Source organism: Phacochoerus africanus, chromosome 9 (genome assembly GCF_016906955.1).
Source record: "Phacochoerus africanus isolate WHEZ1 chromosome 9, ROS_Pafr_v1, whole genome shotgun sequence".
In the NCBI taxonomy this organism is placed as follows: domain Eukaryota; kingdom Metazoa; phylum Chordata; class Mammalia; order Artiodactyla; family Suidae; genus Phacochoerus; species Phacochoerus africanus.
The window spans coordinates 23,984,299-24,261,380 of record NC_062552.1 but is presented as its reverse complement, the minus strand read 5'-3'; the positions used below and the strand labels follow the sequence as shown (position 1 = coordinate 24,261,380).

Here is a 277,082-nt window from a genome sequence, read left to right as displayed (position 1 = left end):
TTCCATAGTCAGCTCTCTGTATCCAGTGGTTCCACATCTGCAGCTTCACCAACCTCTGATGGTAAACATAGCACGGGATTCACAGTTGGTTGAATCTGTGGATGCAGAACCCATGTAATACCTAATATGATTTGAGATGCCCCTATTGAACAATAAAAAATTGATGTCCTTTGTTTCTGGTTCCTGGGAGGGAGAAAGACCCTAAATCCTTGGCATTTCCTGAGTAATAGGAGTATCTTTGTTATTCGTGAGACCCTTGGATCATACCTGAGTTTATGCTAATGAAATGACTTTGGATGAAAGGCTGGTCACCAGAAAGATACCCATGTAATTAAAGGGTTGGGGCTTTAAGCCAGACCAACCTTCAGGGAGGTAAGGGGGCCTGAATTGAATTCAATCGTGTGGCCAATGATTCAATCAGTCATGTCTACGTGTGAAAACACTGGACACTGATTTTGAGGGAGCTTCCTGGCTGGTGAATGAGACCAATACTGGGAACGTGATGTCCCCTGGTCCCACAGGGAGAGCACTTGGCAGCTCTGTGTTTGGGACCCTCCCAAACTTTGCCCTACATGTCTTTTCATTTGTCTGGTCCTCCTAATTTGTATCCTTTACTATAATTGAAAGTATGGCATTTTCCTGAATTCTGTGAGTTGTTCTAGCAAGTTATCAAATCAGAGGAGGTGTCATGGGAACACCTCAGATTTGTAGCCATTTGGAGCAAGTGGCCTGGGGACCCCCAAACTTGTGCCTGGCACGTGAAGTAAGGGCGTCTTGTTGGGGACTGTGTCGTTAACTTGGGCATCTGACACTTAACTCTGGACGACTGTATCAGAATCACGCTGCGGTATTCCAGTCCCTATACATCTACACTCGTGTCATTCCCTTGCCAGGGCCTTGCTGGGATGTTCACGTCTGCATGATTTCATAAAGGTTAGAGGCCAAGGGAGGGCAGATTTACCCAAAGAATCAAATTCCAATGCCTTCTAATATACATCCCTGAATTTTTACAATTTCTTGCTTGTTGATTATCTGCCCTAGCTTTTGTTTCTCTGATTTTACTAGATTATCCAGATTTTGGCAAATGCTCATGATATAACTGCATGAGTTTAACCTATATACCTTCAGGATACATTTCCTGCTGCCTCCATTTTTCCTCAGAATGTCCTTAGTTGTGTGTGTGTGATGTTCATCAATCTGAGTTTTCATCAGAGGTTTGCCATCTTGATGTTTCCTTTACACGAGCAAAGCAGTGAATGGATTCTACAGAACAAATCAGTGAGTGACTATTGTGCAATACAGATCCCTGCTACAAGTTCAGATATACATTGCTTAAATTCTCTGAACTGGAGAGAACATTTTACCTTCCCACTGTCATTTTGTGCTGGGACAAACTGCTTCTCTAGACTGTCTTTAACTGAGCTGCAAAGGCTACCCACCCCACCACAGATTCTCATTGTGCTGAGGATTCATGTATCACTGGCACTTCCCGTCTCTCACACACAGCAATACTTCTCAGCAGTGGTCACAGCCTGAGATATAGTTCCTTTCTCGCTAGGGCCTCCTTTCTCGCCTCACAGATTTTCTTCAGCTGATTCTCACCATGGCTTTAGTTGACTGCTGGCTTCTTGCCACCCAGCAGCCAGGGTGGTACAATGATGCAATAATCAACCACATTTCCAATTTTGTTTTAGCTTGTTCAAGAGCAAAGCAATCATTACCTCCAGGTCCTGGAGGGGGGCTTAACTACCTTATTTAATTTTATGAGAACGTTTATGGGAAAAGGGGCCAGATCTGATCTATGTCCTTCTGAGCAGAATTGAAGGCCACCCACCCTCTGCTACTATATAATTATCTGCATTACATAAAAAAGGAGAAAAACTGTTTATACCCTGGAATCTTACTTCGAAGGGGTTCTTCTGGTGGAAATGTGATGAATAATGTTACTGCCCCAGGATGACAAAGGATAGTGCTGACACCGGGTAGCCTTGTGATTTGTGTCAGATTTTAGATTATAAATATAAGTGATGTCTTTCTCTTTCTGACGTACTTCACTTAGTATGAACATCTCTAGGTCCATCCATGTTGCTGCAAATGGCATTATTTCATTCTTTTTCATGGCCAAGTAGTATTCCGTTATATATGTACCATATCTTCTTTATCCATTCATCTGTCCATACATGGAACTTAGATTGTTTCCTTGTCTTGGGTATTGTGAATAGTGCTGTAATGAACATAGGGGTGCGTTATCTTTTTGAATTATAATTTTGTCTAGGTGCATGCCCAGGAGTGGGATTGCTTGATCATGAAGAAAAAAGATTAGAAATTTTTAAAAATCCATACACAATTTATTAAAATCAAAGACTACAGAGAGCAGATATTCAGTAAGTGAGAAATAAAGGACGTGCATCAAAAATAGTTGGGTTTTATTTTTCTGAGCCAGCCCCTCCCTTGTTTCCATGCCCTTCTTTATATTAAAAAAAAAAAAATTCAGACTTTGGAGACATTTCACAAAAATCCTGCCAAGGAAAATACCAAGAATTCAATGGGCACAGGAGCCCACAATGCAATAAAGAGAAAGCCACAAAATGTTTTGGATGGCTTTAAAAGTATGTTACATTTATCATTGTTGATTATAAAATGTGCATGAAATATCACATTCCTAATGTTTTCCTCAACCAAATGGAATCTGCTCTGTGTTCCAAACTGCTAGACTGTGAGGAAATTCAACCCTAGTCATTAGTGGGGCTCCCTCCTCCCTTCATGAGATCATAAAACATCAGGGGTTTATTCAGTGCCAGAAAAGCTGAGAGCAAGGCCAGGTCCTTAGTAACCAGTGGTGGCTGTCATAGCTCAGGCTTGCTATAATAAAATACCACAGACCAGGTGGCCTAAACAGCAAACATTTCTTTCTCACAGTTCTGGAGGCCCAGAAGTCTTAGAACGAGGGGCTAGAAGATTCAGTGTCTGGTAAGAGTTCTCTTCCTTGTTTCCAGATGGCCAGCTTCTCTCTGCATCCTCACATGACAGAGACAGAGGAGGGATCTGGTCTTTTCCTCTTCTTATCAGGGCACTAATTCTACCACTGGTGCCCCACCTCATGACCTCACCTAAACCTAACTACCTCCCAAAAACTCCACCCCCAAATACCATCACGTTGGGGATTAGGGCTTTGACATATGAATTTAGGGGTGATACAAACACTCCATCCATAGCAGCATCCATGGTTTCTATTGATCCCTCTTCTTTCAGAGGTTTCTGTCAAACCCTGGTGTCCTCTGGATCAGGCACTGCCCCTTATGGATGTCCATATCACTGACCACAGAGTTCCCCTGGAGTACCATGTCCTGTGTCCCTAGTGGAGAGAAACCATGCCCGACCTCTCTGGGCTTTGTCCAGCCATCCTTCAGCCTAGGTATGCCCTGGGAAAAATCAGAAGCCTGAGTCTCCACTACTCATTGAGCAGAAGGTACCAAATTTCCAGATCCCAGAGAATCTCAACCTCCGCTAAGCACATACCCACAACCCACTTCTGTCCCAGCCTAGATGTTTATATATGACCCTAACACCAACACTCACCCACCCTCTCCATATCCAAAACAGAAGCTCAGGAATGAGAACAAAAACTTCATAACCTTCTCAGTGAGGGAAATACACATAGAGCAACAAGAACAAAACAAAAAATAATTCCATAATAAATTATCCTGCCACAAGCCTGGCAGCTAAAAGAATTCTAATGAAATGAAGATTTGGCAAATACTGTAGCCACACTGGCAAAGTAAGTTAATGAGATGGATTCTTACAGAGCTCATCATGGACACGAAGGCTGTGGACTAGGTAAAGATTCAGCTGTTCCTGTTACCTATCGCTGCATAACCACTCCAAACCTAGTGGCTTAAAACCACTCACTGCATAACTACTTCAAACCTAGTGGCTTAAAGTTAATGACTTTGTCAGTTCGCAAGTCTACTCCTATTGATGTCAATTGGGGTCACTCAGGGCCACCATTTGGCAGATGAGATAGTCTAAAGAGTCCAGGACGGGAGTTCCTGTTGTGGCTCAGTGGTTAACGAATCCCACTAGAAACCATGAGGTTGCAGGTTCGATTCCTGGCTTTGCTCAGGAGGTTAAGGATACGGTGTTGCCGTGAGCTGTGGTGTAGGTTGCAGACGCAGCTCGGATCCTGTGTTGCTGTGGCTCTGGTGTAGGCTGGCGTTTACAGCTCCAATTAGACTCCTAGCCTGGGAACCTCCATGTGCCTCGGGAAGCAGCCCTAGAAAAATGCAAAAAGACAAAAAAAAAAAAGAGTCCAGGACAGTTTCCCTTACACCTCTGTCTCCTTGATGGGGACAGCTGGGCTCTGCTGGTGGTTGACCCCAGGGCTGGACACGGCTGTTCCAGCATGCAGTCTCAGGGAATTTGGACTTCCTGCATGGTGGCTCAGGGCTCCCAAAGAGTGTTCCAAGAGATAAAAAGTAGAAGTTGCCTAAGTCTGGAAAGTGGCTCGGCATCAGCTCCACCAATTTTTGTTGATCAAAAAGCCACAGAGGGAGTTCCCGATGTGGCTCAGCAGGTAAAGAATCCGACTAGTATCCATGAGGAGGTGGGTTTGATCCCTGGCCTCATTCAGTGGGTCAGGGCTCTGGCGTTGCTGTGAGCTGTGGTGTAGTTTGCAGATGCAGCTCAGATCCCTCGTTGCTATGGCTGTGGCGTAAGCCAACAGTTACAGCTCCATTCGACCCCTAGCCTGGGAATTTCCATGCCACGTGTGCAGCCCTAAAAAAAGAGGAAAAAAAACCTCAGAATTCATCTAAATTCAAGGGGACCCCACTTCTCAATGGGACAAACAGCAAAGGATTGGTGGCTGTCTTTAATCTCCAGGTGACTCCAGGTGAGTTGAGACCTGCCTTAGCAGTGATGCCTCTGAAACCGAGGGCTCTGGAGACAATACCAAGAACACCTCAAACTTGATCAACAGTGTCTGTCTGGTTGATGTGAAAAACCCACAGTTCTCACTGCTGGATTGACAGAGGCTAATGCTCATACTCGAGAGTCCAGCTAGTATTTAATGAAAGAGGCAGCAAACGGAGGGCTCACAATAACACAAACCCATCTAATCCATTTCAGTTTTTGTGGAAGCTGAAAAATGCATGAGATCAATTCAGGATGCCATTAAACAGGTGATCGAAAAAAAATTGATTCATAGAAGATGTCAGGAGCGACAAAGCAGAAAGTCCTTCATAATTTACATTCTGCCCCGCCTCCCCTCCTCTCAATAAGAAAAGAACAAAGATCCCATGAGGAGGGCACCGAGCACAGTGGGCACTGAAATAATAGAAGACTGTTTCCACCCCTCACTCCATTATGTAGTTTCATTTTCTTACAGTTAAATCTTTTAAAAAATATACACAGGAGTTCCCATTGTGGCTCAGTGGTTAACAAATCCGACAAGGAACCACGAGGTTGCTTGGATCCTAAGTTGCTGTGGCTCTGGCGCAGGCCAGCAGCTATAGCTCCAATCAGACCCCTAGCCTGGGAACCTCCATATGCCGCAGGTGCGGCCCTAGAAAAGACAAAAAAAAAAATTAAAAAATAAAAAATATACACAAATATAGAAAAGCACACACTTACCAATGAACTGAGCATGTCCATGCTACCAGCACCTAGATAAAAGAGGAGAACATTCCCAGGATGCCAGGGGTACCCCTCGTGTCTCCTTTTAGTCACTACCCTCCCCAAAGAGTAACCACTCTCCTGACCTCTACAGTTTTGCCTGGACTTGAGCTTTTTATAAGTGGAATCATACACTATGTGCCCTTTTGCACCTGGCCTCTTCCCCTTGACTTGTCTCACATGGTGTCACTTGGGGCTCTAGGAAGGTTTGTTTTCTTCACCGAGAAGTATCCACCGCATGAGTCTGCTCCAGCTTTCCTCCCCTGTGGAAGGGTATAGGGTGGTTTCCAGTTTGGGCTACAGTATGTTCCCTGGGGGAGCAGCTCTCTCACGCCTCTGGCTGAGGCACAGGCTCAGCTGTGAGGCCTCTAAGGCCTCTGAGGCCCCACCCTGTGGGCAGCTCCACTCGGTGCCTCCCTCTCAGGGGCTGCAGACTCACAGAAGCAAGACAGAGGTCTCTCTCTGATGCCACAGATCTTTCTGCCATTTCTGCCCCTTCGCCAGGGCTCAGCCCAAGGACCCCATTCTTTAGGACCCACAAGTGTCCACAGCCTCATCCTTCTGCCTTCCAGTCCGAGGCAGGCCCTTTCCTTCATAGGGGAGGAGGTGGCTCTTAGTCTCCATTTCTAAGTACCAAGCTGATGCTGTGAATCCATTCATTTTCCTCAAGGGTCTAGGGTTTGAAACTGAGGAGCTATGAGAGGACAGCAGGCCCTGCCTTCCACCCTCTCTCTCCACATCGATCCCTCCTTCCTCCCATCTCTTACCTACAATGTAGGCAGCACTATGTTGAACATGGTTCTTTTTCTAGCAGATCCTGGCATTTTCTCAGTTCCACACCAGAAAATAATACAGCTCCCAAGACTCTGAAATTGCTTCAGACGTACCTGATGTCGTCCATCCACGTCACCCTCCAGTGTTGTGACCCAGGCTGGGGGCCTGTGGTGCTTCACAAGGAGCCAGAGTTGGGAGGTGTTCATGGAGTTCAAGCTGGAAAGGTCCCCTTGGCCCTGCCTTGCCCCACTCAGCAACCCTGCCAGCCCTCACCCAGCTCCCCAGTTGCTCTCCTGCACACCTGAAGCTAAGCCAGCCACAGCCCTCCTCAGATGGCCACACTCTCTTCTCGTCCAGGCAGCATCTTCCCTGAGCCTCCTTGAACCCTGCACCGCCTGGAGCCCCCACCAAGGGGGTGTCTAGAGCACCCACCAAGAGCAGGAAGGATTTGCTGGCAGCTAGGCTTCTCTGTCCTAGTGGAGGTGTTTGCTGGAGGGCAGTGTAGCCAATGTAGAGGCCCCCACACTGACTGCACCTCCGCATCCCTCTCCGCCTGCTGCATCTAAAGCTTCAGGACAATCTCATGACCTTGGTTACCAGGTGAGGTGGAGAGAGTGGCGTTTGGCTAGTGGAGATGCATGTGAGCCCACTCATTTCTCTCTGACCCCACGCTGATGGGCAACTGCAACATTGCATAACTACATCTGAAGCAAGATAGAACTCAGACCACGGCGAGAGATGAAGTTGACTACATAAATTAGGGAAACGGAGGCCTGTTTAATACCGTAATCATATAGAAACTAAGTCAAGTGTGCACTCCTCACCAATGCTCAGGAGGCCGACACAGACCCACACACCCAAGATGTGGAAAGGGCTCCCCCTGGTGGCACTGCCCGAGGTTTCCCCATGGAACTGCAAGTCCCAGCTCAGGCCCAAAGCCCAGGCACGACAACCTGCTGTCTCAGGCAGAATCAGAAGACCTCATTTGCTGCAGGGCCAAGTTATGACTCCTGGCATTCTCTGTCCTGAGGTGACACCCAGTTCCAGGAAGAACTGGTTTCTGGGACAAACTTGCACAGGCACCTCCAGAGACAGTCTGGCCAGGCGGGTAGCCCGGTGTGTCTGCTGGCAGCCCTGCTGAGCCTGATTGCAGGGCATGCCAGTGAAAAGGGAGCCAGGGCCTCTGGGTGGGGCAGAGGCTGCTGCTCACTGGCCCTGAATTCATAGCCAGGAGGGCACTCCAGTGGGATATCTGGTTCTGTTTTTATTGCAAAAGAGGCACCACTTTGTATGGAGCTCTGTGTTCAGATCACCTTGCCCAAGGCACAAGAAATAGCCTGGTGCGGCAGGAGATGGGGAAGGAGCTGGGGCTACATATGTGCTCTGCCTCCAGGCAGGGGTGGGTGTAGAATGTTGGACAGTTTACTCATAGGGTCCTAAGGACATGGCTACATAATGCCCCAGACGCATCCTGGCGCCAGATACACCATCATCTTCTGCAGGGATCCCATATTTCTGAGATTTCTAGGTGTCCATCTAGCAACTCTGTCAAGCTACCAGTATTTGCCCTCATACACTTCCTGGTGCTGGATCTAGCCTGGCTTGAGACCCCTGATGAAATATTGGCATGGAGCCACCAAGTAGAAACCTTCCTCCTGTCCCAGAGCAGCCACCGCAGGGCTCCTCTGATGCGTCCTCATGTTGGGTGGAGGACAACACCACTTCTGCTCTCATCTCAGGTACTGCTGTGGAGCCTGCAACCTGATCCAGCCTTGAGAAAGGTATCAGAGCATGATTGGAGGGACTTATCAAAGTGGTTCCCTAACTCCCAGCAGAGAGCTGCAATAATGCCTGTACAAAAAGACACAGATACACAAGTGAAACAGAATAGACAGCCCAAGGCTTCCAGTACAAAGCAATGATGGATAAAATATTATATAAAGTCAAAAATCCATATTTAACCAGGGTAGACAATCCTCACGGGTATTCTCAGAAATGGAATATAAAGGCAAAAAATAATCAGGGCTGAAGCTGTGCCCTGTTGGAATCTGGATATAGTAAAGGCAGATGGTGATTTAAGTCCTATCGACTGATGAGAAAGTATTAAACTGCCCACTTGAGATGGGGGACAAGAATCATGTTCACTGCTCAAAATCCAAGAGCCACACAACTGACCTCTTCCCACCATCTTCAAGAAAATAGACTGAGGAGTTCCCAGGTGGCTCAGTGGGTTAAGGATCCAGCATTGTCATCCCTGCTGTGTGGGTTCAATCCCTGGCCCAGGAACTCACGCATGCCATGTGTGCAGAGAAAGAAAGGAAGGAAAGAAGGAAGAGAAAGAAGAAAGAAAGAAGGAAGGAAGGAAAGAAAGAAAGAAAGAAAGAAAGAAAGAAAGAAAGAAAGAAAGAAAGAAAGAAAGAAAGAAAGAAAGAAAATAGAGTGAAATAAATTTCTACTGGATAACCAAATGGACACCCATGTGGCCTTAACCCAGCCTCCTTCTGCTGGACCCGTGTCATCCCCAGGGTCATTCCAGGGCAGGAGCCCTGACCACCACTTGGGACAGGGCCCTGGGGCAGGGAGGAGTGAGGTAGAAATCCTGGAAATGAACCTGCAAGCTAAAATCACCAAACACACAAAAACTCACACTGAGAAAGGCAGTCAACAACACTAATACTCCAGAGGCAGATTCGTGTCAGATAAAATGAAAAGAACAGAACAATGAGAAGAAGACTTTAATATCCTCAAAGAGATGACTGAATAAATATTGTTCATCAAACCCCCCCCAAGCAATTAGGAAATAGAAACCAGCAGAAAAGTGTCATCACTAAAAAATGGAAGAAAATATAATTAAATAAATGATTTGGGAGAAATGTTTGATTATTTGAGAAAACACATATGCAAAACATAATATACAAAAAAAATTCAAATACTTTCTATTCTTTGAAAAGAAAAGGGTGTTCTAAGCTGGCTAAAAGAAAAAATGGACCAACCAAAGAAAGGAGTAGACTGATAAATTTAGTCACAAAATTTTTAAAAATGTTATAGTTAATAGAAAAAAATTAGGAGTTCCCATCATGGCGTAGTGGTTAACCAATCCGACTAGGAACCAAGAGGTTGTGGGTTTGATCCCTGGCCTTGCTCAGTGGGTCAAGGATCCGGCATTGCCATGAGCTGTGGTATAGGTTGCAGACGCGGCTCAGATCCTGAGTTGCTGTGGCTCTGGCATAGGCCGGTGGCTACAGCTCCGATTAGACCCCTAGCCAGGGAATCTCCATATGCCCCAGGAGTGGTCCTAGAAAAGGCAAAAAGACCAAAAATAAAAATAAAAAATATATATATTAGCAAAATATTATTCATTTTGTAGCTAAGGGCACAAGCGCTGAATCCAGACTTTCTGGGTAGGACCTTGGACAAGTTAATTGACTTCTCTATGCTTCTGTTCCTACCATAAAATAATAATGCACCTGCTTCCTGATGGATCAGGATTCACCAAGTTACTGAATTATTACATGTAAAGCTCTTATCGCATGCTAGAATAGTAACTAGCACATAGGAAGCACTTAATAGCATTTTCTAATTTACACTGTACCAGCTAAGAAATTCAGACACAACAGTTTCACAACAGAGGAACCAAACCTAACAATTTAGGGAAAAGTTCAGCCTCACTAATAATGAAAGAAACTTCAAAAGAATTTAATGTTGACCTTTCTAGCTGGTAAAGACTTTAAGATGACAATGGAGCATTCCTTCTCTAACCATTGAGGTTATTGTGTTGCTAAAAATCTCCTTGGATAAAAACGTTGTGCTTAGGGAACTCAGGGCTTTCTGCAAAGTTAGGGGTAGGAGAGATCAAAATCTCTAGGAAACCTATGTCCTTTTAGGTTTTATGCCACCTCACCAGTAGGATGGCTACTATCAAAACAGAAAACAGCAAGGGTTGGTGAGGATACGAAGCAACTAGAACCCTTGCACCCTGTTGGTGGGAATGGAAAACAGTGGAGCCACTACGGAAAACAGTGCAGTGGTTCCTTAGGAAATTAAAAATAGGGGAGGTCTCTTTTGGCGCAGTGGGTTAAGGATCTGGTGGTGTCGCTGCAGCAGCTTGGGTTGCTGCTGTGGTGCAGGTTTTGATCCCTGGCCTTCTACATGCCGTGGGCTCGGCCAAGAAATAAAAATAAATGAAATACAAAATAGAATTACCATATGATCCAGCCATTCCGCTTCTGGGGATAGGCCCAAAATAATTGAAAGCAGAGTCTCAAAGAGCTGTTTGTACACCGATGTTCATAACAGCATTGGTCACAACAGCCAGAAGATGAAAGCACCCCAAGTGCCCACCAGTGACTGAATGAACAATCGGAACATGGTCCATACATACAATGGAATATCACCAGCCTTAAAAGGAAAGGAAATTCTAACACGTGCTACAACACGGATGAACCTTAAGGATATTATGCTACGTGAAATAAGACAGCCACCAAAGGGCAACTACTGTAAGATTCCCGACACACAACGTAGTCAAGTTCATGGAGAAAGGAGGACGGAGGTTGCCAGGGGCTGGGGGAAGTTGCTACTTCATGGGTACAGAGCCTCGGTCATGCAAGATGTACGATGGATGATGGAGACGGTTGGTGGTGATGACTGCACAGCAGCGTGACTGTACTTCACACAACTGGACTGTACAGTTAAAAATGGCAAAGATGATACATTTCATGTTATCTGTATTTTACCACTTTTAAAAAAAGATTTTAAGAGTTTTTGTTATTGCTGTTCTTTGGCCCTTGTTTCTTTGTTATTGAGGTATAGTTGATTTATAATATCATGTTAGTTTCGGGTGTACAGCACAGGGTTCAGTTACTCGTTTTCAGCTTCTTTTCCTTTATGTGTTATTACAAATCATTGAGCATAGTTCCTTGTGCTATATAGTAGGTCCTTGTTGGTAAGATTTTGTTTTGCTTATTACTACTTAACAGCATTCCTTTATTTAAACATTATAAGGGCATTATGAGGGTCTTAAATATAAAAGAGAAATGTAAGGAGGAATTACACACCTTGGACAAATCGAAAAAGTCCTCCTAGAAGAGATGGCAGTGTTCCATTGTGGAAAGAGTATATAGTCTTTGAAACGGAAATGTGTCTCAGGGAGATTTCGTTTTTTATCTTTTAAAATATTATTATTATTATTATTATTTTTGCTTTTTAAGAGCCACGGCTGCAGCATATGAAAGTTCCCAGGCTAGGGGTCAAATTGGAGCCACAGCTGCCAGCCGCAGCACTGCAGGATCCTTAACCCACTGAGCGAGGCCAGGGATCAAACCCACAACCTCATGGTTACTAGTCGGATTCATTTCCGCTGTAGCACAACGGGAGCTCCCTAAAATAGTCTTCATTTTTACTGAAGTAAACTCATGAAGGGATGATCAGTTGGACCAGAGTAACTGCCTCCTGAACAATGACTGTCCATTCACCCTCCCTTATTGGAGAGCAGCCTCCAAAGGCCTCCCTCTCCTGCAGCGGCAATGAGATGTTGTAGATTAGTTCTAGTTTATCACCACTACTGAGCCTATGAAGAAGGATTTTATTTGCATGGAGTTCTCCATCCAGACACTCAGCACCTTTCCAGTTATCAGTAGGAGTATGCAATGCGCTGCGATTCTGAAATGTGCTTATGAATCAGAGAAAAAGAAAGTGTGACACAGGCAGAACGTGCTCTCAAGGTCAAGGCAGGAGGAGCGGCTTGTGCACTGCCCTGGAACAGCCCAGGGTCCCAGCCCTGGGATTCTGATTCTCTGGAGGGGGTGTGGCCCAGGCCCCGGGGCGTGGGCAGGGCCAGGCAGGCTCTAAGGGGCTCCTGTGGAAGGGGTGGGATCAGGGAAGGGAGACTTGGCTTCTTCTTGGGCGCCTCCCACAAGCACCAGTTGGGCCATGGATGAGGGTTTCCATTTCCTGGCTTGGAAGGTCCTCCTTTCGCTGTGAAGTGGAAGAAGTAGACTGAACTGAAGTGGGATCCTCATTCCACGTCGAGGCAACATGGTATGTGAGGAAGAACACGGCCCTTAAGTGTCCTCTCCAGAGTCATCTTCCTCTCCCCCTCCCCTCCCACTGGTCCTTCCAGCCTGGAGGTCTGTCTCCCCTCTGTCCCCACCTGCCCCTTGGCAGCTGTCTTCATTCAAGTGTTCATCACTGCTCCCGAAGACATGTCAACAGCCTCCCAACTGTTTTTCCAGACTCCAATCCTGATCCTCTCCAACCCACCCCGGCACTGCCTCTGTAGCATCTTGCACTGTGGATGAAGTGCCTGGCTTCATCGCAAGGGGGTGTTTGCTCTGCCTTATACACCATTTTATCAGATCACCAAGATCTGGCAACCACCAGCCAGCAACTGACATCTCTGCAGCGTGGTTCCCATTACCCTGCTTTCTCCTTTCTTCATCAAACCCTCAGTGTTTGCCTGTGTATAAGAGTGAGCCGGGATGTTATCCTGCAGCTTCTCCATTTTGACGTATTCCCCACAGTCAAGAGGGCTTTAGAGGGATCCTGCTTTGCGGGGACCTGGGGAGCCGTGGCTCTCTCCATACACTGGGGCATGGGGTGTTCCCTGGGGCCTCAGGCAAAGTGCCTCTCCTGGCATTTCCACCTTGTCCCTGTGGGGCTCACAGCCAAACTTAGAAAGCTCCTCCAAGGCTGGAACTCTGCAGCGTTTACTGTTTACTCCCAACCCCTACACAGTATCTGGGATATTTATGGGATGAATGACTCCATCCATCCAAGATAAAGATTCGAAAAAGTCCTGTAAAATTCCCCAGGGTCGAAAGTGTACAGAAGCACAAAACAAGCACTGAATGTTTTCACTTTCCTCAGTTCCCTCTTGTCATAACCACTCTCACGCCGCCTCCTCCCACCTCCTCAGCCTCAAAGACCCATAGCAGACTCTTGGGCACCCCGACCTCAGACTCCAAAGCCCACAAGAGCCAAGTCCTATCCAGATGTAACCAAAAGGGACAGACCCAGGGATCAATTGTGCTTGTCCTCAGCCTCACACAGGACACTCAGCACTTCTGTTCACAAATGGAATACATATTTTAGTCCAAAGATGTAATGTTAGCACGAATTCCTCATCGATCTCTTCATCCACTCAGAAATTCAGTGGCTCCATAGTGAGGAGTTTATAGCCAAGGGAAGTACATATTAGATGCAGGTAAAGACAACCCGCTTCTAGTTCCGACTCCCAGGGAGCTTTCTATACACCCACGGGAGGGGAAGAAAAATCCAGGAGGCCTATCTCAGGAATTTTAAGGTTAAAAAAGTTATTTCTTGGAGTTCCCATTGTGGCACAGCAGAAATGAATCCGACTAGTATCCATGAGGTTGTGGGTTTGGTCGCTGTCCTGGCTCAGTAGGTTAAGGATCAGGCATTGCTGTGACTGTGGTGTAGGCTGGCAGCTGTAGCTCTGATTAAACTCCTAGCCTGGGAACTTCCATATGCTGCGAGCAGCCCTAAAAAGACAAAAAAAAAAAAAAGGTATTTCTCTGTACTTCTATGGTGAGGAAACTATATCAAAATATCAACTGTTGCTTAGAACAGATACTTGGAATGTGGTTTCTCCTGGGCCTTTTCGGCATTGATTAATAACGTTTTGTTGGGGGTTTTTAGAAAGGCAGTCTTCCCCTACCTTTAAAAAAAAAAAATTGCACTCAGATATGCCATCTGGTGGCCAAATAAATTAGAAACATGAAATTACACAGTGAGCCTGGGCAGGGCCTTTGTAGTTGCAGGAAAAAACGTGTGCACACGTCCTTTTTAGCGTTATTCCCTTTTGTCTTTTATGTTCCCATTTTTCCATTAGAATCTATCAATCACGCCATAAGTGTCAGGGCATTGAACTTGATGGTATCTGGATCTCTGCAGGGAAAGATAAGGAAATTTGTCTTGGTAGGGAGGTCACCTTTGCTGGTGACCAATTGTGTCAAGTTTCCAGATGACGGAGTGAGACAGAATCTTTTTAATGCTTCCAACTTCTCAATTAGAAGCAAGGTGTTAGAAGGGAATAGGGTGGAACAATGTGATAAGCAGGATTCAGAATCCAACACCTGAGAAAGAAGGTAAGAGAAAATATAGCTCTTCTTTTTCTTTCTTTCTTCTTTGCTTTTTAAAGCCACACCTGCAGCAAATGGCACATGGAAGCTCCCGGGCTAGGGGTCAAATCGGAGCTACAGCCACCAGCCTATGCCACAGCCATAGCAATACTGGATCCAAGCTGCGTCTGTGACCTACACCACAGCTCATGGCAACACCAGATCCTTAACCCACTGAGTGAGGCCAGGGATCCAACCTGCATCCTCATGGAGCCTAGTCAGGTTCGTTAACTGCTGAGCCACGAAGGGAATTCCAAAATATAGCTGTTCTAAATGTGTTCAGACTGTCCGGTCTCCACACCATAGTACTAAATAAATAAAGAAATAAATAAGGAGTTCCTGTTGTGGCTCAGCAGTAACGAATCCGACTAGCATCCATGAGGTTACAGGTTTGATCCCTGGCCTCGCTCAGTGGGTTAAGGATCCAGCATTGTTGTGAACTGTGATGTAGGTCCCAAACGTGGCTCAGATCCCACGTTGCTATGGCTGTGGTGTAGGCCGGTGGCTACAGCTCCAATTGGGCCCCTAGCTGGGAACCTCCACATGCTACAGGTGCGGCCCTAAAGACAAAAAGACAAAAAAGAGAAAAAAAGAAAAAGGATCCATGGTTGCCATGAGCTGTGGTGTAAGTCACAGACGTGGCTCAGATCCCACATTGGTATGGCTGTGGAGTAGCCCAGGAGCTGCAGCTCCGATTCTGCCCCAGGAATATTCATACGCCGCAATGCAGGTGCGGCCTCAAAAAGCACAATTAGTCAGTCAATCAATAAATCAATAACAGAGTATCACCAACTCACTGCCAACAATCTTTGAGGAGTCGCAGAGGGGCAGAGAGATGTTAGAAGGCAGGAGATGGTGTAGCTCTGACTTCCAAAGATGGGGAAAAGATGAATGTTAAAAACTACTCATCAGTGGCCTGTGTGAGGCAAAAATCCTCAAATGAGATGTAAATCCTCAAATGAGATGTGGCCACCAAGGTCTCATGTGGACTCAGCAAGGGAAGGTCATACCAGACTGTCCTCAAGTCATGTTCTCTTGTCGGGGTTGTGGACTGACAAAATGAGGCAGTGTGATAGACAAGGGTCTGCATTTGATTATGGCATTTCATGTCATCTCAGATCACATCCTTCTGGAACAAATGGTGACAGATGGAATAGATAATTGTACAGTTAGGAGAAATTGGAGCTGATTAAATGAAAGTATCCAAAGGTGCTGGAAGGTTCTCACCTCAGTCCTGCCCTGTTCAACATTTGTATCACGGCTTCTGTGTGTTTAGCAAGTATGTGGATAGCACAGAGTTTTGCTTTGTTTTGTTTTGTTTTGTTTTTGGCTGCGCCCACAGCATGTGGAAGTTCCCAGGCCAGGGACTGAACCCTCACCACAGCAGCAACCCAAGCCACTGCAGTGGCAATGCCGGATCCTTAACCCACTGCACCACAGGAGAACTGCTAGCACAGAGTTTTAAGAAATAGAAAGTTCACTGGCTCCCAAAACCAGTACCCCAAATCCATCCGGAGACAGACCCAACAGATTCTCATAGATAAAGCAGGTCTTTCCATTCTCTGTCCCAGATCCCATTCTCTTGTTTAATGAGTTTTGCCCAAGGTTTCTTCTCTCTTTACAGCTGTACTAAAACTTGCCTTTCTTCCCCAGATTCTCTGTCTCTGTGCAGGAAAGCATTTCATTCACCTGAACCTCAAGGATTCCTTCTTTGTCTCCCAGTGCCCCAACCCAAATCAGATAGGCACATTTTGGTTCTTACTTTACAACAGAAACTCTGCTGCATCCACTGGGACTGATTCCCAATCTCTCTGTCTCCCCCCTTCCCTCCCTCAGAAGTCTCCCATGATTTTCATAATGACTTCCTCTCTGACCTCTTCCTAACCTCTCAGCCATCCCTTCCTGGCCTTCTCAGGCGTCTTGTCCTCCCCTCACCCCCTAAGTGTTGGGACTCCATCTCCAGTCCGTCTCCCTCCTCCTCCTCACACCCTCCCCGGTGACCTGGAGCACTATCACCGCTTTAATTCCCATTTACATACCAATGACTCTGAAATCTACTCTCTAGCCCACTCTCTCTCTCTCCTCAGCTTCTGATTCTCATATCAGATTGGTTGCTAGACATCTCCATGCTAACACTGTCAGAGCAGGGAAGTTCTGTTTCTTTCCCACCTTGTTTCCACCCTGAAGACTCTTTTTCCAGTCCAGGAATTGAGGTATCCTTTGAACCTACTCTGTCAAGCTCCTTTTCCAGACAGCTCACCTCACTCGATCTTGTTTGGGCATGTGTATAAAAGCACTTTGAACAATAGCAAGATTCTGCATATGGAAATTTGCATCACTGATACATAAATAGCTGATGCTGGTGCTGAGGCCAAAAAAAAATTCATCACGTCTTCCCTGACCACACCCACTACTTACCTAACCAGGTGTGAACCTCTGACTCAGTGGCTCCCCAGGAAAGAGTTATTCAGAATTCCCTTACTATAAGCAATGAGAGCTGGTAGTGATTTCTTTCTTTTTTCTTTTTCTTTTTTGGCCACATCTAAGGCATATGGACATTCCCTCAACAGGGATTCAAATCTGAGCTGCAGCTGCAACCATACTGCAAATCCACTGCAAGGGCCAGGGGATCGAACCCTCGCCACCACAGAGACAATGCCGGATCATTAGCTCACTGCATCATAAGGAGAACTCTGGTGGTGATTTCTTTAATAGCTTGTGTCCCTTGTGAAGAAGAGTTCTCTGAGCATCTGGTTTTTAGCCACGCCTTTTACTTCCTGTCCTATATGCATGTAGCAGAGGCCTACATAGGAGGCATTTCTTCAGGAAATATGGAAAATCATCTCTACTTTCTTTAAATGTATTATGCTCAGGGTACATCTGTCCTTTCCTCCCAAATTGGCACTTACAGTTGAATTCAGTAAATATGTATCAGGCTGGTACAATGTGCCAAGGGCGGGCCTGACTACAAGACAATTCCTGCCATAATTCCTGCCTTAAGGAATCTGAAGGGTGGGGCAAGCAGTAAATCTAATGCAAGCACATGCCAAATTGCTGATGATCACAGAAGCCATAGAAACTAAGTGCTGTGAGGTTCCACAGAAGGGAAGCATCTCCATCCAAGGGGACTCCATAAAGGCGCCTGAGACAGACCTAGAAGGATAGATCATTCGACAGAAATAAGCAAGAAAGAATGCTCACACACAATGACGAGAGAGAAGAATGACAAATGGCAAAAGGCTATATTAGAAGAATATCTTTGGAGAACTGCAAAATAAAGAATAATAATAGTAAGGAAATTTTCTTTTAGCTAAGGCCAAATACTGAGACTATAGACATACCCCAAGAGATAGAGAGAGGCAAGGTCATGGGGAAAAGATTATTAAAGTATTAGTACAAAAGGTGGAGGGGAAGAGGCAAAACCTCTGTCCCGTTACTCTTCACAGCGCCCCCACACCAGCCACCCCACTCTTTTGGAACTTCTCTTCTCGCCATCATCCGTCAAGAGGTGTTAGTGGCTCCCAGACCCCAACTCCATCCAGCGCCCCAAGGAGGACAGTGCTCACTAAGCAAGAGGTTGCTGCTGTGTTGATCCATCGCTCCTGGTTTGGTACAACGTTGTCCATAGTGTTGCCTCGGGCCCAAATATCCCAGTTGTAACTGAGAACATTCTTTCTCGTTATCTATTGTAAATGAAAAGAAATGAAGTTTCATGAGGACAAGAATGCTGTGGACTTGGTGACCTCATGTGGTAAGCTTGGCAGCAAATGCTCTCAATTCCCACTGGGAAGATGCTGAAAAAACCACAGAGGAATGAGGAGTGCTGATAATAATTATAATTGCTAATGAGGTTGGGGATTTTCACACACTCTTCCTGCTAAGTAGTTACCAATTCCCCAGTTTACAGAGGAGGAAACTGGCTTAAAGATGCTGTGTCCAACCCCCGCACAGAGAAGCAGGGGTTGAGTCTATTTTCCCAGAAGCCTTGGCAGTGCCTGAGGGACTGGGTAGCATGGGCATCTCTCATATATTTATGAATTTTGCTTCTGGGAAGCAGTTTGGGGAAGCAGCACTGTAAGGCAGGGACACAGCAGGTACTGTTTACTTAGCTCCAAACAAAACTGCATAGAGAGAGGGGATCCCGGTTCAAGTTGCATTTGGCTTAGCCAAATAGGATTTTATTTTCTTATGCAATATTCACAAAGACTGGAGCAGACAGTCCAGAGTTGATGCAGCTGCTCAATAAGTCACCAAAAATCTAATCTGTCCATCCCTCTGCCTCATGGGTACAAGGTGGCTGCTCTGCCCTCAAGCATCACATCCACATTTCAAACAGAAAGGAAGTGAAAAGAAAAAAAGGCAGGAGTTCCCTTATGGCTCAGTGGGTTAAGGATCTAGTATTGTCACTACAGTGGCCCTGGTTATAGCTGTGGTGTGGGTTCAATCACTAGCCTAGGAACTTCCACATGCCATGGGCACAGCCAAAAAAAAAAAAAAAGAGGCATATCGCAACTGAATCTGTCTTAAAAAAAAAAAATCAATCTGAGGGAGATCCCTGGTGGTCTAGCAATTAGAATGGTGCATTGTCGCTGCTGTGTCATGGGTACAATCCCTGGCTCAGGAATTTCTATATACCTTGGGCACATGCAGCCAGAAAAAACCAAAAGTCAATCAGAAAACTAAGTGAATTCCTAAAAGCACATTTCTAATGCCTCATTAGCTAAACAGTCATGTGGCCAGCCCTAGACGAAAGGGGGTCCAAGGAAGTGTTTTAAAAAAGCACACTGACACCCAGACACGGTTGAGGTTCCATTGTTGAGGGAGAAGAGGACAGTAGAATGTGAAGCGGCCATCAGCTCAGCCTCCCAGAGTATATCAAGACACACAGCCAAAAGCCGAGATGGAGGAGGCCGCTGAGAAAGGACATACCAAGTAGATGAGAAGGAGGTGATGCCTAAGTAATTAATTCTCCATTGAGCTGCAGGTACCTGCACGACTCATTCTCCTGTTCCTGTGGGTGACACGAGGCTGATGAGGCATGCCTGAGTTGTTTCACTTGCCGCAGGCCACATAGAGAGTTCGTAGCAAAGCAAGAACCCAAGTCATTTCCTAAGTCCAAACCTGGGTTCTTTCCACTACCCTATACATGTGCAAACCACGTTCAGCAGATGCTTGGCGCTCCAGGAGGTGCCTGAGGGGCTCTGACCGATATCGGGGCAGGTACACAGGGAGCAGGGCTCAACGCCTCCACCCTCTTCTCCCAGAGAGGCTCCGCCTTCATGTTTCTGTTATGTAGTGAGATTCTCTATGAGATTTAACTTGATATGTGGGCTAATCTGTCTATTTAAAAAACAAAAACAAAAACAGTCTGCTCTGCAACTATTCTGTACTTTCATTATTCGTTGAGCATTTTAAGGTCAGCTTTTTTCATATGTTCATAGAGTCTCCAAGTAGGAAGGTGTGATCAGTGCACATGGGGCTCCAGCTTATCCCATTTGGGTGCTAGTATCAGAAGATGTCACTCTCCAAGAGGACATTAAGATGAGGCAGGCTGGAGTTCCCGTCGTGGCGCAGTGGTTAACAAATCCAACTAGGAACCATGAGGTTGCGGGTTCGGTCCCTGCCCTTGCTCAGTGGGTTAACGATCCGGCGTTGCCGTGAGCTGTGGTGTAGGTTGCAGACGCAGCTCGGATCCCGCGTGGCTGTGGCTCTGGCGTAGGCCAGTGGCTACAGCTCTGATTCGACCCCTAGCCTGGGAACCTCCATATGCCGCGGGAGCGGCCCAAAGAAATAGCAAAGACAAAAAAAAAAAAAGATGAGGCAGGCTGTTTATAAGAACCAACTGTACAGCACAGGGAAGTCTACTCAATAGTTTGTAATAACCTATATGGGAAAAAGAATGGCTGTATGTCTGTCTAACTGATTCACTTTGCTCTATACACCTGAAACTAATACAACATTGTAAGTCAACTATACTCCAATAAAGTTATAAAAAAAAAAAAAGATGAGGGAGGCTGAGGTCAGACGTCTGCAGAGGCAATTTGGAAATGAGCTGTGACTAAACTGGGATATTCCTGAGCGCCCCTCAATGGAGCAGGGCATAGGCTGGACCCCACATGTGCTGGGCTGCCTCTCACTCATAGCAGCACATAGGGAGACGGCTTCTTAACAGAAGGTGTTGGTCTGCTGAGAGGAATAGAATGTGTCTGCCTTCAGCTTGTTTTCCTTCAATAGCCTGACATTGGCTGCATGGAGGAAAGAAGGAATGGGGTGGTCAGTCCAACCTACAGATCTCTGGCTCTCAGAACAAGCAGGGGCGAAATCTACCAACCTCCCTACAGGGGAGGCTGCAGCCAGCCCACAGGGCGCCTTTTGGTGCATTTTAAAGACTCCTCCTCGGAGTTCCCGTCATGGCTCAGTGGTTAACAAATCCGAATCTGACTAGGAACCATGAGGTTGCGGATTCAATCCCTGGCCTTGCTCAGCGGGTTAAGGATCCAGTGTTGCCGTGAGCTGTGGCCTATGTTGCAGGCGTGGCTTGGATCTTATGTTACTGTGGCTGTGGTGTAGGCCAGCAGCTGCTGCTCTTATTAGACCCCTAGCCTGGGAACCTCCATATGCCCTATGTTTCTAGTTTGGCCCTAGAAAAGGCAAAAAATAAATTAAAAAATAATAATAATAAAATAAAGACTCCTTCTCAGGGTGAATTAAGTAGGAAAAGGCACTTCCTCTGGGCACAAGCAACCCATTAGGCCTACATGCTTGGCAACAAAGGGCACATTTTGTGCAAATTAGAAAAAAGGGCCCCTTCCTCTGGGCAAGCAGCCCCCACACTGTGCCTGGGTGTGGGGGCAAGGGAGCTGAGATTCACCCCTACTAGTGACTCACCCCGAAGTGCCGGCTCTTCCTGTGCTTCCAGTTACCTGTTGGGGTGCACAGGTCTGCATTCTATTTATCAAAGTGTTTTCAGTTCTGGGCAGCATCAGCCTTGGAAGGGTGGAAGAAGGAGTGTGGAAAGGCTTCCTCCCTCTTCTTTTTTTGTGATGTATGGACACAGGTTTGTGCAAACACACACACATACACATGCACACATGTGCACACACACAGTCAGAGGCCTGTAGGGTAGAGCTAAAGCCACTGAATGTTTCAGGAAGAATAATAATGCCTAAAAATAGAACTGTCGGCAGATTTGGGGGAAGGGGATCTTACTACTCATAGTTCCTGGAATAAGGAATCAAAGTGTGGTGAAGTTCAAGGAAGCTGATGTTAAAGCTGATGTTACTCACAAGAGTAAATAAAGTAGAAACCCTGGGGCCTAGGGCCCGTAGATGGTCTCTGGAGCTCTAGACATTCAAAGAAAGGGCATCAGACAGCCACCATGCAGAGACCTGATCTCCATTCCCCAATTCCTCCATCCAACAGAACCCCAGTTTTATTTCTACTAGCAATATTCCTCTGCTTTAAAAAAAAATTCTTTTTTCCTCAGCCTCTACCCAGGTGACACAGTTCTGGCCAAGGGGTTATCAGCCTAAGTCACTAAATGGACTTGCAAGAAGAGTTCTTTTCTGGAGCCAACTTTTTGGGGGTTTTTTGGGTTTGTTTGTTTGTTTGTTTTTGGCTTTTTAGGGCCGTACCTCTGGCATATGAAGGTTTCCAGGCTAGGGGTCGAATCCAAGCTGCAGCTGCCAACCTACACCATAGCTGCAGCAACTCGGGATCCAAGCGGAGTCTTCAACTTACACCACAGCTCATGGCAACACCAGATCCTTAACCCACTGAGAAAGGCCAGGGATTGAACCCATGTCCTCATGGATCCTGGTTGGGTTTGTTAACCACTGAGCCATGACATGAACTCCTGGAGCCAACTCTTGACACCACATTCTAACTTACTATGAGGTTCTGGATGCAGGACAGGGTCACCCCTACAAATGAGAACTCAGAAGGTTGCAGGGAGCCAGGTTCCTGCTATGCTAGTAGGAGCTCTTTTCTCACCTTGAGAGTTATTTTAAATGCAGAAAAATTGAACCCCTAATTTGTTTACATCACTGTTTTTCATGTTTCTGTTACTACCAAGTAGATGCCATCCCCCAGCAGATAATGACCGTAAAAGAAGGCTATTTTGGCTAATTGGGTTTCTTAGATCTCATCCATAGGAATAAGTTGTTAGCGGATGACACAAACAGCAAAGCTACTAATAAGTTCTTGATAAAGTAACTGCCCTCATCTTCTGTGTACACACATGAAACACTTGCAAAAATACAATGATCTTTCACAGAACTTTTCTGAAGATTGAGGATTCAGTGGTCCTGAAGCTATTCAGCCTCACAGCAATGCCATAAACACTAGTCTTCAAGTGAACCGAAGGTGGGAGGAGGGGGTACAATGGAGAAAGGGGTGAGGGGGAGAGAAGGCAGGGAGGGAGACCAGAGTCTTTGTCAATAGCAAAGGTTGCAAACTCAGCCGCCGGCCTGAGCAAAGCAGGAAATGCAAACGCCATCACAGCGCTCGGGGGGTGAGAAAAACAAGGCTCTGGCTGTCTCTTTGTTTGCCCACTTTGGAGTAAACATGTGGGTAGGGACTAAAATGTCTGTGCTAGAGGAAAAACAGCTGCTCAAGCTAAATGATAAATGTCAATTGACATTTTCCCTTGGGATTAAGGAGGCCAGAGTGTAGACTCTGGTGACCTGAGAAGGGCAGCTACTATCCGGTTCCCTTGTTACCAGCAATGAATGTGGGCCCCACAATGCAGTTAGTCTAAATTTTTTAAAGCTGGAAATCTGGATTTTTTTTGTGTGTGTGTGTACAGTTGCCCATTTTTAAATGTTGGGAATGCATTCAATATTTTTTTAAACATTCTGTTAGCAAATTATATGTTTCTGAAGATATTCAGGCAGCAGGCCATCAGTTTGCACCCCCTGGTATGCGGAATAGTTGGGATAAGAAGCTGTTGCAAAGAAATGCAGGGGTCAAGCAAGAGCTGCGTGAAGGTAGGTGCAGCAGAGGAGGAGACTGAAAAGGCCAGAGACGGTGGAATGGGGAGTTCCCGTCATGGCGATTCAGAAATGAATCTGACCAGTATCCATGAGGATGCAGGTTCCATCTCTGGCCTCTGTCAGTGGGTTAAGGATCCAGCGTTGCCGTGAGCTATGGTGTAGGTTGCAAACTTGGCTCAGATCTGCGTTGCTGTGGCTGTGGTGTAGGCCAGCAGCTGTAGCTCCGATTTGACCCCTAGCCTGGGAACTTCCATATGTTGAGGGTGCAGCCCTAAAGAGCCAAAAAAAAAAAAAAGGAAGAAAGAAAAAATATTGAGGAATGTGAGCAAGAGATGGGGAGGGAGTGAAGAAAGGAGGGAGAAGGTCAAGAAGATAAAGACTTGAAAGGAGGAGACTAGACAAGGTAGGAGTGAGTAGGGAGGGGTTAGAATTATTCGGCAGAGAGAGACAGGAGTATGCAGGCACTGTGGGGAGAACAGGGGTTCTGCATGGAGAAGGGGAAGCCCACCATTGTCTCAGCCTCTGGCCATCACTTTTTCTTTTGACAGTCACATAATTTAGGCTCCCACTTGTCTACAACTGCAGGAAGTCCAGAGCCCTGATCCAGGAGGTGCCATCATTTTCCTGGTCAGTATTACCTCTTGCTTCTCCTTTCTCTCACCATCTCCCTGTGAGAGTCCAGCTTCTTCAGCCTTTCCTTTCCTTTACAAGCTGACACTGGGCTAGTTGTCAAATGAGCTTCTGTGGAGGCTTGAACTATGGATAAGCCAGTAAATAAGGGAAATTATAGCCCAGAAAAGGAGACATGGTGGAATTCCGTGTCAGAGATGGTTATTCCTTTTTTTTTTTCTTTTCTTTTTGGCCACATCCGTAGCATGTGGAAGTTCTCGGGCCAGGTTTCAAACCCTTGCCACAGCAGCAACCTAAGCCACTGCAGTGACATTGGATCCATAAGCCACTGAGCCACAAGGGAACTCCAGAAATGACTATTCCTAAAATGATCTTTGCCCCAGGGTGCCCCACTCTGGACGTTTCTCACCTCTCTGCTTAAGGAAGATACCCTTTCTCTTCATTGTGCTCAGCATGGAACGTCTCCTTGAACAGTCTCTCAGTTCAAACTCTGTAATCAAAGGATAAAAAGAATGTTCTCTCACAAAAGAGCAGTATTCCCCAAAATTAATGATTTCACCATACCCTAAAGCAGAAAGATGGAGTTCCTGTTGTGGCTCAGCGGTAACGAACCCGCTGGTATCCATGAGGATTTGGGTTCAATCTCTGGCCTTGCTCAGTGAGTTAAGGATCTAGCATTGCCATGAGCTGTGGTGTAGATCGCAGACACAGCTCGGATCTGGCGTTGCTGTGGCTGTGGCGTAGACCGGCAGCTGCAGCTCCAATTTGACTTCTAGCCTGAGAACTTCCATATGCCTAAAAAAGAAAGAAAGAAAAGCAGAAAGAAAGAAGGAAGGAATGGGGGGAGGAAGGAAAGAAAAAAAGAAGGAAAAAGGGAAAAAACCAAACAAACAGCCATGGGAGTTCTCTTGTGGCACAGTGGGTTAAAGATCCAGCAGTTGTCACTGCAGCAGCTTTGGTCACTGCTGAGGCACAGATTTGCTCCCTGGTCCAGGAACTTCCACATGCCATTGGCATGCCTCTCTCCGCCCCCCGCAACAAACAAAGAAACAAACCTGCCAGCTTTAGAAGCTGTGGTACTGGAACAGAAAGAAGAAGCAGAGAAAGTGGAGCAGTGTTTGTTTGGAGCTGATGTGGTGTTAGGGCTGCTGGTCAGGTCCCGGAAGGGCGGCGGAATTCGAAGGGCTCCTGCCATCTTCTCCTGTGCTTGTTGACAACAGTTTCCTCCTCTCTGCCAGGCCACACTGTCCCACGGCTGTTTCATCCTGAATGGCAGTCCAGTTCTCCCCCAGGCCTGCAGATGCCATTTGCTGTTTTCCCTTCTCCCCTCTGTGGCCTTACAAAAAGCCCATCCCCGGTGCTGATCTGGGTGTCTCTAGTTCTCTGCAACCTGCAGGAGCTGAGCACCTCCTTCACCTTAGCTTGTTGGTCAAAGACAGTCAGGGTTTGTGTGTTTGTTTTGTTTCCCAGTTGAAAGGAGGGTAGAGGGTTGACTATGGAATGGAAATGTTCGAAATCTGAAGGCTGGAGGAAGAGATACACATTCAGAGGTGAGGAGGGCAGCTCTCGGCAGGTCTGCGCATTAGATGACATGTTCAGAAAACAAATATAGCTGAAAAAAAGATAAGAGACAGAAGGTGACAACAGTCATTTTCTCACCGATCAAATTGCTAAAAAATTGAAAACACTCTTGACCTGCAAGTAACCCCTCTTCTGTGCTTCTGAACAAACAGCAACCTGAGCCACCTGACCAGCACCCCTCAGGCCCCACTGTTTTACTCCCAGATCTGCCTCTCTTCCCCTGGGCCTCCTCTTCTCGTGACCCTTCCTCTCCAGCACACATTCCTTTCCCCTTCTTTTTCATCTCTTCCATCAGCAGGAGATACCTAATGAATGTCCACCACGTACGTCACTGTGCTGGCAACAGAATAAAAAAACGATGACGTGCCCACCCCACCCAGCCATAGAGCCTTACAACCCAGCATGATGCCCACATCTGAGCTCAGTGGGGTGGGTAGTTAAGTGGGAAAGGTTAGCCCTCACATGGAAAAGTGAGCAGAATTGTGGGGCACCAGACTTAGGGGTGTTGAGGCCACAGACTTAGGGGTGTTGAGCCTGGAATTTGATGTCACATAGACCCCAGTCCTACTACTTAGCAACTGAGAGACCTTACCTCTGAACCTGTTCTCCCTTCTGGGAATAACAACCATAGTCAACCAACAGTCAGATGAGATGATTTACTCCCTGTAAGGCATTTAGCACCTAGTTGCAGAAAACAGCTAGTAAACGGAGGTTTACTAAATGGCTCTGCCTTGGATATCATGTGACAGTACAAGAGGAGAGGTTCCTGTCTCTGTATTCCATCCTCCCTCCTTCTGCCCCCTTCTCCTCCTCCCTCTGCCACCAGTCTTCTCCAGTTAGAAAGCACTTCCTGGAGTTCCTGTCGTGGCGCAGCAGAAATGAATCCAGCTAGGAACCATGAGGTTGCGGGTTCGATCCCTGGCCTCGCCCAGTGGGGTTAAGGATCGAGTGTTGCTGAGAGCTATGGTGTAGGTCGCAGATGCGGCTCAGATCCCTCATTGCTATGGCTGTGGTGTAGGCCGGCAGCTGTAGCTCCAATTGGACCTCTAGCCTGGAAACCTCCATATGCCACGAGTGTGGCCCTAAAAAGCAAAATAAATAAATAAATAAGTAAGAAAACACTTCCTACTGTGGAAAATAAGAGCAGGAGGTGTGTGGAAACAGGAAACATGGGTCATCCACAAACACTGAGCTACTCAGGGCCCCACACCTGCGAGCACCTTTCCACCCCGACTCCCACCCCCAGGAAGCCATTCTCTACCCTACCCCCAGAGCCAGCCCTCCTGGGTGTCTGCACAAACTGCTCCAGTTTGAATCACTCTCTGGACAGGTCTTTATTCCACTCTTCCTGACGCCCAAAAGGTCATAACTCTCTTGAATTGCTGGAAAAACACTGTGCAGAAATCACAGAGTCCAGGAAAGAAAAATAGACGGCAAAATGAAAACAAATGCAGGGAGTTGAAGAGATGTTTATTTTGATCCATGTCCAGTTTTGGCAAACCTAGAAAAGAATAAAATGTCCAAGAAAAGGCAAGCTGGGGAGGCAGGTCATAATGTCAAATTTGAAACTCTATATGATAAAAAAATCATGGTCCATTTATCACAACATACAAAAGGATAAATTCCATATAGTTTTTGTTTTTTTTTTTAAGTGAAACCATATAAGTACTAGGGATGGGGGGAATGGGTGAATTTCTTTATAATTTGGGAGTGGGGGAGACATTCATAACTATGACTAAATCCAGCTGCCGTTGAGAAAAAAGATGATACATTTGACTATATAAAAATTTAAAAGCCGAAACTTTTCTAAGAGAAAAAACATTATCAGAAACAAAGTAAATGACAAACATCACAGACAAATGGCTGACATCCTTAATATATTAAGAGCTTCTAAAAGTAGAGAGAAAAGAACCACTTTGAAGGGGAGCAGAATATGGCACCCCAAAATGTGTCATTTTTGGCATATGGGCCATTTTGAGCCCAAGCCCCAGTAGACTTATGAAAAGCTTTTTACCTTTCCTTTAACTGCCTAAGATAAATTTTTTTTTTTTTGTCTTCTTAGGGCCGCACCTGTGGTATATGGAGGTTCCCAGGCTAGGGGTTAAATCAGAGCTGTAGCACTGATCCCAAGCCACATCTACGACCTACACCACAGCTCATGGCAATGATGGATCCTTAACCCACTGAACAAGGCCAGGGATCAAACCTTCACCCTCATGGATGCTAGTCAGATTTGTTTCCACTGAACCAGGATGGGAATGCCTGCCTAAGAGAATTTAAATAAGGGGCCTGTACCAGAAAGAGAGCTCTAATCAGAGATGGTTTTCTCATCCAAAAAACTTAACTGTGCGGCAAGGCAAATATCTACTAAACATCTGCTCTTCTCATCCTCCTGTGAATTACCCACCTTCCCTTAAAGCCCCAGGCCCTTATCTCATTCCTTAGCTCAGGATGGCTTATAAGCCTCAATTGCAGGGAGAAAAAAAAAAAATTAAAAAAAGGGAGTTCCCATCCTGGCTCAGTGGAAACAATCTGACTAGCATCCATGAGGACACAGGTTTGGACTTCCCGTGTAGCTCACAACATGAGGACACAGGTTCAATCCCTGGCCTCACTGCTCAGTGGATTGGGGATCCAGCATTGCCCTGAGCTGTGGTGTAGGTTGCAGATGCGGCTCAGATCTGGCATTGCTGTGGCTGTGGCAGAGGCCAGCAGCTATAGCTCCAATTCAACCCCTAACCTGGGAAACCTCCATATGCCACAGGTGTGGCCCTAAAAAGACAAAAGACAAATGAATAAATAAGCCTCAATGACACAACTGCCTTTGAGTTTCTTGTTTTTATGGGGCTCTTATATGTCATAAATTTGTTTTTTTCTCCTATTAATCTGGATTATGTCAACTTAATTAATAGGCCAGCCAAAGAATCTAGAAGGAAAGAAGGGAAATTTTTTCCACTCCCACAAACTCAACTTAAAAATTACAAGAGACATGAACAAACAGTTCCAGAAAGAAATGGAAAGGACTCCATAATGTATAAAAAGATGTTCAATCTAGTTTCTAATAAGAAAAATACAACAAAACCATACTAAGGTAGTATTTTTTACCTAGCAAACTGGCAAAAATCCAAAAGCTTATCAACACTTTTTTGATAAGCAAAACTGTGGGCAAACCGGCATTCAAGTATACTGTTGGTGGGAATGCAAAATGAGGCAATGCCTATGGAGGGGAATTTGGTTGGCAATAACTAGCAAGGGTACATATATACTTCCTTTTTGATCCAGCAATACCACTTCTTGGAAATTATCCCAAAACATCACTGACAAAAATATGGAAAAGTGTTTGCATAAGGTTATTTATTGTAGCCCTGTTTGTAATGGCAAAAGACTAGAAACAACGCAAATGTCCAATGATAAGGGGCTGCTTAAATAAAATGCGAAGAACTATGGAGCATAAAAAAGGAATGAAGGCGAGTTCCCATTGTGGCGCTGTGGAAACGAATCCGACTAGGAAACATGAGGTTTCGGGTTTGATCCCTGGCCTCTCTCAGTGGGTTGGGGATCGGGCATTGCCGTGAGCTGTGGCGTAGGTCGCAGACAAGCTTCGGATCTGGCTCCAGCTGGCTCCCTAAAAAGACAAAAGACAAAAAAGATAAAAAGTTAAAAAAATAGAAGTAAGGAGGAGAAAATGGAAGAAAAAGCATAAATTAGACCGTGGCAGGGAAAGCTTATAGAAGTGGTGGATTTCCTGGAATTGGCAAAAGTATTCACCGTGAGGCAGAAAGGGGGCTCGAGCTAAAAACTGAGTTGTAGAATAATCAAACTCTTTTTAAAAAAAAAAAAGGAATGAAGGCATTCCTGCTATGGCACAGTGGCTAGGGTCACTGTGGAGGTCTCGGTTCGATCCTTGGCCTGGGAATTTCCATATGCTGCAAGTATGACCAAAAAGAAAAAAGAAAGACAGAGAAGGAAAGAAAGCAAGCTGTAGAGACAAAGACCAACCCAGTAGCAATGAGCATCTCTAGCACCTTGACCATGGTCCCTAATTGCCATTCCCATCAATAGAAACCTTGAAAAAATGTTTGGTGTTCATTCTGGAGAAGGAAATGTACAAGATGTGCTTGGATATCTTGTCATATTGGAAGTTCAAGAACTAGCGAAATCCATTAACGAATTCCCGCTGTGGTGCAGTGGGTTAAGGATCCGGCATTGCCGCTACTGGCCGTAGCTACTGGCCTGGGAACTTACATATGCTGCAGGTGCAGAAAAACAAACAAAAACCTTCACATTGAAAGGAGGTGCTGTTGCCAAAGATGGACAGTGTAAGCGTTCACAAGAGTAATAACGACCATGAACTAAAGTACACTGAGTACGTTTAAACCTATGACTTTTGCAAGATTTTTTAATTGATCACTTGTGGAGGATTCCAGGTAGCCAGCTCTGAAATTGAAAACTGCTAATAAAGAGAAATCAACATTTATCCTACCTTTTCTGTAGGAACCATACCTGACCACATGGTTGATGAGGGGATTTCTCTTACAGAAGTAATCCAGCTAGTTAATGAGTGGAATGATAGACTTTCACTGTCACCATTTTGCAACCCCTAATAAAATCATGGATTAGTCAACAATGACTAATGACTGATAACATCATCAAAAGAGAGATAAGCAGACATTATGCACTTTCGGTCGGAAGTTGGCAGCATTCTCTGAGGAGTCCTGCAAGTGTAAACACTGAATCAGGCCTCTAGATGAAATTACCAGTTTACAGGGAATTCGTTGGAGAGAGGAAAATGTCACATAGTACCTCAAGCATATAGTCAACCAAAACCAGACTGTGGGAAATTCTACAAGAAACTCCCTGTTCCTTCCCCCACCACACATACGCACCCATACACACAGTTTCTTACAAATACATTTCAAGGGGAAAAAAGGAGTTCCTGTTGTGGCTCAGCAGAAACGAATCCAACTAGGAACCGTGAGGTTGTGGGTTCGATCCCTGGCCTCATTCAGTGGGTTAATGATCTGGCGTTGCCGTGAGCCGTGGTGTAGGTTGCAGATGCAGCTCAGATCCCCTGTTGCTGTGGCTCTGGCATAGGCCGGCAACTGTAGCTCCTATTAGACCCCTAGCCTGGGAACCTCCATATGCCACGGGTGTGGCCCTCAAAAGACAAAGGACAAAAAAAAAAAAAAAAGATGGGGGGAATGGAAGAGAGAACCTATACATCAAAAGAAACAAGAAAAACATCAACCAATGTAATGAATGGACTTTATTTCAATCCTGATTCAGAAAAATAAGCTCATAAAGATATAAGAGGTTTAGGGGAATCTGAAAAAAATAAAATCTGAGGCTCCCAGATTCCAGTCTATTTTCTCACTGGCCTGAGCCTGGCATTACTGCTATTATAAGTAAAAACCACTTCAGAGCCCAGAACCACAGGGTTAGAACAACTCCTCCAGTTGACATGTCAGAGCAAGAGTCTGACAGACAAAAAGCCACATCTCCCATTCCCTCCTGGCCCCCCAGGCTTCCCGGCTCCTGCGGCCACCCACAGCAGAAGAGAAAACCAGGTGGGTAGAACATTGAGCTACTCAGACTGTGGCTCCAGGCAGATGATTTTCTTGAGGTTGCTCTCATCCAGGCCCTTGCTCCTATAGAGCTCAGGTTTTGGTGTCATTCTGAATGTGCCAAATAAACACGTTCTGCTTGTGTGAAGTGAGTTAACAGCCCTGATCCCAACTGGGCCTGCGATTTGGAAAAGGAGGTGGTTGAGATGTTCTACCAAATACCACCAGCAGCACCACCACGGACTGGTGTACTATAAACTGGGCAATACAGGATTCCAGCTTGAGAAAGGAAAACCCTGTCCCAAGGGCCTGATTGTTCTTAAGTCAGAAGACCTGGGAATCAGCCATCATCCCAATCTGATACTGCATCAGCACTCGAGTCCTTCCCTGCTCTGAGCTCTTCAACCCTAGATGTGATATGGAGAGCACACTCCGTATTTCAGCGGACAGAAGAACCTAAGATAAACAAAAGAACCCAAGGAAGGACAAGAAAAGGACCCAAGGAAGAGCAGATTAGGAAGTGTTACTGGCATATGAAGCTGAGAGGACTAAAACTGCTAGGCAGATGATAAAAATAGTAATAATTTAATATTTATTTAGTTCTTACCACCTGCCAGATGCTAGAATACTAGGTCCTTTTCATGCATCATCCCTTTTTATATGCTCAACAGCCCAGCAGGTAATGCTTTCATATGTGTAGCAAAGTTGGTGGAGGGGTAGTCTCAGTCCAACATGAGTGGTCTGAGGTTTTTAGGGGGCCATGGACCTCCATGATACAATCAACAAAGCTTCTTCTATGTAATGTTTAAGCAGAGGCCTATCTAAGGAAATTGGTCATCAAAAAATAAGTAAATAAGAGTTCCCGTCACGGCGCAGCAGAAACAAATCCAACTAGGAACCACGAGGATACGGGTTCCATCCCTGGCCTTGCTCAATGGGTTAAGGATCCGGCATTGCCGTGAGCTGTGGTGTACGTCGAAGACGTGGCTCGGGTCCTGAATAGCTGTGGCTGTGGCTGTGGCTGTGTCTGTGGCTGTGGTATAGGCCAGCAGCTACAGCTCCGATTAGACCCCTAGTCTGGGAACCTCCAAATACTGCATGTGCCACCCGAAAAAGCAAAAAAAAAAAAGCATGTAAATAAAGAAATTTGTCATCTTTACAAAAATGTCCAAAAGATGCCAAGCTCTTCCAGTCAGGGCTTTGTGTTTGATGTGACGCATGACCAGCCTGCTGCTTCCCCCACAGCGAGTCATCTGGCCATCCACTATTCTGGATCCTTTTTCAGGAAATCCAGCTGAACAAAGGCTGTTGGACCTCTTACAATTTTATCATAAATGAATGAGACAAAGTTGGGTGCATTTACATGCAAGAAGTGACAAAGTAATTGGTGATTATAGAACCATTGCATTTTTTTCCATCATTTCCTAACAAGGGTCATGCCTTGAAGATTCAATAATGACATAATGATAATGACAGAAAGGGAGAGGAATTTACACAGAAGGCAGAAAAGCAAACTCCTGTTGCATGGATTCTGACTGTCCTTAGATAGGCCTCTGCTTAAACATTACATAGAAGAAGTTTTGTTGATTGTATCATGGAGGTCCATGGCCCCCTAAAGGAGCAACATTTGAATTGTTTTCCCATTAATTTGGCCCCGGAGTTCCCGTTGTGGCGCAGTGGTTAACGAATCCGACTAGGAACCATGAGGTTGCGGGTTCGGTCCCTGCCCTTGCTCAGTGGGTTAACGATCCGGCGTTGCCGTGGGCTGTGGTGTAGGTTGCAGATGCGGCTCGGATCCCGCGTTGCTGTGGCCGCTGGCGTAGGCCAGCGGCTACAGCTCTGATTCGACCCCTAGCCTGGGAACCTCCATATGCCGTGGAAGCGGCCCAAGAAATAGCAAAAAGACCAAAAAAAAAAAAAATTTGGCCCGAAAAAACACACCAGGAGTTCCTGCTGTGGTGCAGTGAATTAAGGATCCAACTGAAGCAGCTTGGGAGTGCTGCGAAGGTGAGGGTTCCATCCCCAGCCTGGCACTACAGTGAGTTAAGGATCCGGCATTGCACGGCTGTGCTATAGATCACAGCTGTGGCTCAGATTCAGTCGCTAGCCTGGGAACTTCCATATGCCGTGAGTGTGGTCAAAAAAAAAAAAAAGAAAAAATACACACACCAAAACATAATTAACATTGGGGCTTAAGTCTGTAGCTACCACTAATCATATCTAGAATTATTTCAGTGAATAATAGATCTCATGGCTTTATTCCTTGTTTGTGTCTCCTTGATATGGCTATTCAGTAAACATGTGGCATCTGCAACCCCAACATTTTGGCTACTTTAGTTGTCAGGGAAGACCCCTGACTGTGGGAACACATGGTTTTGTTGAAGCACTGGCAAGAAGCCCACCCCCTCACCCCCGCGAGCTGGGTGTGGTTGACCACTCAGCCACTAGGCAGTAGGTGGTCCAGTAGGCAGACAACTACTGGAAAACAGTGCTTTTAAAAACTGTGTTTCAGAATTCCCTAGTGGCCTAGCAAGCGGTTAAGGATTTGGCATTGTCACTGCTGTGGCTCTGGTTCAATCCCTAGCCTGGGAACTTCCACTTGCCATAGCCTCAGCCAAAAAAAATAAAAAACTGAAACTTTGCACCTCCTCACCTCCAAAAAAAAAAAGCCAGTTATTAACACTGGTGATAGAAATGATGAGAATGTGAAGAGTTCTGAGAAAGTAATGATTTTTAAGAATTGTAATTTGGGGTAAATTAAAGACAAGTGTTTTGATCCTGATGGCAGCTCAGCTTTTTTAATCCACAATAAATGCAGATATTTGGAAAGAAGTATTTATGGATCATCTAATTTGGAGGTATACAAATTAGAAAAAGTCAAGAGGGCCTGCTGTCCTTTCTGTAAGCATGGCCAGTGGATGAATACACATCCGTCTCCCTTTCGTTACTGCATCCCTCATCCAAAACTTGCTACAAATGTGTGTCTTGGAGGTTGAAAAATTCTGAACTCCCTGGAACAAGATTGTCTTGTGGGAAGGGAGGTTGGTAAAAGCAGCCAGTGTGCCTTGCATATCAGTCCCTCCCCGATAGGAAAGGCCTTTTCTCTTTTGTCTTTTCAGGGCCTCACCCGTGGAATATGGAGGTTCCCAGGCTAGGGGTTGAATTGGAGCTGTAGCCGCCAGGCCTACGCCACTGCCATAGCAACACCAGATCCGACCTGACCCGCCTCTGCAACCTACACCACAGCTCTTGGCAACGTCGGATCCTTGACCCACTGAATAGGGCCAGGGATCGAAACTGTGTCCTCATAGATACTAGTCAGAGTCACTTCCACTGAGCCGTGACCGAAACTCTTTTTCTACATGGACATTGTCTAGAACAATATCCTTCCTACTTGATATATTTTTAATAATTTTTATTTTTTCTATTATAGTTGGTTTACAATGTTCTGTCAATTTTCTACTGTACAGCAAAGTGACCTAATCACACACACACACACACACACACACACACACCTATCTATCTATATATATACATTCTTTTCCACACATTAGCCTCCTACTTGATTTCTTATTGTACTTTTAACAATATCCAGGAGTTCCCGTTGTGGCTCAGTGGTTAGCGAATCTGCCTAGGAACCATGAGGTAGTGGGTTTGATCCCTGGCCTTGCTCAGTGGGTTAAGGATCCATCATTGCCGTGAGCTGTGGTGTAGGTCACAGACACAGCTCGGATCCTGAGTAGCTGTGGCTCTGGTATAGGCTGGTGGCTATAGCTCTGATTCAACCCCTAGGCTGGGAACCTCCATATGCCTCAGGTGCAGCCCTAGAAAAGACAAAACAACAACAACAACAACAAAAATCCGGATTTACCATGTTATGTCTCATAACTATAAAGTCCTTTCGGATATAAGCTTAGTATATAAATAACAACAGGAACTATCAAGTATTATACTTATTAGTAGTATCAGTTATCATTATACTATATTATGTAAAAATATACAGTACACTATACTATATATACAATATGATGCTACGTATGATCTACAGCATGAAATCTATGATAGTTATATGGTGTTAATGTTACAGTATTCTAGAGCACTCCAGTTTACACACATTGTCTTTTATCCTACAATGCTGGGAAACAGGTAAGATTTACAAAAAATAAGGCAAGGGAAGTGGCAGGCAACTCACTCATGTTCTCATTCTGCAAGGTGGTAGATTTGGGGTTCGAACTCAAGTGGACAGGAATCTGTGTTGGGGCTTGTTCTATTACTAAGCTGCCTCTAATGGTGTACATCTCATCAATATCTCTCTGAACTGTCATTAATCAGACGGCGCATCAGCAGTTTTGTTAAAGCTGTTTACTAAGCTGAGATAAATCAGGGTTAAGTACACACACCCACACACACCATCCCTTTATTCAGCAAGCTTCCCTCATCGTCTCAACCAAATGTGTCCATGCCTACTCCTTGCCAGACACGGGCACTAGTACACCAGCCCGCCGTGGTCCCCGTCCTCATGGAGCTTCCATTTTCACTGCTGCTAGCTTCTCAGGTTTGCCTCAAATGATATCTTCTTCAATAGGCAGCCCTTGTCACCTCAGACTTAATTAGGAATCTCATTATACAGCCTGGACTTTTCCTTCCTAACACCCATTTTCCTTTCATTCCCTGTCTTTCGTCCCATTGTCCTGTGACCTCTGGGGGGCAAGACGGCTGTCCTGTTCCTGCTCTATCCAGTAGCGCCTGGCCCCTAAGAGAAACTTTGTAAATATTTGTCGAATGACTGGATGTGAGCAAGCGCTGGGAGCAGGCTCTCTCAAAGATTAGAGAAGGCGGTGCACCCGCCAACATTTAGCTGATTATCAGCTTCCGTGGATGCTAACCTCTTCTTAACAGAAACCGGCAGTCTCACTTTCACCACACGCCCCTTCCGGCGTCTGCCTTGCCAGTGAGGTCTGCCCAGGCCCGCCTCGCCCCGGAGCTGTACCAGTGGGTGGAAGCCTGCCCTGCAGAAAGGACTAATTAATCCTGAATGTCACGTCAGTCTCACAGCGCTTGCCCTGTGCATACCCATCCAATCCAGGTGTCCCTTTTATCACAGTTTCTAGTCTTGGGATGAACTTCAAGTCAGCAACACCTAGAATGAATGACAACGCCCCCCTCCACCCCTTGTTATGTGGGGTTACCTGGAGACCTGGGCTTTCTGTGCCCTGTAGGAGGATAAGGTCACGCACCTGTCAGTAATGTGGTCTCCGAAAGAGATGGACATTCTGGCATCAGGCTGGCATAGGTGAGGGGAGCCTCAGGGTAGGACTGGAATTCAGAAGGGGAGCCTTGAGCAGGCAGGGGTGGAAACTGTCATGTGTCTCTCAAGACTCAGGGAATTTCTTTTCCTTTTTTTTTTATTTTATTGAAGTATAGTTGACTTACACTGTTGTATTAGTTTCAGGCTTACAGCAAAGTGAACCAGTTATACATATACATATATCCATTCTTTTTTCCCACATGGATTATTACAGGCTATTGAATAGATTTCCCTGTGCTGCAGAGTAGGTTCTTGTTTCAGGGAGTTTCTTTGAAAAGGAGGCAGCAAGCCAAGAGCCAGGGAGGAGCCATCCCTGCCATTGCCTGTGGGCCGAAGATAAATCAGCCGTGTTTGTCTTATGAAGCAAATTATCTGGTTACCTGCTGCTCAATTCTCTGCTTTCCCTTAACTCTGGGCCTTGAGGGACGTCCTATTTAATTGTTCCAAGTCTCTGCAGTGCTGATTACAATCAGCTTCGATTGTTCATTAGCATAAAGGGACAGGGACAAGGAAACCTCTGGGGATGTGGCAGGGCTGGGAAGTCCCTGCCTCTCCCCATGGAGATGCCCCCCACACCCCGCCACCAGCTGCCTCCCCTCAAAGGATGTGCCTCATCTTATTACAGGAGGTTTCTGTTTCTTTGCAGCATCTAAAGCAGCTGAGAAAGTCCCTGACTCAGGTCCTCAAGTGGGAGGGTCCTCAGAGCGGGCTCTGGTGCTTGGAGTTGTTCTCTCATCACAGACCCCTGTGACCCTGGGTAACCTGGAGGGGGCTGCTGGAGGAAGGTGCAAAAGGATGCCAACTGTCGTCTCTCAGGGTCAGGAACTGACCACCAACTGCCTCCCACCCTAAGACCTTACCTCAAGGCCCAAAGTCATCTTTCCTTCTGCAGAAGAGCTCTCCCCTCCTCTGTTCTGTCAGAGCTCCCCACCCCCAGTCCAGGGCACTTTCCTGTTTCTGAATGAATTGGCTCTCTTCCTCCACTGCTCTGAAAGGCAAGGACACTTAATGACAACCTACAACTCCTCCCCCTAAATCCTGGCGATTGTAAATGGTGGTACTTGCTGATGATCATTCTGTAATGTATAAAAACATCAAATCACTATGTTGGTACACCTGAAACTAATATAATTCTTTAAATTTAATTTTATTGAAGTATAGTTGAGGAGTTCCTGTCGTGGCACAGTGGAAATGAATCCCTGGTCTCGCTTAGTGGCTTAAGAATCTGGCATTGCCGTGAGCTGTGGTGTAGGTCGCAGACAGGGTTCGGATCCTGCGTTGCTGTGGCTGTGGTGTAGGCCGGCAGCTGTAGCTCCAGTTTGACCCCTAGCCTGGGAACCTCCATATGCCACGGGTGCGGCCTAAAAAACTAACTAAATAAATAAATATTGAAGTATAGTTGATATTCGGTGTTGTATTAATTTCGGCTATACAGCGAAGTGATTCCGCTGCACATGTACATATATGCATACCCACACCTGTATAGGCCATCACAGAACATTGAGTCGATTTCCCTGTGCTATAGAGCAGGTCCCTGTGGATCATCCATTCCATACACAAAATGTGCTGGAGTTCTCTTGCGGTGCAGCAGGTTAAGGATCCAACGTCATCGCTGCAGCCGCTTGGGTCACTGCAGTGTGGCAGGTTTGATCCCAGGCCCAGGAAATTGCACATGCTATGAACACAGCTGAAAAAAAAAAAAAAAAAAAGGTGCTAAGGTAAGTCAATTATACTTCATTTTTACAGTATAATGAATAGAAAATAAACATAAAGTTACAGTTTCAGGGTTTTTTTTAAAGTTAGTACCTTGCCTATATGGTTTTTGTTTGTTTTTCTTTTTTGGTGGCCCCAGAGGCATATAGAAGTTCCCAGGGCAGGAATCAAATCCAAGCCAGAGCTGTGACCTACACCACAACTGCAGCAATGCTGAATCCTTAACCCACTGGGCTGGGCCTGGGATGGAACTGGAGCCTCCACAGAGACAAGCTAGATCATTAACCGACTGCCTCACAGCAGAAATTTTTTTTTTTTAATGGCCACAACCACGGCATATGGAAGTTCCTGGCCAGGGATTGAATCCAAGTCACAGCTGTGACCTACACAGCAGCTGTGTCAATGCGAGACCCTTTAACTTGCTGCACCAGACTAGGAATTGAACCTTGTACCTCGGCAGCGACACAAGCTGCTGCAGTAGGATTCTTTCTTTCTTTTTTTCTTTTTTTCTTCCTTTTTCTTTTTAGGACCAAAGGTGCCCTAAAAAGAACTTCTCAGGCTAGAGGTTGAATCAGAGCTATCGCTGCTGACGTACACCACAGCCACAGCAACCGGGGATCTAAGCCGCATCTGGGACCCATACCACAGTTCATGGCAATGCCAGATACTTTAACCCACTGAGCGAGGCCAGGGGTCGAACCCACATCCTTATGAATACTAGTCAGATTCATTACCGCTGAGCCATGATGGGAACTCCCTGCAGTCAGATTCTTAACCCACTACTCCACAGCAGGAACTCTTGTCTACATGTTAATAACAATATTTTTTCTCTCTCCTATGTGCCCACACTCCCTCATTTTCCAACACATTGTCTATCCTTCCTCAGTCTACAGCTGAAATTTGTGACCACTGGAGGCAGATCTTGTCATTCTCAACCCTCAGTCTGGGCCTCAAAGTTAAGTCTCTGTAAGAGGCATTGCTGACCTCAGAGGAGAGTTCCGGTTAGTGTAACGTGCTGGTAATCAGTTTAGGGGACTAGGGATTGGGGGAAATCCCTGGTTGTTTCCACAGTATAAATACTCTCTCCTACCACAATTGATTTCCAGTTACCAAAGGTTTTACAACCAGCTTGTAAAATTAGTAAATACTTAACAGTCACTCCTCCCAGCCCGGCTGAGCTGGCTCCAGCATACAGTTGGAGGATTCCCAGAACATCTCTGGGCCCTTGAGAGGTCTTGACAAATTGAGCAATAGACCTGGTAGAAGTGAAAGGAGAGAGGGACCCTTGCAGGCCATTTCTGCCGCGGCTTCCCTGGCTTAGAGCCTTGGAAAGAGTATGACTTTAGGGAGTCAGGAGAGCTCTGGGTTCAAATCTTCATGTGACTCTGGGCATGTTTCAGCTTCCAACTCTGCAACTTAGGATTGATAAAACCCACTATAGTATTACTCTGAGGATACAAGGACATGCATAGATAAAGTGTCTAACATATAGTAAGTTGTCAATAAATCTTTCTTTAGCCCCCCCCCCATCATTGTTTTAATTTTTCCTGTACTAGTTCAAATAATTATTTTTCAAAGGGTCCAACAGGGGGAGCCCAAACTCAACTGTCAGAGTGGGGGCTGGTCATTCAACCCCCCCCCCCCCTACAGTTCAGGGTTTAATTTTGGAAACTTTGATAGGGCATAGCTATTTCTCTCTTTAGGGCTCTCCCTTGTCCTCATCCCCAAAGAGGTAAGTCCTTCTAAATGTTCTGTACGTGGGGTTTATGCCACCTGGCTTCATTTTCCTCTTAGATGGCAAGCTCTAGAATCCGAACCACAGTCCACGAAGGGGGCACCATGTCAGGACTAGGGGAAGACCAGTAGGCTTTCAGAAGGCTGTGCTTCATGCAGCACAGAGCACACAAAGCTTCCTGCACACCCAAATGCCTCCCACCCCAAACCCTGTCCCATGAGATACAGTTACACCAAACACTCATGGGGATTTATGGTAAAATTGTGTAGCAGGAGGCTGTGGCTATGTATCTAGGAAAACTTTTCAACTATAAAACAGCCGTAGAAGGAAGTCTTTGGTTCTGTGGCTGGCGGAGGGGAGGCAGAGGCAGAAAGGACCTGAGGCTCGCCAGGCTTGAGAAGTTTGGCTGTTCACAGACAATGGAATTATTGGAATGACACAGGAAGAAGCAGCAAATGAAGCTTGGAGAAATCTGGCTTCTGTGGTAAAGAGCTTTTGACAACTCGAGAAAGTTTCAGAAACTTAGAAGCACAAAAGCTCTTCATTAGAAATGAATGAAAATCCTTGGATTTGAACAATATGTGGCCACTTTCAGCTGACTGACCTACAAAAGTCATTTAACCTCTCTGGGACTGTCGCTCATATATGTATTCACTCAGCCTGCTATTTATTGAGCATCTTAGATGTATCAGGCATGGGGCTAAGTGGATCCTGAGGAGACAATGGTGAGCAAAACCAGGCACTGTCCTTTTTCTCATGGAGCTTACCGTTTCTTCACATGTGAAAAGGCTTACTAACACTGGGACAACTGATGTCTACATTGCAAAAGAATGAAGGTGGGGACCTATCTCACACCATATAAGAAAATCATGGAAGTCCCCCCTGTGGCACAGCAGGTTAAGGATCTGGTGTTGCCGCAGCTGTGGCAAAGGCGGTAACTGCGGTATGGGTTCTATCCCTGGCTAGGGAACTTCCATATGCCACAGGTGCGTTAAAAAAAAAAAAAAATTAACTCAGAATGGATCAAAGACCTAAAAGTGAGAGCCAAAACTGTTAACCTCTTGGAAGAAAACATGGGCTCAGATCTTTGTGACCGTGAATTAAGTAATGCTTTCTTGGCTATGACGCCAAATGACAAATAACAAGAGAAAAAATAGATATGTGGGACTTCATCAAAATTTAAAACTTTTATGCTTTGAAGGACACCAATTAGAAAGTGAAAAGATGCAGAGTTCCCTTTGCGGCTCAGCAGCTTAAGGACCCAATATTGTCTCTGTGAGGGTGCTAGTTTGATCCTTGGCCAATGGGTTGGGGATCTGGTGTTGCTCTAAGCTGTGGCATAAGTCAAAGATGTGGCTCAGATCTGGTGTTGCTGGGAGCCGTCGTGTAGGGCTGCAGCTGCAGCTCCGATTTGACCCCTAGCCTGGGAACTTCCACATGGCACAGGTGTGGCCTTAAAAAGAAAAAAAGTCACAAAATGATTAAATATTATACGAGTCCACTTATAAGAGTAATTAAATGCATAGAGACAAAGCAGAATGGTGGTTGCCAGAAGTTGGGGGGAGGGGGGAAGGAGAAGATACCGTTTGCTGGGTACAGAATTTCAGTTTCCTCAGCTGAACAAAATGTAAAAGCTCTGGAGTTGGATGGTGGTGATGGCCACAAACAGTGTGAATGTACTTAATGCTGCTGAACTGAATTTCTTTTTTTTTTTTTTCTTTTGGTCTTTTTGCCATTTCTTGGGCTGCTCCTGCAGCATGTGGAGGTTCCCAAGCTAGGAGTCTAACTGGAGCTGTAGCCGCCGGCCTGTGCCAGAGCCACAGCAACGCAGGATCCGAGCAGTGTCTGAAAGCTACACCACAGCTCATGGCAATGCTGGATCCTTGACCCACTGAGCGAGGCCAGGGATCAAACCCGCAACCTCATGGTTCCTAGTCGGATTCGTTAACCACTGCGCCACGACGGGAACTCCTGAACTGAATTCTTTAAAACGGTTAAAATGGTAAATTTTACCATATGCAGTTTTTTTTGTGGCGGGGGGGAAGGCTGGCTGTGCCCACAGCATTCAGAAGTTCTTGGGCCAGGGATCACACTAACCACAGCAGTAACCACAGCCATAGCAGTGACAACACTGGATCCTTTTTTTTGTCTTTTTTTGCTATTTCTTGGGCCACTCCCGAGGCATATGGAGGTTCCCAGGCTAGGGGTTGAATCGGAGCTGTAGCCGCCAGCCTACGCCAGAGCCACAGCAACGCGGGATCCGAGCCGCATCTGCAACCTACACCACAGCTCACGGCAACGCCGGATCCTTAACCCACTGAGCCCCCGGGAGCTCCCATGTCTAGTTATTTTTATGAGAGTAAGTATGTGTATTCTGTACTTATTTCCTTGCAAGCACAAATGATGAGGGATCTTCCTCTCTCTTTCTCTTCACGGGTTGCTCCCAGGGGGCTGGTCGAAATGTGCCACAACAGTGGGGGTGAGTCATCTTCCTTACAGGCAGGGAGCAAAGCTTCAGCCTGAGGGCTACTGAGAAAGTATCCCCTTGGAGTTCCTGTCGTGACTCAGCAGAAACGAATCTGACTAGCATCCTTGAGGATGCAGGTTCAATCCCTGGCCTTGCTCAGTGGGTTAAGAATATGGCGTTGCCGTAAGCTGTGGTATAGGTCACAGACATGGCTTGGATATGGTGATGCTGTGGCTATGGTGTAGGCTAGTGGCTATAGCTCCATTTCGACCCCTATGCCTGGGAACCTGCAGTGTGGCCCTAAAAAGAGATTAAAAAAGAAAAAGTGTCCCCTTGCAGGCTCTTACCCTCTCACGGCCACCTTTTCCTGGGCAGTTTCTTCCACTGCTCTCTCTTGATAAAGAAATTAGGATACATCACCTTCTCGGAAGGATGTTGGTCATCTAAGTACCACACAAGGAACTTTGTAACACTCACAGCTCTCCTAAGAGGTGTCCCCAAGAGTTAGGGAAGGTCAGTGGCTGTGGATGCTGATTGTGGCAGAATTAATTCTTCCTCTGCCTCCCTCAGCAGCTGAGTAGCCCTTACCAAATCCTTTCATTCTTACAGTCTTCAAACAGGGCTCTTATCAAACAAGTAAGGGGCCAATATCTGTCCCCGTGGATGCACTACAACTCAAGGTGGCCCAGCACCTGCTAATAAAGCTGCAACACCTTCTGCTGGTGAGTCAGGTAGGCCAGAGTGCAAGGGTGGCCCGCTTATCTTCAGTGGCCGTTGCAGCTCCCCAAAATGGTAAAGCCTGTATTGTCTGTATTTTACCACAGTTTCAGTTTAAGAAGGCATAGTAATTGTTCTTACCTCATAGGGGCATTGCGTGGATTAAATAAGATGAATTTTGGCTGAAGGAATAGCTTAAATGACATCATTTATGAACCAGGCCTAGAGAGTAGGGTTTGGGATGGGGAAGGAATGTTTAAAATTTCCACTTTATTGGAGTTCCCGTCGTGGCGCAGTGGTTAACGAATCCGACTAGGAACCATGAGGTTGCAGGTTCGGTCCCTGCCCTTGCTCAGTGGGTTAACGATCCGGCGTTGCCGTGAGCTGTTGTGTAGGTTGCAGACGCGGCTCGGATCCCGCGTTGCTGTGGCTCTGGCGTAGGCCGGTGGCTACAGCTCCGATTCAACCCCTAGCCTGGGAATCTCCATATGCCGCGGGAGCGGCCCAAGAAATAGCAACAACAACAACAAAGACAAAAAAAAAAAATTCCACTTTATTTATCTGTTATTTAGATTTTTAAACTGGTGTGTTTTTATAGTTCGAAGAGTAAAGCAGCAAAGGGCTACTTATTCCCATGTTACTGATTTATTCAAGACTGAGTGTCCACAGAAAAGCACATGAGGACTGAGAACAGCATCCTATTCTTGGCTTATGTTTGACCTTCTGTGTTTGTGTCTTTCTGTGTAACTTTTTCCAGACTTCCTCAGCTTTGCTTACCTTTCTCCCCCACTACCCTGCAATTTACTTAAGTCTATTAGTCACAAAATCTTAACCTCCCAGTCAGATCCCTGGATCCTCCCCATCTTGCCCCAAGAAAGACCCCAGGCTCCACACAGAGGGGACATCTGCTCACTCCTCACCAGTGTCCTCTGAACTCCTCTTCCCCATTTTTACCTCCTTCCCTTTAGCAAAACCCTCCCTGAGATCTGATTTTCAGTCTTTCACTTTGCAGACTGAGAGATCTGTCCTTCCAGGGAGGCCAGAGCTGGCTCAGAGCCTGGCCGGAAGTCAGTTTCCTGGGTGGGAGAGCACTGGCTGAAATCCAGACGGCTGACGTCGCCTGGTGCAGATGGCGGAAGCCATTGCCCAATCAGAGGAAATCAATGCCAGCAACACATTTCTCTGTGACTCGCTTCCTCAGTTCAGAAAAGCATTTTCCTCGACAGGAGGCAGCTGAGTAGGAGTGGAAAATGCCCTGACCTTTGAACCACATGGTGTATGGACTGCGAAGCTGGCAGGGGCATCGACTGACAAATGAATGTGAGACCTGATACTGGACTGGAGGTCAAAAAAGGCAAGTCTGGGTCTCTGCCACCTAAATTCTAACCTTTGGCAAATCATTTCAGTTGGTGTTCTTAGCAATGAGTAATATACCTACCTCACAGAAGCTACTGTTGCATGGCTGGAATGAGGTCATCTGTGTAAAAGATTTCATAAACTTGCAGCGGGTTGCCAGTGCAACATTCTGCCTCTGTGAGAACCTTCCGGAGGGTGGACCCTGAAGAGACAAGATGGAGAGTGGTCACGGTTGATCCTGGAGCTCAGCAGCTTGTCCTGGAATGTGCAGCTGGAACACATAATTTAACTTCTCTGTGCCTGGTTACCTCCCCGTGGTCACAATGCGGGATGATAAGAATACCACCCCTGGGAGTTCCTGTGCCACTGAGCGGTAATGAACCTGACTGGTTAGTATCCATGAGGATGTGGGTTCAAGCCCTGGGCCTGCTAAGTGGGTTAAGGATCTGGCATTGCCGGTGAGCTGTGGTGTAGGTCAAAGACATGGCTCAGATGGATCCCACATTGCCCTGGCTGTGGTGTAGGCCGGCAGCTGAAGCTCCAATTAGAACCGTAGCCTGGGAACTTCCATGTGATGCGGGTGTGACCCTAAAAAGAAAAAGAAGAATGCTACCCTCTTCACAGGGCTGTCAGGAAGATAAGTGATTATACCACGTGCAGTGCATAAAACACAGCCGGGCTCGTGGAAGCACTCACTAAGACTTGGCTAGGAAGATTGTTCTCATGGCCGTCTTGTGCACCTGCAGGCCCTGGGCTGGGGTGGCAGGAGGGTGGGGGTGGAATTCAGCCCAATCCCAAGAGAAAGGGGATTCTACCCCCTAACCACAGTCCACACAGCAGGCAGTTATTTAGCTAAAATCTGACCATGTCACTTCTTTGCTTAACCACCCAAATCTCCCAGCCACCTCCACCCCGAGTGAAAGACATCGAGCCCCTGTGATAGGCCCTTGGGTCCCTCTCCAGACTGTCTTGATGGAAGCAGCTTCGCATCAAGGCTTCAGCAACACCAAACTGCCTGTCGCTTGTCACCTCAACCAGCTGGCTCCTGTTGCCCAGCATGCCCTCAGCAACCCTGCCTTTGCTAACTCCTAGTTACCCTTCAAACCCTCATACCCATGTCTCTCAGAAAGCCCTTTCTGACTCTCCTGAGCAGGGCCTGGTTCCCCTTCTCCTATATTCCTAGTGGACACCTCCGTCATTGCACAGGCCAGATTGTATCCTAACTGCTCAGGTGACTGTTTCCCGTCAGAATGGGGGATCCTTGAAGGCAGAGACCAGCCTTGGGTCTTGCTCATCTCAGTAAACTCAGCCCAGGTACAGTGCTCAGTAATCACTGAGTGGAAAGACTCATGAATGGAGCCACTAGAGCCCCAGCCTATTTGTTCAGCTACCATAACAGATGATGCTGTTTGCCTGGGGTTGGGATAAACATCTCAAAACAGAAAGAGTTTCTGTTTGCCCAGCAGTTGTTCTTCTGTTGTTCTTAGAAGCACCCAGTCTGTGTCTCAGGCATCCTCTGTGCCTCTTTCTTTTCCCGGCTCTTGTACTTTGTCTCTCCTTCCTTACCACTGGGTTATTCTTCCTTGCTCTCTGTCATATTTCTATACCCTTTGTTGCGTTGTATCCTTTTCTCTTCGTCTTTCTTTTATGCCAGAGTGGTGGTCTGTCTATTCTCTTGCCTTTTATCTGGATTTCTCAGAGTATCTCTGGGTTCATGATTCCTCAGAAAGAAAGAAGGAGGTTTGTTTTGTTTTTGTTTTTGTTTTTGTTTTTGTTTTGCTTTTCAGGGCCGCACCTATGGCATATGGAAGTTCCCAGGCTAGTGGTCGATTCAGAGCTAGCTGTAGCTGCCAGCCACAGCCAGATCTGAGCCATGTCTGTGACCTACACCATAGCTTAAGCAACGCCAGATCCTTAACCCACTGAGCGAGGCCAGGGATCCAACACTTGTCCTCATGGATACTAGTTGGGTTCATTACCGCTGAGTCACGATGGGAACTCCAGAAAGAAGGAGATTTTAAAAAGAAGAAAATTGAGCCTTATTACGTGCCCAGAAATTTTATACCTTTTATTTCATATAATCTTAGTAATAAACATTACATATTGTCCAAACAAGCTAGGTTATGCTTCTGTAACAAACAACCTAAAAATCTCAGTGGCTTTGTGCAATGAAGATTTATTTATTGCTTCTGCCATTTATCAATGGTGAGTCGGCTGAGCTCTGCTCTTGAGCCATCATTGTCCTAACTTCAGGACCAGGTTGACAGAGGAGCCGCTATTCTAGAACACTGCCATTTGCCATGGAAGAAGGAGGAGAAAATGTGGACAAGCACAGAACACATTGGCTTTTAATACTTCCATGTAGAAGGGACACTTTCTTGGGAGGGAGGTGCACCTATGGCATGTGGGAATTCCAGGGCCAGGGATCTAACCTGAGCTTCAGCTGTGACAATGCCAGATCCTTAACTCACTGCACCACCAAGGGAACTCCAAAAGGGATACATTTTAATAGGCCAAAGTAAATAACATAGCCATGCCTAGGTTAATTGGCAAGAGTCACAGGGGGTGGCAAAGTACAGTTTTCCCAGGTATCTAGAAGGATAGAGACATTCAAATATTGGTTCCCACTTCTGTTCCCATTAGTATGTATTACTATATATTACTGTTCCCATTTCACAGATGAGGTGGCTGAGGCACAGGAAGGTTATGTAGCTTGTTCAAGGACATGCAGTAAATGTCAGAGAAGGGGACTGAAACCATGCCTTATAATTCCTGGGACTGTGCCCTTGCCTTACCACTTCACTGGAGTTTTAGGGTGCCTAGGCCTTGCCTACCAAACTTTCGGGATCTGCTGTGAAGCTTGGCTTGCTGGCATACCGAAAGCAAGATGCTAAGAAGGCCAGTTTTGCACACCAATTTCTTCTTTTTTTTTTTCTTTTTGCTTTTTAGGGCCACACCCACAGCATTTGGAGGTTCCCAGGCTAGGGGTCGAATTGGAGCTACAGCTGCCAGCCTACACCACAGCCACAGCAACTCGAGGTCCGAGCCGCATCTGTGACCTACACCACAGCTCATGGCAATGCCAGATCCTTAACCCACTGAGCGATGCCAGGGATTGAACTGCAACCTCATGATTCCTAGTTGGATTCATTTCCACTGCAGCACGACGGGAACTCTGTCATGGTTCCTAGTTGGATTCGTTTCCACTGCGCCACGACGGGAACTCTGACACACCAACTTCTTCATCACATCTGGTGAGAAGCATGGGAATCTCTAAGTTGGGGCTTTGGAGACTTCTAATTTCCAAGATTTGTCCAGATAGATCACAAAATTTGGAGCACAGTCCTTAGAAATCTTCTAGGCAAAATTAATCTATGGTAATAGAAGTCAGAATAGCAGTTGTTTCAGAGTGTGGCAAGAAGTTTTCCATATTGACTAGATAGGGGCTCAAGGGAGCCTTCTTGGGTGATACTATCTTGATCCGGTTGGTGGTTAAATGGTTGAATACAAATGTAAAAATTTATTGAGCTGTATACTTAAAAGCTGTACACTTTGCTATATGTCATTTATATCTCAAAAATGAATAATAAGAAATATTCTTCATCAAAATAAAAATATTTACTTCATTCCTGTTAAAAGAATGAAGACAAGGTACCAAGTGGAGAAAATATTTGTAAGTCACATATTCAACAAAGGACACGTATCCAGCATATATAGAGCAGCTGCAGCTCCAATTTGACCCCGAGCCTGAGAATTTCCATATGCCACGAGTCCAACCCCCCGCAAAAAAAGTAGGCAATCAGAGTTCCCTGGTGGCACAGCAGATTAAGGATCCAGTGTTGTCACTGATGTGGCTCGGGTCACAGTTGTGGTGAGAGTTTGATCCCTGGCCCAAGAATTTCCACATGCCTTGGGTGCAACGAAATAAATAAATTTTTTTAAAGTAGTCAATCTCCACCACCAACAACAACAACAAAAAAGGCAAAAGTCTTGAATAGTCACTTCACCAAAGAGGATAAAAGGAAAGCAAACAAGAATATAAATAGTCGTTCAACATTATTGGCCATTAGGGGAATGCAAATTAAAACCAGGATGAATTACCACTACAGATCTGTTAAAACAGCAAAAATAAAAAAATATTGACAGCACTGCCAAGTGTTGACAAGAAGGCAGAGCAACAGGAACTCTCGTTCATTTCTGGTGGAATGCAAAATCATACTCTGGAACATGGTTTGGCAATCTCTTATAAACTTAATACATTTAGGAGTTCCCATCGTGGCTCGGCGGACACAAATCTGACTAGCAACCGTGAGGATGCAGGTTCAATCCCTGGCTTTGCTCAGTGGGTTAGGGATCCAGCCTTGCTTGGCTATGGTATAGGACAGTGGCTACAGCTCCAATTGGACCCCTAAGCCTGGAAACTTCCATATGCCATGGGTGTGACCCTAAAGAGACAAAAAAAAAGTTAATACATTTACCATACAAGTCAATAATCCCCTAGGTATCTACCTAAGAGAAATAAAAACATGTTCACATAGAAACCTATATGCTCATAGCAGCTTCTTTTGTAATTACCAAAAACTGGTTTAAAATGGGTAAATGCGGGAGTTCCCATCGTGGCGCAGTGGTTAACGAATCCGACTAGGAACCATGAGGTTGCGGGTTCAATCCCTGCCCTTGCTTAGTGGGTTAACGATCCGGCGTTGCCGTGAGCTGTGGTGTAGGTTGCAGACGCGGCTCAGATCCTGCGTTGCTGTGGCTCTGGCGTAGGCTGGCAGCTACAGCTCCGATTAGACCCCTAGCCTGGGAACCTCCACATGCCATGGGAGTGGCCCAAGAAATGGCAAAAAGACAAAACAAACAAATAAATAAATAAATAAATAAAAATTAATTAATTTGGGAGTTCCCGTCGTGGCGCAGTGGTTAACGAATCCGACTAGGAACCATGAGGTTGCGGGTTCGGTCCCTGCCCTTTCTCAGTGGGTTAAGGGTCCGGCGTTGCCGTGAGCTGTGATGTAGGTCGCAGACTCGGCTCGGATCCCGCGTTGCTGTGGCTCTGGTGTAGGCCGGTGGCTACAGCTCCGATTAGACCCCTAGCCTGGGAACCTCCATATGCAGCAGGAGCAGCCCAAGAAATAGCAAAAAGACAATAAATAAATAAATAAATAAATAAATAAATAAATAAATAAATAAATAAATAAATAAAATGGGTAAATGCATCACTTGGCTTATCCATACCATGGCATACTATCCAGAAACAGAAAGAAGCAAATTATTCATACAAAAAACAACTTGGATGAATTTCAAAGGTGTTTTGCTGAGTGAAAAAAATCTGGTCTCAAAAAGATTACATGTCTGCTGAACATTGTAAATCAACTATAAGAAAAAAAATTTTTTTAAAGATCACATGCCACATAATTGCATTTGTGACATTTTTAAAAGACAGGCTTCATTGGCAGAATAGCTAAGAATAGCAAGAGGTTTGGTGGAGGGCGGGAGGGAAGATGTGATACAGAGGGATGGTGTTAGGGATTTTAGGGGGCAGCAGAATTGCTCTATATCTTGATTGTGGTTGTGATTAGATTCCAAATCCGGGGGCCAAGGAGCCCCATTCGCTCGTTTCACTACTACATTCTCAGTCCCTGGAACTTAGGTATGAGGTGCGTGCGCGTGGACACAGTGAAGGAAAGTTCTAGCTCCAGCCCTGATTCATCTTGGCACACTTCGCTGGCTAGTCTATATTTAGCTTCCTCTCTGGCTGCCCACTGGACACGCCACAGCTGGAAGGCATCACTTGCCCGCCCCCCCCCCTTCACAGCCCAAGCCTGGGTCACAAGATCAGCCCTCCTGGAAAGCAGAGTCTCCAGTTGTCCTACAGTTTGAAATTTGTAGATATTAGCAATCTGATGAGTTTATTGTTGCTGTCATTTAAATTTTTGTTATAACAAAACATCTGTTCGATGCTCTTTAAAAAAAAGTCAGTCTTGTGAGTTTCTGTGGTGGCGCATGGTTAACGAATCTGACTAGGAACCATGAGGTTGCGGGTTTGATCCCTGCCCTTGCTCAGTGGGTTAAGGATCCGGCGTTGCCGTGAGCTGTGGTGTAGGTCACAGACGCGGCTCGGATCTGGCATTGCTGTGGCTCTGGCGTAGGCTGGTGGCTACAGCTCTGATTAGACCCCTAGCCTGGGAACCTCCATATGTCACAGGAGCGGCCCTAGAAAAAGGCAAAAAGACAAAAAAAAATCAGTCTCAAAAAATAATAATAATAGACCCAGTCTTACTTCCCAGAAGCCATAATTGTTACTAGTTCCTTGTCTATCTAGAAACATTTATGATTATGTAAGCATGTATATCCATGTATATGCAATGGATATGAATGAACTGATCCACAGCTCTTGGGGCATATGTAACGTCCTTTTTCTTTATGGACTCTCTCATATCAAATCTGGCTTCAGTTCTGCCCGTCACTGAGGATATTCTAGTGCCTGACAGTTTTCAGACTCCTTCCATTGGGTCAAACAAGGAACGCCAAGGCTGTCCTGAGAAAACAGGTGAGCGTCTGCTCCTCTGACCACGTGGCCAGCATTGCTTTGTTTCTCACCCAGGCCATCAGGGTCCATGAGAACCAGGCTACTCGGCTGGCCTGGGCAGTTCCTAATCACACAATCACACATCAGCAAAGCCGGGAGCGGGGGAAAAAAAAATCACAAACTTGGGAAATAATTTTATATACAAGATATTTGGAAATAATTTGATATTCAAGAAATCAAAGGAGTCAGGCGTTTGGGGAAAATCACAAATCTATAGTACACCCTTAAAGCTGTTACTTGTTTTATGTAGTTTTTTTTTTTTTTTTAACTGCACCGGGGGTGGGGGCCCCATAACATTTTCCGTGTTTCTCTACAGTCTTGATCTGGCCTTGCCTGGGGGCTGGGACACACTTGCTGAAGTTCTGAACATATCTAGCACAAAGCACCTGGCCCAGTTCTCATGAACCCTGGCAGCCAGTCTCATCTAAGAGGCTGCTCTTGAAAAGGCCCAGCTCTCCATATGCCCTGGAGAAACTGGATCCCTTCTCTTTCCTGAGTCCAGGAGGTCCAAGAGTCAACCAAGAGGTAGGTTGCTGCCTCTGTACCCTCTCCTCTCAGACCAGACATTCAGCACTTTTCAAAACCAGGCCCTACTTCAGTGTGGCCCTCCTATAAAGCCCCGCCCAGCCTGATTATTCCCTTTCCTTCTAAAACACAGAAAAAAGCCAAACCCTAGGGGCTAGGAAACCTACAACTTCAAGGACACAAAGTCCTGACTATGTGGAGGAGGGAGAGAAGAATTCCTTTATTCCTTGTTAGTTCTCAGTGCATTGTTGTTAACAATAAATGCATAACAAATGGTCTTGCTATATAAATATTTGTTATATATTTCTTCAGATATGATGCTGGTTGGGAAAGTTATTGTGGGGAGATCAATTAATAATCATTTATAAAATGTTTCTTGGATGAAGAAACCCATGATGTGGTCATAGTGTGGAAGATTTAAAGAAAGGAACAGTCACGATCCCTGTGAGAAGTTTCAATCCAATTTAGGAAAGAAAATGCAGGCGTTCCTGTCATGGCTCGGGGAAATGTATCTGACTAGTATCCATGGGGATGCAGGTTTGATCCCCCGCCTTGCTCAGTGGGTCAGCGATCTGGCATTGCCATGAGCTGTGGGGTAGGTCACAGATGTGGCTCGAATCTGGCATTGCTGTGGCTGTGGTGTAGGCTGGCAGCTGTAGCTCCAATTATACCCCTAGCCTGGGAACCTCCATATACCGCAGGTGTGGCCCTAAAAAGCAAAAAAAAAAAGATAAATAAGTACTAGGGATGCAATATATGGCATGATAAATATAATTAATACTCTGTCCATTATATGTGAAAGTTGCTAGTAAATCTTGAATTCTCATCACAAAGAAAAAAATTTTTTTCTCTATTTCTTAAGTGTTGTATTTATGTGAGATGATGGATAGTCACTAAACCTACTGTGGTAATCATGTCATGATGTGTGTAAGTCAATTCATTATGTAGTACAACTTAAAGTTATACAGTACTATTATATCTCAGGATAACTAGAAGAGAAAAAAATAAAAGACGTTTGAGCATGTTCCTAAAATCTTGCTGGGAAGCCTCTGGGGCTCTAAGCCGGGAAGAGACATGCTCACACTCAGATCTAGGAAGGCTCACTCTGGCTGCAACACGGACGTGGGATCTGAGCAGGGCTTGACCAGAAGCAGTGAGATAAGGTAGGAGGTGGATGTACCCAGGCTGGAGGTGATGGAGGCTTGGAGAGTAGTGACGTGGAGATGACGGAAGGTGGACAGACTGGAGAGACCCTTACAAGCAGAAATCCACGGGACTGGGGATGAGCAGAATGGGGAGGTGACTCCCGAGGACCCTAAGGCACAGTGGAGATAGCTCTGGGCTGGGAACCTCAAGATGATCCCAGATCTGCCACCAATCAACTACCTGATGGCTTTTGCCAAGTCGCTTTACTACCCCTCACTGCTTTCATTTCCTTGTTTTGTAGGAGATGGGGTGTGTTGATTTCATGGTCCCACTCAATTTACTACCCTATGACTGTACAAAGTAAATGCACTACCAAGCACAGAAAGAATGATGTCACCTCCTCTGAGATCTATGGATCATCATATACTTATAAAATGTACAGGATAAGTAACAAGGACCTATTGCGTAGCACAGGCAAATCTATTCAATACTCTGTGGTAGTCTATATGGGGAAAGAATCTGAAAGAGAATAGCGATATATAGAAATATATGTATATATAAACTGATTCACTTCGCTATACACCTGAAACTAACAGAACATTGTAGATCAACTATACTCTGATAACATTTTTAAAAATATACTAGAGGAGTTCCCTTGTGGCTCAGTGAGTTAAGAACCCCATGTTGTCACTGCTGTGGCTCTGGTTACTACTATGACATGGATTCGATCCCTGGCCCGGGAACTTCCGCATGCTGCAGGTGTGGCCCAAAAAAAAAAAAAAAATGCTAGAATGTTTCATTTGCTGGTCCGTCTTCTTCAAAAGGTTAAGGGCTCCTGGAGGGCAAGAACAGGGTATCCTATACTGGAACCATGTGAGGCTTGTGATAATTGATTCCTTGTATTTGTGAAATTGACTATTTCAAGGCATTGAGACGACAGACACTTGGTTATTCAAGAAGGCATCTTGATGCCATGTGTTGTGGGTGTTCTGTATCCAGGGCACTGCCATGGATGCTACAGTCATCCAGACAAACAAGGAAGCCAGTCATGGACCTTACGTCAGGTCAAGTAGCCAAGACAGACATTAAACACAGGAGGACAAAGATGATGGTTTATTCCTAGTTGTGGTAAGTGCTACAAGGAAAAGTACTGGGTCCGGTGAATGTGTAATAGGGAGACCTAACAGAGAGAATGACCTTTATGACAATCAGGATGAGTTGATTGACTCACAGAAGGAGGAAGGGAAGAACTAAAGAGCGGGAGAGACTCTTAGGTGGAATAGTGAGCGTGCAGCGAGGGCCTGAGGCAGGGAGGAGCGCCGGGGAGAAACTGGGAGGAAATCCACCTCAGTGGTAACATTAGCTATATTGGGGTCGTGGAATTTGGGGTACTTTTTGTTTTCTTTTGTATGTATACATTTTGCATTTCACAGATTTTCCACAACAAGCACTCATTATTGTAATCATCAGAGGAGGGAAAGAAAACATCGTTAGTTAAAACAATAAAGGATGTGGGGAGAATGGGTGTCGTGGAGGAGGGGGCACATTCCAGAGCGATTGGTGACTTAAGCAGTGAGTAATCCGTACGTGGGGGAGAGCAACAAGCACATTGATGGGGCTGGAACAAAGGAGCAGAGGTGACTCACAAATGATGCAGTTGAAGCCGGTCCACCAAGGTCCATGAAGGTGAGGCCAAGGAGTTGGGAGCGATATGAAAAGTCACAGCAAATTACTTTCAAAGGGCCTGAGCAGGGAGAATAAGCATTTTAACAGAGGGGAGCTGGATGGGGAGAAACCAGGGACACAAGGGCCCTTAGAGGCCCTGGCAGGGCTGGTGGAGGAGAGCAGGAACCTGGTAAGTCCAGTCCTCCTACAACATGGAGCAGATTTGGTCCTTTGTTACTTCCGAGGCATCAAGGAGTTAGGCTGCCCCATGCTTTCTGCCCCCACAGCAGAAGTGGAAATTGTGGTTTCCGAAGGTCCTTCCTGATCTGCAATCTCTGAGATATTTCTAACTAGCCTGAGAACTGATATAACTGCTAGCCTGAAGACATTTCTAAGGAGATAAAGTCAAAGATTGGTTGAGGGGTGGCTGGCAGGGTATAGGCAGGATTTGGAAAATTGAGGCTTGATGCAAATTCTAAGATCTGCTCCCACCCACTCCTGCTCTAGATAAGCACCCCTGCCACCCACACAGGATACCTCGCCAGGATTTCCTCCTGAGATTGTGAGGCATTTTTAGGGCTGGAATGTGAGTTGGGGGAGCGGGTGGAAATCAGCCCCCCTGTCCCCTCTGAACTGGACCTAAAGGAACTACCTCAGTCACTTCCCTTCTAGGCTTTCCCCCACTCCCCATGCAGTTCCCTCAGAACACCATCGGATTGCCCCACCAGAACTCTTAGCATCTCCACTTAGCCCACACTCCTGACCTGGGCACTGCCCGCTCAGAGAGGTGAGGAGCAAACTCGTCCTGACTTTCTACCCAGGCCGGAGGCTGAGTGCAGCTCAAGGGTCCATGCCCTAGCCCTCGCCTGCGCTCATGAGAAAGATGCAGAATCATATTAAATGATGATATTAAACCATCATGTTAAATCAGTATATCAGAGTTCCCCTTGTGGCTCAGCAGTAACAAACCTGACTAGTATCCATGAGGTTGTGTGTTCTATCCCTGGCCCGGTAAGTGGGTTAAGATCCAGTGTTGTCTTGAGCTTTGGTGTAGCTAGAAGACATAGCTCCAATCTGGCATTGCTTTTGCTGTGGCTGTGGTATAGGCCAGGGCTGCAGCTCCAATTCTACACCTAGCCTGGGAACTTCAGGAGTGGCCCTAAAAAGACCAAAAAATAAATAAATAAAAAAAGTCAGTGTATCAAATGCAGGACCCATCAGTCAGCAGTGGAGGGACCTCTGTCCATAGCCCTGTGGTTGGCCCAGTGCTGCTACGAGAATGGAGGAGGCAGGGGCATTGGAAGGAGCTGGCCCACCCCCCAGGAATTTCATTTGCTGTTTGGAGGCATCAGATTCTTAATAAAAATAGCTTCAACACAGAAGACCTGGGTTCAGTCACAGCTGAGCTCTCGCTATTGAGTCATCTGAGAGGTAGTCTACTTATATGTCTAAGCCCCTTGGTTTTTTCCACTGTGAAATGGTGAGAACAGCTAGTTTAGGATTAAATGATGATGTATTTGACAAAAATAGATAGACTTAAAAGGAGTTCTTCCTTCCACAGGTATCTGTTGTGGGCCTATCACTGCGTAATTGCTCAGGACCTAAAGATGAAGAAGACAGTAGTGACGGGCCAGACCCCTGCCCTCAGGATATTCCTCCTGTTGCTGTCATTATTGATGACTGTTGAATAAATGAGACCACTCATAAGAAGCAAATGGAAAGCTCCGACAGGATAGAAGGTTGTATTTTCCAAAGGTGAGTGCTCCTCCCGCCACCTTCTTCTTGTCCTGAGACTTAGACTCCAGGGTGGGATCTTGTTCCTTCCCCTTGGATCTGGGTAGGACTGTGACTGCTGTGGCCAATGGAGTATGGGGAAAGCAATGTAGACTATTAAAAGGTGAGGTCATAAAAACAATAGCATTCATGCCTGGTTCTCTTTCTCAGTCACCCAGACACCATGCAAAAGAAAGTCAATCTAGACCAAGGGAGAGGAACTAAGGCCCCAGTAGCCAGCATCCACTGTAAGACATGGGAATGAAGCCTCCTGCAGATGAATGATTCCAGTCTCCAGCTTTCAAGTCTTCCAGCTTCGATCCCAGACATTGTAGAGAAGAGATAAGCCATCCCCATCTGCACTGCACTCCATCCAAACTCCTGATCCACAGAACCCATAAATGTAACAAAGAATGTCATGCCTGCTGAGTCTTCAGGTAATCTGTTAGGCAACATTAGATAACCAGAACACAGAGTAACTTTAGGATAAGCAAGAATGAGCAGCATAGAAATTGAAAGAGAGGGAGTTCCCTGGTGGTTCAGTGGGTTAAGGACCTTGTGTTATCACTGCAGTGGCTCAGTTTGCTGCTGTGGCATGGGTTTGATCCTTAGCCTGGGAACTGCTGGATGCCACAGGAGAGGCCAAAAAAATTTTTTTATAAAATTTTTATAATTATTATAATTTTTCTTTTTTGCTTTTTGCATATGGAAGTTCCCGCAAGGGGGTCAAATCAGAGCTGTAACTGCTGGCCTACACAACAGCCACAGCAACGAGGGATCTGAGCTTCATCTGTGACCTACGCCACAGCTCACAGAAACACCAGATCCTGGACCCACTGAACGAGGCCAGGGATTGAACCTGCATTCTCATAGATACTAATCAGATTCATTTCCACTGTGCCACAACAGGAACTCCACCCTGCCCCCCATTTTTTTTTTAATTAAAGGAGAAAGTGCCCTAGAGGAGTTGAGTTTGTCAGGTGGAATGGCATTAAATGTGGAAAATGTTACTAGCCCTAACCATGTGGTTTCTAACCCCATCCTGTGAAACTGTTCCCTCAAAGGCCACCAGCAACCTTCCAACTGACCAGAAACAAAAACACCTCAACCTTTTCTCCATAGTCATTCCCCTCCAGCTTCTTCCCTCAACTTCCAGTCATAGCTGGTCAACTACCACACGGACGTGCTTCTCTCTACTGGTTTCTGCTTCGCTTTACTCACTGGTTCCTCTTCTCTCTCCCACCTCCCCACCAGCTGTGACCACTTCTTTTCCAAGCACTTGCACCCCCCTGTCTATCCATGGCCCTCAAAGGGCTTGCTCCTTGATGACACCATCCCTTGTGTGCCAGGGTCTCCCACCCCATCATCTCCAAATGAGTCCTATTCATCGACATGAACTCCTGTCTTGTATCTCCAGCCACCCTCTAGTCATGGGCCAGTACCTTCTTTCTTTGTTAGGTTTCAATCTAACACACCCAAAATTGACCGACTGTAATGATACTGTCTGGACCTCACCCAGATCCTCTTTATCAGCTGCTGTACTCATCCCCCAGCTGTGGGATATGTTGCCTGATAACCACTCACAGCCATGCCCTTTTCCAGAGGATTGGCCCGGACTGATGGGAGACAAACCATCCCCATAACACACACTTTGGACAGACCTCAGCCCCTGACTGCCTGATGCGTGGCTGCGAAACACCAGCCTCCTTCCATGAAGGTGGCGCTGACTCTGATGTGATCTGTGCTGAAAGTCTACCTGGGGACTCGAACTATGGCTTAGCCCCCATCCTTACTTAGCTTCTTCCCCTTTGCCATCCTGTTTCTCGTTCTCTTCTTCTCCTCCTCCTCCATCAATCTCTGTTCGTTTTGTTTTGTTTCGTTTTGTTTTGTCTTTCTCTGCTGCACCCATGGCATATGGAAGTTCCCAGGCCAGGGATGGAATCTGAGCCAGAGCTGCGACCTATGCCACAGCTGCAGCAACTTCAGATCCTTAACCCACTGTGCCAGGCCAGGGATCAAACCAGCACCTACACAGAGACAAGCTGGATCATTAACCCACTGCACCACAGCAGGGGAGAACTCCCCCACCAATCTCTTAAACAAAAGTTCTTTGCCAGCCTCTGCCTCAAGGTGACCCGACCTAAAACACCTATCAAGGCAGGTTCACTCTGGTGACCTGTCTCTCCGACACCCCAACCTGAAACTCCCTATCAGGACAGCCATCAATCCTAACATATCTTCTAGCAAATGCCTCCCAGATTCATTTCTTCCTCCTCATTCCCATTGCCCCCACAGAATCACCTCATACCTGGATTGTGAAATCCATGTCCTCTCAACTGCCCTGCCTTTTCCTGTTTTCCTCCCCCTCCAACATGACTAGCATGTAAGTGCCAGATTAAAATCTCTGAAATGCCTTTGATCACACAGCTCCCCTACCCCAAAGTCCACTGCTTTCTGCTTCTAATGGCATTCTTAATGAATCTTAGATAAAGGTTCTTTTGTCTGCTTTCCTGGACCCTCACTGAGATCTGGCTTCCGTCTTGTTTATTTAACCTCATTTTCCCGTATTTCCAATTTTCCATTCCAGCCAGCTCCTCCAAAGTTCCATAAGCCGCACTCTTTCCCATCACACCAGCACCTATTTCACACTCTCCTACACTTTTCTAAACCCTGCCACTGGGGGGGCGGGGGGCTGCCAGCTGTTTCCCAATATCTACCCTTCCCTTCTTCCCAGTTCCCAGCTGGGCACAGAGCTGCCTAGAGTGAATTTCAGGTATTCAAGCCTCCCTTGCAGCTGGCTAAAGTTAAATGACTTCAGCCTGCTTCATAGACGCAGACATGCTGTGCATTCCTTCTGTCAATGGACTTAACGGGAAAGGATGTGTGTCTCTGCCCTTCTCTGTCCTACTGGCTGGAATGTGGCGCCTGGGCAGCCATCTTAGGTCATGAAGTGAAAAACACGCAGAGGATGGGAGGCAGCAAAGTGAGCTTCTAGCCAAGCCCGAACCTCTGACCTCGATCAGGACCTTGTTTCTGTTGGAAAGGATGGACTTATAGCTAGTGAACCACGGTTCCATCTTTTTGTCAGTTCAACTGAATCTGATCCTAAGTGACATACATATTCAACTTAGTTCTAAGTTAGCCATGGTGAGTTACTATGGCTTGAAACCAAAGAAATCCCAACGCTAGATAGAAGCCTTAGAAAAGTTTAAGGAAGCTGGAGGTCCCATTGTGGTGCAGCGGAAACGAATCCAGCTAGGAACCATGAGGTTGTGAGTTCGATCCCTGGCCTCACTCAGTGAGTTAAGGATCCGGCGTTGCTGTGAGCTGTGGTGTAGGCCATTGGCTACAGCTCCAATTAGATCCCTAGCCTGGGAACCTCTATATGCCATGCAGCCCTAAAAAGGCAAAAAAGAGAAAAGTTTAAGGAAGCTGAGTTTAAAGAAGCTGAGGCAAATTGCACAGGGCTGTAGAAAGACATTTCTAAATCACTCCTGGCAGGGAAGTGGCTACAGTTATGCAAGGAGAATCTAGGCAAGCCCAGTCGAAACACAGGGCTGCATTTTCATACATTGTACACTGCAGGAATTATGGGCAGAGCTGACCTTACATAACTCGGAATGTTAAGTAAGGTGGTTGAGCTGTACTGTGGTTCTGCTCACATTTTGCGAAGAAAAGAGTGGATGCAACTCTGTGCTGAGAAATGTTTAACAACCTCCTGGAGGTTGAAGGGGAGTCTAATTAGCTGCATTTCCAAATTTCTGTGGTGTAAATATTCTTATCAAGGTCAACTTCAAAGTACAAATGTTATGTCAGTTGGTTCACAAAATTCCTGAAAATGTCACAGTCTCCTCTCGTGAGCTGGTTTGAACTGGCATGAGCTGGTTCCAGCACGCCCAGGGGAAGGGCTGAAATGGCAATGACATATAATGAACCTTGCCAGGTGCCAGGCACAGTAAGAGGCATTTTGCATACATTATCTTCCTTAATCCTTTTACTCAACACTGAGGGATCAGGCCAAACTTCCCTAACCATGTATCCTTTTTTGGGGGGGAGGGGGAGGTTCCAATACAGGTGGATTTATTTGTATCAATCTTTTCCACAACCATGGAAGATATGTTGGTCATTCTTATTATGGAGAATTAGAAAAAGTAGGAAATGAAAGTTAGGAAGAAAAAATGGGGTATAGTGAATATTTTCTGGGTTTTGACAACCCAGCAATGACTCTCTTCTCCTCTGACAATAGACATTGGATTCTTTGAGGAATTACTAAAGTGCAGTCCTCTTGAGCTGTCACCTTGGGTGTCCTTTCTTCCTCTTGGCCCCCACCTAAACCAACTAATCAGACTCTATCTTCTGGGGCTTTGAAAGATGAACATGAATGTGAGGGATAGGGAAAAAACTAGTTGTCATTCATTCATTTTGACAGGTGGTGAGGGCAAGACTCAATTCCAGCTGTGGTGTCTCCCAGAGCTGCCCTGGCTCCTGTGTTCCCTGAGCCTGGCTCTCTAGCCTAGTCTGTGAACTATCCAATATCCTCCCAATACTCAAGTATTCTAAGCTGTAATGTGTTTCTGTGGCTTGAAACCAAAGGAAACCAAATGCAAAGGAAGAAGTTAGGAGCTTTAGAAAAATTAAAGGAAGCTGAAGCAAAGGGCACAGAGCTGTAAAAAGACATTTCTAAATCACTCCTGGCAGGGAAATGGCTACGGTTATGTAAGGAGAGCATAGGCAAGCCCAGTCAAAATGCAGGGCTGGATTTTCATGCATTGTACACTGCAGGAACTCTGAGCAGCAGACTTTGTATAACCCTGGGTATTAATAAGGTATTTCAGCTGTGCCATCTGATACTCATCACAGGGTTATTAAGTAAAGGCAACTCAAACCATTTCACATCTAGAGTATTCAAGTTACTCTGTGTTTCTAGAATTGCTATGAAACACATGGGAGTGTTTTTTTAATTACTTTTTTTTAATGGCCATACCCATGGCAAATGGAAGTTCACAGGCCAGACACTGAATCTGAGCCACAGCTGCTGACCTACACGGCAGTTGGAGCAACACTGGATGCTTTAATCCACTGCGCCAGGATCGAGCCCATGCCTCCTCAGGGACCCAAGCCACGGTAGTCAGATTCTTAACCCACTGTGTCACAGTAGGAACTCTGGGAGTTTTGTGTTTCTTTTTTAACATGTTGAACATAGGGGTGGAGGACCAGAGAGAAAACATAGACCACTAAGCATTCAATCAGCATTTTACCTCCTAGAATGTAAGATTTACAATTATCTCATTTAACATGATTAGCCATGGAGAGTCTGGCAAGTTTCTAGTGGGGAAACCAGGAGTAGGGTTCGGGTTTGTGTGACTGCCCACCATCTCTTGCTAGTTAGATGTCTCAATCAAACTTTTCCGTCATCACCCCTTCCTGCTGTGATCTCACCCTGCTCTGAATTCTTAGAATTCTTGTCTTCTGTCTCAGCATTCCATTCATTTGACATTCAATTCTGATTTGCTGGGTCCCCCGGTGAGTACTTGCTAAGTACTAATATACCAAATGATTATTATACTATTATATATGTGCCTATATTCGTGTGTACAGGTATATAATATATACATAAAAGTATACAGTGTACATATATGTGTGTGTGTATGTACAGTTATAGTTATGTAGCTAGAATACGATTGTCTCTGATTTTCCCTTAGCTAGGTCACAAGCTTCTTACGACCCATCTATCCATCTTTTGCTTGCCACAGCTCCTGGTTGGAAGACATTTGATAGTCAGTCTACCGACGATTTGAGTACAGAGACTAGCCTTCAGTATTTCACAAGCCTATGACTTTCAGCCACTTCTTTGCACTGCCCTCCTGCGTCCTGCAGAACTGCTGGGAGGACTAGGTGAGTAATGGGTGCAAAGCACCCTGGATTGGTTCATTCTATGTGGCCTACGACAAAAAAACACTCAATGGCTTAGTTCCTCCTTCTATCACTTGTCTCGCTTTTCGCAGAATTTTGGGTAATGGATGAGATCAGAAACATTTCCCTTTTTCAACAATAGATTTCTGAAGAAGTGGTTTCTAGACCTCTGAATGGGCGGTATGAGACATCATCTAGTGAAAGCAGCTGATCTTGACTGTTTTAAAAGTGTTGAAAGCAAATGAAAGCCATCAGTCTAAAATGAATGTTTTCAAAGTGCAGCATTTTTCCTTTCCTCACCCTGTTCTAGCCCCATAGAACTTTTTGTCATGATGTTTGAAGTGCACTGTATCTACACTTTCCAATATGGTAACCACTAGCCACTTGAGGTGATTGTATACCTGAAATGTGGCTGATGCAAATGAGGAACTGAATTTTAAGTGGTATTTAATTTTAAATAATTACCATTTAAATAGCCACATGCAGGAGTTCCCTTGTGGCTCAGCAGTAACCAGCCTGACTGAATCCGTAAGGTTCTATCCCTGGCCTCACTCAGTGGGTTAAGGATCCGGTCTTGCCATGAGCTATGGTGTAGGTTGCAGACGCAGCTCAGATCCGTCGTTGCTGTGGCTATGGAGCAGGCTGGCAGCTGCAGCTCTGATTAGACTCCTAGCCTGGGTACTTCTGCATGCCATGGATGTGGCCCTAAAAAGAAAAAATAAATAAATAGCCACATTGCTACCATCCGGGACAGTACAGAGAGAATTAAGAGAATCTGGGTCTTGGAGTTCCCACTGTGGCACACTGGGTTAAGAATCCAACTGCAGCAGCTCAGGTCCCTGAGGAATTGTGGGTTCCACCCCCGGCCAATGCAGTGGGTAAGAGGTTCCAGTGTTGCTGCAGCTGCAGCATAGATCCCAGCTGTGGCTCGAATTCAGTCCCTGACCCAGGAACTTCATACACCATGGGTGTGCCCATAAAAAATGAGAGAGAGAGAAAGAGAGAATCTGGGTCTTTTTATTCATTCATTCATCATTCAACCAACATCTACTAAGAAGCTAATATAAGTCAGGAAGTTCAATGATTAGTCTTTCATCTGAAAGAACTCAAAACTTGTTTGAGGAAATGAATGATCTTTTGAGATGATCTCAAGACCTTCATGTGTCTCCTGGTTCTCAGGAAAAATAGCTAAAGGGGATTTCTTAGGCTCGGGTCATCCCGCAGTTATCCTTACCTCCCTAGTTTCCTCTGCTAGATTAAGATCTTTGCCTGAACTAGAGGCAGTTCCCAAGGACTGGCAAGAGGCCAACGATATGACCAGAGGTGACACTGCCCAGCAGAGCTGCCCACAAGGTTGTTCTGCCCTGGGACATGTGTGCATAACCCATTCAGAGTTTGAAAGTGTGACCCAAGCAAGGACGCAAATATCAGAGCAGCGTAAAACCCCAAAGACACAAAGAGCAAGGGCATTGAACTGAATGACAAGGTGAATAATGAGGATTGTTGACAGGCAGGGAAGCAAAACGGTTGGTTGCTTTGTCTCTGGAGCCAAACTTCCTGGATCTCAATCCCAGCTTCAGCCCTCGCTGCTGTAGGAAGCTTCTATGCTGTCTCCTTGCCCATGAAATGGATGTTGTAAAGGCCTTCTTCTCAGAGACTTACCATGAAAATTAGATGAATTAGAAGGTGGAATTGAACCCAAGTGAGCTGGCTCCAGGGTCCACTCTCTAACCAAAGTGGCATGCTACTGGATTTGGGGAGGAGGCAGATTGGGGTTTGAATCTAACTCCCACTATGTAATCTTAAGAAAGTGAGCAGCCTCATGGGGGCCTCTCATTTTCCTCCTGTAAAATGAGGCTACAGGAGTTCCGGAGTGGCCCAGTGGGTTAAAGACCTGGTGTTGTCACTGCTATGGCTCCAGTCACTGCTTCGATGTGGGTTCCATCCCTAGCCCTGAAACTTCTGCATCCTGCGGAAAAAATAATAAAAAGAATAAATAAAAATAGAATAGGATACAGACAATGATAACAGTAGAGGCTTGTGAAAGCTTAATGAACTGATTCCTGGGTGGTGCTCAGGACAGTGCCTATAGGGCACTATGTGTGCTCAAGCAGCGTGGCCCATGTTACTTTACACGATGCATTGGCACCCGTGCAGAGCCATGGGGCAGACAGAGAGATACAGCCACAGGGTGGTCGGGGTGGGCTGGAAGGTGGGGTGCAGGCCTGGGCTTGAACCTCAGGGTGGCCCTTGAAACTGCTATGGCCTCCCGAGGACATGACAGGCCAGATCTTGAGGGTTCAGATGGCTGGATTCCAGTCCATCGCTGTCCCCTGTGGCAACCTGCATGTACACCTGTTCTCTGACAAGGAAAACATTTTGACTTGGCAGATTTGATGCAGAAACTTACAACAGGGATGTTGTGATGCAGCCTAAAAAACAGTCCTATCAGAGTGTAAAACAGACACTCACTTTGGAAAACAGCCTGGCCATTTCTGTTTTCTTTTAGGCTCTTTAGAGCCACAGCATATGGAAGTTCCCAGGCTAGGGGTCAAATTGGAGCTACAGCTGCTGGCCTACCCCACAGCCACAGCCATACCAGACCCGAGCCACGTCTGCAACCTACACCACAGCTCACCAGCCTACCCCTTGGCCACACCAGACCCGAGCCACGTCTGCAACCTACACCACAGCTCACCAGCCTACCCCTTGGCCACAGCAACACCAGACCTGAGCCATGTCTGCAACCTACACCACAGCCGGATCGTTAAGGATCTGAGTGAACCCAGGATCAAACCTGCATTCTCATGGATACTAGTTGAATTCATTTCCCCTGCACCAGAAGGGGGAATCCCAGCATGGCCATTTCTTAGAAGTTAAATATATCCTGAGTTGTACTACTCCTAGATATTTACTCAAGAGAGATAAAAACACACGTCCACAAAAAGCGGTATATGACTATTCATAGCAGTTTTATTCATAATAACCAAAACCAAGAAAAAACACAAATGTCTATCAAGAGTGAATAAGCCAACTGTAGCATATTTATACAATGAAATACTATTCAGAAATCAAAAGGAAAGAACTACTGATTCATGTAAGAACATGGATGAATCACAGAAATGTTATATTGAGCAAAAAAAAATCCAGACACAAAAAAGTGCCTCCTATAATTTTATTTTTTTTGCTCTTTTAGGGCTGCACCCACAGCATATGGAGGTTCGCAGGTTAGGGGTCCAATTGGAGCTATAGCTGCCAGCCTACACCAGAGCAACAGCCACTCGGGATCCTTAACCCTATTGAGCGAGGCCAGGAATTGAACTGTCAACCTCATGGTTCCTAGTCGATTCATTTCTGCTGTACCACAATGGGAACTCATATAGTTTTATTTATATGATATTCTGGAATAGTTAAAACTATAGGAACAGAAATCAGATCAGTGGTCATTAGGGACTAGGAGTGAAGAAAGGGTATTATTTTTTTTTCCTTTTTTTTTTGTCTTTTTGCCATTTCTTGGGTCGCTCCTGCGGCATATGGAGGTTCCCAGGCTAGGGGTCGAATTGGAGCTGTAGTCACCAGCCTACGCCAGAGCCACAGCAACATGGGATCCGAGCCGTGTCTGCAATCTGCACCACGGCTCACGGCAACGCCGGATCCTTAACCCACTGAGCAAGGCCAGGGATCAAAATCGCAACCTCATGGTTCCTAGTCAGATTCGCTAACCACTGAGCCACGACAGGAACTCCAAGAAAGGGTATTATTATATATATATATTTTTTTGGCCTTGCCCGTGGCATGCAGAAGTTCCCAGATCAAACCTGCAACGCAGCAGTGACAACACTAGACCCTTAACCCACTGAGGCACCAAGAAACTCTGAGAGGAGAGGGCATTGACCCCAAAGGAGCATGAGGAAATATCTGGGGACAATGGAACTATTCTATATCATGATTGTGGTGCCATTACACAATTATATGAGTCTGAAAATTCATCAAACTGTACTCCTAAAATGGATGGATTTTACTGTATGTAAACTGTACTTCAATATACGTGGCTTAAAAAAATGTAATCTCACCAAGCACTACCAAATTCTATGTGACTGGGTGGGAGTTGGAGACAGGATGAACCTAACCCACATGGATGGGTTGAAATATCTGATTTATACATTTCTCACTGATTTTCTTCAAATCTGAAAATAACTTTTAGGGGGTCTTTTCAAACGGTCCCTGGCATCAAAATGGCTACATCACAGTGCCATTGCGCTTCCAGGCAACCAGGAAGATCAAGAGACAGTTGTCTGGGATATACTGTGTTTGATGCTTCAGGCAATTTGTATACCAAGTAGGTGGACTAATTCCACACGGAGGAGTTGAGGTGGGGCTTTCCCAGGAGGATGGAGAGGAAATAGCATATGTGAAGGGTCCAATGGTTTGGCATGAATGAGAAAAATACAAAATCGTACATGGTGCCCTAGCTCAGGGCACAAGTAAATTAGTGAGGGAGTTGAGAGAGAAGACTGTAAAATTGCCTGGTTTCTGGTTGGGAGGCCAGTGTCAGACCCACTAGAGTTTGTCTTTGTGTGTGTGTGTGTGTGTGTGTGTGTGTGTGTGTGTGTGTGTGTGTGTCTTTTTAGGGCTCCACATGCAGCATATGGAAGTTCCCAGGCTAGGGGTCGAATTGGAGCTGCAGCTGCCGGCCTGCGCCACAGCCACAGCAGCAAGGGATCCACGCCGCATCAGCAACCTAGATCACAGCTCACGGCAACGCCAGATCCTTAACCCACTGAGCAAGGCCAGGGATCGAACCTTTATCCTCATGGATACTAGTCTGGTTTGTTACCACTGAACCACGATGGGAACTCCCTCACTAGAGTTTGGAGGCACTGAATTTAGAAACCCAGACACTGACTTGGTCAAGTCCATCTTTTAACAAGAAAGCTCTGGGGAAAGCATAGAAGATGGTCTGGAGGGAGAAAAGTTAGGAAGGTTCTCCATGGTCCATCCTTATCATCACTTCCTTTGAAATAAAATGTGCCTTTCTGGTAGTGGATTATTCTGAATACCAAAAGGATTAGGCAGGTAGGTCTCAGCTAGGATACATCAGCCCTGAGGGTGGTTCAGCTGCCCAGTACTTTGGAGGCTCTAGAACAAACCCAAGTGGTCATGGTCCACAGTGGAGAAGATCGTCAGAGCCAAGGACACATAATATTTTCAGCCCCCCCTTGTGAGCAATCCCATTCCGTGCTGGGTGGGATTTCCAACCTGGGGAAACAACCAGTGGTCTGGGAAGAGAGAGTGTCATAAAAGGGCCCGGGATGCTGGGAGCTAGGATGATGGTAGCATGAGGCCCAGACGCTCTAGGGAATCTGTGAGGTGATGGGAGAGTGAACATGAGGGAAAGCAGGGCTACTGTCTAGCCCCAGCTTCCTCTTTCATGAGCTCATGGTCACAGCCGGGCCAGACTGGGAGGGTGCCAGCGATTGAGTGAGCTTGTTTTTTCCCTAACTTGGTGCTGAGTCACACGGGGCATCTACCCTTTCCAGAAAACTGCCTCAGGGCTCACCCCCTGGAAGCGGGTCAAGCCCCAGTCCTTACACGCGATCCCTACTCCTGCTGGAAGCACCTGCCCCGCCCCCAAGCCTTTCTGGGCGGAGCTTGGGCCGCTCCCAACCCTCAAAGAAAAAGGCCTCTGGCAGCTGCCTTGGAAGTAAGAGAGAGGCAGGGCTAACTTTGAACACACAAGGGGAGATGCTGCTGAGTCATGGAGCTGCAGGGGTGGGAGGCCCATTAGAGAACCTTTAATCTAAGCTCTTGACTTTACAGAACAACTCATTCAGTAAATACAGGGTGTCTGAAAAGGCAGGACAAAATGGGAAATACTTTATCTGTTGCCCTTCCTGCCCCCCCCCCCTCCCCGCGCCACCCCCTGCCATGATTATGCTTTGAATTAAATCTCAATCCTATTCTCCATTGCTGACATTGGACCAATCTGTCGTTGGATTCCCACATGGACAGTTCTAACATTAATGAATTAAAGAGCCCTACGTGGAGTTCCTGCTGTGCCACAGCGGGATCAGTGGCCCCCTGGGATTTCTGGACGCAGATTCCATCCCCAGCTGGGCACAGTGGGTGGTGGATCCCGAGTTACCACAGCTGTGGCTTCGGTCACAACTGCAGCTGGGATCTGATCCCTGGTTGGTGGAACTCCACATGCCACAGGGCAGCCGTAAATAAATAAAGAGCCCTATGTTTCTGTCCTCTTTAGGAAGCTTGTACTGATGTAGACACTGAGAATGGATGATGAAAAAGGAGTTCCCCTGTGGTTCATCAGGTTAAGGTTCCTGAGTTGTCACTGCTGTGGCTTTGGTTACTAAAATAGCACAGGTTCCATCCCTGGCCTGGGAAGTTCCATATGCCAAGGGCGCAGTCAAAAAAAAAAAAAAACAGTGAACAAGATGGAGAAAGTCCTGCTCTCAAAGGGGTTATAGGGGTTCCCTTGTGGCTCAGCAGTAATTAACCTGGCTAGTATCCATAAGGACTCAGCTTTGGTCCCTGGCCCCACTCAGTGGGTTAAGGATCCTGTGTTGCTGTGGCTGTAGCGTAGGCCAGCAGCTGCAGCTCCGATTAGACCTCTAGCCTGAGAACTTCCATGTGCCTCGGGTGCGGCCCTAAAAAGACCAAAAAGGGGGCGGGGGGGGGATTTATAATCTGGTGAGAAGGAAACCGAGGCCAGAGGGAGGAGCCACACTCTGGGGTCCTGGGAAGCCAGTGCTGGCACAAGAACAGGAATGCTGGGTCCTTTTTGCAGCTCCCGACTCTCTCAGCAGCCTCTAGAGAAGTTTGGCTTGAGCTGGACTCTGCTGGGCTGGAACAGGCTGAACTGCATCCAGGGCAGGGAATACTATGTTATTTTTGTGAGTTTGTCTTGGTGTCTCCAGGCACCTTCGCCATCCTTTTGCGTCAGGAAAAACTGCCTGGCTCTGCTTTTGGCCCTCTTACAGCCAAAATGAAAGTCTTTGGGGGTCATTTATTAACTTTCTGCCACCATGCCTCTGGCAAGAACTGTTCTGGCTAGAAATGTGTGTGTATGGGGCCAGGGAAAGGGTATTTAAAATTATTCATTTTGGAGTGGATAAGCAATGAGATCCTGCTGTATAGCACAGGGAACTATATCCAGTCACTTGTGATGGAACATGATGGAGGATAATGCGAGGAAAATAATATGTACACACACACACACACACACACACACACACACATATGACTGGGTCACTTCGCTGTACAGTAGAAATTGACGGAACACAGCAAATCAACTATAATGGAAAAAATAAAAATCATAAATAAAATAAAATCATTCACCTTGGCTGAACAAGAACTAGGAATACAGAAGTTTCTGCTTCACTGAAGAAAAGAAAAAGCCACAAAACCTTCCTGGAATGGAGAAGGAGGGAAGGGAGGATGAAAAGAGAAAGATAAATTGTATTTCCTGATGATCTTAGCACTTGGAGGCTATTTTCCATCCTGGTTTCTCTTACTTCTCGGTTAGTTCACTGCCGTCCACATCTGCTCCAGAGCGGCCCCTTCTTCTCATAGTCATAATAATGGTTACCATGGAAAAGTCACCTTTAGGCCTATTTATATTCTTTTATGTATATATAAGTTATATTGGAGTATACTTTGCTTGTTCATATTTTTTGGCCACACCTACATCATGCAGAAGTTCCCAGGCCAGGAATTGAACCCACACCACAGCAGTGACTGGAGCCACAGTATTGACAATACCAGATCCTTAACCACTAGGCTACCAGGGAACTCCTGCCTGTCCATATTCTTCATCCTTGCAACAACCTTAAGGCCAGCTGGTCCCCATTTTGGTTAAGGAAACATTTTCAGAGAAGTTAAGTAGCTGGCCCAATACCTCATCGTTAATAAGTACCAGAGCTGGAATTTAAACCCATTTCCTCCAGCACCACTAGATGATAATATACTCTTTTTACTACCCCATGTTTCCTTTCTATCTCAAACCCATCTCAAGTCAACAATTAGTTATTGAGCATCTACTAAAGAGCAGGTGCAGCTGAGACCATTCAGTTTTCACTCCCTGACCCCAGGACCCTGGCTCCATCCCTCTATCTCGTTTCCCTTTCTCAGAAGCTCCCATTTCCAAGTATCTGTCTCCCTCTCCGCTGCCCACTCTGCCTCCTTCCCATTACCTTTTTCCCCCATTCCAGCCTGTGGCCAGCAATGCAGCGGTATTCCAGGTGGGGCAGTAGGCACAACTCACTCTATGTCACTTATAAAGGGTGAGGGCCAGGGTTTTGCCATCTGTCACTGCACACTTATTCCTGATTCAATGGCAGATTGCCACAAGGCACAGTTAGGTAGACCCCAACGTCCTCTTCAAAGAGGCCGCTGAAGAGATGCAGCTGTGTAAGCAGACACCTCTGGGAATGAGGGGTAGCTCCTCAGAGGAGATGGATTTAAGAATATTTGTTAAGGGAACACTTGTATGCTGTTAGTGGAAATGTCAGTTGGTACAGCCACTATGGAAAATAGCATGCAGCTTCCTCAAACCCCTGATAATAGCAGTTCCACTCCTGGGTATATATCTGAAGAAAACAAAAACACTAATTTGAAAAGATATATGCACTTCAGTGTTCATGGCAGCATTATTTACAATAGCCAAGATATGGAAGTTATTTAAGTGTCCATCAATAGATGAATAGATAAAGAAGATATGGTGTATATACATAATGGAATACTATTCACTATAAAAAATGAAATTCAGGAGTTTCCATCGTGGTGCAGTGGTTAACAAATCCAACTAGGAATCATGAGGCTGCGGGTTTGATCCCTGGCCCTGCTCAGTGGGTTAAGGATCCGGCGTTGCTGTGAGCTGTGGTGTAGGCCGCAGATGCGGCTTGGACCCCTTGTAGCTGTAGCTCTGGCATAGCCCGGCGTCTACAGCTCTGATTAGACCCCTAGCCTAGGAACCTCCATATGCCACAGGAAGCGGCCCTAGAAAAGGCAAAAAGACAAAAAAAAAAATGAAATTCAGGAGTTCCCTTCATGGCTCAGCGCTTAATGAACCCAAATAGAATCCATGAGGACATGTGTTCTACCCCTGGCCTGCTCAGTGGGTTAAGGATCCAGCATTGGCATAAGCTGCAGTGTAGGTTGCATACGCGGCTCAGATCCAGGGTTGCTGTGGGTGTGGTATATGCTGGCAGTTACCGCTCCAATTCGACCCCTAGCCTGGGAACTTCCATATGCCATGGTGCGGCCCTAAAAAGACCAAAAAAAAAAAAAGAAATTCTGCCATTTGCAGTGATGTGGATAGATCTAGAAAGTAGTAAAATAAGACAGAGAAAGGCAAATATTCTATGTTATCACTTACCTGTGGAATGTAAAAAATAAAATGAATGTATGTAACAAAATATAGATAGAAAGCGACTCACAGATACAGAGAACAAACTAGTGCTTTTACCAATGGGGAGAAAGAAAGAGGGGGTGGCAATATAGGGGTATGGGATTAGGAGAGTACAAACTACTAGGTATGAAATCGGTAGTGACGAGGATATATTGTGTAGCACAGGGAAATATAACCATTATTTTGTAATAACTTTTTTGGGGAGCATCCCCACAACACGCAGACATTCCCAGGACAAGGATCAAATCTGAGCTACAGCAGTGACCTGAGCCACTGCAGTGACAATGCCAGATCCTTAACCCACTATGTCACAAGGGAACTCCTGTAATAACTTTAAATGGAGTATAATCTATAAAAGTATTGAATCACTATGGAAGTTCCCATGTGGCAAAGCAGATTAAGGATCTGGTGTTGCCACAACTGTGGCACAGGTTGTAACTGTGGCAAGGGTTTAGTCTTTGGCCAGGGAACATCTACATGACACAGGTGTGGCCAAAACAAAAAATTGAATCACTGTGTTGTACACCTGAAACTAATATATTATAAATAAACTCTACCTCGATTTTTAAAGAATATTTAGGAGTTCCTGTCGTGGCTCAGTGGTTAACGAATCCGACTAGGAACCATGAGTTTGGGGGTTGGATCCCTGGCTTTGCTCAGTGGGTTAAGGATCCAGCGTTGCCGTGAGCTGTGGTGTAGGTTGCAGATTCGGCTTGGACCCCTCGTTGCTGTGGCTGTGGTGTAGGCCAGTGGCTACAGCTCTGACTAGACCCCTAGCCTGGGAACCTCCATATGCCATGGGAGCAACCCTAGAAAAGGCAAAAAGGACCAAAAAAAAAAAAAAAAAGAATATTTATTGGTGAAATGTCAAGTACTGGAGAAAGCACAGAGATACCAGGAGGAAAAGGGCGGATGTGGTCCTGTGTACTTGTGGCGATAACCTTCCTGTACAAGAGACACACAACAGCATAAAGTAAACAAATACATAAAATGGTTCCCTCCCGTGTGAGCATTAGGAAGAAAATAAACAGGGGCTAAGAAGGAGGTTAGTGGGAGTTCAAGAGCACAGGTCAGAGGAGGGAAGTGAAGGAATACGGTGATTTTGCGCAGATGGGGAGGCGATGAGGAGAGCGGGAAACAGATGAGGAGAGCAGGAAGCAGCACAGGTCTTTCCCTAGGATCAGGGCAGTGAGAACCAGCCCAGCTGCTGGTCTCAGCCCCCAGCCCTCACCCCCGCACCCTTTCACTGGCTAATGATTCACTCTCAACCTTCCCCAGTTTCCTGTGTGGCAGGGAGGGGATGGGGCTGAGCCCTGGCTCTGGAGGGTGCCAGGAAAGGGGATGGGGTTGGTTGAGAAGGAATGGTGAGCCATCTGGCATCCTCTTCCCTTGGGCCCATTCTGGCCTTGCCACAGAGAAAGCTCTCTCTGAGCCAGGAGGACCATGAGGATAATAACTAAGTCCAGCTGGAAGCCCAGATTCCAGATGTGGGAGGTAGTGCGGAAACAGGATCCTGACATCCCCTTCATTTCCCCTCCCCTGCCTAATGCCCTGGAGAAATTTTCCATCGTAAACAAGTTAGGCATTCCTGACCTTGGGTGCCTCTCCCCGTCTCCCGCCAAGTTTTCTTCCATCATCACTATCTCCCCCATCCCCAGTTTTTGTCTGTGTGAGCATGTGAGCCTGTCCACACATGCATATCATCATGTGTTTGTGTTGGTCGTTGTGCAATGTGAGGTTACCGTGGAATAAGGGTGTAGGTAGGTGTGTAGGCGCGCTGTGCTTGGGTGTAAATATAAGGAAGATGGCAGGTATGAAAGGCAGGTGTGGGAAAGGAATGTGTCTTTGTTTGCAGAGGAGGTTTTTTTTATTGTTGTTGTTAGTTTTTTGTTTGTTTGGTTTGTTTTTTTGTCTTTTCTAGGGCCACTCCCACGACATATGGAGGTTCCCAGGCTAGAGGTCTAATCAGAGCTGTAGCCACCGGCTTACACCAGAGCCACAGCAACTTGGGATCCAAGCCGAGTCTGCAACCTACACCACAGCTCAATGTGCAATGCCAGATCTTTAACCCACTGAGCAAGGCCAGGGATCGAACCTGCAACCTCATGGTTCCTAATCAGATTCGTTAACCACTGCACCACAACGGGAACTCCGAGGAGGTGTGTTTTATGCCTCATGAGGAAGAAGCATGTGATGCTGAAAAGTTCTCATGTGTTTAGAAAGGAGTGGTGGGTGTAAAATAAAGCAACATAAACCCAGGAAGCAATAGTATACTGAGTAAGAATGTATCTATTTATAGCCAAGTTGTGGGCTTACTCGCATCCCCTTGCTTGCATCCCCACACATCCCTGGTTGAGAAATGCCCTGAGGTGTTTCTTGTTTGGTGTCTGTGTCAGACTTGTCCTAGCTTTTCTTAAGATGCTGTAAATTTCTATGTGGGATTTGAAAAAGTGTATGCCTGTCTCAAAAGCTTGGGACGATCCAGCCAGTGTTTGAATACTATATGTGCGTTTAGAGTTCTGTGTTTCATCTTTCGTTATCAAGATTATTCAACAGCCACTACATGCAAAGCACCCTGCTTGGTTCTATGGCAGACACAAAAACCTGTGTGATGCCTCTGATGGAAGAGTTCGTACATGTGCTTATCCTGGGCACCAGGCGTGCTATGATCTGGAACAGAGCTCTGTGTCAGATGTATTTCAAATCCCTGGAGTCAGTTTTGATCTCCTCATCTCTTGCTGCCAGCACCCCTGCTCTCCATGCTCCCTGATTCTATGATAAAAATCTTATTACTAAATTCTGGTCATCTTATGCTAGGAATGTCTCTTATAGCCACTCTTCTTCTTGGTCCCTGCGTCATGGCCATTTCAGGCCCTTGTTGGCTTTCTATCTGAACCTCTCCAATAGTATCCTGTCTCTCCCTCAGTGTGTCCCCATCCAGGGCATATTTCTCATCCCGTTGCCAAAATTCAGCCTCTATTCACTGGTGCCAAATAGAAACATGGAGACAGAGTTTTGGGCAAAGTAGATAGGACTAGCTTTTATTGCCTTGCCAGGCAAAGGAGGCCACAGCAGGCTAATACCCTAAAGACTGTGCCCTCCTTTGGGAGAAAATAGGAAAGGGTCTTCTAGTTTGGGAGTGGAAAATAGTGCCACAGATAAGGATCAGGCTAGATGCAAGCTTGCATTCTTCTTCAAAGCTGGTGTCAGGCAGTCCAGGACAGGTTCTGGTGGTCCTTGAGGCTCTTTCACCTTGACCTTCTTTCTGAAATGAAGAATGCTTCATAAAGTAGTTAACATCTATTCATGGGGGAGGGGGGGTTAGAACTGCAGAAAGGCTCAAAGATATTGTTATGTGTATCCTGCCCCAAGGCTGTTTCTTGACTGTCTCTCCATCCCCTGATGAGCAACTGTCTGAACCTGCCCTTTGGAACTCAGAGAAGGTCATGGAGGCTGAATTAAGCCTATTTCCTTCAAACAAGAAATGGGGGACACAGAAAAGCTTTTGTACCTGGGAGCCCCACAGCGTTCCTGCTTGTTTCAGTCCCATGCAGTTCCCAGCTTAGAACTTGCCCTCCTTTGACGTCATCCCATGACCCACAAGCTCCACAGTTTAGCATCAAACCCAGTCCCCAGTCCTCTGGCCTAACTGCTAAGCTCTCCCCACCTCCTAATTCCTGTCCAGCCATCATCACTTCCCGCTGTTACTGAGCCCAAATTCGTGCACCCAAGGTACAGTGAGGCCAAACAAACGGAAACATCAGAATTTGAAGCAGAGAAAGGTTTATTGTGAGTGCCAAGCAAAGAGAATGGGTGGTTCGTGCTCACCGGATGGTTTCCAGAGAAGAGTTTATTGGGGTTTTTGTTTGCTTGTTTGGTTTTTGGCCACACCAGCAGCATGAGGAAGCTCCCAGGCCAGGAATGGAACCCAAGCCACAGCAGTGACAATCCTTAACCTCTAGGCCAACAGAGAACTCCAAGGGGAAGTTTTGAAAGACAAAATTTGGGGTGAGGGCTACAGGGTGTGTGACTTTCTTCTGCTGGTTGTCGATGACGTAACAGGGCGGTGCTCCAGGAATCCTGTCTCTGCCTGAGGTTACCAGCCTCCACCTGTGTGGCGCCTTAGTACCTGCGGAAGAACTCAAAGGTATATTTTATGTATATCTCTTGAGGAATATACACAGGACCCTGTGTTTTCTCTGCACTGTTGTTTCTTGACTGCTCCTCCTCTGCTTCTGCATTCCCTGCCTTCCCTAATTAGTAACTCTCTGAATCTGCCCTTTGGAACCCAGGGAAGGTCTAGGAGGCTGAAGCCTTTTCCCTACAAACAGGAAACAGGGGACATGGGAAGGCTTTTGTACCCAGGAGAGCCCCACAGGGTCCTGCTCAGTTTTACCACTACTCCTTTACTGGAAACTCACCATGAGATTGTTTTTCTTATGATTCCCCAAACACATCCTGTACTTTTCCAGCTCAAGGCCTTTGCTGATTCCATTCTCTTTCTCAGTCATCTTCCACATCAGACTCTGTGGTATCCCCCCCACTGTTCAAGGTCCTTTCAAATGCCATTATTCCCTGAAGCCTCGCCTGATTGATTAGGCAGACATGAACAGTAGTTCTCCTGGCATCTGGCATGCCCGGCTCCCCAGCACACATGCGGAAACTCCCCTTGGTACTCAACAGTACCATTTAACAGGAAGCCTGGCTCCATGAATGCTCAAAAGATGTTATATTCTGTGTCCGTGAACAGCTATTTCTAAGGCAATTAATGAAAATGTGTCAGTTCTCTTGAGTTATTGTCATTACCACATTTGCAAAATGTCTCGCAGTTTAAATGTTCCTCACATAAACTTAAATCCGGGTGGCTACTAACTTCTTGCCTTTGTATTTTGTGTCCTCTGCTCCAGCCATGTATGAACATTTCTGCACATTGCTGGGTTGCCCCTGTGCGGTGTCTGCACCTTTGTTCTGTGTATGCGTGTGTGTGTTGTGTGTATATTGAAGGGTAGCAGAATATGTCACCCCAAAATGTGCCTCTTTGGAGCATGCGGATTATTTTGAGCAGAAGGCAATCAAGATCCAACAGACTCTGGAAAAGCTTTTTACCTCTCCCTTAACTGCCTAAATAACTTAAGTAGGGGGCCTGGCCCAGGGAGAGATAGCTTTCATCTGCAAGATTTACCTGCTTGGCAGGGCAAACATCTAATTAGCAAACATCCTCCTGTGAATTACCTACCTCCCCTTCAAGCCCCAGGTCCCTATCTCATTCCTTAGCTCTGGATGGTTTATAAACCTCAACTGAATGACTGCCTTTGAATCTCAAGTCTTCATGGGCTCCTGTAAGCATGCAATTAAATTTGTTTTCTCTTGTTAATCTATCCTATGTCAATTTAATTATTAGACCAGCCAAAGGAGAAATTTTTCTGCCTCTGCAGTGTGGTGTGTGTGTGCCAGTGTATTGGTTTCCCTTAGGCTTTTTGGCTATTTCTGTAGTGACTTGCCTCTTAATCCCCACAGACGTGTGAATGTGCATGTGTAACTGTGGTTCCTTTGTTGGGTCAGTATTGTAGCAGAATGGCCAGACTTCCTTATTTAAGCCTTCCTGCCTCCCCAGAGATGGGGCTTGTGGCTGAACCATCTCAAACAGTCTGTGGGCACCTCTCCAGCTGCCACATGTCCCCACATGTGTCCACAGCCCGGGATTTCACCCGCCTCCACTCACAACTCACAACACACACTTGAGGTCTTCCTTGACCCTGGCCAACTCTCCACCCCCTCCCTTTGCTTAACCGTCGGAATTTCCAGCCGCCCGGCCAACCGCTCTCAGCCGCGGGTGGAGTTGAGTAAGGGCCCGCCCATGCTCGGGTACATAACTGGCGCGGCCGGGCTGCGGGGCCAGTCGTCCTTCTGTTCAGCTCGGCGCACAATGTGTCACTCTCGCAGCTCTCTCCCTACCATGACCATCCTGCGGGCCCCGACCCCGGCCTCCTCCACCAGCCCGGTGCCCCGGCGAGGCTCTGGTCCCGAGATATTCACCTTCGATCCTCTCCCGGAGCCCGCGGTGGCCCCAGCCGCGCGCCCCAGCGCCTCCCGCGGGCTTCGAAAGCGCAGCCGTCGGGTCCTCTACCCACGAGTGGTGAGTGTCGGCGAAGTGGACAGCCCGGGGGAAGAGCAGGGTAAACCACTGGATGCCGGGGCCCTGACCTAACCCCCTTTTGTTATCTCCCCTCAGGTCCGGCGCCAGCTGCCAGTCGAGGATCCGAACCCTGCCAAAAAGCTGCTCTTTCTCCTGCTTACCATCGTCTTCTGTCAGATCCTGATGGCTGAAGAGGGTGTGTCGGCACCCCTGGCCCCTGAAGACACCCCCAGCGCCTCATCCCCCGCGCCCACCGCTGAGCCCCCGGTTCTTGAGCCCCTTAATCTGACCTCGGAGCCCTCGGACTACGCTTTGGACCTCAGCACTTTTCTCCAGCAACACCCAGCCGCTTTCTAACCCTGACTGCCCACACCCCCAAAAGAATCTGAAAACACAAGGAAACACCGGGTGTACCTGGTGCGCAAGAGCGTATCCCAAACTGGGACTCCTGAGGCAACTCACACTCAGAACACTACAGCGGAGACGCCCGCCCTGGGAGCCTGGGAGAGACAGGCACCGACACGCTGGGGCTGGGCCGGATGGGGAGGAAGACTGTTGTTAATTTATTTCTCATTGCTCCTAATAATATTTATATGTATTTATGTATGTCCCCCTAGGTGATGGAGGGGGGCACCTAATATTTATTTTAACTTATGCTGCGGAGCGAGATGTGCTCCCTGCTGCAAGTGCAGATCTCTGGGTATTTATTGAGTTCTGTGGGATTGGTGGAGGCAAGCACCAGAATTGAGGGAGGGTGGGAGAGGGATGGAGAAAACTGGGGTCCGGGCTGGGAATCGAAGACGGTGGTGGGTCCTAGGTTTAGCGGGTGACACTTTAGGTCCTCCAGCATCTGAACTCTCGGCTCTACTATGTGAGGCTTCGGGGGACCGTGGAAATATTGTCCTTGGCCTTCGATCTCCTTGAAGTTGCCCCCAAGGGGTGGCTGCGGGGGTGAGTGGGCTGTCAGAGGGCGGCTGTGGGGTCGCCCAGTATGTTCTGTGAACACAAATAAACTTGATTTACTGTCAACAGTCATGTGAGTCTCTTTGTAAGCGGTGATGCCCACTCCTCATAGACTTCAGGCTCCAGGGCCGGGCGGGAGGAGCCACGACCACATCCCCAGAGGGCTCTCCTCCCGGGGGCCCTGGACTCCCGCCCCGAGACTCGAGGCTCGGAACCCAGCATCCCGTGACCGGATGCTGTCGTTCGTCGCCCAGTCTGCGGTATTCCCAGTTAGTTTCTGCGGGGCAAATCCGAGATGAGTCAATCTCTCACCCCGGGGTGCGGGACACACGAAGGTCACGTCCCGCGCGCTGGGGCGGAGCGTGGGGAGGGGCGTGAGGCGGGGCTCCCAGTCCCACTCGCGGCTCTCTCGGCCGCAGGGGTGGGCGGGGCAACTTGCGAGCTGCGGGCCGGAGCAGGGCCTGCCGGGAAAGGGGCGGGCCGAGCGCCGGGGGCGGGTGGGGTGCTGCGGGGGGCGGGGTCGTGTCTGCCGCAGCAACAGGGTGTGGCCGGGTAGGGGGCGCGGGCGCCAAGCCAGGCCCCGCTTCTTGAAAGGCCTTGCGCGAGCTTCCCCTGCTTCGCGCACGGGTCCCTTGCGCGCCCCCGCCCTGCCAGGGACCCCTGCCCGGCCGCCGCCTGCGTCCAGGAAGGTAGTTGGGGGAGGGGAGATGGAGTCGGGCTGCGGAGGAGCGGGGAGGGTGGTGCAAGGGTCTGGGGGCCTTTAGGGGCTGGGAGAGCTTTGTCACATAAGGGAGAAACAGTCATTTCTGAAGGTGGGGCAGGGACAGCAAGGGGCAGGGAGCAGGCAGTCGCTGGGGATCTGCGAAATTGCACAGGGAAAAAGCCTTAGCGGATCCATGGGTGAGGAAGCGACTGGGCCGCTGCGGCCACAGACTGGGCGGGACTGCCAGGGAAATGGAAGAGGTTTACTCCTGTGTACTCCACGGCGCCCCTTCCGATCTGCAAAGGCTTTCTATCCCCCCTCCTCCAGCTCCACCTTGAACCATGTTTTTCACCTGTGGCCCAAATGAGGCCATGGTGGTCTCTGGTAAGTATTGTTCTCATCTCAGCTAGTGACCCGCACCCCCCTCCGTCCCTGCAGAGGCCCCTTCCTCCTCTCCCTACCAGCTCCCAGGCGCCAAGCCTTCCGCCCACACCACCCTTCACGGCTGCAAGCGATACCCTTCCAAGGCCCAGGCTCCGCGCCCCCCGCCACGCCCGCTCCCGGATTTCCTCGTGGGGCTGCCCCCCTCTCCCTTGCCCAGTTCTCTCTTCCACGTTCCAGCTCTATTCTGGCCACCAGCCACCACAGCCCACTGCCTCTCGACCTTCCAGGTTTCTGCCGGAGCCCCCCAGTCATGGTGGCTGGAGGTCGTGTCTTTGTCCTGCCCTGCATCCAGCAAATCCAGAGGTAGGTGAGAGGAGAACTAAGGAAAGGGAACCCTTGTTTTCTCTCTTTCCTCCTTTTCACACTGTTCACTCCTTCTTTTTCCCCTAGGATCTCTCTCAACACATTGACTCTCAATGTCAAGAGTGAAAAGGTTTACACTCGCCATGGGGTCCCCATCTCAGTCACTGGCATTGCCCAGGTGAGGCTTTCAGAGCCTTTCCCTCAAAGCCTACTCCCTACTCACTTTCTCTGTCCCCAGACATTAAGATTCTTCTGACCGTGGCTTTCCCAACCTCTTCAGATGAGAAATGTCTCTACTTCTCCAGTGACTCCCAAGGCACCTGACTTCTCCCCACTTTTCTCCCAGCTTCCCCCCTGGCTTCATGAGACCTTTAGGTTATCCCTAACCGTATTCTGGCTACAGGTGAAAATCCAGGGCCAGAACAAGGAGATGTTGGCAGCTGCCTGCCAGATGTTCCTGGGGAAGACGGAGGCTGAGATTGCCCACATTGCACTGGAGACGCTAGAGGGCCACCAGAGGGCTATCATGGCCCACATGACTGTGGAGGTGGGCCTGAGGGCCGGGAAAGATCTGTAAAGGATGCTGGGGTGGGAGTGGGGGGTTAAGGACTGAGCTAATCTGTAGGAGACAGTGGCCAGGGGATCCGAGTGCTTACGTTCCTCCTTCCCTCTCTCGTGTCTTTTTTGTTTGTTTTTGCTTTTTAGGGCTTCACCCGTGGCATATGGAAGTTCCCGGGCTAAGGGTGGAATCAGAGCTACCGCTGCCGGCCTACACCACAGCCACAGCAATGCTGGGTGCTTAACCCACTGAGTGAGGCCAGGGATCAAGGCCTAATTTTCATGGCTACTAGTCGGTCTCATTACCCCTGAGCCACAACAGAACATCCACCTCTCTTCCTGTTATCCTAGGAAATCTATAAGGACAGGCAGAAATTCTCTGAGCAAGTTTTCAAAGTGGCCTCCTCAGACCTGGTCAACATGGGCATCAGCGTGGTCAGCTACACCCTGAAGGACATTCACGATGATCAGGTAAACCCAGGCAGTAGCTCCTCTCCACAGCCCTGCCCCCATCTCCTAAACCCTCCCAAGGACTCCGATTTCTCCATTGCTCCCACAGGACTATTTGCACTCCTTGGGGAAGGCCCGAACAGCTCAAGTCCAAAAAGATGCTCGGATTGGGGAAGCAGAGGCCAAGAGAGATGCTGGGATCCGGGTGAGAGAGACGGGGTCACTTGGTCACTACAGGCTTATTGAGCATCTGGTGGGAGAGGGGGCAGCATGGAGGCTAGAAGAGTGGGGGCAGCAGAGTATATAGATGAGGCCAGGCGTGGAGCAAAGATGGGGAGCTTGGTGGAGAGCAGACTCTCTCCGAGGGGCCTTCCTCTTCCTACTCTGACTCCCTTCCTGATCTCTGCATGGACAGGAGGCCAAAGCCAAGCAGGAAAAGGTGTCTGCTCAATACCTGAGTGAGATCGAGATGGCCAAGGCGCAGAGGGACTACGAGCTGAAGAAGGCTGCCTATGACATCGAGGTCAACACCCGGCGAGCACAGGCTGACCTGGCCTATCAGCTTCAGGTCAGAGCCACCATGCTGGCCCAATGGCCAGCTGGACTTCACCCCCAACCCGTTCTTCTCAGGCCACCACTCTTTCTCCTATTCTAACTCCAGTTCCCTTATTCTGGCCCTCCACTTCTGACCCAGCTCCTCCATATGAGGAAGATTTAAAAGACCTAAACATTTCAACTGAAAAGCAGTGAAAAAGCCTAGAAAGAGTATCATTGGTAGGGCTGATGACAGGCTTGGGGCTGGTTGTGCCCTGTGCAAGGGCACCTGGATGAGGGCGTGAACCAGAGCTAAGATCCAGCCCATGCTCCACGCACCAAGCTGTGCGTCGGGCCTGGGTCAGTGGGCCTGCATCCAGTTAGAGGAAAGGGGTGCCTTTTTCTAACTTGCTCAGGGTACTCTGGGGGCTCACAGCAGCTCTGGTGATCACGGAAGGGTGTGAGGAAGAAAAACATGGACTTGGGCTTTGAATCCACCAAGTGAGACTCGGGGCCCTTGATGATGCAGGGAGGTGTGGTCAGTCCTCATCACTTTCCGATCCTGTACTGGAGAGTTTGCTCATGGCTAACATTTATTGGTTACCCCCAGAATTAGTACTCTTTGTACTCATGGCCATTTGCAGACAGGCAGAGTGGAGAAAAATTGGAGTTGCCTGATGTGTGCTTCCTAGTTGAGGTTGAACAAAAAGATGGTCTGCCCTCTTGTTTCAGCTCATGCTATTAACAGTGTCATTGTCACAGTATATTCATTGCCACATTTTCTGCCCTTCTGTGGTCTTTGTTGGTGATCTCACAGTTTAAAATGCCCCACGCCTAGTGCTGAAGTGCCGCTGTTGTTCTAAATGAAAGAAGGCTGTGATGTGCCTGATGGAGAAAACGTGTGTTAGATAAGCTGCTTTCAGGCCCGAGTTATAGTGGTGCTGGCTGTGAGTTCATTGTTAATCAACAATGTAAGCATGTGGTGTCTCTAAGCAGAAATACACAAAAAATAAGGGTATGTTTTGCTCTGTTGATGAAAATGTTATGACCAGAGGCCCATAGGAACCTAACTTTGTATTTCCCATTGGAACAAAATAAGTATTATTGATTCAGTATAATTAATTCATGGCTACTTTATAAAACAAATACCATGAATAACAAACATCAGCTGTATTTTGGGAGTTCCCTTAGTAGCTCAGCGGTAACAAACCCAACTGGTATCCATGAGGACGTGGGTTCAATCCCGGGCCTCACTCAGTGGGTTAAGGATCCAGCGTTGCCGTGAGCTATGGCATAGATTGACTGGGAACCTCCATATGCCACAGATCTGGTTCTAAAAAGACAAAAAAAAAAATACATATTAACTTTAAGGCCTTTACCCAAAGGATCGCAATATTCTGAAATTCATTTTTGGCAGCAGTTGGTACAGGCTGAAAGCATAAAGTGCAACACATCTTTAGTTATAATGTTAAATCCCCGGATAGCTTGACAGGTACCTGAGTGTGGCTGTGGCCTAGTGCTTTGCAACTCGAAGGATGCTCTGGTCCGCTTCTGGGCAGCATCAGCATCACTGGGGAGCTTGTTAGAAACACAAAATCTGAGACTCCAGCCCAACTGATCAAGTCAGAATCTGCATTGTAACAAAATTCCTAGATGATTCATGTACACATTGGAGTTTGAGAAGCATTAACAGAGGAAACCGGAGTTCCCGTCGTGGCACAGTGGTTAACGAATCCGACTAGGAACCATGAGGTTGCGGGTTCGGTCCCTGCCCTTGCTCAGTGGGTTAAGGATCCGGCGTTGCCGTGAGCTGTGGTGTAGGTTGCAGACGCAGCTCGGATCCCGCGTTGCTGTGGCTCTGGCGTAGGCTGGCGGCTACAGCTCCGATTCGACCCCTAGCCTGGGAACCTCCATATGTTGTGGGAGCAGCCCAAAGAAATAGCAAAAAGACAAAAACAAAACAAAACAAAACAAACAGAGGAAACCACTAGTCTGGGTGGATAAGGCCCTAAACCTTCTCAACATGGCTTCCCTTGATTGCAAATCAAAGAGTTGGGGTGGCTTGGGTTCTGTTCAGCTTTTAACAGCCTCTCATTTTGTGCCAGGCTTTGTGCTAGGAACTGGGGAAATAAGGATTTATTCAACAGATATCTATTAAGTGCCTACTGTGTGCCAGGTATTGTTTTGGGGGTAAGGGTATAAGTGTGAATGAGACTATAAGGTGCCTGCCTTCATCGAGCTTTATGTTATAGTACAGGAAACAACCAATAAGCAAATAAGTTGGCTTCACAGGCTCTAATTAAGGTGTTTCAGTGCTCTGAAGGAAGTAAACGGGTGTACTCTATTAGGTCGGGGTGATCAGAGAAAGCTTCAGTGAGGAAGCAGTATGTAATAAACCCCGATGGTGAGAAAGAGCCGGCACTGTGAAGAGCTAGGGGCTGTAATTTCCTTGCGGCACAGCGGGTTTAGGGTCCCGCATTGCTGCAGCTGCAGCACAGGTGGTTCAATCCCTGGCCTGGGAACTTCCACATGCTGCAGGTGGGGGGGGGGAGTTTGTGGGCCAAGAACATTCGTCGGGTGCTGTTCAAATAGAATGTTCTGTGATGATGGAAATGCTCTATATCTGTGCTGTGATGTTGAGTACTTGTAATGTGGCTCAGGTGACTGAGAAACTGAATTTTAAAATTAAATAGCTAAGGGAGTTCCTGCCGTGGCGCAGTGGTTAACGAATCCGACTAGGAACCATGAGGTTGCGGGTTCGGTCCCTGCCCTTGCTCAGTGGGTCAAAGTTCTGGCGTTGCCATGTGCTGTGGTATAGGTTGCAGACATGGCTCGGATCCTGCGTTGCTGTGGCTCTGGCGTAGGCTGGCAGCTACAGCTCCGATTCGACCCCTAGCCTGGGAACCTCCATATGCCGCAGGAGTGGCCCAAGAAATGGCAAAAAGACAAAAAAAAAAAAAAATTAAATAGCTAAGGGAGTTCCCGTCGTGGCTCAGTGGTTAACGAATCTAAGAACCATGAGGTTTCGGGTTCGATCCCTGGCCTTGCTCAGTGGGTTAAGGATCCGGCGTTGTTGTGGGCTGTGGCGTAGGCTTGGCAGCTACCGCTCCGATTAGACCCCTAGCCTGGGAACCTCCGTATGCCGTGGGTGTGGCCCTAGAAAAGGCAAAAAGACAAAATAAATAAATAAATAAAATAAAATAACTAAAGTGGCAAATGGCTAGGCAGGGGTCCAGCATGTACAAAGACCCCAAGGTAGGGAAGCGCTGGGCCTGTCCCAGGAACACAAAGGAGGTATCTGGTATGGCTGGTGTGCTGTGAGTGAGGAGGAGAGGCGGGCAGGGCTAGCTCATGTAGGGTGCAGGTGGTCACAGTGGAGACGGAAGATTCAAAGCACAGTGGAAAGCTATTGGAGAACTTTTAAGCAGGGAGGCGCTCTCATCTCCTTATGCTTTTACAAGGATTAGTCCAGCTGCTGTGTGGATAATTGATTGTCAGAAGAAAAGAGAGGAAGCAGGGAGATGAGATAGAAGGTTTTTCGGGGAGTTCCTTTCATGGCTCAGTGGTTAAACGAACCTGACTAGGATTCATGACGATGCAGGTTCCATCCCTGGCCTTGTCAATGGGTTAAGCATCTGGCGTTGCCATGAGCTGTGGTGTAGGTTGAAGATGCAGCTCAGATCCTGCATTGCTGTGGCGCCCCAGCCTTGGAACTTCCATATGCCAAGTGTGTGGGCCTAAAAAGCAAAAAAGAAAGGGTTTTTCAAAGATGATAGATTGAATAAGAGCAGCTAATTGCGCACTCTCTTAAAACTTCACTAAAACCACATAGAATGATTTAAGAAAAAAGAAAAAGAGGGAGTTCCCATCGTGGTGCAGTGGTTAACGAATCCGACTAGGAACCATGAGGTTGCAGGTTCGGTCCCTGCCCTTGCTCAGTGGGTTGGCGATCCGGCGTTGCCGTGAGCTGTGGTGTAGGTTGCAGACACGGCTCGGATCCTGCGTTGCTGTGGCTCTGGCGTAGGCCAGTGGCTACAGCTCCAATTCACCCCCTAGCCTGGGAACCTCCATATGCCTCGGGAGCGGCCCAAGAAATAGCAAAAAGACCAAAAAAAAAAAAAGAAAGAAAGAAAGAAAGAAAAAGAAGGAGTGAATAAGGACAAAAGGAACAGAAACCAAAGCATTTTGCTTCTTAGTGAGATTCGTTAACCACTGCGCCATGACGGGAACTCCTCCCAAAGCGTTTTGGAAGCAGAAAGCGATGGTAACTGATGAAGCAACTCTGGGACAGCTGAGCCCAAAGCTGCAGGAGAGAAAGCAATGAAATGATCTGAGACTCTAGAGCTGCGATGAAGACTGATGAAATAAGGGGAGTTCCCACTGTGACTCCTAGGGTTACGAACCCAACTAGTACGAAGTTTTAAGAGAGAATGCAGGTTCAATTCCTGGCCTCACTCAGTGGGTCAAGGGTCCAGCATTGCCGTGAGCTGTGTAGGTTGCAGACATGGCTCGGGTCCCAAGTTGCTGTGGCTGTGGTGTAGACCAGCAGCTGCAGCTCCGATTCGATCCCTAGCCTGGGAACCTCCATATGCTGCAGGTGTGGCCCCAAAAAGACAAAAAAAAATATATATATATATGAAATAAGGAGAAACAGATGAAAAGCGACTTCTCAGAGCTCCTCTCTGGCTCCCTGCCTCTGGGTAATGCTCCCTTCTCTGCCCCAGTAGACTTCTGGGGGTTTATTATCTGACGAGATAAATAAACCAGAGGATGTGACCTGGGGGGCCTGGGCACTTTACCAGTAATGGGCATGAAGAGACTGTCTGCCAAGGAATGCTGAATGCTGCCTGCTTTCCCTAAGCCCTTACCCCACGTGCCTCCCAGAACCTCCATCTTGCAAAGGAGATGTGAGAAGACTGCTCCGGGGAACATGACCAACCCAAAAGGAAAGACCTGAAGCTCCTGAATGAGAGTTTCCTCAGATGGCCTGTCCAGATCACCCTAGAGTGAAGCTCAAGGCCAGCAAGCTTCACCCACGTCCCAAGGGCATCCCTTCAGTGTTTCAGACCTTCCTCCCTGTGAGCAGACAAGCAAGGACTGCCTGCGTGAGAAAATCCTGCACCATGAAAGACAGACCAACACCATAAGCAAAGCGAAGTGATTTGAAGGATACATAATATGTAGGGAGAAGAAAGCTTTGCAAATTAATATTCTAGGAGATTCCTTGTGGTGCAGCAAGCTAAGGATCTGGTGTTGTCACTGCACTGTATTGACTGGGGTTGCTGCTATGGTGTGGGTTTGACCCCTGGCCTGGGAACTTCCACATGCCATGGGCAAGGCCAAAAAAAGAAATCCTCAGTAAGCAAGAATTCACATCCAGGAAATCAGGACATGGAACAGAAAGCAAAAAAAGCTTTCGCAATTAATGTGATGGCAGAAATGGAAAAAAAAAAAAAATCCCAGTGGAAGAGAAATTCTAATAAATTCCCCAGAAAATAGAACAAAACATGGAAAAATTAGGAAAGAATATTTGAGGCCAGCCCAGGAGAATAAAAAACAACAGAAGGAAACCATCAGTGAAAAAATTCAAACAACGTTGATCTGACTTTCTAGATTGAAATGATCCACCAAGCGCCCAGCATAGTGAATGGAAAACACCTACCTTGAAGCACCTTGCTATGAATTTCAGAACACTGAGAATTAAGATCTAAAAGCTTCCTGAGAAAAAGAACAGGTCACAAGCAAAGGGGCAAGCATCCGAGTGACTTCAGATTTCTTAAGATGCTAGAAGACCATGGAACAATGCCTTCAAAATTCTGGTGGAAATGAATAATGTGGTAACCTGTACTCAACCTAATCCTCATTCAGACAGAAGAGTGAAATCAAAAGCTCAGAAAACCAAGATCTCAAAAAACTTACTGCCCATGTACTCTTTTTTCTTTTTGGCTTTTTAGGGCCACACTCACAAGTGTATGGAGGTTCCCAGGCTAGCAGTCGAATCAGAGCTATAGCTCCAGCCTACGCCACAGCCGCAGTGACACAGGATCCGAGCTGCATCTGCAACCTACACCACAGCTCATGGCAACACCAGATCCTTGGCCCACTGATCAAGGCCAGGGATGGAACCCAGATCCTTATGGACACTAGTCAGATTCGTTAATGCTGAGCCACAGTGGGAACTCCCACCCATATACTCTCTATGAAGGAGCTGTTGGAGGTTGTGTTTCCCCCAAAGATGGGTCTGCAGAAGTGGGGGGTGGGCTCCAACACAGGAGCACTGTGACCCTGCACACTGGAGCCAAGAGCAACTGGTCCAGTTTGGAACAGGTTTGAAATTTTAGGGTGGAAGACAGCAGAGGGTGCCACATCCAGAATCCCCCTTCCTCTACAGCAGACAGATGTGCCCAGTAAATGCAGGGGCACCATCTCTTGTGCTGATGAGCCCCACAGGGAGGATGGTGCCTGGCTGAGCCCAGGCAGTGAGGCAAGATGTGTGTTCCTCCCCCGAACCACTCCTCACTGACATCTGGGCAAGATCCCTGTACTCTGCAAGGGACAAGAAAAGGAAACCTTCCTAAGTCAGAGGGAGTCTGTGTATCCATGTTCTTGCAGTTGCTTCCAGTAACCCTGGGAGGATACACGAGCTGCTCCTCACGGTGGTTGTTTCTGGGGAAGGGAACTAGTGGGTGGTTTGAGAAATAGGTGGGAGGAAGCCTTACTTCTCACTGTTTACTTTTCTTTTGAATTTGGACCGCATACAAAAGATAAAAATGAGAGAGTTCCTGTTGTGGCGCAGCAGAAACGAATCCGACTAGTATCCATGAGGACGTGGGTTCCATCTCTGGGCTGGCTCACTGGATTGGGGATCTGGCGATGCTGTGGCTCTGGCATAGGCCAGCAGCTGTAGCTCTGATTGGACCCCTAGCCTGGAAATTTCCATATGCCTTAAAAGTGTGGCCTTAGGAGTTCCCGTCGTGGCGCAGTGGTTAACGAATCCGACTAGGAACCATGAGGTCGCGGGTTCGGTCCCTGCCCTTGCTCAGTGGGTTGGCGATCCGGCGTTGCCATGAACTGTGGTGTAGTTTGTAGACGCGGCTGGGATCCCGCGTTGCTGTGGCTCTGGCGTAGGCCGGTGGCTACAGCTCCGATTTAACCCCTAGCCTGGGAACCTCCATATGCCGCAGGAGCGGCCCAAAGAAATAGCAAAAAGACAAAAAAAAAAGTGTGGCCTTAAAAAGCAAACAATTAATTAATTAATTAATTTTAAAAAATAAGGAAGACACCCCACCCTCCCCCCAGAGAAAGGGCGGGAGGCTATTCAGTAGTCAATTGCAGTGGTTGCACTAAGGGCACTGCAGCGCAGGTAGTGAGAAGTGGGTGGATTTGAGCGAGTTTGGAGGTGGAGGAGGGCGCCGTGGAGGGGCTTAACCTGGACGGCGCACAGGGGCTGTTCCCAACCCCATCCAGCCGCAAAGCTGAGGCCACCTGGGGAACAGCCCTGTTGAAATCGGCTCTGAGAGGGAGGATCAGGCCAGTTTCGGACCAACCCTTGGGTCTGTACCAGAAATGGACGCCACTGGGCGGGCTGAGCCCACGGGGACCGACCTCATGTGCCTGCTCTGCGTTTCCACCCGTTCCTGGAGCCCTGGCCCCCGCCTCCCTCCCGGCTTCCTGGGCGCTTGCTCTTCAGCGCTGACGCTGAGCCTCCGTCCTCCCAGGTGGCCAAGACGAAGCAGCAGATCGAGGAGCAGCGGGTGCAGGTGCAGGTGGTGGAGCGGGCCCAGCAGGTGGCGGTGCAGGAGCAGGAGATCGCCCGCCGCGAGAAGGAGCTGGAGGCCCGCGTGCGGAAGCCGGCGGAAGCCGAGCGCTACAAGCTGGAGCGCCTCGCGGCGGCGGAGAAGTAAACACCCTCCCCCGTCCCCTCCTGGCTCCTCCTTTCCCACCTAGGCGCCCCCAGACGACTCCTTTGGCGGAGTCTTTCTCCCCCGGCTCGGGCTCCTCCTCAGCTCCTCCCTCCACTGCCTTCTTTTGCCCAGGTCCCAGCTGATCATGCAGGCAGAGGCAGAAGCCGAGTCAGTGCGGGTGAGTTAGGTGACTCTTGCCAGCTTGTAGAGCGAGTGGGGCTTGCTCGCCCGGGGATTTCTTGTCCTTAATTACCGCCATCAGTACCTCCAGTGTCCTGTACCCTCCACAGATGCGCGGGGAGGCCGAGGCCTTTGCCATTGGGGCCCGAGCCCGGGCGGAGGCTGAGCAGATGGCCAAGAAGGCGGAGGCTTTCCAGCTGTACCAGGAGGCTGCTCAGCTGGACATGCTGCTAGAGAAGCTGCCCCAGGTCTGGGGGTGGGGGGTGGGAGCAGAGGAGTGGGGCGGGGATGAGGGGTTTGGGGAGAACCAGGCTACGGGCCTTTAATTAGGGATGGGAATCACAAGCCAGTGTGACCACAGGAAGAGTGATCCTCACCAAAGTGAAGGACAAGGGTCTTAAAACCCAGGGTAAGGTGTCTTAGGATGGGTGTGGTCAGAGCGCAGGCGCCGAGTGGGCATCTCCCCTACTAGGTGGCAGAGGAGATCAGTGGTCCCTTGACCTCGGCCAAGAAGATTACGCTGGTGTCCAGTGGAAGCGGGACCATGGGGGCGGCCAAAGTGACCGGGGAAGTGCTGGACATCCTGAGCCGCCTGCCAGAGAGCGTGGAGAGACTCACTGGCGTCAGCATCTCCCAGGTGAGGGTCTCTAGGGAGGGGGCTGTGGAGCCAAATTGCCAGATTCCTGTGGCACGTGACAGAGTAGGCCCGGCACCCAGGAGGCCTGGCGGCTGCTGACATTTATTAAGTGCTTTCTGCATGCCAGGCACAGTACTAAGCTTCTACACAAAAGTTTGAAAAATACTTTTTTTTTTTTTTTGCTTTTTCGGGCTGTACCCACAGCATATGGAAGTTCCCAGGCTAGGGGTCGACTCAGAGCTGTAATCGCTGGCCAATGCCACAGCCACTGCAACTCTGGATCCAACTTACACCAGAGCTCCAGAGCTCACAGCAACACCGGATCCTTAACCCACTGAGTGAGGCCAGGAGTCGAACCCGCATCCTCATGGATACCAGTCAGATTTGTTTCCGCTGCACCACAACGGGAACTCCCAAAAAACACTTTTTAAACCAGACTTCTTTGGAGTACATAGAGTTTTACAAAGTAAAGAAACAATGCCCAACATGTTAGGTAACTTAGCCCATTTCACACAGCTGGTTTTCAGACCCAGGCCTCTTCTTTCTGGAGCCTGTTCTCCACTAGTAGAAGGAACTAGTTGCAGCCTGTAGACAGTTAATTCCAAGGCATGTCAGTGCTTTTCTTGGTGCCTGTTTATTCACCTCTAAAATATGGTAGAGGTCAGAGAGCAGGATCTAGAACCGGACTGCTCTGGTATGAATCCCGGCTCCTGTGACCTTGCATAAGTTCATCGCCTCTGCACCTGTTTTTTCCACCTTAAAACTGGGTTAATAAAAGTAACTACCCTGTTGAATTGTTAAGGGGATTAAATGAGTATTTGCAGAGTTTTAGAACAGTGCATAGCACATAGTAACTACTATATAAATGTGTTAAATAAAAAGCGCATATATAAAAGCACTAGACCATATCAGTGACCTTCAAGCTGGGTTCCTTGGAGTCTCCTTGAGGACTGCAGTGGATAATTGGGAGCTAAGGAGGGTCTGTGCAGGCAGGGCTCTGGCCCCCTTTGTCCCCTTGCAGTAAGTAATTCATTGTTATACAAGAATCCTAATGACTGCATGGCAAAGCGGGTGAGGTAGGGTATCAGAAAACACTCAAAGATTCCTGGAAGGATGTGTCCTTCCTTCAGTCCATTCATCCAGATGGCAGCCTAGGAGAACAGGGTACCTGGTCCCCACAGTCATCACGTTGTCTTTTTGCCAGGTGAACCACAAGCCTTTGCGAACAGCCTGAACCCCTGACCTTCGCGATGCCCAGCTTCGTAACTCAAGTTGCCTGAACGGTCCCAATATTGCATGCACTTCAGCCGGCTCCCTGAGCGGGGTTCCACTCCTCACCTCATCTCTCCTTGCCAAATAGCCTGTGCCTTGCCTTGGAAGGAAAGGGTTCTCCCTTCTCCAACCCCATATTGCCAAGACTGCCAGTTCCCCAGGGGTCCCATGATGGCCTTCTGATGAACCCACCCCCAACTTATTTAATTAAACTACTGTTGAGCCTGTTGTCCAGAATTCTTGCCTGACCAAGACTTGAGGGATGGTCTGCAGGTTCTGAACTAATTCAGGAGTTCCCTGGTGGCTCAGGAGTTATTGCTGTGTGTGGATTTGACCCCTGGCGCCAGGGAACTTCCCCATGCTGCAGGCATGGCGAAAATAAACAAAAAACATTAATTCAGAGTGAATGCTAGGACGCAGTTTTCTCCCTTGCATCCAATAGGCTTTGTAGAATGGGAGAGGCAGTAGTATTTGTGTACTTTTGAGTTATGGAATGTTTTTCACCCAAAAAACATAGGATGCTTAAGTAGAAGTCAAAGAAATGTTGAGAATTCTATTAGTTGCTAGAATTACTAAATGGTCAGGGATAATTTATATATTTTTAAATTTGTTGAACTTCCAGAACAGCTTAGAGACTTGTTACATTGTGCTCTGAAGCATGGTGTCAGGTGGAACAGTGTCAGTTTAGAACAGGACCATGGTGTAACATCCCCCCAGTGATGTTTGCCTTAAGGTGTCTAAGAAAATCCACAGGGCTAGAGAAAACAGCAGGATACCTATAACCCAAAAGACCCTAGATAAACTACAAGTGGCTTTGCATTCCTGAGATTCTTCTGGATCACTGTTAAAATTGCCTCGGTCCAACCAGTTTGTTGGGTTCTGGGCAGGGAATCTCCATTTAATCGGGGAGACACTGATGATGCTGGTCTGGTAACCACTTATTTGACCTCAATTCCCTTTTCTACTGCATCTGGGCCTCCAGCCATCCCAGTTATTGAGACCAGGGATTAAAGAATAAAGATATATATCAACTTATGCAAACAGTATATGGTGTAACTGAACTTGAGCCCCATTCCTCCAGTTTTTTTTTCCCTGAATGAGCACACATCTCACAACTGTTTTTCAATTCCCATTTATTTTTGGCTCTTGGGGCAGTCATCTTTTCAATATGAAAAAAAGCAAGTTCAACACAAAATAGAAGTGTAGAATAGGACAAAACCAAGAGTAGGGGGGAAAGGCAATAGCAAAAGTTAAGAGATGAGATGTTGCCGAAAAGATGTCCCCTCTCTGGCAAATGACATTAGGGTGACAGCACACACCTGCCCATTTATGTACAGAAGGGCATATGTTCATTTTTTTGTGTAAAAAGATAGGCTTAGGGACTATGGCTCATCTCTCCCTTGCTCCCCTTGACCCCCTTTTCTGAACAGGGGAGAGGAATCCAAGGAGGTAAAGGGGAAGAGGGAAGGATTCCTCTGGACAGGGTGGGGGCCAGACTCCTACCAAGCAAACAACTCAGGACAAAGCTTGGAGGGAGACTGAAAACGGAGATAATACTGTTAACACCCCCCCCCAGAAGCTGAGAGGAGTAGGGAGATAAATGGAAATTAGGACTTCAACAGCCTGGAGGCCCCTCTCCAAAGCCCCACCCTTTCCTTGCAGGGACAGGGGAGGTCCCCGCATCTCCTTTCCCCTGGGCTACTTCTCAGGCCTAGGATGGTGGTCATCTCTCAGGTTCTAAATGGGATTTGGTTGGAACCCAGCTTCTTGGAGCATTATCTCAAAAACAGGGAAATGTTTACTGGACAGATGGGAGGAAGTGGGCACCAGAAGGAAACACAGGGTTACCCAGAATGGCAGAAATCTAGGTTCCCCAGAGTGGAAAGAGAGAGGAGACATTCAACAAACAACAAATATTTATTGAGCGCCTATTATGTGCCAGGCACTGTTCTAGATAGACCCCCCCCCCCAAGAAAAACAAGAGGCAGAAAACGCAAATTCTGAGGGAGAGGAAAGGGGCAGTTGAAGAAGGCTGAGGGGGCTGAGAAGCCTGAGGTGATGGGGCTCGGCCTTAGGCCTCCTCTTCGGCCTCCTCACCGAAATCCTCCTCCTCTTCTGCGGTGGCATCCTGGTACTGCTGGTACTCAGAGACGAGGTCATTCATGTTGCTCTCAGCCTCAGTGAACTCCATCTCGTCCATGCCCTCACCTGTGTACCAGTGGAGGAAGGCCTTTCGGCGGAACATGGCAGTGAACTGCTCTGAGATGCGCTTGAATAGCTCCTGGATGGCCGTGCTGTTGCCGATGAAGGTGACCGCCATCTTGAGGCCACGGGGAGGGATATCGCAGACAGCCGTCTTGACATTGTTGGGGATCCATTCTACGAAGTAGCTGCTATTCTTGTTCTGCACGTTGAGCATCTGCTCATCCACCTCCTTCATGGACATGCGCCCACGGAAGACAGCAGCCACAGTGAGGTACCGGCCATGGCGGGGGTCACAGGCAGCCATCATGTTCTTGGCATCGAAGACCTGCTGGGTGAGCTCAGGCACAGTGAGGGCCCGGTACTGCTGGCTTCCACGGCTGGTCAGAGGGGCAAAGCCGGGCATGAAGAAGTGGAGACGTGGGAAGGGCACCATATTGACTGCCAGCTTGCGGAGGTCAGCATTGAGCTGGCCAGGGAAGCGGAGGCAGGTGGTGACACCGCTCATGGTGGCAGAGACAAGGTGGTTCAGGTCCCCGTAGGTTGGCGTGGTCAGCTTGAGAGTGCGGAAGCAGATGTCGTAAAGGGCCTCATTGTCGATGCAGTAGGTCTCATCAGTGTTCTCCACCAACTGATGGACGGAGAGGGTGGCGTTGTAGGGCTCAACCACGGTGTCAGACACTTTGGGTGAGGGCACGACACTGAAGGTATTCATGATGCGGTCGGGATATTCTTCACGGATCTTGCTGATGAGCAAAGTGCCCATTCCAGAGCCTGTGCCACCGCCCAGCGAGTGGGTCAGCTGGAAGCCCTGAAGGCAGTCACAGCTCTCAGCCTCCTTCCGAACCACATCCAGGACTGAGTCAACCAGCTCAGCCCCTTCTGTATAGTGGCCCTTGGCCCAGTTGTTGCCTGCCCCAGACTGACCTGCAATGGGGTCAGAAGGCAAGCTTGATTAGTGAAATGTGGAAGATACATAACCACATTCCTACCTTTCAACTTGCAGAGTTATGCCAATGGATGTATCTTCTTTCTCCCTCCAGTGACCACCCCCTCCGCCAATAATTCACTATCTAAAACATTAGATTTCAAAACACAGTTCTGTATTAAGTTCTCCACTACAATCATTTCCCAGAGTTTGCTGTACCCTTGCACCCAAATAAGTAGATTAACAGCATCTGCTACTATCTGTGTAACCTACCAAAAACAAAGTTGTCTGGTCTGAAGATCTGACCGAAAGGACCTGAGCGAACAGAGTCCATAGTCCCGGGTTCTAGATCCACCAAGATAGCACGAGGAACATATTTGCCACCTACAGGGAATAAAGTAGAAGAGTGAAAATTAGCAGAGTTAAAGATAAATAATCAGGGGCTGGGAGACAGCCAGGGACCCAAATGTGTGATTCCAGGCGCTGCCACAAGATGGCAGCAGAGCCACTTTTGGGGACCCAGGGGTGGGGAGTGAAGAAAAGCCTCCAAAGGAACTGGATGGCTTCATTCAGAGGGGATAAGGAGCGCCCCAGGGCTACAGAGACCCTAGGGAAAGATGGGACCTGTCCTTCCCTGGCCCCCGCCCTCACCTGTGGCTTCATTGTAGTACACGGAGATGCGGTCCAGCTGCAGGTCGCTGTCCCCATGATAGGTGCCGGTGGGGTCGATGCCATGTTCATCACTGATCACCTCCCAGAACTGCCGGGGGAGAGCAATGGGTCCTCAACAGCTCAGGATCCAGTCCCTTACAATCCCCCTCCCCATTTAAATTCCAGACACTCCCGTAGTGGGCTCTCCCCTAGGGTCCGGCATTCCTTCTGCCTGCCACACCCTTCCCCGAGACAGTGGCACCCCCGGGAAGGCTGCAGCTTTCACTTATTGTGAGATGTGTGGCTGGAAGGGCCCGGCGATTGCGGGCGCCAGGATTAGTAGATGGAGGCCATCAACCAGCTCCGTAAAGCTCAACCTCTCCCCGCCCCTCACACTGGGCACAAAGAGCCCGGGGCGGGAGCCAATGCAGAAGGCGACCACCCCCGCCCTGCACGTGATGGCAGCGCACGCGCAGGTTAAGCCGCCGACAAAGGGAGGCGCAGCGCTTGGGCGGGGGCGAACCGCAAATCCAGAGCGCTAGGGGCGGGGCTTGGGTGGGACTAGTGCGCCCCCAGCCGGCCAGCCAGGCTGTATTGTCCCCGCGCGCTAGGGGCGCCCGGGTCCCGCCCTTCTGCTACAACGTTGCAGCCGCACTTCCTCCCCGCCCCTCCCCCGCTACACTGTAACCGCGCGCAAAGAGGAAAAAACCCCTCCCCCTCTTGGCCTCGGAATTTTATTTCTACCCTTTTTTTCTCCTTTGCTTTGAGGATTTTCTTCCTTTGTCCTACTCTTTAGTTCTAAGGGACCCTTTAAAGAAAGGACACCGTCTTTCCCATTTTTCTGTTCACGCCCTAAAAGGGTCTCCGTTAGGGTAAATGAAAGGAACTAAAGTTAATCCAGCACGTATTAGCCTTCCAGCACGAAAAATTGAGCGATCACCCCTTGGGATTGCAGGCGCGCGGAGACCCCAGAGCTTTTGCAAAGGATATCACAGTACTGCAGCCCACCCTGGTGCATCGCGTTCCCCCACCTCTGGATCCGACCTATCTGCTGCTGCCCGCCAGCCTCGCCCCTTCCCCCTTCAGCTTAGCCCTACAAAGCCCCGCCAAGGGGAATGCACATGGGGAAAACCTCGCCTCGCTTTGTCTCGGGCCGTTTCCGCATCTCCCTCGAGCTCCCCAAGTCCTCGGACCGTTAGGAGATCCCCTTTTAAGCAAAATTTTACAGAAGCTCGGTTTTCCCGCCTCCTAAACCTACAGGGTGCTTTTAACAGCTTCCCCAAAATGAACCCGCCGAGTAAAGAATTCCCCATTTTTCAAAAGCAGACCCTAACTACAAACGCGTATTTTATACATATAAAACTTTTGGGGGGCAAGGCTTGACTACGGATGGAGAATGCAAATGTTCCACAACCATTCTTTTTAATTTACCTGGATTTTTTTTTTTCTTTCTCACTAAGAAATATAGTTTAAAGAGGTTAAACAAAAAAATCTTACCTTGGCACCGATCTGGTTGCCACACTGACCGGCCTGGATATGCACGATTTCCCTCATTGTTAAAATTTATTCTAATCTTTTTGCTCGCCTCAAGGTGTGTACGGGGCAAGAAAATGATAAGTAATTTTGTTTTTCTCTGCTCCCGGTCGCAGGCTGGAAGGATGGGACGGGCCCCGGAGGCTGGAGCAGCGAGGTCCGAACACGGCGGCAGGAAGGTTCTGAGAGGGAGAAAGGCGAGGGGAGGGCGCGGGAGGAAAGGCGGGCAGGGCGGGGCGCGCGTGCGCGGGGGCCGGGAGGCGGGAGAACTCACCCCGCGCCACCGTGAGGAGACAAAGCCTCTTAGAGTCTGCTCCTGATTAGTTCGTGCCTGTCATGTATCAGACGTCCATTGGTCCCTGCTCAGGTGGACGAGCGCAGTCCTCCCTGGGAGTTGTAGTCCTCTATTGTTGTCCACGCTGCAATATGAAAGGACGAATGGGTGGGTACTGGGTTTGGGGGTTTGGGTTTGGGTTTTTTTGGCTTGGTTTGGTTTGGTTTTTGTGAAAAGTAACCTTGCGCAAGGGTGTTTTTCCGCTATGCCTGACTTTTTTGGAACAAAAAGAGAGTAGTTTTCGGGGATACAGGAATTGGGAACCCTGGGGTGCCAGACATTGGGAGGTGGAGGGGCACGCCCTGAAAGCTCCACGCTGCAGTAGCTCTTGGGAAGACTGGACTGCTTAGCTCAGCGAAAACTGGGGAGAAATGCGGCACCCTGCACTGCTATCTAACAGCTGGTCCTTCGGTGACCTAAAGCATGAACTCCACTAAGCCGCTCCTTCTCCAGATACTTCAGGAAGAAGGAGGGGATTGTCCTCTTGCTATTTCCTTGGGAGTTTTTTAATGATGATATTGAAAGAGAAACAAAATTGCATCAAGGGCCTTGCGGGATAGAGGAGTAATTGTGTAGAGGATGTGTTCAAGAATAAGTTGGTTTAGAGAAACGGATATGCCAGAACTCTCCGTCCATGGTGGGGGGGTGAGGGAGATCTGGGCCTTCGAGCAGCGTTTAACCCTTTGCCTTCTTGTGAAGCCGAAAACTGTGGGGTGAGATCCTTGATAGAATTTCATTGTCTTCCAGCCTACCTCCCTAGACACTTCGAAGTCGCTGTTTTTTCCACTTCATTGATTTCACTGACTGGGAGGCTGACCATTTGCAACCTTCCAGGATCCTCAGAATTGAAATAAAAGGAGCGGGGGGCGGGGGTCATGGGGAAAAAAACTGGATGTGCTCAAGTCTGAGTGGTATTCTTCTCAGTGGTATTCTTCAATTCTTCACTTGATAGATACTAAGTGTCCACCAAATCAGGAACTAGGGATACAAAAATGATTAAAAATTAGCTCCTTGTCTTCCAGGATCTTGCAATTTGGTGAAAAGTGTATAAACAATAGAGTGCAGTAAGCACTGTAATAAAGGACTTGTGATATCAAGATCATCATTGTTAATTCACATTGGATTCAACACACATTTCTCAGGCATCTTCTAAATAAAAGAACATCAATTTGTGTAAGACCCCCTCCACTCAAAATAGAATGTTTATGTTTTAGGGCAGCGAGAAAGTTAAGAATTTACAATTGGAAAACTTGTTTCAATTTGTCTCCACCTTTTAAATATTAGCTGTGGGAACCTAAACAAGTTATTTAACTTCGCACAGCTCCAGTTCTTTCTGAAAACCAAAAGCCTGTTTGACTGTTGTAGTTAGAATGAAGCGAGATAATGCAAAAGGTCTTCCTAAGTTATTCATGTCACATTTACAATTCTTTTCTTAGTACGAAATTTAGTGAAATAAATGACTTTATCATCCTTCGACCCTTCAAAGACCTCGGTCAGCCTTTAAGATGGTTAACAAAACTAGGGATCTTTACTTTAGGAAAATGACCTCAAAATGTCCATCAGAAATGTATTCTCACGGGAGGAAATTATATGACTTCTAGACGAGCTAAATCAAAAGGAAAGGAACTTCCATTGCAATGAGTCCTCAAGCGCCACGCCTACGGTCTATTCGCCAAGCTGCAGCCTTCAGCCACGACTGCAACCCGCAACCCATTTTCATTTCTCATGAGTCAGCGGACACCATATCTGGGAGGACCGAGGAAGGTCGCTCTGGCCGCACTAGATGTACGGGATGACGACTATGGTAAGCCCCTCTATCCGCCGCTGGCAGCCAGACTCTGTGGTCGCGATTTGGAGATCAGCGCGGGAAGTGGGCGGTGGGTGGTGAAGCGGTAGTGGGTTGTCCCTTAGAGCTGCCCAATCGAGGTGCGCTATTCTGTGCGCCTTTGGCGGCCTCGGATTACCGCGTCGCCCAACCGATCTCAGTCTCTCTGGAGAAGCCGCCCCTTTGAGCTATAAGGGGGCGGGGACGGGGCGGGGCCTTGGGTGTCCCTCCGCGTTGGCTGCCGCGTCTGTCGGCGTGCTGCAGGATGTGAAAGACAGCAGCAGGAGCCAATCGGCGAATCGGCCCCCTCTCCGCCCGCGCCCTAGCGCCACCCGGGTCGCGGCCGTTACTGGTGGCGCGCGCGGGGACTCAAACTAGGTGAGTTCTGGGGGGCCTCGCCCACGGCTCCTCGGGTGCCATCTTGGTTCTCCCGGAGGGCGGGAGGGGCGTGCCTTGTGTAAGACTGGGCGGAGGATACTTGGAAATTTACTCCTCGGATTATAGTACTTATTCTTACTTGACGCCCCTCCCTGAGTTTAGGTATGATGAGACAGGGAGACGTTGGGCTAGGAGGGGACCTTGGGATGGCGATCAAAGATGGTGGCCCATTGGTTTGGATCCGAGGGTCATGGACGCCAGCTGGGTTCGCCACTCATAAGGACGAAGTTAACACTATTAGCCTGGAAGGGTCCTGCTTTCCCTGTCAACGGTTTCCTTTTAAGCGTAACATCTTTCTAATTGAATTCCATCCACACTATTCTGAGTTTTTATTTCATGTGTTCTTTCATCAGGAGGGCAGGATTAATTTTACATTTGTTTCATTATTGAATCCCAAATACTTCTAGAGGCACCAGGTGTGCAGTAACTACTGCTGAATGAATATGATGGACCCTTAGGGAAAAGACACAGTTCTTGAGAAGAGGGGGTGGTGTTAGGCAGAAATGGAAAGTAATGGTTACACTCTGGTAGGAACTATTAGGATAAGTACAAGTCCACAGACCACCCTGAAACCGTTTACATGGGCAACACCAGAAAGCTGAGAAGACTCCAAGCAGGGCTTTGCTGAGGAAGTGACTTTTGAACTGAATGGTAGGATGGATAGGAGTTGGACCAGAAAACTAGGAGCAAGGCTAACGAAGGTGCTGGCTAAAGCCTGCAGATGTGAGGGACAATAGGGACAATGTGTTCAGCCATTGATTGGAGCAAAGGTCCATGTAGCTGAACCATAGGCTTGGGCAAGGTGGGGGTGGGGCATGCATTTCAGGATATGAGGTTCTAATGGAGGAGGGTCTCGATAAGGAGTTTAGATTTTATTTTATCCTGTGGGCATGGGAAGCCATCAAAGAATATTAAACAGAGGTGAGACATTATCTAGATAATCTTGCACAAATTCCGTAATCCATTTGTATTACAGTTTCTTATCTGAGAAATAGAAAATAATATTTACAGGGTTCTTGTGATTAAAAAAGTCAGTATAAAGTAGGACAATGCTTGACATCTAGCAAGCTTCTGTATCTAATGGCTATTATGATTCTTTGCAGTTTAGTCAGATCACAACAAGACCATCTAGTAACGTATAAAAAGCATGGGCTTTGCAGCCAGAAGCACTTCATTCCTACCCTTTTCACTTACCTGCTATGTTATCCTGAGCAAATGATTTAATTATTTTTAGCCTTAGTTTCCTAAACACCTGCCTCATGGCTACCAAGCCTGATACATACTTGATGATTGGCAAAAGTTAGTCCCCTTTAAAATGGTCTTTTTCTTTTTTAGGGCCACACCTGCAGTATATGGAAGTTTCCCGCCTAGGGGCTGATTTGGAGCTGCAGCTGCTGGCCTATGCCACAGCCACAGCAACGCCAGATCCGAGCCTCGTGTGCAACCTACACCAAGCTTGTGGAAACACCAGATCCTTAACCCACTGAGCGAGGCCAGAGATTGAACCCACATCCTCATGGATACTAGTCAGGTTTGTAACCCGCTGAGCCAAAACAAGAACCCCAAAGTGGTGTATTTCAAACTAGGTTGCAGCCCAGCAGTGGATAATGAAGTCAATTTAGTGGATTGCAAATCAGCATTTAAAAAAAATAAGAGAAAAAAATAGAACGAAAACTATCAGTATGTTGTATTTCTTAAGGCTTAGCATTGTTTCTCAAAACCTTTGCAAATAAGCAAGTGTTTATGTATATATTTGTGTACTTGGTGCCTTATAATATTTATTTCTTATTCTGTGTCATGGTCAAAGATAAATGATTCAGAAGGATAACAGCAGAATGCTTGGCAGGAGGGGAAGCATCAGCATCCATAACTTCCAGGTTTATCCCAGTTAGCAATCTTCTCTCTGAGGCTGCATGTGTGAAGCACTGATTGACAGAGGTGATAATAATGTGTTTTTTTCTCAGATCATGGAGGACACCCAGGTTATTAACTGGGAGGCTGAAGAAGAAGAGGAGGTTGAAGAGGGACCCAGTGAACCTTTGGGGTGTAACTTGCAGCCCGTAGGGCAACTGCGTATCTTCAGTAGTTCCTATGGACCAGAAAAAGGTATTCGGTGCTAAAGTACTGATAGCAGCCTCTTCTGTGGGGAGGGAGGTGGAGGGTTGCAAGCTTCTATATGTGTCAAGATCTGAAAAAATGTTTTACTGGGAATGGAGAAGGAAGGATTGATTGAATTGATTGCTCTAGGCAAGCGCCCTGGACTCCATGGGGATGATTTTACTTTGGTGGGAGAAGATAAAGGGGTTTAAGTGAAAACCCAGTGAGTCTTGAAATGGATAGTAACGAGGTTTTGCACAACAATGTGAGTATACTTAATGTCACTGAACTGTACACTTAAAAATGGCTAAATGGCAAATTTTATGTATATTTTACCACAATAAAAAATAAGCCAGGAGGAGTTCCCATCGTGGTGCAGTGGTTAACAAATCCGACTAGGAACCATGAGGTTGCGGGTTCGATCCCTGCCCTTGCTCAGTGGGTTAGGGTTCCGGCGTTGCTGTGAGCTGTGGTGTAGGTCCAGACACCGCTCGGGTTCTGCATGGCTGTGGCCGGCAGCTGTAGTTCCAATTTGACCCCTAGCTTGGGAACCTCCATATGCCATGGGTACGATCCTTAAAAAAAAAAAAAAAGATCCTGACTGTGGTGGTTTGGTGTCACTGCAGAGAGGCGGGTTTGATCACTGGCCATGGCACATTGGGTTAAAGGATCCAGCATTGCCACACCAGTGGCATAGGTTGCAGCTGTGGCTGGAATTCAGTCCCTGGCCCCGGGAACTTCCATATACCCCAGGTGCGGCCATTAAAGAAAAAGGAAAAAAAAAATCAGTATTGATGGATGAGGTGTTGAGTATGAATAAGGCATTGCATGTATTCCTTATTACCTAATTATCTTAGATATTTCTTTTGTTTTCCTAATGTACTTGGGGGCCTTGAGTGAGCAGTGGGGGACTTAACAGGAACGTTTTCCTAATAGCAGGTCAGGGCTCTGGCCTTGGAACTTCTCTACCTCTCTGATTCTTAGATTTCCCACTCTACCTTGGGAAGAACGTGGTGGGCCGAATGCCCGAGTGCTCTGTGGCCCTGCCTTTTTCATCCATCTCCAAACAACATGCAGTGATTGAAATCTTGGCCTGGAACAAGGCGCCTGTCCTCCGCGACTGTGGGAGCCTCAATGGCACTCAGATCCTAAGGCCTCCCAAGGTCCTGGGCCCTGGGGTGAGTCATCGTTTGAGGAACCGGGAGTTGATTCTCTTTGCTGACTTGCCCTGCCAGTACCATCGCTTGGATGTCCCCCCGCCCTTGGTCTCTCGGGGCCCTCTAACTGTAGAGGAGACACCCAGGGGACAGGGAGGAACTCAACCGCACAGGCTTCTGTTGGCTGAGGACTCAGAGGAGGAAGTAGGTAAGTCCGAGTATTGGGAGGGCAGGTGAGGAGATGGGGACGGTGGCTGTAAAACCATCAACTTACTGGGAGGGCAAGTGAGGAGATGGGGACCGTGGCTGTAAAATCATCAACCTTTTTACTCCTGACAGATTCTCTTTCTGAAAGGTGTGTGGTGAAAGGACCAAAGACCTCTTTGACAACAGTGATTCCAGAGAGGTGAGTGCCAGAGGCCAGACAACTGAGTCCTCAAAAGAAGGAGGAACAGGAGTTCCCACTGTGGCTCAGTGGAAACGAACCCAGCTAGGATCCATGAGGATGCTGGTTCAATTCCTGGCCTCACTCAGTGAGTTAAGGATCTGGCGTTGCCATGAGATGTGGTGTAGGTGGCAGATGCAGCTTGAATCCACGTGGCTGTGGCGTAGGCAGCAGCTGCAGCTCTGATTCGACTCCTAGGCTAGGAATTTCCACATGTTGCACCTGCAGCCCTTTAAAAAAAAAATGGTGGAACCAGGGGCTGGAGGATCCAAGAGAGCTCATGGAGGTCAGGGCTGGGAAACTCCTCATATTCTTTCATTCAACTTAGTTTTATTTGTTTCTTTCTAGGGTTGCACCTGTGGCATATGGAGCAATGCTGGATCCAAGCCACGTCTGCAACCTATACCACAGCTCACAGAAACCCTGGATCCTTAACCTACTGATCAAGGGCGGGGATCAAAACCACGTCCTCATGAATACTAGTTGGATTCTTAACCTGCTGAGCCATAGAAGGAACTTCTCACTCAACTGAATTTTTATTGATCATCTCTGATGTACCAAGTGGAAAACTAATGTCTGGAGATAGAAAAGCAAATACTGGAATTCCCATTGTGGCTCAGCAGGTTAAGAACCTGACACAGTGTCCATGAGGATGTGGGTTCAATCCATGGTCTCTCTCAATGGGTTAAGGATCCAGCGTTGCTGTGGCTATAATATAGGCTGGCAGCTCCAGCTCCAATTCAACCCTTAGTCCAGGAACTTCCATATGCTACAGGTATGACCTGAAAAAAAAGAAAAAGAAACGAAAAGCAAATACTACTTCATGTCTGCTCTCGAGGAGCTCCCAGTTGAGTGGGGTTTCCCTTCTGGAGAAATAGATTCTGTAGACTCTCTCTCTTCTCCTCCCTTCACAGTGATGAAGAGGGGCCTTCCCCCGCCCCAGATGGCCCTGGACCACCTTTTGCCTTCAACTTGAACAGTGACACGGATGAGGAAGAAAGTCAGCAACCAGGAGCAGGGGAGGCTCCCTCAGCTGCAGAGACAGAACAGCCTAAACCTGTCACAACCGAAATCCAGCTCATAAAGGGCCAGTGTCCAGTGAAGGAGAAGCACAAGGACGCAAGAGTTAAGAGGGCTGCCAGCAATGGGGTGGTTCCAGTTGGGGCGATTCTGGAGAGGAGCCAGCCTGCTGGGGAGGACAGTGACACAGATGTGGGTGAGGGGAGTGGGCTTCCACGGAGGCCAGCTGGAGCCCATTCAGAAAGGGCCCAGCCTTGTGGCTTCATAGACAGTGATACTGATGCGGAAGAAGAGGGGATCCCCGCCACCCCAGCAGTAGTTCCCGTGAAGAAGAGGCAGATCTTCCATGAAGTTGGGACAGAGAGCCCCCAGGCACCTGGCGTGGCACATGCACAGGAGAGCCCGGCTGGTAGTGATACAGATATAGAGGAGGGGAAGGCCCCCCGGACGGTCCCTCTGGACAGCAGCCGAGCCTCCATGATGATCGACAGCAATACGGATGACGAGGAAGAAGTCTCAGCGGCGCTCACTCTGGCACGTCTGAGAGAGAGCCAGGCTGTTCCATGGAACAGAGATGCAGGCGCAGGAGACCACAGGGCCCAACCTGTGGCCCTTCTGGATCAAAGCCAGGCCTCTGCTGGGAGAGACAGTGACACAGACATGGAAGAAGAGGGGCTCCCCCTGGAAAAGAGAGGAAGTCTCCCCAAGGGTCCTGCAGACAAGGCCCATCCAGAAAAGAGCCAGCCTCCTCTCAGGGGCAGTGACGTGAAGGTGGAGGAAGATGAGCACTCACCTGGAGTCCACCCAGGGAGAAGCCAAGCCTCTGCCACTGTGGACGCCATCACCCAAGTGGAGGAGAAAGCCCCACCAAGGCCAGCTGTTACACTTCCAGAGAAGCATCAGGTGCCTGTGGCATGGACACCTCAAACAGATGTGGAGGCAGAAGGCGACCCAGCAAAGCTGCCTGTGGTGCATCCAGCGGAAGCCCGGCCTCCTCCAGCTGGGGGCCATGAACCAGATGTGGAAAAGAACACGTCCTTAGCAGCCTCAGCAGGGGCAGACGTCAGAAAGAGCCAGCTTCTGGCAGAAGGGGATGCTGGGACGGAGTGGGCTGCAGCCGTTCTTGAACAGGACCGAGCTCTTGGGGCCGGGGCCCAGAGTGTGTCAGCCAGGGCACAGGTGGAGCAGGACCTTCCCCTTGTCTCAAGAGAGCACCTAGCAGATGTGGCGGTGGACACAGGCGCTCCAGGGGAAGCCACCCAGGCACAGAGAGAGGGAACCCAGGCCCTCACAGAGAGGGAGAGGACCATGGACTCTGGAGACAACCATGATGGTCAGTACTGGCTTCCCTTCCACCCTTGACCCCTAAAAAGTGCTTAGAGGGCACCTTCATCCATTGAGCTGCTATTACAAAATACTCTGGACCAGGTGGCTTATAGACAACAGTGTATTTCTTTGATTTTTTTTTAAATTTTTAAATTTTTTTTGCCATTTCTTGGACCACTTCTGCGGCATATGGAGGTTCCCAGGCTAGGGGTTGAATTAGAGCTACATCTGCCGGCCTACACCACAGCCACAGCAATGCAGGATCCGAGCTGCGTCTGGGACCTACACAACAGCTCACGGCAACGCCAGATCCTTAACCCACTGAGCAAGGCCAGGGATCAAACCCGCAACCTAATTGTTCCTAGTCAGATTCGTTAACCTCTGAGCCACGATGGGAACTCCCCAGTAGTGTATTTCTCACAGTTCACTGAGAAGTTTGGGATCAACTCATCATGTCTCACGGGGCCCTGCTTTGTTGCTCCCAGGCAGCCGTCTTCTCACATGGCAAAAGGGTCCAAGGGAGCTCTCTGGGGTCTCTGTTTTCTTTTTCTTCTTCTTTTTTTTTTTTTTTTTTTTTTTTTTGGTGGTACCCTTGGCATGCTGAAGTCCGTGGGCCAGGGATCAAACCTGAGCCACAGCAGCAACCCAAGCTGCTACAGTGACAATGCCAGATACCTAACCCACTGAGCCACACAGGAACTCCTGGGGTATATTTTGTAAGGGCACTAATCCCATTTTCTCAGGCTCCACCCCCATGACCTAATTACCTCCCAGAGGCCCCACCTCCTGATACTCTCACATTGGGAATTAGGTTTCAGTGTAAGAATTTGGGGGGGAGACAGAGAGATTCAGTCTATTGCATGGGTTTGGGGCTGAGGAGAAAATAACAGAAAAAATTAAGGAGTTAAGGTTATAATTTTTCTTTTCTGGCCACACCCGTGGCATGCGGAGGTTCCCCGGCCAGGGGTCGAACCCTCCCCACAGCAGAGACCTGAGCCACACTAGTGACAACACCAGGTCCTTAAGCCACTGAGCCCCCAGGGAGCTCCTTCCAGTTATCTATCCTGTATTCCTCCCCCACCAGATTCTGAAGATCTGGACCTGCAAGCCACCCAGTGCTTTGTGGAGGGAGAGAATCAGAGCCCGGAAGGTAAGGGCATCTGTGTCACGTGGATACTGGTGTAAGCAGGAGCTGGGAGATTAGACTGGTGGTCCTTGAAGGGTGTGAAAGCTGGCCCAGGCCAGGCAGGAGATTGGGAATGGGACCCCAGAGTTCTGCGGAGGAGCCGTGCTCAGGCTATGCCTTCCTGTGCAGCAGTCCCCAGCATGGAGGATGAGCCCACCCAGGCTTTCCCGTCTACTCTGCCCCAGGAGCCTGGCCCTTCCTGTTGCAGCTTCCAGGCCTCAGGTATAAGAAACTCTCCCCTCTTCTGTGCCCCTAAATTGGCATCTTCATTTTCCCCCTCTACACATTTCTTTCATAGTCTTTGCCAATTGGCTGATGTTCCTCCATCTATTCAGAAAAGAAAATGCCATATTAAGAATGACCAGTCTAGGAGTTCCCGTCGTGGCGCAGTGGTTAACAAAGCCGACTAGGAACCATGGGGTTGCGGGTTCGATCCCTGGCCTTGCTCGGTGGGTTGAGGATCCGGCGTTGCCGTGAGCTGTGGTATAGGTCGCAGACACAGCTCGGATCCATAAGCGGTGGCTATAGCTCTGATTAGACCCCTAGCCTGGGAATCTCCATATGCCGTGGGAGCAGCCCTAGAAAAGGCAAAAAGACAAAAAAAAAAAAGAATGACCAGTCTAGCGTCATTTTTTAAGAGGCTCCTGAGAGAGCTTTTGTATGAAAATATAGTCTGTCTTTTTGAGATAAACAGTAAATGTTATGACTGTTTTCCTTATTCCCAGTTTTCCTTTAATAACTCATTTAAATTTACTATGCATGAATTGATCTTAATTTTTTCTCAAGGTGTTACCTTTTCAACCGACATCCCTCTCTCTCCTTCTCTCTCCCTCTTTCTCTCTCTCTCTCTTTCTGACTCTGCCTCCAGGTGCCCTGGATGAGCCATGGGAGCTCTTAGCTACACAGCCGTTCTGTCCGAGAGAGTCTGAGGCCTCTGAGATCCAGTCCATTGACACCCACCTGGAGGCCCGTGGCCTTTGCCCCTCTCCACCTAGGGCAGCACTGCCAGAGCAACACCCAGAGAGCCCAGAGCCACTGGGGAGTCAGGGCGGAGGGCGGCAGACTGTGGAGAAAGCCACGGGTACCCCGAGAGAAACAGCAGAGGGGCCGACCCCTGAGAGAGGGCCCCTGGAGAAGGCAACCAAGGAGCCGCCATCAGAAGGAGAGAGGGAAGGGATGGGAGAGGAGGGGTTACCCAGGGGGAAACAGGACAGGGAACAAAAACAGGTGTTAGCTGGAGTTACTCAGAGACAAGAGTCTGACAGAACAGTGAAAAGTACAAGCACTGACGGGGGCCTGGAGAGTTTGCAGGTAGAAATTGAGACACGCAAGGAAATGCAAGAGAATGAGATAGAAAAGCAGACTCTTGCAAGAGACATGCTGGAGAGGGAAGCAGAGGAACCTGTAGCAGAGAGAGAGAGTGAGGCAGGTGGGCCAGAAGTAAAGGTGCCCGAAGCCGTACCGGACAGAGGCCCACTGAGAGCAGAGGCAGAGGGGACCAGCCAGGACCAGAAAGGCCAGGCCTCCAGTCTGACACCAGAGCCTGGAGCGGGGGTGGGGTACCTTCAGGGACTTGCTTCAGCCCCAGCAGCTCCCCGGAGCCAGGCAGGTGGAGGAGGGGAAGCCCCAGTGAGCCCCAGGAGACAGCAGAGAGGTAAGTGAAAGCAGAGGGCACCTGAGCTGGTCCCCAGCCTGCATGGTGGTCAGCCCTTAAGTGACTGACTGCTTAGACCTCAGCCGCTTGTCTTTACCTTCTGTCCAGGTGACTTGAATTGCAAGATGCCACCTGCTGAGAAGGCTTCTGGGGTGAGAGCTGCTTTCTCTCCCTCCCTCCTCAGCCCACATGTCATCTCTAATCCCCTTCGCTGCCCTGTTCCCTGACCACGCTTTCCTCTGCTCCTTTCTCCATAGTCTCACTTTGCTAACACAGTCACTGCTTCTCAGTTGGCTTCTCTCCACTTCCCTTGACACCTATTATTTTCCATATCTGTTTCCCAAGTGCTAACTCCCTCCACCTGACTCAGAAAAAAAGTTCTGTTTTCCCTGTCCTTGCCCTCTTTCTCCCAGCCATCCTCGTTATGACCACCCAGTGTATAGGAGAACACCATGCTGGCATTATGGGGCGAGGTCTTCGGGAAGGAGGAGGTTCCCAGTGATGGAGGAGGGTCACAGATAGAAAGAGAAATGTCCTGAGCACATGCTCACCACGAACAAGTATCCAGAACCATAGCCAAGTCCTGTCTGTCTTCTCTCCGCCTCTTCCGCCCTCACTGGCTTCTGTTTCTCCCCAGGGTGATCAGGAATCCCCGGAGGCTTGTCTGCCTCCTGAACCGCCTGAAGCGTCAGCCCCACTCCAGAACCCTCTCCCCTCTCAGAGCCCAAACCATCCTGCACCTCAATCCCGCCTGTCCCCCCCTCCCCCTCCTTTAGAACAGTCCACTCCCAGGACCAGGCCACCTCAGAGTCAGGAGTCCCCAGGGCCTCCCTTTTCCTCAGAGCTGGACCCTCCCAACCCAGAACCCAAAGTCAGGCCCCAGGGGTCCCCTCCACTTTCTCCTATACCCCTCGAGGCCCACCCTACCTCCCCCACAGACCAGGCCAGCAGCCCTGAGCCCACATCTCGGGCCACTCGTGGCGGGACACATAGGTCCTTTGAAGTGACCCCCATGTCAGTTGTCGCCACAGCCCTTGAGCTGCAGTCCTCCACCTCCGCAGACCAGCCTGTGGTCCCCAAGCCCACACTTCGGGCTCCTCGGGGCAGGACACATAGGTCCTCCGTCAAGACCCCTGAACCAAACAGCCCCACAGCCCCTGAGCTCCAGCCTTCCACCCCCACAGACCAGCCTGTTGCCCCTGAGCCCTTATCTCGGGCCACTCGGAGCCGGACACCTAGGGCCTCTGTCAAGACTTCCGAACCAGTTGTCCCTGCAGCCCCTGAGCCCCAGCCTTCCACCCCCACAGACCAGCCTGTGGTCCCCAAGCCCACACTTCGGGCTCCTCGGGGCAGGACACATTGGTCCTCCGTCAAGACCCCTGAACCAAACATCCCCACAGCCCCTGAGCTCCGGCCTTCCACCCCCACAGACCAGCCTGTTGCCCCTGAGCCCTTATCTCGGGCCACTCGGGGCCGGACACCTAGGGCCTCTGTCAAGTCCCCTGAACAAAATGTCCCCACAGCCCCTGAGCACCCACAGCCTTCCACCCCCACGGATCAGCCTGTCACCCCCAAACCCACATCTCGTGCCACTCGGGGCAGGGCACACAGGTCCTCTGTCAAGACCCCCGCAGCCTCTGAGCCCCAGCCTTCTGCCTCCACAGACCAGCCCATCACCCCCAAACCCACATCTCGGGGCAGGGCACATAGGTCTTCTGCCAAGACCCCTGAACTCCAGCCTCCCACCTCCACTGGTCAGCCTGTCACCCCCAGACCCACATCTCAGGCCACTCGGGGCAGGACACATAGGTCCTCTATCAAGACCCCTGAACCAAACAGCCCCACAGCCCCTGAGCCCCAGCCTTCCACCCCCACAGACCAGCCCATCACCCCTGAGCTCACATCTGCAGCCACTCGGGGCAGGACACGTAGGTCCTCTGTCAAGACCCCCGAACCAGTTGCCCCTACAGACCCTGAGCCCCAGCCCTCCACCCCCACAGACCAGCCCATCACCCCCAATCCCACGTCTTGGGCCACTCGAGGCCAGGCACATAGGTCCTCTGTCAAGACCCCTGAACTACATGCCCCCACAGACCCTGAGCCCCAGCCCTCCACCCCCACAGACCAGCCTGTCACCCCCAAACCCACATCTCGTGCAACTCGGGGCAGGGCACATAAGTCCTCTGTCAAGACCCCTGAACCAGTTGTCCCTACAGCCGCTGAGCCCCAGCCTTCTGCCTCCACAGACAAGCCCATCACCCCCAAACCCACATCTCGGGGCAGGGCACATAGGTCTTCTGCCAAGACCCCTGAACTCCAGCCTCCCACCTCCACTGGTCAGCCTGTCACCCCCAGACCCACATCTGGGGCCACCCAGGGCAGGACACACAGGTCTTCTGCCAAGACATCCCAAGCAGTTGAACCCACAGCCCCTGACCTTGAACCTCCCTCCCCCATAGGCCAGCCTGTCACCCCCAAGGTCATAGCTGAGGGTGGTCAGAACAGGACACTCAGATCTTCTAGAGTAGGTGCTGTGCCAGGTCCTACCCCCCCTGAACTCCAGTGTCCTGTCCCCACAGAACAGCCTGTTCCCCCTGAGCCCATCCCTCGAGCCAGTTGCAGCAGGAGGCCTCGGGCCACTAGGAAGCGGGAGTCTCTCACAGCTCACGTTGGTCCTGACCCCTGCTCTGCTCCCCCCGAACCTAATTCCCTGTCCTCAAGGACCCAGTCCCTTAGCACCACTCCTGAGCCTACCCTCCCTCAGCTTCCTGAGGCACCAGCTCATGCTCCCCAGATCCCAAAGGTGGAGGCGGCAGGTAGACCTGGCTTCACCCTAGAGCCCCAGCCGAAGCCCACCCAAAAGCGCAAGAGGCCCTTGGCTCCCGCAGATTCACCCCCACTTCCAAAACGGCTCCAAAGAGGGGAAGTGCCCCCGAAGACAGTGATCCTCGAGGAAGAAGAAAATCCTGCAGCAAGGCCTGGGAGAGAAGAGGTGAGGAGAGGGCCGGGCCACGAAGCTGGGAAAGGGCTTGGGGACTCAAACTCCCAGCAAGTTCTCTCTCAATCCCAGGATGCAGTGATTCCAGAACCAGGCAAGAGAAAGAGAGACCAGACCGAGGAGGAGCCCCGGGGAGCACCGAGCCGCAGCCTGCGCCGGACCAAACCTGCACAAGAGTCCACGGCCCCCAGAGTAGGGGAGAAGGGCCCCGAGGCTTCTTGGGAGATGGAGATGTGGGAGGATGGGGAGATCCTGGGGGATTGGGGAGATGGGTGCCAGTGGCACTGGTTGCCGTGACCAGCTCAGGCTAACCCCCTTCCCAGGTGCTCTTCACGGGTGTGGTGGATGCTCGTGGAGAGCGGGCAGTGCTGGCCCTGGGGGGCAGTCTGGCCAGCTCAGTGGCCGAGGCGTCCCATCTGGTGACCGATCGGATCCGCCGGACAGTCAAGTTCCTGTGTGCCCTGGGGCGGGGCATCCCCATCCTCTCCCTGGACTGGCTGCATCAGGTGAGAGGCCAGGAGATAGTGACAGACCCATGGAAACAGTGACCGGAGGAGGCTGCTCACATGGGCTCTAGAAAGCGGTGGGGCCGGAGTTCCCAACGTGGCTCAGAGGAAACGAATCTCACTAGTATCCATGAGGACGCAGGTTCGATCCCTGGCCTCACTCAGTGGGTTAAGGATCCAGCCTTGCAGTGAGCTGTGGAGTAGGTTGCAGATGCGGCTCAGTTCCCTGGTTCCTGTGGCTATGGCGTAGGCCGGCAGCTGCAGCTCCAGTTTGACCGCTAGCCTGGGAACTTCCATATTGCTAAGGGTGTGGCTCTAAAAACAAAAGGAAAAAAAATTTCCATGAGCTCCCTGTAGAAGCGGACAGAAGAGCTGGGTGAGGGGCTGGGCTGAGCTCTGATGCTGACTGTTACTGTCCTTAGTCCCGCAAGGCAGGTTGCTTCTTGCCCCCAGATGAGTATGTGGTGACTGATCCTGAGCAGGAGAAGAACTTTGGCTTCAGCCTCCGGGAGGCCCTGAGCCGGGCTCGGGAGAGAAAGTTGCTAGAGGTGAGAGGCTCTCTGCTGCCCTGCGCTTCAGCCTTTTCCCGGGTCCCCAGCCTCTCAGTGAATCATCCAGTGTCTCCGCCATTCTCTTCCTCTTAGGGCTATGAGATTCACGTGACCCCAGGAGTCCAGCCACCGCCCCCTCAGATGGGAGAGATCATCAGCTGCTGTGGGGGCACCGTCCTACCCAGCATGCCCCGCTCCTATAAGGTAGGGCGGCGCCATCAGGATCTGGTGAATGGAACCGGGACAGCTTGGGGGGAAGATGGAGGTACAGATGGGAACACAGAGGAGTGAGGCGGAGAAGGACCTGTGTACAGAAAGGGATAGAGAAGAGGGAAGAGGTCCACTGTTACCAAATGGACTTACTTTGACTTTGTATTTACAATTTTTTCAAATATACACAAAGGGAGAGGGCTAAGGCAGTACCACTCAGATTCAACAGGTTAATTTCACTTTTTCTATATTTGCTGTATTTTTTTCTTTGTTTTTTGTTTTTGTTTTTTAGGGCTGCACCCGTGGCATATGGAAGTTCCCAGGCTAGAGGTCAAATCGAAGATAGGGCTGCTGGCCTACACCACAGCCACAGCAGTGCATGATCCGAGTTGTGTCTTCGACCTACACCACAGCTCACAGCAGCGCCAGATCCTAACCTGCTGAGCAAGGCCAGGAATTGAACCTGCATCCTCATGGATCCTAGTCAGGTTCATTAACTGCTGAGCCATGAAGGGATCTCCCTCCTTTCATTTTCTTTGCCGAAATGTTTTAAAGGAAACTGCAAATGTCATATTATTTCCTCCTCTAAGAAATATATACATTTTCTTGTGGAATCTTATGACACAAATGAACGTATCTATGCAACAGAGACAGACTAACAGAGAGAGAATGGACTTGTGGTTGCCAAAGGGGACAAGGGAGGGTTGGGTTGAGAGTTTGGGACTGGCACATGCAAACAATTATATGTGGAATGGATAGGCAGTGGGGTCCTATTGTCTGGCACAGGGAACTATATGCAATATCCTGTAATAAACAGTAACAGAAAAGGAAACTTCTTTTTCTTTCTTTTTTTGTTTTATTTATTTATTTTTGGCCATGCCTCATGGCACATGGAAGTTCCTGGGCCCGGGATTGAACCTGTGCCTTAGCAGTGACCCAAGCTGCTACAGTGGCAACGCCGGATCCTTATCCTGCTGCGCCACAAGGGAAATCTTTTGTGTACATTTTCTTACATAATCACAATGTCATTAACAAAATTAGCAGTTGTTTCCTGGTCACTTTGTCATACTCCATTCATCAAATTTCTTCAATTGTCTGAAAATGTCTTTAGATTTCTTTCTTTTTTTGTTGTTGTTTTTTTTAGGGCTATACCCATGGCATATGGAGGTTCCCAGGCTAGGGGTCTAATTGGAGCTACAGCTGCCAGCCTACACCACAGCCACAGCAATGTACCAGATTCAAGCTCTGTCTGCGACCTACACACGGCTCATGGCAACACCGGATCCTTAACCCACTGAGCGAGGCCAGGGATTGAACCTGCAACCTCATGGTTCCCAGTCAGATTCGTTTCTGCCGTGCCATGACGGGAATTCCTCTTTTTAGATTTCAAAACAGGACTCAAGCAGGGTCCCCATATTGCTACAAGTGTTATCTCTTAATTCCCTTTTCCTCTAGAGCATCCCCTCCAACACACCCAGCCTTTTTTCTGCCATTGACTTGCTGCAGAAACTAGGTCAGTTGTCCTTTAGAATGTTCCACAGTCTGGATTTTTCTCTTTGCTCTCTTGTTTTATCACTTGTCTTGTTCTCTTATCTTCTATATTTCCTGTAAATTATAGTCAACTTTAAAAGCTTGAACAGGATTTCCTGTTGTAGCACAGTGGAAACAAATCTGACTAGTATCCATGAGGACACAGGTTCGATCCCTGGCCTTGCTCAGTGGGTTAAGGATCTGCTGTTGCCATGAATTGTGGTGTATGTTGCAGACATGGCTTGGATCCCCAGTTACTGTGGCTGTGGTGAGGCTAGTGGCTGCAGCTCTGATTCGACCCCTTGCCTGGGAACCTCTATATGCCATGGGTGTAGCCTAAAAAGACACACACACACACAAATAAAAATTAAAATAATAATATAAAAGCTTGAACAAATTCATTCAACTTTGGGGGCAGGAGTTCCTCATAGACAGTGTGTGTCATGTGGCTTCTCATTAGGAGGTACTATTTTAGTGCTGCCAAGACTGATTAGTGGGTCCTGAACCTCTTTCTAGGATCCTTTCTCAGCCCTGTCTTTGCTCTTTCTCCAGCCTCAGAGAGTTGTGATCACGTGCTCCCAGGACTTCCCTCGATGCTCCGTTCCATTTCGGCTTGGGCTCCCTGTCCTCTCACCTGAGTTCCTGCTGACAGGAGTCCTGAAGCAGGAGGCCAAGCCAGAGGCCTTTGTCCTCTCCACTTTGGAAATGGCATCTGCCTGAAAACCCCACCCCAGGACCCTTCCCCCCGCCCTCCCCCCCCCACCCCCGCCGCCGCCCCAGACCAATAAATAAGGTGTTAGAACGTATTTGGAAGAATGAACTTAGGGCTTTAGAAAGGATTGGGGTGTCCTGAGCTGATTTGTCTTGGAACATGGGTGGGGCCAAAAAGGTTTATGGAGGAAAGATAAGGAGATTGGGAGCCATAGATTTTCCTTAATGGCCATTTTAAGTTGGCCAATCCCACGCTCAGATATCTTTAAGTAGCTGCTCATATTTAGCTGGACTGATGTCCTTTTTGCTCTATGGCATGCAGTGTCCTGCCTCCTGTCTGGAAGCCATTTATTTCTCTTTTTCTTTCTGGAATTCTTATTCTGCAAGAAGAAGTGGAAACAGTGTTAGCGTCGGGAACTTGAAGGGATGCTTGAAATGAGTAAACTGGAGTGTGGGGTTATGGAACGCTACTAAAATATTTTCCTTTTTCCTTGCCCCGTCTTTAACTTTGAAGTTGAGTAAATCTCTGCTTTTTTTTTTTTTTTTTTGCCTGCTTTTCCAGTATTTATAAAGTTAGAGCTTAGGCTTAACCTCTGTGATAAATAAATATTCACTCTGTGCCTTATGGTGTAGTGCAGTTTTATTTTGTAAATTTTATTTTTTCTTTGCAGGACCGCATCTGCAGCATATGGAGGTTTCCAGGCTAGGGGTCAAATCGGAATTATATCTGCTGGTCTACAACACAGCCACAGCAACATCAGCTCCAAGCCATGTCTGTGACGGCTCGACAATCCTTATCCCACTGAGTGAGGGCAAGGATCGAACCCACAACCTCATGATTCCTAGTCAGATTTGCTTCCACTGCGCTGCAACGGTAACTTGTAAATTTTAAAAGCTGCTTTATTACAAGGATGTGGGGAAATTGGAAGCCAATATACACTGCTGATGGGAATGTAAAATGATCCATCCGCTGTGGTAAGCAGTTTGACAGTTTCTCAAAAAGTTGAACATAAAATTACCATGTGGCCAGTATTTCTATTCATAGGTATATACCCAAAATAATTAAAACAGATGTTCAAACAAATGAGGATGTTCATATCAACACCTTACAAGAGGCGAAAGATGAAAAGTACACAAATGTTCATTAACAGATAAAGGGATAAAATTGAAGCATTCATATGGTGGAATATTATTCAGCTGTAAAGGGGGATGAGGATTGTGCTACAGTGTTTTGAGGATGAACCTCAAAAGCATTTTGCAAAGTTAAAGAAGCCAGATGCAAAAGTTCACATTATATGATTCCACTTAATAAGAAATACCCAGAATAGGTAATCCATAGAGGCAGAGAGTAGAGTGGTGGTTGCCAGGGGCTACAGGGGAAAGAAAATGAGGGGAGACTGCTTAATTGGTATGGAATTTTATTTTGTGGTGGAGAGAAAATGTTTTGGAAGTAGGTAGAGGTGGTAATTTCATGCATTATGAATGTTCTAAATGACTCTGGACTGTTATCTATTTATTTATTTATTGCCTTTTTGTCTTTTAGGACCTCACCAGTGGCATATGGAGGTCCCCAGGCTAGGGGTTAAATTGGAGCTGTAGCTGCAGGCCTACCCCACAAGCCAAAACAATGCTGGATCCAAGCCGCATCTGCGACCTACACACGCAGTTCACAGCAACGCCAGGTCCCTAACTCACTGAGCACAGCCAGGGATTGAACCCATGTCCTCATGGATGTTAGTCGGGTTCACTAACTGCTGAGCCACAATGGGAACTCCTCTGGACTGTTATCATTATTTTTTGTCTTTTGTCCTTTTAGGGCCACACCTTCAGCATATGGAGGTTCCCAGGCCAGGAGTCTAATAGGAGCTGTAGCCGCCGGCCTACACCACAACCTAAAGCAATGCTGGATCCGAGCCTCATCTGCAACCTACACCACAGCTCATGGCATTGCCGGATCCTTAACCCACTGAGCAAGGCCAGGGATTGAACCCGCAACTTCATGGTTCCTAGTCTGATTCGTTTCCACTGTGCCACAGCAGGAACTCCTGGACTGTTATCTTTAAAACGGTTATATCATGGAGTATGTGTATTTCAGTTTTTTAAAAAATGCTGATTAGTTTTGTGCACTTTACTGCAGGTAAGTTATATTTAAGTTCGGAAATTTTCATTGTAGTAGAAATAGCATGAGCTTTGTCAAACACTGTGCTGGCTCCTCCATCACGCCCATGGCACTTGGAAGTTCTGGGGCAACCGGAGCCACAGCAGCCATGCCAGATCCTTAACCTGCTGTGCCACCAGGGAAGTCCCAGTGCCTAATCTCACAATATTTATTAAGTACAGCCATTGTGGGTGTGCCACGCTGTAGGACCCAAACAAATATTAGTCCCCATGTATTCACTCAAAGCCTTGTACTGTGCAAAACTGTCCTTGAGGTCCACTGGGTGCCTTACAGCACCTGCTGTCTAATGGGACTGCTCGCATTTAAATTTCTAGAGAATAAAGATCTGTTCTAACGCTTCCCATGAATCCTACAGCTTGTACATTGTGTAATAAAAGTTTCAGGATCGTAACAGGAAATGATGGCACAGTCAAATTAGGATAATTTGGAGAGTTTATTTAATGAAGTGAAAATTAAAGAGAAATCACAAAGAATAATGAAATACCCCAGTATCCACAGCTCTGTTGTGACCACCTTTAAACCCAAAAAATTGGAGAGGAGGGAACAGTTACATAGAGAGGTTTCCCTCAAATGCTTTGATTTTCATTGATGTAGTCAATTCAGGACAACTTCCTGAGGCAGCAGGATGGAGAGTGAATCAGAAGGGAAAACAGGGTATCTGGTACAGTATACAGTAGCGTTGATTCAGAGGAGAGTGGGAGGGAGGAGAATGAAGTTAGCCTGTGGGATGCTCTCCAGCAATTTCATCATCCCTGAGCCCACAGGACTAGCAGCTTTTTTTTTTTTTTTTTTTTGGTCTTTTTAGGGCCACACCCATGGCATATGGAGGTTCCCAGGCTAGGGGTCTAATCGGAGCTACAGCTGCTGGCCTACACCACAGCTCGCAGCAACACTGGCCTACACCACAGCTCGCAGCAACGCCGGATCCTTAACTCACTGAGCAAGGCCAGGGGTCAAACCCACATCCTCATTGATACTAGTCGGGTTCATAACCCACTGAGCCACCATGGGAACTCCCTGGAGTTTGACTTTTATTTTTTATTTTATTTTATTTTTTGTCTTTTCTAAGGCTGCTCCTGCAGCATATGAAGGTTCCCAGGCTAGGGGTCTAATCAGAGCTGTAGCTGCTGGCCTACACCAAAGCCACGGCAACATGGGATCCGAGCCATGTCTTTGACCTACACCACAGCTCACGGCAACGCTGTATCCTTAACCCACTGGGCAAGGCCAGGGATCGAACCTGCAACCCCGTGGTTCCTAGTCGTATTTGTTAACCACTGAGCCATGACAGGAACTCCTGGAATTTGATTTTTCGATGTAAATGGTAGTCTGTAGGAATTACAAACAGGAGTATAGGAAAAACTTAATATCTTTGAGGTTTCTGACTTGTGGAGTCAAATTAATGAGGTTGAAGGCTAAAGTCATAGGTAGTTAATTATCACAGCTTGGATGAAATTAACCTACAAGGTTTACAACTGTAATAAAATTTTCTATCAAATATTTTAACATTGTTACTCTCATAGTTACAAAGCAATAGCCTTTGGCATTATTAGAACAAATCTTTCAGTGGTACAGACAAGTTCTCTGCCTTTAGCAAACGGAGAGGCAACAACTCAACAGTAAGTTATAGAATAAGCATTAATTTGTGGTAAAATAGTAACTCTTTCATCCAGCAAGATGTAATAGGTGATTCAGAGCTGTGGGTTCTCAGCCTGGGTCAACAGTCTTCTGTTCTCTCACCTTTCATTATTAAAGTGTTAACTGAGGCTTTGTGACCTCTCACTCTGGCTATTTTCTATCAAAGCTGTTGAAGGAAAGGGGGTTCATAATGCTCTGTTTCTGCAAGAATCCTGCAAAAGAGGAACTGACTTCATTTTAGATGCGAAAACTCGCCGAGCTGTGGAATCAAGCCACGTGAGTGACTGCACAGCCCTTGCCCTTTTCACCTCTCACTTGGGATTCTAACATTCCCTTCTGTGACGCGGAGATCGCAGGCTCCCGGGGATCCATCCTGCAGCCTGGTAGTGGAAAGCCGCGCGCGCGCCTGCCGGAAGCCCGGACGCCGGCGCGCAGGAGCCCCGCCCTCCTGGGCGAGGTCCCCGGCGGGAGGCGGGTCCGGGGCGGGGCCTGCAGCCGCGGGAATCCCAAACCCGCCCCTTTCCCCACCTCTGTTTCTCGCCATGGCCCCTGCACTGCTCCTCGTCCCTGCTGCCCTCGCCTCTTTCATCCTGGCCTTTGGCACCGGAGTGGAGTTCGTGCGCTTTACCTCCCTTCGGCCACTTCTTGGAGGGATCCCGGAGTCTGGTGGTCCGGGTGAGCGGGAGGGGCCGAGGACGAGCTCTGGGGTAGGGGGGTGGAGCCGGAGCCGAGGGAGCGGGGGCGGGGCTTGGAGACAAATGACAGGGGAAGTCCAGGAGAGGGAACTGGAACCGTGCAAGCCGCCGAGGAGCTGCAGCGGAGACCAAAGGGCTAAATTGGGAACCCAGGGATTAGTGGTTTGGAGAGGCGGGAGAGTGAGGCTGAGGGGGAGGGAAAGGGCGATGAAGAGAGTATTCCAATGAAAGTGCTTCGTAAAGAGGACTAAGTAGAAGAGTGTTATAAAGAGGGAGTATTAGGAGAACTGAAACAAGAAGGGCAGTCCAACAGTGGGTGGCCTCTGCAGCCGTGCGTTTCATGACTATCCAACACGAATCCTTTTCCTCCGAAGGAGGTCTGGGGAAGAGGGAAGAAACAGGGAAGAAAAACAGGAAACAAGAAGGAAGAAAAATGAGGTGGGGAGTTCCTCTTGTGGCTCAGTGGATTAGGAACCTGACATAGTATCCATGAGGGTGCGGATCCCTGGCCTTAGTCAGTGGGTGAAGGCTCTGGTGGTGTAAGCTGCAGCGTGGGTTACAGATCTAGCTCAGATCTGATGTTGCCGTGGCTATGGTGCAGGTCTGCAGTGCAGCTCCAAGGCTACCCCTAGCCCAGGAACTTCCATATGCCACAGGTATGGTCCTAAAAAGAAAACAAAACAAAAAAGAAAAGTGAGGTGGGCAAAGCCTAGAGAGGAAGCATTAGGCTCTTGAAAACATTAAGGGATGTGGTCCTAAGATGAAATAAGGGTCAGGAGTGTTGCCCACCATCTTCTTGATTTTGTGTCCGTTTTTCCAACTCCCGCTAGATGCTCGCCAGGGCTGGCTGGCTGCCCTGCAGGACCAAAGCATCTTGGTCCCTCTGGCTTGGGATCTGGGGCTCCTGCTACTATTTGTGGGGCAGCACAGCCTCATGGCAACTGAGACAGTGAAAGCATGGATGTCCCGGTACTTTGGGGTCCTTCAGAGGTCACTGTACGTGGCATGCACTGCCCTGGCCTTGCAGGTATGGAGCCCTGGCAGCTAAGTCCCCAAGGGAAACAGTCTGTGGGAAAGATGCTGTCCATTGGCAAGGCAAGGGCCTTAGGTTTTCTGATAAAATGTGGATTGAGGAGGAGAACTGAAGGTGTTCAGGACTGTAACCTCAGCTTCCATTCCTCCACAGCACAAATCCTACTTTTTATCAAGAAGGATGTACTGCTTGTCATTCCCCGAGCACGATATGTGCATTCTCACCCTTGCAACTTTGTTCCTGTTGTCCTGCTTGAGATACCCTTGTTCGCTCCTCTTCAGTCCCATCCTTTCTTCACAACCACCTCCCTAGGTTTCAAGAGAAGGCTTCCCAGTTGCTACTCATCTGTCTTCCCAGTGGGTGCTTGGCATAGGCTACTTTGTGTCCCTATCTGGTTACTCACATCCATTCTGTAACTCCTCAGAGTAGAGTGGAGTCATCCTTACATCCTTGGGACCCCACCCAGCCCCCTCCCCTTGGCAAACATTTTCACAGTGGAGGTGGGAAAGCAGAAGGTCAGCCTGGGGTGGGGGCAGCCTCTGGGTCTAGGTCTTTCAGGGGTGGGCTGCTCGAATACCCACCCCCTCATCCTTCTTCAGCTGGTGATGCGGTACTGGGATCCCGTACCCAGGGGCCCGGTGTTGTGGGAGGCTCAAGCCGAGCCATGGGCCACCTGGGTGCCCCTCCTCTGCTTTGTGCTCCACGTCATTTCCTGGCTCCTCATCTTCAGCATCCTTCTCGTCTTTGACTACGCAGAGCTCATGGGCCTCAAACAGGTGAGGCTCCCAGATCCCTCCCTGAGACCTCTGATCCTTTCCAGAACACCTCTTTCCCTTCCAAGGATGTCCCTCCTCCTCCTTCCTCTTGCTTTTGACTCCCTCGCCTCCCTTTCTTGTAAGATAGTCTCCCCCCAAAGGCCAGAAACCATGGCTCTTCTGGACCTGGGGAAAATTCAGGGGCCCGAGAGGAGGGTCAGGGACCCAAGTCTCAGAGGGGTGGTTCTTGGATGGAACCTGAGTTATAGAAGGAGGGTGCCTGGAAGGGGAGGAAAGAGGCAGCCAAGTTGTGACAAGGGCTTGAGTCCGCTTCTAAGCCGTTCTCCCTCTCCCAGGTGTATTACCACGTGCTGGGGCTGGGTGAGCCCCTGGCCCTGAAGTCTCCCCGAGCTCTGAGACTCTTCTCTCACCTGCGCCACCCCGTGTGTGTGGAGCTGCTGACAGTGCTCTGGGTGGTGCCCACTCTGGGCACTGACCGCCTCCTTCTTGCTCTCCTCCTTACCCTCTACCTGGGCCTGGCTCACGGACTTGACCAGCAAGACCTCCGCTACCTCCGGGCCCAGCTGCAAAGAAAACTCCACCTGCTCTCCCGGCCCCAGGATGGGGAGGCCGAGTGAGAAGCTAACCCTGGTTCCAAGCCCTACACTTCCTCTCCCTCCAATTCCAAACCCCTTCTCATCCAGGCCCTGCCTGCTTCAGACCAGAGACCCAAATCCAAGGACTGAAGGACTTGTCCCTTCCCCTGCTTAAGCCTCTCCTTCTTGGGTCCAGCTCTAGACCCTAAATTGAGTTTCAGCTACTGGACTCCAAGGTCCACTTCTCACCAGCCAGGAAGAGGGAGTGGGAAACTTTATCTTTCTCCTCATAGTTTAGGGCTTGGCCCTCCGTTTACAACCTCCTTACAAGGAGAAGGGTCTGGCCTGACCAATCCCCTGGCCCTGTTACTCGCCTCTGCGCCTCAGGGATTCTCTTCCCACGTCTTGCTCCACCTCCTAGAAGCTGGACCAAGGTCTGCAAGTTTGACAATAGAGGCTGCCCCCCACCCCCCCACCCCAGGCTCCAGGCCTTGCAGCTGCAGGCCAGCCCCACCGCCTGGCCTCTCCAGCTCCATAGGCCCTTGCCCTTGGGCTCTATCCTCGAACTTAGTTGGGCAGATTCTCCCGCTCTTAATTCAGGTGACTAAGTGCTCCCTGCTCTCCCGAGGAACTCGCGCTACAAGAAAATAAAATCCAGCCTGGTTTTTCTACATGTAGCATGCAGTCTGTCCAGTGCCTCTCAAGCTGCAGGGCTGATTCTGGGAAGGACAGGCGAGCCAAGCCCGAGTCAAGGCATCCGCCGCGCCCTCTGGCGACCGCTGGGCGGCGGCCACTCCCAAAGGACCCACCCCTCCTCCAAATCCCCCAATTTCCTCGCTGCAGATTTGGGGGCCCCGGCAGGAGACAGGTTGAAGCTGAAGAGTGGGGACAGCGGCTCGGGTAAGAAAGCGAGCTTCCGAAACCTTTGGCTTCCGAGCACAGCTCCTGCCGATGCCCCACCATCGCCACCACCACGGGCCCCCCGTAGCCCTGCGGCCGCCCCGGCCCCCACACTAACAAAGGCTGGCCGGGGAAAGCAAAAGCGTGGGGAGGAGCGGCAGGAGATGGGAAGGGCGGGCCCCGCTCAGAGCAGCTGCTGCTTCCTCCCCAAGTCCCTCGAGGGGCCTGAGTCACGGGCCGCCGCCCTGGGTCGGCGAGCTGGGGGCGGGGGGTCTGGACACCTGGGTTATCCCGGGTTACCGGGCGGGAGCCGGGTGAGAGGCCCTGGGGACAGACAGCGTAAAGGCCAGGGCTTGCGGCGGGAAAAGAGGTGTCCGGGAGCCCAGTCCCACGCGGGGTCGAAGAGGGCGAGGCTCCGCCCCCTCGTCCGGCTCCGCCCCGCGCCCCCTTCGCTCTCCCCCATTGTCCTCAGACAAAGCGGTCGCCGCCCCCCGCCCGGCCCCCAGGTCTCTGTCTCCGTTCCTCCTCCTCCGCTCCCTCTTTCCCTCCTCCTCCCCCTCCCTCCTCCCCTCCCGCCTGTCTCCGGATCTCCCTCGATCCCTCTCTCCTCCTCTTCCTCTCTCCTCCTCTCTCCGGACACCAGGCTCCTCCGCACCCCCTCCCCCGGGAGCCCCGCGGCGAGTGAGTTGACGGAGGGGCTTCAGACTTGGGGAGGGTGTCTCCTCTCTCCCGTCCCTTCTCCCGTCCCCGGCCCGGACCTTGGGCTGTCTCCTCTTTGTGCCGAGATTGCCTGTCTGTGCGGCCAGAGCCGGCTGGGGATGGCCGGCTATGTCGGGGTTCCGTGAGAGCCGAGACCCGGGCACGGGACTGGCAGGCTCCGGAGGCGTGGAGCTGGTCCTTCGCATGCCTGGGTCCCGGGGCACCGCCGGTGCGGGAGGCAGGCGGTGGTACGGGGACCGGGTGGGGGTGGACGCCAGGGTTCTGGGAATGTGCTGGCAGGTCTGACGCCCGGGTTCCGAAAGTCCCCGGGGGAGGGTATTTCCCCTGACCCGCCTCGGGGCGGAGTGCGGGGCGGGGGGTGGGGGCTGGGGGGCCGGAGAGGCGTGGCCCGAGCGGAGCTGGAAGGGGAGCCCGGACCTCCGGGGCCCGTGCTGAGACTCGCCGGGCTGCAGCCGCGGAACTCCCTCACCCCTCTGCCCCGATTTCCCCTTCTCCCCAGGACTCGTCCACTCTCCGCCCTCCCACCTTCCCGACACCCGTGCAGGTCCCACTGCCCCCTCTCCGGCGGGATTCCCTGACCTCTCCTCCAGCTCTCAGCGCTCCTGGGTAGCGGTGAGGCAACCTTGCCTGGATCCTGTTCCCGTCACCCCCAGCCTCTCTTTTCTCTTCCTCCCTCGCGCCAACTTCTTTCGTTTTTCAGTCTTTTCACATCCTCGGGACTGTCTGATGCCCATTAACCTGTGCTGACAAATCTGACTCCTACCTCTGCCCTGAATCTCCACTCTTCCTCTCAACTCCCTCCCCCCAACCCCTCTACCTGGCTCTTAGTTCCTTCGCGTTCTCAGTGTTCCCCCTTTTCTGCCCTCCCTCTTCTCCCTCTTTCCCTCTGTCCTTCCTCACTCTCAGCTCCTCTGCCCTCTTCCGAGTCCCACCTCTCCCCCCACTTCCTCTCCGCCCACCCCCATTCTCACCCCCTGGGCCTTTCTGGAGCCTCTCCTTCCTGTTCTCTGCCCCCAGCGCTCCCCCACCCTCCCCAAGTCGACCATGGCCACCATCCCGGACTGGAAGCTACAGCTGCTAGCCCGGCGCCGGCAGGAGGAGGCAGCCGTTCGTGGCCGGGAGAAGGCAGAGCGGGAACGGCTGTCCCAGATGCCAGCCTGGAAGCGGGGGCTTCTGGAGCGCCGCCGAGCCAAGCTTGGTCTGTCTCCTGGGGAGCCTAGCCCTGCGCCTGGGACTACGGAGGCTGGACCTCCAGACCCAGACAAGTCTGCCGTCCTCCTGGAGGCCATTGGGCCAGTGCACCAGAACCGCTTTATTCGGCAAGAGCGCCAGCAGCAGCAGCAGCAGCAGCAGCAGCAGCGGAGTGAGGAGCTACTTGCAGAAAGACGGCCTGGGCTCTTGGAGGCCCGGGAGTGGAGATCCAGCCCTGGGGAGATGAGGGATCAGAGCCCCAAGGAAAGAGAGTCTAGAGAAGAGCGGCTCAGTCCCAGGGAGGCCAGAGAGAGGAGGCTGGGGATAGGGGGAGCTCGAGAGTCAAGCCCCAGGCCTTTGGAGTCTAGGGACTGGAGGCAGAGCCCAGGAGAGGCTGGAGACCGGAGCTCCAGGCTGTCAGAGGTGCGGAAATGGAGGCTGAGCCCTGGAGAAACTCCGGAGAGGAGTCTAAGACTGGCAGAGCCTCGAGAACAAAGCCCCAGGAGGAAAGAGGTGGTGGAAAGTAGACTGAGCCCGGCGGACTCTGACCACGAGAAGCTGGGCCTGACAGACGCCCATAAACGGAGGCCTGACTCTGGAGAGTCTCAGGAACAGAGTCTGGTGCTGGAGGCATCAGAGTGGAGGCTGAGCTCAGGAGAAGAAAGAAAAGACTGCTTGGAGGAATGTGGGAGGAAAGAAGAGAGGACACTTCCAGGGATGGTCCCAGAGGACATTACAGGGTCGCCAGAGACCCTGACAATGGAGGCTGCAGGCAGCAGCTCCAGAGGAGTGGAGGCAGCAGACCAGAGGCCCATCCCTGTGGAGGATGGCGAGAGGGACTTGCGGCTGTCAGAAGGGTGGAAATGGACCCTGAACTCTGGGAAGGTTCGAGATCGGACACCTAGGGACACAGAGACTCAGAGTCAGAAACCGGAGTCTGCAGAGAAGCACTTGGGGCCTCTTGGTGCGGAAGTTGGAGAAGGGGAGGCGGAGAAGGAGGAGGCAGGGGCTCAGGGCAGGCCTCTGAGCGCCCTGCAGAACCGCTGCTCAGTGCCCTCCCCCCTCCCACCAGAGGACGCTGGGACTGGAGGCTCTAGACAGCAGGAAGAGGAAGCAGGGGAACTCCGGCCCCCACCAGCAGCCCCTCTGTCTCCCCCACCCCCAGCCCCACCTGCCCCCCAGCCCCCTGGGGATCCCCTCATGAGCCGGCTGTTCTATGGGGTGAAGGCGGGGCCAGGGGTGGGGGCCCCCCGCCGCAGCGGACACACCTTCACAGTCAACCCCCGACGGTCCGCGCCCCCTGCAGCTGCTGCCACTCCAGCCACCCCAGCCACAGCTGATGCTGCAGTCCCCGGAGCTGGAAAGAAGCGGTACCCAACTGCCGAGGAGATCTTGGTTCTAGGGGGCTACCTCCGCCTCAGCCGCAGCTGCCTTGCCAAGGGGTCCCCTGAAAGGCACCACAAACAGGTAGGGAGCAGCTGAGCCAGACTTCTAGAAGCCCAATGGTCCGTTCTCTGTGGACTCCTGTCTTTCTGTCTTTTTTTTATACCCCGGTATCCTGTCTGTTCTTTCTTAATTCGTGCCACCACCCTTCCTCTCTGTACACACACCCTTCCGTCTTATAGTCCTTCTTTTCCATTCATTTCCCAGCCCCAGGATCCTGCCTGTGTCCTGGGTGTGTCTCTCTCAGGGTGTGCTCCAGCTGCTCGCTCTCCCTTCCCTCGGGCTCTGAGCACCCCCCACCCCCCATTCTTTCCATTCCTGAGTCTCTGACCCAATCCAGCCCATCTGGTGGGAGACTTGAACCGAGACCACAGCCCAGCACCTATGAGGGCAGGCTCCACAGGGCAAAAGCACTGCCAGCCTCCCAGGGGAGAGAGTGTTGGGGTAGGAAGCCTGGGGAGGCCGAGGGGGTGGCTTTGGGGTTCTAGGGAGAAATGGCAGTGGGGAGTAAGTGGAAAAAGGTCTCACGATGCAAGGCAGAGGGATGCAAGGCAGAGTGGAGGGGAGACGTCCTTGGGGGGGAGGGGAGGGGAACATCACTGGCCAAAGAGCAGAGAGAAGGCTTTTGAACCCCATGTCTGCCCCATGGGAGAGACACACACAGAGGCCATTTGAAGTGGGTGACCTCGAGGTTGCACACCCCCAGCTGGGCCACAGCTTCAGACAGTGCTCCCTTCTCTCTTGGGACAAGAAAAGCCTTCTCCTCTTCCAAAATCCCCCCTCCACCCCTCCCTGGCTGTCCTTCCTCCCTGGGCTTCCCCTCCCTCCCCAGAACGGGCTCAGTGCTTGGTTTTCCCCTTTCTTCCTGCCTTCCTGGCCTCTCCCTTCTCTTGGGATCGGAAGAAAGAGAAGTGAGTTTGGAGCCACTGTGCAGGGTTTTCCCCTTTTTTCCTGCCTCCCTGGCCTCTCCCTCCTCTTGGGGTCAGAAGAAAGAGAAGTGAGTTTGGAGCCACTGTGCAGGGAGTACAATGGGAGTTGGGGATGGGGGTGAGGGCTGAGGCTGGCAGAAAAGGTCAGAGGTTAAACTGGAAGAAAGGCCCTGCAGGGAAGCTGGGAACAGCCAGGCTGACTTCTTCTTCCCCAACTCCTTCCCCATCTACCCGTTTCCAGCTTGAAAATCTCCAAGGAAAGAGATTTGCTGCATCTAACACATCTCCCTAGAGACTGGGGAGCCCTTCCTGGTCCTGATCCCATGTGTGACATCCTCAGACTTGTTTTTCGTGTCCTCAATATCAGTGGGGAAGCACAGGGACCAATGCTTGGGGGACACGTGAGACCTCGATTCATCTTCACAAGAAGCTTATGGTCCCAGCCCCTAGCCGAGCCATGGTCCCTGAGTCTGTCCTGAGCTCTCTGACTTGCAGATGCCAGGAAGTGGGTCAGGAACAGCTGGGGTGACTCGTTCCAATAAGTCCCTTTCTACTGTAGGGGTTGGCTTGTGCCCCCTGGGGAGGAACAAAGACACGAAGGCATGAAATTTGGGGCCCAAAGCCCAGGGAATGCTTGAGTGCCTGGCAGGACCCGCGAGGGTGACCGTACCTAGGTCAGGGAGCAGGGGAGACGGAAGCAGGTCGCCCAAACAGGAAGCCTGGGTGGGGGCCGGAAGGCTGGTGGGGCTGAATGGCGAACGCAGGGCCATGGGCCTGCCAGAGCTGTGCTCAGGATGTGGTGAGAGAAGAAGGAAGCGGCCACTCGGGGGGTGGGGGTGGGGGTGGGGAAGAAGCAGTGCAGAGTTCTCTGGGCCCAGATACCTTCCCCTCAACCCTCCCTCAGGCCTTCACCACGCTGCCAGCACCTTGTTCATCAGGGATGGGCATGCCCTGTCCCCACCCAAGGGATCAGGGCCACAGCATCCCCCCCACTTCCCTAAATAACTCCCATTTGCAGGCTAATTCCATCAGATGTATCCCTGCCACTGGGAGAGAAATCCCTGCCCTGCCACTGGAGCCCAGGGGTTGGGCTGTGGCTGGTGCCCTTCCTTCCCCAGAGGCCCCTCTGGCGGGGAGACCAGCCCCTCCCCTCTCCAGCCCCCTTGTGACCTTATATAGCTGATGAGAGAGGAGTGAGTGAGTCACCCCCTCCGTGCCCCCCCCCACACCCGTGCAGGCTGTGCATTCCTGAGAAGCCCAGTCAGTAGTTGGGGGGGGGGAGAGAAGCAGGGTGAGGGGAGAGAGACACACAGGGACAGAGAGCAAAAAAAAAAAAAAAAAAAAAAAGAACTTTTCCAGAATGGACAATAACGACACAGCTTGTTATCCCAAAAGGCAATATGAAAATGAAACAGAAAGGGGTTCCCAGAAGTTTAGGTAAAACTGTCAGCAGTAGAAGTGGTTCCTTTTGGGAAGTTGGGATATAAGGGGCCTGATTCTTGTCACTCGATTCTGCCAGCCAGCTGTTCCACAGACACAGACTGGGGTCCACTGGGTACAGGCTGGACTGCTCCCCTCCCCCATGTTCCCCCAGTGTTGATCTTCTGTTGAGACCTCATCTGACATCTGGCTGAGCCCTTCCTTACCCACTGTAGCAACCTCCACACTTCTATTGACAGAAGGCACAAGTAAATTCTCTGGAAGGTTAGGTTAGGAGGTGGTTAAAAAAATGACAGCAGGGACAAGTGGAACCTGGAGGGCCAGGAGGTAGGAGGAGCAAATATGACAACTTTATAATAGTATGATCCAGAGAGAGGGAGCCATTGGGATATTTGGAGGAAGAGTGTTCCAGGCAGAGGGAGCAGCCAGTGCAAAGGCCCTGAGGTAGGCGTGCCCTTGATGGGATTGAAGGAATTCATGGCCAATGTGGCTGGAGTGGAGGAGGATACCCAAGAAGTGAGTGGGGAAAGTCACTTTGGGGCCACCCATTGGCCTGTGACCAGGCTCTGGCTTTTGCTCCCAGTGAGACAGGGGCCAATGCCAGGTTTGTATCCAAGGAGTGACACACACAGTCTCTGAGTTCCAGCTTCCCTCGGGGACCTTGGTGTTAGCAACCATCTGTCCAGCCACCGTCCTGGTTTCTCTCTTTTCATACCCAAGTCCATGCAGAGATTCAGGGATGCAGGGCCCCCGCCCTGAGTTTCCCAAACAGATGCCAGAGAAAGCCTGAGTAGATCATCTGGACCTTTCTGAGCAGTTCACATGGAATCCTTCTGTTGGTCTCCTTAATCGCTTTGGCTCCCAGAGTTAATCCCACGCTGCCCCTTCCCCCTGAGCTTCTTAGGGCAAAGGGGAAGGGTAAAAAGGTAGTGAGAACAGCTGGGGCTTGCCTGCTCTCGAGACAGTATGTTTACGAAGGATTTTCTGCCCCTTCCAGATCCCCCCTCTGGTCCTTTGCCTCTGTCTGCATGTCCCCTCTCATGCCCTCTCCACCCCCATCCCATGTTTGCATGGACTTTCCTCTCTGCCCCGTCACCTCCCCCTTTCAGGGACACATTTTCTCCCTGTGTTTTGGGGGAACGTTTCATTTCCTCTGCACTTTTCTCTTGGTCTCCTATCCCCTCAGACCTGAGACTGTTTCCCGTGTTCACTCCAGCTGGAGGAGAGGAGTGAGGGTGGGAGGAGCTAGTGTCTGGGGTCCTGGGTTTCTTTCACAGCAAGGGGCTGAGAGTATGGAAACCAGTGTGTCTGTCTCGGAGTTCCCTTGTGACACAGTGGGTCAAGGATCTGGTATTTTCACTGCAGGGGCTTGGGTTGTTGCTGTTATAAGGGTTCGATTCCTAGCCCAGGAACTTCCACATGCAGTGGGTGCAGACAAAGAGAAAAGAAAAAAGAGTGCCTGTCTTTTGCTTTTGCCTAAGACTCCCTCCCCAGTCAGAACTTTCCTGCTTAGTAGACACAAATCTTACCTCCTCCAGGTAGCTGTCCTGATTGCTCCCAGGGTGCCCAAAGACTCGATTCTTGCGTTTCTGTTTTGTGTGTCAGCTTTTAAGGGCTGCACCTGCAGCATATGGAAGTTCCCAGGCTAGGGGTTGAATTGGAGCTGCATCTGTCAGCCTACACCACAGCCACAGCAATGCGGGATCCAAGCCATGACAGCGACCTACACCACAGGGCATGGCAACGCCTGGTCCCTGACCCACTAAGCGAGGCCAGGGATCGAACCCACATCCTCATGGGTACTAGTCAGATTTGTTTCCTCTGTGCCACGAAGGGAACTCCCCAAAGACTCAATTCTGATCACAGGACTAACCTCCATGTCTTTTCATTTCTTTTTACCTTTCTGCCTCCCACACTCTAAAGAGTGAGAACCTTGGTCCTGTGTTACTCACTTCTGCCACCCAGGCCCCTGCCAAAAGCTCAGGCCAAAGTCAATGTTTTTGAAACGATATGACTGAAGAAGGAAAATCTGAGATTAGAGAGCAAATACTGAAAGGAAAACTGGTTTCCAGAGTGACTGGGGAGGCCAAAGCCAGCAGAGGGCCCAGATCCAGCCCCCACTCCCCATCCTGCGCCCGCTGCCCTGCCGTCTTCTCCGGGCTGACCTCGCCTCCTCGCTCTTTCTCTCCCCCTCAGCTCAAGATCTCCTTCAGCGAGACAGCCCTGGAGACCACGTATCAGTACCCCTCCGAGAGTTCGGTGCTGGAGGAGCTGGGCCCCGAGCCTGAGGCCCCTAGTGCCCCCAGCCCCCCAGCGGCCCAACCCGACGACGAAGAGGATGAAGAGGAGCTGCTACTGCTGCAGCGGGAGCTCCAGGGCGGGCTGCGTACCAAAGCCCTGATAGTGGGTGAGCAACAGGCTCTGCCATCCCGAGGGCGCCCCCTGGTGTTCAGAGGGGGCACGGCGGCCCAGGAGGACGGGGAGGATTTAATGCTGGCGCTTCCAGGGCCTCAGCAGGGTTTCTAGCCCAACTGGCTGCTTTAACAGATGGGGAAACTGAGGTCCTAGTAAACGAAGCGCACATGCGGTCTCCAGATTTCAAAACCAGGACTCTTGCTGAGCGCTATAGTGTGGTTAAAAACATAAGTGTTGGATCAGGCCTAAGTTTGATTTCCATCCTGTCTCTTAGGGAAATCACCTGACCTCTGACCTCAGTTTATTATTTGTGAAATGGGGTTAATAATAACTACCTCTTGGAGTTCTCGCTGTGGCGCAATGGCTTTGGTGGTGTCTTGGGAGCGCTGGGGCGCAGGTTCGATCCCTGGCCCTGTACAGTGGGTTGGGGATCTGGCTGTTGCTACAGCTATGGGTTGGGTCTCGACTGCAGCTCGGATCTGATCCCTGGCCCGGGAACTCTGTATGCAGTGCAGCAGCCAAAAATGAAAACAAAAACAAAGAACAAACAAACAAAAACTGCCTCCTGGGAGTTCCTTTCGTGGCTCAGCAGAAATGAATCTGATTAGGATCTGTGAGGATGCAGGTTCGATCCCTGGCCTCACTCAGTGGGTTAAGGATCCAGCATTGCTGTGAGCTGTGGTGTAGGTCGCAGGCGAGGCTCCCATCTGGCATTGCTGTCGCCATGGTGTAGGCCGGCAGCTGTAGCTCAGATTCGACCCCTAGCCTGGGAACATCCATATCCTGCAGATGCAGCCTTAAAAAGACAAAAACAAACAAACAAAAACCTGCCTCCTGCAGTTGTTGAGAGGGTTAAGTTTTGGTTTTTGTTTTTTGTGGGGTTTTTTTGCTTTTTAGGGCCACATCCGTGGCCTATGGAGTTTCCCAGGCTAGGGGTCTCATCGGAGCTACAGCTGCCTGCCTACACCACAGCCACAGCAATGCAGGATCTGAGCTGAATCTTCAACCTACACCACAGCTCACGGCAATGCCAGATCCTTAACCCACTGAGCGAGGCCAGGAACAACCTTGACCTCATGGTTCCTGGTCGGATTCCTTTCCTCTGCACCACGACGGGAACTCTGGTTATTTTTGTGACATACCTATGAACTATGGCTGGACATCGACTCTCCTGCGGTCACTGTGAGATTAAACAAGTTATGAGGATGGCTGGCACAGAAGCTAGGCTAAATGAGTGAGGGGTGCTCTTCCTGGTAGGAACAAGCCCTGTGATTTGGAGAATACTGTGTGATTTCCTACGTAACAGCTGGCCTTCAGTATGGGGAGTGGGTGGGGACTGAGACCTTCACTCATTCTCTGTCCTTATTGCCTCCTCTCCCACAGACGAGTCTTGCCGGAGGTGACCCTCTTCCAACGCAGGCCTGTACCTCCCTCCTTCCCAGAACTGAAGATCCTGGAGCCCAGAAGATTCAGAGCAGACAGACCCTGAAAATGAGCCTGGCAGGGAAGGGCAACTAACATCTTCCAACTCGCTTTCCTCATCCTGTTTCTGGGGGCAGAGGCAACTGCTCAGTTTCCACCCCAGGCAGATGTGCTGGTGCATCCGAGGTGATCCCAAGTCCCCCTTCACATCCTGGGGAGGAGTAGAGAGCTCACTGGGGTGGGGAGGCAGCACCCTCTCCATCTCCCGGGCAGGGTACAGTCTCTTCACAGACTCCCCCCACCCTCTTGGGGTCTCCGGATTTAAGCACCCACATCCCTGGGAGGCCGGGCCTCCACTCCATTCCCAGGGAGGGCCTGGCCTCCTTACTGTTCCTTAGGTTACTGCCCCCTTTGTTTACTGCTCCTGCCTCCTCTCTGGACCACAGCCTGGTTTACAAACCCCATCAGCCCCCAGCGCCCACCTGCCAAAGTCCCAGGTTTACAAGCCACGCCTCCTCGGAGGGCCCTGTGGAATCTTCTCCTCTGCCCCCTGCTGTCACCTCCGTGGGGTATGGCTTCCTCCACTTTTGCTCAGTATTACTGTGTCTCGGTTTTCCCCAAGAGGGAATGCTGGGAACCTTAACTCTGTATCCTCCCCACCCCCCACCCCAGTTATTTAATTCTGTTCCTCCTAGTGGTTCATGAGTGAATTGAATTGCGAGGGTGTGGGGTGGATCATGAGGCACCTCAACTCTCTTCCCGTTTCTCCTTCCTTCTCCATTGCCTGTTTTTGTTTTGTTTTGTTTTTGTTTGTTTTTTAACTTTCCATAATAAAATGGAGCTCTCTCCGACTCTCCCGCTACTTCTCTTTCTTTAGAAAAAGCACATGCGGAGTTCCCGTCATGGTGCGGTGGAAACGATCCCACTAGGAACCATGAGGTTTCGGGTTTGATCCCTGGCCTCGCTCAGTGGGTTAAGGATCTGGAATTGCCTCGACCTGTGGTGTAGGCCAGCAGCTGTAGCTCTGATTCAACCCCTAGCCTGGGAACTTCCATATGCTGTGGGTGCAGCCATAAACACACACACACACACACACACACACGTACACACACGCGCGCGCGCGCAAAGAAAAAGCATATGCTGGAGTTCTCTGCAGCACAGTGGAGACACTACAGGCTCCAGTGTTGACACTACAGGGAACTTCCACATGGGGAAGATGGGCCAAAAAAAAAAAAAAAAAGTCCATGTGGTGAGGGTGGGGTTAGTATGGGTTCCTCATTCCAGGCTTCTCTCATCTTCTTACTGGCCCTGAGGAGGAAGTAGCCATGGCTGTGGGAAGGGAAAATGATGGGAATGGACCAGAAACTCAGCACTGACCTATCAAAAGGGCTGTGGGAGAGCTCACCCTGGTTCCTCAAAGGACTAGCAGGAGAAGGACTGGTGTTTTGGGGGAGTTTTTAAACCTTTTATTATTATTACTATTATTATTATTATTTTAAGTCTACGAATGTTTTGGAGTTCCCGTTGTGGCTCAGTGGTTAACGAACCTTACTAGTATCCATGAGGACACAGGTTTGATCCCTGGCCCCGCTCCGTGGGTTAAGGATCCAGTGTTGCAGACACAGCTTGGATCTGGTGTTGCTGTGGCTGTGGCCGAGGCTGGTGGCTACAACTCTGACTGGACCCCTAGCTAGGGAAACTTCATATGCTGTGGGTAGGGCCCTAAATAGAAAAAAAGAAAAAAGGGAAAAAAAAAAGTCTAGGACTGATTTGAGGAAGCATCCACTAAACTGGAAGTACCACAAAGGCAGACGATGTTGGTTGGGTTTACGTAGCATCCCCAGCCCTGGCACCTAGTGGACACACAAAATTATTTCTAGAGTGAATGACTGAATAAATGAGTGAATAGATGAAGAGAGCTAAAAATTTGGAGGCAAAAGACACTCTGAATTGAAGGATTCTGGTCAGAAGCCTAGTGCAATGCAAGCAGCCAGAGAGTGTATGATTAGTAGTGGCTAATCCATGGGATTTTACTCCAAGACTCCGGACCATAAATAATAAATCTACTGAGGGGAGTTCCCATCTTGGCACAGTGGTTAACGAATCTGACTAGGAACCATGAGGTTGCGGGTTTGATCCCTGGCCTTGCTCAGGGGGTTAAGGATCTGGTGTTGTCATGAGCTGTGGTGTAGGTCGCAGACAAGGCTCAGATCCCACGTTGCTGTGGCTGTGGCCTAGGCCGGCAGCTACAGCTCTGATTAGACCCCTAGCCTGGGAACCTCCATATGCCACAGGAGTGGCCCTAGAAAAGGCAAAAAACTAAATAAATAAATAAATCTGCGGAAATTGCAGGTTTATGTTCATATTCCAGAAAAAGGGTCTCCTCTGATAGGCGATGGGTTTTATATTCCTAAAGTTTTAAGAACCATAGATAATTCATGGCTTTGTGGCCCAAGTGTTGTGGTTACAGGGAGGTTTTCCCATTTCAATGAATTTCTATCTTCCACAAATGTGGAATATCTATATTTTGATTGTTAGGTCTTTTTTGTTGTTGTTGTTGTTGTTGTTGTTGCTATTTCTTGGGCCACTCCCGCGGCATATGGAGGTTCCCAGGCTAGGGGTCGAATCGGAGCTGTAGCCAGTGGCCTACGCCAGAGCCACAGCAACGCGGGATCCGAGCCGCATCTGCAACCTACACCACAGCTCACGGCAACGCCGGATCCTTAACCCACTGAGCAAGGGCAGGGTGGGAACCCGCAACCTCATGGTTCCTAGTCGAATTCGTTAATCACTGCGCCACGACGGGAACTTCTGTTAGGTCATTTTTTAAAGTTCTGGCTAGTAAAAGACATGGCTAAGCAGTTATATTCCTGTCATTAGAGGATGCTTCTCCCAACCTAGTCAAAGGAGAATCCCCCTTTGTTAAAAACAAAATGTTACACAAATTGATTTTTTTTTTCTTTTTTACAGCTGCACCTGTGGCTTATGGTAGTTTCTGGGCTAGGGGTTGAATTGGACCTGCAGCTGCTGGCCTATACCTCAGCCACACAGCAATGTCAGATCTGAGCCACATCTGAGACCTATACCTCAGCTTGCAGCAACGCTGGATCTTTAACCCACTGATGGAGCTATGGATTGAACCCTCATCCTCATGGACACTATGTCAGGTTATTAACCCGCCAAGCTGCAGTGGGAACTCCAGATAAATTGATCTTAGACATATGTTGAAAGTCTTTAATTTACTAGCAAGGGAACAAGCAAAGTGTCAAAAGAATGAGCCCCTTCAGAGAGAGTGTGGGCATGGAGGGAAACGCTGGCAGCTAACTTGGTAAAGATCCTAATCAGCTGTGACCCAGGAAAGCAGAGGCAGAAAGCTCTGAGATGCCAGGGGTGCCTGGGGTTCATTTTAGAAACAGAAAACAGTGATCCAAGAAATCAATGATGTGGAGCTACCTGTGACTGTTAATTGGAATAAGAAATGTTTTGTTTCCCAACAGTTGTGTCTGATAAACTCGATTAATTGTAAAAGTATGAAGCGGTATCAAAAAGAGGTCAGATAGCAAAGTCAAGCAACAAGTTCTGCTTATTTAAAATTAAGCAGCGCTTGGAGTTCCTCGCTGTGGCGCAGCAGAAACAATCCGACTAGAAACCATTGCGGTTTGATCCCTGGCCTCGCTCAGTGGGTTAAGGATTTGGCGTTGCCCTGAGCTGTGGCATAGGTCCCCGACGCGGCTTGGATCCAGCGTTGCTGGGGATGTGGTGCAGGCCGGCAGCTGTGGCTCCGATTGACCCCTAGCCTGGGAACCTCCATATGCCGCGAGTATGGACCTAAAAAGCAATGAAAAATGAAGTTAAGCAGACGGTGGAGTTCCCTGATTCGAGCGGGTGAGGATCTGGCCTTGTACTGCTGTGCAGCAGGTTAGATCCTGGCACAGAGAACTTCCAAATGCCTTGGGCGTGGCCAAAAAAAAATTAAGTAGCCACTGATCGATCTCTCAAGCTGTCAGGAAAGAAAAAAAAAAGCAAAATACATTTTGTGCATTAGTTTGGAGATCTTCTAAAATAACTTTCTGAGAAGGCACCTGAGTTTTTTCCTTCAGATCCCAAATTTCTTCCTGCCTAGAGTCCTGCCTTATGCTTAACCTATATTCATTTCTGCAGAAAGTATCAGTCCTAGCAAAGGTCACTCCTAATCAGCACCGGCAAATCTGTAATAAGTGGACCGATCTTCTAATTTGAAATGGACTTTACCGCCCTCCTGCAAACACACACTCACAAACCTTGCGTTATTTTTGGTTTCATAGAATTTACATGTTTAATTTACATGTAAATTTCCCCCTCCCCCACAGCCTCTGTAAATTCATCACGGGATTCGTTTCGGATTTGATTTTTGCTATATCCCCGGGGACTGAAACTGTACCTAACGCATATTAGGATCTTAGCATTTGCTGAATGAAATACCTACAAATCACCAACAGCGGGAGGGCAGAGAGATTAACTAAGGGAGGAAATGAAATTTTTATCCCGAGCTTCGCGTACAATTCCGCGAGATTTGGGCCCGTTCAGCCACCGTAGTGCTTAGGCCGGAAAAGTGGGACACTTCCGGCCTCCGCGGTCCGGGAAGATTGCTTTGGACTGTCAGCAACCGAACCCCGAAGTGCTAAGGCAGCTTCTTTGGGGAGGAGAGGTTCCGGCCCGGGGCTCCAGGCCTCCGACCCGCCCGGTCGCCAGCGTGGCTGCTGGAGATACTTTCAGGACCGGGAATAAGGAGCATAGGTCGCCATGGCGACGCCGGCTGGGCTGGAGCGCTGGGTGCAGGACGAGCTGCACTCGGTGCTGGGGCTGAGCGAGCGGCACGTGGCCCAGTTCCTGATCGGTACCGCACAGCGCTGCGCCTCTGCGGAAGAGTTTGTGCAGCGCCTGCGAGACACTGATACCCTGGACCTCAGCGGGCCAGCACGGGACTTCGCCCTGAGACTCTGGAACAAGGTGCCTAGAGGGGCGGGGCCCCGGCGTGGGAGAAATAGGAGAGGGGGTGGAGCAGGAAAGGGGTCCCCAGGTTGTTTGTCCCAGTGAGGCTGGGCTGGACGCGCGTTTGGAGAATGAAGTTAACTCAGTTAACAGGCGTTTATCCTTTGTCCGTTATCGCCTGCGGGTTGAGGACGGCTTAAGTACGTTGGGTTAAGCGGTGTAGAGCAGTGTTCTCAAACTTTTAACAGGTGTAGGATTTCTCTAGGGCTTTTGTTAAAATGCTGCTTCTAATTCAGTAGGTCTGGAAAGGATTCTTCGTTTCTTCATTTCGAAATCTAACAAGTTTCCAGGTGATGCTGATGGTCCACAGACCACACCTTGGGTAGTGCGGTTATAGAAGAAATGTGTGGGGAGTTCCTGTGGCGGCTCAGCGGTAACAAACCCGACTAATAGGACACAGGTTCCATCTCTGGTCTCACTCAGTGGGTTAAAGGATCCAGTGTTGCCGTGGGTTGTGTAGGTAGCAGACACCGGCTCAGATCCTCCCTTTCTGTGACTGTGGTTCAGGCCGGCAGCAATAGCTCCCATTAGACCCTAGCCCGGCTGGGAACTTTACATGCCACAGGTATGCCCCTAAAAAGAAAAAAGAATGAAAGTATTGAGCTTGTTTACAGGATGGCAGATAACCTGATGCATCCGTCCTACAAGGTGCTTAGTGAGAGATGAAATTAGAACATTGTGATGTGAGGGTCAGGGCTTTTTGTTAATCTGTTCACCACTGTATCCTTGGAGTCTGGTACAGTGCCAGGTACGTGACAGGCTTCTGCAAAACAATCCTTGTCAGTTTGTCAGTCCTTGTGTAGGAATGACATTTTTTTTTTTTTTTGTCTTTCATCTTTTCAGGGCTGCACCTGCACCATATGGAGGTTCCCAGGCTAGGGATCCAATTGTAGCTACAGCTGCTGGCCTACACCACAGGAGCGTAGGATCTGAGCCACGTCTGTAACCTACACCACAGCTCTAGGCAACGCCATATCCTTAACCCGCTGAGCGAGGCCAGGGTTCGAACCCGCATCCTCATGGTTGCAAGTCAGAGTCGTTAACCACTGACCACGACTGGAACTCCCTTGTATAGGAATGACTTAGTCATTGGGAAGAAGGGAGGCAGAACAGTTGAGAACTGTTTGAGAATGTAAACTCCATGAGGATAGGGATTTTTCTCTTAATGTATCCCAGTATCCCTAATGCCTAGCAGTGGGTGCACAGGACAGGCTTTAATGAATGTTTGTTAAATGAATTACTGAAAAGAAGTTTAGAAGCTGAGCGGTCCCATTCAGGCTGGTGGGCCTGGTGCAAGGTCTTGGGGAAGGGAGAGAATGAAGGCCAGTTGAAGATCAAGTTACTCCTGGAGTTCCCGTCATGGCTCAGTGGTTAACGACTCTGACTGGCAACCACAAGGATGCGGGTTCGAACCCTGACCTCGCTCAGTGGGTCAAGGATTCATGAGCTGTGGTATGGATCATAGACGTGACTCGGATCCTGAGTTGCTGTGGCTGTGGTATAGGCCGGCAGCTGTAGCTCTGATTGGACCCCTAGCCTGGGAACCTCCATATGCCTCAGGTGCGGCCCTCAAAAGACCAAAAAAAAAAAAAAAACCAACAAAAAAAACCCCCCCACAAATTGCTCCTTAAATTAGGAGCAGGGCTGAGTAGGTGGGCAGGGATCGGGAGTTGCCCACATTCCCTTGTCTTCTCCTCTTCTGACAGGTCCCACGGAAGGCAGTGGCAGAAAAGCCAGCTCGGGCAGCTGAGCGAGAGGCCCGAGCCCTGCTGGAAAAGAACCGATCCTACAGGTTGCTGGAGGACAGTGAGGAGAGCAGTGAGGAGGCTGTAGGCAGGGCCGGGAGCAGTCTCCAGAAGAAGCGGAAAAAACGGAAACACCTCAGGAAGAAACGTCAGGAGGAAGAGGAGGAAGAAGAGGAGGAAGAAGTTCCTGAGAAAGGAAAGAAGACCACAGGGTAAGTCAGAAGTAGGGTGAGAGAGGAGTTCCTATTCTGGTTCAGTGGTAACCAACCCGACTAGTATCCATGAGGACACGGGTTCGATCTCTGGCCTCAATCAGCGGGTTGAGGATCCGGCATTGCTGTGAGCTGTGGTGTAGGTCACAGACGTGGCTTGGATCCCGAGTTGCCATGGCCGTGGTGTAGGACCCTTAGCTTGGTAACTTCCATGTGCCATGGGTGCGGTGGCCCTAAAAAGACCAAAAGTGGGGGGTGAGAGAGGATGGGGCGGGTGGATAATGGGACAGCAGGCCTCAGGATGCCCTTAGCTAATCCTCTGGGCTGGGTTGCAGGGGGAGTAAACCACAGACGGAGAAGCCAGAGTCGGAGGATGAGTGGGAGCGGACAGAGCGAGAGCGCCTTCAGGACCTGGAGGAACGGGATGCGTTTGCGGAGCGGGTTAGGCAGCGGGACAAGGATCGAACTCGCAACGTCCTGGAGCGCTCAGACAAGAAGGTTTGTAGGAGCAGCACGTTCCATAAATCCCCAGGAAGTTGCGTCTGAGGTTTGGTGTGATTGCAGAAAGTGACCTTTCGGAAGACAGGAGCTGCCGCCAGTGGCGTCTTCCGGCTGAGAAGGCTCTCTGCTGGACCTGTAACCACAGAGAGTCCTCAGTGAGGGGGGACATTTCTTTGTGCTGGAGAACACCTGACTGAGCCTGGGGATTCTAGAAAGAGAATGGGTGTGGGGACTTTGGGCCTCACAAAGTCCTCTCTGGGCCTTTTGCCTTCTTCTCCTAGGCTTATGAAGAGGCTCAGAAGCGCCTCAAGATGGCTGAGGAAGACCGGAAAGCCATGGTGAGTCCCAGTGCCCAGGAGACAAAAGGAAAGTCTTTCTGTTCTGTTTTTTTTTTTTTATTTGTTTGTTTGTTTGCTTTTTTTATTTTTATTTTTTAAAATTTTTATTTATTTATTTATTTATTTTTGTCTTTTTGCTATCTCTTGGGCTGCTTCCACAGCACATGGAAGTTCCCAGGCTGGGGGTCGAATTGGAGCTGAAGCCACCAGCCTACACCAGAGCCACAGCAACACGGGATCCGAGCTGCATCTGCAACCTACACCGCAGCTCACAGCAACGCCGGATCGTTAACCCACTGAGCAAGGGCAGGGACCGAACCTGCAACCTCATGGTTTCTAGTGGGATTCGCTAACCACTGCGCCACAACGGGAACTCCCTGTTTGCTTTTTTTAGGCGGAACCTGAAGCATATGGAGGTTCTCAAGCTAGAGGTCTAATTGGACCTGTAGCCGCCAGCCTACATCACATCCACAGCCATGCAGGATATGAGCCACATCTGCAACCTCCACCACCCCTCATGGCAATGCCATATCCTTAACCCCCTGAGCAAGGCCAGGGACTAAACCTGTGTCCTAATGGATACCAGTTGGGTTCATTAACCACTGAGCCATGATGGGAACTCCGGGAAAGTCTTTCTGATGGGACAGTTAGGGGTGGGGAGAAGGGAGGCAGAGGAAGTACAGTGGGGCTGCTGACGGAGTGTTGGGTTACTCTCGGGGTGGGGTGTTGGGTGAGGAGGGGGCTTGATAGACAGGAGCCTACTGAGGGGGGACTTAAGTTGTAGAGGGAAGGGAGTGGCCCATACACCCTCTTTGACTCCTTAGGATCAGATCACATTGTGTATTAGGGAAGTGTGAGCTTTCCCTGTTCTTGGGACCTAAGGACATGTTGGGAGTTCTCATGGATACTAGTCAGATTTGTTTCCACTGAGCCACGATGGCAACTCCGTTGGCTTTTTTCTTGAACGATTTAGAAGTATTAGACATAATGGCATTTTATCGCATCAGCATGTACCTGGTAAGAGTAAGACATTCTCTAAAACCAAAGTGCCATTGTCAGACCCAGGAAGATGATTCTCACATATCAACTAAGAACCTGCCTACGATAAGATTTCCCTAGTTACCCCAAAATGTCTTTAATTACTGCTTTTTCCAAACTGGAATCCAGTCAAGGGTCATGCATTGCATTTGGTCGTTAGGTGTCTTCAATTTGTTTTTTTCCTTCCCTCTTCCCTCCGCTTTCCTGACTTTCAGTTTCAACTTGCACCATGTCCTACATTCCGGATTTATCTGATCCTCATCTTGTGGTTTTAAGTTCCCCCAGGTGCGCACATTAAAGTGGAAACTGGGGAGTTCTTGCTGTGGTGCCACGGGTTAAGGATCTATCTGGCTTTGCCACAGTTGTAGCGTGGGTTGCTGCTGTGGCCCGGATTCGATTCTTAGCCCAGGAACTTCCATATGACATGGGTATGGCCAAAAAAAAAAAAAAAAAGTTGAAATTGGGTTTACACCTTGCTTAGACTCTGATTAAACAGTTGTGGTGGCAACACCTGTTGGGTGGTGATGTGCCCTCCACATCGGGCTGCCATACTGTCCAGCTGCCTATATCCTTCCTACCAACAGCCTTTCAGCTGATGGTTTGGCAGTCACTGCTAATCCTTTCCTGAGTCACTTATTTCACAGAGGATTGCAAGACGGTGATTTTTGGGTTCTGACATTCCTTCCACTTTTTTTTTTTGTCTTTTTAGGGCCGAACCTGTGGCATAGGGAATTCCCTTGCTAGGGGTCGAATCAGAGCTGTAGCTACCGGCCTGCACCACAACCACAGCATCGCTGGATCTGAGCCACGTCTGTGACCTACACTATAGCTCACGGCAACACCAGATCCTTAACCCACTGAGCAAGGCTAGGGATCAAACCTGAGTCCTTGTGGGTACTAGTCGGGTTTGTTACCACTGAGCCACAACGGGAACTCCCATTCCTTGCTGCTAAGGAAAAGTTCTTCTTTATATAAAAAAGCTAGTCAGGAGTTCCCCTTGTGGCACAGTGGAAACAAATCCCACTGGGAACCATGAGGTTGTGGGTTTGATCCCTGGCCTCACTCAGTGGGTTAAGGATCCGGCATTGCTGTGGCTCTGGTGGAGGCTGGTGGCAACAGCTCCTAGTAGACTCTCTAGCCTGGGAACCTCCATATGCCGCGGGTACGGCCCTAAAAAGGACAAAAGACAAAAAAAATAAATAAAAAAACCCAAAGCTAGTCAATAAATGTGGAAGGGGGAGTTGCCTGGCCTTGCTCAGTTGGTTAAGGCTCTGGTGTTGCCATGAGCTGTGCTGTAGGTCACAGTCATGGCTCAGATCCCGAGTTGCTATGGCTGTGGTGTAGGCCTGCAGCTGCAGCTCTGATTTAACCCCTAACCTGGGAACTTCCATATGCTGCAGGTGCGGCCCTGAAAAAAAAAAAAAAAAATCAGCAAGGAATGAACTACAATTCCTTCTTAAGAGGAAGGGCAGGAGTTCCTTGGTGGCTCAGTGGCTTGAAGATCTGGCCTTGTCACTGCTGTGTCTCAGATTGCTGCTATGGTGTAGGTTTGATCCCTGGCCCCAGAGCTTCTGCATGCCATAGGTGTGGCCAAAAAAATCCTTTCTAAATTATAATGTTATAAAATACTTGGCTGCTCAATAATTTTTTTTTTAATGGAGGGCAAATGATTTTCAGAGTAAATAGTTTTGTATAATAATCACTTCACTGGTACAAATTTTTTATCCACTTTATTCGTATGTGTGTCACATTGGGCTCGTGAATTTTTACTTCTCCCTGTCTTACAATTGTATATCACTATTCCTTTTGATGCTCAAATTGCCCTATTTCTTGCCCATGTTTTATTTTATTTATTTACTTTTTGTCTTTTTTCTAGGGCCACTCCTGCAGCATGTGGAGGTTCCCAAGTTGGGGTCTAATCAGAGCTGTAGCCACTGGCCTACGCCACAGCCACAGCAATGCAGTATCTGAGCCGCATCTGCGATGTACACCACAGCTCACAGCAATGCCGGATCCTTAACCCACTGAGCAAGGCCAGGGATCGAACCTGCAACCTCATGGTTCCTAGTCGGATTCGTTAACCACTGAGCCATGACGGGAACTCCTTCTTGGCCATGTTTTAAAAAGACATCCATCTGCCTTACCCATCAGGCCGAAGGAGTATTTGATTATGGTTCTCAGATCTGGTCATGAGCATAAACTCCATTTTAAGTCTTCATAAAACAAACAAGAAAAGCCAAGCAATTGAGTAGAATCAGGGCCCCTAAGGAGCGGTGATGGGGTTTTATTCCTCTAGCAGAGGAGGTTGTTGTGATCACAGGAAAGATCATGTAGCCACAGTGGGAGGGCTTATGGTTAGAGTTGAGGAAGGCCTTAAGCATGTGGCCAGTCTTCTATCATCCACTGGTGTCCTGAAAAGCCTCCATTGAAAGGAAACAGGAACCAAACCACCCATTGTCTGAGGGGGAGGGGTTAGGCCCCGAGCTAAACATCCCTCCTTACATTTGGCTTCACAGAACCACTCTGATGCTGTACTACCAACCTTTTTGTATAAAGTTTTTATTTTTAGGGCCACACTTGTGGCATCTGGAACTTCCTAGGCTAAGAATCAGAGCTGAGGCCGACAGCCCACACCACATCCACAGCAGCGCGGAAACACCAGATCCTTAACCCCCTGTTCGAGGTCAGGGATCAAACCTGCATTGTCATGGATACTAATCAGGTTTGTTACTGCTGAGTCACGACAAGAACTCCCAACTTATTTGTGTATAATTTATTTTTCCCTTTTCCCCAAACTACAGTCATTTGATTCAAGACCAGGGAGCGTGTCATTGGGGTGGAAGAGTACCTATTTTTGGCTTATCCAGTGGTTTCCAGTTGTCTCAGTTGTTTTCAGTTAAAGACCTATCCTTCCAAATGCTGGTATCAGTTGTTTCGTTTTCCCCCTTTCCACTAAGTTGAATAAAATAGCGAGAGGAGACTATAAAAATGCACATCATTGCCCTACCCCTGGGCGATACCCAGACTGGCCAAGATGGTGAGGCTGCCCGGGAGGCCCAGCCCGCTGGGTCCCACTGCTGGAGGGCAGCGCCTGGGGGCCAGCATGCAACTTTCAAAGGGGTCCAGTTGGGCACGTCATCCGTCGGGTTGCTCTGTGCAGAGGGAAGGAAGGTGGGGGACACATCTTTAGGGTCTCGAGCCCGCCTGACAGGGAGGCTGTCCTCAGGGTGGGCAGGGAGCAAGGTCCCTCTTCCAGCCAGAGAAGGTCCTGACTGCCGTGTGCCGACCCAGGTTCCTGAGCTGCGGAAGAAATCCCGCCGCGAGTACCTGGCCAAGCGGGAGCGCGAGAAGCTTGAGGACCTGGAGGCTGAGCTGGCGGACGAGGAGTTCCTCTTTGGGGACGTGGAGCTGAGCCGACACGAGCGGCGGGAGCTCAAATACAAGCGGCGCGTGCGGGATCTGGCCCGGGAGTACCGGGCGGCTGGGGAACAGGAGAAGCTGGAGGCCACCAATCGCTACCACATGCCCGAGGAGACCCGAGGACAGGTGAGGCGAGGGGGTCCCCAAGCCGGGGTGGGGTGCGGGGAGCAGAGGTTTCCAGGGCCTGGGGGTGCTTGGCTGGCCCCTGCCTTGCCTCGCACCGTGGCCAGGCTGGCGACTGGGGGTGGTGGACCCTGGGGAGGGAGCATGGCTGTCCTCACGTCCGCCTCTCCCCCAGCCCGCACGAGCTGTGGATCTCGTGGAGGAGGAGTCTGGAGCCCCTGGGGAGGAGCAGCGGCGCTGGGAGGAGGCCCGCCTCGGGGCAGCGTCCCTCAAGTTTGGGGCCCGAGATGCGGCCTCCCAGGAGCCCAAGTATCAGCTGGTGCTGGAGGAAGAGGAGACCATCGAGTTTGTCCGGGCCACTCAGCTCCAGGGCGACGAGGTGAGAGGGTGAGCCGGGCGTCCTGTGGAGGCTGGGGAGCCGGCCCGAGGCTCACAGCCCTGGTCCTCCTTCCCAGGAGCCGGCAGCTCCCCCCGCCCCAACCCAGGCCCAGCAGAAGGAGTCCATCCAGGCCGTCCGCCGCAGCCTCCCCGTGTTCCCCTTCCGAGAGGAGCTCCTGGCCGCCGTCGCCAACCATCAGATCCTGATCATCGAGGGCGAGACCGGCTCGGGCAAGACCACCCAGATCCCGCAGTACCTCTTTGAGGAGGTACCGGCAGCCCTGTCACGGCTCCTTAACGCAGCGTTTTGAGCAGTCGTTTACCTTTTCCTCTGCAGTCCTTTAGTCTTTTTCACTAACTGGTGAGGTTCTTGAGAGTTAGGACCGCCCCCCTCTCACCTTTCTGTTCCCACTTGGGGCCACATTGTCAGTGCCTGCTAGGCATTCAGTATTTTCACATTGTAAGGAGGTGTAGACGGATAGATGGTGCTGTGTGGGTGTGAACACAGACCCCTTCCTCCACCAGCCCGGCCTCCACTCTTCGGCAGGGCCAAGAAGCAAGGAGTGAAAAGACTTGTTTTCCTGCCTTTTCTTTTTTTTTTTTTTTAAACCTTCCTTTGTTCTCCATTGCTTTTGGGGCTGCCCAGCCGGTCTGTCCTCTTCCAGCTCAAATCTCGCAGAGCCCTGAACCTGATGACCCAAAGGGTTGGGACTGCCAGGCTGGGCGAGGACCCCTGGGTAGACCCTGCATCTGCCATCCTATGCGTTTGCCCTTCTTGTCTGGTTTTCCACTTCTGTCTGTTCTGCCGTTTCCCCTTCCCTGCCTTGGCATTTATAACTTTGCTGAATTGCTGGGCTCCAGCAGCATATTTAGCAAGGGGAAAACCTCCTCGTTCTGCTTGTCGTGCAGGGTTACACACAGAAGGGTATGAAGATTGCCTGCACCCAGCCCCGGAGGGTGGCCGCCATGAGCGTAGCTGCCCGAGTGGCTCGGGAGATGGGTGTGAAGCTTGGGAATGAGGTGAGATCTGTGGGGACTGAGGGGCGAGGGGTGCCCACGCTGCCCGCAGTCCCCCCACCCCCACACTGGTCCTACCCCTTGTCCCCTAGCTCTCCCCTCAGGGAGCACCAGCCACTAATGGCCCCCTCGACAGGTCGGCTACAGCATCCGCTTTGAGGACTGCACGTCAGAGCGAACTGTCCTGCGCTACATGACAGACGGGATGCTTCTTCGGGAGTTCCTCTCTGAGCCTGACCTTGCGAGTTACAGGTACTGCACAGCCCCCTCGTGTCCCACAGGAGGCGGTGCCTCCTCCACCTCCCCCCACACCCACCGTGACATCTCCTGCCGCCTCCCCATCAGTGCCTTTCCTTCAGCTCCTTAAGTTTCTGGCTTTTCATTACTTTCTTCCCACCCGGCCACTTTGGCCATTGTCTTCTCTTCTGATTTATCTACCAGTTCTTACGGTTTTTTGGTTGTTTTGGTTTTTATGGCTGCCCGCATGGTATGTGGAAGTTCCCAGGCCAGGGATCGAATCTGAGCTGCAGCTGTGACTTGTGCCATAGCTGTGGCAACACTGGATCTTTAACCCACTGTGCTGCACCAGGAATCGAACCTGTGCTGTCGCAGAGACAATGTCAGATCCTTAACCCGCTGCACCACAGTGGGAACTCCTATCCACCAGTTCTTTTTTTTTTTTTTTGGCTGAGTCCATGGCATGTGGAAGTTTCTGGGCCAGCAGTTGAACCTACAGCACAGCAATGACCTGAGCCACAGCAGTGGCAACGCCAGATCCTTAACCCACTGAGCCATCAGGAAACTCCACCTGTTCTTAAATCTTTATGGTTCAAACTGTCCTAGCACTGAGATGGGACCGGAGGGCAGAGAGGCTGCCAGAAAGCCTTTCCCACCCTCCCCAACTGTTCTCAGAGTTCAGAAAACCACTAGGATGGTAGAGTGGTGTTGTGGGAGTTTGAGACTCCACGTGAGGACCACTTGCAGAAACTTAGAATGTTCAGCTTAGACGGGAAAACTCAGGTGCTCTGGGTCCCTGTAAATGTGTGAAGGGCTGTTCCATGGGAAAGGGTCCGTAGAGTGGCAGAGATTGCAGGGACTCTCGGAGTGGCCCAGCCCCAACCCTTGTGCCTCAGGCCCACGTCTGGAGTGGCTTGGTCTGTGAATAAGGAGTTCTCAGTGCTACCCTTGGCCAGGGTGGGGTTGGATGAGCATGTGTTGTGGGGGAGAAGTGATTCACAGATGGGGTGGGGTTGGGGTCAGGCCAGCAAAAGCACTATGTGCCTTTTTAGCTCTTAGGAGCCTGGGGATTTCTGGTCCTGGAGGATCCTGGTGGAGCAGGGGGACAGACATGATTTGGTCCTTCATATCCCTTGGAGAAACCTCTGAGAAGCCATGGAGGGCCTGCCGTGGCGAGAGTGTTCGGGGTGTGGGCTTTTCCCATCAAGCCAGGCCGCTTTGTGAAACGGCTGAGGACTTGACTGTCACTGTTGGGGTTAGACACGATGGTTGAGGTTGGGGGTGAGCTCCTGTGGCCTTGGCAGGAAATCCAAAGACTAGAGGCAAGGAGAAGGATGGTAGCCCATGCAGAGCTAAGTTACATAGAGACCAAGAAGCCTGCAGAGCCCTCTAAGGCTGGGGTGGGAGGGCTTACCTGGCCCCCCTCTCTCCAGAAAGAGGCAGCAGGGCCCACAGAGATGCACAGTAGCTGCCCCACAGGATCCTGGGAACTTCTGGGCTGCTCAGATCGTGGTGGCTCAGGTCTAAGTGTTCCTTCCCAGCCAGCCTGGGAGCCTAGCCTTATTCAAAGAGGCTTTGCCTTACTGTTTTTTCTCCTTTAAATTTCCAGATACCTTTGGGAATTTCTGTTGTGGTGCAGTGGAAATGAATCTGACTAGTATCCATGAGGTTGCGGGTTTGATCCCTGGCCTCGCTCAGTGGGTCAGGGGTATGGCGTTACTGTGAGCTATGGTGTAGGTCACAGATGCAGCTCAGATCCTGCTTGTCTGTGGCTGTGGTGTAGGCCAGCAGCTGTAGCTCCAATTGGACCCCTAGCCTGGGAACTTCCACATCCCGTGGTTGTGGCCCTAAAAAACAAAAAGCAAATAAACCATAAAGACAGATAGCTTTCTGTCTGCTGACTTCAAGAGACTCTTGACTCTAATCCAGACCAGATGTCTGACTTGTCCTGGCCTTGGCTTCTAGCCTCCAGATCTTGGCGGCTGCTGTCTGCCCAGGCTGGGACACGTAGCAGACCACGGGGGCCTGGGCTTCTCTAACTTTCTGTTGGTCTGGCTTAAGTGGGATAATTGGCTTCTGCTTGGAGCCCCCTCCTCCCACATTTGCCCTGGCCCTTTGCTTCCATCTGTTCCTCTTGTCTGGGGACCCCAGTGTCACACCCGCGTTGCCCAGCGCCCCTCGCTCACTGCTGCCCCCGTTTCTTCCCCAGCGTGGTGATGGTGGATGAGGCCCATGAACGGACTCTGCACACAGACATTCTTTTTGGATTGATCAAGGATGTCGCTCGATTCCGACCTGAGCTCAAGGTCCTGGTGGCTTCAGCCACACTGGACACTGCCCGCTTTTCCACCTTTTTTGATGATGCCCCTGTCTTCCGAATCCCTGGACGCAGGTTTCCAGTTGACATCTTCTATACCAAGGTGCCCCTCGGGGAGAATGCGTCTATGTGTCAAGGCGGTTGGGGGGTGGGGGGTGGGGGATGGGAACCCCAAGGGGACCTGGGATAAAGTGTTTGCTGAGCTGGGAGGAGGGGAAGAGCTTTGCCTTAGCAGGTGGCCTTCCTGTGACCCTGCCTCCTCCTCCCCAGGCCCCAGAGGCAGACTACCTGGAGGCCTGCGTGGTGTCGGTGCTACAGATCCATGTGACCCAGCCCCCCGGGGATATCCTGGTGTTCCTGACAGGACAGGTGTGTGATGTGGGGGAGGGGCTCACTGTGTGTACCCACAGGGAGACCAGGCTGGCTGGTCGGCCTCCCGTGACTCTGGGACCCCTTGTATTCCCCACCCCAAATCCAGGAGGAGATCGAGGCTGCCTGCGAGATGCTCCAGGATCGCTGCCGCCGCCTGGGCTCCAAAATCCGGGAGCTCCTGGTGCTGCCCATTTATGCCAACCTGCCTTCCGACATGCAGGCTCGGATCTTCCAGCCCACGCCCCCCGGGGCCCGAAAGGTCAGTTGGAGAAAGACGTGTTCTTCACCCCTCTGCTTCACGCAACTAGTAGTGGAAAGGGAAGTAGGTGCCTGCCCCGTGCAAGGCGAGTCCTGGGCTCTGCTGCCGCTGCGAGGCCCAGTGGCAGGCAGTCCTCTGCCGCGGGAGCTGGAGGGGGACTATGACTGAAACCGGGAGATGGCCGAATGCACGATCCGGAAAGCGAGCGTGGTGGGTTGCAGCGGAGCAAGGAGGCCCCTGGTGTGCAGGGAGCTGGGATTCCATCTGGACCTTTCGGGAAAGTGGCGGGGAACATCAGAGGAGGACCTCAGGTGTGTGTGAGGTCAGAGTGGTCTGGCAGGCTCATGGGAGGTTGACACGGGAAGCAGTGGGAGACAGGCTAAAAACAGCTCTGGACAGAGGGTAGAGAGGGCCTTTGATGGCAGGTGGAAGAGTGTGGACTTTAGACCAGTGAGTGGCCATCAGAGGATTTTGAGAAAAAAATGTAACTTTTATTCAACAAATATTTAAAGAATTTCTCCCATGTTCCAGGTGCTGTTCTAGGGGATGAGGAAACAGTGATGGACAAAGCAGAGTCGCTAGCCTCAGAGGGTTTAATCTAATGCAAGTTAGGAGACATGGACACTTAAATACCTAATGTCAATTTGTGACAAATGCTCTGGAGGGATTCACTGTGTCATGGGAAGCTGGAGGCTGGCTCTGGGGCAGTGGGGGAGGAATGGCAGGACGGTAATGCCCTTAGGGGGTAGGTCAGGCCTCTCCCTCTGATAAGGTGAGAGTGAAGCCGGGGGCCTGAACCAGGTGAAGGGAGGGAGCCAGGCTGATATCCGGGAGAAGAGTGAGCCCAGCAGAGGGAAGAGAGCTTGTTCGGAAGACTGTGCTCAGCAGTGGGCGAGGTGGGGGGGAGCATGGAGCCCTGGTGCCAGAAGCTGAGATTGGAAGAGTAGCCAGGGCCTGGAAGGTTCCAGGCGTGAAGGGGCTTAGATGTGATTCTCAGGTGGGGAGGGAAGCCCCTGAAGGATGCAGGGATCGGCACAACAGGCTCATGTTTTGAAAGGACTCTTCCGGATGCCATGTAACCAGGGCTAGGAATAGAAGCAGAGACTCATGGGGGGCTGTTTTGGGAAGTAACGTGTGAAGGTGAAAATGAATGTGACAGTGGGGAAGGTGCAGCAGGACCCTGACACCCCCAGCCCCACCTCTAAAAAAACCCCGAACTCCCTTCCTGTCTTTTTGGAAACTTTTTTTTTTTTTTTTGTCTTTTTAGAGCCGCACCTGCAGCATATGGAGGTTCCCAGGCTGGGGGGTCTGATCAGAGCTGTAGCTGCCAGCCTATGCCAGAGCCACAGCAACGCGGGATCCAAGCCGCTTCTGCGACCTACACCACAGCTCACAGCAACACCGGCTCCTTAACCCACTGAGCAAGGCCAGGGATTGAACCCGCAACCTCATGGTTCCTAGTTGGATTCATTAACCACTGAGCCACGATGGGAACTCCATCTTTTTGGAAACTTTGCATGTTACGCCCTGCTGATCCCCACATCTCCCTCACCCTTCTGCTGGCCTTGTCCCCCTCTCCTCACTTTGGCCCAAAGCCCCTCAGCTCCTGCCCCTTATCTCTACGTGCTCTGCATCTTGGAGAATTACTTTTTCTGGGTAACTAGGCGGGTGGGGCTCCTGAATGACCCCACATCCTCTTGCTCAGGTGGTCGTGGCAACGAACATTGCGGAGACCTCGCTCACCATTGAGGGCATCATTTACGTGCTGGATCCAGGATTCTGTAAGCAGAAGAGCTACAACCCCCGTACGGGCATGGAATCGCTCACCGTCACACCCTGCAGCAAGGTGGGCCTGGGCTTGAGCCCACGGAACAGCCCAGCTCAGAAGCGGTGGGGGCTTCTTAGAGTAGGGGGGGTCAGCGGCCCACACCCCCCGACTTCTGCAGACACATTGTTCTTTCTTTCCAGGCCTCAGCCAATCAGCGAGCTGGTCGGGCAGGGCGGGTGGCTGCAGGGAAGTGCTTCCGCCTGTATACTGCCTGGGCCTACCAGCACGAGCTGGAGGAGACCACAGTGCCTGAGATCCAGAGGACCAGCCTGGGCAACGTCGTGTTGCTGCTCAAGAGCTTAGGTGACCGGCATCCCCCTGGTCCTCCCGAGAGCACGGTGGGTGGGGCTGGAGGCCCTGGGCTTTGTGAGGGGACTCTGTTCTACCCGCTCACATCTTTCCCCAGGGATCCATGACCTGATGCATTTTGACTTCCTCGACCCTCCGCCGTATGAGACCCTGCTGTTGGCTTTGGAGCAGCTGTACGCGCTGGGAGCTCTCAACCACCTGGGGGAGCTCACCACGGTGAGGCTGGAAGGCAGCGGGCTGGGGCATGAGGAAGGTCGGGGTGACCCCTTGAGGGGCAGAGGGACACCTGAGGGAGGAGTGGCCTCAACTGGCTCTCTTTCCTCTCCTTAGTCTGGTCGAAAGATGGCAGAGCTGCCCGTGGACCCCATGCTGTCTAAAATGATCCTGGCCTCGGAGAAGTAAGCGCCCCCTCCAGCCGGGCCCCCAGCACACAGGCTGGCCCTACCTTCTGTCTCTGGGGCCATTTTTGTGATCTTACTTGCTCTCGCCACTGCATTATTCTGTAACAAATAACAAGTTATTCGATAACTCTTATGTCTCTTTTGAGGCCCGCAAAGGCAAGACACTGTCCTGTCTTTGGTTATGATGTCAGTAGGTAAGATTAACAACAGAAAACTTGGGGGCATGAAGGGAAGCAGAAGATTTCCATCCGTGAGCAGTGCTGAGCGAGGGCCGGTTTGGGGACTTACTCATTCCTAAGGTTTCCGACCGGAACACTTAGATGGAGCTGTGGAGGGCCCACCTTTGAATGCCGTTTCTCTGCCATGGTTGAGGTTCAAGGTCATTACCTGAGCGTGACGAAAGTGCTGTAATGCCCACCGTCTCATGGTGGCAGCCTCAGGGGTCCCAGGCTTTCCTGCCCCCACCTCCCACGAGAGCACTCCTGTTACTGTTTAATCTGCAACTCGACCCTTACCTCCTTGACCCCCATACTGCTGCCCCTGCCACCAAAATCATCTACTCTCTGATTTGTAGTCATTAGCCCATCCTGTGGTCCCCCTGTGGGGACCTCACTCACCCAGCGATCCCCCACCCCACCCCAGTGCATCTGTTCCTGTTTCGGAGTCTTGCTTTGGGCTCTCACGCTTTTCCCTTCCTGCCCCAGGTACAGCTGTTCAGAGGAGATCCTGACAGTGGCTGCCATGCTCTCTGTCAACAACTCCATCTTCTACCGACCCAAGGACAAGGTCGTCCATGCCGACAATGCCCGAGTCAACTTCTTCCTCCCTGGTGGGGACCACCTGGTTCTGCTGAACGTTTATACACAGGTCACTGGGCTCGGGTGAGTGGGACCCGGGGACTCTGGTCCTGCCATCTACCTAACACCCCCTCCCAACCCTTAACTCTGTTTACAGTGGGCTGAGAGTGGTTACTCTTCCCAGTGGTGCTATGAGAACTTTGTACAGTTCAGGTCCATGCGCCGAGCCCGGGATGTTCGGGAACAGCTGGAGGGGCTCCTGGAACGTGTGGAAGTCGGTCTCAGTTCCTGCCAGGGGGACTACATCCGTGTCCGGAAGGTCAGCCTTTCTTTAGTCCACTGTTGTCCACCACTTCTCTCTCCTCTACAGCCGGAGAACGTGCCCCGTCCCCCGTGGGAGGTGTGCTCTTCCCCGGCTTTCTTCCCCAGTCCGCCGTAGGGGCCTTCTCAGTGGCTTCTCGTGCGCGCCTTACCTTTCCAGTCCTCCCAGAGCCTGAGGGTCCCTGCCTTTCCCATCGACTCCCTTCCCTCTCCTGCCTGCTCCATAGGCCATCACTGCCGGTTACTTTTACCACACGGCACGCTTGACCCGCAGCGGCTACCGCACAGTCAAACAGCAGCAGACAGTGTTCATTCATCCCAACTCTTCCCTCTTTGAGGAACAGCCACGCTGGCTGCTCTACCATGAACTTGTCTTGACCACCAAGGAATTCATGAGACAGGTGAGGGGACCTTGCCCTGCCCGGGCAGGTGGATTGTGTGGGAGATGGTATCCTGGCAAGCTAAAAACCCAGGTTCAGTTTGCTGGGCCTGACAGAGAAACAGAAAAGCACACTGGTTTAAGACAGGATAAAATAGAAAGGCTTCCCTTACTACTGGCTGTCTCAGCATCTACTAAGATCTGAGAACTGTATTCATTCACCACGTATTTGAATGGCTATTGTCTGGGTGTTGGAGGTGCTGGGGTGCTAACAGTGCAAAAAGCAGATGGTGGCTCTGTCCTGAGTGTCTTGAAGTCCAGGCTTTTGTTGAGGGGTAGCCTACTTGTGCTCTTGAACAGAATGTAGAGGTGTGTCTTTCCTTGAATATAGAGTTTTAGAGCCAGGTAGCCTTTTCCCTAGCCATGCAAAGGGGAAAGGAGAAAACCTTTTTTAAACTCATAGCCATGGAGTTGACATTGTGGCTCAGTGGAAACAAATCAGACTAGTACTCATGAGGATGTATGTTCAATCCCTGGCCTCAGTGGGTTAAGGATCCGGCTTTGCCGTGAGCCGTGGTGTAGGTCGCAGACGTGGCTTGGACTTGATGTTTCTGTGGCTATGGCGTAAGCCTGCGGCTATAGCTCTGATTTGACCCCTAGCCTGGGAACCTCCATGTGCCTTGGGTGCGGCCCTTAAAAGCCAAAAAAAAAAAAAAAAAAAGTCAGAATCTAGGTTGGACAGAGGGAAACTCTGATTTTCTTCTCTTTCTAGGTATTGGAGATTGAGAGCAGTTGGCTTCTGGAGGTGGCTCCTCACTATTATAAGGCCAAGGAACTGGAAGATCCCCATGCTAAGAAAATGCCCAAGAAAACAGGCAAGACACGAGAAGAGCTAGGGTAATAAAGAGGGAATGTAAAAGAACAAACAGAACCTAACAGCAGCTCCTTTTCCTTATGTACATTATTTAATATCTACTAATAAAAATATTTTTGGAGTAAAGCTACAGGGAACTTTTGAGGTTCAGAAAAAGTGACATGAGAATTCGATCTCATATATTCACTTAGATTTTATTATTTACAAGTTAAATTACATAGCAGCTTTACACAGCATGAGATGGAAAGGAAAGAAGAGAGGAGGAAGGCGGCTCCTGAGGTTCTTGGCCACCTCCAGCTCCCGCTCTTGTGCGTAGCAAAGTCATCAGTGCTGCCTCTGCCCAGTTCCTGAATCAGTCCTTGGAACACAGGTGTAAGTTGGGTTCTGGCTCCGACAGCCCCAGAGCCACCAGGGCTCCCACTAGCAGCTTCTTCACAGGCGTTGGGGGTGAGTGTGAGGGCATCAGCTGCAGGGAGAAAGGTTAATGCCAACAGGTGGGATGTTCTACTCCGACCTTACCCCATCCAGCCCTAGGACTCACTTTGTCTAGGTGATGGCGACAAATGAGGCCATTGGAATTCAGGTAGAAGGTGGAATAGGCATCATAGGTCCTGAAGGAGGGAGAAGAGAGGCTCACTGAGCAAGATGACTGATCCCAAAGTTTGATTCAAGAATTAAACTAGTTGTTCCTAAACTCTGCTATGGATTAGGTCATTTGGGGGTCTTTTAAAAATCCTGAGGCCAGGTTGTACTGTGGCCCAATTAAATCAGAATGTCTGACACCAATATTTTTAAAAGATCCTTATATGATTCCACCGTGCAGCAAAGTTAGGGAACCATTGGTTTGGGCTTAGGATTCTACTCTGTGCCAGAAGTTTACCAGGGTTATGAGACACAACTTAGGAAACGGAACTGTCATTTGTTCAGTGTAAGAACCTGAGTGTCTACTATGTGCCACATAATGTACATGAAGAAACTGAGCCCAGAACCTTCCTAACAGACTCAAAGTCCCTGTTTTTTTCCTTCCTTTTTCTGTCGTACCTGCAGCATGTGCAAGATCCCAGGCCAGGGATGGAATTGGAGCCGTAGCTGTGACCTATGCCACAGCTGCCACAATGCTGGATCACACTGGATCCCTAAGCCACTGTGTTGGGCCATGGATCAAACGGGCACCTCCACAGAGACAAGCTGGATCATTAACCTGCAGTGCCCGAGTGGGGATGCCTCAAAGTCCCTATTTTTGTTATATTAAAATAGACTAAAACAAGATGGTGCCCTCAAGGAGCCTGTAGTCAACTCAGGGAGGGTCAAGGATGGTCTAGGAGAGTAGACCTGAGATTCCTAAAAGGTTAAAAGTAGGAAACTGTAGGGTGTTTCTTTTCTCACTTCTCTTACCGGTAAAGCTCTTCCTTGTCACGCTTATAGAAACGCAGAAAGAGCAGGTGGATGGGCAGCCCCACAAGCCGCCAGCGGGCTTGCAGGGTCCAATTCTCAGGGTGGCGGGTGAGCTGTAGAACTTCCAACCGAAGTTGTGCAAAATAGTTCCAGGCCAGGAAGCGGCAGAGGGTCAGTGACAGAATGTACCATGTCCGGCCCCTGGAAGAAAGGGATGGGAAAGAAATCTCATGATAGCAGAATCTGAAAACCAAACTGGTCTGACAGAGGAATGAGGGACAGCTGTGAGAAGCAGGCTGGGACTTTCTCTAATGGATGGAAATGGCAATGGGGCCTTTTCCTCCCCAAGGCCCTCCCCGTTCACAGATTCTCACTTGGTACGCATGTTCAGGATCTCATTGATGAATTCCACATCTGAAGAGTAGAGGGTGTAGTCGTGGGAGTGAAGGAAGAGATTGGGAAGCTAGGTGAAAGAAGAGGGCATCAGAACAGCAAGAAAGATAATACAATCCTGTTTCTCAGTTTTCCACATTTAGTGGTTCCTAAATATTCCTGAGTGAAAGGCCATCTCATACCATGTTTAACTTCCTTAATCCAAACAGGGGCATCTTTCCTTGGGAACTGTTTTTTTGTTTAGGGCCACACCTGTAGTATACATAGGTTCCCAGTCTAGGGGCTGAATTAGCCGCTAGACTACCCACGGCCACAGCCACTTGGGATCTGAGCCACGTCTGCACCTGCATCACCACTCATAGCAATGCTGGATCCTCAACCCATGGAGCAGGACCAGAGATCAAACCTGCCCTCATGAATCAAACCTCACAGACACTAGTCCGATTCATTACCCCTGAGCCACAACAGGAACTCTGGGAAGTGTTTAAAACATATTTCTTTCTTTTTTTTTTTTTTTTGTCTTTTTGCTATTTCTTGGGCCACTCCCTCGGCATATGGAGGTTCCCAGGCTAGGGGTCGAATCAGAGCTGTAGCCGCCGGCCTACGCCAGAGCCACAGCAACGTGGGATCCGAGCCGCGTCTGTGATCTACACCACAGCTCACGGCAACGCCAGATCGTTAACCCACTGAGCAAGGACAGGGACCGAACCCGCAACCTCATGGTTCCTAGTCGGATTCGTTAACCATGCGCCACGACGGGAACTCCTAAAACATATTTCTATGCCTGCCTCATGGTTCCAAGAAAGAATTCAGTTGACCAACTCCCTGTTTTTAAGAATACCTATATCCCCTCCCATTTTGGATAAAGACTACTTTTTTTGTTAACGGCTACACCTGCAGCATATGGACGTTTCCAGGCCAGGGACTGAATCCAGGCGGCAGCTGCGGCATCACCAGTACCTTTAACCCACTGCACTGGCCAGGCTTAAACCCACACCTCCACAGTGACCCCAAGCCACTATAGTTGGATTCTTAACCCACTGCACCACAGCAAGAACTCCTAAAGACTGCTTTTGACCCAACTTACCTCTTGTCTCAGTCTCTCATACATGATAGCCAGGTGCTCCTCCATACTTGGATCTCCTGAAGGAGTGGCAGGGGAAGGGTGGGCGGTCCCAGGGGCTTGGAAAGGTATCAGAGCCCCAGGACAGGGGAAGGGAGGTCCCTCAAATAGGCTCCTAAGCCCATCCAGGCAGCCGCTATGTAACTCGGGTCCTGGTCCCTCCTCCACCTGTCCTGGGGGGAGAACCACCCATGGTGAGGTGAGGGCTTGGACCTGAGGGAGGGGTAGTGAGGGAGCTCGGGGAAGAGGCTGGGTGGGAGGGCGTAGCGGTGGGGGAGACCAGAGAAGAGGCAAAGATGGAGAAATGGTTGTGGTGGAGTGGGGCCAAAGGGGTGGGAATGGTAGAGCCCTTGGAGAAAGCTGGTCCTAGGGAGGAGAAGAAAAGGGAGAAAGATAAAAATGCAGCTACATAATGCCCCTCCATCCAAACTGCCCGTTAACACGCTTCCGATCCCACTTGCTCTTCCTGACACGAGATGGAATCACTAGAGGAAAAATTCATCTCCATCTCTACTTAAAACAAGAGGAAACACTTTCTTGTGACAAAAGTACAAATGCCTCTCCCAAACATTAGCAATTAACTTTAAAGATTTCAACACTATTTGGGGGCAAGTTTGCCTCTCTTATAGCAAGAATCCACATTTGAAGAATGACCAAATGAATGAATTAACAGGTCTCATGGATAAAATGATGTGGCCTGTAACACAGCTCCACGAGTGTGTGAGGCAGATGTATAGAGAAAAGAACATCCAACTGGAACTAGGAGACTTGAGTTCCAATTCTGTATGCAACCTTCAGGCACTCTCATTCCCTAAGCCTGAGTTTCCATTAAATGTCCTATAAACGAGAACTGTGAAGCCACAGAGTTATTATGAGGACTACATGAGATAATAAATATAAATAAAACTGCCTCCTGTAAAGCAATATATAAATGTAAGCTCATCATCTGGGCTCCTCTAATGACACGGAAAAGCCCAGGAGACTGTTAAAGGCTGGATGGACCTGGTTTACTGACGGTGAAACATCAATAAGGGGGAGGTTACCCCAAATCAGGCCTAAGCTCCCAAGGAAACCCCTAGGGGTCTCATTATCTAGGGGGGGACGGGCGGGCCGCGCAGGTACCTCCGTCCCCGACCGTGTCCCGGTGGCGCCGTCTCCGCCGGGGGCGTGGCCATCTTGCCCGCCCAGGCGCAGGGGCCTGAACCGGGTCCACCTGGGCCGGCCTTCCCGCCGGGACCGCTATCCGGGTGCAAGATGCGCGGGCTGCACAGCGCGGCCCGCAGGTCCGTCTGGTCGGCTCCTGGGCGGCAACGCGAACCTCTCCGCCCCCTGCCCTTCAAATCACCTCCAGACACAGGTAACCGCAGACACGCGGGCGAAATGCGGGCGAGCCCCGCCGCCCCAGCTTCAACCCCGCCTGCCTCCGTAGACCCGGGAAAACGCGCAGCCCATTGCGCATCAGGGCTGGCGACGCCAACCTCGCGTCCCCGCGACCCCTCGCCCCTCCACGCGCCGCTGGGCACAGGTGGGAAGGAATAGTGGGACGTCACCGCGCCTGCGCAGAACGGGACGCGCGCTCCGCCCCGGCTCTGAGGAGGGTCTCTCCCCGCCCCCTCCTCTTCCCTCCCCTCCCGCTTCCTCTCTGCTCTCACCTGGGGACGAGCCTGATAGGCACGGAGGCAGGAGCCGAGACGCCGGGCCGCCCCCCGGCTGGGCTGGTACATGATCTTCCGGGAGTGGAGAGAGCGCCTCTGGTGTCCGGTCTCCGGCCTCCTCACAGGGGTGAGCGCGCCCCGGAGCCGGCTTCTTGAAGGGGAAAGGAGGGGGGGTGAGGGACTGAGGGGAGGGAAACCGAGATGTTGCGCGCTTGCGCACTGCGGCGGGTTCCAGGGAGGCGGTGAGGCGCTGATCTGCAGTAAGTGCGCCTGCGCTAGCCGGATCGGAGGCTGCCTCAAGAGCGCTTGCGCAGTGGATTAGCGGCCTTGAGCACGGCTCTCACCTGCGGCGCTTGCGCAAAAGTCGGAGATGATGGGGCTGAGCAGGGTGTGCCACGAATGAGGGGTGGGTTTGAAATAATGACAGTCGCATTTTTCATTAACTCTTGTGATAAAAATAAATACTTTATTTCTGTGGTTAAAAATAAGATACAAATGACTTGGCACTGATAAGAACGCCTGTCCAATGAATGAAAGGATGGATATATCCACTGTGAGGGTAAGCTCTGGCTAGGTCCTGTGTGTGAGAGAGAAATAATACTGACTTTAAAGGTGTGAGAGGGAGCTGTGGTCACCAAGGCCTGGTACTGCGACTTTCCTGCAAGTTTCGAATGAACCTGGCGTTGAACATGTCCCCGCCCATTGTCCAGGACCGGGCTGGTGGAGCCTGGGCCTGTGGAGGAACTGTGTGCAAGGGTTCTTCCCCAGACCCATCCTGTGACAAGACCTGCTCCTCACTGGCAGACCTAGTAGGCGGGGAGGGAGATAGAGAGTGGGTTACCGGGGTACACAGTGAGAATTAATATCACAGCTTCTTCAAAGTCTGTCGGTCTAGTGTAAAGGACATGTGATGGGGTATGAGGCTGGAACCATTAGTGCCATGTCCCAACTTGAAACCCCTCAGAGAACGCCAAAGGGAAGCAGTGAAGTTGAACCTAAGGGGAAAGAGGCTTGTAGGATGTTAGGTCAAAGGCTTTGTGGGAGGAAATGATACTCAATTCAGAGTGAGATTTAGGAGGGAGTAGCCGAGAGTGATGTTGGGAAAGAAGTCTGAGGCGGTGGGAGGCTGGTAGGGGAGGGGCTCAGACCTCACCTATTCTCTGTTTCCTGCTCCCCCTGCTTCACTTCTTGGCTGCCTGTGGAAATACCAGGCATGTGTATGGGAAGTCTGGAGGAGGTCGTGAATATGGCCTTGATTTGAGGGTAAGAAGATGAGTAACTTACCTGTATTGGGGGGTGAGGAATTCACCTGCCCATGGCGGCTATAACAGCAGCTTTGGGCTACCAGCCCTGGGGGAGTCCCCCTGTAGAAGAAATGTGAGATGATGGGGAAGAGGGCCACAGGATGAAATATGGGTGGGTACGGAGGAATTAGAGGAGAAGAATAAAAGCAACAGCATAGGAATAGAGGGAGGGGTGGTCATCATTCCTATGGGGCTTTAATCTAAGTTGTGTCCCAAAGAAGGGAAGGGAGCTCACTTTATACCCCAAGATTTCCTGGAGCAGTCCTGATTTGCTGCTTTTTTATTTCTGATTGAGGTAATGTGTTAAAAGTAAGGCTAAATGTGATCTAAATCATATCATAAAAACAGATTCAAATATAGGCAAAAAAAAATTTTGTTGGACCAGGTGCCCTGATGTTTGGTTTGGAAAACATGGTTACCTTAATTATCAGATACCTCAGCCAGAGGGAAACAGGGAGTGGCAAGGATGAATTTAGGAGGACAAGGATTATCTTGAGAAAGAGATCCAAGGGTTTAGTGAGGGAGAGGCCAGGAAATCAGAGTGGGAACAGGAATCCAGGAAACAATTAGGGGACTGTTATCAGGAGGCAATTAGTGGATCCCAGAGGCATTGGTAAATCTTAACATCTCAGCAAGGGCTAGCCTTGGGTAAAGGGTAGGAGTTATCAGGGAGAGCTAGAGGTTTCTGGAGAGGATGGAGCAGTAGATGTAGATGCCTGCAACAGTGACTACAGTAGAAGGGACAGAATCTGCAGAAGATCCAGCAATGAAGACACCAGATCCTGCAAAAGGGACTCTGAGACTCCTTGCTGGAAGATCTGCAGATCTGAGAGGTGAGGAAGAGAGAGGGACAGAGGTCCTGAGATCCCAGGAAAATAAGGGGTGGAAAATAAGGTGTGACGTACAAATGAGGCTGAGACCTTAAAGGTTTGGGGTTTTTTTTGAAGTTTTTTTTTTTTGAAGTTTTTTTCATTGAAAATGTCCATTTAAAAAACACAAAAGAATTCACACTTTATTCAGACAACACTGAGAGGAAGAAGAAAAAGGAGGGGTGAGTCAGAAGAGAGGGAGATCCTGCTCCCAAGGATTTGGGGGAACACAGCAGGGGTACCTGATCTAGCACACATTCAGAGGGTCGGGAGAGGGAAGGGTGTTGTCCACTCTGGGTGTGGAGCAGGGAGGAAGGCTCTTGCTATGGAGGAAGGAAGGAAGGCTAGGGGAAGAGCTCCCCCGCCTCATTTCAAGACAATCTCACGAGACAGGAATCTATCGGCATCTAGCTTCCGGGGAGGGATGGCTGTAAGAGGGTGTTCCAGAAGCTAATAGAGCCTGGAGACTCAGGCTTAGCTTCTGGAACTCGGCCAAGAGTGACCCTGGGGTGCTGGCTGGGATTGATGCCAAGAAGCAAACTCCCTTACAGAACCTGGATCTGGGGGAAGTGGTGGTGTCTGTTAAAAGTGTGGCGAGTCTTTAGAGGCCCAAAGCAGACATCAGCTTGGGGGTCCCCTGACACGTACAAACATGTGGAAATTAAGTGTTTGGCAATGTTGAGTGATCCCTCTGGGGAGCTGGTAGGTCCCTGTCCTACCTGACTGGACTGCTCTCAAGCAGGGCTCATTCGCTGGCGGCTGTCAGCAGGTGGAGATGGTGGCTGTGGTCGGTAGCACAAAGCAGTATTAGAGCTACCAGCAGACAGTGTAGAGAGACTATGGGACTTATTCCATGGACAAGACTCTAAATTTAAAAGGTTTCCCTGGCAGAGGAGGCCCTTGGACCTTCCATGGTGTTCTAGAATCTGACAGCAAGCAAGAGTGTGCTTCTCTGGGTAGTTAGTAGAGCCGCCCAATGAAGAGGCTGGCGGCGGGTCAGGCTGTGTGTGGGAGAGTGTATAGAGCCCAGGTCAGGAGAGGAGGGGTGCTTTCTGTGAAAAGCTAGAAGGTATCAGGCCAGCTGGGACCCTGACAACCCAGTTGTCCAAGACAGGGAAGGGGGAATGCCATGGGCTCTGTCAGGTTCCCCTAGGTCCTGGGGGCTGTGATGGGAGATCAGGTTGGGGGTTCTCAGGGAGAGGGGTCTCTGCCAGGTCTCTCGGGGTGGGGAGGGGGTAAGGGTGGGGGTGGGATGAGCTGTCTGTCAGTATCGACTCTCATCAGAGCGGGGAAGGGAGCTGTGGAAGGATGTTATGGACAGGAGGAAGGGAGAGGGAAAATGGGGGAGAGAGAAAAACAGAAAGAGCAGTCAGAGGTGAAGAGAAAGCCGGGGAGAGAAATAAAGGAGAGGCCCACTCTCTGCTTGCCAGGATGGGATCCTGCCCATGAGGCACTGGCCCGGGGCCAGTGGCTCCCCACACTGTCAGAGATACTGTCCCTCCCCAGCAAGGGTTAAACCACGATTTCCCCATTTGAGAGGCTCAGTCCCTGCCTCCACAGGATCTGTGTCCTTCCTACCCCTCCTCCCAGCTCCCACTGCAGCTAGGGTCCTAGACTCCACAGAGTCCTGTCCTGCCTGCCCCTTCACTGTAATTTGCTTCCAGACCACTCCCACAAATATTTTTCCAATATATGCTCCTCGAGAGGTTTCAGGATGCTCCAGTCCTCCTGTCCTACTGCTTCCTGTCTCTGGTGGATTTACACGGCCCTCTGCCATTTCTAACACCTTCTCTCACGGTCAAGGTTCCCTGACCCCCAGTTCCTGTTACCTGGTGCGGCGGCGCTGGGCTGGGCTGCCCCCCGGGTCAGTAGCGAGCAGAAGGCGGGCGGTGGGGTGGGGGGGGCAGAGGCGCAGGGAACGCAGCAGCTCCTGCTCTGGCACAAAGGGGCGGAGGGGACCCCGTTCTGGCGAGTTTCCCAGGCTGCTGGAGCGGGGCGGTGGGTGGGTTGGAGGTGTCGCACGGCGAGGGGCCCTGTTTAGGGGCCAAGGTGGTTCCACAGCCACCTTCAGAACTGGGGAGAGGAAGAAAGAAGAAAAAGGGAAGAGTCATGACAGAACAGATGAGGGTAGGAAAAAAAGAAGTCAGAGCCCTTAGAGGAGACGACTGCTTCCCCGGGCTGAGGCCCCCCAGGCCCAGACCCCCTTCCCAGGCTTACATTCTCGGTCACTAGAGGAGTATGGCTTTATGTCTCCCTCTGCTCTCTTGGGCGGCAGTTTCCGTGCTGGAGCTGGCAGTGGAGAGGACACAGGCAGGGTAAGCATCAGGAAGCAGGCTTTGCCCCCCAGCTACTGCCCCCACGACCCCAAACCTCTGATCCCTGACACCACAGTTCCTCCTGGGAAAGGAGAGTTGAGCTCCAGCGCAGAAGCCGCTCTGTGGCAATGCTGTCACACCCAAAGGGAATTTGGGGGGAAGGCTGGGGCACTTTGGAGGAGAGCCAGAAGGAGCAGGCCGAGTGCAGAGTGAGGGGGAAAGATCCAGGGAAGACTCTGGGGCCCGGGAGGTGCAGGAGAAGGGCGGCCAAGGGAGGCGAGCTCTTACTGTCAAGTGGGTGCTGTCAGGCCCCCCTGGGATTCTGGGGCAGTGGAATGGTCCCAGCCGGGCCAACGAGGACCCCCGTGTCCCTCTAGATGAGATGGACAAAGCCCTTGGTTAATCAGGAATTGCTTTGGAGCGGTCAGGGGAGGTTGGGGTGGGGCAGAACTGCTCCTTGTGGTGTCAAGATGGGAAGAGATTTAAGTTTTATTAAGGGGCAGAAAGGATGAGGAAAAAAACACAGACATCTGGAAATGGGAGGCTAGTGGACGGTCCAGGCTCAGCCTCCTTCCTCCTCGCTTCTCTGCCTGCCCCTCCCTTTCCCTCTCAAGAGGTTCTTTGTCCATCATGTGTGGCAAATGAGAGACTGTCCGGAGGATCCCCTTCAGCTTTGGGGTGTCCTCTCCTGTGGCCCTGCTCCTCACCGTCCTTGCTGGCCCCCTCTCCCAGCCTCTGGTCAGCAGGAGTGAGGCGGGGGAAGCCTTGGAAATCAAAGCCAGTCATGGCTAGTTCCCGCCTCCCGGCGCCTGACACTGGTAGATGCTACTCACTGTAGTAGACTGTTCTTTGGGTGGTGGTTATGGAGGAGGAGGTGCAAGCCGGCCACAAAGCCAGCACCGTTCAGGAAGGGGGCCCTCCTGGGCAAGCATGCCAGGCACAGCCAGCAGAAGGCAGTGCCCCGCCACCTCGAGGAGGAGGAGGAGGGCGAGGGGCTCGGCCTGGCAGCCAGCACCTGCGTGTGTGAGGACGGAATGGGGACCTGAGCTGCATTTCAGCCTCTCCTAGGTTTGGCTTCTCCAAATCAACTTCATTATTTCGTTGGCAATGTTATAAATTCTGAGTGTTATCTTCTAAAACTAGCATTTAAACTGTGGCCCATTCACGTCACTGCTCTATGACTGGAAATGGAAGGGCTGGCTGCCCTTGCCTGTCCCTCACTGGCTCTCAGAGGCCTGAGGGGTTTATGAAGGAACATGACTCAGGCCTGTTTTGATGGGCCTGAAGCAGAAAGACGCTCCATCAACGTCAACTGTCAAAAGAGCCTCCCAATGAGCTTGCTTAGTTAAAAGTCTTGCCAACTAGGCACTGAGCTCCCACGAGGGCAAAGGAAATGGCTGATGTCTGCTGGAGACGTGGGTTGCTTTAGTTTTCTGCCAAGCTGCCCACAGGTCTCACTGTGCTCCCCGGGGCTCCAGAGTGACTGGCCATCCCAGCACTACAGGTCCACCCATTCAGTGCAGCTTTACCCGCGGGCACAGGGTCGACCGCAGCAGCACGAGAGCGCCGAGTTGCCCTCAGAGAGGTAGCAGGGGGCCCTGTGAGGAAGGAAGCGGTGGTGCCCCTGAGTGAGGGGGCCGGTGGGACCAAGAATCCACCTCTTTCCTTCCCCTCTCCCCAACTGCTTGACCAACACACACAAGGCGAGAACACTTACGGTGCTGATGGGCAAAGAAGCCTTCGAAGATCACAAAGTTGTTCACCTGTAAGACGAAACAAGCGAAATACAGTTGTCCATTCAGCCACTCAGCACGTACTTGGGTAGAGAACCCTGTGCTGGAAAAACTACAGTGGGAGGAACAAAAGCCAGTCCTTCTGTCCTTGTTGACAGACTCAGTCAAAAACTCAGCCCCAGACAAGCTGATCCTAAAGTTGAATTGCAAAGGACCTCCAATCGCCAGAATAATCTTAAAAAGGAATAACAAAGTTGGGGAAGAGTCACAGTTCTGGTTTCAAAACTTACTACAAAGCTACAGTAATCAAAACTATGGTAGGAGGGTTCTCTTTTGGCTCAGCGAGTTAAGGATCCAGTGTGCTCACTGGATCGGCTGGGGTTGCTGCTGTGGCACACGTTTGATCCCTGGCCTGGGAACCTCCTCATGCTGCAGGCAAGGCCAAAAAAAGAAAACAACTGTGCTAGAGGTACAGGAGGACATAAACCAATGGGGTGAATAGAGTCCAGATATAAACCCATGTGTCTGGAGTTCCTATTGTGGTGCAGCGGAAACGAATCCAACTGGTATCCATGAGGATGCAGGTTCAATCCCTGGCCTCGCTCCAGTCTCAGACACAGCTTGGATACCAAGTTGCTGTGGCTGTGGCGTAGGCTGGCAGCTATAGCTCCAATTCGACCCCTAGCCTGGGAACTTCCATATCCTGCGAGTGTGGCCCTAAAAATAAAAACAAACAAACAGAACAAACCAAACCCATGTGTCTATGGTCAACTGATTTTCAACAAGTCCACTCCATAGGGAAAGTACAGTCTCTTCAACAAGTGGTACTTGGACAACTGAGTATCTACATGCAAGATAATGAATTTGGACCTCTACCTCACAGCATGGACCAAAAAATGACTAAAAATGGATCAAAGACCTAAATGTAAGAGCTAGCACTGTGAAACAGAAGGAAATATGGGAAATTTTTGATGACTTTGGGCATGGTTTCCTAAATATGATACCAAAAGCACAAACAACAAAAGGAAAAAATAAACTGGACTCCATCAAAAGTAAAAACTTTTGCATGTCAAAAGACACCATCAAGAAAATAAAAAGAAAACTCACAAAATAGGATATATGATTTGCAAATCATACATCTGATAAGAGCACTGTAGCTAAAACAAAAAGAACTCTTCCAGCTTAAGAACAAACAGACAAGGGAGTTCCTGTCGTGGCTCAGTGGTTAACAAATCCGACTAGGAACTATGAGGTTGCAGGTTCGATCCCTGGCCTCACTCAGTGGGTTAAGGATCCAGCGTTGCTGTGGCTCTGGTGGAGGCTGGTGGCAACAGCTCCAATTAGACCCCTAGCCTGGGAACCTCCATAAGCCACGGGTGCAGCCCTAGAAAAGATAGAAAGACAAAAAATAAAATAAATGGGCATATGACTTGAATAAATATTTCTCCAAAGAAGATATACAAATGGCCAACAAGCACTTGAAAAGATATTCAACATCACCAGTCATCAGGGAAATGCAAATCAACACCACAAAGAGGTACAGCTTCACAACCATAATTATGGCTATTATAAAAAGAAAAAAGAAAGTAAATTTTGGTGAGGATGTTGATACTGGAGCTCTCGTACACTGCTGATGGAAATGTAAAATGTTGGCATCGTTGTGGAAAAAATGATGTCCCAGCTCCTCAAAAACTCAAACAGATTACCTGGCAATTCTGTTTTTAGGCATATACCCAAGAGAACTGGAGATATGTGTGCTTGGAGACATGGCTTGCCCAAAGCCAACGAGCTACAAGTGGCAGAACTGGGCCTCAGACCCCAGACTCCTGATCCTAGCAGTGGCACTGCAATCAGGAATACAGTGTAGTCATTAGAGTGGGCTGTGGGTTCAAATTCAAGCTCTTGCATTTAATAGCTGTGTGAACTCAGTCAAGTCACTGATCTACATAAACCCAAAATGAGGTCAATAAAGGACCTACCTCAAAGAAATGGATGAGGATCAACAGAGATGATGCGTGTAGAGAGCACACAGAGCTCATGAAACATCAGTCATTATTTACACTCTATACTGCCCTGCTCTTACTGGGTAATGCGTTTGATGCCAGATACCGTGTACCTTCCATTGCTCTCTGTCGCCTCCTGATGGAAAAATGATGTCCTACTCTGGGAGGACATTCTAAGGAGATCCCGTCTGTCTCCTGCCTTGACCCTGCTGTAACCCACCCACCTTCATCCCCCACTGCAAAACTGCTTGCAGTGCCCTGAAAGGGAGATGAATACCTGACTTGGCTCACGCTGGTTCTCACTTCAGCCTGCCCAGTTCTGTCCCCCTGACACTCACCTTTCAAGATTAAGTCAAGCCTTTCTTTACCCACCGTAGCACTCACACCATCTCCTTACGCCTCCTCTGTAAGCACATCAAATCTCATTACAATGGATTAACTGTCTGAGCTCCTATCCAAAGCTCACTTGTCAAGCCAGTCCCAAGCCCACTGACACAATGCTTCAGCAATTGCCCCCACTTTCTCAGACATTATCGAATTATCTGAGTTGTTCTTATGCTGTTTATTTTCATGCAACTGAAAAGAATCAACTCGTTCTTGATCCACCTCCATCCCTAGCTCTTGCTCTATTTCCCTATTTGCCTTAAAGCAGCATTTAAAAGAGGGTTTTAGGCATTCCCATTGTGGTGCAGAGGAAACAAATCCAACTAGTATCCATGAGGACGTGGGTTCAATCCCTTGCCTCGCTCAGTGGATCCCATATTGCTGTGGCTGTGGTGTAGGCTGGCAGCTGCAGCTCTGATTCAACCCCTAGCCTGGGAACTTCCATATGCTGCGAGTGTGGCTCTAAAAAGCAAAAGTAAATAAGTAAATAAGTAAATAAGTAAGTAAATAAATAAATAAATAAATAAAAGTAGGTCTTATTCTTGCTGTCTCCAGTTCTCAATCTCCTAAACCCACTCCATCCAGGCTTCCACCACCCACCAGTGTGCTGAAACCCCTCTCATCAGGATCAACAGGGGTCTCAGACAGCTAAATCAAATGGTCACTTCTCAGACCTCTTTTTACCTCACTGATCAGCAGCATCTGACTCTGTAAATCATTCCTTTCTCCTGGAAACACTTTCTTCACTGGCCTTGCAGGTCACTTTTCTTGTAAGTTTGCTCCTACTTCACCAGTCACTCCTTGGTCACACTTGCTGATTCTCCCCCTCTCCTTTTTTTTTTTTTTTTTTGGGGCTGTGCCTGCAGCATGTGGAAGTTACTGAGCCAGGATCGAACCCATACCACAGTAGGGACCTGAACCACTGCAGTGAAAATTCTGGAAATTTCCCTGCGCCAAAGGGAAATCCCAGGCCAACAACTTTGAGGCCACTCTTAACTCTATCTCTTTCTCTACAAACAATCTTATCAATAAAACTTATTTGCTTTAACTTCAAAATACCTAAAATCTGACCACTCCTTACCATCTCTACTGCTACCATCTTGGTCTGATCCATCACTGTTTTTCATCAGGACTGTTGCTACCTTGCTTGTCCCCTCACTATTCTACTGCCTAAAATTAACAGGCAAAGTGGTCTGGTTAAAGTCACGTAGTATTATCCCTCTGCTCAAACCCCTATGATGGCTCTCCTTTCTTCATTTGTAAAATCCAAAGTCTTTGCAATAGCCTAGCAGGCCCTACATGTCTTTCCTCCCCCATCACTGCTCTGATTTCACCTACCACACACCCCCTCACTCACATTGCTATAGCAACACGAGCCAACTTTAAGGGCACACTCCCACCTCCTGGCCTTTGCACTAGCTATTCCCTCTGCCTGGGATGCCTGCTCTCCAGACAGTACATGGCTCTTATTCTCACCTCTTTAAATCACTGCTCAAGTGACACTTTCTCAGTGAGACCTTTCCTGTTTGTCCCTTTTTTTTGGCTGTGTCCACGGCATGTGGATCAAACCATGCCACAGCAGTGATACCAGACCCTTAACCACTCAGCCATCAGGTAACTCCCTGCTTGTCCCATTTAGACCTGCAATTCCCCACACTCCCATCCTCACCATGGCACTCCCAAGCCCTCTTACTTGCTCTCATTTTCCTAGAGCACTTGTCATCGACTATATTTTATTTATTATGTTTGTCTCTTCAACTAGAACATAAGCTCCATCAGTAAAGACAGACACTTTCATCTATTTTATTAAGTATTCCTAGTGCCCAGGACAGAGCTGGGTGCTCTATAAATACATTATGGAATGAATGGACAGCATTAGCAACATTATGTTACATCTACTTATAAACAAACCACCTTCCTCCAATTAGATCAAGTCTCCCTGAGGACAGGGAATGTATATTATTATGGTCCTTAATAAATGCTGATTGACTAAGTAATGGCCTGCGTGAAAACATGGAGATAAAACTGAGCCGGCTGTGTTTGGGGGACAAAAATGTTCTTAGATACACAAAACAGCCCATGATGAAAAATCAAAATAGATGAGAGGGAGATCACTGTAGGATGAGAGATGGTTCCCCCTCTCCCCCCCAACAAACAAAGAACTTAGTTGTATAAAATCAATCCTATATAATGGGGAATAAGGAGTACTTGGAAGGTGCCACCACTACCCCTGCAAATAAAGAAATTCAAGGGGGGTGCTCAGTGGGGATCTACTCTCTGAAACCTCTAACCTGTGGGACTGTGGTCTCCAGGTTGTAGTGTTTGTTCAGGAATTTCAGCAGCTTCTGTGAGGGTCGATCAATAGCCAGCTGGTGTGGTTCAACTCGCTCCTTCTGCAGGGAACAGGAGACTCAGGGTAAGAGGAGGCATGGGGAAAAACATGCCAACAGGAACCCAGTCACCTGGGAAGGGAATCGGAGGATATAGGAGCATGGGGTGGAGAGGGTAGGAGACAGGGCCTCTGTGAGGACTCAGAACAAGGGGCCTTTGATCTCCACTTTTGGATGAACTGCTGAAGAGATGAACAATACCTGCAACATATGCTGGAAGAGTTCTCGTCCATGGCCGTGGCGTTGAAGTGACTCATGGATGTAAAAGTCCAAGATGCAAAGTGGTTCTACCTCATTGTGAGCCTCACGATCATCCTAAGGGGCAAAAGAAATATATTTTAGGACCCAGACATCATTGTCACCTTCCATACTCTAGCACATTTGTTCTCAGGGGCCAAGGCCTATGAACTCTTAGTTTCCAATAACACTCACCAGTACAAAGAGTTTTTTATAGCCAACTTTAAGGAAGCCAACAATGGCTCCTTTTCCAGCCCTGTAGGATGGGGAAAACAATGAACAATAATGAGCAACTATTTGGAAAATGGAGAGACAAAAAAGATGGGAGGGGCTGGGGAAGAGAGGAATTAAGTGCAGAATGGAAGAGCATTTGGCACTCACGGTCGAGCTGAAGTATCTTTGAGTATATACATAACGTGGCGGTTACTCTGCATCCTTGACGCACTGGTGATGGGAGCAGGAAGATGCTGGGCCTGCCAGGAATTTGAAGACAGACTTTCTACAAGTCCCTTCCGAAGGACCCAGGCCTCCCTTACCCGGAGAGGCCTCCCTTTATTCCATGTAGACACCCCAGTACCTTAGCAGAAGCCTTGCCCAGTTCATCTATAATGGTCATAATTTGCTGCTGCAGATCAACACTACAGAGAGAAAGGAGACAGAGTCAGATACTCACTGAATTAGAGGGTCCTGGGCAATTCACTCCCTGGGAACATGGGCCATAACCCCAAACCCAGGTCAGTAGTTCAGGCTCTCTGCCTTTACGTTGGAGTCTTCCACTCTGATTTCCCACCCCGCTCTTCTGGAACCCGAACTTTTGCCACACCTCCTTTCAGTGCAGTACATGCCCTCCTCCCTTAAGGTTATTGTGGAGAAGCAGGAAGGGCAGGTCAACCACATCCCTTGGTTGGGACCATACATTGGGCCCAGGGGTGAAAGGTCATAGATTCAAGCCCCGATCGGCCCCACTAATTCTAGGGTCAAAGGTCACCAAAAAGGCAAGCCAGGACTTCAAAGGGAGCGGTCGATAAGAAGGGGGCGTGGTGCCTGGACCAGGTTTTGAGAGGAACCGGGAGAGAAGGGCCATGGGGCGGGTTTGAGATGTCACCGGGCCGGCGTTGTGGTTCCGGGTCGACGGGCCGGGGGCCGCAGGTGCTGGTCCAGCACCGTGATCCGCTCCGGGAGCAGCGCGTCCACATCGAAAGGGAACTCCATGGCCCATTGTGCGCGGCCGGACCCGCCCCGCGCAACGTCACTTCCGCCCCTCCCTCGGCGCCCCACCCCCCGCAATCTTTATTTCCCCTGCAGCGCCCGGCGGGTCCCGGGGGCGCCCCGCCCCCACTCCCCTCCCCCTGCGTCCTGGCAGCCGGCCTGGGAGACCCCGTTCTTCTTGCCAGACTGTCTCTTGGCAATGCCTTTTACTCCATTCCTGCCTCCCACGGCAGTGGGCGCCATAGCAACGCATCTTTCTTAGACTTAGCGTCTCATTCTCCCACCCTTGAGTCCCTCAATGAACAGCTGGGTATGGTGCAGACACTGTGTATCAGCCACAGAGGCCACAAGTGTTGACAGAATGTCACAAATGCTCATCCCAGGTGGTTTCTGGTCCCAAGAATCCACTGGCCGAGCTGGTTCAAGCCATTGCCCCCTCCCATTCCCCGCTAGAGAGTCCATCTGAAATTCAGCCCAGAGACAGGATACAGCTTTATTTTGTAAAAGCCCAGTTGGCACAGGTTTGAAACAGTAACAGAATGCTTAGCACATCTATTTACAATATGTAAAGGCTGGGTTTTCTCATACACATCTGCAGTGCCCTCCCCCAGCCTCAGACGTATTTATCCCTTTCACCAAAAGCCGCTTCCTTTCTTTGGCCCTGGGCCTGCCACTGCCACAAAATAGACACAGCTCCTCAGGATGAAATATTGTGTAAGGGACACCCTGTCTCCCTCCCCGGTCTCCAGCTCCTACAGAGCACTTTGCGGGGCCCCAGGCTCAGTGGAGGAGGCTTCGGCTGGGGCTGTAAGGGGCACCTCGGGCATTAACTCGGGTGGAGGGCCACTTTCTTCCCGAAGATGGCCCTGATAGAGCCGGCGAAGGCGGGACAGCTCTCTCTCTGGTGGCTGTTTCCAGCTGTACCATGGGTACCAGGGGTCACCTGAAACCAGAGTGGGGGCTGGCGGAGTAGCACTCACAGCTCCATGAGTGGTACTGAAGTCAAGGTCCCGGGGTTCAACCTGGGGAATGTGGTACCTGAGAAGACCTGGGGGATTAAAAAACAGAGAGAAACCCCGGGAAGGGTGATTAAGACAGATAATAAGGAAAATGACCTGAAAGGGAGGGAGGGACCAATCAGAACCACTGGGTTCATGCATGCATGCGGTACACTGGGGAAAGGCGACTGGCTGGGGGGCAAGTGTGGGCTGACGTGCTGCCTGGGCTCTTATCTGTCAAGCTGTGCAGCCCTACACCGGGGCAATGAAGCTGCATCTGCCATACTAGAGGGTATTTTTCTTAGTTTATGCAAAAGTGTCATGAAGCCCAGGTCAGAGATTAACACAAAGCTCATCCTATGATCTAGCCATGGCATTGGGACCAACAGCTATAAAATAAAAAGGCAGAGAAAGAGGAGGAACAAGGGGACAGGGCAATGACAAGAGACTCCGGAGAGGAAACAAAGAACAGTGGAGTGATAAAAGAAGAGATTTTTGGGAAGAACATGTTGGGTGCTACCCATATAGGAGGGAGCATTTACATCCACCTTCCAGCCCTAAGTCACCCTCCTCATGCTTACTGAAACTGCCCTGTGGCCCTTCTCACACTCACCATGATCCCTGGCTTTCTGGATGGCCTGGGTCAACTTCTTGTGTTGCTTCATACAGACCCCTGTGGAAAGAAAAAAGATAACTTGGAGCTCATTTTATAAGTCACAATAATTAGGAGTTCCCTGTCATGGCTCAGTTGTTAACGAACCCAAGTATCCATGAGGACAAAGGTTTGATACCTGGCCTTGCCATGAGCTGTGGTGTAGGTCGCAGACATGGCTCAGATCCCACACTGTCGTGGCTGTGGTGCAGGCCAGCAGCTATGGCTCCAATTCGACCCCTTGCCTGGGAACCTCCATATACCATGGGTACAGACCCAAAAAGACAAAAAAAAAGTCACAGTAATTAAAGAACAAAACTGCTTTTATATGATGCTTAAAGGCTAGACTTGGAAGACCTGGCTCTACTAATGACCCCACTCCCCTGCCCCCTCCGTGAGTCTGTTTCCCCTTCTGCTCAATGGGAAGAACCTTTTCTCTGAGAACCAGGATGAAGACTTTAGGAGGGTCAAGCCACCTATAAAGAAGCCATTTGATGGCAAAGGCTTCAATACAGGGAACAGAACACAATCCAAAAGGCAAATGTGCTTAGTTAAATGGCTGAGTTGACAATACAAAGAAAGATTCAATGAAGGAAGAAAGGATTTCAGGTCTGGGGAAGGTGATCTGAGAAAGTAGCAAAATAGTTCCTTCAGCTTTTTACGGCTTGACTATAAAACTCTTAAAACTCGGGAGTTCCTAGCATGGCTCAGTGGTTAACGAATCCAACTAGGAACCATGAGGTTGTGGGTTCGATCCCTGGCCTTGCTCAGTGGGTTAAGGATCTGGCATTTCTGTAAGCTATGGTGTAGGTTGCAGAGGCGGCTCAGACCTGGTATTGCTGTGCCTGTGGCATAGGCTGGCTGCTACAGCTCCGATTAGCCTGGGAACCTCCATATGCCACGGGTGCGGCCCTGGAAAAGACAAAAATAAATAAATAAATAAAACTCTTAAAGCTCCTTGACAAACCAACCTCCACTGAGCATGCTACCACCCCACAAAAGGGTTGGTTCCAATTATTCTTTGCAAATTTATTTTGCTTTGGAGCAGGTGTTGATAAAATATTTCTGGACAAGGCCATGTATTTTAGGGCATATATTATAGTCTGTCTCAGCTCAACTCTGCCATTGCAGCCTGGGAAGAGTTGCAGACAATACGAAAATAAATGGACATGGAATTTCCTTGTGGCACAGCAGGTTAAGGATCTGATGATGTCCCTGCAGGGACTTGGGTTGCTGCTGTGACGTGGGTTTGATTCCTGGCCTGAGAACTTCCACATCCTGCAATGCAGCCAAAAAAAAGAGGAAGAAAGAAAGAGGGAGTTCCCGAAGTGGTCCAGCAGAAATGACTCCAACTAGGAACCATGAGGTTGCAGGTTTGATCCCTGGCCTTGCTCAGTGGGTTAAGGCTGTGAGCTGTGGTGTAGGCTGCGGACGTGGCTTGGATCTCATGTTGCTGTGGCTGTGGCTGTGGTGTAGGCTTGCAGCTGTAGCTTCAATTAGACCCCCAGCCTGAGAACCTCCATATGCCGCAGGTGTGGCCCTAAGAAGTCAAAAAAGGAAGGAAGGAAAAGAACAGAATAGAACATAGCAGTGAATGAGATTTGGCCTGTGGCTGTACTTAGGCAATAGATATAATCTTGAAATTGTAAGTTTACAATCCCAAATTTGGGCAATCTCATTGAACTGTCAATAGAGTGCATAAAAGTACCTCTGTGATAGTCAATTATGAGAAAGGCTTCTTAAAAGTGAAAAGACTATAAAAAGGAAACAATCACTACCATTCATCTTTGAAGAGCTGCATTTAGATGGTTTGCTTATGTTGATAACTGCCTCTGCCTTTGGCCCACATGTAACTGTTTTAGCATGAGTATCCACAATAGGCTAACATTTCAGAAGGTTCCAGCATACTTTTTATGCCATTAGTAGGAGCCACCAAACAAATACCTGTCGTCTTAATAAATACAAGAACTGCTGTAACGAAGATATTCTGGTGGGGATGGGGATGGTGGGCTCACCTGTGTATGGGGCATGGAAGATGATACCCGTGTGGGCGCAGACAAACTGCTCCAAGAGCTTCACGTTCTGTAGGGAAAAGTGGTGGAGAAACAAGAGAGGGAAGGGAAGGCAGCAAAACAGACATTTAGAGACTGACAGGGCATAGTCCCTGCATACCTGCCCAGAGGACCTGGACCCTGCTCTGTCTCTCCAGGGGCTGCCCTCCTTCAATGGCCAGTTTTAGCCCCATTCGCTTACTGAACACACTTGCAAACTTCCCCCTTTCCTGGCCTTTCAACCCTTTTATGTGCACATCAGACACTCTGTCACTAAGACTCACATAGAATTCTCTTCTGCAGGGGTTAGGGTCTAACATCGGCCCCTCATGCAACAAATTAGAGACAGTCTTGGCAAATCCATGAAATCACCCATAAAATGTAGTACATGTTATAAGGTGCATTTATAAATGATTAATGTATACAAAAGTATGCCTTGGCGTTCCCTTCGTGGCTCAGCGGTTAATGCACCCAACTAGGATCCATGAGGATGCGAGTTTGATCCCAGGCCTCGCTCAGTAGGCTAAGGATCCAGCTATGAGCAATGGTGTAGGTTGCTCAAATCCCGAGGTGCTGTGGCTGTGGCATAGGCCAGCAGCTATAGCTCCAATTTAATCCCTAGCCTGGGAACTTCCATAGACATGGGTGTGGCCCTAAAAAGCAAGCAAACAAACAAAAACTATGCCTTATGTAATTTATTTATTTACTAAGATTAGTTAAAAAGGTTTAATTACTAGAATGATTCTCAGCCAGCAATTAATCACAGGTGGTGAGATTCCCAAAGAAAAAGCAGGTTTACTTGTGGAGTGGAATAGCAGGCAGAATCATCTGCACTATTCAACCTTTCTCTCTCCCTTAGCCAGGCAGCTTACTATAAACTGTATACAGATGGTTATAGTTTGTACACAGCTGAAACTGAAAAGTAGCTCCTGGACTCCTCTACAACCTGCTTCTGAAGGAGCCTGACAGCAGTCAGACACCCCCTTCTGCTGACTGACACACAAATGCCCTCCAACCCCTCTGACGACCTTCCTAATATTTCTAAGCCCTGCAATCTCAGACGAGCATGTTTCCATTATCATAAGGTTTTTGAATCCTTTAAGGAACAAGTCCTGTCCTTCTCACACTGAAGTTTCTTTTTTTTTTTTTTAATTATTTATTATTATTTTTTTCCCACTGTACAGCAAGGGGGTCAGGTTATCCTTACATGTATACATTACAATTACATTTTTCCCCCAGCCTTTCTTCTGTTGCAACATGAGTATCTAGACAAAGTTCTCAATGCTATTCAGCAGGATCTCCTTGTAAATCTATTCTAAGTTGTGTCTGATAAGCCCAAACTCCCGATCCCTCCCCTCTTTTTTTTTTTAACATAACTGACTGTACCTTGCTTCATGTATCTGCCCTCCAGCCCCTAGTCTCCAGCATGCCACCGACAAAATAAAGAAAACCTCAGAGAAAGAACTAGTCCAATCTACTTGCTGCTAACTGTGATGTATAAAAATGAAGCTTTGGGTGTAGCCCTCCCATTAGAAATGAGCACTTCTCTTGCTTGCCAATTTAGACTATAAATTTCATAGGCAAGGGATGAAGGTTTCTTTTTTAATAGTGAATGAAGCTTTTTAGTATAACCCATCGCAGAGAGCAAAGGCTAGAAGAAGGAATGTTTCATATTGCCGGAAAGTCAATATAAAATGGACTTTGGGCACTCTGCTATACAGCAGAAATTGACACGCTGTAAATCAACTATGCTTAAAACAAAAACAAACAAAAAACAAAAAAAAACAAAAAACTTTAGTGGCACCAGGACATGAAGAGAGGGGTACCTAAGGTAATCTCTTTATAACTCTAGGTCTTTATTCTGGAGAAAAGACTCTCCTTACCCTAAAGTCGACGTGCAACTTCTGATCCCGGCAGATGGGGCAGGGATTCCCAGCAACTTTATTTCCCCGCTGTAGAGAGAAGAAACTGGCAGGTGAAGATGTTCAAAGCCTTGTCTGAAAAAGTGCAGCTACCACTGCGGCTATAGCCTTCAGCCCCACTCCACATCCCATCCATGTGTCACCTTCAGAAACTCACAATACACATCTTTCGAGTCCGCTGTGGGGGTATTCCACCTTTATGGTTGCGACGGTAGTCAGCCCAGACAGGGCGAGAACCATAGCGGTTCTGGTATTCTGAAATGAAAGGCCATCTAAGTCATGTCTGGGTGCAGGTGGTGGGGGGCATCTCTGTCCCTTTATTTCAGACCTGACTTGCCCTCCCCTCCCCCATGAAGAAGTACCTTCTGAGTCCAGATATTTCCAGGGTTCATCCTTATAAGGGGAAATGGGAACCTGGGGCAAAGAATCATCCTCAGGGGGAGCTTTGGTGCAAAGAGTCTGGAGGAGAACCTATAGGAGGGGGTGGAAATGAGACAGTGAGTTCAAGGAGAAACCTGACTGGTTAGCTGCCAACAGTTCAGGGAGAAAAAGAATCTATACCCACTATGTTAATGAAATATATATGAAAGGTAGCATTTGGGGGGGGGGAGTTAAGTTGACATCATTAACCACCAGTCTCCCTACTGTAACTGGATCTTCAGAGAAAGAGTCATGTTGGAGGATAACTAGATAGCTGATGGGGAGGCAAATTTATTTGAGAAAACAACTCAAAAACCTGGCACATATAAGATACTCTGTCCTTTCTGGGACAGACCGAGTCTAGTGGAGAAAAAGGGAGAATGTCTTATCTTCTTGGAGTTAAGATGAATGGCAGGAAGGAAATGCAAAGACAGCTGAGTCTCCACTCAATCCGATCCTGAATCACTGAGTTGCCCAGCCTTATAAAAAGTTGAAGGTCAACATTCCATAGGACAGAATAAGCTTGAGTCCTAACGCTACCTTTAAAGCTACCAGGCCTGTAATTAACTCTGTGGTGACCCTTGTCACCAATCTTTAATCCCACTGTAGGGAGTGACAGCTGGGCTAAGCCATCCCATCTCGCCCTGCCCCGCTAAGAATCTGCCCTGCCAAGAACCTCCAGGGGGGTAAGTACGTGAGGCTGGAGGGAAACCTCGACCCAAAGTTAAGCTCATGTATGCTCTGATGAGAAACTGATTCAGTGACATAAAGAGAGCCGAGACACTGGTCCCCAGGTCGTGAGAATGTGTCCTGGCTTTATTAGGCTATAGCAGGGCTGGTAGAAGTTAGTGTCTGTCCCTCAACCCAAGGATCTTACGGGGCGTCGCAGATTTAGACATCGTCTGAACAGTTCACAGCTGGTTTGTGTTATGACCAAGGGGTTCATTCTATCTCCTAATTATTTAATCGAGATGGAAACTCGAGAAGAGGATACCATCCAACCCTGGCTCTTCACCCTCGACTCGAAATAAGAAAATGCGCGCAGTATCGAGGAACGAGAAGGGAAGAGAGTGGTGGAAGTAAAGCATTGCCTTGACAGCACTCGGGAAGCTCTCCGCTCCTGGATTCCCAGAAGTGGAGCGACAACCTAGAGAAAGTACAGTTTAAGTTTTGGGTTGTACAAAACGTGCTCCAAGGAGTTACCTGAACTCCGTAGGCACCTCTGAAGGGCGAAACGCCAGGAAGGCGCCTCAGCAACACGTTCAATATGGAGGCAGCCATCTTGACGTACGCCCAAAGCAGGAGAGGCTAGAAAGGCGACTGCGCATGCACCTGGAAACTGACTGGGGGTAGGGCCAAGGACGCGCCCGCAGTGCGGAAGACGGCCGCGCATCTGCGTCAAGACGGAAACGAGAAAGGGGGGCCATAAGGAGAAGGCAATTTCAACTGCGTCACAATCGAATGCGGCCTCAAAATTGCGTTTTTGCGGCACCAGTCACTACGACTCTTAGACCTCATTCTTAGAGTTTGTCTTGTAAGCAATTTTGAAGGCGATTTTGACCGAAATTCTCTCATTGCGCATGCGCCGGTCCGATTCTACCAACCCAGGGTGAGAAATGGTCTCGAGGGCGGAAGTGGTGGAAGCGGAGGAAAGGGAGGTGCTAAGCCGCCCGGTCACGCGCACGCGTTAGCAGGCCAGGAAGGAGGCGGAAGAAGGTGCCAGGGGAAGGGGCTGAGCAAAGCTGAAGACAGGCTAGCCAATCAGCTGGCGAGTTGTCTTTCTGGTTGGCCAATGAACTCACGCCTCGCGCACAATGTCTCGCGACAAGGGCGCTTCACTGGCACGTTTGCGCGCGTTGGGCGGCGTCCGGGTATAAAAGACTCCGCCCGAGCGGGCAGCCGCCATTCTGGGGTTCGTTTAGAGGTAAGTTTCGCCTTTTTGTCGGTTGGAGGGTGACATTTTTGGCCTGGGAAACGGGTTCGGCCTAGGCTCAGTTGGGAGCCATGACTTGTGTTAAGCGGCTGTTTTCGGGATGGGACACAGAGGTGTTTGCGGGCAACAAAAACGGTATTTTGGGGCGTTTCCGAGCAACCCGTATTGATTGTATCTTTCTCCCTTTTGTTCCTTTTATCCCAGGTTTGAATTTTCTCGGAGAAAGACAGGCCAGCCACGAGGAAAAAAGAAACAAGCCGCAGCAACATCTAAGCCCTTGAAAGGATCCTGAGAGAGGGGGGAAAGGGAAAACAGCAGCCACCAGCCCAACCACTTGTGTCTTCTGCCCCTACCCACCTATCTTGCCCACCCCACCAGCCCACGCTGCTTGGGACTTGAAATCTGTGGCCGAAGGACCGTCACCACATAACTTCAAAAATAATCAACCACCCTCCCTTCCCAAACCCACTCAAATTCACTCATCCAGCGTTTACTTTTTTGAATCCACTCAGAACTTTTTTTCTACGACCCCCCTCCCTAAATGGAGTTGGGTGGGGGGGGAAATGAAAACTGAGTTGGCCTTTATTTTTTTTAAAGAGACTTTTTGATCCAATGAGGCCCCGCAAATAATTGAGTTTTGGGTCCTGGTTGGTTGTTTTATTTTTTTTCTCTAAAATTTTAACCCCCTCCCCCCCTGAGCCCGAGGTGCTGACGTCGCAAAAAAATTGGATAGTAAGTGTCGAATTTTCAAAAACCAGCCTTGCAACAAGAAATCAACGTTTCCCGTTGTGAAACCAAAAATAATGAGAGGACGAAATGAGACCATAGAACAAATAGAGAACTGGAGAAGGACCGATCCGGTCGCTTAATCTCCATTAAAAGGGCCTTTGGGTCTTAACAGTGGTGTTCTCTCCTCTACCACCTACCTCTTCCCTGCCCTGGTGCGGGCAAGGAGAGGGTGGAGGGAGGGCCAGCAAGTTAGGATTTTGATGGTTAACCCTTGGTAATCCAGCCAATTTCCAGACTGCCAAAGCCATAAGTGTTTACTTTTTTATAAAGAGGAATAGTTACGTTCCTCTCGTTAGCTGCAGTCTTCAAAAGGGTTAATGAGCTCACATACAAAAGATGGTGGATCTTGTGGCCCAGAAGTCCCACTTCTTTGTGTGTGAGACGAGCAGGGCGCCTTTCAATTTGCCAGATTAATAAGCAATCTGTACATAAAGATTGCAGGGTAAGGAGATGGGCAGAGAAATAGTAGTTTACTATGACTTTAAATGATTGTTAACTCCTCTCAATTTTGATGTAATTTGCTTGGGGTATATTTGTGTGCTTAATATAGGTGGCAATCTAGGAATAAAGATTGCAAGACACTTAATTCAGGGCAAAATATAGTCTTAGTGCCAATACATACAAGATAATAGTTGGGGAGGTAAAAAATGTCTTGTAATTGTTGCAGATTGCATAGGTTATTTAAAAGCAGAAAAAGTGATTAACATTTTTAACTTGATACTTTTTGGCGGGGGTGGGGGGATAATACAGTTAAGTAGAGGGTGGAAAGGTTGGGGAAATGTGGAAATCAGGAGTATAATTTTAAAAGCCATTTAGTGCAATTGAATGCTAGCTTTCTAAAAGATTTGTGTCGTTAAAAGGAATTTTTTTCTTCCCTGCTTCAATATGGCGACTTTCTTTGTCCTTTTGTCTTCCAAGCGGCGTTGCAGGTTGTGTCTTGACCCATTTTTCTCCTGTCCTCCCACCTCAACCCTATTTGTTGACAGGGGTCCAAGTCCTCCCCCTTTCCCTTTATAGGGAGGATGGGGGGTGGTCGATAGTAAGGTTGAACCTCAATTGCAAATTCAATTCTTCCCCGCAGAAAATTGTTCTTTTTTAAATTTTTTAATTGCTTTTATTTTCACAACGCTCTTAACTGATTCAAAGTAGGTCAAAGACTTCTGCACAGAGTGGGGGGCTGCTTTTTGGTTTTTCTTACTAAAAAGGGGTGATTTTTAATGTAAATAGCTACCGGCAGAGCTGGGGATAGCTTTTTAAGTTTGAGTCCTCTTCTCCATTACAAAATGGCGTCCCTGCTTCTTTGTTGTTTTTCTCCCCCTTTTGCCATCCAGAGCTTAGGGCCGCCCTAGAAACTTGGTCAAGGGGGAGGAGCAGCATTGAAAGGTGATGTAATAAGCTTTCTTCCTCCTCCCTCCACCCTCTTGAAACTCCACCCCGAGCTGATGCCTTCTGGACTCCTTATGCACGCTGCTGTTAGAACAGAAAAGGCCGTTTTCCTTATTTTCTTAAAATCTTTCATAGTCATTATCTTAAAAGCTTACAGGAATTAGGTCTTAAAAGCTGTCCATCTCCTTGGGCAATTCTTTGTTTTTGTGTTTAACAGTCCCGAGCCTGTTGCTTTTATTTTCACCATTCACTCATCACCACTGCTTTTGGAAGTGTTCCTTGCTTTAGTTGCCATGGGTGGGAAACCAAACAGCTATACTTTAAGTCTGGGAGCTTTTTGGGGGAGCGTGTGTGTGAGCGTGTGTTGGGGGATACAGGGGAAAGAGACAGGGCTTGTGAAAGCGTAACTGCAGTAGGTAACTGGGGCCTAATGACCCTGAAATGTGCCGTTTCTGCTCAGAAGCCAGCCCTTGGGCCTCTTGCATTTGGTCACTTTGTATAATGAGAATCTGGGGGAGAGTGGGACCTTGAGGACTTTCTTCTAAATCACCCTTATTCCCACCTCCGGGTTTGGGGGTGAGCTCTTTGTGTTCAGTGCTGTGTCACGTTCTCCAGTTGCTTAGCTCCTGTACATTGGTACTAGGATGAGAAGTGAATCTTTAGGAAAGGAGGCGGCAGTTGTAAACTCGAGGCAGGGGGAATCCAGCTACGGTTTCTGGTAAGCAAAACCTTTCTGGTATTACGTTTCACAACCTTCATTTCTTTTTTTCCAAAGAGCCACCCTTTGAATTTTTTTCCTTCTAAAATTCCTTAAAAGCAATGGGAAAATAATGTCCTCTTCGTTTTTCAACTTGTACAGTGCTGTAGCGATTGGTGCATGTTGAAAAGCCATGCCCCCCTGCGGGTGGTTATTGGGTGTCCTGTCCCTTTCTTACCTTTCTTCCTCCAACTTTTCTGAAGTCAAATCTTTATCAGACCCTCCATATACTTTTCATTTTTCTAAAGTCCTGCCCTGAAGCCTGAAGGTTCTAGGCAGAAGTGGAAAGCCATTTTGTACAGCTGTTCTCTGGTGACTTGGTGAGACTTCCAGGGCTAATTTTCTACTGGGGCTGGATTCTTAGCTTATTACTTAACCTTCTGGATTGGATGGGAGGGACTCTTCCACATGTCCTACTGACCTCAAGTTTTTTATCTTTTAAGCAGTTTGCCATGTGCCTCTGCAGCATACCTTCCTTGGGAGCTGAACATTCTACCCACTGGGGTTCCTGATCTCTAGTGAGCAGGGGATTAATAAAGAAGATCTACCTTAACATGGGAGATGGGGGAAAAGCTCTTCTAAGGGAAACCAGATCCATCCAGAGAACCTTGGAGAACCTGAACCTTGTAGTTTGTGGCCAGAGATCCGGGGATCCTGTCCTTTGAGTGGGGCTGGGGTGATTATCCCTTGCTGAAAGTAGGATAAGCTCTTGGGAGGGCATGGGCTGCCAGGTTTTCTGAATGACTTTGAGGGGTGGGAGCTAACTCCTTGGAGAGAGCTGCGGCCTTGTGAATCGCCTGAGAGACGTAATTCAACCCACTGCTGAGTCAGACTAGGAAATGCCTCAGTTACCGAGAAAAGAAAGGGGGAGTGTAAGGGGCTAACTACGAAGCGTTTCATTTCCAGACGTGCTAAGGCCTCTAAGTTAAGGTAAATCTGGGACTCCTTTCACCTTTGTTAGCAGAGTGTTGTGATTGTTTTTAACCTTGCATTGAATTTTTGTCCTGAACCAATTCAGTTGTTTCGTTTGGCGATGGGTATGTAAAAACTTGAGCAAGCTAGATATTTTTCACCTTATTTAATCAATAACTCAAGTAAAATTCATCTGGGGGCAGGCGTTGACATCACTTTGAGGCTTAATTTTTTTATCTCTAAGAAGGTAGAGAATTCCCCAGCGCTTTGTGTCAGTGCACATCTCTGCCGGCAGCGTCCTCAGTGAGGAGAGCCCAGCTTTAGGACAAGGGGGAGATAATGCCAGAGGTTGCGCCCCACCCCCATATGTTCTTCCTTCAAGGAGGTTAAAACATAGCATGTCCTGGATTATTTTGGTCCCAGGAAGCTTTCTGAAACTTTGACTCCAGGCTCCAGATCCATTGTGACCCTGGGTCACTGCCCCTTCTTTCCTGGTCAGCTCATCTGCCTTTTCTGCTGGAGGCCTGTGCCAGGAATTTAGGCTCTTCATTCCTTTCCACTTGAGTGCCTTGGAAATTCTTTCTAATGTACTGACTTCAAAATAAGGAAATTAGCTTATTAAGACACTTGGGGTCCTTCATTTTAAATGAGTGAAAACTAAGCTGCCTGGAGGGAAACCATCATGAGAAAATCCACTTACATTTTAAAACCACATGATTGGTGCTTGTGAGACAAAATTTAGTTTTGTTAATTCCATTTCCAGAATATAAATACTTGGGAAAATATAGCAGAAAGTGAATATTTAACCTTTCTTCGGCTTTGTCTCCTAGCTGTCCTTGACTATTAATGTCTTTCATTTTTGTTTGTTCTGAATGGGTATTAAAAAGTTGTCCCTGGGTCCCATTCCCAGCAGAAGACACTTGGACAGAATTTAGCTGTGAACTCACTGGCTTCAAAGGTGGTTATTCTCTTGTCTCCCACCCTCAGGCACAGGAACATTGAAGCTCAGGTGACAGTTTTTGTTTCTGAAGGAGGTGCCAGGAGCAGACCTGTTGGCTTAACTGGTGGGTGGATGTGCAAAAGGGAGTTCTCCAAGGTGCTGTGTATTCAACTCTGGGTTTGAATCTGACCGGCCAGCTGGGTTTAGGGGACACGGGTTGAAATGAAATTAGTTTAATTGAAGGCTTGTTGGTCAAATTGTGTATATTTTGTTGCTGATGATAAGTACAATTACTTTGGACTTGCTTATTGCCTTTTCAGTCTCCAGCAGATGGGAAATCTGCTCTATGCATTCCTTTATTGTATTTCTATCTTTCCTTGTAGTGTCTGTCTTACTTCGTAGTGTCTTATTACAAGGGGGAAATTCCTTTATCCCCATGTTTGTCTCTGTGTGTAAATATTGCCACACAAGTGGATTTGGCCTGTGAACTTGTGATTTATCTGGTATTGGACTTGAATGTTTTTCCTCGGACCTCAGGTTCTACCTGACCTCATGGAGATTCCAGACAGCAGCAACAACACAATTAACCCGGGTTTGCTCACCTCTCAGTGTTTCTTACCTTATCTCCTCTTCCTCTATTCAGACCACAGGTTATAGTCTCAGGAACCAGGTTCCTCCACTGCCTCTGCTTCTTCTCACCTAGGTTGTTAGGACCTGTCAATGTAAACATTTATTAACCTTTTCGTTGGGATTAAAAGGATGAGATTGTTATGCTTGTTTTTCTCTTCTGGTTTGAGAACAAATAGAACTAATTAACATGATCTTATAAGAAGCCTGTTTTCTTTTCTGCAGGAAATATAGTCGTCTTGGTAAAACACTGATTTTTCCCCACCCTTCTGCTGGGCTCCCGTCTGTTGTCTCTGTACTAGATGCGGGAAGCTGTTTGCTCCTTGCCACCTTCTCCCAGAGCGTTCCTCTTATCTCCCAAGTGTCGATATTACTGAAGTGGCTTTCTTTTCTGCTCAGAAGCCAGTGTTTAGGGGCATTGTGGATAACAATCCTAATCAGAACCATATTGATTCTGAGTGACCTGTCTTGAGCTTGGGTTCTGGCCTAGGAATTGCTTTACATGTCTCTGTCTCATAACAGCTGTGTTTAGCTTTTAATTAATTCCTTTTCTAACCTGGTCTAGAGTAGCTACTTAACATTTAATGGCATTTTCCCAGCTTCTCGTTTGATTTGTTCCATTCTTTTTGGCCCCATAGTTTCTAATTTCAAGCATTCCTTGGGGAATCTTGGATGGTGGTGTGATTTAGGTGGAAAATGGGGGTCAGAGTCGCATCTTTGCTTTTGAAACCACAGTGCATTCTTGCCGTTAACTCTGAAACAATAAAAACGTGTGCAGTGTTTGGCTAATGAGTGACATTCTGTTCAAGGCTTAGGAGGACCTACTTAATATCCTTTACATCCATTTGTCTATTTTGGGGAGCTACCCCAAACTTATGTGGGGAGAGGTTCGGTTTTCAAGTGTCATTTTCTTCTCTTCCATCTACAGCTTTAGCTGATTATCTCCTGGTTCAAGCAGAACATATCCTGCCACATGTGGAGATGGACTCTTTATGGACTAAGATGGAAAGGAATTGACTCTTAGAAGGCACTTAGCTCAAGTACCCACAATGGTCCAGTACTTATCAAGCTATATATTTGCTTTAAAAAAAAAAAAAAAAACCAGATTTATCAGCAGCTAAGGAGAAACAGGACCTAATAAGCAAAAGTGCCTTGGAGAGTTAAGTGTTTGTTTGGGGGATGTGCATACAGTGTGGTGAGGTTGAGCTGTCTTGGAAGGCTGTGCCTGGGAGCTAGAGGAGAGGTAAAGGCTACCTCTGGCCTCCAGCCTGTCTTCCCTTCAGTTGTGTGTTAACCAACCCCGTGCTCTGCCCGCCAGGACTGTTTTCTCGGTAGTAACAATAGTTTGTTTGGATTTTTCTTAGGTAGAAAATGGTGTGTACATTTGAATATAGCTTGGATAATTAGCCACTGTTAATTGTCAAATGTAGAGATGGAATAACTTATTAGTGGACAACTGGCACTGTCCTTGCCACCCATTTATTCTGGGATTTGTTTTATTCTCTCATCTTAGAAACCTCCAACATGGGTTCAGGTCCCATAGACCCCAAAGAGCTTCTCAAGGGCCTGGATAGCTTCCTTAACCGAGATGGGGAAGTCAAGAGTGTGGATGGGATTTCAAAGATCTTCAGGTAAGTCTGTACCCTTTGAATTTGTCGTGAGCAGAAGATACTCCATGTGGTGGTAGTTACGGCAGACAGCAGTGAGTGTTCCTTGAGAGGAAAGGGAGTCAGTGGACTGAGATTCAAATCCAGTTATGTTAGGACTAGCGATAGAGAAAGCTGATTCCTTGTCCCTGGCCTTATGGAATCTGGGTATTTGGAGAGCCAAAGTCCCAGCGGAAGGAAGGAAACAGGAGCCAGGTGTCCGAATTCTTGGTTCTGTTTTGGGTCATGTTCTGTATGCCCAGAACGTCATTTTCCTTCAGAGATCCTCAAGTTTTTCTGGAGAAAGCAAGAGACTGAGCCAATGCCAATCACATTTGAAGAGATAGATTGTAGTTGAAGGCTAGAAGTATTCCCCCGAAGCAGAATCCGATGTGTCCTGTGTGCGAGGGATGCAGTGACGCTCACTTCCCCAGATCGGAGGCTTCAGTGTGTCCCCTCAGTTGTTTTCCATCCTTGGGTGGGTTTCCACATGGCTCCTGACCCACCCCTTCCTTCTAGTGGCCTCTGTGACCTCCCCCAGCTCTGCAGCAAAGTCCCAAGGCATCAGGGTCTCTAGGCGCTCCCGCAGAGTAGACAGCCTTCTACTCTGACTGCTGCACTTCTGACCTTAACTCATCTCTTACAGTCTGATGAAGGAAGCACGAAAGATGGTGAGTCGATGCACTTACTTGAACATTCTCCTGCAGACTCGTTCACCAGAAATACTGGTCAAGTAAGTGGGGACCTGGGCGGCTGGGATGGGAAGATGTAGTTAGAAGGCAGGGGAGGTGAGGCACAGGGTTCCTGGGTCATTGACGGGGGACTCAGTGTGTGGGGTGAACTCCCAGGACCCCGAAGGGCATTACAGATCCTCCTCCCTGCCTGCAGGTTTATCGATGTTGGTGGTTACAAGCTTCTCAACAATTGGCTGACATACTCGAAGACAACCAACAACATTCCCCTCTTGCAGCAAATCCTGCTCACCTTGCAGCACCTACCGCTCACTGTTGACCATCTCAAGCAGGTACCCTCAGTCTTCCCAGTCATGGTTCTTCCCTTTTGGTTTAGCCTAGCAGACGAAAAACTGACAGAGACCCTGGTGTGGTTACACTCTTGGGCCTGTGGGGTAGAATGGTGGGGAAAAAATGCCGCAGGTGTGGCCTGAAAAAGAAAAAAGTAGGAATTTTAAACCAGAATATTTGGTTTGAGCTTATCACCTTTAATAGGTGTGTAATATGGGGAACTTCCTAAATCAAAGCCTTGATTTTCTCATCTGTAAGATGGGCATAATTGAACGTATCTGGGTGGCCTTAAGCTGTTAAGACCATGTTTCCAAAGGCTTTGTTAGAGGTAAAGTGCTGTCTCAGCGTTAGTCACCGTTCAAGAGCTCGAGAGTCCGTGGGTTGTTAGCTCTGAGGGGGCTGCGTTTACGCCTGGCGCTGAGCTTCCTGCTGTTCCCTGTCTCCCCTAGAACAACACAGCCAAGCTGGTGAAACAGCTGAGCAAGTCAAGTGAGGATGAAGGTAAGGGCCACCAGTCCCTCCTCTCTGTCCTGGGCCTTCCTCTGCTACTTCCGCTCAGTCACCTTTGTTTCTAAAAATCTTTTGATGTAAAAGGCACACACTTAAAATTCTTCAGGAGAAATAGTTTCATCCTAAAATGTCTTGTCATCATTTACTTCTGTTTTTCTAAATAAATATAGCATATTCTAGGACCCTCAATTTCTATTTTCCTAACAACAGATAATGCTCATTCTGCTATAGAGCACGGGCAGAATCCCGACTCCTGGACTGTATCGCAGCTTTGATAGCAACCAATTCTTTCCTTTTTTTCTTTTTCTTTTTATTGGCTTTTTTTGTCTTTTCAGGGCCGTACTCACGGCATAAGGAGGTTGCCAGGCTAGGGGTCTAGTCGGAGCTGTAGGCGCCGGTCTACGCCACAGCCACAGCAACGCAGGATCCAAGCCTCGTCTTCGACCTACACCACAGCTCACGGCAACGCCGGTTCCTTAACCCACTGAGCAAGGCCAGGGATCAAACCTGAAACCTCATGGTTCCTAGTCGGATTCGTTTTTGCTGCGCCACAATGGAAACTCTTTTTTTTTTTTTTTTTTGGCTCGATTCTTTCCTTTTCTAAGACAGAGGGTTTTGGGGGCTCCTGATGAGGGCCATATTGTTCTGGCTTGAAGACAAAGCCTGGGTCCAGAAAGTCACAGGCTCTTCTTTAGAGAACAAAAGAAATAACCCAAAGATTTTATGCCCAAGGTATAAACCAGGAGCACAAGACACTAGTTTCCTGCGAGAGAGCAGTATTGTAGCAGAGCTGGTCCCCGAGCAGCCGAATACAGGCTTGCTCTTCATCTCTGGGAATAGTGTCCTAGGTCCCTGTGGAAAAAAGCCTTTGGCCGTTTTGTGTGGAGGGAGCATCTAGGCCTGGGCAAGCCTATCTGTAGCTCCTTGAGCTAGAGGAGAAAACACAGGAAATGTATTCTAAGATGAAAGAGTCCTGATTTTGTTTCAACTCACAGGATTAAGTGAAAAACATTCCTTAGCTTTCCTTTCCTTTGGTAGTAGGAATGCTCAGTTTGGGGAATTTTTTTCTTTTTTCTTTTTCTTTTTTTTTTTTGTCTTTTGTCTTTTTGTTGTTGTTGTTGTTGCTATTTCTTGGGCCGCTCCCGCGGCATATGGAGGTTCCCAGGCTAGGGGTCCAATCGGAGCTGTAGCCACCGGCCTACACCAGAGCCACAGCAATGCGGGATCCGAGCCGCGTCTGCAACCTACACAACAGCTCACGGCAACGCCAGATCGTTAACCCACTGAGCAAGGGCAGGGAGTGAACCTGCATCCTCATGGATACGAGTCAGATTTGTTTCCAATGAGCCACGAGAGGAACTCCTGACAAGGTTTTTACATAAAGAAGAACTCTTCCTCAACAGGAAAGAATGCAAGTTCCTGTCATGGCTCAGTGGTAAAGAACCTAATTAGTATCCACGAGAATGTGGGTTGGATCCCTGGCCTTGCTCAGTGGGTTAAGGATCCAGCTTGCTGTGAGCTGAGGTGTAGGTCGCAGACTCGGCTTGGATCACGTGTTCCTGTGGCTGTGGTGTAGACTGACCGCTGCAGCTCTGCTTCGACCCCTACGCCTGGGAACCCCCATGTACTGTGGATGCAGCCCTAAAAAGCAAAAAACAAACTCTGGGTTCCTTTTCCCATTACACAGATTTTTATGTATATTTCAAACATGTCTGTTTTCAGTTACTGGAAGAATAATATCTTACATTATTTTGCCATTGGCCTTTTCTCTCACCCACAGAGCTCCGGAAATTGGCCTCGGTCCTTGTCAGTGACTGGATGGCTGTCATCCGCTCCCAGAGCAGCACCCAGCCTGCTGGTAAGCTCCTGGGTCCTTTATCCCTGGTATTTCTTTCCCCTGGGACGTGGCCTTCGTGCCTCTAGCCTGCTTTACCTCCGACTGACTGTCTCTCTCCTCTGTAAGTGAAATCTTTTTCTGCTCTGTCTTTCCACAACAGAGAAAGATAAGAAGAAACGCAAAGAAGAGGGAAAGAGTCGAACCACCCCTCCTGAGCGACCGTTGACTGAGGTGAAGGCAGAGACCCGGGCCGAGGAGGCCCCAGAGAAGAAGAGGGAGAAGCCTAAGTCTCTCCGCACCACGGCGCCCAGTCACGCCAAGTTCCGTTCCACCGGTAAGGCTGCTGGCGGGCCTCTGCGGGGACATGCACGACCGAGGCTTGCAGTGGAGGAGTTGGACTTAATGGTACAGTGACCCAGTCTGTAGACGAAGGAGGACAGTGGGTGAATCGTCATGGGGTTTATAAGGCGAGACGAAGGTGAAGGGAGGAAGAGTCAGGAGTGGGTGGAGTGAGTCCAGCCCCAGCAGCACGTCTTTCCTCCCCCAGGCCTGGAGCTGGAGACCCCGTCTTTGGTGCCCGTGAAGAAGAATGCCAGTGCAGTGGTGGTTTCTGACAAGTACAACCTTAAACCCATCCCGCTCAAGCGTCAGAGGTGCGGACCGTGTTGTGGGTTTTCGAATGGCCGGGTCTGTGCATGTTGGGGGGAGAGAAGGGGCGAGTCAGCTGCAGTTGACGGTTCTCTTTCTCACAGCTCCACAGCTGCCCTGGTTGATGCTGCCCCCCCTGCAGAGAAGAGGTACAAGCCACTCAACACGACCCCCAATGCCACCAAAGAGATCAAAGTGAAGATCATCCCACCACAGCGTGAGTCAAAAACGGGGGGCTGCGCTGGGAAATGGGAGCAAGCTCTGTGGGAAGGAGACACTTTCCTCCAGTTTTCACTTGAGTTTTTGGTGTCCTTTAATGTTTGCAACTCTGGAATTCCCTTTATAGCAGTGCTTCATAGGGTTACTTAGGAGTTATTTTATTTAGGAGTTATTTATTTTTTTGGCCCCACCTGCAGCATTCGGAAGTTCCCCAGCCAGGGATCGAACCTGTGCCGCAGTAGTGGCTTGGGTCACTGCTTGGGCGCCCCAAGCCACTGTTGTGAACACACTGGATTAGGAGTAATTTTAGAGATGAGGTAGGCAGGCAGGGCTGGTTGGGGCACTCCCAGCTGGCAAGGTGATCTGTCATGTTCCTGGCGACTGGCCTTGTCAGTTACCTGAGCTCTGATTCATATCCAAGGCCACAACTTGCCTGCCTTAAATAAAAGATAGGGAGTTCCCGCTGTGGTGCAGCAGGATCGGCAGCATTTTGGGAGCACTGGGACATAGGTTTGATCCTCAGCCCGGCACAGTGGGTTAAGGAGCCATTGTGGCCACAGCTGCATCTTAGGTCACAACTACGGCATGGATCTGATCCCTGGACTGGGAACTCCATATACTGTGGGGCAGCCAAAAAAGAAAAAAATAAAAAAGATAGGAGTTACTCCTGTGGCCCAGTGGGTTAAGAATCCAACTGCAGTGGCTTGGGTCGATCCTCGGCCCAGTGCAGTGGATTAAAGGATCCGGCATTGCCATAGCTGCGGCTCAGGTTGCAGCTGCAGCTTGGATTCAGTCCCTGGAACTTCCATATGCTAAGGGTGTGACCACAAATTAAAAAAAAAAAAAAAAAAAAGGCATAATGGCGAGAATTTGTGGTGTGAAACCTACATACGCTTTCTGGCCACCTGGAGCCTGTTGTGTCCAAATAAGCACAGGGCAGGGTCTCTGTTGGCCGGTTTTCTGTTCAGACTTTGTGGGAATTAGGATAATGGAGAAGGTCTGCTGATTCCATCTTATGCCTTTTTCTTTTGCAGCTATGGAGGGCCTGGGCTTTCTAGATGCGCTCAATTCAGCCCCTGTTCCAGGCATCAAAATTAAGAAGAAGAAGAAGGTGCTGTCACCCACAGCGGCCAAGGTATGGGCGCTAGGCAGTAGGTGCCAGTGCCCGGGTAGAAGAGGTCCAGGGGAAGGGAGGGTGCGGCAGCTGGGCACGTGGGGAGGACAGAGGAGCTGTGTCTCAGGTGTAGGCTGGTGGGGGCAGACAAGAGACAGAGCCGTCCTTCAGGGGACCTGCTTGATGGGAATACTGCCTGGACCGTGGACTAACTGCCTGGCCTTGACCTTGGCTTTCCTGTCCGCTCATTCACTTCTTTTTCTTTCACAATAGCCGAGCCCATTTGAAGGGAAAACAAGCACAGAACCAAGCACAGCCAAACCTTCTTCCCCAGAGCCAGCACCTCCTTCGGAGGCTATGGACACAGACCGTCCCGGGACCCCAGTTCCCCCTGTCGAAGTCCCGGAGCTCATGGATACGGGTAAGTCTAGACACTGGCTCAGGTTGGGGGGTTTTCTAGAAGGAAGGATCCGGTCTGAAACCACTCCTGCTTGCAGCCTCTTTGGAGCCAGGAGCTCTGGATGCAAAGCCAGTGGAGAGTCCTGGAGATCCCAGCCAGCTGACACGGAAAGGCAGGAAGAGGAAAACTGTGACGTGGCCTGAGGAGGGCAAACTGAGAGAGTATTTCTATTTTGAGCTGGATGAGACTGAACGAGGTTAGAGATCAAGTAGGCAGGGTGGCAGGTGGGCTGTAGGCAGGTTCAGAAGGGCTTGGTGGGGCTTACTTCCCTCTTGCTTCTTTTCTCCTGGCCCATAGTTAATGTGAATAAGATCAAGGACTTTGGCGAGGCAGCCAAGCGAGAGATACTGTCAGACCGACACGCGTTTGAGACGGCCCGGCGTCTGAGCCACGACAACATGGAGGAGAAGGTGCCCTGGGTCTGCCCCCGGCCTCTGGTGCTGCCCTCGCCTCTCGTCACCCCTGGAAGCAACAGCCAGGAGCGGTACATCCAGGCTGAGCGGGAGAAGGGGATCCTTCAGGAGCTCTTCCTGAACAAGGAGAGGTGAGCAGAATAGGGGCTCCCTTCTTGGGACATTAAGCCTTAGAGAGGCACTTGCTCTGCTCTGGGGTGAGTCGCAAGCAGGTGGGGGTGGGAGGGAAGAGGAGGGCTTGAATAAATAATTTGACTGTCATGCTTCTTTTTTCTGTTACCTGCGGCATTCCTGACAGTCCTCATGAGCCTGATCCTGAGCCCTATGAACCCGTCCCCCCAAAACTCATCCCCCTAGATGAGGTGAGTGAAGGTTATATGGTGATGAGGGGTGTGATTAATTTTAACGCATCTTTCATGTGAGACTGACTCTTCATTCTTTTTTGGTCCTGGTTGTTCCCTGTTCTTTCAGGAATGTTCCATGGATGAGACCCCATATGTTGAGACCTTGGAGCCTGGGGGTGCCGGTGGCTCACCCGATGGGGCAGGTGGTTCAAAACTGCCTCCTGTCCTGGCCAATCTTATGGGGAGCATGGGTGCCGGGAAGAGCCCCCAGGGTCCCGGAGGAGGCGGCATCAATGTCCAGGAGATCCTCACGTCCATCATGGTATGAGCCCCGGCCCCTTTCCCGCTCCCTTTCTCCTCAGCCCTCGCCTCCCCTTCCCGCTTACTTCCCCCTCGGGTTTTCCTACCTCGACTGCTTGTTGCCCTTGTCCTCGGTTGACCTTGTTCCCTCCCGACCTTGCCTCCCAGGGTAGCCCTAACAGTCATCCCTCAGAGGAGCTGCTGAAGCAACCCGACTATTCGGACAAGATCAAGCAGATGCTGGGTAATGCTCCCCGCCAGCCCCGGGGCCCAGGCCAGCAGGCCTGCAGTGGAGTTGGGGGAGCAGGGGTGTTGCCACTGGGCAGCAAGACGTGGGAGGGGAAGACTGAACAGAGAGCGTGGTGCTCTGCCAGGTTGGTCTGGGGGTCGGCCGGGCACACCTAAGTGGGGAGACGCCGTGCTGCTCTTCCAGCAGCCCCTGCTCACGGCTTTGTTCCTTTTGCATTAACAGTGCCCCATGGACTCTTGGGCCCTGGTCCGATCGCCAATGGTTTCCCCCCAGGAGGCCCTGGGGGCCCTAAGGGCATGCAGCATTTCCCCCCTGGGCCCGGGGGGCCTATGCCTGGTAGGTAGTGGGGGAGAGGGTGGAATGGGCTTGTCCCTGTACTTTGGGTCTGGTGATGCTACAGGGGTGATGAAAGCTGGGAGTGGCAATCCTTGGGTGTGACAGGCAGCTGATACTGTCTCTCTCCCTTTCCTCCCCCAATAGGTCCCCATGGAGGCCCTGGGGGCCCTGGTGGGCCAGTGGGTCCTCGTCTCCTGGGCCCCCCACCCCCTCCCCGGGGGGGTGATCCCTTCTGGGATGGCCCGGGTGACCCCATGCGGGGTGGCCCGATGCGAGGGGGACCAGGACCAGGTCCTGGACCATACCATAGAGGACGCGGTGGCCGAGGAGGAAATGAACCTCCTCCTCCTCCTCCTCCATTCCGAGGGGCCAGAGGAGGGCGCTCTGGTGGAGGACCGCCTAATGGACGAGGGGGCCCCGGCGGGGGCATGGTTGGAGGCGGTGGGCATCGTCCCCATGAAGGCCCTGGCGGGGGCATGAGCAGCGGCAGTGGACATCGCCCCCACGAAGGCCCTGGCGGGGGCATGGGTGGGGGACATCGCCCCCACGAAGGCCCTGGCGGGGGCATGGGTGGAGGGCATCGCCCCCATGAAGGTCCCGGCGGTGGCATGGGTGGAGGCAGTGGACATCGCCCCCACGAAGGCCCTGGCGGAGGAATGGGTGCTGGTGGTGGACATCGGCCCCATGAAGGCCCTGGACATGGGGGGCCCCATGGCCACAGGCCTCATGATGTCCCTGGTCACCGAGGCCACGACCATAGAGGGCCGCCACCTCATGAACACCGTGGCCATGATGGCCCTGGTCACGGAGGAGGGGGCCACCGAGGGCATGATGGAGGCCACAACCACGGAGGAGGTGAGGATGCTCCCTGTCCCCTTGTATGCCTCTTGGTGTCCCATACAGGCGTTGGCGGGGGGGCTGTCACTACCTCAGGTGTGGCAGGCAGAACCCCGGGTCACCTCGTTCCCAGTTCCCATCATGCCTGGCAGCTCCTACCTTTTGCCCTTCCCCCAGGTCCCCAAGCTTGGTGTCGCTGAAAGATGCTTCTCAGGAGGCTTGGACTGCTGCCGCGAGGGTGGCACTGACCTCTGAGCTATTCTAACCGTCATTCCCCCCTCGTTCCCACAGACATGTCAAAGCGCCCCGTTTGTCGACATTTCATGATGAAGGGCAACTGCCGCTACGAGAACAACTGTGCCTTCTACCACCCGGGTGTCAATGGGCCCCCCCTGCCCTAGGACCGCCCGCCCACCCGCACACAGCCCTGCGGACTGCAGCCTGGCTCCTTCCACCCTTTTATGGCTTCTGTGAGGCCCACTGTCCCCTGCCCCCAGCCGATGAGGAGCTGGCCCCCTCAGCGCCCACCTGCCTGGGTTCCTGGGGGTTTTCTGATCACTGGTGCGCATCGATGTACATATTTCCCTCCAGTCTGGGGAGGAGAGACTGGACACATTCTGTACCCTGGACTGAAGAGGAGACCCAGTTGGCTTCACTTTTTGAGGAGAGTTGCCCGGTTTCCCAAGCCCCTCCCTCCCCGGTGTGACCCTGCGTGCCGGAGAACCTGAAGCTGGCGAGGCCAGAGCCCACCTCTGCTCTCCTGCGCTGGGTCCCGACGCGTGTGAGATCATCCCAGCCACGGATATTCCTCCCTGCGGGGTGGAGGTGGTAAGGGGTGCTCTACCTCCCTCTGCACGGAGGGGCTCGGTCTGGCTGGATTTGAGTCCGGAACACACCTCGCCCCCCCACCCCCCTCCAGCCATCCGTTCTGAATTCTTTCTCTAATGACTGCGACCGTCTGAAGAGCCGAGTTTGCGGCATGGGTCTGGCTGGGTTCGATGATGGCAAATTCCTATCTGCATCCAGTCAAGTCTGAGCTGGCCTAGGGGTGGCTCTTTGTGGCGGTCCACCCTTGCCTACGGCTCATTCTGGAAATTAAAACACTTCAGTGAGACCAGCTTTTCATCAACTGAAGCCCGGCGTGCTGGGCCTGACAGTCACACTACATGCACTGCCTTCAGGAGTGAGTGCGCTCCTGGCCCCTACCTGGAACCTTGTCGGGGGAGGCCTCCAGCTCCCTTGCCCTGTCAGCCACCTCTGAGTCCCCACCAGGTGCCTTCCTGGGTGGATTCGTTAGGGTGACTGGCCCTCTCCAGCCCTTTCCTTCACCTGTCTCAGCATCAGTTGTTTTCTATGAAAACAGTGGATTGGTTGGGTTTTGTGCAGGGTAAATGGTTAGAGCCACAATGGATTTGAGGATGAGTATTTTTCTTTTTCTTTTGGTTTTGTATATTTTGTACATTAATAATAAACAGTGGAAAGAGAAGCAACTTATTTAACCCCCGGTGTATTTGGACTTTTTTGTCTTTTTAGGGCCACACCTGTGGCATATGGAGGTTCCCAGGCTAAGGGTCGAATTGGAGCTGTAGCCACTGGCCTATACCACCACAGCAATGCCAGGTCCGAGCCACGTCTGCAACCTACACCACAGCTCACGGCAATACTAGATCCTTAAAACCACTGAGCAAGGCCGGGGCATCAAACTCGCAACCTCATGGATGCTAATCAGATTCGATTCTGCTGAGCCATGATGGGAACTCCTGGACTCTTTACTGTTACTTAGCTGCACTTGAGGTTACATTAATATAAACCTCTGTGGAATGTAGTTTTCAATACTTTGTTGGTATTAAATACTGGTGAAGGGAGTTTCTATCGTGGCACACAGAAAAGAATCCGACTAGGAACCATGAGGTTGTGGGTTTGAGCCCTGGTCTCGCTCAGTGAGTTAAGGATCCAGCGTTGCTGTGAGCAGTGGTGTAGGTCACAGACATGGCTCAGATCTGGCGTTGCTATGGCTGTGGTGTAGGCCAGCAGCTGTAGCTCCACTTAGACCCCCCAGCCTGGGAACTATATGCTGTGTGTGTGGCCCTAAAAAGGGAAGAAAGAACTGGTGAAGGAGTGCTGTGAATATGAAACACCGCAGGGTACAGGGGAGCTCCCGTGCAGTGAGACACTGGGGATCCAGAACTCACAGATTGGCTGAGCTGCAGGAGGTTCAGACACATGGATTGTAGCTGATCTGCCAGCCTGCAGAGTAGCTTAGGGAAGGAATTTAAACGAGGGTTAGAAAGCAGAAGATGGAGAGGATTAAATAGTTAAGTTCTGCTATTATGCAATTAGAAATCAGTAGGTTACGTTTTATGGGGAAAGGGAGCATATAGGGATATTGAGGCAAGAGTTGAGAAGAGTGGTTTCTAACCTTTTAGCGTTCCATCAGAATCATCCGAAGGGCTTTGTTTTTTCATTCCCACTGTGGCGGAATGGAGCAATGGGATAGGTAGCGTCTTGGGAGCACTGGGACACATATTCAGTCCCCAGACCAGGCTGGCACAGTGGGTTAAGGATCCGGTGTTGCCACAGCTGTGGCTTAGGTCTCAACAGCACTTGGGATCTGATCCCTGGCCTGGGAACTCCATATGCTGGAGGGACAGCCAAAAAAAGGGGAATTTCACTGTCCCTAGAACATGTTTCTAGGCTGTTGTTTCTAGGATTGGCCACAAGACGGCAGTAACTTCCTAAATTCCACAAGCCCAACCCACACTTAGTAAAGCCGATTGCCTGCAGCTGCAGCTTAGATCGCAACAGATACCCCTATCAGATACCTGGCCAGGTAACTCCATATGCCAAGGGGAGGCCAAAAAAAAAAAAAAGAAGATTCACCGTCCTTAGAACACGTTTCTTGGCTGTTGTTTCTAGGATTGGCCAGAAGAGGGCAGCAACTTCCTAAAGTCACAAACCGAACCTACACTTAAAGCCAGTGGGGCAGATTTTATCTTCCCTTTGCCCCATTTCGCCAAAGAGGGTGTCCAGTTAGCCTGCTGTTGCTCTCTGCACTGGGAGAGCGCCTGAGAAGACGTAATCTAAAGGCCAAGCTAAGGAGGTGAAATAACGAAGTACACAGCTCAAGTGAAAAGAAGTTTAGAAAAAAATTTAAAAATTCTTTAACTTGCATTTCCTTCCTTCTGGATCCATCTATTGCCTGCTTCATACTTTCCTCCCTTCATCTCCTGCAACAGGCCACAAGAACCTTTAAAGAGAGCTTAGTTTTTTCTATTTTACTTTAAAAATGAGTTCAGGAGTTGCCATCGTGTCTCAGTGGTTAACAAATCCGACTAAGAACCATGAGGTTGCGGGTTCGATCCCTGGCCTTGCTTAGTGGGTTAAGGATCGGGCGTTGCCGTGAGCTGTGGTGTAGGTCACAGACGTGGCTCAGATCCCACGTGGCTGTGGCTCTGGCATAGGCCGGCAGCTATAGCTCTGATTAGACCCCTAGCCTGGGAACCTGCATGTGCTGTGTGGCCATAGAAAAGACAAAAAAAAAAAGTCCAGTAATTTTCCTTTGAAATTCTTCATGAAAATCCAAAATAAACTGTTACTTAGGTTTTATTTTGGGGGCACAGGGGGAGAGGCTGAGCATCTCTTCCATTTCACTGTACCCATCAACTCATTTCTGTTCTTCACCACGCCCTCGCGACTGCTTCAGTTGGCCGGTTCTTTCTCTTTCCATTTCAACTCCCATCCCCCAAATCCACTTCGAACTTTTGACACTGTCAGCTTTCCCAAACACACCAGTCCAATCTCCAATTCTCAATCACCATTATGCTGTTTCTCCCATTCCTGCTCCCTGGCAGTAAACCTAACATTGAAAGATCAGGAAATCCTACCACCCTGGCGCAGTGTAAATTATTAGCACCAACTCAACATTTACCGCTGCCTGGCAAACTTCTGAACTCTTCTTGATTCGCCGGCACCAAACCTCCTGGGAAAGTGAGCCCCCCGGAGTGCTTGCCCTTTTCTTTTTGAAAATCAGTCTACATTATTTTCTTTCCTTTCTGAGAGGAAGGGGAGTATTTCCTCCTTCCCAAGGGAATATCTAACGCCCCTCCTGACCTCGCTCCCTGCCCCCTCCATTCTTCATCCAGCAGCCAATTCTGTGAAAATGAAAACCAGGTCAATCACACTCCGGCAGAGACACCGAGGGCCCCCTATTGCTCCCGGGACCATAGCCCAACTCCCTATCAAGGTTTACAAGGCCCTGTGGGTCCTGGCCCCTGCTCAGGCTCCAATCTCAAGCTAGGTTCCATGTTCTAAGCTTAAGCCAAGTCAAATTTTTTCCAGCTTCTGAGCCTTCACCCATTCTGGTCCCTTCCCCAAAGGCTCTTTCTCACTTATCTAGTCGGTTCCTTCTCCATCTAAAGGCTTTGGCTTTAATGTTACTTCCTCTGAGGAGTTCCCTTGTGTCTCAGCGGTTAGCAAACCTGACTAGCATCCATGAGACGCAGGTTCAATCCCTGGCCTCGCTCAGTAGGTCAAGGCTCCAGCATTGCCATGAGCTGTGGTGTAGATTGCAGACGTGGCTTGGATCCTTTGCTGCTGTGACTGTGGTGTAGGCCAGCAGCTCAGCTCTGACTGACCCCTAGTCTGGGAGCTTCTGTATGCCACAGGTGCGGCCCTAAAACAAAAAACAAAAAAACTGTGGGAAATGTAAAATTTTAGTATTCATTTTACAAATAACATTCCTGTATATCTGATGTATCATCTCATCTAAACAAGTGAACTGAAAATGTTAAGTATAGAGTGTAACATGAAATACATGTTAACAAAAGCAGAAGAATTTACAGTCCTTTACAAATGGTTATGTATCTAATCCCTGAATAACCTGGTAAAGTTGGATCACCTCCATGTTACAGATGAGCAAACAGGTACCAAGAGGTTAAGTCCAAGGTCATACATACCATTAGTAGTGGACTTGAAGCCTGCTCCCTCTGTTCTGGACCCACTTCATCAAATCATGGAGATTTACTTTTACATGTAGCACTGAACTTGGCACAAGACCCTTGCTTTTCTCCCTCACATTCCAAAGGGTGTTCCTCTAATTTGGAAATGTACCAGTGGAACCTCTGCAACTATGTCCACACCAAACCTACACTTTTTTAATTTTGTGATTTTTATTTTTTCCATTATAGTTGATTTACCAAACCTTCACTTTCAATATAAACCTCGTACCTGAGGTCCAATATTATTTGGCCAAAAAATAACTTTCCAAAATTAGCTGTCCCACCTCAGTTTTATTTTTTTTTGCTATGCCCATGACAAGTTCTGCAGCCAGGGACTGAACTCAAACGACCGCAGTGACCCAAGCCACAACAGTAACAACGCCAGATCCTTAACTATTAGGCCACCAGGGAACTCCCAGCTCAGTAAGTCTTCAACATTCTTCATACTCACCTGGAATTGGATTATTCTCTCTCTCCAACTCCCACCTGGCTCTTTCCATTTGTCCTTTCCTTTCCATTCCACTCTCATATCCTAACTCAGGATTTATTACCTTATCACCACAGAGGATGTCTCTATGGTCCACCTCACCCTTCACACCTGAAATCACCACCAACCACTTGGGGTTTTACTTTCCAAACCCATCTTTTTGGTCTAGCTGTAAGAAGAAAAGTGGCTTCAACAGCCACGTTCTTGCATCAACACCCATAGTTTTTTCTTCCCTAGATTCACCCTTTTCCTAGCCTCCAAAAATGGCTCCCTGTTCCTCATTATTAAAATCCCTTTCTCGTCTTCAAGGTTCATCCTCAAGTGATCCTACCAAAACCCCAAGCTCTGGACAACCTCTCCCTTCTATGAGCATGAGGCAACTGAAGACTCTAGAGCACCACACATTTGGCAATTAATCGTTTCATGCTGTACACTCACGTCTTATTTTCTTCTCTAACTAGGTTCTTCATGAAGGCAGACCCGTCCCCTCCCCTCTCGTATACCCCACGGTGCCAGGCCTGTTGGCTGATGCAGCGGCTCTGGGAGATCAGCACCCTGGTCCCTGACCACAGGGCGGAGCTTGGATAGCAAGAAACTGAGTGTCCTAGAGGGAGGTGATGAATCATTTCCACTGTCCTTGTCTGAAGGGATCGGGGGTTATGGGGGCACCCCCAACAGCCAGCACCATCTAACTCACAGTTAACACTGCAGGTCAGACCCATCTGTCCTGAGGAACGGGCGATATTCAACGCAGCCAGAAAACAGAATAAAGCAAACCAAGACTAAGAAGAGTTCCAGCTCCCACGAACCTCCAAACAGTGACAAGATGGCCGCAACGCCTTTCCTTTATTTCTTCCCCTTGTAAAGGGTGATTCGAGTTCAGCAGCATTCCTTTCCTGCCCCCAAGTCCCCAAGCAGCCTAGAGATTATAGGCACCAAGTCCTGGCTCTCAGCATGGGTTTCAGAACTCCCCTCCAGCTCTGAGTGGCCACAGCTGCTTGAATCCGTTAGGTCAGCATTAAATCCACCAGAAAAGAGCAGCAGCACTCACAGACCAGGGCGGCAGCTGGGCCGGAAGCGTTGAGGCGGCCCAGCTTCTGAGAGAGGACGGCCTCGGACCACTGGCCACGTGCCCTTGGCTGGATGGAATCCCTCAATAATGAACGTGACCTGTTCGTACAGAGGGACTTCAAGGACAAGGCCAGCATGGTTATCTGAAGAGAAGCAGAACAGCCAAGTCTTTCAGAGAAAAGGCAGCGATCAAAGCGGCATCCTGGTCACATCAGGACCACGCTCCGCCTTCACGTGCCGAGAGCTGCTGGCCCCGCTGCAGACCAGAGGGGCCTCCGAGGAGAGGGGGGACGAGGGGGCTTCCAGGAGGGAAAGCTCACTCGCGGGGCCGGCTGACCATGACTTCACCCAGGGCCTCCAACACCTCCCGCTTGTAGTCGTCGAAGTCACCGTCGATCTGGCTGACGCTCTGCTCCTCCACCACCCACAGCTGGCAGTTGGTTTCCGTGATGAGTCGGGCATCGTGGCTGACGACGATCACAGCTTTGAAGCAGGATGGCGAGAACGGAGGGAGGGCAGGGGGAAAGGAGGGAGAGTCAGGCCCGGAGCAGGGCGCCCCAGCCAAAGGACACCACGGCCCGGTCCCCGAGGCAGGAGGAGGACGCCCGGCCAGTCGACTTACCTCCCTTGTACTCGTTGATGGCCTCCCCCAGGGCGTCGATAGACTCGATGTCCAGGTTGTTGGTGGGCTCGTCCTGGCAGGGAGGAGGCACCCCGTGACTGTGCGTGTCAGACGCCCACCCTTCCTTTCCGCCGCCCCGGCCCCTGCCCGCTGCCCAGCCGCCGCGCGTCCAGCTCCCTCACCAAGATGAGGACATCGGGCTCCCGACAGGCCAGCTCTGCAAACACAACTCGGGCTTTCTGCCCACCTGCAGCAAAGGAGATCACTGCATCTTTACCACCCAACGTTCCTTTTCTAAATTTTTTTCCTTTTTTAGGGCCACACCCACAGCATATGAAGGTCCCAGGGTCAAATCGGAACTGCAGCCGCCGGCCTACACCACAGCCACAGCCACACCAGATCCGAGCTGTGTCTGTGACCTACACCACAGCTCACAGCAATGCCGGATCCTTAACCCGCTGAGGCCGGGGGTGGAACCCGCAACCTCATGGATACGAGTCAGGTTCCTTATCACTGAGCTGCGACGACGACGGGAACTCCCCACCTGACGTGCCTGCAGGTAAATCCTGAGTGTGCACCAACCTAGCTGCCCCAAGTCCTGGTTCCTCTCCGCTCCCACCTCCGGGACAGCCTGCAGGTAGGAATGCTAAGGAAGGGACGCCTTCCCCGGCCCCGGTACCTGAGAGTTTGCAGATCTGGATGGTGTGGGCATGGCTCTCAAGGCCAAAGCGGCCCAGGCACTTGCGGGCATCCTGGTAGGGCAGGTTGAAGCCGCGCTGCAGGTACTCAGTGGGCGTCTCCTCCATGCGCAGCTGCTCTGCGTACTGCTGGTTGAAGAAGCCAATTTTCTGCGCGAGAGGAGAGGGAGGCGGTCGGTGAAAGTCCTACTTCCTGTGATGGCCTCTCACCTCAATTCCCAAAGAAAGCCACTTACCAGCCGGTGGTTCTTCCTCATTTCGCCTCGAGTCTGCAAGGCAAAGGCAAGGGGGGAATATGAGGGTGGGGGGACAGGAGCTGCGGCTCCACACCCTACTTTTCGGAAGGGGAGGCGAACACCAGAAAGGGAACCCAAGTGTCCTCCCTAAGGTGACAAAGGTGCCCAAGGAATCGGAAGCAAGAGGAGGACAAAGGAGGGGGGAAAAAAAGCACAGAGTCAGAACCTTCAGAGAGACTGACCAGGAGCAAAGACGCCCTCCCCACCCGCCTTCTCGAGAATAGCAGGTTCCACCTCCTGCGGGAAATGAGACAGTTTGTGGAGGATATAGGAACACCTTTCTAAAGATCTCCTGTGTGTGTGTGCGCATGTGCTCGCAGAAACAAGCCCTCTCAACACGTTCCCGGAAGGCATACAGATGGCTACGACCCACCTAAGCACTACATACACCGCAAACACCCCCAGAACAACTGTAAGTAATTTTTTTTTCCTTCTTAGGGCCCCACCTGCGGCATATGGAGATTCCCAGGCTAGGGGTCAAATCAGAGGTACAGCTGCTGGCCTAAGTCACAGCCACAGCAACACTAGATCTGAGCCACAGCTCACAACAATGACGGATCCTTAACCCACTGAGCAAGGCCAGGGATCAAACCCACATCCTCATGGATACTAGTGGGGTTCATTTCCGCTGAACTATAGGGGATTTATCATAAGGAAAAACTAAACTCATGAACAGATACAATAAGACTACTTGCCAAAGTGTTGGTAAAACATCAGAAATAGCCTGAATAGAAAGCTCAGGATTAAACCCTCGCACCTATAGTCAACTAATCTATGACAAAGGAGGCAGGAATATACAATGGAGAAAAGACAGTCTTTTCAATAAGTGGTGTTGGGAAAACTGAAGAGCCACATGTAAAAGAATGAAATTAGAACACTTCCTAGGGAGTTCCCGTTGTGGCGCAGTGGTTAACGAATCCTGACTAGGAACCATGAGGTTGCGGGTTCGGTCCCTGCCCTTGCTCAGTGGGTTAACGACCCGGCATTGCCGTGAGCTGTGGTGTAGGCTGCAGACGCGGCTCGGATCCCGAGTTGCTGTGGCTCTGGTGTAGGCCAGTGGCTACAGCTCCGATTAGACCCCTAGCCGGAACCTCCATATGCCACGGAAGCGGCCCAAAGAAACAGCAAAAAGTCAAAAAAAAAAAAAGAACACTTCCTAATATACACAAAAATAAACTCAAAATGGATTAAAGACCTAGATATAAGACCCAATACTGGAGTTCCCGTCGTGGCGCAGCAGAAATGAATCCGACTAGGAACCATGAGGTTGCAGGTTTGATCCCTGCCCTCACTCAGTGGGTTAAGGATCCAGCACTGCCATGAGCTGTGGTGTAGGTAGTGGATGCAGCTCGGATCTGGCATTGCTGTGACACAGGCCAGCAGCTATAGCTCTGATTACACCCCTAGCCTGGGAACTCCATATGTCTTAGGTACAGCCCTAAAAAGGTTTAAAAAAAGAAAAAAAAAATGATCAGAGGAAAACATAGGCCAAACACTCTCCAACATAAACCAAAGCAATATCTTCTCAGACCCACCTCCTAGAGTAATGACAAAAATAAGAATAAACATAAACAGGACTTAATCAAACTCAAAAGATTCTACACAGCAAAGGAAACCCTAAAAAAACGAAAACAACCCACAGAATGGGCAAAAATATATGCAAATGAAGCAACTGATAAGGGATTAATCTCCAAAATTTATAAACACGTTCTGCAGCTCAATACCAAAAAACCAAACAACCCTATCAAAACTGTGCAGAAGATCTAAACAGACAATTCTCCAAAGAAGACGCACGGATGGCCAAAAGACACATAAAAACAAATGTTCAACATCACTCATTATTAGAGAAATGCAAATCAAAACCACTATGAGGTACCACCTTACACCAGCCAGAATGGCCACCATCAAAAAGTCTTCAAACAGGAGATCCCGTTGTGGCACAGCAGAAACAAATCTGACTAGGAAACATGAGGTTGCGGGTTCGATCCCTGGCCTTGCTCAGTGGGTTAAGGATATGGGGTTGCCATGAGCTGTGATGTAGGTCGCAGAGATGGCTTAGATCTGGTGTTGCTGTGGCTGTGGCCAGCAGCTGCAGCAACAATTCTGCCCCTAGCCTGGGAACTTCCATATGCTGTGGGTGTGGCCCTGAAAAGACAAAAAAAAAAGTCTACAAACGTTAAGTGCTGGAGAGGGTGTGGAGAAAAGGGAACCCTATTACACTGTTGGTGGGAATGTAAATTGGTGCTACCACTGTGGAAAACAGTATGGAGATTCTCAGAAAACTAGAAAGAAATAGAATTACCATTTGATTTGGCAATCCCACTCCTTGGCATCTATCCAGAGAAAACCATGACTTGAAAAGACTCATGTACTCCAATGTTCATTGCAGCACGATATACAATAGTCAAGACATGGAAACAACCTAAATGTCCACTGACAGAGGAGTGGATAAAGAAGATGTGGTACACGATGGAATATTACTCAGCCATTAAAAGGAAAGAATTAATGGCATTTGGAGCAACATGGATGGACCTAGAAATTATCATGCTAAGTGAAGTCAGAGAGTGAGGCACCAACATCAAATGCTGGATTCGACCCCTAGCCTAGGAACTTCCATATGCCATTGGTATGACCTAAAAAAAAAAGTAAAAGGTTAAAGATAAATAAAAGTAAAAATATATTTTTAAAACTATATGCATATACATGCTAATAAGGCAAAAAAGGAAAAAGCGATTCATCCAAATGCATACTGGAAGTTCTCATCATGGCTCAGCGGTTAATGAACCCAACTAGTATCTATGAAGACATGGGTTAAATCCCTGGCCTCATTCAGTGGGTTAAAAATCCAGCGTTGGAGTTCCCGTCATGGCGCAGTGGTTAACAAATCCGACTAGGAATCAAGAGGTTGCGGGTTCGACCCCTGGCCTTGCTCAGTGGATTAAAGATACGGAGTTGCCGTGAGCTGTGGTGTAGGTTGAGATGCGGCTCAGATCCTGTGTTTCTGTGTCTCTGGCATAGGCTGGTGGCTACGGCTCCAATTAGACCCCTAGCCTGGGAACCTCCATATGCTGCGGAAGTGGCCCTAGAGAAGGCAAAAAGACAAAAAAATAAAATAAAAAATAAATAAATAAATAAATAAATAAATAAAAAGGTAAATGTTAAAAAAAAAAAAGAAAAAAGAATCCAGCATTGCCGTGAGCTGTGGTGTATGTTGAAGACACGGCTTGGATCTGGCGTTGCTGTGGCTGTGTTGTAGGCCGACGGCCATCTCCAGATTCTTCTCTGGCTTACGCAATTTCTAACCATTCTTGACCAGTGTGTATCATGCACGGGAAGTGGTGCCCCGAGTCTGGCCCCACTTCTGGCTCTCCTCCCTAAGCCAAACTGCCTTCCTCTCAGCACCTCTTAAGGCAACGAATCATCCACAACGCACTGTACTAAACTCTCCAGGCAGAGGGGGGCCCCCGATTCCAGCCTCTGGGGAACAGCCGTGTGCTCACGTCATGACCCCGACTGCTGGCCACACAACTCACGCACAACTTACCGGGGTCAGCTTGCCAGTCAGCAGCAGCAGCAGGGTGCTCTTCCCGACGCCGTTAGGGCCCACGATGCAGACTGCAGAGTGGGGAGGGAGACAGAGATCAGAAGTGAGGTCCCCAGAAACTCTCCAGGGGGTGTCTGCTCCATTCCCGGGCCTCCCCACCAACTCACTCCTGGAGTCCATGTCAATGCCGAAGTCCAGATTCTTAAAGAGTGGTTTCTGACCCTCGTAGCCAAATGTCACACCTGAGAAGCCACGGGAAAAGCACCACTTTATTTTCTTTTCAGAGCCCCCGGGGTCCCTGAAGGTCCCTGCACGTGGAGACGGGGGCGGCGGGTGCTCACCGTGCAGGCCCAGCACAGGAGGGCTGAGTGGCGGCGGGTCGGGGAACGTGAAGCGTACAGTGTATTCCTTGGGGCGCTTCAGGAGCTCGGGGGCCTCCTGCGACTCCTCATCCTGGTTTTTCCGCCGGCACTTCTGCTGCTTTCGAGTCAGGGCTTCCTTGGTTTGCTTTTCCTGGGGAGACACCCGTGCCCTTCACCAAGGGCCTTCAGAGGCAGGTTGGGTCTGAGTCCCGCCCCTTCTCCCTGCTCCTGGGACGGGCCCCGGCCAGGAAGACCCCTGCTCACCGCCTGCTTGGTGGACTTGCCGCCCGCCTTCAGCTCCTTCAGCTTTTTCTCTTGCTTCTCATACTGCTTCAGGAGCTCCTTCTGCTTCTGCTGGTACATCTTCTTGAAGGTCACTGAAGCAAAACAAGGGCTGGAATCAATGGCTGTCGCTCTGCCCAGCAGGATGCCCAGAATTCAGAAAGATGCAGCTTCTCACCACGTCCCTCCCGGCTCCCCCCAGGCCTCTCTCTAGGCACCACCTCTCCTCCTCCCCAGGCCTCCCAATGACCCTCCTTACTGTAATTGCCCCTGTAGTAATGGAGCCGCTGGGCATCAAGATGGATGATATCTGTACAGACATCATCCAGGAAGCCCTGGTCGTGGGAGACGATGAGCAGCGTCTTCCGCCAGCCCTGGAGGTAGCTGGGTTTTAGAGAAGAGTGTGGAAATGTCACAGTGGTCAAGGCAGGGTTAAGTTAGGGGAAGTGACATGATGGTGACAGGGAGTGACAGAGGAGGGGCTGGATTGAGAGCTGGCAGGGGCAGAATGGGAACAAGCGATGCAAAGCCTGGAATCAAGGGCCACTCACTTATTGAGCCAGATGACAGCGTTCAGGTCCAGGTGGTTGGTGGGCTCATCCAACATCAGCAGCGTGGGCTCCATGAACAGCGCCCTAGAGGGTGGGCAGCAGAGTGTGGCGTCAGGGGGAGAAGAGCCTTGTTCAGAGAAGCTTCTGGTTAAGTGGAGCCGGAGACTGAACATTCCTTCCCAACCTCTCCTTAGACAACTAGTTCCCCTGTGGGGACACAGATGAGAAAAGAGCCCCAGGGAGGGAGAAAGGACCCAGAGTCTGACAACACTGACAGTACAGGAGGGAGAAGCTGGCCTTGAAAGAACGGGAAGAAACAAAAAGGGTGCTGGTGGACAGAGGCTGAAGGGAGGGCGGCGAGGATGGGGGCCCACCTGGCCAGGGAGACACGCATGCGCCAGCCCCCCGAAAACTTCTGTGTGGGCCGATTCTGCATTTCAGGGTCGAAGCCCAGACCAGCCAGGATCCGGCGGGCTTTGGCCTCGGCAGCGGCTGCCCCAGTGGCCCGCAACTCCTCATACACCTGGGAGGAGGGAGAGGAGGACCTATGTCGGGAGGTCCCAGCAACCCCTAGTCTTGGCCCGTGTCCCCTGCGCCATCTCCTCTACCTTCTCCAGCCTGTCAGCGGCCGTGTCATCACCCTGTTCCAATTGTCCCTGGAGCCGCCGCTCCTCCTCCAGCAGCTTCAGCCGCTTGGTGTCAGCTCGAAGAACAGCCTGCACGGCTGGCGTCTCATCAGCCACCACCTCTGGGGGTAGAGGGAGGAGTCAGGGCGCCCCGAGGGCCAAGGCCGCCACGTCCTCTTCCCTTCAGCGCCACTGCTGCTTCACCTGCCCTGGCCTGGCTCTTCGTGCTTGTTCCAAATAAAACACTCTCCGGCTTCTCATCTCTTCCCGAGTTCCTTTAGCACCCGTTTCCCGGTCCCCATCTCCCGGGATAACCTTCCGACTCCACAACCACGGCTCCTTCTATTCTTGGTTGGTCCATTTAACCCCCAAACCCCTTTCCCACCACAGCCTCACCCTGCTCGCACAGCAGCACGTCAATGTTGGGAGGGATGCTCAGGGCTCGGTTGGCGATGTGCTTGAGGAGCGTGGTCTTGCCCTTGCTGGGGGATGAGAGAGTTCAGGACCAGGCCGCCGCGGCACCCGTCTCTGCCCCTGCCCGCCCCCTGCCCACCCCTCCTCGCCTCACCCATTGGGTCCCACCAGCCCGTAGCGGCGGCCGGCGACAATGTACAGGTCTGCGTTGACGAAGAGCTCCTTGCCGTGGGCTGAGATGCTGAACTTCTCCAGCTGCAGAGGGCAGGGAAGGAATGAGCAACGAGAACCCTCCCTGCCAGACCCCGGCCACAGCTTTCTCCCTGTGGGAGAACCCCCACCTCTCAGCATGCCAGTCCCCTTTTCCACCCACTGCCTCGAAGCGTCTCCAAGCCTGAGCCAGTCCAGGCCGTCCCTCGTGCTTCCCTCCAAGGGCGGACCCTTACGCTGGTTCTGCTGGCTTCTCGCTCAAGTTGGCAGAACGCAGGTGTGGAAAAGGCCTCCGAGCTGCCGTGCCCTCGGCTAAGCCCCTTGTACTCACTCCCTCGGTTGCCGTGGCCACTCAGGAGAAGGTGAGAGTGGCGCATGCGTGGGTGAGCTGGCAGGAGGGGCCCCCTCGGACCTTACCTTGATGTCAGATGCATTTTCCAACATGGCCTGGCGGGAAGACATCTCTGCTTGTGACACGGAGAAGTCATTTTCAGCAGCATTGGCTGCTTTTAATGAAGCCACCTGGCGCTCATACTCCATCTGAGAAGGAAGGAAAAATCACTCTTGAGGCCACTGCCTGCCAGTTTCCCATCACAATACAGCCCCAGGTCATCAGACACCAAGACAAGGCTCACGGAACACAATTCTTCCCATACTCCCACCTCTCTACTTGACACAGTGTCCCAAGCTTCCTTGTCTCCTAATTCACATGTCCCATAGCTAATACATTAAAAAAAAAAAAGAAAAAAAAATCACTTAACCCACTGAGCAAGGCCAGGGATCAAACCTGCGTCCTCATGGATGCTAGTCAGATCTGTTTCTGCTGAGCCACGACAGGAACTCCTTAAGCACTTCTTTTTTAACCCTCAATATATGAGTTCCCATTGTGGCTCAGCGGTTAAACAACCCAACTAGTATCCATGAGGATGTAGGTTCGATCCCTGGCTTGGCTCTGTGGGTTAAGGATCCAGTGTTGCTGTGAGCTGAAGTTCCGATTTGACCGCTAGACTGGGAACCTCCATATACCCCAGGTGTGGCCATAAAAGGACAAAAAAAAAAAAAAAACAAAAAAACAAAATATAAAAAAATAAAAAAACATATTTAAAAAAAAATCAAATCCTCCTACCTCTGACCACTAAGAACCCAAGGTCTGGAGTTCCCGTCGTGGCGCAGTGCTTGGCGAATCCGACTAGGAACCATGAGGTTGTGGGTTCGATCCCTGCCCTTGCTCAGTGGGTTGACGATCCGGCGTTGCCGTGAGCTGTGGTGTAGGTTGCAGACGAGGCTCGGATCCCGCATTGCTGTGGCTCTGGTGTAGGCCGGTGGCTGCAGCTCCGATTCGACCCCTAGCCTGGGAACCTCCATGTGCCGTGGGAGCGGCCCAAAGAAATAGCAAAAAAAAAAAAAAAAAGAACCCAAGGTCTTACCTGTTTCTTCAGCTTCTTCTTCTCCTTCTTGCTAAGGTGAGCGTAGGGATCGTCAGCCTTGGACTCCCCTTCCTCCTCCTCCTCCTCTCCTTCCTCCTCTGAGCCCTGTGAGGACCCGGGGATGAGAAAAACAAAGGACCCCTCTGAGAACTCAGACTTCGCATTAGCTACCCCGAGATCCACAGTAGCTCTTTCTTTCTCCACCCAGAGTCCTGAAGTATCTTGGCGGATCCTTTCATTTTCATACCCAGGCGGGAGACCCCAATCCATTTCTGCCACCAGGAATGGCACAAGACACTACATGTAACAACGTATATGTACCTAGAAACCTAACTGCCAATACAATGTAACTGAGGGTAGAATAAACAGAAAAGGTTCTTTTCCTCATATATCAAATGAGTTTTTCAGTGGCCTCCATGTTAACATGCAAAGAAAAGACCCAGAGGCCCTATGGTACAACGACTGGTACAGCAGAGTCACAGAACCAGCAAGTGCTGGTGGTTAAGGGGAGCTCAGAGATCGCTACATCACACACGTGGGACTGCTGACGGCAGGAGGTGGAAAGATGTACTGAAGGGCACTGTCAGTGAGTAGCAGAGCCGATCCAGACTGTGTGAGGCTAAAGCCTGGGTCCCTTCCTCTCTGGATCAGAGGTTGTAAACTACGGCCTGTGAGCTAAGAACGGTTTTCCCATCTTCCAAGAGTCTTTCCAAAAATAGAAAAGAGTACGTGTCAGAGAATGAATGTGGCCTACAAAGCCTAAAATATTTACTGTGTGGCCCTTTATAGACATTTGCCCACTCCTGCTCCCCCAGATCCTGCCCCCTGCCTGAGGGCCACAGAGCCCTAGTCCCTAAGAACACCGCCCCCAATACCAAGACCCACACCTGCTCTGCCTTCTTGGCCTTCTCCTTCCCTTGCTTGGGAGGCTCCTTTTCTTTTATTTCCTCTTCATCCTGCTCCTCTTCATCGTCCAGAGCAGCAAATTTATTTTGAGGCTAACACACAAAAAGATAGCAGCTGTGATGAAAGGCTCTAATTCCTGAGACCCAAACCCTCCCATGGCCAACGTTCCCGTCTCACCTTGGCCTTGCCCTTTGACTTTTCCTCCTTTCCCTTTCTGCCCTTGGGCCCTGGTTGTTGTTCCTGAGATACAGCCTGGAGAAGCACACACAGACACACATAAATTCATTTGCTATACTGTAGCTTAACAAACACTTCTGGGAGGTCTAGGAATAGTAGTTTTCTTTCTTTCACCTTTTTTTTTTCCTAGGGTCACACCAGCGGCATATGGAGGTTCCCAGGCTAGGGGTCTAATCAGAGGTGTAGCCACCGGCCTTCGACACAGCAATGCCAGATCCGAGCTGCATCTGTGACCTACACCACAGCTCACAGCAAGGCCGGATCCTTAACCCACTGAGCGAGGCCAGGGATCGAACCCACAACCTCATGGTTCACTAGTGGGATTGGCTACCCACTGAGCCAAGAAAGGAACTCCTTCTTTTGTCTTTTTAGGGCAGCACCACAGCATATGGAAGTTCCTAGGCTAGGGACGAATTACAGTTGCAGCTGCTGGCCTACACCACAGCCACAGCAATGCCAGATCGGAGCCCTGTCTGGAACCTACACCACAGCTCACGGCAACGCCGGATCCTTAACCCCCTGAGCGAGGCCAGGGATCGAGCCCACAACCTCATGGTTCCCAGTTGGATTTGTTTCTGCTGCACCATGATGGGAACTCCAGATTTTGAGTTTAAAAGCCTGGGAACTTCCATGTGCCGCACATGCGGCCCTAAAAAAAAGCAAAAAAAAAAAAGCTGACCTTGACAGTATAAGCAAAGCAGACCTTATAAAAGCTAGTTTAAAAGCAGGAAAAGAAGCCAGGGAATGACCACACCCGGGGCCAGAAGGTACTACAGGGGGTGGGAGTGACCTCCAGAGCCACTACTGTCACCTTATTGATGCGATTCTTCTCTGGCTTGGCTGGCTTAGGAGGATGTTTTTCTTCCTCCTCCTCTTCCTCACTCTGATCCTGAATCAGAGCTGCAAAAACATTACCACCCTGGAGAATGAAAGTGACCGATAAGTCAGCGGAATGGCCAAGGCTGCACCCCTGGAGTCTCTGTCTACCACACCGATGGATGGCTTACCTTGTTTTTCTTCCCTCCTCGGGGCACCGGGGCAGGTGCTGAAATGACAAGGGGAGAAGGTGAGACAGGAAAGAGAATGACAATGTCCGGCTCCTTAACCTATGCCAACTCCAAGAGCAAGGAACCAGGCGCCCGAGTCTTCGTGACTTGAGGGTTCCAGGTACCCCATCTCCCGTGGGCATTTACCCTCCTCCTCCTCATCACTGGCCGGTACTGAGAGCTTCTTAAGACGCTCCATGAGCTCCTTCTCCTCTCCATCATCATCATCCACATCCTTCTTCCGCCGGCCTTTTCGAGTGTCTCGTTTCTTTTTTTGCTGCTGAAAGTCGGAGAGAGTGAGAGAATGAAGCCCTGGACACCGCTTATTTGTGCCCCAGAGAGAGCAGCCGTCACCGAGTGAATCCATGTGGGCCGCCAAGGGGCTGGCAGACCTTCGATGCCTCCGTGGAGTGGTGGGTCCCCTGACACCTGTACCTGCTGCTGCTGGTGCTGCTGCTGCTGCTCCTTCTCCTTGAGCACTTTCTCTTCTTCCCCAGCTTGTCTGTCTTCTACTGCTAGCTCTTCAAAGAACTACGAAGGGAGTTAAGATCTAGGTAAACCCGGCTCAGAGACCAACCAAGCCCTTCACCACCACCAGGAACTTGCACTCCAGCCCCACCCTGCTCCCTCTCCTGAGGAGACCCCTTCCCCTCCCGGGGACCCCCAGTGCCTTCCCAGGACCACCTTCCGCTTGGAAATGCCCACGGTCCTCTCATCCTCACTCCTCACTGCCTCACCGTCTTTTTGGTCTTCTTGTCCTTCTTCCCTTTCTTCACCACTTTGTCTAGAAGGTTAAGCAGACAAATTCCAAATCAGCCTGATCTCCCCCCTCTCGGGGGCCTCCACCTTATCAACTGTTTTTTTTCTAGCTCAACTATCATTCTCTGCACTGCCCCACAAGGCAGGCGAAGGTGGCTTGGTCTAGGGTAGCAGCGGGAGACAGAGGAGGAGAACCCACAGGGTGACAGCAGGGGTGGGAAGTTAAGAGCATTCGGAGGTCACGCCTATGTCTTAGCTGACAGAATTAGCTGGGCGAGTGGTAGCATTTATTAGGTCAGGATATACTGGAAGAGAAGGACCCCTCTCTCCATTCCTACCACCCGTGGGGGAGAATAGAAGGAGAAAACATTATTATTATTATTTTTGCTTTTTAGGGTTGTACCTGCGGCATATGGAGGTTCCCAGGCTAGGGGATGAATTGGAGCACAGCTGATGGCCTACACCACAGCCACAGCAGTGTGGGATCCGAGCTGTGTCTGTGACCTACACCACAGCTTACGGCAACGCCAGATCCTTAACCCACTGAGCAAGGCCAGGGATCAAACCTGCATCCTCATGGTTGCTAGTCAGATTCATTAACCACTGAGCCACAACAGGAACTCCAAGAAAACATCATTAATTCAGTTTGGGATACATCATCTTTCGATCCTGCAGGCCAAGTAAACAGAGTGGTCTGGTAAGTGAACCAACACCAGGGTCTATGTCCCACCTGCTTCGCTAGTACTAGCACAAACCACACTGTGGGATACTTAACTGTGCGTTGGTCCTTCATTCTAGAGAGTGACTTGAGAGACTGTTTAGCTCACCTTCCCAGGGAGCAAAGCAGGAAACTGATCAAAGTTTACTGACACCAAATTCCAGCTTCTTTCTGTCCATCCCTTTTTCCCTGCAGGCAGGGGACTGTGTCTGAGTCCCCCTCCCATGTCAGACCAGGAGGCAGCCTTCTGACTTCTCTTCATGCCCACACATATCTGCCAGCATACTCATCTCCCAATTTTCCCATCCATCCACTGCTATCCAATTCTATTCAAAAGCACTCCTGCAATTGCCTAGGTTTTTTTAAAAAAACAAAAACAAAAAAATACCAGCCCCAAAGGCTTTCTGCTATCTACCACACCAAGTGTTCTCAGACCAGAATTCCAGCCAGTCCATAGCAATCATTTATTCAGATACCAAGCACCTACAATGCCAACAACTGGAGACAATGAAGAACCATCCCTATAACTTAGGGCCTCATAGACTAAAAGGGATCATTCTATCTTTTTTGCTATCTATCTCTGTTTCCCTACCTGTATCTGTGTTCTGGACACCGGCTTCTCCCAGCTCCTTAAGTAACTCCCTTATGCTTAGGCCTGTCTTAGCTTAATCTGTGACCTCCATCCTGAACACACTGCAAAACCTGATCCCCACTCTGGGTGACTAGTGTGAGGGAACTGAAAAGATGTTCCTGCAGTGGGGCAGTAGGCTAAGAATCTGACTGCAGTGGCTCAGGTCACTGCAGAAGCATGGGTTCAATCCCTGGCCTGTGCAGTGGGTTAAAGGATCCATCTTGCTGTAGCTGCAGCCTGGATTCAATCTTTGGCCTGGGAACGTCAATATGCTGCAGGCGAAGCAAAAAAAAAAAAAAAAAAAAAAGGAACGTGCAAGAGAAATAATGAAAGCATCTATGTTTATAGGCTACTCCAAGAAGCCTAATCCTAAAGCCATTAGGAAAGACCCACTGCAGTACACATGAAGGAATGACATCATTAGCTCACCCTGACAACACTGAGGAGTGACTCAGATGCTAATTTCTCCCCAAGGACTAACACAACCACACCTCCTGACCATAGGGAGAGAAGCCTCTGCACAGGTTCAAGTGTGAGAAAGTATTGTCACCAAAGAAAAGGCAAAGTATCCTCCACCTCTCCCCTCTAATGGCTCTTCCCTTTAGTAGGTACATTACTTAAGCAGCTCCTAAGTTCAAAGCCAAGTAAAGCACTTTCCATAAACAATCTCCTCCCCCAATTACTGTTTCTATCCTTGTCTTCACTGAGTCTCAAAAGTGTAGTCCAAGAGTTCCCACTGTGATGCAGTGGGTGAAGAATCCAACTGCAGGCATTCCCATTGTGGCTCAGAGTGTGCATGACCCATCACTTTCTCTGGGAGGATGTGGGTTTGATCCCTGACCCTTGCTCAGTCGGTTAATGATCCAAAGTTGCCGCAAGCTGCAGCATAAGTCACAGATGCAGCTCCGATCCGCTGTTGCCCTGGCTGGGGCATAGGCCAGCAGCTGTGGCTCCCAATTAGACCCCCTTAGCCAGGAACTTCCATATGAAACGATTTAGAAAACAAAAAACAAAAAAACCTCGACTGCAGTGGCTCAGGCTGCTGTGGAGGCATGGGTTCAATCCCCAGCACAGCACAATGGGTTAAAAGATCAGACATTGGGAATTCTTGCCGTGGCTCAGTGGTTAACAAACTTACCGAGTATCCATGAGGACAAAGGTTCGATCCCTGGCCTCGCTCAGAGGGTTAGGGATCCAACATTGCTATGAGCTGTGGTGTAGGCCAGCAACTGCAGCTCCAATTTGACCCCCAGCCTGGGAACCTCCATATGCCACACCTGCGGCCCCAAAAAAAAGACCAAAAAAAAAAAAACCCAACCCAAAACAAACAGGCATTGATGGCTGTATTTGTAGCAAAGATCACAGCTGCAGCTCGGGTTCAATCTCTGGCCCAGGAACTTTCATATGTGGTAAGGGTCAATAAGGGGGGGGAGAAAAAAAACTGTAGTCCACCTCCTCATCTCCCATTCCTTTCTAAATAGACTGAAACCTGACTCAGGTTATCATCTTCTAAGGAATTTTGGCCAAACTTGCTACTGTCGGGAGGAAAACAGGCCAAACACTCTGAATAAATCAGAGCATTATCTTCTCAGATCCAACTCCTAGACTAATGACAATAAAAACAAAAATCAACAAATGGAACCTAATTAAACTTAAACGTTTCTGCACAGGAATTTCCATCCTGGCACAGCAGAAACGAATCTCACCTGGAACCATGAGGTTGTGGGTACAATCCTTGGCCTCATTCAGTGGGTTAAGAATCTGGCATTGCTGGGAGCTGTGGTACAGGCTGCATATTTGGCTTGGATGTGCTGTTGCTGTGGCAGTGCCATAGGCCAGCAGCTGCAGCTCTGACTTGACCCCTAGCCTAGGAACTTCCCTATGCCACAAGTGTGGCCCTCAAAAGACTGAAAAAAAAAAAAAAAAGAAAGAAATTGTAGTTCCCTTTGTGGCTTAGTGGTTAACGAAACTGACTAGGATCTACGAGGTCAAGGGTTTGATCCCTGGCCTCCCTCAGTGGGTTAAGGATTTCGCATTGCCATGAGCTATGGTGTAGGCCAGCAGCTGTAGCTCCAATTCGACCCCTAGCCTGGAAACTTCCATAATCCATGGGTACAGCCCTAAAAAGCAAAAACAAACAACCAAAAAGAAACTCCCCAGAAATCTCCAACTCATTCAAAAGCTGCCCTTGGGAGTTCCTGTCGTAGCTCAGTGGTTAATGAGCCTGACTAGCATTCATAAGGATACAGGTTAGACCCCTGGCCTCACTCAGTGGATTAAAGACCCGGCGTTGCTGTGAGCTGTGGTGTAGGTCAGACATGCCTCGGATCCTGTGTTGCTGTGGTGTAGGCCGGCAGCTACCGCTCTAATTCGACCCCTAGCCTCCATATGCCACCCTAAAAAGAACCCCCCCCCAAAAAAAGCTGCCCTTACCTCTTCCCACTCTCCACCCAACAGCCCACTACTACTTTCATCTAATGGCTATTACCTGCTGAGTTGAGTGTCATCCTTAATTCTTCTCCCTTCATTTAATTGGCTCCCAGCTGTAGTCAGTGTAACTCTGGGTCTTCACTGCCTTGGTTGACTCTCTTACTACTTCTCACCTGGATCATTACCAGAGTCTCCTGAATGGTCTTCCTGCCTCAATCATCCCTTATGCATTGCAATGGATCCCCCCCCAACCCTTTTCCTTTTTTTGGCCACACTTGCAGTGTGCAGAAGTTCCCAGGCCAGGGATCGAACCCAAGCCATAGCAATGACAATGCCCAATCCTTAACTGCTAGGCCACCAGGGAACTCCTCTGAATGTTTTTACAATTTGAGTTCCTTGAAATAGTGTATAAAGCCTTTCATTATCTATCTCTCACACATCTTTCCAACCCCATCACAACTAGTCACACAATCCTGGGAACCAGCCAGGCTCCACTCATCTTATGCTTGCTTGAAATGCTCTTCCCCTTGCTAAGTCATACTGATCCTTCAAGAATGAACTCAGCTGTCACATATTCCTGGCAGGCTTTGCTGACCTGAGTAGATGCTGCCCCTCTCTTCTCTAGTTCCACAGAATTTTCAAGTACATTCATCACACTCCTGGCCTCTGTCTGATTAATGCTCTGGCCCCTCCACTAGTCTTGCCCCTTCTAGACAGGCAAAGCTCATCTTCCACCCCTACATTTCCAGTTCTTCTGCTCAGTACTAGGTTATAGTGAGCATCCAATAAATGCCTTTATAATTAGTCGCTGTATACCTACTGTAATTATTATGTCCATTTTATCTCCCTCTTGAAAGTACCTTCAAGTCTGAGAAGATGTCTTCATATTCTTTTCTCCCCTCCCCAAAGCACAGTCTAATTAAAAACACTGCATAAGGAGTTCCGCCATGGTGCATCGGAGCGAATCCAACTAGGAACCATGAGGTTGCGGTTCTATTCCTGGCCTCGTTCAGTGGGTTGAGGATCCCGCGTTGCCGTGAGCTGTGGTGTAGGTGGCAGAGGCGGCTCGGATCTTGCGTTGCTGTGGCTCTGGCATAGGGCGGCAGCAATAGCTCCGATTTAGACCCCTTATCCTGGGAACCTCCACATGCGCGGGTGCGACCCTAAAAAGACAAAAACAAAAACTCACTGCATAATTAAAAACAGGTGCTCAACAAATGCTCGTGGCTTTTAAGTAAACCTTAACCCTCCATTCTAATACTCAGGATCCACCCTCTTGTTCCGGTAGCATCAGAAAAGTGTCTTGTGAAAGAGTTCATGAAGGAGTCAGCCTCTCTTGAGAAGCAAGTGGGAAAACTGGCTCCCCAGATGAGTGTGGGTGAGACAGAATGAGTAAGTGAGTTCGCGCGGAGGTGGGAGGGGAGGTCGAGGCTGATATATTCCAGCTGTATGTGGAATACCGTGTGGTGGGGAAGACGTTCAAAAGAGAAGGGTACGTTCTCATTTCCCCCCATCTCCCCCTCGGCACCATATGCTCTTCCTCGTCATCTGCCCACTCTCAGTGAGGCTCATGAGCGACACCCCGGCACTTTTTCTTTTGCAGGCACCCCAAAAGCACTCCTGCCGGGACAAACTCGTCCCCGCCCCATTGCACGCATGCGCAGTAGCCCTCGCAGGCCCAGTCAGTCTCGTGCCCCATAATTCTCCGCTAAGACACGCGCACACTTCTCTTCTCCTCTTTATTCTCTCCTTCCCTCCCTGTCTACCAGCCTCACCTGTAGGGCTCGTGCTTTCTCCGTCCCCGATCCACTCGGGCTCCGGCGGCTGCTGCTTGGGCCCCTTCGGCATCTCGGTGGCAGTTACGGCAACTCTGGCGGCGCCGGGCGTTATTTCCGCTTCCGGCAGCGTGGGGCCGGGAACCAGGCGGGCTCTCCAGGCCCGCGCTATCGACCCCGCCCCCGGAGGCCCACGTGCACGCCGCGCCTTCCTCCCGGAGGTGTGCCTGCCGCCCAGTGGGGGCGTGGCCTGCAGTGACAGGGCGTGGCCGGCGTCTGCAAACACCCGTCGCTGCCTCGGGAGGTTTATGAGGGTTAGGGGACCCCCAACCCTTTGACTCTGCGATGCCGCGTGACTAAGGGCTGAACATAATAATTTCCAACTAGTACAAAAGAGTCATCCTTTCTTTTTTTGCTTTTTAGGGCCGCACCCGCGCATGTGGAGGTTCCCAGGCTAGGAATCGAGTCGGAGCTACAGCTGCCAGCCTACACCACAGCCACAGCAACGCGGGAGCCGAACCGCACCTGCGGACCTACACCACAGCTCAAGGCAACACCAAATCCTTAACCCACTTATTGAGGCCAGGGGTCGAACACTCTGTCCTCATGGATGCTAGTCAGATTCGTTAACCGCTGAGCCACGACGGGAACTCTTTCTTTTCTTTTTTTTTTTTTTTTTAAACTGAGTGCTACCTTGTACCAGCTCCTTACCTCATCGACTGTCGGTGTAGTGTTGAGATGGGTCACAAAATCCCGAGGTGTAAATTGTAAATGAGGAGGAACGCTAGCCTAACAAACAGAAATCACAGTGCAGTGAAGCTTGGGTTCACTTTTTTGTTAACTACTACCAAAAAATTCTTTTTTTTTTTTTTTTTTGGCGGCGCCCGCAGCATGCAGAAGTTCCCTGGCTAAGGATTGAACTGGGCCACTGCTGCAACCAGAACAACAGCGGTGACAATGCTGATCCTTAATCCCCTGCCCCACAAGGAAATTCCTAGTAATAGCTTTACTGAGGTATAACTGAGTTACAATAAACTGCAGCAGCAATAGACGGCCAATAATCTGCAAAGTGTACACTTTGATACCTTTGACATGTACACACACCCGTTGAATCACCGCCACAATCAAGATTTGGGTTCACTTTTTTTTTTTTTTTTTTTCTAACGGTTGCACCTGTGGCATGTGGAAGTTCCCAGGATAGATGTTCAGTTGGAGCTGCAGCTGCCAGCCTATTCAAGGCCAGGCCAGATCCAAGCCATGTCTGCAAAGTACCCTGCAGCTGCAACAATGCTGGCTCCTTTAACACACTGTGCCAGTTGGAGATTGAATCTGTGTCCTGATGCTGCAGAGCTCCTGCCAATCCCCTTGCACCACATCGGCAACAGTTTTCTGCATATTAATTTGAGATAATTATCAGAGATCTCAGAGATGATGTCCAATTAGCAGCCTGGAGTTTAGGGCAGAAGTTGAGGCCAACAAGAGACATTAGGATCTTCATCGGTTATGGTGGGTATTTATTTATGTCTTTATGCCCTTGGCATATGGAGGTTCCCAGGCTAGGGGTTGAATCAGAGCCATAGCTGCTGGCCTACACCACAGCCACAGCAACACCAGATCTGAGCGAGTCTGCGACCTTACACCATAGCTCATGGCAACACTGGATCTTTAAACCACTGAGCAAGGCCGGGCATCGAACTCGCAACCTCATGGTTCCTAGTCAGATTCGTTAACCACTGAGCCCACAACGGGAACTCCCATGGTGGGTATTTAAAGTCATGGATCAAAAGTAGTAAGTCTAGACAAAGAAGAGTGTCAGAGATTAAGCCTAGAGGCACTTCAACATTTAGACTTCAGGAGGAGCAGCCAGAAAGAGAGCAGCCAATGAGATGGAGGATAGGTTGCAACAGCAGCTCAGATCTGATCCTCAGCCAGGTAACTCCATATGCCATGGGGTGGCCAAAAAAAAAAAAAAAAAAAAAGAAGAAGAAGAAGAAGAAAAATTAATATGCACAAACTGAGCTCTTATTTTTCCTCTTCAAGCCTGTGTCTCTTCTAGGTTCACCACTTCAAGTAATCAATCACACCACCTTTCAACCAGTTACTTGAACCCAAACTGAAAAGTCATCTTCTTTCCCCATTTCCCCTCCTCATTAGCAAGCCGGGTCCACTTTACTCATTCATTCAAAAAATGTTTTTTTATTGAGTGCATGGTATATGCCAGGCATTCTTTCAGGCCCTTGGGATATAACTGACTAAAATGAGAATATCTGCTTACATTTCTAGCAGGAGAAATAATGATATAGTGAAAAGAAAATATAGATCAAGGCAGAAAGTATCAGGAGGGCAGATTGTAGTACTAAATAGACTGTTCATGAGACCTCAGTGAGGTGAAATTCAAGCAAATTCTTGTTTGTTTGTTTGTTTGTTTTTAGGGCCACACCTGAGGCATATAGAGTTTCCCAGCCTAAGGGTCAAATCAGAGCTGAAGCTGCTGGCCTACGCCGCAACCATAGCAACTCGGGATCCAAGCCACATCTGCGACCTACACTGCAGCTCATGGCAATGCCAGATCCTAAACCCACTGAGCGAGGCCAGGGATCAAACCTGCGTCCTCATGGATGCTAGTCAGATTTGTTAACTGCTGAGTCACAACAGGAACTCCAAGCAAATTCTTTAAGAAGGTGAGAGTTCTGGTCACATGGATTCCAGAAGAGCTTCCTTGCAGAAGGAAAAACTAGAGCAATGCCTTATAGGAGGGGTGCACTTGGCATATATGAGGAACAAACAGCAAGGGGGCCAGTGTGGCTCTAGTGGTGAGTAAGGGGTTGTTGGAGAGGCAAACAGAAGTAAAGCAGGCTCTGGATTGGGCAGGGTCCTCTAGGTCATTTGGCTTCTACTCTTAACTAAATGGAAGTCATTAGGAGTTCCTGTTGTGGTGCAGTAGAAACAAATCCAACTGGGAACCATGAGGTTGGGGGTTTGATCCCTGACCTCGCACAGTGGGTTAAGGATCTGGGGTTGCTGTGAGCTGTGGTGTAGGTTGAAGACTAAGCTCAGATCTGATGTTGCTGTGACTGTGGTGTAGGCCAGCAGCTGTAGCTCCGACTGACCCCTAGCCTGGGAACCTCCATATGCCACAGGTGTGGCCCTAAAAAGCAAAAAAAAAAGTCATTACAAGGTTGTGAGCAGAGGAATGACCTGACTTATGTTTTATTTTTATTTTTTCATTTTTTTCTTTTTGGCTGCACTGCAGCATAAGTTCCTGGTCCAGGGGTCAAATCTGAGCCACACCTGCTACCTGTGCCACAGCTGCAGCAACCCTGGATCCTTAGATACCTACTGTGCCATGCTGGAGATCAAACCTGTGCCTCAGCAGTAACCTGAGCCACTGCAGAGACAATGCCGGATCCTAACCTACTGCACCACAGTGGGAACTCCCTGACCTACATTTTAGAAGGATGATTTTGGGCCCACATGAGCATGAGGTAGGGAGAAATGGCAGAAGCAGTAAGGACTGTTAGAGGGTGTTGGTGACTCAGACCAGAGTGATAATAGCGGAGGTAGTGAAAATGGCTGGTTTCTGAGTATATTTGAAAAAAAAGAGAGAGAGTCAGTAAGTTTTGTTTTGTTTTTTTCTTTTTCTTTTTGGCCAGCAGCACGCAGACGTTTCTAGGCCAGGGATTGAACCTGTGCCATAGCAGCAACCTGAGTTGCTGCAATGACAATGCTGGATTCTTAACCTGCTGAGGCACAAGAGAATTCCCAAGAGTTGGCATGTTTTGTAAATGGACAGAACCTCAAATGTGACCAATAAGAAATAAAATTAAGGATGACTCCAAGATCTGGAATTCAATCCCTAGCCTGGGAACTTCCATATGCCCCAGATATAGCTCTAAAAAGACCAAAAAAAAAAAAAAAAAGGGGGTACTTTTCAAGTTTCCCTAGCAGTAGCTACATATTGGCCACAGGCCTAAGTTACAGCCAGTGACATATAAGTTAAAGAGCTGGATGTCGGCTTGTAGGTAATTTCCTCAGCTCTTCCATCCTGGACTTGGAGCATGGATAAACAAGCTAGAGCTTCATTTTAGACAGTGAAATAGGAGGGCCTGACTCCAAGAATCATGGAGCTAAAACTGGAGGGAGGGAAAGTTCTGAATCCCAAGGACCTTATGGTGGCATGATCATCAAACATGCTTTGTACCACCACTTGACCTGTGAGAGAAATAAGCTATCTTGCCTTAAGACAAATTTGGTTGCTGTTACAACTGATTTTAGAACTGATAAACTGGGCCATGGTAGGTGCTTAATACTTAGAGTGCGTGAATGTATCCATGCTCATGGCTTTGACTACTACCTACATGCAGATAATTCAGATTTATGTCTCTAGTTTTAATCTAAATACCAAAACTGTACCTCCAACTACTTCCTTTGTCTTTCTCCTTGATGTCTTAAAAGGCAGCTTAGATTCAATCAACCATTTCAAAAGCAAAATTAGGAGTTTCCATCGTGGCGCAGCCAAAATGAATCCAACTTGGAACCATGAGGTTGTGGGTTTGATCCCCGGCCTCACTCAGTGGGTTAAGGATCCAGTGTTACCGTGAACTGTGGTGTAGGTCGCAGACGTGGCTCAGTTCTGGCATTGCTATGGCTGTGGTGTAGGCGAGGAGTTGTATCTCTGATTAGACCCCTAGCCTGGGAACCTCCATATGCTTTTTCCAAACAAGAAAAAGCATTGTTCCTTCCAGTATCTTTCTTTTTAAATAGGTACTTGGTTATGCAAGCCAGAATACCCCTGAGAAATCTAAGATACTTTCCTTTTGATCGCTTATTTCCAAATGTCCACTTTTCTCCCACTCTGCTCCTCAAGTCTCTACGACCATCACGACTCACTCGACTACTCAAGTAACCTTCAAACCCCCACTTCCAAGCCTGGCCAGCTCCATACAGAGGTGATCTTTTTGAAAAACCAATCTTATCTATGGTAACCACTGCCTAAAACTCCTCAAAAACTTCTCTCTTAAGAAAAAGACCCAAATCCTGATGTCCTGCAAGGCCCTGAGGGGTCTTGCTCCTCTTCCTTCTGCCTCACCTCCCACTCTTAGCAACACCTTTGCCTGGCCTCTGCTCTCCCACATCACCTCCTGCTTGTCCTCAGAGCTTGTCTCAGCTGCCATCTCCCCAGGCTCCCTATGTTACATACCCCTGCCATGTCTCCCTTCATTACACTTTTGCCTTTCAGGGCTGCACCGGAGGCATATGGAGGTTCCCAGGCTAGGGGTTGAATTGGAGCTGCAGCTGCCGGCCTACGTCACAGCCACAGCAATGCCAGATCTGAGCCCCACCTGCGACCTATACCATAGCTCACAGCAATGCCAGGTCCTTAACCCACTGAGCAAGTCCAGGGATTGAACATGCATCCTTGTGGATACTAGTTGGGTTTGTCACTGCTGAACCACAAAGGGAACTCCCTTCATTGCACTTGTCAGGCACTTCATACATATCTGTGCGTGCAGCATCTTGATGTGGGATCTCAGTTCCTAGTCCAGGGATTGAACCCAGGACACAGTGGGGAAGTGCCAAATCCTAACTTGTGACTTTTTGACAAACATGTCTCCTCCTGAAGATTTTAAAGTCATTGATATCAGCTCGCCATTATCTCTAGTGTCTAGTATTTGGCCTGGCCCACATGTACTCTACAAACATTTGTTGAAAGATTGCTTTGTCATTACTGCTCCATAAACATCAAACCATAAACACAGGTAAAATGTTTAAAAAATTACTCTGTAGACACCTAGCCTTTCATTTCTCCCACAAAACTTTATCCTTGAACATAATGCAGCCTGGTCCAGTTGATTCCCATAGGTTCATGGGACTCCACTGGTTTCTTCAGACTGCAAGAAACTTCTGTCAATACGGCGTATGAAATGAAGAATAAAGTGACTCCAAAAAGAATAGCATTATATGCACCTGCAGAGATGACGGGGAACACAGAGATGCAAGAAAATGCTTGTTTCCAGTGTGTTTATTACTAATATAAAAAAATGCTAAAAAGAAAAAAAAATTCAATCTCAATTTTCCAACGGCTCTCATCCTTCCCTCTTGCCCACACAACTCCTGACCCATTTCCTCAGGGCCAGTTCAAAACTGAACCTGTTCACTGCTGTTTTCACAGAAAACAATCAGTGCCAGGGATGCAGGGGAAGAAGGCTCGGAGGCGGCGACAGTACTGTCCAATGTCCTACCCATAGGCAGGCCAGATGGAGATTCACAGGATTCAAACGAAAGGGCTGGTGGCCTCACAATGATGTCGTCTAACTAAAACGGGCTGGAGAGGAGACAGGGCGGGCCCCTCTGGGGCTCTACAGGACATCTCTCAGGCCTGTGTCCAACCCAGAGAAACTGACACCAGGACCTGGGGAGGAGCGGCAAGGCAGTCTTGTGGAAGGTGTCACAATTGTCCCGTGTTAGGAGGTGGGGAAGGTCTGGAGGGCATCAACGGTCCCACTCATTTTGGCAGAAGAACTTACTCTAGTGTTGGGAGGTCACAGAAATGCCACGGACACTGAGAAAGGTTACGAGGGGATGCACAGTTTCACAAAGCACAGTGATCACAGACCGTTGCGGTGGGGATCATGCTACTGACGGAGAAACTATGAAATCCAAGAGCAGGGCAGGTGGCCTCTCAGGGAGTAACTCTGTACCAGTCAGCCAAACTTGACCCCAGGTCAGAGGACCCACTGAATGTCACAGAGCAGCTGACGACACCGGGGGGGAGGGGGTGTCACATAAAAAGGACTGAAAACAAGCAGCTAGAAGAAGGGAATGGTAGGAAACTGCTCCAAGGCTCTCAGGAACCAGGGCGATACCAGGAACTGGGTGGACAGATGCACGAGAAACAGCACCAGAGAGGTTTCCTGTTCCGCAGTCAGTCGGAGGGGGAAGAGGATCCAGGAGGCAGCTCTATGGAGCAAAGATGGGGTCCTGGAGATGAGTCTCTGGAGGCTGGACCAGAAGAAAGAGTGCAACCGCGCACCAGTGATGAACACGACTCTGGACCCCAAGTAGCGGAGGTGGCGATGAGGGTGGGCGTCATGGACCGAGGTGCTGGGTGGAACAGCCTCACAGTAGCCACCACAGGGCCACAGGGAAGTACACGGCCACTAGGCCAGCGGGCTCCTTCCAGCCTGGATGGGAAGGCACAGTCTCACAGAGGAGGTCCATTGGCGCCAGGGTGGTAGAAGGCACAGAGGTCCTCATATCGACAGTGGCCTTTTTTGGCAAAATGTCGGCAGACGGGGCGGTCGGATTTGTCTGTGAACAAGTGAAAATAGGGCAGTTTAAAATGTGAGTAAGAGAGAAAACAAATGAGAGTTCCCGTTGTGGCTCAACGGAAGCGAATGTGACTAGTATTCAAGAGGACACAGGTTCGACCCCTGGCCTCGCTTAGTAGGTTAAGGATCTGGCGTTGCTGTGGCTGTGGCATAGGCTGGTGACTATAGCTCCCATTCAACCCCTAGCCTGGGAACCTCCATATGCCGCAGGTGTGGCCCTAAAAAGAACCCCCTCCCCCAAAAAAGAGAGAGAAAACAAATGAAACAAAAAGCAGAGAAGGCGGTCAGATTTCCTACTCACTACCACCTTCAGATATTATGGAATGGTAGGTAGTCTTTCTCCCAGAAGAAAAAACATTCAGGGCTACTCCTAGGTCAAAAGGACAAAGGACAGCCCAAAAGAGAAGAGCCATGGGTATCAGGTCACTCTTGAGAGTGACGAGTATTAAATGTGTGCAGGTATTAAAAAAATGGACCTCACCTTCCATAACCTGGGGTCCATCCTTGGGTGGGCAGGTATTCTTGATAAGAGACCAGCTTTTGAGCCTTCGAGGATTTCTCTGCTCTTTGTGAAAGCCTCCCCTGGAGGGACCCCCATGGCCTGGTCCAGGAAAAGGAGGCTCAGCATTGACCCCCCACCAACCACGACCATATGGGCCAGACCTGGGGCCTAGGCCTCCCCGAAGTGGACCTCTGCCCCGGGGAGGAGGTGGGAGACTCAGCAGTGGTGGGATCATTGGTCCCCTTGATCCCGGAGGACCTCTGTGAAGAGCTGAAGAGAGAGAGAGAGAAAGAGAGAGAGAAAGAAACAGGCTAGAGAACAGGTGGAGCCTTAATAGCACTTCAGAAGCCCCCCCCCATGCCCCACCTCCCCAGCTATCTCACCCTCCTCCCCAAAGGTAACAACTTTCCTGACTTCTAGCACCATAGGTTAGTTTTTGCCTGTTTTCGAACTTTGCATAAACGGAATCATACAGTCTGCATTCTTTTGTGTCTGGTCCTTTTGCTCAACATCGTGTTTATGAGATTCATCCAGGATGCCTGTAGCAGGAGTGCCTTCATTTTCACTGCAGTGTAGTATCCCATTGGATGCACACACAACACCTTATTTATCCATTCTACTGATGGTGGACATGTGGGTGGATTCCAGTGTGGGGCTATAACGAAAAATGCTGCTATGAACATTTTTATTCATGTCTTCATTACACACATGTATGCATTTCGGCTGAGTATACATGTAGTAGAAATACTGTTGAGTCCTCGAGTATACATATGCTCAAGTTCAAGAAAGTCAAACTCTTCCCCAAAGTGGTTGTACCGATTCATGCTCCCACCAGCAGTTGTTCCACAGACAACCCACTGTTCCTTAATAACACTTGGTAATCCTGATCAGTTTCATTTTTTGCCATTCTAGTGAATGTAAAGAGTGGTGTTCTGTTTTGAAATTGTGATTAAAACCTGTAACATAGAGTTTGCCATCTTGGAGTTTTCTTGTGGTACAGTGGGTTAAGGATCCGTCATTGTCACTGCTATGGCTTGGGTTGATGCTATGGCACGGATTTGGTCCCCTGGCCCCAGAACTTCTGCATGCTGTGGGTATGGCAAAAAAAAAAAATTGCTACCTTAACTACTTTTATGTTTACATCTTGGTTGTGTCAAGTGAATTCATGTTGTTGGGCAACAGATTCCCCAGAACTTCTCATCTTGCAAAATTGAAACTTTACAGCTATTAAACTCTCTAGCCCCCCTTTCCACCCAGCCCCTGGCAACCACTATTCCACTTTCTGTTCCTATGACTTCAACTATTTTAGATTCCTCACACTGGTGGAACCATACAGTATTTATCTTTTTGTGACCGGCTCATTTCAGCATATGGCCTAAAGGTTCATGTGTGCTGTAGCATGTGACAGGGTTTTCTTTCTTCGGGGGATGAAAAGGGAATCATAGTCCGTTGTATGGTTGTACCACATTTTGTTTATCTGTTCATCCATCAACGAACATTTGGGTGGCTGCCATCTCCTGCCTACTGTGAACAGTGCTGTAGTGAACATGAGTGTGCAAATCCCTCTTCAACATCCTTCATTCTTTTTGATAAATACCCACAACTGGATCATATATAGTAGTTCTCTTAATTTTTTGAGGAGTCTCCATACTGTTTTCCATAGTGGTGGGACTACTTTACAATCCCACCAACCGTGCACAAAGGATTCAGTTTCAAAGATACACATTTTTATCTTGCATTTATTTGATGACTAATGATGTTAGGTTCTTGCTCATGTTTTTGGCTATTTATATCTCAGGGTGTTTTTTTTGTGGTTTTTTTTTTTTTGCTTTTTGTTTTTGTAGGCCCTCACTCGAGGCATATGGAAGTTCCTGGGCTAGGGGTCAAATCAGAGCTATAGCTACCGGCCTACACCACAGCTCACAGCAACACCGGATCCCTGACCCACTGAGCGAGGCCAGGGAATCGAACCTGCAACCTCATGTATACTAGTCACTTTCGTTTCCACTGTACCACAATGGTAACTCCCATATCTCAGTTTTTATGAGGTGGCTGTGCCAGCCTTTTGCCCATTTTTCTAACAGATTGTCAGAAAAGCTTTTATTTATTTACTTATTTTATTTTATTTATTTATTTTTTTGCTTTTTAGGGCTGCACCGCTGGCATATGGAGGTTCCCAGGCTAGGGGCTGAATCGGAGCTACAGCTGCTGGCCTACACCACAGCCACAGCAACACCAGATCTGAGCTGTGTCTGCAACCTGCATCATAGCTCATGACAACCCTGGATCCTTAACCCACTGAGTGAAGCCAGGTATCAAACCCAGAACCTCATGGTTCCTAGTTGGATTTGTCTCCGCTGTGCCATGACAGAAACTCCAGAAGAGGCTTTTAATATATTCTAGATTTGAGCTCTTAATTGGTTATATATGTTGCAATTATCTTCTACTCTATGGTTTCCTATTAACCTTTTTTTTTTGTCTGCCTGCACCCGTAGCATGCAAAAGTTACAGGGCCAGGGATCAAACCACAGCTTGTGACCTGAGCCACAGCAGTGAAAATGCTGGATCCTTAGCCAGCTGTGTCACCAGGGAACTCTCCTATTAACTTCTTCTTCTTCTTTTTTTTTTTTTTTTTGGTCTTTTGTCTTTTTAAGGACACACCTATGTATCATATGGAGCTTCCCAGACTAGGGTCAAATTGGAGCTGTAGCTGCTGGTCTATGCCACGGCCACAGCCACACAGGACCTGAACCATGTCTGTGGCCTACACCACAGCTCACGGTAATGCTGGATCCTTAACCCACTGAGTGAGGCCGGGGATCAAACCCAAGTCCTCATGGATACTAGTTGGGTTCGTTAACCACTGAGCCATGATGGGAACTCCTCTATTAACTTCTTAATGGTATCATTTGATTAACAGAAGTTTGTATTTTCTAATGTAGTTCAGTTTGTCTTTCCTTTATAGTTAGTGTGTGTGTTTCTTGTCTGTTTAAAAATCCTAATCTACTTTCTTTTTTTGGCCACCCTGCAGCATTGGAGTTCCTGGGCCAGGGATCAGATCTGAGGCACAGTTTCGACCTTTGGCTGCAGCTATGGCAAAGCAGCACCCTTAACTCGATGTTTTGGGCAGGGTCGGGGACTGAACCTGGATCCTGGTGGTGCAGGGATGCCTCCAATCCTGTTGCACCACAGTGGAAACTCCTAATCTACTTTAAGACTGTGACATATATTTGTTTTCAAGAATTATTTCTTTACCTTTTATATTTAGATACATAGTCTACTTGAAATTGCTGTTTGTATATAGCATGAAAAGGAGGTCAAATTTCTCCACCCCCTCCATGAACACAATATTAATCCAGCATCATTTACTGAAAAGACCACTATTTTATTTCAGTCTCATCTTCATCATTAACAAAGTGACCATGTATGTGTGGACCTGTTACTGAACTCTTTATGCCATTCTGTTTATTTATATGGCTCTCATTTGGCCAGTATCATAACATCATAACTACTATAGTTTTACAATAAGGCTTGATATTCAGAATAAGCCCTTCCACTTTGAGACTGTCTTTGCAATCTCTCACCTTGACCCTTTGCATTTACATACAAGAATGTAGAATGTTTACTTTCTACAAAAACTTTGTAGGGATTATAACTGTGAGTGCATTGATCCTATAGGTCAATTTGGGAAGAACTGACACTTTCATAGCATTGAGTTTTTTCAATCTGTCAGGACATATTTTCCATTAATTTAAGACGTATAGAATGCCTGATCTTTGAAGTCCTTCCTGGGTTTCAGTCTGTACTCCCCCACCCCATTCCTCCCTTCTCAGGACCTAATCCAAGGATCACGGCCCCTTTCTCCTCACCTGACTTGGGGTCACCAGGCTTTCCATTGGCCATGGGGGGAGGACCCAGAAGGCTGGGTGGTCCTAAGAGTAGACATGAAAATATGGTCATTAGAATGGACTAAAGGACTGGTGATCTTGCTTTTATATATTTTTCTTCTATTACTCATTTCTTAATCTAACTGCTAAAGCCAGGTATATTCTCAGTTACCAGCTCTCACCCTATCTATCTGCAAAGCATTTTCAGGATTTGCAAAGTGGAGACTCAAGGGGAATAATGAGGAAAGAATATCTACAAACTTTCTCTTACGTTGTTGCTATCCAAAAGATCCTAAGTTGTTCCAGAAGTAATCCAATTTCTCCCTTTAACTGTTGACCAATCAGATAGCTCTCCCCACCTCCATCCCATTCCCGAGTAGTTTAAAGAAGGCTGCTCTTCCACCTTCCCTGCGAAAGTCTGGTCACAAACTGTCATCCCAGTCATGCAATCTGCAACCTCTCTAGGGCCCCCACTCCCCTGTCGTGCTGCGGCTGCGCACACGAACTCTTCGTCTTCTCCCTTGACTTCTTTAGAAAGGTTTAGGGGCCGGTTTGAAGTTAAGGGTTCAAGTAAGAGATCTCACATAGTGCTCTATTCCGGACAGGCCTCCCCCAGGCCCCGCCCCAGCGCGTGCGCCCTTCCTCCTTCCGTTAGAGCCCCCTCCCCAGCACATTTTCGGCGGCTAGCCCCTCGCCTGGCTCAGCTGACAGGCATGTGCACACCCCTCCCGGACTCCTCACCGATGGGACTCCCATCCTCCTCATCTCCAGTCTCTTCCCGCTCTGTCAGTGGGGGCTGCTGATGCGGAGGCTGCTGCTGCTGAGTCTGCTTCTTTCGTTTCGGCATCGTGGTTGCGGCAATGGCTGCAGCGGGATTTGGAAAGCAGTGAGGAAGGGGCACGCTGGAATTCTGTTTCCGCTTCCGGGGGGGGCAGTGGACATGAAGGCTGGGGCTCCCGCCATTTCACTTCCGGAAGGCTCTGGGGACCCTTTGTGCGGCTCGTCTCACATCAGCAGGCTCCCTCGGCCTTAGCCAGGCGTGGCAGCAATCCCAAACCACTCCTTTATCGCATTTCTATGAATGCTTTGAAAAAGTCGCTCGCTTCCCCCCGGCTGGGAAAAAACCACAACCGACTCCTCAGTGTGTCATAGAGTCGACAGGCTCTCGGGGCAGAAAGCCTGACAGAGGGGCTGTCGCACCCTAAGATCGCCACATCCGGTCCCCGGTTTCTATGGTAACAGCTGCAGGCACAACTTCGTGCCCTGTGACCTCCCTCCAAAAATCCTTGTCCCACCTGGATTTCCCTCCTCGGCCGCGCTTGCACTTATGATCTGTAAATCTGCTCCTTATCACCGTTCCCACAAGGAATCTGGGTGCCAGCAGGGCAGTGCCTAGGGCTCTCCAAACTGCCATCCGCCCCTCAAGACCTCTGACCCTGCCCTAGTGTAGCCCAGTCATTTGGCTTCCTTCCCGGGACGCGTGGTCGCGGCTTTCCTCCAAGATCCAGCCGGAGGGTTGGTAAAGTAGATTCTGCGCGTCCCTTTCTCCACCGGGTGGTAGGACCCGCCCTCCGCTCCACTGCCCCCACCAGGTGAGTGGTAGCTTCTCCCCCGCGCGCAAGGTAGTGATGACACGCGTCCCCCCTCCTCCGAGCGCTAGTTGGTAGCGTCCGTGACGAAGTTAGACCGATCCTCCCACGCGCGCCTCCTTTCTCGCGGCTGCTGAGCCCTGTCGGTGCCACTGGCTCTTACATGCTGGTAGCCCACCTCTCATCATTCTCTTGCCTCGCTCCCAGTGGGAAGTGACTGTATTTCCCCCTGGTCGTCTTCCACCCCGGCCGCGGGGGCGCATCGGCCAGGCCCGCCCGCTGACGTCACCTTCCAGCCCCGCCCCCTCCAGGGTCCCGGGCCCCTGCGACCGGGGCTGCCCCGGGGGGAGTCAGTTGAAGCGGCTGGAGCTCGGCGGAGGGCGGGCCAGGTGACTGGTCCGGGCCATGCCGAGGAAGAAGCCTTTCAGCGTGAAGCAGAAGAAGAAGCAGTTGCAGGACAAGCGGGAGCGGAAGCGAGGTCAGTGCGGGAGCCAGAAGAGGGGGCGGGGCTCGGACTCCCGCACATCTGGAGGGAGGGGTGTGCCCGCCTCACCTCTGGGAGGCGTGGGAAGGGGTGGCGGCAGCGCGCCGACGCGCGTGGGCGACCGCAGAGGGGATTCCCTCACCCCAGCCTCCCTACATCTGGAAGGGGTGGGGAAGGATGGAGAGTTGGGGGAGGGGAATCCCTCCAGCTCCTACGGGGCGCCATCCCCACAGATCCCTGGAGGAGTGCCTCCCCCCACGCACATCCGGGAGGGTCCTGGGCAGAGTGGGTGGGAGGATCTGGCCTCAAAAGAATCAGGGTGGTGTGAGGAGGAGCCAGGCCAACCGTGGGGGGGGGGGGGGTCTTATGGCCCCTGAGAGCTGGCCAGCACTGGCGTCACCAGCTCCTCCCCGCAGGGCTTCAAGATGGGCTGCGATCCAGTTCCAACAGCCGCAGCGGGAGCCGGGAGCGGCGGGAGGAGCAGACTGACACCTCGGACGGGGAATCTGTGACCCATCACATCCGCAGGCTCAACCAGCAGCCTTCCCAGGGGCTGGGCCCGCGTGGCTATGACCCAAATCGGTGAGAGTGGGCGGGGGTCTCTGGCCTGAGCTTCCCCGCCTACCCGGAAGTCAGAGCGCTAGGGGAAAGCAGGCTGCTGCTGGTGGAGGCTTGAAACTGGAGATGGTGGGGCTGGGATGCGACGGTTTTCCGCGGGGCCTCTGGGTCACCAGAGCGGGCCACGATCTTCTGGACTGGAGGGGCTGCGGAGAGTTTGGCCTTCAGAAGGGCGAGACTTGGAGGAAGGCTACTGCTGTGTGAAAAAGATTTGGGGGAGGGCCCATTCAGAGGAGTGACTTGAACTCTGGAGAGGAAGCTTTGCGAAGTTGTCTGCCCAAGAGGGTAGTTTGTGACCAAGGATTGGCGATGGATGTGGTGGTCCCTGTCCTGTTAGGTATCGGCTGCATTTTGAGCGAGACAGCCGAGAGGAGGTGGAGAGGAGAAAGAGAGCGGCCCGGGAGCAAGTGCTGCAGCCCGTGAGTGCTGAGCTGCTGGAGCTGGACATCCAGGAAGTCTATCAGCCTGGGTCTGGTGAGTGAGCTCAGCGCTGGGAGCTTAGGTCAGTCAGGCAGTGGGCTGGGGAAAGGAGTTTAGAAGAGTAAGAGCTGACTGGGAGGAAGAATGGGAGGGCCTGGGATGCACCCTTGGTCCTAAAACTATTCTCACACTTACTTGGACTTTTTCTTGATTTCTCAGTTCTGGACTTTCCCCGACGTCCTCCTTGGAACTATGAAATGTCCAAGGAGCAACTGATGAGCCAGGAGGAACGGAGCTTCCAGGAGTATCTTGGGAAGATTCATGGGGCTTATACCTCTGAGAAACTCAGTTACTTTGAGCACAATCTGGAGGTGAGAATAGAGTGAAGACAGGAGAGGGGCGTAGTGACACGTGGTCAGATTGGTCTGTGGTCAGGCAGGAGAGCAACTCTGGGCTCGGGTTCTCTCACATCAACCTTGTCTTTTCAGACATGGAGGCAGCTGTGGCGAGTGTTAGAGATGTCTGACATTGTCCTGCTAATTACTGATATCCGACATCCAGTGAGTCCTGGGGATGAGGTTGGGCCAGGGGAGGAGGGAGGAAGATCCTTGTGGGGTAGAGGGCAGAAGCAGGAGTTGGGAGGCAAAGAGGTAACCTCTTCCTTTCTGGTCTTCTCTATTCCATGCTGATGGCTGCAGTCCAAGGACTCAGTCTTTATTCATCAGTGTCCCAGCCTGTCACTCCTCCCCTGGCCATTGCCTCTCCTTTTCTTTGCTCCTTTGGTGAAAAACCACATATCCTGTTTCCTAGCCCACTAGAGCTCATACAAAGTCCCAGTATGGAGCTCCAGGGGATTCTGTGAAAAGGGCTGCTCTGCCGTAGGGGTCACTGCAGAACTCAGCCTCCCTCGGGATGCTAGGGTAGTGGCTAAAGCTGTAGACTCTGCTGCTGGACGGCCCTTGTGTGACCTGGCTCTGCTACTTCACAGTTGTCCTCCAGTGGGAGAAAGGGAAGTCTGAGGACTGTGGGGACATTCAGGTTGGAGATCTTTAACAGCATGTATGCACACTCCTTCACACAGACATACACGCGCATTCACACACTCACACAGCCACACATACTCAACACAAATGTGCATGTGTACGCATGTAGACAGGTGTGTGCACTTGAAAATAGATACATATTTTTGGAGTTCCCATCATGGCCCAGCGGAAATGAATCTGACTAGCATCCATGATGATGCGGGTTTGATCCCTGACCTCGCTCAGTGGGTTAAGGATCTGGTGTTTCGTAGGTCGCAGACGTGGCCAGGATCTGGCATTAACTGTGGCTGTGATGTAGGCCGGCAGCTATACCTTTGATCCGACCCCTATCCTGGAAACCTCCATATGCCGTGGGTTCAGCCCTAAAAAGCAAAAAGAAAGAAAATAGATAACGTATTTCTGTCCCAACCCCCATCCCTGTTTGTGATTCCAGCCCTTACCCCAATGTGCTGGGGGTGGGTCCCTGTTTCCTGGTCGTGTTTTCAGCTCATTTCCATCCCTAATCAGGCCCTGTAGAGAATCCTCTGGAGACAAATGCGCAGGTGTCACTTACCCCTGCTTTGTCTTCTGAGTTCAGTTTGACTGACTTACGCTTGTTGCCCCAGATTCTGCTTCCACCAGGGTGTTATTTCCAAGCTGTGCCTGGTGAGTGCGGAGCTGGAGGCAGAGAACTCGGGGTTGACCTTGCGTTGCTCCCTTCTCTTCCCATCCCTTTTTCAGGTTGTGAATTTCCCACCAGCACTTTATGAGTACGTGACTGGAGAGCTTGGGCTGGCCTTGGTGCTGGTCCTGAACAAGGTGGATCTGGCCCCGCCAGCTCTCGTGGTTGCCTGGAAGCATTATTTCCACCAGCACTATCCCCAGCTCCACATTGTCCTTTTCACCTCTTTTCCTCGGGACCCCCGCACACCGCAGGATCCTAGCAGCGGTGAGTGGGCAGTGAGGAGTGCAGCGTGGGAAAGAGGGGATTGGCAGGGGACAGAGGGGAACCTGATCTGGGGCCTGAGGGGGGGGGGGCATAAGCCCCGTCGGGTGTGCTCACACGTTTGTGCCTTGTGATTTCAGTCTTGAAGAAGAGTCGGAGGCGGGGGAGAGGATGGACTCGGGCCCTGGGGCCGGAGCAGCTGCTGAGAGCCTGTGAGGCCATCACTGCGGGAAAAGGTATGTGCCACTTTGGGGGGTAGCCACGGAAGGCCGTGGGAGAGACCCAAGGCCTAGAGTCATTCTGCTCACCTTTCTTGAAGTCAGAGCCTCTGGTATGGACTCAGGTGAGAGACCACAGGGAGGCATGGAAGAGGGAGCAGCCTGACTTGGTGGGAAAAAGGAGGTGGCAGGCAGCAGCCCCAGTGGTTTGCTGCCTTTAGTCTTGCCGGTGCTTTTCAAAAACTCAGTAATGCGTGCGATTCCAGGATGGGGTCCTTGGCTCTTCCTACCTCCAGAGGGTGCCACATAAATCAGCTGTGCAGTGCATCGTCTGTGCCGTGGTACCCAGCGGCCCTGAGAGCCTTCTCCTTCCTTGCACAGTGGACCTGAGCAGCTGGCGGGAGAAGATTGCCCGGGATGTGGCCGGGGCCACCTGGGGTAATGGCTCCGGGGAGGAGGAGGAAGAGGAGGACGGGCCGGCTGTCCTGGTGGAGCAGCAGACTGACTCGGCGATGGAGCCCACGGGCCCAACGCGGGAGCGCTACAAGGACGGGGTGGTGACCATCGGCTGTGTGGGTAAGGAGGCGGCCCATGCACGGTGGCTTCCAAGGAGGCCCAGGGTTTCAGCATTTGGAAAAGAGGCAAGATAGGTCCCACTAGGTTCTAGGGTCTCTGAGGGCAGAGGAGGCCATCTGCTACTGGGGAAGGGTCACAGTATGCCTGAGTTAAATCCCATTTCTTTCTCAGCTTATTGATCTTGAGTAAGTTATTTACCCACTCTCGGTCTTAGTGAGTTTGCTTTTCAAAATGAGGACAGTGAGGAGTTCCTGCTGTGGGTTAAGGATCTGGCATTGCTGCAACTGTGGCATAGGTTGCAGTATGGCTCAGATTTGATCCCTGGCCTGAGAACTTCCATTGGCCATGGGTGCAACCAAAAGAAGAAGGAGAGAAAAAAAAATCAACAGTGATGCTCAACTAAAAGAATCATGAGGAATTCCCTGGTGGCTCAGTAGGTTTAGGACTCAACATTGTCATTGCAGTGGGCAGTGGATCGCTGGCCTGGAAACTTCCAAGGGTGCAAAAAAAAACCAAAACAAAACTTTGTCTCTGTTCTCAAGAAAGGAATGCAGGATTAAGATCAGGGCCCCTTTTCACTTTAGGTGGGGCAAGTGAGAAGTGACTTTGACAAAGGTGTGGTATCTAAGGGGATAATGGAACCAAAAAAGGCCCAGCCCAGAAGAAATGAGGGAAAGTAGCGTAGTTTAGCTCCTTGGAAACACTCCTGACTTATCTTTCAGTCTTCTTTTTGTCTTGGGAAAAACCTGCTTGACTGCTGACAGGTTGCTGCCTTTTCCAGTCATTTCAGCCGGGCTTAGCCTCCCCTGGCTCCTGATCCCGGCTCTCCCTCCAGGGCCCTGTGCCCTCTCTCTGTAGCCTCTGCACTGACTTGTCTGGGTTGGGGGTGGTATAACATTGGAGAGTGTGGCTGCAGCACAGGCAGCCCTGAGCTTGGATTTCCCTCCAGCTCTTCTTCACTGAACCACACGACAGCTAGTTACGAGCACCACGTGCTGTCTAATGACCGGACGTGCTGCTGTGAAAATGGCCGCAGGAGTTCCCGTCGTGGCGCAGTGGTTAACGAATCCAACTAGGAACCATGAGGTTGCGGGTTCGGTCCCTGCCCTTGCTCAGTGGGTGAACGATCCGGCGTTGCCGTGAGCTGTGGTGTAGGTTGCAGACGCGGCTCGGATCCCGCGTTGCTGTGGCTCTGGTGTAGGCCGGTGGCTACAGCTCCGATTGGACCCCTAGCCTAGGAACCTCCATATGCTGCTGGAGCGGCCCAAGAAATAGCAAAAAGGCAAAAAAAAAAAAAAAGAAAATGGCCGCAAAGTCCCTACCCTCACAGGGCTTGTTTATTTCTGAGTAAAATTGATGTGTGATCTGAAATCATATTGTTGAGGGACTGGGAGAGGAGGGATCCTCCGAGAAAGCCCCCTGAGAAGAGCCCGGAAGCTGAGATGAAGAGGCCATTTGGAGATGTGAGGAAAGGGCCTTCCAGGCCAAGGGGTCAAAAGTGAGAGGGTCTTGAGGTGGGAATGAGCTTGGTGATTGTGGGACCAGCCAGAGTGCAGCAGGGTTGCGGGATGGGAGCCAGGAAAGCGACTCAGGGATGAGATCAGAAAGCTCACAGGGGCCGCGCATGTGAGGTCTTGTGGCTGTGAGAAGGCATTCTGCATTTTATTCCAAAGCCAATGAGAAGCCACTGGTGGGTTGTTTTTTTGTTTGTTTGTTTTTAATTTATTTTTTTCCGCTGTATGTCCGCATGGACACTGGTGGGTTTTGAACAGGGGAATGACAGAGTCTGACTTCGTGTTTTAGGAGTTTACTCTGCTGAGTGGAGAATGGTGAGGGTGGGCAAGACTGGAAGCAGAGAGAGTGAAGTCAGGGGATGTCCAGTCTAGGGGAGAAACACAACCCGCTCAGAGCAGAGTGGTGGAGGTGGAGGTGAGGAGACAGGTCAGAACCAGGATCTCTTTTGAAGACAGAAAACCTGAGACTGTTGATGGGCTGCACTTGGGGCATAAGAGAAAGTGAGGAATAAAGAAGGACTTCCAGGAGTTCCCGTAGTGGCACAGCAGAAACGAATCCGACTAGGAACCATGAGGTTGCTCATTCGATCCCTGGCCTCGCTCAGTGGGTTAAGGATCCGGCGTTGAGCTGTGGTGTAGGTTGCAGACATGGCTCGAATCTGATGTTGCTGTGGCTGTGGCGTAGGCCGGCAGCCGTAGCTCCGATTGGACTCCTAGCCTGGGAACTCCATATGCCACTGATGTGGTCCTAAAAAGCAAAAAAAAAAATAAAATAAAATAAAGAAGGACTTCCAAGGTTTTGTACTGAGAAGCTGGGAATACTGAGATAGGAAGGTTGGGAGAGGAGCAGATTTAGAGGGATTGGGAAAGGGAATCAGAGTGAAGTTTGAGATTCTTTTTAAATATTCCAAGTGGAGATGTTGACTCGCTGTGGGTATAGAAGCCTGGAGCTCAGGGGAGAGGACTGGAGGTTTGAATTCTGGTAGCATTTAAATTTGGGAAGACACGAGGGGATGTAAATGGTATTTAAAGCCATGGCATTGGATGAGACGTGGGAGAGGAGGTAGGTGGAGAGGAGGCCAGGCCAGCATTTAGAAGTTGGGCAAAGGAGGACAAAACCAAGAGTCAAATGAAACAAGTTTGGAGAGGAAAGGAGAGCTCAGTTGTGTCAAATGTTGCCAACAAGTTGAGTGAGGTAAGAACAGAGACTTGCTCAACAGGCCGAGGTGGCATGGAGATCAGTGATTTCAGTGGACCGGGGGAGAGAAAGCCAGACTAGGGTGGCCAGTGAGAGAACAGGCAGCGACATGGCGGGGACCAACCCGCCCCCTTCCACCCCCGCCCCCCACAGTAACATTGTATGAGAAATGAGCCAGACTCCACAGCAGCAGTACTGCACAGTTCCTGTCATGGCTCAGCAGAAATGAATCTGACTAGTGTGCATGATGATGTGGGTTCAACCCCTGGCCTCTCTTGGCGGGTCGGGGATCTGGTGTTGCTGTGATCTGTGGTGTAGGTCCCAGATGGGGCTCAGGTCACAAGTTGCTGTGGCTGCAGCTCTGATTCAACTCCTAGCCTGGGAACTTCCATATGCCGCAGGTGCAGCCCTAAAAAGTAAACAAAAAGGCTGTAAAATCGAACCATACCATTCAGAGCTACGCAGGTCACAAAACTGAAAAGAATACTAAGGAATCAACTAAATAGAAAAAATTAAAATTCTTGAAAAAATTGCATTTAAAGATGGCTGAAAAAAAAAAAAAAAAAACTAAGGAGTGGAATTCCTTACACCTCAGGACAAAGCTCCCATGTGCACAGGGAGAGGGTTTCCATCAAGAAGGAACAAGAAGGATGATGGGTTCATTAGGCATGTTTATGTTTTGTGTATATTATAGTTTATAGTCACAAAGAAGATGGCATGAAGAAGTGGTGACAAAAAATAGACAAATTTTTAAAGGAGTTTTGCTGCAAAGGGGACAGAGAAATGAGGCTGGTAGAGGTTGATCAAAGGAGAGTTGTCCCCCATCCCCTTTGGAAAGGATCAGTCACAGGACCCGTGGATACCGAGGGCCAACTGTATTGCTAATCTGTTTTATATAAGGGACTTGAGCCTTGGTATCGTGGGGGCTCCTAGATCCGATCCCCCATGGATGCTGATGGCCAGCTGTGCTTGAGTGGGTTGTAAATGCAGCGAGTCAGCACCACGGTTCCTCTTGGCTCAGCCTCAGTCAGCTGCCCGGGAGCAGGTGCTGAGCAGGCAGAGTTGCATTTTACAGGGTTGGGGTTTTGCCAGTTTGACTAAGAAGAAGGGGAGAGTTGGGGCCAGGGACTTGAAGGTCTCTGAAAGGGACTGTGTCATGGAATCTCAGTTGGGGAGAGGAAGAGAGGACTTGCTAGTTAGGGTCAGGGGTTTATTGGAATGAGGAACCAGAATAAGTGAGCTGGAAAGACAGAGACGGGGTGTTTGCAGGTGAGATTTGGAAGGTATGAAGAGACAGGTCCAAGGTGAGACCACATAGGCGGGGTGGAGAAAACTTTTGGAGGGGAGATCCTGGCACTGGGAGGCCAGGGTACTTACAGGGGGACCTGTGCCGATGCCAAAGAACGCCAGAATGAAGGAGGGGTCAAGAGAGAGCGACAGTGAGCCCCTGGGCTTCCAGTCTTGGAGAAGTTTGATAATCATGAGACACATGATTATCTCACTGGTATTGGGCACTTAGACCACTGCAAGCACAGAGCCCCGTGGTTGTACTTCTCATTTCATCCTGACTACTCTGAGCTTGGAGGTATCTGCTCTGTAAAATACAGAAAACAGAGACTCGGAAAATTAAATAACTTGCCATGAGGTCACAAAGCTTAGGCAAGTGGGGAGGCCAGGATTCAGCCCTGGCCAGAGCCTGATCTCCTGATCTGTAACTGATGTACCACTTCCTTTATGACTTTTTTCTGTGCCTCAGTTCCCCTCCCACCTATAGTGACAGCACCTCGTCCTGCCCGTCCTGCCCGTCAGGGGGTGAGGATCTGTCAGGTGTTAATGTTCCTTGTCTTCCTCAGGTTTCCCCAATGTGGGCAAGTCGTCACTTATCAACGGGCTGGTGGGGCGGAAGGTCGTGAGTGTCTCCAGAACCCCGGGCCACACCCGCTACTTTCAGACCTACTTTCTCACCCCCTCCGTGAAGCTCTGTGATTGTCCCGGCCTCATATTCCCCTCCCTTCTGCCCAGGCAGCTGCAGGTATGAGGGCGGAGGGGGCCGGGCGGGAGGAGGCAGGAGATGGAGGAAGGTGCTGAGTGTCCTTGTTTCCCCCAGGTCCTGGCGGGGATCTACCCCATTGCCCAAATCCAGGAGCCCTACACCGCCGTGGGCTACCTGGCCTCCCGAATCCCTGTGCAGGCCCTGCTCCACCTGCGCCACCCAGAGGCTGAGGACCCCTCTGCAGAACACCCCTGGTGCGCCTGGGACATCTGTGAAGGTGGGCTCCCCTCCCCTCGCCCTGTCTCCTCTCCTCTCTCCTTAGAGGTCCTGCCATCGATGGGGCAGCTGGCCGCTCACCCCTAGACTTCTATCTCAGGGCCAGCAAGATCCAGGCCTGGAATGTTCTGGGCGAAACTGGAAGGACTGTATTAGGGGAGGGGACGATGGTGACTGGGCCCAGTTGATGGGCTTCCCCCCATTATTCGTTTTTCCCTCCAGCCTGGGCAGAGAAACGTGGTTACAAGACAGCCAAGGCGGCCCGGAACGATGTGTACAGAGCGGCCAACAGCCTCCTGCGGCTGGCGCTAGATGGCCGCCTCAGCCTGTGCTTTCACCCCCCGGGCTACAGTGAGCAGAAAGGTCAGTCCACCAGCGTTCTTCCCCAGCCCCCGCTGTAGTGGAGGCCGAAGGGGGTGGGCTTTGGGGTCAGAGTGAGGATTCTGTATTCTGCACCCATCGGCCAGCTCTGTGTCACTGAGCATCACTGAGACGACTTCCTGATCTGCAGAACCAGGGTGGTAGTTGCCCCCTAGCAAGGTGGTGGCAGGATTGAAGTTAGTGCGAGCAGAGCTGGTCTGGTGCCCAGCACACGAGAGGTTGAATGAATGAGTGAACAGTGAATGCCAGCAGCTATAAAAGTTATTGTTACTCTTAGCCTTTGCCTCTTCCCCATCTTTGCCTGGCAGTAGTTTCTTGCTCAAAACTCTCCTCCATTCTTTTTCTTGTTTTGGTTCCCCAGGCACCTGGGAGTCCCATCCAGAGACCATGGAGCTGGTGGTTTTGCAGGGCAGGGTGGGGCCAGCAGGTGACGAGGAGGAGGAGGAAGAGGAAGAGCTGAGCAGCTCCTGTGAGGAGGAGGGAGAGGAGGACCGGGATGCGGATGAGGAGGGGGAAGGGGATGAGGACACTCCAACCTCAGCTCCAGGGTCCAGCCTGGCTGCCCGAAACCCCTACGCCCTGCTGGGCGAGGACGAGTGCTGAGTCCCTGCCCTGCTCCATCCCCCACCCCCAATATCTTTGCTTTTGGACTGACCTGGGGGTCTCTCCCCTCTGCCGCCCCAATTGTGAATAAAGATTGTCTGCTTTGTAGCCCCTTCCCCAGATGGACTGAAGTGAGAACAGCCGTCTCAGGCTGATAGCTGTGGGAGGCTCTGTTGCTCTCCTCCTTTCTTTTTTCTTTGCAAAGGAAGAGTTCTCTTAGGAGTTAATTCACTGGGTTCTAAGGCCTGACACCCCGCATCCTCTGCTCACTCTCCCACTGGCATCATCAGCGTGGGGAGGGGCCGTCACTTCAGGTTTTTGAGGCCTGGCCTAAATCCAGCCCCCTTTGGAAGTTTGCACCAGTCCCTGTGGGGATAGAGCAGCCTCCTGTGCGCCCCCTGCTGCCAGACCTGAGTTATGTGAGGAGCTTCTGGGAGAAGCAGCAGTAAGAAGGTATCAAGCTTTGTCTCCAAGTGAGATTTTTACAGGATTTATTGAAATTCAACAAATATTTACTGAGGGCTGACTGTGTGTCTGGGCTTATGTTAAGCACCGAGCATATAAAGATGCGCAAACAGGTCTGACCTAATATACCGCTTGGCCGTAATTAAGACCCCATTATCAGGCACCCAACTTTGTGGATTAAGAAGGGTGTATTAATGTTCTCCAAGTCCTTAGGGCTCATACAGTATAATTCTAGAACTTCCTCTTGCTGGAAATATTTAGTTAAGACTAGATGCTTGTGAAAATGTTAATTAAATGTGTACGAGTAGTCTTAATTACTGGCAAACAGGTAGCGTGCACATTTATGGTTTGAGCAGAAGAGCCCTTTAAGCAAAGTATTAAGTATCATTATTTAAAAACCTGTACACACTAAGAGTGTACTGGATTCATAGGGGAGGGTCCAGAACCAGCCTCCTGAATCCCACTTACCCTGGTTTAGAATGGAGTCAGGGAGACCCAGTGCAGGGTCTGAGCTGTCCTACAGTGTCAGGCACATTTCAGCAGATATCACTCTCCTGTGAGTCAGGGCACTTTAGGCCTTGCTGTACTTCTCCCTTGTCAAGCAAGCAGCTGGACTCCTAGATTTAATTCTTGGAGAAAAGGGAGAATGAGCTTTGGTTTATTGGCTGCCACAGTGTTGTCCGGGTTGGGTGGTAGCAAAAAGTGTCGTTTGATACGTTAGGGTTAGGAGAAGAAGGTGTACTGGTTTCCTCTCTTCACTCTGAAGCCTCCCATTCAGGTACTGGGCCGGTTTCTGTAATTGCAGCAGAGCCACTGTCACTCCAGGAGCAAAAGAGGCTGAGGGGTTTGGGCCACACGTTGCCTCCAGCTGCCCCCTCCACTGGTCCCAGGGAGGAGGACATAATGCCTGGAATTTGTGCTCCTGTGCAAAGGTTAAATCCTACCAGCAGGTGAGCATGCATGAAGGTTGCTCAAAATGTGCTATAAAAGTTTCAGTGAAGAGAAAGCCCCCCTCATCTCCCATCTTGGGCTTTTTAGCCTCAGGGCTAAGTCTTCTGATAGAAGAAAAGGGACCCCAGTTCACCATCCTCTGAGGGCTTGTGGTGAGCAGGGAGGCTCAGGGGACTTCTCTGTTGTTGGAGGTGAGGTGGGAACATTGGAATCATCTCAAAAAAGTGGAGAAAAGTGAGAAAAATCAATTCTATGTGTACTCTTGCTTCTGTGCTGCTTCTCTTCCCTTCATCTTTTACCATCTCATGAGTTTCACCAGGGCATTTGGGAGATCTGGGGGTGAGGGTGAAAGCTGAGGCCTGGCACTAGAGGGGAAGCTGAGGAGAGGGATTTTTATGCTAAAGTTCAGGAAGAAGCAACTACCATCCCCAAGGGGCTAGACTAAATGATTCTTCCCAGGTCTCTGTCAGTGACTTACTCCGTAGGGAAGTAACACTGGAAAAAGAACTATCTTAGCAAAAGGATAAACAATAATCAAACACTGGTGCCTGAGGCTGAGTTTGAAACTGACTCAGAGGGACCAAGGAAACTAGGGGTCCAGTTTCCCTTCCATGATGAAGTACCCAGAACCCTTGTCCTCACACTCCTGGGTCACATCTGCTATGGAAATACCTGACCAGGGAGGACTCAGGCTGTGGGAGTTCCGACAGCTGCTGGCCAGTTTCTTGATGGAGAGAAACTGGTGCTTCTCACTCATGCTGGAATTCTATTTAGACATTGAGCAACTTTTTCTGAGCTTTCCTTTTTCTAATCCAGTCCTGCTTCTGGGACAAGGTAGAGCTGTATGTGGTCCAGAGTAGTTCAATTATCTGGGCCTTTGTTTCTTTATTTCTTATTGTCATTGATACAATCAACGAAAATTGGTTGAAAACAATATATGACAGGCATGCCCAGTTCTGGGACAAAAAAAAAAAATTGAGTAAGGCATAGATAGACCTTACCCTCCAAGACTGGAACAGCCAGACGCTAATAATACAGTAATTCCATGGCACTGTGTAAATGCTAAAAGAATTGCTTTACATGAGTCTATTGAGTTGTAAGGAAGGTGGAAAGACTATAACCACTCCAAGGATTCATTCACCAGTTGAACATTTGTTGACCAATTACTATTTGCCAGTCACTGCTAAGTGGTAAGTGACATAGGAATAGTCCTTTGAGGAGCTCAGAATTTATTGGAATATGGGAACAATTAAATAATTACCAAGGAGTGTGATAAGTGCTGTGAAAAGAGTGGAACAGGGTCCTGTGGGATAGTGGTGGCTCTGAATATAAGGGTCTTGTGATGCTGGTCAGGAAGACGTGGAGGACAGGGTGGGAAGCAGTGACTATTGCAAGTTATATAAGACCGGAAAAAAAAAATCAGTGGTCTGTGGTAAAGAATTGCTGTGGAGTTCTTGTTGTGGCGCAGTGAGTTAAGGATCTAACATTGTGTCTGTGAGGACAGGTTTGATCCCTGGCCTGGCTCAGTGGGTTAAGGATCCAGTGTTGCTGTAAGTGGTGGCATAGGTCATAGATGCAACTCGGATCCTGTGTTGCTGTGGATGTGGTGTAGGCCGGCAGCTGCAGCTCTGATTTGACACCTGGTCCTGGAACTTCCATATGCTGCAGGTGCAACCGTAAAAGAGAAAAAAAAAACTGCTATGGAAACACCCAACAGGGCCAGCCTTGGTGAGTCAGAGGAAGCCTTCTAGAGGAACAGAGGTCCAAGCTGACGCCTGAAGACTGAGCAGGAGTTAGCTGGGCATTGAGAGGAGAAGGAGCATTCCAGAGGGGACAGCTAAGGTCAAGGAACAAGCACATGATAATTTGGGAAAACTAGCTCACTCGGCATGGCTGGGGAAGAGGGTGCAAGGGAGAAGTGGGGAAAAGGAAGCTGGGGAGGTAGGCTTGGGCCAGCTCTCGCTGGGCCTTGTCAGCTATGCTAAAAATGAAGGCTTTATCCAGAGGAGCATTGAACTTTAAGCCTGAGGCCAAGAAGGAGAGAATTGTGTCTTAGATCACTTTGGCTGCAGTGTGGACACTGTTTTGTTATGGAGAGAGAGAGATCAGAGGTCTTTATAGAGATCCCAGGAGAGGAGAATGGAAACCAGAATTAAGGGGCTTGGGGGAAGAGACGTGTGGCTGCAGGTGGAGATTTGGGCATCATTAACATATAGGTGGGAGGAGAGTAACATATCTATGGAAAGTGTGTATAGAAGAGCAGAGGGTTGAGGAAGAACGTGATAAAAATATGAGGGAGGGCAGAGAAAGAGAAAGCAGCACACAGGATAAAACTTAAGTGCGGTACACTGAAAGCCAAGGGAAGGAGGAAGGAAGGGCGCATGCAAAATGCTGCTGCGAGTTAATGGCAAGAATGGAGTGTCCACTGGATTTAGTAAAAAGAAGCCTTGCTGATCTTGGTGGGAGCAGTTTCACTGGACAGGTGAGATCATAAGTCTTAGATGTCAGGGAATTGAGGAATAATTTGGAGGAAGGAAGTGGAGGCAGTGGAAAAAGATATTTTTCAAGAAGTCTGGTTGTGTTTGCAATGCGAGAAAAAATGGAGGGGATGGAGTATATAAAATTGGGAATTAAAAAAAAAAGTTTTGAGTGTTTTAACATGCTGTTTGGAAGAAGTTATCGAGTGGAGGAGGAAAGGTTGAAAATGCAGGAAAGTGGGGATTAGTGATGGAACAAGTCCTGGAGAGCAGAAGGGGGTGGCACTGACAGTCCCTGTGCAGGGATTACCCTCCGGCAGGAGCCTGGTGGCTTCTGTCGTAATAGGAGGAAACAGCGCTGACATTCAGCCGGTTTGCACTGGTACGGCTCAACCAGTTGTTAAAACACTTCTGTACCAGTTAGTAAGTAGTATAAGAGTAACTGCAATAAGCAGTAAAAGTAATTAATAAAATAAATTATAATATGAACTCATCAGTTCAAACTAATTAAGAGATCGCGACAGCCATAGGTAAATGGGCTTCCTGCTGCACCTGAGACGCTTTGCAGCGCCGTCTGCCGGTGGGGCAGTACCACTGCAAGCTGAGAGGCTGCTTTGCGCCTTATTAAACTCTTTGAAATTGCCTGTTTAAATTATCTTTGAATTATGGAGTTGCTACTGCTTCTGAATAGTTTAGCTTCTACGTTGATTTTATTGCTAGTACAATGTCATTCTTGTGTCACTAGTAGTAGTGTTTTAATATTTACGAATTCAAGAATTTTTAATAAAATATTAAAGCCAAACGAATAAAGAGATTAAAAAAAAGTTTGGATTTGTTTCTTAATATGTCTATCATAAATGAGAAACTTTGGTTCCACAGGAGAACAAGGAAGAAATAATATTAATGAGCCTAGAATGTCTGTTAATATGTAAAAAAGAAGAAGAAGAATGTGGAAATTCTTTTTGTTTTGAAAATTGTCTAACACACAGAAAAACTGAAAAAAAGGACAATAATACCCAAACAGTCAATACAAGGATTCAACAAATCCTAACATTTTTGCCACATTTGCTTTATTAATCTCTATCTTATTTCTCCATCTATTTGTCTACTTTTTAAACTATTTTTTTGTTTCTGTTGGTTTTTGTTTTTGTTTTTTTTTTTAGCTTTTTAGTGCTGCAACGTGTGGGATATGGAAGTTCCCAGGCTAGGGATTGAATTGGAGTTACAGCTGCTGGCCTACACCACAGCCACAGCAACGTGGGATTCAAGCCGAATCTGCACCACCAGATCCTTAACCCACTGAGTGAGGCCAGGGATTGAACCTGCAAATGCATGAATCCTAGTTGGGTTCGTTAACCACTGAGCCATGAAGGGAACTCCTATTTCTCTACTTTTTATCTCTTTTTTTGTGTGTGTGTCTTTTTAGGGCTGCACCCGTGGCATACAGAAGTTCCCAAGATAGGGGCCTAATCAGAGTTGCAGCCGCCAGCCTATGCCACAGCCACACCAGATCTGAGCCTCATCTCTGACCTCACCACAGCTCACATTAATGCTATATCCTTAACCCACTGAGCAAGGCCAGGGATTGAACCCACGTCCTCTTGGATACTGGTCAGGTTTGTTACTCCTGAGCCACAATGAGAACTGTGCATTTTATTTTTTTTTAATTAAAAAGTTAGATTCCAGGAGTTCCCTTGTGGCACAGTGGGTTAAGGATCTAGTGTCACTGCAGCAGTGTGGGTTGCTGCTCTGACACAGGTGTGTCATTTTCACATGCTGCAGGCACAGCCAAAAAAAATTTTTCATAAAACGTTTACAAAATTCAAAAGTAAAAATAAGATTTAAAAAAATGTATTCAAAAAAGCATGCTTATCTTATTTTCTCCATCAGTTTCTTCCTTCCCCCTTCAAGTAACCACTATTTATAGATTTGTTTTATTTTTCTAGAGTTTCTTTTTACAAAAATAAACATACATGATGTAAATATTCTTTTTTTTTTTCTTTTTTTTGCCACACCCATGGTATCTGGAAGTTCCCAGGCCAGGGATGAAAACTTCACCACAGTTGTGACCTGTTCCATAACTGCAGCCATGTCAGATCCTTAACCCACTGTACGACAAGGGAGCTTACTAAATATTCTTAGTCTTCTTTCTTTCCTTTCTTTCTTCTCCTTCCCTCCTTCTTTCCTTCCTTTCTTCCTATCCTCTCTTTCTCTCTTTCTTTTCCCTTTTTTGGCCACTTGTAGCATGTGGAATTCCCAGGCCAGGGATCAGATCTGATCTGCAGTTGTGACTTCCCCTGCAGCTGAGGCAATGAGTACAATTGAACCCGAGCCTCCGCAGTATCTCAAGCTGCTGAAGTCAGATTCTTAACCCACTGCTCCATAGCAGGAACTCCTGTAATAAGTTTTAAAATCAGGAAGTGTGACTCCTGCAATTTTTTTTTCAAGATTGTTTTGGTTATTTGGGGTCCCTTGAGATTCCATATGAATCTAAGGATGGATTTTTCTAGGTTTGCAAAAAATATCATTGGGATTTTGATAGGGATCACACCGAAGCTGTGGGTTGTGTTAGGTAGTATTGACATCTTAACGATATTGTCCTTTAATCCATGAACACAAAATGTCATTCCACTTATTGTTGTTTTCTTTAATTTCTTTCAGCAATGTTTTATCGTTTTACTTGTATTTATTTTTTGTCTTTTTGCCATTTCTTCGGCCGCTCCCTCGGCATATGGAGGTTCCCAGGCTAGAGGTCTAATTGGAGCTGTAGCAACCGGCCTATGCCACAGCCACAGCAACGCAGGATCCGAGCCGCGTCTGTGACCTACACCACAGCTCACGGCAACGCCGGATCGTTAACCCACTGAGCAAGGCCAGGGATCAAACCTGCAACCTCATGGTTCCTAGTCGTATTCATTAACCACTGCTCCAAGACAGGAACTCCTGTTCTGTTGTTTTAATTGCACAAGTCTTTCACTTCCTTGGTTAATTTCAAAGTATTTTACCTTTTTTTTTTCTTTTTTACTGCCACATCTGCAGTGTATGGAAGTTCCCAGGCTAGGGGTTGAATTGGAACTGTAGCTGCCAACCTACACCATAGCTCACGGCAATACCAGATCCTTAACTCACTGAGTAGGGCCAGGGATGGAACCTGCATCCTCATGGATACTAGTTGGTATCGTTATCACTGAGCCACAGTGGGAACTCCTAAGTATTTTACTCTGGATGATATTGTATATGAAATTTTTTTTTTGAAACAAAAGACATCAACATTTTAAACCAGTTTAAGCTAATAAACATCTATAGACTATTCCACCCAATGACATCAGAATACACATTCTTCTCAAGTGTACATGGAGCATATTCCAGAATAGACCATATTTTAGGCCAATAAAGAAGTCTAAATAAATTTAAAAGAATTGAAATTATATATCACTGACCACATGGAGTGAAATTAAGTATTAATAAGAGTAGAAAATTTGGAAAATTCACAAATATATGAAAATTAAATGGCATATTACTAAATAAGCAATGGATCAAGAAGAGGTCACAAGGAAAATTAGAAAATACTTTGGTATGAATGAAAACAAAAATACATCATGCCAAAATTCATGGTATGCAGGTAAAGTAATGGTTAGAGGAAACACTACAGCTTTAAATGTCTATATATTTTTTTAAAAAAGATCTTAACTCAATAACCAAAATTTTACCTAAAAAAACTAGAAAAAGGAGAGGTAAATTAAATCTAAATCAAGAAAAAGAAAGAAAACAACAGTGAAAACTAATGTAATACATAATATGAAGACAATTGAGACAATGAATGAGTCCAAAAGTTGATTCTTAAAATAATCAACAACTTTGAAAAAAAACAACATTAAAAATGTTGATCCAGTGAAAAAGAAAGGAGGAGAAAAAAACTAAAATCAGGAATGAAAGAAGGGACATTACTACCAAGCACAGAAATAAAAGGTATTATATGGGACTATTAGTGACAACTGAGCCAACAAATTAGATAACCCGGATGAAATGTTAATAAACTTAAAAAATGCGGGGGAGTTCCCGTCGTGGCGCAGTGGTTAACAAATGCGACTAGAAACCATGAGGTTGCGGGTTCGATCCCTGCCCTTGCTCAGTGGGTTAACGATCCGGCATTGCCGGGCGCGGCTCGGATCCTGCGTTGCTGTGGCTCTGGCATAGGCCGGTGGCTACAGCTCCGATTCGACCCCTAGCCTGGGAACCTCCATATGCCGCAGGAGCGGCCCAATAAATAGCAAAAAAGACAAAAAAAATGCAAACTACTGAAACAGAATATAAATGGAAAATCTGAATAGACTTATAACAACTAATGAGATTAAATCAGTAACAACAAAAACAAAACAAACAAACAAACAAAACCTTCTACAAAGAAAAGCCCAGGATAAGAAGTCTTCACTGGTAAATTCTACCAAACACTTAAAGAATTAATATCATTCCTTAATAAACCTCCAAAACATAGATGAGGAGGTAACACCTCCTAACATCTTATGAGGCCAGTATGACCCTAACACTCAAACCAGACAAAGACATCACAAGAAAAGAGAACTTCAGAATGATATCCTTTATGAATATAAATGTAAAAATCCTCAACAAAATCTAAATCCAACGAACTAAAAATAGGATTATATGCCATGACCAAGTGGGATTTATCTCGGGAATGCAAAGCTGTTCAAACATATGAAAATCAAGCAATGTAATACACCATATTAACAGAATAATGGACAAAAACCACATGATCATCTTGATAGACACAGAAAATGCATTCAAAAAAATCCAAGACCCATTCATACTAAAAACACTCAACAAACTAGGATTAGAAGAAGTTCTTGACATGACAAAAAGGTATCTACAAAAAAAAAAAAAAATCACAGCTAACATCACATTTAATGGTCAAAGAATGAAGTTTCCTGCTAAGATTTAAAAAACGAAACAAGGCTAGCTTGCCACCTCTATTCATCATTGTATTAGTTCTCCCCAAGGCAAGTAAGTGGATAAGTAAAATAAATAAAAGCATCCAGATTGGACTATCTTTAGTGTTGTATTTGAGTTGATTTTTCTTTGTTTGTGTATCAATTGTGGATTTTTGGTTTGCAGTTATTCTGAAGTTTTGATATGAGTCTATATGCATATGAGATTGTTTTAAGTTGTTGTTCTATTACTTGTAAGTTCATCTCCAGTGTCCTGCATTTGTACCCACCTCTTCTCATGATTTCTGATTTTGGTGGCATAATTGTGCATGGATGATTTCATATCTTTACTGTACATATACCTTTACTGGTGAGCCTTGTCATTTGTGGTATTTTTGTTTCCTGTTGCTGTCTTTTCTTTTCTGCCTAGAGAAGTTCCTTTATGTTGTATGGCTGGTTTAGTGTTGCTGAATTCTCTCAACTTTTGCTTACCTGTGAAGGTTTTGATTTCTCCTTCAAATCTGAATGAAAGCCTTGCTGGGTAAAGTAATCTTGGTTGGAGGTTTTTTCCTTTCATGACGTTAAGTATATCATGCCACTCCCTTCTGGCCTGAAGAGTTTCAGCTGAAAAATCTGCTGATAAACTTATTGGGGTTCCCTTGTATGTTATTTGTTTCTTTTCCCTAGCTGCTTTCAAGATTTTCTCTTTGTCTTGGAGTTCCTGTCGTGGCGCAGTGGTTAACGAATCTGACTAGGAACCATGAGGTTGCAGGCTCAGTCCCTGGCCTTGCTCAGTGGGTTAGGGATCCGTTGTTGCCGTGAGCTGTGGTGTAGATCGCAGACGTGGCTTGGATCCCACGTTGCTGTGGCTCTGGCGTAGGTCGGTGGCTACAGCTCCGATTCGACCCCTAGCCTGGGAACCTCCATATGCCGCTGGAGTGGCCCTACAAAAGGGCAAAAGACAAAAAAAAAATTTCTCTTTGTCTTTAATCTTGGTCAGTTTAACATGTGTCTCGGGGTATTCCTCTTTGGGTTTATTTTACATGGTACTCGTTGTGCTTCCTGGATTTCAGTGGGTGGTTCCTTTCCCATGTGAGGGAAGTTTTCAGCTATTATCTCTTGGAATATATATATATATATTTTTTTTGCCATTTCTTGGGCTGCTCCTGCGGCATATGGAGGTTCCCGGGCTAGGGGTCGAATCAGAGCTGTAGCTGCCAGCCTACGCCAGAGCCACAGCAACACAGGATCTGAGCCACGTCTGCGACCTACACCACAGCTCACGGCAATGCCGGAACCTTGACCCACTGAGCAAGGACAGGGATTGAACCCGCAACCTCATGGTTCCTAGTGGGATTCGTTAACCACTGTGCCATGACGGGAACTCCTGGAATATTTTTTCTGTCCCCTTCTCTCTTTCTTCTCCTTCTGGCACCCCTATAATATGGATGTTGGTGCGTTTAACGTTGTCCCAGAGTTCTCTGAGACTCTCATTTGTTTTCAATCTTTTTTCTCTTTTCTGTTCCGCATTCATAATTTCTTCTAATCTGTCCTCCACCTCGCATATTCGTTCTTCTGCCTCCTGTATTCTTCTGTTAGCTGCTTCTAATGAATTTTTTATTTCAGTTATTGTATTTTGCATCTCAAGTTTTATATCTTGTATCTCTTTGCTCAGTGTTTCCTGTAAGTTATCCATCTTTGCCCCCAGTTTATTTCCAATGTCTTGCATCATCTTCAGCATCAACAGTCTAAAGTCTTTTTCCTGGAAGCTGAGAATCTCCTCATTGCTTAGCTGATTTTCTGGGGTTTTTCCCTTCTCCCTCATCTGAGTTATAGTTCTCTGTCTTTTCATTTTTATAGGTTTTTGATGTGGTGACCTTTTTACAGATAATAGGGTTGTAGCCTCTCGTACTTCTGGTGTCTGCCCCCTTGTGGCTGAAGTCCGCATGGGGGCTTGGTGTAGGCTTCCTTATGGGAGGGGCTGATGCCTGCCCACTGGTAAATGGAGCTGATTCTTATCCCTCTGGTGGGTGGGGCTTAATCTCTGGATGGGATTAGAGGCACCTGTGTGCCTACGGGTCTTTAGGTAGCCTATTTACTGAGGGGTGGGGCTGTGATCCCACCTGGATTGTTGTTTGCCCTGGGGCTTCTCAGGCTGACTGATGGGTGGGGCCAGATTTTCCCAAAATGGCCCCCTCCAGAGAAAGGCTCCTGCTGAATATTCCCGAGAACTTTGCCTTCAATGTCCTTCCTTCCCAACAAGCCACATTCACCCCTGTTTTCCCAGGATGCAGTCAGGTCTGACCCAGATCCTATGGGGATTTTGCTTTGCCCTGGGACCCAGTGCACATGAAAGTCTGTGTGCACCTTTTAAGAATGGGATCTCCATTTTCCCCAGTCCTGTGGAGCTCCTGTGCATGAGCCCCACTGGCCTTCAATGCCAGATACTCCAGGGGCTCTTTCTCCCAGTGATCCCCACACGTGAGAGTTTGATGTGGGGCTCTGAACTCTCACTTCTGTAGGTGAGTCTCTGTGAACCAGTTAGTTTCCAGTCTGTGGGGCTTCCCACACCCGGGAGGTATGGGGTTGTTTATATCTCGAATTCGCCCCTCCTACCTCTTGATGTGACCTCCTCTTTGTCTTCTGGAGTAGGACATATTTTTTTAAGGTTTCCGGTCCATTGGAGTGAAGATTGCTCGGCTGAAATTTTCTTAATTTCCTTTTTTTGATTGTTCACGCTTAGTGTGCAGAGATGCAACTGATTTTTGCATGTCGATTTTGTATTCTTAAATTTCACTAAATTAACTTATTAGGTCTCATAATCTTCTGTGGGATTTTTAGGTTTTTCTATATATAAGATCATGTCATCTGGAAATAGCAATAATTTCACTTCTTCCTTTCCATCTGGATTTTATTTCTTCTCTTAATGAATTGCTCTGGCTAGAGTGTTCAATACTATACCAAACAGAAGTGATGACAGCAGGCATCCTTGTCTTTTTCCTGATCTTAGGGGGAAATCTTTGTCATTCATTATGATGTTAGCTGGGGTTTCAAATACATGGTCTTTATAATGTAGAGAAGTTTCCTTCCATTCTCTTAATAAGTATATTACGGTGATTGATTTTCATATGTTGAGCCATTCTTGTGATCCATTTAATATGCTGCCAAAACTTGCTGCTTCTCATCTTTTTTTTTTCTTCCTTTTTTTTGTCATCTGCAGCATATGGAGTTACCCAGGCTAGGGGTGGAATCAGAGCTGTAGCTGCCGGCCTACGCCACAGCCACAGCACATGGGATGCAAGCCATGTCTGCAACCTACACCACAGCTCAAAGTGATGCCGGTTCCTTAACCCATTGAGTGAGGCAAGGGATTGAGCCTATGTCCTCATGGATACTAGTAGGTTTGTTTCCACTGAGCCATGATGGGAACTCCTCTTTCTTGTCTTTTTGATAGTAGCTATTCTAAGAGATGAGAGGTGATATCTCACCATGGTTTCCATTTGCATTTCCTTGATTATTAGTGACATTGAGCACCTTTTCATGTACCTGTTGGCCATCAACTTATTTTCTTTGGAAAAATGTCTGTTCAGATCCTCTGCCCATTTTTATTTTATTTTTAGGGCTGCACCTGCGGCATATGGAATTTTCCAGGCTAGGGGTTGAATCAGAGCTGTAGCTGCAGGCCTATGCCGCAGCCACAGCAATGCCAGATCCAAGCCGCATCTGTGACCTACACTGCAGTTTGCAGCAACACTGAATCCACAGCCCACTGAGCAAGGACAGGGACCTTTGTCCTCATGGAGACTAGTCAAGGTCTTTATCTGCTGATCCACAATGGGAACTCCCCGCTGCCCATTTCTAAATTGGATTTTTGTTGTTGTTATTGAGTTTTACAAATTATTGATATATTTTGGGTATTAATCCCTATCTAATATATGATTTATAAATATTTTCTCACATTCAATAAGTTGCCTTTTCATTTTGTTAATACTTTTCCTTGCTGTGCAGAAATTTTCAGTTTGATATAGTCCTGAATCACTCTTCTATACACTTGAAACTAACACAACATTGTAAAGTAACTATACTTCAATTTAAAAAAAGCAGAAGAAGTTCCTGTCATGGCACAGTGGAAATGAATCCAACTAGGAACCATGAGATTTCGGGTTTGATCCCTGGCCTCGCTCAGTGGGTTAAGGATCTGGTGCTGCTGTGAGCTGTGGTGTAGGTCGCAGATGCAGCTTGGATCCCATGTTGCTGTGGCTGTGGTGTAGGCTGGCAACTGTAGCTACCATTAGACCCCTAGCCTGGGAACCTCTATATGCCACGGGTGTGGCCCTAAAAAGGCAAAAGCCAAAACAAACAAACAAACAAACAAAACCATGGTTTAAAGCAGATTTGCTCCCTTTGATCCCTTTGAGAGGCATTCTTTTCATGAGCATTTACGTGTAACCCCAACTACATGACTAAAAATGGAAGTTCTATTTTTAAAGAACTGATGTATAATAGGCCAATATATGACATTATATTGGCCTCAGGTATAGGACATAATGATTTGATATTTGTATACACTGGAAAATGGTCACAACTAGTGTAGTGTGAACTTACACCTGTGAACTTACACACTTATAAAATTGTCTTTCTTGTGATAACTTTTAAGATCTACTCTCTTAGCAACTTTCAAATATTCAATACAGTATTATCCACTATCGTCACCATGCTGTACACCACATCCCATGACTTACTATAACTAGAAGTTTGTACTTTTTATCTCCTTCATCTACTGGAAGTTCTAATTTTTTTTTTTTGTGGCTATTTAAGGCTTTACTCACGGCATATGGAGGTTCCTGGGCTAGGGGTCCAGTTGGAGCTGTAGCTGCTGGCCTACGCTGCAGCCACAGCAACGGGGGACCCAAGCCGCATTTGTGATCTGCACCACAGCTCACTGCAATGCCAGATACTTCTCACTGAGCCAGGCCAGGGATCGAATGCGCAACCTCATGGTTCCTAGTTGGATTTGTTTCCACTGCGCCACAATGGGAACTCCAGAAGCTCTATTTCTAAAACATTTTCCAGGCACTCTTTGGAGCAACACATTATAATTCCTTTTCTTATTAAAATATGAAAAAGAAGATACTTAAATTGTCCTTTACATTACACATATGTGGTTCATTGAGTTTCTTTGGACATGTATGGCACAATGTTAATGGAATGAAAGTATAGTTTCATATATATCTATATGTATATATGGCCAAGAACTGGCTCTAAAGTGTTCAATGTGCAACAGCTGCCTTAGCATGTCACATCAGGTAGAAATGTACTTTGCAGTCTTTTAGTGGGTTTACCAAACAGGAACCTTACCCAGTTTGCACAGCTGATTCCCTAGCTAGTAAATGCCCCTCCCCCCATGCCCATAGACTCAAACTTATAATGAACTGTGTTTCATGATATTTAAAATCATTTGTAAGGCTAACAGTGTAAGAGCCAAATAAATTTATCTTCTCTTCATAACCCCCTCTTTGGTGGGTACTATTCTTACTGTCCTAATGATAGTAAGGTGCAGCTGCCAACAGCGATACTTTAAGAGAGGAAGGCAATTGAATGTTTTTGCAACAGCTCTGGAAACAAAACTCAAACTCAGCAACAAAGAAATACTAGTACAATCTTAAAAAAAAAAAAAATAGCAGAGTTCCTGTCGTGGCTCAGCAGTAATGAGCACGTAGGTTCGATCCCTAGCCCCGCTCAGTGGATTAAGGATCCTGAGTTGCTGTAAGCTGTGGTGTGGGTTGCAGTTGCAGCTTGGATCTGGCGTTGCTGTAGCTGTGGCATAGGCCGGCAGCTACAGCTCCGATTCAACCCCTAGCCTGGGAACTTCCACATGCTATGGGTGCGGCAGTAAAAAGAAAAAAGAAAAAAAGAAAAAAAGGAAAATCTAGAGGTCGGATATCCCTTGCTGAAAGTCCAGGGGTTTTGGGGGGCACCGCTCCAAGCCTGGGCTCTGAGGGCAAGCAGGGGCTGGAGTCCCACTCACCAGCAGAGGGCGCCATCAATCTTTGGAAGATATAGGTCTGATTCTTCAGAGCGCGTGGATGCAGTCTTTGAGCATCCTAGGTCGTCGTCTGCGGTGGTGGCATCCGGGCCTCGAACGCTTCTAAAAGCACATAGTTGACGACTGGCTGGCCTTACTGGGGGTGTCTACGGCCCGAATACCTTCTTCAGCCCCCCAATCCCAACCCCACTCCCTTGCTTTGCTTGTCTAGGCTGTCAAAGCCTTGAGTTGTGGTGGCACCTGTTCCCTTACCCCACCGTGTTCTAGGTTTCCAAGTCAAGGTCACTAATCCTGACCTCCCATCTCTCTACCCAGTTCTACCTTAAAGTCTGGGCGACTTCAAATTTGCCTTTGCCCTCTCTTGCCGTCCCAGGGCGGTCCTTTCTTCTCTGGAATAGGCCCGGTGAGGAGCGGCAGGACGGTTTGCGCCATCCGGCTCTCGGTGCCAAACAGTTCCCTCTAACCCTCTGCATTCACCATCCCCTGCGACGCAGTTCTGGGATTTTTGAGCTACAATTTCCGCCGCGTGTGATTCTCTACTCCCAGGCAGAGTGGCGGGTTCAGGGCACACCAAGGCTGAACTGGAGGCCTGGGGATTGGGATCCCCAGGGGTGGAACTCAATTTTTTCCGTGAGGAGGAGCTTTATGGAGAGGCCCTGGATGGAAACCTAGATCAGTTTCAGTCCTGGCACCTTCTCCTTTGGGACCACTTAATAGGTTAAGCTGTACTCAGTAGGGCAAAGCAAAAATGAATTTGATTTATTCTTCATATAATCATTTTCAAAGGCGTCCTTGGCACGGAGCCGTCTGCCTCGAGTGATGTTCGTGTGGAGAAATAAAGTGGTCTAGTCACTTTCTGTGGAGTTGGGGGAGGCTTCCCATCCCTTCCTGAAGCCCATCCATCCCTGTGGTCCCGGTTGCCCATTCTTCAGTCTAATCTCACCCACCCAGCACACGTTTTTTGACTGCCTTTGGAAGGACTCATCCCAGGTTCCTGGGCAGACCAGATCCCTATTTGAGAGCCAACTAGGAAGAGTGAGAGGAAAGGTAGAAGGGGGTGCTCCTGCTGGGTGAACTAACCCCTTCCCCTGCCCAACTAAACTTTGAGGAATCTGGAGAATGTGGTCCATCCTGACCAGGACAGTCAAGGGTACTTATTTTCTGTCCTGGGGAAAATCCCCAGCTTCAGCTCCAAGCTCTCCTCCTCCCCTAAGTGATGCCCTCACACCAAGGTAAAGGGGAAAGGGGCTTGGACAGAAGCGGCGGAATCTCAGTCCTTTCAAGTTCACTATTTTGAAAAGTCGGCCATTCAGATATGGAAGTAGGGTGGCCGAGACCTGCAGCTAGAAATCCCAGTCTGCCTTTTCCCTGGTCACAGCGCTGGCTCTCCCAGGGAAGCTGGGTGCAGGCCCTGAAAGTGGAGAGTGTTCTCTGACCTGCTGAATGCAGATCCAGTCACCGAAGAACCTGATTGGGCCAGTCCCACCCTGAGCTCTGCGGGAGGGTACACTGGATCACCACGCACAGAAGAGCCCGTAGTGATCCCATTCCAGGGAAGTGGTGGGGCCTTCGTCCTGGGCATTTGCAGCCAGAGCACCTTGGCTTCCTCGTCAATGTAGTCTGGCTGAGTTGCAAGGCTTCCAAATTAGCTAGCCCGGATTTGGAGCCATTATTGAATATCCCTAGTGGCTCAAGGTCAGAGTTGCTCACGCTGCTGCCTCTCTCTGTTGGGGAAAGAAGGAGCAGGAGCTGGGTTCCCTGACTCAGGGCCAGATGCTGCTTGCCAGAAGTCCCCTGGGATCCTGGGTTAGCCAGTCTTGCCTGCTCTTCCTTTACTGCTAACCACTGAGAAAACAAGTAGGCAGCTTTAAAATATTTGAGGTTTTGGTTTGTGGACGGCTGCAGTTTTCCAGCATGATTTGATAAACCCAGAGTTTTTCTTCTTGTTCAGAGCCTTGGTAAGTCTGCCATCTGCGGTGGGAGGAGCTTATAACAGCAGCCCTTTCTGTCGCAGCCCAGTTCCCTCCCTCAGTTCCAGCTAATCAGCAAAGCGCAGGGTGGGCACCCTCCAGAGAAGGCTGAATCAGAAGTTTGGCCACTGGGAGGGAGAAGTGCCCATGATGAACCTGAACATGGTACCATGGATCCTGGAATCTGAAGTAAGGAGGGAGAAAGCTGCAGTCCCAGAGCCTAGGAGAAGGAGGCTCTTAATGACAATCCAACTGGCCCTCAGCCCTTGGGGATTCTAGGGGAGGAAACCTGAGCTAGAGCAGAAACTTTCCCTTTTTTTTTCTTTTTTTTTCTTTTTGGGTTGCACCTGTGGCACATGGAAGTTCCCAGGCTAGGGATCCAATTGGAGCTACAGCTGCCAGCCACAGCCACAGCAACATGGGATCTGAGCTGTGTCTGTGACCTACACCACAGCTCACGGCAACGCCAGATCCTTAACCCACTGAGCGAGGCCAGGGATCAAACCCAAACCTCACGGTTCCTAGTTGGATTCATTTCCACTGTGTCACGGTGGGAACTCTGAAACTTAATTTTTCTGTATATTGAGACCCTCTCTGGCTAGCCTGCGGTTTCACATCTGAAAACACAGGTAACTGACTAGGCTTCACCTGGGGTCCTTCTGTCATCACCTCTTGTTCTTGCTGCCTCTAGTCTCATTACAGAAGTTTGCGGGTGGGAGGGTCAAGCATCCACCGGTCACAGGGCCAGGGCCTGGATAGGATTTGAAAATGCAGGACTCAGGGCTGATTGTTGATTCTACCACATCCCAGCTAGTACTGATTTTTGTTTTATTTTTTAATTAAAAAAAAATTTTTTTTTGTCTTTTGTCCTTTTTTTAGGGCTGTATCCGAGGCATATGGAATTTCCCAGGCTAGGGGTCTAGTTGGAGCTGTTGCCGCTGGCCTACACCAGAGCCACAGCAACGAAGGATCCCAGCCATGTCTGTGACCTACACCATGGCTCACGGCAACTCCAGATCCTTAACCCACTGAGTGAGGCCAGGGATCAAACCCACAAACTCATGGTTCCTAGTTGGATTCGTTTCTGTTGCACGACGATGGGAACTCCCAGTCCTGATTTTTGGAATTTCCTTTTTTCTTGGTTTTTTTAGGGCTGCACCTGTAGCATATGGAGGTTCCCAGGCTAGGGGTTGAAATGGAGCTGTAGTTGCTGGCCAACACCACAGCCACAGCACAGCAACTTGAGATCCAATTTCAGTCTGCAACCTACACCACAGCTCACGGCAATGCTGGATCCTTAACCCACTGAGCAAGGCTAGGGATTGAACCCACATCCTCATGGATGCTAGTCAGGTTTATTAACCTCTGAGCCATGATGGGAACTCCAGGAGTTTCCTTTTTATTTTTTTGCCTATTTATTTCGGTTATTTTCAACTGTAAACTATAACATATATACACTAAGGTCCTAAAAACATATATGTAATCTTCATTTCGTAATTCTGCTGAACCCTCAAGTACCCATCTCCTAGTCAGGGGTTATACCCCCAGCCAACGCCCAGGAAATTCCAAGTGTCCTTGCTCCTGACCACCCCACCCCCCCCCCCCCCCCCCGCTACTAAGCATGGCTCCATCTTCTGTGGTAATAATCCCGATTTGCTTTTCTCTATGCTTTGCCATTGTGGTTGCACTCTGCGAAATAAGGAATAGCTTCCTGGTTCTGATTTTTCCTTCCTACCTATTGGAGATTTCTCCCTCTGACCTGAAAAATCTCTTGGTGCACCTCAAGCAGGGGTCCTTGGAGCTGCCTCGTCCTGGCTGTCCTGGACTAGTCCTCTTCTATCCTCCCTCCCTCCAGCTGGCAAAAACAAATCCATGAACAAGGTGCAGAACAACCCTTCAAGGAAATGGTGTGTGTGTGGGGTGTATAGGAAGTGGGGGGAGGAGCTGCACTCAAGTGGATGAATTCAGAGGCAATTTGTCACATTAACTCCAGGAAAGAAGCCATGAGGGAGACTAGCGTATGCTGACCCACTCAGGTCAAAGTCAAAAGGTTGGAGTCTCCTCTTGCCTGTCTCCACATTACAGCAGCTTCTTGATGCCCTGACTGCTGGTGGCCTCAGCCCCAGGGCCTATCCTGTTTAGGTGCAGGGGAAGAGGTTTCAGGAACCCTATTCTCTGAGTGAGGCTGGCTGCCTGCACTGCCCACTTCCCCCGTCTTTAAGTTACACAAAGTTCTGCCGGTAGCAAAATACCTTCTGGCCTTCACATTCTCCCATTCCCCTGTGACCCTTTTCTGGAAAACTACTTTCAAACCTTTTGACTTATGTTTTGTTACCTCTGTATCTCTCTCTCTTTTCATTTTTTTTTGGCTGCACGCCCGACACTCGGAAGTTCCTGGGTGCCACAGCTACAGCAACTCTGGATCCTTAACCCATTATGCCACATGGGCGCTTCCTCCATGTCTCTCTTTTTTTGCTTTTTAGGGCACACCTGCAGCATATGGAGGCTCCCAGACCAGGGGTCCAATCAGAGCTACAGCTGCCAGCCTACACCACAGCCACAGCAACACAGGATTTGAGCCACGCCTGTGACCTATACCACACCTCACGGCAATGCTGGATCCTTAACCCACTGAGTGAGGCCAGGGATTGAACTTACAACTTCATGGTTACTTTTGGATTCATTTCCACTGAGCCACGACGGGAACTCCACTTCCTTCATATCTCTTGATAGCATACACTTGTGCTTTTTTTAAATTTATTTTTTTAATCTTTTTGCCTTTTCTAGGGCCGTTCCTGCAGCATATGGAGGTTCCCAGGCTAGGGGTCGAATTGGAGCTGTAGCCACTGGCCTACACTACAGCCACAGCAACGTGGGATCCGAGCCTCATCTGCAACCTACGCCACAGCTCACAGCAACGCCGGATCCTTAAACCACTGATCAAGGCCAGGGATCAAACCCACAACCTCATGGTTCATAGTCGGATTCGTTAACCACTGTGCCACGACGGGAACTCCCACTTGTGCTTCTTTTGATTTGTCAGCTTTAGACATTATTTTTGGGAGTTCCCGTTGTGGCTCAGCGGTAATGAACCAGACTAGTATCCATGAGGATGTGGGTTTGATCCCTGGCCTTGATTAGTGGGTTAAGGATTGGGGGTTGCTGTGGCTGTGGTGTAGGCCAGCAGCTGCAGCCCTTAAAAGTGGGCGGGGGGGGGGGGAAGAAGAAATTTTCTTTGACTGTCAATATCCCTTCTTCCCACACTTCTAACTCCCTCACCACCAACCCCAACAAATGCAGTTTCATTCTCCTAGGGTAGGTAGTCCAGTCGACTGGACTGAAAGAGTTATAACTGTTTATTTATCAGAATGTTACTTATGCCTGAGCCACATGTTAAACTCCCTTAATTGGCTTTTCCATACACACTGGTGTTTGCCTGGGGTTTGATAATTGCCTGATGTTTTTATTTTCTTACTTTCCATGATGTCTTAATTTTATAAATCTGACCCCCATCTCTCCCTTACTTAAGTGAATCACTTCTCAATCTCTTCAGAACCATGACAATTGTTGTCTAGGTGATTTTCATGGTGAAGGCTCCTGCCTTCCCACCCACCCAGGAAAACCTGTCCCTCTCTGAGTCCAGCTGTCCTGTGGACTCTTGGCCCTCTCCATTTTGCTGGTGACTCCCTTTCCCTCCTCATGGGTTGATGCCTTGGTGTCCAAGATCCCACATCTTTATCTTTTGGTATGCGCCCTCCTTTTCCTGGAGCACATCCCTTTACTTCCCAAAAAGGGGTTCACAGGAAAATTTTTGATGCCCTCATGTTTGGTTTTTTACTTTTTTTACTATTTTATTGGGAGTCATGATCATGTGACTCACATGATCTCAGCAGGAACAACTGGGTTGCACGAAGATCCCTATCAAGGAGCATGATGGCCTGCTGTATAGCACTGGGAACTATAGCTAGTCACTTACATTGGAGCATGATAATTTGAGAAAAAAGAATGCATACATGTATGTGTAACTAGATCACTTGGCTGTACAGTAGAAAATTGACAGAACACTGTAAACCAGATATAATGGAAAAAATAAAAATCATTATAAAAAAGCACAGGAGTTCCCATCATGGATCAGTGGGTAACAAATCCGACTAGGAACCATGAAGTCGTAGGTTCGATCCCTGGCCTCGCTCAATGGGTTAAGGATCTGGCGTTGCCGTGAGCTGTGGTGTAGGTCACAGACTCAGCTCGGATCTGGTGTTGCTGTGGCTCTGGTGTAGGCTGGTGGCTACAGCTCCAATTAGACCCCTAGCCTGGGAACCTCCATATGCTTCAGATGTGGCCCTAAAAGACAAAAAGAAAAAAAAGCACAATGACTCTTCTCTTGATACAGAGAAACTGAATTATTCCTATCCTGATTTCCCAAGCAGGCAGCAGAATAATGCCAGCGCCTACATTTTAACTGCAGGTATTGCCTCTTACATATTTACAGCCCAAGTTCCCATCACCTGGGTATTCTGAATATTATCAGGCCATGAATTCAGGATAAAGAAGGCCATATGCCAAGGAATCTGGTGGAAGCAAACACAAATCCTATCTAGAGGACTCTATCATCTGTGCCTTGAAAATTCAAAGTCATTTCATAAGCAGAATGAATACTTAACACTAAAAACTCAAATTTATAATTCTCTGTACTAGCTGTGCAGAAGAGCAGACAACTAGTGCTGCTCTGGCATTAATCCCAGGAACCACTAGCAGTAGTGGGGTGCCGCTAACCTGAGCACAGGTGCTTCATGACAAACATTACTAGCATGTTCAACTGCATAATGTTTTGGCACTGTATTTTGAATGACATTAATTTATTAAATAAATTGTATATATTAAAAAAAAATCAAATTTATGTTCACAAGAAACAAGGTACCATGAAAGAAGCAGCAGAAAAAAACAAAGAGCAAGAGCAGAATCCTATAACTCAGAAATTAGAGTAACAAAAATATGATATAAAATAAAATGGTTTATGCCGGAAGTTCCCTAGTGCCACAGCGACTTAATTTTTTTTGTTTGTTTTTTTGTTTTTTGTCTTTTTGCCTTTTCTAGGGTTGCTCCTGCAGCATATGGAGGTTCCCAGGCTAGGGGTCTAATCGGAGCTGTAGCCGCCGGCCTATGTCACAGCCACAGCAACACAGGATCTGAGCTGCATCTGCGACCTACACGACAGCTCACGGCAACGCCGAATCCTCAACCCATTGAGCAAGGCCAGGGATCGATTCCAAAACCTCATAGTTCCTAGTCAGATTTGTTAACCACTGCACCATGACGGGAACTCCTATAGCGACTTAATTATTCAGCATTTCTGCAGCTGCAGAGCGGGTTCCATTCCTGTCCCAGGAACTTCTGCATGCTGTGGTTGCAGCCAAAATAAATAAATAAATACAATGAAATGGCTTATGCTTACTATGAATAAAAGATAAAATTTAAAATATTTTCAGTTAATAAGAAATTATAAAGAATATCCAAGAACACAACATTGTAAATCGACAATACTCCAATATAAAATAAAAAAAAAGAATATCCGAGAAAATTTGAAAAGAATTATGTACATTTTATAAATGAAAATATAATAGTTAAAATCTAAATGGATTTTTCCAAAGACAGACAATTTGGGAGTTCCTGTCGTGGCACAGTGGTTAACGAATCTAACTAGGAACCATGAGGTTGTGGGTTCGATTCCTGGCTTTGCTCAGTGGGTTCAGGATCCAGCGTTGCCGTGAGCTGTGGTGTAGGTCACAGATGCGGCTCAGATCCCATGTTGCTGTGGCTCTGGTGTAGGCCAGCAGCAAAAGCTCCGATTAGGCCCCTAGCCTGGGAACCTCCATGTGCCACAGGAGCGGCCCTAGAAAAGGCAAAAAGACCAAAAAAAAAAAAAAAGTACTTCAGCCAAAAAGGAGAGATCTCAGGAGGAGGGTATGAGATTAAAGAAACAAATAAATAAGAAACAAGGTTAAATGTATGCATAAAATTGAATGAAGATTAACTATGGAAAAAAATTGAAGGGTCTGGTGAGGTTAAAAATGATAAGTTGGGAGGATAAACAAAGTTAATTGAAATCTGAATTCCTTATCTCTTTACTCCACAATAATACTAGATTTCTTTACATGCTGATAAAAAAATAAAAAATAAACTTCTCACTCATAATGTGGTCTATTTTTGTTTTGTTCTATATGTTTCAGTATAGGGCATATTTTTTTGTGGATCTTTCTGTATGTTATCTTCCCAACTTATTACTACATTGTTCTGTAACACGGATGCTCTAAACTTGTAAATAATGAATGTACAAATTCAACTGTAGGGCAATTTTCCACAATAAGAAGGCTATTCATGGAGTTGGTGGAATCTGCTAGTTTAAGACTCTCAGCACCATGGACAGATCTACATGCCCTGGTGTACAGCGAGTTCTCTCTCAACTGGATACAATGGGATACCAGAGAGGAAAGTTGAAGCTAAAACCTGATGTCAACTACACTTCTTTAAAACTTTAAAAAACAAACAGGGAATTAATGTTGTGGCTCAGCAGAAACAAATCCAACTAGTATCCATGAGGATGCGGATTCGATCCCTGGCCTCGCTCAGTGGGTTAAGGATCCAGAATTGCTGTGAGCTGTGGTGTAGGTTGCAGACACGGCTCGGATCCCGTGTTGCTGAGGCTCTGGCATAGACCAGCAGCTACAGCTCCAATTAGACCCCTAACCTGGGAACCTCCATATGACGTGCAGGAGCGGCCCTGGAAAAGGCAAAAAGACACAAAAAAACCAAACCAAACCAAACCAAAACAAAAAAAAAACAACCAAAAAAACCCAAACCATCATGTCACTATAATAGAAGAGTCTGTTTGGGCAGAAGAGGAAATGAATCACACAGGTCGTAAGCCAAGTGAACCTTTCTTCCGCGAGGCAGCCTACCTACAGTGAGCCTACAATGTAAGACTTCAAGAAGAGTGACTATATTCTGCAAAAAGCCTTAGAGAGGTTGAGGGAAGTAAAGTCAGGAGAGTTCATTACATTTGGAAGCAGAGGTCACTGCGGACTCTTGAGAAATTGGTAAGGGGGTTGGGATGAGCAAAGATGCAGAAGCAAGAGAATTATAGTGTGAGCAGGGACTAGCAAGGAGACTGGTCTGTCATATTCCCAAGGTAGGCGGTTGTCTGCATTGGTAGGGTGTGAGGAGCCCAGGAACCTACCCTATCTGGACAACAGCCACAAATGTTTGAGTAGGTCTAAAGTATAAAAAAACTCTATGATGGTATGTGCAGTGAGAAGAAAGAAAAATACAGGCATGTTTTCAATTCAACCTGTGTGAACAACTTGGAGGGTTTTTTTTTTTTTTTTTTGGTTTGTTTAGGGCTGTACATGAGGCATATGGAGATTCCCAGGCTAGGGGTTGAGTAGGAGCTGTAGTTGCTGGCCTATACCACAACCATAGCACACCAGATCCGAGCTGTGTCTTCGACCTACACCACACCTCATGGCAACCCCAGATCCTTAACCCACTGAGCAAGGCCAGGGATCGAACCTGTGTCCTCATGGGTCCTAGTCAGATTTGTTTCTCCTGCACCATGATGGGAACTCCCAGAGATTTGATAACTAGATGTGAAGTAACTAGAGATAAATTCCTTACTTACCTTTTCCAGCGAGATAAGTAAACAAGTAAGTGGTAGGACTAGAGGACCAGACCATTTCTTGGACTGGAGTACAAGGGTGGTTTCAGGGACAGAGAAGTTTGGAGGCAGAGAGGGAACCTCTGAGATGGGGAAAGATTAAATGAGCTTAGAGAATCTGAGTTCCAAACGTAGTTTTTTTTTTTTTTTAAATACACAGCAGAGATATGATTTCAGTCAGCAAGTGAGTCCATCCAGCTAGTTAGTCAGACCATCAATTAACTACTACAGTCTAGTATTATGTGAAATCAAAAGATTTGGGGATGGAGTTCCCACTGTGGTGCAGCAGGTTAAGGATCCAGCGTTGCCACAGCTGTGGCATAGGTTGAAGCTGTGCCTCAGGTTCAATCTGATATGTGGAGGGCACAAGCCAAAAAAAAGAGATTTCCCATCCATTTAGATCCAACCACCTGAAAAGGTTACTGCTTCTTTTTTTCTTTCTTTGTTTTCTTTGCTACACCTGTGGCATGCAGAAGTTCTGGGGCCAGGGATTGAATCTGAGTTGCACTTGCAGCCTATGTTGGATCTTAGATCTTTTAACCCACTGTGCAGGGATCGAACCTGCACCTATGCATCAACTTGAGTTGCTGCAGGGGGATTCCTAACCCACTGCACCACAGTGGGAACTTGTGTTTTGGTTGTTTTTGAACAGTTTGTAAATGGAATCACTCAGTGTATATTCTTTTATCCCTGGCCTTTTTGTTGAATGGTATATATATATATATATATATATATATATATATTTTTTTTTTTTTTTTTTTTTTTTTGCCATTTCTTGGGCTGCTCCCGTGGCATATGGAGGTTCACAGGCTAGGGGTCTAATCAGAGATGTAGCCACTGGCCTACACCAGAGCCACAGCAACGTGGGATCCGAGCCATGTCTGCAACCTATACTACAGCTCATGGCAATGCCGGATCCTTAACCCACTGAGCAAGGCCAGGGACCGAACCCGCAACCTCGTGGTTCCTAGTCGGATTCGTTAAACACTGCGCCACGACGGGAACTCCTGAATGGTATATTCTGAAGACTCATCCATGCTAGATGTAAAGCCAAAACTCAGCCATATATACCATTACAAGAAAAAAGATTTGAGGGGTTCTTACTGTGGTGCAGTGGGTTAAGAATCTGAGTGTAGGAGTTCCCATCCTGGCTCAGCAGGTTAAGAACCTGACTAGTATACATGAGGATATGGGTTCCTTCCCTAGCCTCTCTCAGTGGGTTAAGGATCCATTCTGTGAGCTGTGGTGTAGGTCGCAGATGCGTCTGGGATCTGGCATTGCTGTGGATGTAGCATGGGCCGGTGGCTGCAGCTTGGATTTGACCCCTGGCTTGTAAACTTCTATATGCTGCAGGTGCAGCCCTAAAAGAAAAAACAAAACAAAACAAAACAAAAACTGACTGTAGCAGCTCAGGTTGCTGCAGAGGAGTGGGTTTGATCCCCAGCCTAGTGCAGTGGGTTAAAGGATCCAGCACTGCTGCCGCTGTGGCGTAGGTCACAGCTGTAGCTTAGATTTGATCCTTGGCCTAGGAACTTCCATATGCCGTGGGTGTAGCCATTAAAAAAAAAAAAAAAAAGATTTGAGGAGTTCCTGTCTCAGCTCAGTGGTTAACGAATTTGACTAGGAACCATGAGGTTTTGGGTTCGATACCTGGCCTTGCTCAGTGGGTTAAGGATCCAGCATTGCTGTGAGCTGTGGTATAGGTTGCAGACGCAGCTCAGATCCTGCGTTGCTGTGGCTGTGGCGTAGGCTGGCAGCTATAGCTCCAATTAGACCCCTAGCATGGGAACAGCCCTAGAAAAGGCAAAAAGACAAAAAGACAAAAAAAAAAAAAAGTCCAGTATTTCCACTCCTAAGCATATACCCAAAATAACTGAAAACAGGAGTTTAAATAGGAAACTAAATAAATCTGGCTACAGCCTACAGATTTTGAAGGCAGAATCCTCCTCTGGACTCCTGTCTCTCTAATCCTAAGGCTTCTTCTCTGACCCTCCTACCTACTTAGTTTCAGCAAAAAGTCCCAGTCTTACCCTTTGTGAGAAAAAGTTCTCTGAAATGCCAGGGTGAACCCCTCAAGAACTGGATAGTTCGGAGCCCCTTGATGGTTCCCGAACTATCTCAGAGAGAGGGTGGATCTTAAAGCAACACAGGAAAGGGAAGTGGGGGGACTAGTCAATTGCTCTCCTGAGGCCTGTCCTGTAACAGAGACCTTAGGCCTCTCACCTCTACTTTCTGGGTAGGAGTGTTAACCATCTTTTCTAGTTTCTGAAGGTCTGACCTCAGGGCCTTGCAGATTAGGAACGGAGCACCCTTCTCAAGGTTAGCCACTCCTAAAGATAGCAATCAACTCTCCCCTGATCTCACCCTCGATACGCAAATTATCCAATCAGGAGTCTACACCTCCCTGGCCGCTTGCCTTATTCCCTCTTAAACTGTGAGACAGTCTCTCACCCTAGGGCCTAACTGCCCCAGAGCCAGGCATCAGATAACTAGGGGTATACATTTGAGCTCTCTAAAATTATTCAAATCAGCAATCCCAAACCTGGTTGGCCCAGTGCTACACTGCCTCATCAATTCTTTACTACAAAAACCACAACAAAGACTTTCCTGCTATTCCCCTTGCTCTCTATCAGCCATTGACCTTGACCTCAGTGTCTGTTCTGTGCAGTGTGGTGTGCCCACCCTACCTCCCCCCTTCTTGGGAACCTGAGTAAAACCATCATTTCCTGGTCTTTTGGCCTTACCATAGTACCTGAATAAAAACACAGTCGCCTCGAGTACCTTTTAAAACTGGGAGGGCACCCAGTTCTGGTTGCCTCAATTCTGCTCCTCTGTCCCTCTCATCTGGGCCACAGTTAGCCTGATGTCCCCACCCAGTGCTTAAGCTTGTGAGGCACCCATGCACATGTGTTCACCAAATTTTCTCACTGTGCACATACCTCCTACGCTAACATTTAATTTCACATAAAAATTTTTAAAAACCAAGGGCAAAATTTATAGGTGCCCTATTGAGGCAGAATAATGATTCAGGCAGCCAGTGTAGGAACATGGGCTTCAATATATTCTTTGATATGGTCATTGATTAACATCCATGACTTAAGGGCTCCAGGGAGTAACATCCCCACAGGCCTTGTTTTCTACAGGGAGTATGTCCAGGTGGACTTTAATCTCTAACCCACTTCTCAACTGACAGAAAAGGAATGAGAGGGATGGTGACCTGGAGAAGAACAAAGGAACCATAAGACTTGGGGGTGGGGGTTGGGGGTGAGAGTTCCCATCGTGGCACAGAGGAAACAAATCCGACTAGGACCAAGAGGTTGGGGGTTCGATCCCTGGCCTCGCTCAGTGGGTTAAGGATCCAGTGTTGCTGTGAGCTGTGGTGTAGGTCGCAGATGCGGCTCACATCCTGTGTTGCTGTGGCTGTGGTGTAGGCTGGCTGCTGTAGCTCTGATTCGAGCCTAGCCTGGGAACCTCCATAAGCTCTCTAAAAAGCAAAAAAAAAAAAAAAGACATGGGGGTATACCCACCTCTAAGACCCCTACTGGTATAGATAAACTGGGCAAGGCCAATGGGAAAAAGAACTGATACCTGGACCCCATGTCGGTACTCCCATCTTTAAGAGATAAAACCCCTTTAGAACAAGAGAGGGGGAGTGCTTTTGCTTGCTGGCTTCCTGTGCGTTCTCGAAGTTCATTCTTCGGGTCCATGAGCAAGAACCCAGATTCCAGTTAACATCTTTCTGGCAACACTTTCAGGTGTTACCCCCAGACCTACCGCCCAGATATGTCAATGGGGATAGTGGGAGAAATCTAGCTTCAAACAGATCTGTGGCCTGGAAATACCACAGAGTGGCTGGCCCTGCTGAAGCAGCAGTCTGACTTCAGAAAGTCCTAGAATGCAGGCATGGGGTTCAACAGGCAGCAGCCTCCCAGCCCTGCTTCTAGTCTAAGTCTTCCCAGTCTGCCCACCTTCTAACCCAGAAAACTCCTACCCCTACTGCCCAGTTCCACTGGGCCTGGCTCCCTGCAGATTTCAGCCCCCAGGCAGAGGTAGCTCAGCTAGGCTGGGGCCTAAACTGCCTGCCAGCCAGTCCCCTTCTCATAGCCTACTGCACACCAAGGCGTAGTCATTTCTAGCCTAGCAGTAGTGGGGACAGAAAACGGGGACAATTCCACCATTTAGGGCAGGGAAGCCAGAAGGAAGTGGGAGCTCTGACTCTCTTCCCTATAGCAAGCATCTGGATAACAGCAAGAAGATAAAGCCAAGTCCCTTAGGAAGGATGATGGGTCACACAGGGATGGTCTTGGATGCGGTAGGCTGGGAAGACAGCTCTGAGAAGGGAAGGGAAAATGAAAGGTGCTGATCTTTAGGCTTAAACTTTGAAGAGACATGGTCTTTGGATTCCAATACTCCAGCCCTTCCTGCTCCACCATGGTGCTCAAGTCTCCTGAGGTTGATGGGGCTGGGAACGGAAAGGGGGTAAAGGGGCTGCTGAGACAGAGAAGCGGCAGTGGGAAGAGGGGATGGGTAAGAGGAGGAGGGCTGGGGAGACCAGCGGTTTGAAGTTATTTTTCCTTTTTACATACAGATAAGCAATTGCTTCAGCACCATTTGTTATAAAGCCTGTCATTTCTTTACTGATCTGCCATTTAATATGTATGGATCTATTTCTGGACTCTATTCTGCTCCATTGGTCTACTTGTCTATCTTTGCACCAAAACTATATTGTCTACTGCAACTTTATAAGTCTTGAACTGAAGTCTTTAAGTTCTCCAATTTGTGCTTTGGTTATTAACATATAACTTCCAGAATAATAATAAAAAAAGATTTTTGAGGTTTCTATTGGGATTGCTTAAATCCAGGGAGATGTTCTGGAGAATTGACATCAATAATATTGAGTCTTCCACCCTAAGTGGTGGAACTGTCCCCATTTTCTGCTATCATGGCGCAGCAGAAACAAATCTGACTAGGAACCATGAGGTTGTGGGTTAAATCCCTGGCCTCACTCAGTGGGTTAAAGATCTGGCATTGCTGTGAGCTGTGGTGTAGGTCGCAGTTGCGGCTCGGATCTGATGTTGGTTGCTGCAGCTGTGGCATAGACCAGCATCTGTAGCTCTGATTGGACCCCTAGCCTGGGAACCTCCATATGCCACAGTGTGGCCCTAAAAAGCAAAAAAAAAAAAAGCAAAAAAAAAGAAAAAATTTGAATCTTCCAATTCATGAACATATTATATCTCTCAATTTATTTGGGTCTCAGAACAGTATTTTATAATTTTCAGTATATAAGCCTTTCATAATTTTTTCACATTTATCTGTAGGTATTTAATGTCTGGGTGCTACTATAAATGGCATTGGTTTTATCTTTTTGTCTTTTCTAGGGCCGGCATATGGAGGTTCCCAGGCTAGGGGTCTAATCGGAGCTGTAGCCGCCAGCCTACACCACAGCCACAGCAACTCAGGATCCAAGCCTCATCTGTGACCTACACCACAGCTCACAGCAATGCCAGATCCTTAACCCACTGAGCAAGGCCAGGGATCGAACCCGCAACCTCATGGTTCCTAGTTGGATTCATTAACCACTGAGCCAAGATGGGAACTCCTAAATGGCATTGGTTTTAAATATTAACTTCCAATTGTGTATAGAATACGATTTCTAGTACATAGAAATACAATTAGTTTTTGAATATTGATTTTGCATCCTACACTCTTGCTAACTCACTTATTAGCAGTAGGAGTTTTTTAAAAGATGTATTAAGACTTGTTACTTGATCACATCTTCTGCAAACTAAGAAAATTTTACCCCTTTCTTTCCAATCTGGATGGCTTTTGTTTTTCTTTTCTTTTTTTTTTTGGTCTTTTTGCCATTTCTTGGGCCACTCCTGTAGCATATGGAGGTTCCCAGGCTAGGGGTCCAATTGGAGCTGTAGCCGCCAGCCTACACCAGAGCCATAGCAACGTGGGAGCCTCGCTTCACCTGCAACCTACACCACAGCTCACATCAACGCTGGATCCTTAACCCACTGAGCAAGGCCAGGGATCAAACCCGAAACCTCATGGTTCCTAGTTGGATTTGTTAACCACTGAGCCATGACGGGAACTCCTGTTTCTTTTGTTTCTTTTTATCACCTTACTGCATTGGTTATAACCGCTAGTTCAATGACAACTGGAAGTGGTGGGAGTAGATAACCTTGCCTTTTTCCTGATTTTAAGGGGAAAGGATTCAGCTTTTCACCATTAAATGTGATGCCAGTTGTAGCTTTTTCATAGATGTCCTTTTAAGGTTGAGGAAGTTCCCGTCTATTCCTCATTTGCCCAGAGATCTCATTAGGAATAAATGTTAGCTTTTTGTCAAATGCTTTTTCTACATTTATTGCAATGATTTTTTTCTCTTTTAGTTCATTAATATCATGAAGTATTGTTCTGTCTTATTTTTCTTTTTGCCTTTTCTAGGGCCGCACCCACGGCATATGGAGGTTCCCAGGCTAGGGGACTAATCGAAGCTGTAGCTGCCGGCCTACACCAGAGCCACAGCAACGTGGGATCCAAGCCATGTCTGCGACCTTCACCACAGCTCATGGCAACGCCAGATCCTTAACCCACTGAGCAAGGCCAGGAATCAAACCTGAAACCTCATAGTTCCTAGTCAGATTCATTAAGCACTGAGCGATGACGGGAACTCCATGCCTTCTTTTTCTTTGAAATTGGACAATAGTCCTCCTGATCTTCAAAAGGCTCAATGGACTTTATTATATTTATAATGAGAGGATATAATAGCATTAACTTTAGAGGGAAAAGTTCATAGAGAGTTAAAGTGATCTAACTCTCCATTTTACATAACCTTACAGTATACTTTCCATAAGCACTGGGAATAACTAGATTGAATTCCAAATCCAACTTCCACTCTGCACTGAGTTGAATAACGTCCCCCTCTAAATTTTCATGCATCCAGAGACTGCGAATATGACCTTAGTTGGAAATAGGGTCTTTGCAGATATAATTGAGTTAAGATGAGCTCACATTAGATTAGGGTGGGGCCTTACTCCAATGACCGATGTCTTCGTAAGGGGGAAATGTAGACAGAGATAGACACGCAAGGTGAATGTCATATGATGATGGAGGCAGAGACTGAAGTGATATGTGCGTATAAGCCAATGATCACTGACAAACACCCGAAGTTAGGAAGAGGCAAGAAGGATCCGCTCCTATAGTCTTTGGAGAAAGCATGGCCCTGCCCATGGCTTGATTTCTAGCCTCCAGTCCTGTGAGAGAATACATTTCCATTGTTGCAAGCCACTCATTTTGTGGTATCAGGAAGTCTATGGGCTCTACTTTCAAACTATGTCTAAAATCTGAACACTTCTTTCCATCTGTTAAGACCCTGGTCCAAACCACTACCATCTCTCACGTGGGCAACAGCGACAGCGCCCTATTCGTTCTTTCAGTCTTGTGCTCCTAGTCTACTGTTAGAACAGAGTGATCCTTTTAAAATGGTAAGCAAGATTATGGCATTTCTTGCTAAAAAAAAAACAAAAAAAACCACAAAAAAACCTCCAATGACCTTCCGATGAACAAGCCAATGTCCTTATGATGGCCTGGAGATCCTTTTTTTTTTTTGTCTTTTTGCTATTTCTTGGGCCACTCCCGCGGCATATGGAGGTTCCCAGGCTAGGGGTCGAATCCGAGCTGTAGCCACCAGCCTATGCCAGAGCCACAGCAACGTGGGATCCGAGGCGCGTCTGCAACCTACACCACAGCTCACGGCAACGCCCGATCATTAACCCACTGAGTAAGGGCAGGGACCGAACCCGCAACCTCATGGTTCCTAGTCGGATTCGTTAACCACTGCGTCACGACGGGAACTCCGAGATCCTTTTTTTAAAAGAATTTTTTGGCCGTGCCCACAGCATGCAGAAGTTCCCAGGCTAGGGATTGAACCTGTGTCATAGTAGTGACCTGAGCCACAGCAGTGACAATGCAGGATACTTAATCTGCTGAAATTCCTTAGAGATGCTTGGCCTCCCATTATCTCCTGGCCGCATTTACTACTCTCCACTTGGCTCACTCTGTTCCACTCTCATTGGCCTCTTTCCTGATCTTTGTATACTGTAGGCAGGCTCCCCCTTCCGCATACTTGCCCTAGTTAGTCCCTCTGCCTGGAAGGTTCTTCCCAGAGAGCTACACGGCTGTTGGGAGAGGTAATCATGAGGACAAGAATGCCAGTTGACCCTCTGCTGGTTGACCTTTGAACTGGACCTAGGCAAACAGGATCCTCACCCGCTTGTCCTTGGACATGAGATCTGCCTATTGTTCCCACAGTGGGAGCTGTTCCAAGGACACTGCCTTGAGAAAGTAAAGTGTTACTGAGATCATCGGGGCTGAATACCTGGCTGAACCCTGTCAAGGCCTCTATATAAACTTTTTAAGATTCTGGTGGGTGGGTGGGGAGATCTATTCATCTTGCAGCTTCCTAAGGCAAGCTTCATATATAAATTCCCTTATGAAACCTGCCACCTGAGTTCCTGTCATGGCACAGTGGAAATGAATCCGACTAGTAACATAAAGTTGTGGGTTCAATCCCTGGCCTCGCTCAGTGGGTTAAGGATCCGGTGTTGCTGTGAGCTGTGGTGTAGGCCGGCACCTATAGCTCTGATTGGACCCCTAGCCCAGGAACCTCAATATGCCATGGGTATGGCCCTAAAAAAGCAAAACAAACCACAAAAAAACAGAAACACATAAACAAACAAAAAACCCCCCAAAACCTGCCACCTACCAATCTGGGGCACTGTTTCCAGAAATAAATGTCAAAGCATAATCCAGAAACATTTAATTACTTGCACACTGATTCGTATTCTCCATGCGAATAATGTACCAACATGTGAAGGAAATCAGTGGAGAGAATGAATCAAGGATAAAGGCAAAATGAGGATGTGGTAGATTGCTACACTGTGGTCCTCAGGAACCAAAGAACTTGGTATTCACGCCCCAGTGTAGCTCCTTCCACACTGAACCTGGGCTTGGCCACATGACTTTACTCTGGTCAAGGGAACATTAGCAAGCATGAGAACAGAGGCTTAATAAACACTTGCACCTTGGAGTTTGTCTTCTTGGAACATTGTCTGCGGATGCCAGAAACCGGGTAAGAAGTCTGACCATGCTGCGGGGATATCAAAGCCAGTCAAGTAGCAAGGCCATATGGTAAAGCAATAAGGTGTCATACAGGCTAATGAAGCTTCTTGAGTCTTCCAGACCACATACCAGCTACCAGCTAAATGCAGCTGAGTGACTCCAGCTGATGCCATATGGAACGGAAGAACCACCTGACCAAGCCCTCAGTCAGCCTAGCCCACAGAATCAGAGGATGTAACACATCACTGTTGCTTCAAGCTACAATGTAATGCAGTGATTTTTAGGTAGAAGTGAGGACGTGTAACACAGGATTTATAAGAGAAAGAAAGAAAACTGCATTTTGGGAATAGTGAACTTTGTTTGTATACTTTTGGGGTAAACTGATTACCTGGCACCTAGCAAAGAGGTTAATCTGAAAATCTGTCCTTGAGTATCCTCCATGGATATCAAATAAAACAATTTTTTATTACCAATTTTCAAGTAAACTTTTTTTCTTTTTTTAACACCCCTAGACTTCCCCAAACCTGCTCATGGTTTACCTACAGAGCATACTTGTATAATATCTGCCAGTGTCTTTTTTTTTTTTTTTTGGTCTTTTTAGGGCCATACCTGTGGCACATGGGAGGTTCCCAGGCTAGGGGTCCAATAAGAGCTATAGATGCCAGCTTACACCACAGCCACAGCAATGTGGGATCTGATCTATGTCTGCAACCTACACCACAGCTCACGGCAATGCCAGATCTTTAATCTGCTGAGTGAGGCCAGGGATTGAAATTCATGGATATGAGTGGGGTTTGTTACCGCTGAGCCACAACAGGAACTCCTGCCTGTCCTTTTGTTAGTTCAGGTTGTATAGTTTTTCTCTTTTTTTGGCAGCAACTGTGGCCTGTGGAAAGTTCTGGGCCAGGAATTGAATTCGAGCTGCAGCTGTGGCCCATGCCACAGTTGTGACAATGCAGGATCCTTTAACCCACTGTGCTGGGCCAAGGATTGAACCTGCATCTCCTCAGTGACCCAAGCCACTGTAGCCAGTCTTAACCCACTTTGCTACAGCAGGAACTCCTGTACAGTTTCCCATGTT

At 49.1% G+C, this 277,082-nt stretch overlaps 14 protein-coding genes and 1 long non-coding RNA gene across 34 annotated transcripts; 8 read left to right on the top strand and 7 right to left on the bottom strand.

Annotated features, from left to right (window-relative positions):
* Positions 1-17,998: 17,998 nt before the first annotated feature.
* LOC125136483 (uncharacterized) lies at positions 17,999-25,806 on the bottom strand. Its single transcript, XR_007137197.1, has 3 exons — positions 25,264-25,806; positions 24,618-24,698; positions 17,999-18,268 (listed from the first exon to the last, which is right to left on the bottom strand). It is a non-coding gene; the product is annotated as an uncharacterized LOC125136483 (long non-coding RNA).
* Positions 25,807-77,569: 51,763 nt separating this feature from the next.
* Positions 77,570-78,855, top strand: IER3 (immediate early response 3). Its single transcript, XM_047796799.1, has 2 exons — positions 77,570-77,826; positions 77,923-78,855. The coding sequence occupies exons 1-2, from the start codon at positions 77,617-77,619 to the stop codon at positions 78,181-78,183; spliced, it is 471 nt and encodes a 156-aa protein (XP_047652755.1). The 5' UTR covers positions 77,570-77,616; the 3' UTR covers positions 78,184-78,855.
* A 448-nt stretch (positions 78,856-79,303) lies between these two features.
* FLOT1 (flotillin 1) lies at positions 79,304-92,011 on the top strand. 3 transcript variants are annotated; one of them, XM_047797612.1, is made up of 13 exons: positions 79,305-79,478; positions 79,820-79,876; positions 80,164-80,239; positions 80,327-80,417; positions 80,643-80,786; positions 81,149-81,268; positions 81,357-81,452; positions 81,663-81,815; positions 89,500-89,681; positions 89,818-89,863; positions 89,976-90,113; positions 90,338-90,502; positions 91,707-92,011. In XM_047797612.1, exons 2-13 carry the CDS (start codon positions 79,834-79,836, stop codon positions 91,734-91,736), a joined length of 1,284 nt encoding a protein of 427 aa, XP_047653568.1. In that variant the 5' UTR covers positions 79,305-79,478; positions 79,820-79,833; the 3' UTR covers positions 91,737-92,011. The 3 variants fall into 3 exon arrangements, with proteins under 3 accessions (XP_047653569.1, XP_047653568.1, XP_047653570.1); XM_047797613.1 differs by lacking the exon at positions 80,643-80,786 and having other exon boundaries at positions 79,304-79,478; XM_047797614.1 differs by lacking the exons at positions 79,305-79,478; positions 80,327-80,417 and having other exon boundaries at positions 79,818-79,876.
* Positions 92,012-93,672: 1,661 nt separating this feature from the next.
* TUBB (tubulin beta class I) lies at positions 93,673-97,395 on the bottom strand. Its single transcript, XM_047797606.1, has 4 exons — positions 97,053-97,395; positions 95,556-95,664; positions 95,178-95,288; positions 93,673-94,903 (listed from the first exon to the last, which is right to left on the bottom strand). The coding sequence occupies exons 1-4, from the start codon at positions 97,107-97,109 to the stop codon at positions 93,846-93,848; spliced, it is 1,335 nt and encodes a 444-aa protein (XP_047653562.1). The 5' UTR covers positions 97,110-97,395; the 3' UTR covers positions 93,673-93,845.
* A 65-nt stretch (positions 97,396-97,460) lies between these two features.
* MDC1 (mediator of DNA damage checkpoint 1) lies at positions 97,461-115,701 on the top strand. Of its 4 annotated transcripts, XM_047797584.1 has the most exons (16): positions 97,461-97,530; positions 99,024-99,226; positions 101,650-101,791; positions 102,767-103,147; positions 103,279-103,345; positions 104,299-105,737; positions 106,815-106,880; positions 107,046-107,138; positions 107,785-108,570; positions 108,679-108,722; positions 109,208-111,562; positions 111,641-111,760; positions 111,892-112,074; positions 112,497-112,622; positions 112,719-112,829; positions 114,918-115,701. In XM_047797584.1, the coding sequence occupies exons 2-16, from the start codon at positions 99,206-99,208 to the stop codon at positions 115,083-115,085; spliced, it is 6,102 nt and encodes a 2,033-aa protein (XP_047653540.1). In that variant the 5' UTR covers positions 97,461-97,530; positions 99,024-99,205; the 3' UTR covers positions 115,086-115,701. The 4 variants fall into 4 exon arrangements, with proteins under 4 accessions (XP_047653540.1, XP_047653543.1, XP_047653542.1 ...); XM_047797587.1 differs by lacking the exon at positions 107,046-107,138; XM_047797586.1 differs by lacking the exons at positions 97,461-97,530; positions 99,024-99,226 and adding an exon at positions 99,461-99,625.
* A 3,358-nt stretch (positions 115,702-119,059) lies between these two features.
* NRM (nurim) lies at positions 119,060-122,649 on the top strand. The gene is made up of 4 exons (XM_047797625.1): positions 119,060-119,568; positions 120,419-120,615; positions 121,221-121,397; positions 121,733-122,649. Exons 1-4 carry the CDS (start codon positions 119,436-119,438, stop codon positions 122,012-122,014), a joined length of 789 nt encoding a protein of 262 aa, XP_047653581.1. The 5' UTR covers positions 119,060-119,435; the 3' UTR covers positions 122,015-122,649.
* A 121-nt stretch (positions 122,650-122,770) lies between these two features.
* Positions 122,771-133,283, top strand: PPP1R18 (protein phosphatase 1 regulatory subunit 18). Of its 3 annotated transcripts, none has more exons than XM_047797598.1 (4): positions 122,771-122,872; positions 124,610-126,250; positions 130,792-131,002; positions 132,394-133,283. In XM_047797598.1, the coding sequence occupies exons 2-4, from the start codon at positions 124,637-124,639 to the stop codon at positions 132,411-132,413; spliced, it is 1,845 nt and encodes a 614-aa protein (XP_047653554.1). In that variant the 5' UTR covers positions 122,771-122,872; positions 124,610-124,636; the 3' UTR covers positions 132,414-133,283. The 3 variants fall into 3 exon arrangements, with proteins under 3 accessions (XP_047653554.1, XP_047653553.1, XP_047653552.1); XM_047797597.1 differs by lacking the exon at positions 122,771-122,872 and adding an exon at positions 123,443-123,553 and having other exon boundaries at positions 124,092-126,250; XM_047797596.1 differs by lacking the exon at positions 122,771-122,872 and having other exon boundaries at positions 123,966-126,250.
* A 3,723-nt stretch (positions 133,284-137,006) lies between these two features.
* On the top strand, positions 137,007-154,455 carry DHX16 (DEAH-box helicase 16). Of its 3 annotated transcripts, XM_047797588.1 has the most exons (20): positions 137,009-137,421; positions 139,170-139,420; positions 139,756-139,918; positions 140,203-140,259; positions 144,589-144,843; positions 145,016-145,219; positions 145,296-145,487; positions 146,128-146,238; positions 146,372-146,487; positions 148,682-148,892; positions 149,060-149,158; positions 149,268-149,420; positions 151,126-151,266; positions 151,389-151,551; positions 151,655-151,773; positions 151,888-151,955; positions 152,663-152,825; positions 152,913-153,074; positions 153,304-153,477; positions 154,228-154,455. In XM_047797588.1, exons 1-20 carry the CDS (start codon positions 137,215-137,217, stop codon positions 154,354-154,356), a joined length of 3,138 nt encoding a protein of 1,045 aa, XP_047653544.1. In that variant the 5' UTR covers positions 137,009-137,214; the 3' UTR covers positions 154,357-154,455. The 3 variants fall into 3 exon arrangements, with proteins under 3 accessions (XP_047653545.1, XP_047653544.1, XP_047653546.1); XM_047797589.1 differs by lacking the exon at positions 154,228-154,455 and having other exon boundaries at positions 137,007-137,421; positions 152,663-152,839; positions 152,964-153,074; positions 153,304-153,466; XM_047797590.1 differs by lacking the exons at positions 137,009-137,421; positions 139,170-139,420; positions 139,756-139,918; ... (2 more) ...; positions 145,016-145,219; positions 145,296-145,487 and having other exon boundaries at positions 146,172-146,238; positions 146,383-146,487.
* A 49-nt stretch (positions 154,456-154,504) lies between these two features.
* Positions 154,505-159,153, bottom strand: C9H6orf136 (chromosome 9 C6orf136 homolog). 3 transcript variants are annotated; one of them, XM_047797623.1, is made up of 6 exons: positions 158,893-159,153; positions 157,205-157,606; positions 156,099-156,187; positions 155,725-155,925; positions 154,871-154,940; positions 154,505-154,795 (listed from the first exon to the last, which is right to left on the bottom strand). In XM_047797623.1, exons 1-6 carry the CDS (start codon positions 158,962-158,964, stop codon positions 154,682-154,684), a joined length of 948 nt encoding a protein of 315 aa, XP_047653579.1. In that variant the 5' UTR covers positions 158,965-159,153; the 3' UTR covers positions 154,505-154,681. The 3 variants fall into 3 exon arrangements, with proteins under 3 accessions (XP_047653579.1, XP_047653580.1, XP_047653578.1); XM_047797624.1 differs by having other exon boundaries at positions 157,205-157,413; positions 158,893-159,149; XM_047797622.1 differs by lacking the exon at positions 158,893-159,153 and adding an exon at positions 158,586-158,849.
* Positions 159,154-159,339: 186 nt separating this feature from the next.
* Positions 159,340-171,379, bottom strand: ATAT1 (alpha tubulin acetyltransferase 1). 6 transcript variants are annotated; one of them, XM_047797615.1, is made up of 13 exons: positions 171,236-171,379; positions 170,708-170,768; positions 170,512-170,603; positions 170,326-170,386; positions 170,095-170,208; positions 169,795-169,896; positions 165,101-165,146; positions 164,913-164,981; positions 163,286-163,357; positions 162,898-163,141; positions 160,180-160,259; positions 160,049-160,091; positions 159,340-159,701 (listed from the first exon to the last, which is right to left on the bottom strand). In XM_047797615.1, the coding sequence occupies exons 1-13, from the start codon at positions 171,340-171,342 to the stop codon at positions 159,527-159,529; spliced, it is 1,266 nt and encodes a 421-aa protein (XP_047653571.1). In that variant the 5' UTR covers positions 171,343-171,379; the 3' UTR covers positions 159,340-159,526. The 6 variants fall into 6 exon arrangements, with proteins under 6 accessions (XP_047653571.1, XP_047653572.1, XP_047653573.1 ...); XM_047797616.1 differs by lacking the exon at positions 171,236-171,379 and adding an exon at positions 170,954-171,224; XM_047797617.1 differs by lacking the exon at positions 164,913-164,981.
* Positions 171,380-171,813: 434 nt separating this feature from the next.
* On the bottom strand, positions 171,814-179,031 carry MRPS18B (mitochondrial ribosomal protein S18B). The gene is made up of 7 exons (XM_047797627.1): positions 178,586-179,031; positions 177,325-177,433; positions 177,120-177,217; positions 176,924-176,992; positions 175,005-175,071; positions 172,951-173,010; positions 171,814-172,387 (listed from the first exon to the last, which is right to left on the bottom strand). Exons 1-7 carry the CDS (start codon positions 178,661-178,663, stop codon positions 172,092-172,094), a joined length of 777 nt encoding a protein of 258 aa, XP_047653583.1. The 5' UTR covers positions 178,664-179,031; the 3' UTR covers positions 171,814-172,091.
* Positions 179,032-179,230: 199 nt separating this feature from the next.
* On the top strand, positions 179,231-196,161 carry PPP1R10 (protein phosphatase 1 regulatory subunit 10). Of its 2 annotated transcripts, XM_047797591.1 has the most exons (20): positions 179,231-179,306; positions 179,520-180,047; positions 186,240-186,357; positions 187,019-187,105; positions 187,261-187,396; positions 187,844-187,895; positions 189,685-189,762; positions 189,902-190,075; positions 190,289-190,394; positions 190,494-190,606; positions 191,643-191,743; positions 191,996-192,143; positions 192,220-192,378; positions 192,480-192,726; positions 192,894-192,957; positions 193,067-193,261; positions 193,408-193,483; positions 193,712-193,825; positions 193,970-194,680; positions 194,954-196,161. In XM_047797591.1, the coding sequence occupies exons 3-20, from the start codon at positions 186,251-186,253 to the stop codon at positions 195,061-195,063; spliced, it is 2,778 nt and encodes a 925-aa protein (XP_047653547.1). In that variant the 5' UTR covers positions 179,231-179,306; positions 179,520-180,047; positions 186,240-186,250; the 3' UTR covers positions 195,064-196,161. The 2 variants fall into 2 exon arrangements, with proteins under 2 accessions (XP_047653547.1, XP_047653549.1); XM_047797593.1 differs by lacking the exons at positions 179,231-179,306; positions 194,954-196,161 and having other exon boundaries at positions 179,313-180,047; positions 193,408-193,613; positions 193,970-194,112.
* Positions 196,162-200,956: 4,795 nt separating this feature from the next.
* On the bottom strand, positions 200,957-218,880 carry ABCF1 (ATP binding cassette subfamily F member 1). 2 transcript variants are annotated; one of them, XM_047797594.1, is made up of 25 exons: positions 218,752-218,880; positions 213,176-213,222; positions 212,874-212,969; positions 212,586-212,718; positions 212,400-212,437; positions 212,204-212,311; positions 211,333-211,407; positions 211,137-211,247; positions 210,250-210,354; positions 209,240-209,362; positions 208,767-208,867; positions 208,595-208,680; positions 208,181-208,320; positions 207,947-208,095; positions 207,573-207,656; positions 207,281-207,405; positions 207,004-207,116; positions 206,719-206,890; positions 206,545-206,619; positions 206,378-206,448; positions 202,774-202,806; positions 202,519-202,687; positions 202,022-202,086; positions 201,840-201,912; positions 200,957-201,700 (listed from the first exon to the last, which is right to left on the bottom strand). In XM_047797594.1, exons 1-25 carry the CDS (start codon positions 218,822-218,824, stop codon positions 201,534-201,536), a joined length of 2,532 nt encoding a protein of 843 aa, XP_047653550.1. In that variant the 5' UTR covers positions 218,825-218,880; the 3' UTR covers positions 200,957-201,533. The 2 variants fall into 2 exon arrangements, with proteins under 2 accessions (XP_047653550.1, XP_047653551.1); XM_047797595.1 differs by having other exon boundaries at positions 212,586-212,715.
* A 5,878-nt stretch (positions 218,881-224,758) lies between these two features.
* On the bottom strand, positions 224,759-231,828 carry PRR3 (proline rich 3). Of its 2 annotated transcripts, XM_047797628.1 has the most exons (5): positions 231,767-231,828; positions 231,213-231,335; positions 230,454-230,516; positions 226,564-226,854; positions 224,759-226,062 (listed from the first exon to the last, which is right to left on the bottom strand). In XM_047797628.1, the coding sequence occupies exons 2-5, from the start codon at positions 231,316-231,318 to the stop codon at positions 225,956-225,958; spliced, it is 567 nt and encodes a 188-aa protein (XP_047653584.1). In that variant the 5' UTR covers positions 231,319-231,335; positions 231,767-231,828; the 3' UTR covers positions 224,759-225,955. The 2 variants fall into 2 exon arrangements, with proteins under 2 accessions (XP_047653584.1, XP_047653585.1); XM_047797629.1 differs by lacking the exons at positions 226,564-226,854; positions 231,767-231,828 and adding an exon at positions 227,058-227,239 and having other exon boundaries at positions 231,213-231,736.
* A 571-nt stretch (positions 231,829-232,399) lies between these two features.
* Positions 232,400-242,417, top strand: GNL1 (G protein nucleolar 1 (putative)). Its single transcript, XM_047797599.1, has 12 exons — positions 232,400-232,538; positions 232,961-233,126; positions 233,500-233,636; positions 233,802-233,953; positions 234,071-234,142; positions 235,346-235,553; positions 235,691-235,786; positions 236,150-236,344; positions 240,910-241,088; positions 241,164-241,326; positions 241,548-241,688; positions 242,068-242,417. The coding sequence occupies exons 1-12, from the start codon at positions 232,466-232,468 to the stop codon at positions 242,307-242,309; spliced, it is 1,824 nt and encodes a 607-aa protein (XP_047653555.1). The 5' UTR covers positions 232,400-232,465; the 3' UTR covers positions 242,310-242,417.
* Positions 242,418-277,082: the final 34,665 nt, after the last annotated feature.

Excerpts from the sequence above, each read along its gene's own strand:
- IER3 (XM_047796799.1), top strand. The coding sequence starts at position 77,617 with ATGTGTCACTCTCGCAGCTCTCTCCCTACCATGACCATCCTGCGGGCC. Across the intron at positions 77,827-77,922 it reads GGGTCCTCTACCCACGAGTG|GTCCGGCGCCAGCTGCCAGT; the intron begins GTGAGTGTCGGC and ends ATCTCCCCTCAG.
- FLOT1 (XM_047797612.1), top strand. The coding sequence starts at position 79,834 with ATGTTTTTCACCTGTGGCCCAAATGAGGCCATGGTGGTCTCTG. Across the intron at positions 80,787-81,148 it reads TGGCCCACATGACTGTGGAG|GAAATCTATAAGGACAGGCA; the intron begins GTGGGCCTGAGG and ends CTGTTATCCTAG. Across the intron at positions 81,453-81,662 it reads AGAGAGATGCTGGGATCCGG|GAGGCCAAAGCCAAGCAGGA; the intron begins GTGAGAGAGACG and ends CTGCATGGACAG.
- TUBB (XM_047797606.1), bottom strand. The coding sequence starts at position 97,109 with ATGAGGGAAATCGTGCATATCCAGGCCGGTCAGTGTGGCAACCAGATC. Across the intron at positions 95,665-97,052 it reads GCAACCAGATCGGTGCCAAG|TTCTGGGAGGTGATCAGTGA; the intron begins GTAAGATTTTTT and ends CTCCCCCGGCAG. Across the intron at positions 95,289-95,555 it reads GTACTACAATGAAGCCACAG|GTGGCAAATATGTTCCTCGT; the intron begins GTGAGGGCGGGG and ends TATTCCCTGTAG.
- MDC1 (XM_047797584.1), top strand. The coding sequence starts at position 99,206 with ATGTACGGGATGACGACTATG. Across the intron at positions 111,563-111,640 it reads CAAGGCCTGGGAGAGAAGAG|GATGCAGTGATTCCAGAACC; the intron begins GTGAGGAGAGGG and ends TCTCAATCCCAG. Across the intron at positions 112,075-112,496 it reads CCCTGGACTGGCTGCATCAG|TCCCGCAAGGCAGGTTGCTT; the intron begins GTGAGAGGCCAG and ends TACTGTCCTTAG.
- NRM (XM_047797625.1), top strand. The coding sequence starts at position 119,436 with ATGGCCCCTGCACTGCTCCTCGTCCCTGCTGCCCTCGCCTCTTTCATC. Across the intron at positions 120,616-121,220 it reads GCACTGCCCTGGCCTTGCAG|CTGGTGATGCGGTACTGGGA; the intron begins GTATGGAGCCCT and ends ATCCTTCTTCAG. Across the intron at positions 121,398-121,732 it reads AGCTCATGGGCCTCAAACAG|GTGTATTACCACGTGCTGGG; the intron begins GTGAGGCTCCCA and ends TCCCTCTCCCAG.
- PPP1R18 (XM_047797598.1), top strand. The coding sequence starts at position 124,637 with ATGGCCACCATCCCGGACTGGAAGCTACAGCTGCTAGCCCGGCGCCGG. Across the intron at positions 126,251-130,791 it reads CTGAAAGGCACCACAAACAG|CTCAAGATCTCCTTCAGCGA; the intron begins GTAGGGAGCAGC and ends TCTCCCCCTCAG. Across the intron at positions 131,003-132,393 it reads TACCAAAGCCCTGATAGTGG|ACGAGTCTTGCCGGAGGTGA; the intron begins GTGAGCAACAGG and ends CCTCTCCCACAG.
- DHX16 (XM_047797588.1), top strand. The coding sequence starts at position 137,215 with ATGGCGACGCCGGCTGGGCTGGAGCGCTGGGTGCAGGACGAGCTGCAC. Across the intron at positions 145,488-146,127 it reads CGCAGTACCTCTTTGAGGAG|GGTTACACACAGAAGGGTAT; the intron begins GTACCGGCAGCC and ends CTTGTCGTGCAG. Across the intron at positions 151,956-152,662 it reads ATGATCCTGGCCTCGGAGAA|GTACAGCTGTTCAGAGGAGA; the intron begins GTAAGCGCCCCC and ends TTCCTGCCCCAG.
- C9H6orf136 (XM_047797622.1), bottom strand. The coding sequence starts at position 158,699 with ATGCGCAATGGGCTGCGCGTTTTCCCGGGTCTACGGAGGCAGGCGGGG. Across the intron at positions 157,607-158,585 it reads GCGGTTACCTGTGTCTGGAG|GACCAGCTTTCTCCAAGGGC; the intron begins GTGATTTGAAGG and ends TCTCCTCCCTAG. Across the intron at positions 155,926-156,098 it reads ATCCTGAACATGCGTACCAA|GGGCCGGACATGGTACATTC; the intron begins GTGAGAATCTGT and ends CCTTTCTTCCAG.
- ATAT1 (XM_047797615.1), bottom strand. The coding sequence starts at position 171,342 with ATGGAGTTCCCTTTCGATGTGGACGCGCTGCTCCCGGAGCGGATCACG. Across the intron at positions 170,387-170,511 it reads AAAGATACTTCAGCTCGACC|GGCTGGAAAAGGAGCCATTG; the intron begins GTGAGTGCCAAA and ends CCCATCCTACAG. Across the intron at positions 159,702-160,048 it reads GAGCAGGAAACAGAGAATAG|GTCTGCCAGTGAGGAGCAGG; the intron begins GTGAGGTCTGAG and ends CCCGCCTACTAG.
- MRPS18B (XM_047797627.1), bottom strand. The coding sequence starts at position 178,663 with ATGGCTGCCTCCATATTGAACGTGTTGCTGAGGCGCCTTCCTGGCGTT. Across the intron at positions 177,218-177,324 it reads GAAATATCTGGACTCAGAAG|AATACCAGAACCGCTATGGT; the intron begins GTACTTCTTCAT and ends CTTTCATTTCAG. Across the intron at positions 175,072-176,923 it reads AGTTGCACGTCGACTTTAGG|AACGTGAAGCTCTTGGAGCA; the intron begins GTAAGGAGAGTC and ends TTTTCCCTACAG.
- PPP1R10 (XM_047797591.1), top strand. The coding sequence starts at position 186,251 with ATGGGTTCAGGTCCCATAGACCCCAAAGAGCTTCTCAAGGGCCTGGAT. Across the intron at positions 187,106-187,260 it reads TCACCAGAAATACTGGTCAA|GTTTATCGATGTTGGTGGTT; the intron begins GTAAGTGGGGAC and ends CCCTGCCTGCAG. Across the intron at positions 191,744-191,995 it reads TGTCACCCACAGCGGCCAAG|CCGAGCCCATTTGAAGGGAA; the intron begins GTATGGGCGCTA and ends CTTTCACAATAG.
- ABCF1 (XM_047797594.1), bottom strand. The coding sequence starts at position 218,824 with ATGCCGAAGGGGCCCAAGCAGCAGCCGCCGGAGCCCGAGTGGATCGGG. Across the intron at positions 212,438-212,585 it reads CAGTGATGAGGAGGAGGAGG|CACCTGCCCCGGTGCCCCGA; the intron begins GTAAATGCCCAC and ends TTGTCATTTCAG. Across the intron at positions 208,096-208,180 it reads CCGCTGACAGGCTGGAGAAG|GTGTATGAGGAGTTGCGGGC; the intron begins GTAGAGGAGATG and ends CCCTCCTCCCAG.
- PRR3 (XM_047797628.1), bottom strand. The coding sequence starts at position 231,318 with ATGCCGAAACGAAAGAAGCAGACTCAGCAGCAGCAGCCTCCGCATCAG. Across the intron at positions 226,855-230,453 it reads GCCTGGTGACCCCAAGTCAG|CTCTTCACAGAGGTCCTCCG; the intron begins GTGAGGAGAAAG and ends CTCTCTCTTCAG. Across the intron at positions 226,063-226,563 it reads TGGACCCCAGGTTATGGAAG|ACAAATCCGACCGCCCCGTC; the intron begins GTGAGGTCCATT and ends ACTTGTTCACAG.
- GNL1 (XM_047797599.1), top strand. The coding sequence starts at position 232,466 with ATGCCGAGGAAGAAGCCTTTCAGCGTGAAGCAGAAGAAGAAGCAGTTG. Across the intron at positions 232,539-232,960 it reads CAAGCGGGAGCGGAAGCGAG|GGCTTCAAGATGGGCTGCGA; the intron begins GTCAGTGCGGGA and ends TCCTCCCCGCAG. Across the intron at positions 233,127-233,499 it reads CGTGGCTATGACCCAAATCG|GTATCGGCTGCATTTTGAGC; the intron begins GTGAGAGTGGGC and ends CTGTCCTGTTAG.